This window comes from Tympanuchus pallidicinctus, unplaced genomic scaffold (assembly GCF_026119805.1).
Source record: "Tympanuchus pallidicinctus isolate F22 unplaced genomic scaffold, pur_lepc_1.0 scaffold9, whole genome shotgun sequence".
NCBI classification, from domain to species: domain Eukaryota; kingdom Metazoa; phylum Chordata; class Aves; order Galliformes; family Phasianidae; genus Tympanuchus; species Tympanuchus pallidicinctus.
In genome coordinates, this window is record NW_026294813.1 from 14,675,424 (window position 1) to 14,916,737 (window position 241,314).

The following is a 241,314-nucleotide window of genomic DNA, read 5'->3' on the forward strand; positions in this document are numbered from 1 at the left end:
TGTGCACCTTACCCTGCCTGGGGCCACATTCTGGCACCAGGGGCTACCCTGATGTGCCCCACTGCTGCCTTCAGCCACTTTTCCTAAGAAGAATGATGGGAAGGTGCACAGTGTTTGGGAAAACAGGCCTTGGCACCCACCAGCCATCCCAAGAAAATAATAACATCCGGGTGGGCAGCAGTGCCGCGAGTGCGAGAGAGTGGCACTCCATAAATCCCCTGGAGCAGGTGCTTTGTAGTCGGCACAAGGAAATGAGCACATTATTCATCTCGGCTTAAACCTCTAAATGCTTCCTGTCCTGTGATTCAGAAATAACCCTGGGAGATCAGTGCTGGGCTGCGCAGGAACTGCACTATCCAAGAAAGTGCCACGAGCCTGCCAGGCCCAGGACCAAGCGAGTGATGGGTGCCTGCGGCAGAGAAAGTGATGCAGGGATGCATGCACTACAGTGACACCACTGGAACTGCGGCACGAGTGGAGCCAGTGTCTTCAAAGAGGCTGATGGCACTAATATGACTGGTGGAACCCCAAAGGCTAATGGCACCTTCAAGGCTGGATGGCACCAATGAGGCTGGTGGCACCATTTTAACTGGTGGCAACAACAGAGATGGTGGCATCAGTATGGCTAGTAGCATCACCGCTGCTGGTGGTACCACAACAGGTGGCATCAATGAGGCTGGTGGCCCCAAAACCGTTGGTGGCACCAATGGGGCTGGTGGCCCCAGTAAGTCTGGTAGCATCACCAGAGGCTGGTGGCACCATCATGACTGGTAGCAGCAATGAGACTGATGGCACCAGTAAAGCAGGTGGCACCTTAGACTGACGGCATCTATGAGGTTGGTGAAACCCTGGGGTTTGTGGCACCACTGGTGTTGGTGGCATCAGTGAGGCTGGTGACACCACTGGGGCTGGTAGAACCACTTGGTCTGGTGACATCAACACTTCTATGTGCCGCAGGGCCAGCAACACCTGCAGTGGACACTGGGGGTTTACAATCTCAATGGCTCTTGCTGATCTTTGCTGATTTTTCTCCAGTATCAGGATCAGAGCCCCCTGCTCCATGCAGCCCAGCTCCAGCATTATCAGCCCTCTGCAGACCCACAGTGCCCAGCACATCGCGACTGATAGCCGGGACTCATGGCAGCACCCCAAGAAAGAGTGTTGGGCACTTGGACACACCCCTCAGAAAGAGCCACACTAGAGACCTGGACAGGACCCTATAGACAGAGGTGGGGTCCCTCTTTCACTCTGGGGCATGGAAAGATGCTGGTGGCTCTTCCCATGGTGACATCAAATTCCAGCACACTGAGACCTCTGCCTGATCTGAACCTGAGGAACAGCACAGCTGCCACATTACCCATGCTTTTCTCTTCACAATCTTCTCTTCTGCTCATTTTTTTCTCCCATTGTTGGCATGCAGAACCCAAACACAAACAAGGAGTCCTTCAGGTTACCCTGACAACCGCAGCACTCGAAGCCCATAATTGCACAGGTCACTGTGCATGCCCATTCCTCTGTGGTGCTCATGCAGCGGCCTGTGAACTCTTGGCCAGAGCAGCCTCAATGTTTCGGAGATGTTCCCCTCATGGCAGGGATGAGGGGGTGTTTGGAGTAGCTCAGTGGAGGGAGATGGGGACTCATGGATGAGCCTCTTCCATCCATACTGTGCCTCAGCTCCAGCCTCCTGTACCCCAGTGACCCACATCCCCACTATGTTGATATCCCATGCAGCTCCTCCACCCAGCTCGGCTGTCCTGACCTGCTGCCTGACAGACTTTACAGCCACCTCCTGGGGCTGACAGCTTCCTGGCCCTGCTCTTGGTGCAGAGGTGAAGGCACTTGGCAGTGCTCTGCAACCGCCTGCTTGCCTCGCTGCACTCCAGGAGGTGGAAACACATTTTTAACCAATTAAACAATCAGCAGCTTTAAGGATCCAGCAGTTGTGTTTGCCTTCTGGGAACCTGGGAAATGAGATAGTGCACGAGCTCTGTGGAGCAGTGCTGTGCCCATGGTGCTCAACGCGTGGCCCACTGCAGTCCACCAGTCCCACCGCCACCCACGTGTGCCATTAGGGACCACAGGATGCCACAGGCAGCAGGTCGGTTGGCACAGCTCCAGGATGGACGCTGCAGGCAGTGGGAGCAGCTGGGGGCGAGGGCAAACCCTTCCTGCACGGACACTGAAAAAGACAAAACTCCGTGTGAGGGGAAGGCGAGATGCGGCTGCAAATACCCAAAAGCAAGACGAGGAACACGGGGCTGGAGAAGGCTCTGGGCACGCACAGAGCCCGCGCTTGGGTGTACGAGTGGCGGCAGCACGTGCGGTGCGCGCCGCTCCCCTCCCGGTCTCTGTCCCTATCCCTGTCTCCGCGGTGTCCGACGTCAGCGCACGGCCGCCGCTCCCCGGGCCCCCCCTGGCGGCACGGAGATATCACGAGGGACGGCGGCGGGGCTGCTCTACGGAGAGCTTTCGGTCCCCAGCGCGCCGCTCCCGGTCGGGTTTCACCGTCCGCCGGTATTTATATCCGTAACCCAAGGCCGCGCGGGGGACGTGTCGGGGGACACCTGGAGAGGGACTGGCAGGAGAAGCTCTGTCTACGCTCCGGAGGAGACACGGACTCCCGCTGCAGCCATGTCCTCGCCGAGGGCCCCGCGCGGGCAGCCAGACCCACGCAAGCCCACCACGCCCCCGCCTGCGCCCATCCTCTCGCCGCGTTCACGCGTGGGGCGGGCGCGGGACGCTGAGTGGGGGGGCCGGGAATGTGCGGAATGTGCGCGGGCACGCTGCCCCCAGCGGGGCCCCGCCAGATCCCCCCCCATCGCTCCTGCCACGCCGCTCCCAACTGTCCCTGCCCCGTGTCCCCCCGAGAGCTGTCGTGGGACCCCGCAAACCCACAGGGACTCTCCAGCGGGGACGCGAGGTTCCCCATTCCCCAACCATCCCCTGACGAGATCCCCCAGAAACAGAGCATCCCCTCCCCGGTACCCCCACGCCGGGCACTCCAGGGCCACCTCCACAGTGCTCCCATGCTGGGAACCGCCAAGACGTGCGTACCCCTCCCAGCCATTCCACGGTGGAGACCACCGATAATTTAGATACTGCAGTTAATCGCCCTATGCTGGGGACCCCAGAATTTGCGTGATAACTCCCAAGTTCTCCCAAGTGACCACCTCCTCACGCTGCACCACGTCTCCCCCCTCCCCGAACTCGGCCACCCAATCCCCCCACAACAGGGACCTCCATCAGCCCACCCCCTCCCGATCCCCAAGACTTGTGGCACATTAACACCTGGGACCACCTCCCCAACCCACACGTCTAGGTATCCCCAGAACCGGGGCACCCCTCTCGATTTCCATATGGTGAGATCCCCAGCACTCCAGATCCCCTCCCCAGTACCTCCACGCTGAACACCCCCGTACCCCGATCATCATAACCCACTCACCCTCCTCTCTCCCCCAGCGCTGAGAACCCCCAGCACCTGGAACCAACTCCCCACTCCCTCCACGCTGAGGTCTACCCAGAACTCGGACCTCCGTGGCACTCGGACCCCCAGCACACAAGCTCCCCATCACCCTAGCCCCCTCCCCGACTCCCCCACGCGAGAACTCGCATTCTCCTTGACACCCCCAACCTCTACCCACGCGCTTGCTCCCCATCTCCCGGCTCGGGCACACCCCCGCGCCCCGACGGCGCGACCACCGCCCGCCTCCGCTGCCGAGGGGCCGAGGGCAGGGGGAGGTGCGGGGCGGGGCGGCGAGGGGTGGGGGGGAGAGCTGCCCGTCCCGGGGCGGCCCCGCCCGGGGGAGGTGCACGCGGCGGGGCGGCGGACGGAGGAGCCGCGGGCGGCGGCGGGCGCAGGAGCCATCGCGGCCCATGGCTCCGCGGCTGCCGCTGGTGCTGGCCGCGCTGCTGGCGGCGGCGGGCGGCGGCGGCGGCGGGCGGCGGGCGGCGAACCCCGACGGGGCGGGCGCCAACCTGACGGTGGCCGTGGTGCTGCCGGAGCGCAACGTGAGCTACGCGTGGGCCTGGCCGCGCGTGGAGCCGGCGCTGAGCCTGGCGCTGGAGGCGCTGCAGCGGGGGGAACCGCCGCTGCTGCCGCGGCCCTTTTCGGTGCGCGTCGAGTTCATGAGCTCCGAGCTGGGGGGAGCCTGCTCCGAGTACGTGGCGCCGCTGAAGGCCGTGGACCTGAAGCTCTACCACGACCCCGACGTGCTCTTCGGGCCGGGCTGCGTCTACCCCGCCGCCTCGGTGGGGCGCTTCGCCTCGCACTGGCGGCTGCCGCTCATCACCGCCGGCGCCGTGGCCGTGGGCTTCAGCGAGAAGCGGGAGCACTACCGCACCACGGTGCGCACCGGGCCCTCCGCCCCCAAGCTGGGCGCCTTCGTCTCCCACCTGCACGCCCACTTCAACTGGAGCTCCCGCGCCGCGCTGCTCTACGTGGACCGCAAGACCGACGACCGGCCCTACTACTTCACCATCGAGGGCGTCTTCCAGGAGCTGCAGGACGGCAGCAACCTCACCGTCCGGCACCACATCTATTCCCCGGACGAAGGCGGCCCCGACACCGCCATCCACTTCATCAAGGCCAGCGGGCGCGGTGCGTGGCGGCGCGGTGCGGGGAGGGGCGGCGGGGCCCGAACTGACGGGACGGGATGAGATGGGCGGGGGTCTCGCGGAGGGAACGTGGGCCCCGCGCGGGGCGAGGAGCCGCGCCGAGAGCGTGGCATAGTGCTCGGTGGGGTGCGGTGGGGGGATGGAGAGGGAGGGGGGGGCTGCTCATGGGGCGTACAGCTGGTCCCATGCTTGGCACAAGAGGTTGGGCACACTTCTGGGGACCCCGTGGTTCACAGAATCTGAGCACGCAGTGGGACCCGTGTGAGTCACAGCAAAGCATGGGGACACCAGACTGGGCACCACAAGGGGATGGACACGCAGTGGGACCTGTGTGGAACACAGCTAGAAGCGGGCAGCAGGGAACCTCTGTGGGGCACAGCAAGTGGAAGGGCACACAGAGGGACCTCTGTGGGGCACAGTGATGGGTTTGGGATGCAGTAGGACCCGTGTGAGGCATAGCGTGGGGTGGGCAAAATGTAGGGCACGGGTGGGGGGGAGGGAGGTTACAGCAGACTGGGGGGCATGGGGCAGTGGGTGCAGTGGGGGGAACAAGGTTGTCCCTAGAGCACCTGGAGTCCACCTTGGTGCCATTGGGGTATCCAGGGTAGGGCGAGGAGCTTCAGGACCCCTAGTCCCTGCCTGAAGTCCCTCACAGAGCACAGGAGACATGGTGGCACCTTGGTGGCAGTCTGTGGCTTGGGCCACCAAGGGCAGGCTGGACCTAGAGGTGGAGGTGATGGTGCAGACGTGGCCACTGATGGGCAGCGCTGGCAGTGGCTCTGGTGCCAGCACAGTGAGATGGATGTGCCCTGCTCAGGGAGGACACAGCCTTGCACATGGATCCCCCCCCCTTGGTGCTGGTCCCCAGCTGTGACTATGGCAGAGGGATGGGGATGAGGCTGGGAATGCCCCAGGAGAGTGGCTCTGTTGGGCGAGTAAGAAATGGAGGGGCTCCAGAGGCAGCTGGAGAGCAAGGGCAGGCAGCTGCTCCTCCATTATTGATGAGCAGGGCATATCGATCGGGGAGGCAGTGCTCCTTAATGGATCTGAAGATGCTGTGTCATTAGGAAGGACATGAGGCTAGGATGAGAGGAGCCAGATGGGCCGGCAGGGCTGTGCCTGAGGGAGCTGTGAGCCCCCAGCCCTGAGCCGATGGCTTTCTGGGGTGAGGAAGCGCGCAGGGAAAAAGCTCAGCTCATCGATTGCTTCCAACGTTTCCGGCTTAGAGCTGTAAATCACCCTGATGCGATCGGTGCCCCTGGCTCAAGGCAGCACAGGCAGGGACGTGGGGCCCCTAGGTCTGCCCCATGCTGTGTGGGCCATGGGGCACACTGTTACTGTGCGCCCTGCGGTGAGCATCGCTTTGGCATCACCTAGGAGTGTGGATTTGGTGAGGCTGGGGAGAGCCTCTTTGTGCCCCCCAGCGCTCCCCATCCTCATTGTTCGCTGCCCCAAATGCAGGTACAGGGGTTGGTGGCTGCATCCCCATATGGCAGTAGAGGGGCTGGCATGCACCTGCCCCTTAGGCACTGTGCTGCCATGTCCATTCTCTGGGCCTGAGGGCGACGTGCTGGGCCCCACGTCGCTGCTGCTGCTCACAGCAGGGCTGATATAATTAGAGCTGCAGACGAGGGAATTACCAGGGCATCTGCCTGCGGAGCGCAGGTCCTGTGCCTGGGGACATGGGTGGGCACTGGGGTTTGTCCCCTGCTGCTCGGTGATGCTGCCAGCCCCGTGTGTTTTCCCCATTTGGGTGGCACCTGTCACACATCCCCGACCCCTCTGCACATCTCTGGCCTCGGGAGCCACGCTAGCTCTGTGTCCCCCCCCCGCAATGGGGGCTGTGGCCATGTGAGCCCCCGCGTGGCCATGCCACCATCTGCTACCAGCTGTCACCGCCAGGGACAGTCCCACGTGGTGTCCCCAAGGACTGAGGGATGGGGCAGGAGGTGGCGCAGGGGTGACATTGTGTTTGTTGGGGGGGGATGTCCCATTAGGAAGCCCCAGTGGTTTCTGCCCCATGGAGAAGCCCCCTGAAGGGACACTCCGTGTCCCTTGGGCTGCCATGTGCCACACTGTGTCCCAGTGCCTGTCCCTCCCCACGTGCAACTCTCCAGAGGTTCTGCACCCACAGATGGTGGCTTTCACCAAGTGCATTGTCCACAGATGCAGATGCCAACCCTGGTCCCCCTTCTCTGTGCAGCCAGTCCCAGCAGTGCTGGGGTTAGGGCTGTGCACGGGCCAGCGGCTGAGCGTGACATTCCTCCGGCGCCTGCCGCCTCCTCCCCCGTTGCTCAATCGTGGGTTCCCAGCCAGGCTGGCTGGAGCGGGGGCCCTGGTTTTCCGGGGGGAGGGAGGGAGGAGGCGGTGGCAGGAGGGCCCCTGCTCGGGGGGGTTCCGGACGCTCTCTGCACAGCAGCCCATGGGGTGCCTGGCTCCATAGCAGGGTACCTGCTGCCAGCGCCACACATCGCCCATCTCGGTGTCCCTGTGGCATTAACAGAGCCCCAGTCATGAAGCTGTGGGGTGGTGGGAGTGGTGGGACGGGGCCCGGGCACCCCCTTGGCTCTCGGGTCGCAGCAGCAGATGCTCTGTTTCCAATTAATGCCGTGGCCGGCCGAAGGTGCTGGAATCCGGGAACCTGCACATTCCTGCCGCACGACCGACCACAAACCCAAACATGTTTTTGTCCCTTTCCTCAGCCTGGATTCCCCAGCGGGCTCTGGGGCATGGCCCTGACGCCTTTCCCAGCCCTATATTCCCCTTCTCCAAAGCCTTTGGGCTGAGGTGATGACACTCCACAGCGCGTGGCACACAGGGCATCCATCCGCACCGTGTGCTGGAGTTCCACTTTCCCCCATACTGGGTGATGTGGCACAGGCACGTCCAGCCAGGCAGGACTATGGGGTGGCTCCGTGACTCTGCTGGGTAGGAGCCGTGCCCTGACACCCCACATCCCGGCAGTGGTGTACCTGTGTGGGCCACCGGAGATGCTGCGCCGCATCATGCAGCTGGCACAGCGTGAGAACCTGACCAACGGCGACTACGTCTTCTTCTATGTCGATGTCTTTGGGGAGAGCCTGCGGGGGGACTCGGCCCGCGATGCTTTCAAGCCCTGGCAGCAGGGTTCAGGGCAGGATGCGGGGCTGCGTGAGGCCTTCCAGGTGAGCTGCACCCTCCTATGTGGGGGGGTGGAGGGTGGGGATGAAGACCTCAGTGTGACGTGGGCTGATGCGCTTGCAGACGGTGCTGGTGATCACCTACTACGAGCCCCAGAACCCCGAGTACCAGCACTTCCAGACCCAGCTCATCCTGCGTGCCAAGCAGAAGTTTGGAGTGCAGCTCAACTACTCCCTGGTGAGCAGGTCCCGCTGCGTGCCGATGGGGGACTGTCCCTATGGGGTTGCAGAGGGTGGGAAGAGGTGGAGGGTGATGACATATGCTTCTGGTGGGAGCAGTGCAAGATAGCGCCATCCCTGTGTTGCACGTGTGTGGGTGTGGTACAGCGTTATGGGGTGCAGGGTTGTGTGTGGCAACACTGTGGGCTTATTGGGGTATGCATGGTCACAGTGCACGTCTGTGGGTTGCAGAGGCGTGCATGCCACCGGTTCAGGGTCACAGGACTGCCAAGATGTGCGTGTGCCTGCTGCAGAGTAATGGAGCTGCAGGGGTGGGCGTTGCCCTGCTGTGGGGTGATGGGGCTGTAGAGGTGTGCATGGCTCTGGCACAGGGCTGTGGGCTCGCAGGGGGTGCACGCAGTGCTCAGCTCCCTCCTGCAGATGAACCTGGTGGCGGGGTGCTTCTACGACGGGGTGCTGCTGTACGCCATGGTGCTGAACGAGACCCTGCGGGAGGGCGGCTCCAAGAAGAACGCCACGCAGCTCATCGAGAAGATGCGGGACCGCAAGTTCCAGGGTAGCAGCAGGGAGAGGGGGCTGTGGGGGGGCAGGTGGGCTGCAGGGATCCGTCCTGTCCTCCACATCCCACCTGGGCCTCGCTTGTCCCGTAGGGGTGACGGGACTGGTGAGCATGGACAGCAACAACGACCGTGACACCGACTTCAACCTCTGGGCCATGGGTGACCCTGAGAGCGGGCAGTACGAGGTGGGGGCAGCGCTGGGGTCTTGCTGGGGGCTGGGAAACAGCTTGGGGGGAAGGGGCTGGGCTCAGCTGTCTCCCTGCAGGTGGTGGGACACTACTCAGGTGCAGAGAAGCAGATCCGCTGGCTGGGGCGGCCCATCCGCTGGGTGAAGGGGGCTCCCCCCTTGGACAACCCCCCCTGCGTCTTCGATGTGGATGACCCCTCCTGCGATAAAAGTGGGTGCATGGATTGTCCCGCTCCATCCTTCCCTGGGGGTGGGCAGCCCCATAGCAGCCCCCCTAACCTGAACCTTGAACCATGGCAGCCCCGCTCTCCACATTGGCCATCGTGGCTTTGGGCACCGGGCTTACCTTTGTCATGTTTGGCATCTCCAGTTTCCTCATCTTCAGGTGGGTGCAGGCTAGGGGGCAGCAGGTGGGGGGCAATAGGGATAGGCTGGCTGACCCACGCTGCTCCTCAGGAAGCTGATGCTGGAGAAGGAGCTGGCCAGCATGCTGTGGAGGATCCGCTGGGATGAACTGCACTTTGGGAGTGCAGAGCGGTACCATAAGGGAGCAGGCAGCCGGCTCACACTGTCCCTGGTGAGATATCAGCCCTCTGCCCCTCTTCTGTCCCTGTCCTGTCCTCCTGCACAGCCCTTCTGTCTCCTACAGAGTAATATTGTACTCCCTATGTTCGTCCATCCCCTGCAAAGCTCTGCATCTCCTGTAGAGCCACACTTCGTCTATTTCCTACGGAGTGCTCCATCCCCTTCAGAGTCACATTTCATCCATGTCTTTCCATCTCCCCCACAACCTGGAGTCCCCGTGGAGCACCATGTTCCATCCAGCCTCTGTGTGGCCCTCCATCCCTTGTAATGCTGCATCTCCACAGCCCCCCATGCCCACTAGCACATAGCCTATAGATTTCATGCTGACCCTGCAGACCAGACCTTGTCCTGCCCCTCCCCTGCTCCATGGGTGCCACCAACCCTCCTGGGGTCCCTGTTCCTAATGCAACCTCTCTGCAGCGTGGCTCCAGCTATGGCTCACTGATGACCACACATGGCAAGTACCAGGTCTTCGCCAACACTGGGCACTTCAAGGTCAGTTTGCACCCTTATGGGATGATAGCACATCTCCCAAGGCTGCCTGGTGGGCATTTACCCCTCTGTTGTCCCCAGGGTAACGTGGTGGCCATCAAGCATGTCAACAAGAAGCGCATTGAGTTGACGCGGCAGGTGCTCTTCGAGCTCAAACATGTAGGTGTGGGGTCTGGGATGGGGTCTGTGCCCTGTTGGAGTGCAGCATCTGCTCCTTGTGGTGGTGGGGCGACTGGGTGCTGCCTGTCCCCACCAAGCTCTGCTTGCATCCTCAGATGCGGGACATCCAGTTCAACCACCTGACACGCTTCATTGGGGCTTGCATCGATCCTCCCAACATCTGCATTGTCACTGAGTATTGCCCAAGGGGCAGCCTGCAGGTAGTGGGGGGGCATGGGAGGGTGGAGGAGGTGGGAAGGGAATGGGGAGAGAGATTGAGATGGGGGGGGGGGGGGGGAATGGGGATTGGGGCGGAACAGTGGAGATGGAGGTGTGAATGAAGATGGAGATGAGTGTGAAGATGAGGTTGGGATGGGTATTGGGGTGGGAACATGGAGTGGGGTTGAAAATGGGAATGGGAATGAGGATGACAACAAGGGTGGAGATGGAGGTGAGGGTGGGGATGGAGTGGCCAACAAGTGGTGCTGGTGCCACTGTCCTGGTGCCCACTGTGCCTCTCCAGGACATCCTGGAGAATGAGAGCATCAACCTGGACTGGATGTTTCGCTACTCACTCATCAATGACATCGTCAAGGTACCTGAGCAAGGGCACATTTGGCTTGAAGGGGATGCTGAGGGGCACTGGTGTCACAGTGTCTCTCTGACGGGTACAGGGAATGGCCTTCCTGCACAACAGCATAATTGGGCACCATGGCAGCCTCAAGTCCTCCAACTGCGTGGTGGACAGCCGCTTTGTGCTGAAGATCACTGACTATGGGCTGGCCAGTTTCCGCACACCCTGCGACAGCGAGGACACACATGCCCTTTATGCCAGTGAGCACTTAGTGTGGGGATGGAGACATGGGTGGAAGGGGAAGTGGGGCTTTACCTCACTGCTTGTGGCTCTGTTTCTACAGAGAAGCTTTGGACAGCCCCAGAGCTGCTGCAGAAGGGCCATCTGCCCGCACAGGGCATGCAGAAAGCCGATGTCTACAGTTTTGGCATCATTGTGCAGGAGATTGCCCTGCGCAATGGCCCCTTCTACGTCGAGGGCATGGACCTGAGCCCAAAAGGTTGGTGAGATTTGAGGAGGATGGGAAGGTACTGGGTGGATTTGGGGGCATCTGCTCACCATCGGCCCCTGCTTGTTGGACAGAGATTGTGCAGAAGGTACGCAACAGCCAGAAGCCCTTCTTCCGGCCCTCCATTGACACTGGGGTGCACAGTGAGGAGCTGGCTGTGCTGATGGAGCGCTGCTGGGCGCAGGAGCCCGCTGAGCGCCCTGACTTCAGCCAGATTAAGATCTTCATCCGCAGATTCAACAAGTGGGTGCTGGGGAGTGGGGTGCAGCGGCCCGAGCTCCACCTGGGAGTGGGGACTGCCACCAGGGGGGTGTCCCCCTGTCCCCATGGCCCAGCTGCCCCTGTCTTTGCAGGGAGGGCAGCACCAGCATCCTGGACAACCTCCTGTCACGCATGGAGCAGTATGCCAACAACTTGGAGAAGCTGGTGGAGGAGCGGACCCAAGCCTACCTGGAGGAGAAGCGCAAGGCGGAGAACCTCCTCTACCAGATCCTGCCCCAGTGAGGGGGGCTGCATGGGGCTGGGGGCCGATGTGGGGCTGAGGGCACAAGAGTCCTTCCTTGCCCCCTGTGCTGGTGCTGGTGAAAGGAGCAGGGAGGAGGGGTGATTTGAGGAGAGGACCCCCAGCACCCACTGTCCCTGCTTTCCTTGGCAGCTCTGTGGCGGAGCAGCTGAAGCGTGGGGAGACGGTGCGAGCTGAGGCTTTCGACAGCGTCACCATCTACTTCAGTGACATCGTGGGCTTCACTGCACTCTCAGCCGAGAGCACCCCGATGCAGGTGGGAGCAGGGCTGGGGTGGGCAGGGAGCTTGCCACGCCTTGCAGCGCCATACGCAGGGCTGGGGACATCCTGCTGCCACCATCCCCACTGTGCTCCTTGCAGGTAGTGACGCTGCTGAACGACCTCTACACCTGCTTTGATGCCATTATTGACAACTTCGACGTGTACAAGGTAAGGGGTATGGGGCACCAAGGTGGGTACCAATGGGTGCCTGCTCCCCCTGACCCCACTGCCACAGGTGGAGACCATTGGGGATGCCTACATGGTGGTGTCAGGGCTGCCAGTGCGCAACGGCAAGCTGCACGCCCATGAGATTGTCCGCATGGCCCTGGCCCTGCTGGAAGCCGTCAAAACCTTCAAAATCCGGCACCGGCCTAATGACCAACTGCGTCTGCGCATCGGCATTCACACCGGTGAGCCCTGGGGTGCTGGGAGGCTGCTGCACCATCGGGCTGCACATGGTGGGATGCTCTCTGCCCTTTCGCCACCCCTGAGCATCTCGGCGCCTCCAGGTCCTGTTTGCGCAGGAGTGGTGGGGCTGAAGATGCCGCGGTACTGCCTGTTTGGGGATACAGTGAACACGGCGTCCCGCATGGAGTCCAATGGACAGGGTGAGCCATGGGGCTGGCGGTACCCAACCCTGCCTTGAGCACCACAGGTGCATCCAATTCCTAGCCCCATCCATGTCCCTTTCCACCCCAGCCCTGAAGATCCATGTCTCCTCCACCACCAAAGAAGTCCTGGATGAGTTCGGCTGCTTTGAGCTGGAGCTGCGCGGAGATGTGGAGATGAAGGTGAGGATGCAGTGCTGGGGATGGCACCGTGGGGACCGCTGTCCTGGGGGATCTGACCATTTTCCCCCACCCAGGGCAAGGGGAAGATGCGGACGTACTGGCTGCTGGGCGAGCGGAAAGACCCCAAAGCTGTCTGAGCCCAGCGGAGCCCCCCCCACCCTTGGGGTGCACCAGGACCCCCCGCAGCAGTACTGGGGCACGGGGGCTCAGTGAGCACTGCACCGCCCGTCCCCTCCATCAGCACCAGCAAAGCTCCCTCCAAGCCTCCTGCTGCCCCTGGGTGGGAGGAGCCTCCCAACCACCCCAGCCTCCTGGTCCGAACTCCCCATCCCCAACCTCTGCGGCTCGGCGGGTCTGAGCCGTCCCCAGGGCCTGGCTGCCCTGCAGGGCACTTTGCCTTCTCTTTTCAGTACTCAGCTCCCCCCACACCTGTCTCACCCCTTTCCCAAAGAAAGGAAAGGAGTGGAACAGGCTTAGACTTTGCTGCTCCTCTCCACACCTCCCTATGTATATAGCCCCCCCAGCCCTGTAAATATCCCCTTCCCAGGTGTAAATATAAGCGTGCGCACAGACTATTTTGTTGAAATACAAATTGCCCTTAGTCCTGCTGTTCCCAGCTCCTGTGCTTTGCTTTGTCCCAGTGAGGTGTGGACCTTGGAGGGCAGGGTTTGGGGCCAGAATTGCAGCCCTGGGGCAGGTGGGGATGGGGATACATCCCCCCACCAGGGGTAAGGATGGAGGTGGGGACACATCACCCACCGAGGGACAGAGATGGGGAAGGAGACGTGTCATTAATATGGGGATAGGGATGTGTGTCACTAGTCTGGGAATGAGGACACGTACCATCTGCCTAGGGCTGAGGACAGAGATGGAGACATTTGCCACTCACCAAGGGTATAAGGATGGGGTTGCATGTCGTCCTCTTGGGGACAGGGATGGGGACACGTCATTCACCTGGGGATGGGGATGCAAGTCACCCACCTGGGAATAGGGATGGGGCGGTGTCACCTATCTGGGAATAGGGATGGGGATATGTGACATCCACTGTGGACACTGTGGAGGGACACCTCCCAGGGGATGTGCCGCATTTTGTGGTGTGCTGCCCCACAGAATGCCGCTTTGCATTGGGATTTGGGATTCCCCGCAGCCTGCTCTGGAAACATCCCAGAGAACACCAGGGTGCCAGCAGCAGGGCTCGCTCCTGCTCTTTATTGCATGCTGGGCTGCGGCTGGCGGGTAGCTGCCTCATAGGGCAGAGGCTGCTCCAGATACTCGCTGATGGGGGTGGAGAAGGTGGCGTTCCTACGGAAGGGACTGTCCCCAGTGCGGATGCAGGTGACACCCTGGAGGGGAGAGATACAGAGACCCTTGTGAGCAGTGGGTACAGCAAGGTGGTGGGGCAGGGTGTGGGTACTCACAGGCACGCTGTGGACTCGCTCCAGCCAGAAGCTGCGGGGCTGCTCCATGTGGTAGTTATGGGGCTGCAGAAGAAAAGAGGAAATCCCCTGTGAGTTGGGAGGTCGTGTAGAGACCCCCTCTTTGGGATGCAGGGTAGCAGGCAGTACCTGGGTGGTCAGTGGGGGTGTGGGCTGGAAGCCTCCCGCCCGATAATCCTGGTGTGTGGTGGAGAGTGTCTCCATGGAACCAGGCGGTGGGTGGATCTCCTCCATCAGCTCCTGCCTACAGGGCAGTGGGAGGTGCACAGATCACCCCTCCCCAGGCCCAATGTTGCAGTCCCTAAGGACTGGGCCTCTCTTGGAGTCCCACAGGCTCACCGGTACTTCTGGTACAGCATCCTCTCCAGCATGGCTTCTCGCTGCCCTGTGGGGTGCTAGCATCCTCAGCATCATGTCCCCCCACTCTGCCCCAAAACCCCTCTCCCCTTTTTTGAGGCTGCACCTTGTGCCAGCAGTGGGATTCTGTGGGGTGGGCGGAAGGCATCCTTGGTGGTGCTGCAAGGCAGTGAGACTGGTGCGTGCAGGGGAGCCAGCAGCCCGCGGTGACCGTGACGGTAGATGAAGCCCTCGCTGCCCAACTCCAGTGGTACCACATAGTCCAGGTGGTTGGTGGCTCTCTGGGGACACAGTGTGGGGCGCACCATGGAGTCACTGTCCCAGAATGCTCACAGCTCCTTTTGGAGGAAACCTCAGCCCTGTGATGTAGGGGTCTAGGGGCACCCAGTGGGTATTTTGGGTGTCCTCCATCTAATTTTTGCCCAAATGGATGCTTCTGGAACATGCACCATTGCTCCAGTGCAGCCTCCCTCTGAACCTCCCTGCCTGCGTTCAGCTGAGCCTCAGGGTGGGAGCTGTCAGGCTCCTTCCCCACCTGCAAAACTCAAGGGCATCCCCAGGATAGGGAGCAGGGGCTCGTGGTGCTTTCCGGGCTGGTTTTGGGGTGGGGGTTTACCTCCTCCTGCCAGTTGTGGATCAGGCAGGTCCCCCGTGGCATGTTGCGTCTCAGCTGCTCTGCTGGCACCTCAGGGAGATCCTTGTTTGTGGACACCAGCACCTTAGGGGAATCCTTGGTCAGAGTCAACGGCACCTCGTGTTGGTCCTCTTCTGTGTCCACCACCTTGGGTGCGTCTTCAGTCGGGGTCGTCATCGCCTCCTGGGGCTCCTCAGCTACAGCCACCATGTCTCTGCAGCACGGGGACACCATGGGCAGCAGCACCTCACCTCGCAGCCCGATCCCGCACGCGGGTCCATCTGCGGGGTCCACGGGAACGACGTGGCCGGTCAGAGCCACCCTGCGTGGGGACAAAGGAACAGCTGGTCTGCTTCCCATGGTGCGATCCCTGCTCCACGCCTTCTGGTAGCCTCTCACCGCCCATGTGCCCTGTGTTCTGAACCCCCAAATGACCCCGGAGACCCCCAAAGGCTCGTGACCCCAATGAGCTCCCCACGGCCCCCCCCGGTGTCCCGGACCCACCCTTCGGGGGTCTCGGGCCCCCGCCGCGCTCCGCGTTGCATGGCCGCGTCCCGCATCTCCATGGGGACGGTGAACAAGCGCGCTTCCCGCACGCTGATTGGCGGCGCCGCGTGCAGGCGCGCTTTTCATTGGCGGGGATGAGCGAGGGGCGGGGCAGGAGGAAAAGGGGGTAAAAGGGAGCGAGAGGGGCAAAGGGGGCGTGGCCGGGGCAAAAGGGGGCGTGGCCAGGCCGGCGCGGCCGCGCCATGTGCGAGCTGCGGGGCCGGGCGGGGCCGCCCAGCTGCGAGCTCGACCCCACAGTGACAGCCCGGGGCGGGCAGGGCAGGGCCAAGCCGCCCTCAGCGCCTGCAGGACGCCGGCCCCGCTCCCCCCCCGCCGGGCAGAAGAAGGGCCCTTTGACGGCGGCGGCGGCCCCGGGCTGTTATTGCAGCGCTCTGCGGTGTGCGCCGGCGGTGCCACCGCGCTCCGGCTCTGGGGCCTCTGTTTATCCTGGCCGACCTCACGTCCCACCCCCTGCCCCAGCGCGGCGGCCCCTCCCCAGGCGCTCGGCCTTGCGCCAGGCGGGGGCAGCGGGGCTGCGGCAGCCGCTGGGGCCGTCCGTGCTGGAGCCCTGTGGAGGGGCCCGGAGCCGAAGCACATCTGGGCACGGCGTGCCGGTGACACATCCCCCCTGCTCCTCCGCCCCCCTCCCCCCGCGATCTCTTTGGGGAACTTGCGTCATTTGCGATAGTGCTTGGCTGAGGAGTGAGAACAGCTCTGGACCTTCGCCCGCCGCGCTCCCCACGGCGTGGCACGGCGACGGTGTCTCGGCGCCCATGCATTTTTGGGAACCTCCCCAACCCAAGGAGTGCTTTTGGCGTTCGTCAACCTCCTGCTGCTGTGCTGCTGCTGCTTGCCAGCCCTACAGGAGGGGCCCAGCTCTTGCTAACGGGAACCTCGGGGGTCTGCGAGCAGCACGCGGAGAGCAGGGACCCGCCGGTGCCCCCCAGCCGGGCCCCAGCAGAAGCACCCTGCTGAACAGACCCCACATTATCCCCGGCGGCTGCGGTCCCCGGGCGGCTGGCGCGGGCCCAGGCTGCGGTGCCAGGTGGGCTGCGCGCTGCGCCAGCACCCGCCCCGCGCTAAATTTAGCGGAGGACGGAGCGGGAGGCGCGGGGCAGGGAGCCCACGGGCGCCTGCGCGTTGCGGCCCTGCACGTGTCCGCATGGAGTGGAACCGCGCCCGCAGCTGCTCCGACAGGAGTGCGCTGCGCGTGTTCTGCACGTGCCGGGGGGGGGAGAGGCTGGGGTAAGCAGTGTAACGTGTTGTGCATTGTAGCAGATACACGTTTGCTGCTGATGTATGCAATGTGCTGTGCATGGTGGTGTATGGCCTGCGCTGTGCAATGCAACATTTTGCACAGCGTCGGATGCACAGTGGGTCTGGGCTGTGCAATGGAAGATTTTGCATATTTGTGCATGGTCTGGTGTGTACAGTGCAGGATGGGTCAGAACTTAAAACCAACTTCCATCCCTGAGAGAGTCACCACAAAACAGAGCCAGAAAATCCACTGCGTGTCCCCAAGAAACTTTATTGTGGGGTAACCTAAGGGGGGCGGGGGACCTCAGCCGGGGGGCCAGTTCATCTGCCGCCCGCCCAGCACGTGGAGGTGCAAGTGGTACACCGACTGGGCACCGTGCTTCCCGTCGTTGATGACTGCGGGGAGAGGAGCAAGGATCAGGGAAAAGAGTGTCAACCGTGGGGGGACACGCGGTGGGGACACTCGACTCACCCAGCCGGTAGCCGTCAGACAGCCCCTCCGCCTGCGCCGTGCGAGCTGCCACCACCATCAGGTGTCCCAGAAGCTGTGGGAGCGGAGCCCGGGGCTCAGCCCCGCGTCCCTCACCCCACTTCTGCCCTCGGCAGCCATACCCTCTCACCTGCGCATCCTGCGGACCCACGCGGCTCAGCCGAGGGATGGGGCGCTTGGGGATCACTAGGAAGTGGACGGGCGCCTGCGGAGCCACGTCGCGGAACACCAGGCACTGAGGGAGGGAGGGCAGGCTGAGCTCTCTCGCGTGGGTACAACCCACGGCGTGACGCGCGCTCCGCTGAGCCCTACCTCATCATCCTCATACAGGATGGTGGCCGGCACGCTGCGGGCTATGATCCGGCTGAAGATGGTGGGCTCCGTCCCCACCTCGGCGGCCACCCGCTGCGCCTTGCCCACCTCTCCGTCCTGCCCGCCGGCCGCGCAGCGGCAGCGCTGGAGACACACGGGGATGTCACGGCGCGCGTGGGGAGGGGACCGCGCGCTGCGGCCACGCTAGGGGTGAGAGGTGGGGATTGGGCGTGGGGAGGCGCGAGTCGATGTCGGGGCCGCACGCGTGGGCACAGGCCGCAGTGAGACAAGACGCGCGGCAGGAGGCGCTCCCTCATTCGTGGACTTCGCACGGAGGGCAGCGCGGGCACCGCCGAGGACCCCCCCGCTCCATTCCCTGCAGCCCCGCGCCCCTGCGGTGCCCTCGGCTCCGCCCCCGCGGTTCCCGCGCCCCCTGCCCACCCGCGCCCACCTGCCCAGCGCGCGCCCGCGCCACCCAGACGCGCGCCAACCCGCGCGCCAGCACCGCCGCCATCGCCCGCAGCGGCACCGCCCCCGCCCCGCGCTCCCATTGGCTCCCACCCCGTCACTCCCGCGCCTTAAAGGGCCCGCACGCTCCTCCATGCCCCCACGCGTGACGCGCACGGCACAGTGTCACACGCTGCGACCACCCCGCAGGAGGCGAGCACGGTGCTGCCCGCTCACCCACACACCGACGAGCGTACACCCGCCCGCGCCGTCATCTCCACGCGTTCCGCGTGGGTTCTCCCAAGGATCCTGACAACGAGAGCAGTGCCACTCTGCGTTTATTGCTGCTCAGAAGCCCATACGGGGCCGCTTGCGACGCGGTTGCGAGGCAGAGGAGAGCTGGCTTTGTGAGCTGGAGAGCTGGCTCTGCGAGGAGGGGATGCAGCGCTGCACCGTGATGCTGCTGGGGGCCTCGGGGGGATCCTGCGGGCCCTCGGCCCACACGGACAGGTAGTCCCGCAGCGTGCGCCGACGCTCCTTGGGGATGCCGCGGGATCGCAGCTCCTGAGAGGACAGCAGGATCTCGGTGGGAGGCGGTGGGGGGGTGCCGGGCAGAGAGGACACCACCACCTCCCGTGGGGTGGACGGGGGAGTGCGGGGAGTGGCCCCCTCGCTGAGCTCGGACAGCTCAGACTGGTAGGTGATGGAGGAGGTGAAGCTGGCCGAGAGGCTGCGGTGAGCCCGGCTGCGCTTCTGCCTCCGCCGTCGTTCCCGCAGCGCTTGTTGCCTCTGCAGGGTGCTGCCAGCTGGCCCCACGGCCCCCCACTCGCCTCTCCATGCTGCTGTTAGCCTGGCACTCAAGGCATTGGGTTCCAAGGAGGGTGCTGGGCTGGGAGGTTCTGGGGCTGGCTCCCAGCGCTGGATGCGGCCCCGCTCACACATGGCCCGGCGCAGCTGCAGCTGGTACTGCTGTAGGACACTTGGTGCCATCTCTGACAGCTCCTTGCGGGTGAAGAGGCGCCGCTGACTGAGGGTAGGGGGCCCTGATCGGCAGGAGGATGCTGGGGAGCCCATCCATGCCTGCAGCAGTGCCCGCAGCCAGCGGCGGTACCGCAGAGCTGCAGCTGCACTGGGCACATCTGGGGCTGGCTTGGGCCTGGCAAGAGGCTCAGGTTCCTCAGTGGCTGCTGGCGTGGTCACTACCTCCTCTTCCTCTTCCTCTTCATCATTGATTATCACCTCTAGATTGGACAAGTAGAAGGTCTGCTCTTCTTCCTCCTCCTGTTCCTCTTCCTCACTGCCAAACAGAATGGGAGAGCCAGGGGATGCTGCGGCCTCATCCTCCTTGTTGGGAGTGGGAGCTGGTTCTGTCTCGTCCCCCTGGTCAGGAACAGGTGAGGGTGCTGCTTCGTGCCTCAGCATCTGGTAGAAGACATCACCTGCCTCGGAGAGTTGGAACACCAGAAGGGACTCTTGCTCACCCTGCTCATGCTGCACAGCAGCCAGACCTATGGGGATAAATGGGGCATCATCACCACATACCCTACTTCACCTCCCCGTGGGTGCAGGACTCACTCCTCTTTCCCAGTTCGTTCCTATGTCCTCTCCTAAGCCATCTGTATCTCATCTTGAGTAGCATTTGCCTTTTGATGCATGCCCAATGCAGCACCAACTGCTGTCTGCTGTCCCTGCATGACCTACATGCCCCATGACCACTCACCAGCTGCAGGGATGCTGAGGCGCTTCTGGAGCAGGTGGTGCTGGTGTGGGAGCTGTGTGGGAAGGTGAGGTAGGCAGCTGGCAATGCTGTGTAGCTGCTGTGGTGGCCCTGCGAGCTGGCAGGCCATCTGGTCGCCCCCTGCAATAAGACATGTCAAAAATCGGCTAGTGAAGCAGCAAGGTCAGGTCGTGGACATGAGTGGAGTTTCTGTGTCCCCTACCTGGTTTCTCACCTGTGTACTGCAGCAGCAGCAGCTCCTGGGTATGAGAGGTGCCCAGCAGCGCTTTATGGCTCCTTCCAGACTCCCCCGGAACAATGTCAGCAAACAGAGGGGGTGCTTTCATCATGTGTGACCATTTCAGCACAGGCACCAATGGCAAGCGCTCGTCCAGCAGGTACACGGCAAACTGGGAAAGGGTAAGGCTCAGCAGGGCTCCCCCACCTGCATCCAAACCAGCTGCACAAGTTGGTTTGGAGCTTTGGGGACTTTGAGCCCTTGAGGACTCACCTGGGTGGCAACGAGGTGTTGGCAGGGGTGAGCCCTACCCAGGTACATGGGCAATACTACGCGTTCACCCTGCTCGCACTTGGCTTCCTCACCCACCTTGAAGAAGTCGAAGTGGCAGCTCGTGGGGGCCTGTAGTGGCACAGCAGGGTGCTGTCGGCACCATGGGGAACAGTAGGACACCCCTCAGCTGACCCTGACCCCTGTACTCATGCTCACCCGAGCATCCAGGCACAGGATGCCAGTGCGGTCAGCACAGCTCAGCACCCGCGGGTGAGCAGTGAAGTCACTCCAGCGCCAGGGTGAGTGGTCCCGGAAAAACAGGGTCTGGGGGTCATGGCGGAGACGCTGCAGCCTGTGGGGAAGGGACAGAGCTCTTCCTTGCTGTGGGGCACCCTTGCCTCCTCCTACCCTGAACGCTGGGGACGCAGCACTCCAACTCACCCTGTCTCAATGTTCCACAGATAGACGGCTCCACTTTGGGTGCAGACTGACAGCTCCCCAGACAGGTATGGGCTGTGGGGCAGAGATATGGCATTACATTGGAAGGTCCGTGTCTGAGGACCTCCCCAAGCCCTGTATCCCCAGCACACACCTGACAGTGAGGCAGGAGGCTGGCACATCAGTGTGGATGACCTGCAGTGGGCTGGGGGCAGCTCCTGTCTTGCCTGGCATCCTCCAAACACCACAGTGGTAGTCAGAGCGAACGCCAACAAAGTCTAGTAGGAGACAGGAGAGAGGACAGGTGAAAGGGCAGGGACCCTACCATCTCTGTATGCAGTGCACAGGTCCCAGGGCTCACTCACCTTGCCCATCCACCCGGGCAGCAGCTACTTGCCGGATGCGCCCATTAAGCTCAAACTGCACTGGTAGCCCCCGTGCCCGAGGCTGCTCCTCCAGCACCACATCCTGGAAATCTGGAGTGCTGGCTAAGGGCACTGCCACACAATGCCCCGCTGCCCCAGAGTCTCCCACATATCACAGGGAAGGATACAGAGGTGGTTCATGGCCATCCCGCCAGGGTACACCAGGCGTCCCACACGACTGCTTGCATCCTGAGGGGGCAGCCAGGCTAGTGCTCCCCCTGTGGAACTGTCATCAAAGAGCAGGCTGGTCCACTGTAGCAGCAGCTCTTCATGCACACAGTCAGCCAGCAGCCCCAGAGGCACCTCAAAGAGCCAGTCCCGGCACAGGTGAGAGAACAAGCGCAGGCGGGAGGTAAATTGATGCTGAGGGCAGCCACTGTGAGGGGACAGCCAGTGTCAAGCAGGTGCCAGAGCCCACAGCTCCCCCAGCCCAGCAGCACTCACCGCCTGGCTTCCATATGGTTGATATTTTCCACCAGGGATGTCATGCGGATGGTTGTGTCCCGGGCGCTGCGTTTCTGCAGGGAAGAGAGCAGGAGTGCTGCTATGAACAGACAGGAGGGGGTACGCTGGTGTCCCCCTCAGCCTCACCAAGGGCACTGACCCTGAGCCTGGAGTCTCCCAGGTAGAAGTTCTTGTGCAGCAGTCGCCCCAGGGAGCTGAAGGCATCCTCGGGGTGATCCACAAAGAAGTGCCCCAGCTGTGCGAGGACAGCAGTGTGGGGACGTGCAAGGATGTCACAGGGGAGCTCAGCCCTGGCTCCTCAGCAGCACCCGAGCCTGTACCTGCTTGGCAAAGTCCAGTGCAGCCCCAGACCTCCCGGTCCGCAGCTTTCTGTGCAGGATACCGTGGTAGAGGATATCCTGAGGGGTGACTGTGGGGACCCAGCAGCCTGCGGAGGGGGCAGGGGGCGGTGGGGAGGGCGGCTGCCAAGGTTGTCCTGACATCAGGTGGCAGCCCCATTCTCGGCTCCCCCACACCCTCTGTCCCTTACCCATATTGGGCGGCAGCAGCGGCACTGCCGCGGCCTCGGCCGGCGCCCAGCTCTCGCCCTCGTGGCTGCGGAGAGGCACAAACGGTGGCAGCACCTGCAGGGAGAGCGGCGGGGAGGTGAGGGCTCCCTTCCTGTACTCCCAGTGCCCTCCATCCCTCCCCCTGCGCCCCCTCCTCTGCCTTCCCGTACCTTCAGTGCTCTCTCCCGTGTCCCCATTGCCCCTCACCTGCCGCTGTCCGGGCCCGGCCTCCAGAACCTTCCCGCGCTCTCCCCAGCCGGCGGCTGGAGCCATGCCCCCCTCGTCCTTGGGGGGGCCGCAGCCGAAGTAAGAAGGGAAAAGCACTCCCGGGAACTCCATGGAGATACCGGAGGAGGCGGAGGAAAATAGCGATGTCCGATACGTGCGCTCGGCTCGGCAGTGCCGGCACCCGGGACCGGATCCGGACCGGAATCGGCAAGCACGCGGACCCGACGCCGCCGGAAGTAGGAGGGAGCGCTCTGCATAATCAGCGGTCGGGCATAGAAAAGAGCAGGGCCTGGAGTGCGACACTGCCCCCTGGCGTGCCGGCAGCATAGTGCGCTCAAGGCGCGCAGAAAGCGGGGCTGAGCCGGCTGTGAGCGACAGGCAGAGCCGCCAATAGGCGCGCGGGGGCTGGGTAAGGAGGCGGGGCGGGTGACGTCATGGTCGTCCCTGCGCGGCGGGGCTGCTGCCGGCGCGCACCCCACGGCAGCGGGCGCGGTGGTATGGGGCGGCGGGGCGGCGGGCGGGGGCGGCCGCTCCCACCACCACCCCTCCTCCGCCTGCCCCTGCTGCTCGTGCCGCTCCTCCTCCTCCTCTTCTTGTCTCCGCCGCCCGCCGGTGAGTGCCGCGGGGCCGAGGGATGCGGGATGTGCGAGGAGTCAGGGATCTGAGTGCTATGGGATGCTTCGTGAGGGGGGAGGTGCGTGCTTGCAGTAGGAGACATGGGAAATGGGATGTGCACGCAGTGGGGTGAGAATGGAGCACAGACCGTGTGCAGTGGGGCGCAGCATCTACCTGCTGTGAGATGCGTGTGCAATGGGACAGTGTGTGCAATGGGGTGCGGGATGTGTGTGCAGAGAGATTCAGGACAAACGTGCAGCAGGGCACATAGATGTGCATTCTATGGGATGCCCATGCAACTGATTTTAGGGTGCATAGGCAATGGAGCACGAGGTGTGCGCATAATGGGGCGCATTCATGTGTGGTGGGAGATGGCAATTTGAGTGCAATGGGCTGTTGGCATAATGGGATATGGAGATGTGTGTGAGGGGGTAGTGCCTGATGATAAGTGGGATAGGTGGGGAGGCTCAGAGGTGTGCGTTCTGGAGGGACACAAGTGGTGTAAGTGCAGAGGGACGCCCAGAGTGGTCAAACTCGTGGTCAGGGGCTCTGCAGATGCAGTGTGTCACCGGGACAGAGGGCTGTGAAGTGAGGCAGGGGGATGAGTGTGCAGTGACGGTGAGTGAGGGGACACTGGAGTGGCTACGTGTAGAAATGAGTGTGCTATCGGGCACGGGAGTTACCTCCATTCGGGAGCTGCGGAGGGGTATGCGGTGTTGTGTATGGGGATCTGAGAGGAAGGGGGCCGAGCTGTGGGGCAGGAGCACTATGGGCCCCGATGGAGCGGCTGGAGGGAGCTGTCCGTGGTGCCGAGCCCGACCCACTGAGCCCGTGGTGCTGAGCCTGACATATTGGGAGCTGTCCGTGGTACTGACCCTGCTGGGAGGGGAGGTCGCCTCTCTTCTACCTCTGGCCTGGGGCAGAGACGCTCTTGCTTTTCTCCTTCCTTTCCTTCGTAGATAGGAAATTCTGTTCCATCCTCCAGCTTTCCTGCCTGCACTCTGGCCTCACCGCCGAAGGGCTCCAGCCTGACTCTCCCTGTGAACCTGAGTGCCCCCATTTTGCCTCAGATGAGTGGGCTCGGGAAAGTACAACGGGGTCAGGAAGCTCTGCCTTCCCCCATGCCATCTTCTGGAAGCACGTTCACTGTCTCTTTCTCTTTGAGGTCCAGTGCCGGTTCACTGACCCCAGGTGGCAGAGAGCTTTGGTCCCCTTGGAGGGGACTGGCCAGGTGCTTCGTGGCAGGGAAATTGTGATTGCGTACTCTTGCACACAGATGGAAATTTCATGCCCATCTTGTGTTGGCTGGCAACGAAGGGAGGGGGAGCTGCCTTTGTTCCAGGCAAGGGAGCAGATGCATGTCAGTGTTCAGCCTGCTGGGGCTGCACACACACAGTACAAACACACGTGCATGCATGCGCATGCGCACACTCCTGGCCAGACACTGTAAAAAGCAGTCTTTCTTCGCAGCTGTCCCCTTCCTTGCTGGATACATCCTCCTGGCCACAACCCTGCTCCCATCTGCTCCTCTGTTAGCATTCCCTTTGTTGGCTGCTTGTAGAGACCTACATCTTATTCTTGGTGAGCAAGGCATGGATAGCTTAGGCTGGCAGTGGGGAAGCGGTACAATAGTGGAGTGAAGTTACTGCTCCTGTCTGGAGATCAGATCTTCCTTCTTTCCAATGTACCATGGAAGTGTCTTCCTTCTCCTGCTAAAGCTCCTGAAATCCCTAGGCAGCTGGACTTTTGGACAGTGAGACCTGCCATGCAATAGCAGAAGGTATCTTAAACATAAAGCTGTACACAGCCACACACACTCTTGTGTGGGTGTGCACGCCTTCATTTAGCTGTGCATGCAGACAGCGCCCACACATGCATATGTGCGCACATATGTGCACCATTCCTCCTCCACAAACACAGGAGAGCTTAGGAGCTGTGCAGGAAGTGCATAGCTCTATAATTCTTGGTGCTGAACAGTGCAGACTGTGCCAAGGGTAGGCACAGCTGACATCAGCCCTGGCTCAGTTGCAGCTTCTCCTGCCCCTCACACTGAGAGTCCCTTGAATCTCTTCTGCAGATGGGCTCTTCGTAACTGACTACTTCACCCGCACACCACGCAAGCTCAGTCCCTTCCGCTCCTTTGCCAGCATCGAACTCTTTCATTTCCACATCCCTGAGGACACGGTCATTGCTGTTTGGAATCTCATCACCTTCAAAGAGCAAGGTGGCACCTTTGGGGACCAATGCCCAGATCGTAGCATCACCGTGTAAGTAAGCAACTTGCCCGCTTTGTTTCCTTCCCTCTGATCCTGCCTTCTGCTGCTGTCTGCCTGGATGTGCCCTGCAGCCTACTTGCACCCATCTGCTTCTTGCTTGTGCACGCATGGCTACACACACATGCAGACATGCACTTGCATGCATGCATAGATCATGCATACACAGGCACACAGGCACTGGATTCAGGTACACACATGCACAGTTATGTGTACAAACATGCACATATGCACGTAGATGCACAAACATGTTCGTACACATGCAGGTGCATACACTCACTCTCCCTCCCCATAATTCATTTGTTGCAATTTTCATTCGTTTGTGCAGCTCATCTATGAGCAGTTTTACTTGGACACCTGTCCTGGGAAGCTCAGGGTCTTCACCAAGATCCTAGCTTACTGATGTCTTCCTCTGCTTGCAGAGACACACCCTGCTTGTAGGGTGGGCTGACCCTGCCATGCTGCCCAACCTGGGCTCTGTTAATTGCTGTCTCTCCTGCAGGTATTTCCGCTCGGGGGCTCCTTCCGTCATTAACCCACTGCACACACACTTTCCCAGTGACACGGCTGTCCCTGGCTCCTTTGCGCTGACCCTCACCTGGACCTTGCCCAACCGCACCACAGGGGTGTTCAATATCACCAGCCCTCTTCCTGGAGACTGGTTCCTGGCTGCCCATCTGCCCAAGGATGAGGGCAAGATCTCTGTCAAGGTGAAGGACTGAGGGAACACATAAGTTGGATTGGCTAACTGTCTTATACGGGGCACTTGGGGGGCATATGAATAATTGGCAGGGGTCGGGTCCTGGGCACCTTTGGAAAGAGGAGACCAGGGCAGACTGCCTACCCCATCACCATAGTGCTGGGCCTGTGGCTGTGGGACACTGGCTCGGTGTGGCCGGTCCCCATGCTGACTGTCCTACTGGCACAGGGCCTCTATGAGGAGTGCCAGTACCTCTTCCAGCCACAGCTCATTGTGCAGCGCCTGGTGAACATTGCCGTGCTATACCCTGGTTACATCACTGAGCAGAGCATGGCTCCCCATAACCGCTCCTGCCTCTACAAGTGAGTGTGAGAGGATCTGATAAGGAAGGGAACCCTTGGGATCCAGCCCCTGACCCGCACTGATGCAAGCATCCCACAGGGTGTTCGTGCCCAGCTACACATCACGTGTGCTGGTGGAGGTGCTGCGATGCCGCGGGGTCGAGGGCTGCCCACTCTGGCTGCGCATGCGAGCGAAGGCCCCCCCACTGCACAACTCAACAGCACTGGACTGCCGGGAGCGTGCACCCTGCCAGCTGGTACTGGACCTGCCTTTCTGGCAGCACTGGTACTATGTGCTGGTAGAGAGGCACTCTGGGTCTCCGGGCACCGTCTCCTTCCAGATCACTGTGCAGCTGACAGGTGAGGGACACAGGGAGGCTTGAGAGGGCACAGAGTTGAGAGGGAGATGGCAAGGGTTGCTTGTGGGATCTGGCTACAGAGTGACACCCAGCTTGCTGGTGATGCTGGGATGCACTAAGAGGTGCTGGGACACTGGGAGATGCTTGGAGATGTTGGGGCATTAGGAGGAAAGTACTGGGACATTGGGAGGTGCTTGGATGCTGTGGGGTACTGGTCATGTGCTGAGACATTGGAATGCTCTGGGATACCGGGAGGTGTTGGGACGCTGAGATGTGCTAGGATGCAGGGATTGCCAACCTGGGCGATAGGGAGGGCGGGTGGGAGGTAAGGGCAGGAGGCCGGGGGGCTGCATGGTGCCAGGGCTGATGGCTCTGCTCCCAGACTGCTCCCGCCCCAGCCTGGCCCGGCCGCCCTTCCTGCCCTCCAGCGCCTCCATGAACATGCCGCACTCCTTTGGTTCCGCGGGTGGGATGGTGCTGGGGGACAGCCCCCCTCCCACCAGCCCCAACAGCACCAAGCGCCCGCTCCCCATCTCTTCCACCATGCCTGCCACTGAGCGCTGCTGGCCCATCCGCCCCACGCTGCGCAACGAGCTCGACACCTTCTCCGTCCACTTCTACATCTTCTTTGGGCCCAACGTGTCAGTGCCACCCGACCGTCCTGCCGTCTTTGTCATCAACCTCCTGCCAGTGCTGGACAGTGGAGGGGTGCTCAACCTGGAGCTGCGGCTCAATGTGGTGAGGTGGTCAGGCCAGGAGATGGGCGTGTTGGGGTCTGGGGCAGGGGTGCCTTTGGGTCATGGCCCATGATTTAAGAGCTGTCGGGTGGTGGACCATGGGTTACAGTAGATAATGACCAGGTTGCTCAGGGTGATATATTAGGATGCTGTCAAGTGCTGTGCTGAGCAGGGGACACTCCCAGTGCTGCTTTAGGGCCATCTCCCCTCTGCCCCCAGAGCTCCCTGTGTGGTGAGAATGTGACAGTTTTTGGCTGTTTGAACCATGAGGTCCCACTGACATCCGGTGACAACACATCGGTTACCTGTGAGACAGGTAGGTTGGGCTGTGCCTGTCCCCCTGCTGTGGCCATGGGTTTTGAACCCATGCCCTGCCAGGGATGGCCTGGGGTGGTTGGGTGCCTGGCCTGCTCCCTGCCCAGCTCACCCGTAGCTTTCCCTGCCGGCAGAGTCCCTGGCAGGCTTCCTGCTCTCTGTCAACACCACGGCCAGCCTGAGCCGCCTGCGCATCCCTTACCCCCAGACTGGCAGCTGGTACCTGAGCCTGCGCTCCCTCTGTGCCACAGAGCATGGGTAAGATCCCAGCATGCCTGCCATGTGTCACCACATCCCAGTGCATCCTGGCACTTTCAGTGCATCCCAAGCATCGCAGGGTATCCCAGCCTCCCTGTCCTGGCAGAGCTGGATGTCACTGCACTGTGGGCTCCTGCAGCTCTGCTCTGAAGCTCTCAGTTGGGAAGCAGCTGTTGGCTTGTGTGCATCTGAGGGCTGTGCTCATGCCCAGTGCATGCACATTCAAGTATTTACCCTTGTTCCCCCACGGGGCAGATTTGAGCCTTGCACCAATGTGACAGCTGAGGTCTACCTGCGTGCCTACCTCTCACCCTGCATCAACGACTGTGGCATCTATGGGCAGTGCAAGCTGCTGCGTACCAACAATTATTTGTATGCAGCCTGTGAGTGCAAAGCTGGTAAGATGTGTTCTAGGCACTCCGTCAGTCCTCCTGTCCCAGCTCTCCAATGAGTACTGGATGGAGCTTCCCCTCTCTTGCAGGATGGAATGGCTGGGGCTGCACTGACAATGCCGAGGCATTCTCCTATGGTTTCCAGCTCCTCTCCACTCTGCTGCTCTGCCTCAGCAATGTTATGTTTGTGCCTCCCGTGGCCATTGCTGTGCGCAGTCACTACCTCTTAGAAGCTGCTGTCTACATCTTCACAATGTTCTTCTCCACTGTAAGTGCAGGATGGGGATAGAATCATAGGACCATTTGAGTTGGAAATGTCATCTTGTCCAACTCCCCTGCAATGAACAGGGACATGTACAGCTCAGTCAGGTCCTCAGAGCGTGACCTTGAGATTCTCCAAAGACAGGGTATCTACCACCTCTTTGGGCAGCCCATATCTGCCCAAAGTAATTTCTCCTTGTCCTATCACAACAGACCCTCCTAAGGAGTGTGTACCCTTCTTTCCTATAGACTTCCTTTAGATACTGAAAGGGTAGCTTTTGTTGAGATACTGAAAGGATGGTGGGCAGGGAGTTGGGCCATATGGAATGACTCTCACCCCATTCCCTCTGTGGCCCCAGTTTTATCATGCCTGTGACCAGCCAGGCATCGTGGTGTTCTGCATCATGGACTATGACGTGCTGCAGTTTTGTGACTTCCTGGGTTCCCTCATGTCTGTCTGGGTCACTGTCATCGCCATGGCCCGGCTGCAGCCTGTGGTCAAGCAGGTGAGTGCAGAGAGAGTGCGTGTGGTGGGGAGGGTCCTGGAGTGGAGGTCCAGCCTGACATCTCTGTCACAACCCCACAGGTGCTGTACCTTCTGGGGGCCATGCTGCTCTCCATGGCACTACAGATGGACCGCCATGGGCTATGGAACCTGCTGGGACCCAGCCTCTTTGCCTTGGGCATCATGGCTATTGCTTGGGTAAGGACTCATTGCATCCCTTTCCTGTTGTATCAGCTGTCCTCCCCAGCTTGTCACCATGGGGTGGGGGACATGGCTTGTCAGTGTGGTGGCAAAGGGACCATGGCCACCCCTGAGGTCCTGTTGTCTCCATGCAGACAGCTCGCTCCATCCGTCGCCGCCACTGCTACCCACCCACCTGGAAGCGCTGGGCGTTCTACCTGTGCCCAGGTGCACTGATTGCGGTGGCTGCCGTGCTGCTCTACGCCTTCGTGGAGACAGAGGAGAACTACTTCTACATTCACAGTATTTGGCACCTGCTCATCGCCGGCAGCGTGGGCTTCCTGCTGCCACCCCGCGCCAAGCCCAGCGGGCGCCTGGGGCCGCTGCCCCGCCGTAAGGGCTGTGGGTACCAGCTCTGCGTCAATGAACAGGAGGAGCTGGGGCTCGTTGATCCAGCGGTGGCTTCCATCAACAGCATTTGCACCAGCTGATGCTAGTGCACTGGGCTCAGGCAGGGATGCTGACACAGGGAACAGCAGGACTCCTCTGGGCTGGTGCACAGCTGTCCTAGTGTCACAATTACAGCCCGGTTGAACTTGTCAGCAGGCATTGCTTGCCACTCCATCTGGCTCATGAGTGCCCCTGTCCCCACTACCTTCAGCCCCCCTGGTGATACCTTGGTGCCCTGCATGTGACTGTCCCCACCCCATAGTGCTGGAGCGGTGACATCCCTGCTACTGCCACCAGCCCTGGGCAGTTGCAGGCACTGAGCCTTGCTGGGAGAGAGCAATGCATGTGCTGGGCCCCCAGATCTGCTTACAGTAACGCTGTCTCAGCCTGAGGGGAGTTGGGGGAAAGGTATTCTGGGGAGCACACAACGACAGTCAAGTCCCCAAAACCTGTGTGCCAGCCAGGGTGTGCTCATGTGCCCCTGTACAGCCTTAGGTCATGTTGGCAGTGGGGCAGAAGCTGTGCCACATACTGGGCTGCATCCTGGGCTCCTGCCAGCTACATGAGGGGGGCAAAACCCTGACTCTGGGCACCCTGAGGGGATGGGAGGTGAGATGGAGCAGAGTGAGGGAGACCCAACTGCCCCTTCTCCCTGCTGCAGCAGATTGCTTCATTTCCCCAGGCTGCAGCTCAGGAATGGATCCTGGTTCACAGCGGGCTGGGGGTTGGTGGGTGCAGGGCAGACAGGGGCAGCTCCAGGCCCACTGTTCAGGGGGCAGCAAGCAGTGCTGAGCCATGGTGCCTGTGCGAGGGCCCCGGGGTCCGGCACCCGGGAGCTCATCCTCCATCCCTGTCTCTGCCAGGCAAAATGCTCTGTCTGGTCCAGCCAGGCGGCCGGTTGGGGATTAATTTTTAATTAAAAATGTTGTTCACTTCACCAAACCCAATTGCGTCTCTTCATCTCCCAGAGAGACACAGTACTGAGCTCTTGCATCATTGCAATGCATGCAGAGTGCAAAGTGTGGTGCTTGTGCCATCCAGTGCAAGCATCTGCCTATCAAGGGGTCCTGCACACTGCACCCCAACATGGAGGCACTCAAGATAACGCTGGAGAGGCTCTGAGCACCTCACAAAGTTGCTCACAAATGAGCACCTCCCTGCTCATTTCAGGGCAGTTAGACCAGATGTCTCTTAAATATCCCTTCCAACTCAAATGATCCTAAGATTCTGTGATAGATTCTATGAACTTTACAGAGAGGACTGTGTCCTGCATGGCATCTGTGCCCCATCCCACCACTGTGGGGCTTAAACAAAAACTGCTTCTTGGTGAGTTTAAGTAAGCCCTACAATAATAGGCTGCAACAAGTATGTGGTGAGATGTGTCTCAGTGGGGTTTATCCATAGGATGTCCTGGAAAGCTGCAAGTAACCACTCACCAGCTCCTCTTGGATTCACTTCTCTGAATCCAGGACAGCTCAGCACTCAGTTAATTAAATCTGCAATTGCATTTTTCATCTCAAGGCCGGGCCAAGCAGCCAGGCGTGCTCCTGGGGGCGGAAACTGGCAGGCATCAGTGGGGAGGATCCCAGCACTCGGTTACAGCCCAATGCATCCCTTGGGTCCTTCTGGCTGCCTGTCAGGAGATAGATATCCCCATCCCCCTGCTTGCTCCCAGGTACCTCCATCCCTAATGAGGATGCTGTTAGGGTAAAAACTGTGCTCTCCCTGTTCCCTGCTCAGATTTTTGGCATTCCTGTGACTCCAGTGGGAACAGCCTTCCTAGTGCTCCATTCCTGCCGCTGCCAGACACAGCAACTGCATCACCATGGCAACAGTGTTCCCATAGCAACCAGGTACATCTGACATACTCATGGCAACCGGGTCCCTGAACAGCTGGTGGTGGGGAGGGATGGGAGCTCTGAACCCCACCTGCGACATGAGGACAGACACAACATCCAGAGCAGTGTGATCCTTCATACACCTGTCCTGATGGGGGGGGGCAGCAGGGGACAGAGGAAAGGCACAAGGGAGTGGCCTTGTGGCCAGCACTGCACTGTCCAGTCACTGCTCAGCATCCTGCATCCCATCCCTGCCATTGGGCCAGCATTCCCTGTTTGGAAATGAGCATCCCCGAAACCCCATAGTCCCTTCCTGGCCCTAAATCACACTGTGGGATGTTTTGCCTGCTGCCTGCCCTCCCAGTGGGGCTCTACCTGCTGCAGCCTGCACCGTGCTTTAATGTGCCTGGCCTGAATCACTCAGCCCTGCAGCAGCTGTGTGAGCATAGGCAACATCTCTCCCTGCTCACTCCTTGCCCTCATGTGCCCTGACAGCAAGATGGCAGTGGTCACCAAAATCCAGGAATTAAGCTTGTCAACCTGAGATTGACAAAAAGCTGACATTGTTATGTATCAGCATCTCCTACTATGCATGCACAGTGCTAGAATGGAGTTCTTGCAAGGAAGTCTTTGGTGGTCATGAAGTACCATAGGGAGGTGCTACTCAGGCAGAAAGTCTTGTGTTACACAAGCCAGCTTCCATATATGGCCAGGAACTTATTTACAAAAAACTTGGCTGTTGACTGAGTTCTAATCAGCACTTAACGTGGGCCATTGGCAGCCACAAGAAGCCCCCTCTTCCTCCATCCCAGGCCATTTTTAGAGCGGTGTTCCCATCACGTGGTATCCAGACAACCTCAGTGACATTCAGCTTGGTTTCCTTGGGTGACAGCCTCTACGCGCCGATACCACAAGGGCAGTTCATAGGGACTGGGTAGGGGTTCAGCACCACAAAGCCCTAGAGCTGGAGGCATCATGTCCCCACTGCTGTGCCTGTGACCCATCACACCCGCATCCCACAGCTGATGTAAATCCTGCCGTGGGCACAGCCAGAGCTTGGGCACAGATAACACTGCAGGGGATGCGGGCAGTGCTCTCATGTGGAATCAGCCCTGCAGCAACAGAAGTCAAACTGCTGCACCATCTGCAGTCCCAGATGAATTTCCCTGAAGAAGCAAGTCTGCAGAGGAAGAAAAAAGGATGGCAGCGGAGATCGAGAACATTTTACATAGGGTGCAAAGCCACTGTTCCGTGTATGGATTGCAGATTAAAGTTTTCTCATAAAAAATCCTCTTTGCTCAAATATCACCGCTACAATTTCCTTTGAGAAAGGCAAGTGCTAAACAATGTGTTGTTGGGTATTATGAGCAGCACTCTCAGCAGAAGCTGTGTTAGAGAAATCACACTGAATCTTTCTGTGTGAGCCTGAGTGTGTCTGCACCAAGGGAAATATTGCCGTTTATTCTTACTTCATATAAAGATGTTTCATCAACTTCAGGGCGAAAACCCAAGACATTGCATTTCTAAAGAGAGCATTTGGGTTGAACCAAAACCAACTCTTAACAAATGTAATTGAGAGATTTCTAGTCTGGTTTCCAGCATTGAGCCATGTGCTGCTCCAGCACATAAAATCTGCCAATCTCTGCCGATCCCCACTGACATGCTAACAGGAGAAAAGGGGAGAGGGGACGAGAGCACCTCAGAGTGCATGGTGGGACTGAGCATAGTGCTGTCACTGTGCCTGCCCTCACATCACCATGGGATGTGCTGAAGGATGTGGCATGGAGCAGGGTCACTTGAAGACACAGATGTCACTGCATCACCATGCACAACACCACAACCCTCAGCCCCACATAGAATGCTGCTCCAGGAGTCAGCAAATCTCCTGCAAGCACCATGCTGGAACCCAGACCAGCCTGTGGGAATTTCTGTTCTTATTAGCTGATGACAGCACTGCAGGCTCCCTGCAGGGCTCAGCAGACCAGAATGAGGTCCCAAAGCATGGCAGCCACGTGCCAGTACCCCAGCAGCTGGGGGCATGTCCTGGCCCAGAGGCAATGCTGTTGCAGTTGGTGCATGAAAGGTAGGTGGAACAATTGGCAGCTCTCCCCGCTGCTGTAGGGTGGAGTGGCTTCCAGCTGTAAGCATCACTGTCTTTTGTGGAAGAAAAGTGATTAAGGATGGGCTGAGCTTTCAGAACTCTGGCTCTGGGTGCCCATCTCACCTCTCCGTGTCCTTCTTACCCCATCCCATCTTCCCAAAATGCCCCATTGCCTGCAGCCCACGGTGTCCAGGCAAACGAACAGGGTGAGGTCTGCAGTGCAGGATCTCGTGCAGCAGGTACGGGACGAGTTAGGCGAGGTGGGGCTTTGGGCACGAAAATAACACTCCTGGCCCGCTCCTTGTATCCCAATTAGGGTGCCGGGTGGGGGGGGGTTCCCTCGCTGGGGGAATCCCCCTCCTGTGACGTCTTCAGAAATCCAGCCCCGCGCGCATCCAGCAGCCTGATTGGCTGCACCGAATTGGCTCCGCCCCCTCTGCGAGTGAGGCGGACCCCGACGTGACCACGCCCCCTTTCTTCCTTCCTGATCTCCTATTGGCTGCTGAGCCGTCGCTCCGGCCCTGCGCACCCCGGGACACTGGCCTGCTGCCGCCCAGCGCTGCTCGGTGCTGCGCTCCGATGGATCACTGCAGTCCAGTGCGACCTCACTGCACCCAATGCGACCTCACTGCACCGCGCTGAACCCCGGTGCAACCTCATCGTGCCCCAACACTACAGCCTCTTTGCAACCTGCTACATCCTCTGCACTTCCTATCTGCAGCCCCACTGCATCTCGAGCCTTCTGCACCCCCACAACACCCCTCTAAGCCCTAGGCTTAGCGTTAGGATTACAGTTAGGGTAGCGCTGCATTGCACTGCATTGCATGTCATTGCAATCCACTGTATTGCATTTGGGTTAGGATTGAGCTTTGTTTCATTGTGTTGCATTGCACTGCATTGCGTTGCTTTGGATTTTTTTTGCATTTCATTTAAGTTCATTAGACTACACTGCATTTCACTGCATTCTCACTGCCCCCACCCACACGTCAAGTGTCATCTCCTGCCTGGAAGATGTCCCTTCTCCATGCCGGGTGAGCCTGTGTGCCTCTGTGCCCTGGGATGGTGGCGCAGCCTGTTGGAAACAGAGACCAGAGCACAGAGCAGGACTTGAGAGTGTCCCCATCGGGGGTGGCAGTGTCACGGAACCACTGCATGTGACGCAGGGAAGAGTGCCACTAGAGGTGATGGACTTCCCCAGCACGGCTCGCCCCCGCTGGGCTGGGAGCCAGGTGTTGGAGAGGTGACAGTGGCACCATCCAAGTTCCACCCATGGGTGCACATCGGCCCAGGGGAGTTTCTGGGAGGCTTTAAATAGAGCAGTTCCCCTTCCGCTCAACTCGAAACCTTGAGTACGGGGGGAAATAATTGGTCAATTGGCACTGCTGATACAAAAGCTATTTTTAATGTTACTAAAATCTGTGTCTTCTATAAACATCTAAAATCCCCAGAGCTCCTGTTATAAAGATTTGTGCCACAAGCACACTCACGGCAGGGTGCAGCCAGAGCCAGGAGATGCCCGGCACTCCTCTTTGGGATCTGGGGAAGCACAAGGCAGCCCAGAGAGCAGTGGCACTGGGGGGCTGCCCCCGAAAAGGGGAATGTGCAGAGCACCATGGCCGGTTGGGGCTTGTGGACGGAGCAGCAGCTGGTGCAAGGTCTCACCCACCTGCACCAGGCTGTGTGAGAGGAGGTGGAGGTGGGAGACGGTATCGCTGGCGAGGCTCTCCAGCAGCGCCTGCTGCTGTCGCGACGTCTGCAGAATCTGCACCAGCAGCTGCTGCACACTCTGCAGCAGGCCGGCCACGCCACAGCCTGCAGTGGGAAGGGGGTCAGGGGCAGTCCAGCCTCACTGTGCATCCACAGGGGTCTGCGGGCATGACCTACCTTGCAGGCTGGCGTCCGACACATCCTCACTGGCTGCTGTCTGCTCGCAGGGTCTGGGAGAGCCGGGGGCTGCAGTGGGCATTGACAGCACAATGTTCCCTTCTCCCGTCCCTAGGGATGTCTCAATGGGGAAACCTGCACCAGAGTTTGGCATGGGGGTCGCAGTGGGACTGTGTGGCCACTGAGTCCCCTGCTCAGCCCCCGCTGCCAGGGCTCAGATCCCTGCTCCAACTTAGCACATAGTAGAGGGCACAAGTTCTTACCTGCCTTCTGCTCAGCACTTTCCTGCTTCAGGACAGTCTGGCTGCCTGCAGGAAGCAGATGCAAAGTGTCACCAAGGACTGTTTCTCCCTCCAGGATGCCTGAGCTCGGTGGCCAGGGGACGATACTCACCCACGATGGGAAGGAGAGGGATGCAGTGAGTGGTGTCTGCAATAAGAACTGCATCAGAGTCTGCTGGCAGGGTCGAGAGAGGGAACCAGGGCAGGGGAAGCCTTACTTGGGACAGATGTGGGGTCAGGCACTGCTCCAGCGATATGCTCCCCGCAGGCTGCAGAGAGAGAGCAGAGAGGAGACACAGGGTCTGTTGGGACCTGCTGGAAACAGCACAAGCCTGGGATCTGCCCTGCTGCACGGCCAGCCCGGCGTGCCCTAGCCACAGCTCCCCATCACCCTGTGGGGCCTCAAAGTGTCTCATGAGCTAGAAACAAAAGCAGGAGTCACTCACCCACCACTGCAATGCAGCCACCTCTGGGCTAGAAGGCAGCAACCGCGCAGCGGTGCACAGCCATGCTACGCAACAGATTAGGACTGGAAGTGAAGGAGAATCCCACATCCACTTGAAACTGCAGGGGGAATTTAGGGAGACAATGTAATTACCCAGTGCAGATGTTGGCTGGGTGCAGGGGTTCACTCCCCCCTGTTATTGGGGGCCTGGGGACAAAGCAGGCTGGGGCTCCTGTTTGGAGGAAGCTGTTTCACCCCGATGACTGCTGGCTCAGGGAACAGCAACTGCTGCTTCCACCTGCCCACACCACCCAGGCATGCAGCCTGCATCACCTCAGTGCCAATCCCTGTGAGCACCCTTCAGGCTGCATGCAGGTGGAGATGCTCCCAGCTCTGGCCCTCGCCCTCAGTCCTATATTCTCTGAAGTTCTGCATTTTTCCTGCAGCTAAAGGCAGGGTCTGCACATTCTGCAGTGCTGTACAGCTGCAAGAGCCTCCTGGGCTGCAGCAGGACTTCATCCCTGCCAGCTGCATGAGCAGCCAGCAGTCCCAAGACTGGGTCAGGGCTGGGAAACTCCTTGTGCCCCACATCCTCATGCTCTGGGGCCGTTCCCAAAACCTCTATCCATGCACATCCCTACCGACAAGTCCATCCTGGGAGCACCCCTAAGACCCCTCTTCCCATCATGCTGGCGCGGGCATGGGCTGGAGCCGTGGCCGTGCAGCCCGGTGTGATGGGGCAGAGTGGTACTTACAGCTCTCCGGCTCATCCTTCACATGCCACAGCAGCGGAGACAGCAGCATGCCCTGGGAATCTGCAGAGAGGAGCTTCAGCAAACAGGAACTGAGGGTTCCCACAGCCCAATAGCCCCACTCTAGGTACCTGGTGGCACTGGTGAGGATGGAGAGCAGGTGGCAGGGATCGATCTGCGCCTCCTGGGAGGCAGCTTCCCCAGGTCTGGAAGAAGAGAAAAAGCTCTAGCTCTACCCTGGCTGTGCACCCACCCTTCCCACAGCCCCGGCACCCACCCAGCAGACGCCGCTCGCGGAAAACCGGTCGACCGGCAGCCTTCCAGATGCTCTTCATGGTTCGGTAGTGCGGAGGCAGACGGGGGGAGTGGAGTCCGGCTCTGCGTCGCGTCTCCCGCTCCGAGTGGAAAGCTTGCTTAAGTGCCTTCCACTTGGAGCGGCACTGGGCCACGCTACGGCTGTAGCCGGCCGCCGCCAGCCCGCGAGAGATCTGCTGCCACAGAGCCTCGTTGGGCCGAGAGGTGGAGGCCATCAGTAGGGCGGCCTCCCCCGAGCCCCCCACCAGCGCCAGCAGGCTGCCGACCTCCGCCTGCGTCCAGGCTCGCCCCCGGGGCATGGCGCGGAGGGAGGCCCCGGTCAGCGGGGGGCTGCACCGGGAGCCACGCTGGGGATGGGACCCACCGGGGACCGCGCACCGAGGATGGCGGCGGGAGCCGCACCGGGAGCCGCACCTGGGTCCACCGGGAGCCACACTGGGAATTGCACCGGGAGCTGCCGGGAGACGCCGGGAGCAGCAAGGAGCATGTGCAGCCCCGGGAGGAGCCGCTGGGAAACGTAGTCCTGGTGCGGCGGGGCGTGCGCGTCCCTCGAGCATCCATCCCCCACTGATCTCCGCGCCGGCAGGGATCGTGGCTCCGGGGAGGAACTGGCAGAACCCTAATTCTAACCCTCACCCTAACCGTCAAACAGTAGCCCCAGCAGCTTCATCCAGCCCCGACCGCGCTGGGTAGCTCAGCCCCAGGGCACCGCGGGGATGCCCGTCGGGGCAGCCCTCAAGATGAGGGGGAGGGGAAGGAGCACCCCATCCCCCGGCTTTCCAGGGCTGAGATGCAGCTGCAGCCCCATGCAAAAGAGGTGGCAGAAACCATCTCTGCACACGCCCCCATCACCCTGCTGCTCGGGAGAGAGCCTCGTGTCCTGCTCTTAGAGGTTCCCCTCACTTCCCAGAGCAGGCAGAGCAGCCTTGAGAGTATTTCACACCTCCAGCCCTCTCAGTCGGCGCTGCGGGTGCGGGGTTCCTTTGTCCCACGGTGCCAGCCTGCACCCCCTGGGGCTGTCACCCAGCTGGTGTCTCCGGGGACTTCACCAGGAAGTGACACTTTCCATTTCGTGTCACACTCGGCTGCCACAGAGGGAGGCTGGGGAAAGGGGTTGCTGCTCCCCCCCATAGCTGTGGGGCGCACAGCGAGAGAGAGGGAAGGATGGAAGGGGATGTCATGTATGCTGAGCTGCGCCTGCCCCCTGCACCAGGTAAGGGCACACTGCTCTCCATCCTTCTTGCCAGAAGCACCCCCACCCTTCCCTACTGCTCTCCTCTCCTCTCCTGCAGATCCTCTTGCCCCATTCCCACACTGCGAACAGCCTGCTGGTGGAGCCGGGGGGCTGCACGCTGCTGCAGCCTGCTGCGTGGCACAGTGCACGTAGGCACCTGCTCTGCTGCCTTCTCTGTGCCATGTTTTCATTTCGTGTCAACATTCTGTCATCTTTTGGGGACAGAGCATGAGGGAGGCCCCTGCCTGCAGTGACCAGATATAAGGGTGTGATGGGGGGGTTCCCTGTCGTTGTCACTCAGCCCCAAATGGCATTCCCTCTTTTAGCCCCTGTGCAGACGGCGCGGATGTCCTGGCACTGGACAGCCATCGGCCTTGGAGCCCTGTCCCTGCTGCTCCTACTGGCACAGATCATCCTCGTTGGATTGAGCTTCCATTGTGAGTGCCTCTGTGTCCCCCTCTCTGCCCAGGGGCTTGGAGTCTTGGTTGGTACCATGGTTCTGTGTGCACCTCCTGCTTGCTCTGTGTGTCTTCCTGCATGGGACAGAGTGAGCTGCAGGTCTGTGGGCTCTGGGGCAAAAAGTAAAAGATGAAGGTAAACCCCCTTCATTTGCTGGAGAGAAAGGCAGGAGGGTATGGGACAATGTGGGCTTGGGGATGACACCAGGACATCTTGCTCTGTCACCTGGTGGTGGTGTGAAGACAGGATGAGATGCTGAAACCAAAAGGCAGAAACACTTTCTCCAAAAGCCAGCTGTGTGACCCGTTTCCAGCTGCAGCAATGTTGACCAGCTTGGAAGGCATGTCAACAAAAATTGGAGATGCTACTGTGCTCTCTCCTCTTTTGCAGATTTAGCCCGACAGGCGAGCTGCTGCCATGGTCCCCAGTGCATGGAGAACCTCAACTCTGGGCTACAGGCTTTGCAAGGTAGGAGAAAGGCGAGTTTGGGGTCCTCTCTGCAGGGTTGGTGGCATCCTGTCTGTCTTCTGACACTTCAGTGCCACCCACCACAGGCTGTGTTTGTACACAGGGAGCTGCCAGTTCTGCCCAGTTGGCTGGCTGTGGCATGCAGGGCACTGCTATTACTTTTCCTCAGCCAAAAGGAGCTGGGAGCAGAGCAAGGAGGACTGCTGCTCTAGGGGAGCACAGCTGGCCATCATCCAAACCAACAGCACACTGGTGAGTACCCGGTTGGCTGCTCCAACCTCACCATGGTCATTGGATGACATCAGTGTCTCCCAGTGATCTTCCAGTGCCTAAAATCCAGCTGGGATCTGGATGCTGTGCCAGAGCCAAGTGGCTGCAGCTGGGTGTCCCTGAGGAATTCATGCCTATCTCCTCCTGTGCAGGCTTTCCTGACACACGTGTCCCATATGGATGTTTTCCATGTGGGCCTGAAGCGGAGCCTTTCTGGGTTTGAATGGAAATGGCTGGATGGCACTACGCTGAAGAGGTGAGTGCTGCAAGAGGTTGGAGAGGTAATGGAGGGGACAGCCAGCCTGCAGGCAGGGATGCGCTCCCTGGCTCAGCCCCCTGCCTCTCATTCTTCCTATCTCTTCCCACTCCCTCCAAACAGGCTCTTCCGAATCCAACGCTCCACCAGCTCCTTCCTGGCCTGTGGCAGAGTGTCAGGATCAGGGCTGTCTGGTGGTGACTGTAGGGAAGCCCATGGCTGGATATGCGAGAAAAGTGCAGTCAACCTGCAGTGGCTGCAGTCCTCACCACCTGCTTTCCTCTGGGGAAACACCACCTATACTTGTGCAGGGCCCTGATGACCATGGGGACAGCCAGTGCCCAGCACCCACCCCTGCCTGCCACGTAGCCAGGGCACTGACTCTGTATTCACAGCTGTTCGTCCCTCTCCTTTGTTTATTGCACGTTGCTAATAAACTTTGACACTCACACTCTGGATGGCGTTGGGGTTTAGGGTTGGGATTCAGAGCTAGCATGGGTACAAATGTCCCCATGCCTGGTGGGAGGTGGAACAGGTCCTGTGTGGACTGGGGCAGATGCTCTTATGTCCATCCTCCCCATGTGGGAGCAGACAAGCAGCTCAGTGAGGGCATTCCTGGGTGCTCCCCACGCTGGCTGCTACCTGAACATGGAACTGGTGATGCAATGGGGAAGAGAACATGGGGGAAAGCCAGGTCCTTCTGTGGCCAAGGCTATGGGGCTACTGGTGCCACACAATGGTGGTGTGGTTTAACTCCACAGGCAACTCAGTAACTCACAATGCTTTGCTCACTCCCACCCTCCAGGGGGAAAACAGTCTGACCTCCCTTCCAGTCTGAGCCATTCTCTTTTCTATGATTCTATGATGTGATGCTGAACAAGGCAGAAAGTGCTGTGCAGGAACAGAGCAGTGCTTTTGCCCTCTGCACAGGATCAGCATTGGAAAGGAAACCACATTTTGCAAATCAGTCAATTACTTCTGCTTTCCTGTAAATCAAGAACTTTCCCCACCCTACACTTGATCATAAGTTACCATCTGACTGAAGTGAGTAGAAGTCAAATTTGCTGGCCTGTTCCTGTCTGGGGCAGAGCCACCAGCAGCCCCATGGCCCAGAGCGTGCTCTACGCCGACCTGAGATTCGCCAAGGGGCCAGGGGGCCACGGCACAACCAGCCAGGCGCTGGAGGCAGGTAAGAGTCATGGGGACCTCACACCTCCCCACATGGCCAGCATCATCACCCATCGCTGCCCGCCCTTCCTCCCACAGCCAGCGTGGACGACACAGACAGCCCCTATGAGAACGTTGTTCCGGGATCAGCACCTGTGGGGACAGCAGGGGAAGGGACCCAGCACAGCCCAGGTAAGTGTCCGGAGGGGGCCAGGGATGGGGATGGGGATGGGGACAGGGGCCCCGCTGCCCCCAGCAGCGTGGGTGACTCGTGGCTGCTGGTGTGTCTTGCAGGGCACTGGTCCCGGCGGTGCTGTGTCCCTGCGGGGCTTCTGGCAGTCAGCCTGATGCTCTTGGTGGCCCTGGTGACCCTGGGGACCTGCTGTGAGTGTGGACGGCGTGGCTGGGGAGGGAGTGGTGAGGCAGGACGGGGGCCAGAAGGAGCTCAGGGCTGGGGTGGTGCAGCTTCTCACTGGGCTGCGCCATGCTGCCTGCACCGCATGTGCTGCCTGCATCTTCCAGTGCTGCCTGCATCTTCCAGTACTGCCTGCATCTTCCAGTACTGCCTGCATCTTCCAGTGCTGCCTGCATCTTCCAGTGCTGCCTGCATCTTCCAGTGCTGCCTGCATCTTCCAGAACTGCCTGCATCTTCCAGTACTGCCTGCACTGGGAGTGCTGCCTGCATCTTCCAGTACTGCCTGCATCTTCCAGTGCTGCCTGCATCTTCCAGTACTGCCTGCATTTCCAGTACTGCCTGCACTGAGTGCTGCCTGCATCTTGCAGTACTGCCTGCATCTTCCAGAACTGCCTGCACTGCATGTGCTGCCTGTGTTAGCCTCCCATGGATTACTATTACTTCCTATTGCTTCCCAGTACCTCCCACTGTCTCCCATCCCTTTTTGTTGCATTCCATTCATTCCCATTGCCTCTCACTTCTTTCTTCTACCTCCATTTTCCTCCCTCTTATCTCCTATTAATTTCCACTGCCTTCCATTGGTTGCCATAACTTTTCAGTTGCCTCCTATTTCTCCCCACAGACTCCCATTGACTTTGCTTTCCCATAGATTTCTCACTGTTTCCCATTGCATATCGTTACCTTCCACTGGTTTCCATTGCTTCCCATTGCTTGCCAATTGCTAAATCAGTATCCTCTACCTTTCAGCTCTCTTCTGTGTTCTTTCTACTGCCTCTTATTGGCCCCATTTTTTCCTATTGCCTCCCATTGCCTTCCATTGCCTTCCCGCTACTTCTCACTTCTTTCCATTTAAGTCCTTTGTTCTCTGTTGCTTACCATTCCCCTCCACTTCACTTCCCATTTCCTATTCACTGCCTTCTACTGATTTCCACCATCTTTCATTATTTCCATCACCTCCCATTGCCTTCTAGTTTTCTTCCTCGTGTCTCCCAATGTGTGTTGCCTTATGTTAACCACTGTTGGCTGCTCCCTGCCTTCCATTGCTCCATGTTGATTCCCACCACATTCTCACTGACTTTCTCCCACTCTCTCCCACTGCCTTCCTCCACCTCTCATTTATTCTCATTGAATCACAGTGCATTACCATTGACATACTACTCTTTTCTACTGCCTTACTTTTGTCAATCATTGATTTCTACTGCCACCCATTGCTTTCTAGTTGACTTCCCCTTGCTTCCCACTGCGTTCCCATTACATGCCATCAATTCTCATGACTGTCCAAATGAATTCCCTTTGCCTCCATCCCCCTTGACTCGCCTGTATTGCCCTGCCTGCCCCGCTCCCAGCCATGACCCACACCCCCTGCTCAGGCTGCCCCATCCCCATGCTCCAGCTCACTTTGTCCCATCCACAGACTGGCAGGTGAACCACCAGCTGCAGAACGTATCCAGGGAGCAGGCCACTGAGCGCGGCCACTTCTCACAGGAGGCACAGGTGTGGAAGCAGAGCCTGAGGCAGACACAGCAGGAGCTGGCATGGGTGCAAGAGGAGCTGCAGCAAGCATGGCAGGCGGCCCACCGCAGTCAGCAGGAGCTGGCCAGGCAGGATGTCGAGCTGGTGCGTGTCTCAGGGGCCCTGAATGCAACCCAGAGGGAGCTACAGGACGTGCAGGGGAAGCTCAGTGCCGTCGAGCAAGCAGCGAGCAGCCTGCGTGTCTGCCTGAATGCAGGTATGGGCACAGCGCAGTGGGGAGGGGGCAGTGCCTGAGGGGTGCGGGGCCCACGTCTGCAGGCGGCCAGCAGCTGAGCTGTGCTGCTGTCTCCAGACTGCTGCCCCTCGGGCTGGCTGCTCTACCGTGGCAAGTGTCTCTTCATCTCGGCGGTGAAGAAGAGCTGGTGGGAAAGCCATAGGGATTGTGTGAAGAAGTCTTCCCATCTGCTGATCCAAGATGAATGGGAGTCGTGGATGCTGCCGGTAAGTATGGGGGCTGCAGCTCCACAGCAGGATGCCCCCTATTGCCTGCTGCCACCTTCCTGGCATACGGGCTGCTGGGAACACAGGTGGTCCCAGTGCTCCTGGCCACTGAACATTGGGCTTGACAGATTCTCTTCCCACAGCAGTTTTTGCAAACAGGTGGTGCCAGATACTGGATTGGAGGACAATACTGGCCATCAGATATTCAGAAGCTGAATAAGAAGCCACATAACATGTAAGTCAGTAATGTCCCTCTTGGCCAGCCAGGGTTAGATGTACCACACCCTGCCTGGCTCTGTCCCTGACCAAGGAAGGATGTTCTGGTGGGAACAACTCTGGCTCTTCTGCTTTGCTGAAAGGACCTGGTGGCAGACAGCAGGCTGGGGACATCACCAAATATGTCAGCCTGTAACCTCTCACCTGCTTCTTCAATTCTAGGGGAGAGCTTACTTACTGTGTAGCAACAGCCCATGGGATGATAGACCAGAAAAACTGCAGAGAGGATTATGCATGGATCTGTGAGCAAGCCCCACATATGAGCGGCGTATCAGAGAGCATCTTTTCTCTGCTTGCCAAAGAGTGATTCTGGCGCTCCTCCATCACAGAACTTGGAGACAGAAGCCATGGATACAAAAGGAAGACAGCCTTCCGGTTGGGCATGGCACCGTGCGTGTGGCTTGACATGGTCTGGGGAGGTAGATGGGGAAAGAGAGTGTTTTAAAATTTGCCTGTCTGTTTCTCACACTCACGCCCATCCTTGATACTTGACAATAAATTCAGGGCCTTCAGCATTTAATTCAAACTCTTCACAACCTGACATTCTGTTTAGTGAAGGTTGGTTTGTTCCTGGCAGCTGGAGCCTCAAAGCAGAGTCTCAACATCATACAAGCCTTGAGGAGATACACCGTACCCTGCTAGAGTTGATTGGTGCCCTAACAAGGTAAAAATGCTGATTAGAAACTCAGTCAGCAGCCACCTTCTTCGTAAATAAGTTCCTGGCCATATATGGACCTGGCTTATGTAACACGTGACTTTCTGGGTAACACTTTCCTGTGGTACCTCAATACCACCAAAGACATCCTTGAAAGAACCCCATATTAACACAGAACACGTGTAGTTGGCTTTTCAACCTGTCTCTTGGGTTGGTGATTTCATTCCTGGATCTTGATGACATGCTCGCAGTGCTCTGCCCTCTGGTCACGGCTCTCAGCCATGCCATACTGAGCTCTGCTCACAACCTCTGCAAGGCAGTCAATAAATCACCTCTTACACATTTTGAAGATGGCTATGATGGCCCCATTGGTGTTCCTAACCTGTCTGCCTTCACTTCACCCCAAACCACCCCCACTGACCATGTTCCTCATTGCCACATCTCCATGGTTCTTGGCTGCCCACAGGGACCGTGAATCCACCAGCTTCCTGGGCAGCCTGTGCAGGTGCATCACAATTCTTGTGGAGAAGAAATTTTTTCCTGTATCCAACCTGAATACCCCACAAATCCAATATGATATCACCATGAAAGACTGGCTATGGGACAAGGGGACATGTGTGCAGATCAAGGAGCAGGAAAACGTTGGTAAAAGTGTCCGCATGCATGTGAGAGAGGGGAATGAGGTGTATTTTTCATAAGCCTTGCTTTAAAATACAGGCAGTTCTCCAGAACATTTTCTCCATGCTTTGCCACATGTTGGAAAGAATGCATACACAGCACTGGGATATTTCTATGGGCAGCCCCGCTGCTGTCCCCCAGGCCTGTAATATGGAGGGGCTGGCAGCAGGGTCAGTCCTCGGTCAGGAGAGGAGTGAGGCTCTCAGTCACGCTGCTCAGCTTTGGGGGCTGCTCACAGATCCATGGGTAAAGCCTCCAGCATGATAAGCTCTGCATTTTCCCGGCTACTAACAGTGCACAGTCTTCACTGTAATCATACCTAGGAGACAGGACACATGTCAGAGAAGCAGGGAAAGCATACACCGCCTGCACACAACCTCAAGTTCCTGCACTGAGGACACAGTGAAAGAAGAGTCTCCTTCCCGATAGTGGTTTTCTCTGACCAAGTCCATTCTACTACCAAGTGGACAAGCTTATGGATGGCACTGAACCATACACTAGGATATGATGCTGAATCTGAGCATCGCTTCCTGGGGAGCGTGGTGCTGTGCCCTACGAGTGGGCTCTGACTATAGCTGTTTGGAGCACCACTCTAAGGAGGAGCTCATGAGTTGAAAAGACACATCAGGGGTATGGGAAATAGGGTAACCTGCACTTCCAATGATTGGGCCAGGGACTGCTAGATATACGTGCAAAACAGCTTGCAGTCTCATATACAACTAACCTCTTTGCACTGTAAAACCCTTCTTTCTTGATCCAGTACATGGCACTGTTTGCTTGGAGAAAATTCTGTGAGGAAAGAACACGTTGAGTGCCTCCACCGTGCCTGGTAGTCAGGAGTGCTGGGACAGCCTGGGGGGCATCCTGCTGTGGAGCTGCAGCCCCCATACTTACCGGCAGCATCCACGACTCCCATTCATCTTGGATCAGCAGATGGGAAGACTTCTTCACACAATCCCTATGGCTTTCCCACCAGCTCTTCTTCACCGCCGAGATGAAGAGACACTTGCCACGGTAGAGCAGCCAGCCCGAGGGGCAGCAGTCTGGAGACAGCAGCACAGCTCAGCTGCTGGCCGCCTGCAGACGTGGGCCCCGCACCCCTCAGGCACTGCCCCCTCCCCACTGCGCTGTGCCCATACCTGCATTCAGGCAGACACGCAGGCTGCTCGCTGCTTGCTCGACGGCACTGAGCTTCCCCTGCACGTCCTGTAGCTCCCTCTGGGTTGCATTCAGGGCCCCTGAGACACGCACCAGCTCGACATCCTGCCTGGCCAGCTCCTGCTGACTGCGGTGGGCCGCCTGCCATGCTTGCTGCAGCTCCTCTTGCACCCATGCCAGCTCCTGCTGTGTCTGCCTCAGGCTCTGCTTCCACACCTGTGCCTCCTGTGAGAAGTGGCCGCGCTCAGTGGCCTGCTCCCTGGATACGTTCTGCAGCTGGTGGTTCACCTGCCAGTCTGTGGATGGGACAAAGTGAGCTGGAGCATGGGGATGGGGCAGCCTGAGCAGGGGGTGTGGGTCATGGCTGGGAGTGGGGCAGGCAGGGCAATACAGGCGAGTCAAGGGGGATGGAGGCAAAGGGAATTCATTTGGACAGTCATGAGAATTGATGGCATGTAATGTGAGTGTAGTACGAGGCAATGGGAAGTTAATGGGAAAGCACTGGAATTCAGAGGGAATTAATAGGGGGAATGGAAGGTAGTGGAAGTCAATGGAAATGCAATGGGAAACAACAAGAACATATAAAAGGCAAGGAGTAGCCAAAGGATGTAATGTAAGGGACTGGTAAGACAACTAGAAGGCAGTGGCAGGAGATGGAAACTAGTGGAGGAAAATGGGAAGGTAGTGGGAGGCAAGTAATGTAATGGTAATGTAAGGTAATGGTAATTAGTGAAAGGCAAGAGAAATTAACAGGAGGTGAATGGACGGAAAAGGGAAGTAAAACAAGGCAGTAGAAGGCTATGCAAATGAACAGAATGTAACAGAAAGCGATGGGAGACAATGAGAAGGTGATCAGACATATTGGGAAACAATGGGAAACAGTGGTAATCCATGGGAAGCTGCACAGGCAGCACATACAGTGCAGGCAGTGCAGAAAGTGCAGGTGGCACAGGCAGTGAAATGAATATACGCAGTGCAGGCTGCACTCACAGTGCAGGCAGTACTGGAAGATGCAGGCAGTACTGGAAGATGCAGGCAGCACTCCCAGTGCAGGCAGTTCTGGAAGATGCAGGCAGTACTGGAAGATGCAGGCAGTACTGGAAGATGCAGGCAGCACTGGAAGATGCAGGCAGTACTGGAAGATGCAGGCAGCACTGGAAGATGCAGGCAGTACTGCAAGATGCAGGCAGCACATGCGGTGCAGGCAGCATGGCGCAGCCCAGTGAGAAGCTGCACCACCCCAGCCCTGAGCTCCTTCTGGCCCCTGTCCTGCCTCACCACTCCCTCCCCAGCCACGCCGTCCACACTCACAGCAGGTCCCCAGGGTCACCAGGGCCACCAAGAGCATCAGGCTGACTGCCAGAAGCCCCGCAGGGACACAGCACCGCCGGGACCAGTGCCCTGCAAGACACACCAGCAGCCACGAGTCACCCACGCTGCTGGGGGCAGCGGGGCCCCTGTCCCCATCCCCATCCCCATCCCTGGCCCCCTCCGGACACTTACCTGGGCTGTGCTGGGTCCCTTCCCCTGCTGTCTCCACAGGTGCTGATCCCGGAACAACGTTCTCATAGGGGCTGTCTGTGTCGTCCACGCTGGCTGTGGGAGGAAGGGCGGGCAGCGATGGGTGATGATGCTGGCCATGTGGGGAGGTGTGAGGTCCCCATGACTCTTACCTGCCTCCAGCGCCTGGCTGGTTGTGCCGTGGCCCCCTGGCCCCTTGGCGAATCTCAGGTCGGCGTAGAGCACGCTCTGGGCCATGGGGCTGCTGGTGGCTCTGTTCTGTGCTGTCCCTGCTGCAGCCACCTGTTGCAGGGTGCAAAGTAGAAGTGAGGTGGTGTTTGCAGAAAGCTGACACTGTGTGGCTGTGGAGGAAACAACTAGTCACAGGGACCTGTACCCTGTCATTGGCCCTGCAATGCCAGAACTTCCCCTCCCACACCAGAGAACTGTCACGGTCCCCTGGATTTGTTGTCATTTTGAGCCAAGCCATGAAGTGCAGCAGGGTGAGGGCAGAGACTCACTTCTTGCGTTGGAGTGAGGGTGAGAAAAGGTTTATTGCACAGGGCTGATCCTGCCCCATGTGGACATGGCCCCTTACTGGGCTCTGTGGTAGGATCCAATAACTGTAATGAATAGAAGCATTTTTCTTTCTATCCTTAAAAGGGATTTCCACACTGCATATAGAATTTGTGCATCTCATGACATCCAGGGACTCCCCAGGAAGAGTAGTGCTGGTGGCTCTCATTGTCCTGTTCCAACCAGCATTTCTCTCCATCTACCGCTGGACACCACTCTCCTCTCTGCCAACAATGTGAGCAGGACATTTGGCCCAGGTCCTGAAGGGTCGTAATAAGTAGTCCCATTGCTGTCCCTTTAGAATCATAGGAATCATCTAGCCAAATGCTAATCCATCCCCACCGTGCTCACTGACCACGTCCTTCAGTACAACATCTCCACATTTCTTGGACCTCCACCCCTTGGGAAACCTCACTACCCTCCCTGTGAATACATTTTTCCTGATATCCAATCTGACCCTCCTCCATGCACCCCATCCCACCACTCTCATGGTGGCAGGCAGGAGAGTGGGACAGGTGGCACTTGTCCTTGGAAAATGTCACTCAGGTCCCCAGCCATCACTATGTCCTCCCTGGGCACGGGTCACCCCATGCCCAGCAGGATGTGCTCCATCTTCATGGCGATGGGGTGGGAGCTAACGAAACTTCGTCTTTGCACATTGTGGTGGGAGGAGATCCATATTCCTTGATGCACAAAGGGAAAATGCACACCATGAGCACCTTCAGTCCCCCGTGGAGCACTTCTGGCACTCCTGTGCGCAGCTCTGCTTTGGTCCTTCCCAGCCTTCGGGTGCAGCCCTGCTGTGTCTGTACTCACACCCTGGGCTGCCCGATACTGTCATGTGCCCAGGGGACTGTGAGCTCTCGGAGTGTGGGAGGGGATGTGCTGGTGGTGCTGGGCCAATGGCAGGGTGCTGGTCCCCACGGCTGTGCCTCGCTGGTCCCATCTGCTGTGATTCAGAGCCAAGTTCTGCTTCTGTAAGAGCTGGCCTCACTTCTCTTTTGTACACCAAGCCAGGGTGCAAAGACCACCCCAGAGAGTTGGGTGGAAGACAGCAGGACTCAGGGCTTGTCTGCATGGCCCAGGGAGTGCTCTACACTGACCTGAGGTTTGCCAAAGGGCCAAGGGGCCGTGGCACAGCCAGCCAGCCACTGGAAGCAGGTGAGAACCATGGGATCCTCACATCTCCCCATATAGCCAACATCATCACCTCATTGCTGTCCGACCTTCCTCCTACAGCCCTTGGTATGGATGAGGCTGAGAGTCCCCATGAGAACATCACACCAGAGCTGATGCCTGTGAGGACAGCAGGGGAAGGGGCCTGGCACAGTCCAGGTAAGTGCCTGGTTGGGATGGGGATGTGGGAGGTCATGATGTGGGCAGTGCATGTTGCTTCAGGGCACTTCCCATTCTCTCCTTGGAGAGAGGAAGAGCCCACACTGTGCCACCACGTTGCCACCATGCTGTCTGGGGCTGCCCAAGAAGTGACAGAGGGTGATGGATGGCCACTTGGTGTCTTGCAGGGTGCTGTTCCAGCCGGCGCTGTGTCCCTGTGGGGTTGGTGGCTGTCAGTCTACTGCTGCTGGTGGCCGCCATGGTGCTAGGGGCCTGCTGTGAGTGGGGACAGGTGGCATTGGGATATGGGGACGAGAGAGTGGTGAGGTAGGGGTGGGTGCCACAGACTATGCTCAAGAGCATGGAAGTAGGTTTGTCTGTCCCAGTTGCTCCAAGCTGCAACTTGTCCCTCGCACATTATGGGTATTTCCATTGGCTGCCATCAACCATACTCCTCGCTAGACTCCTCTTTCCTGCTCTCCTGCCCTGATCCTGCCCCAGCCTGCTCTGCTCCTACTCCAGCCCACCCTGCCAGATCCTGCCCAACTCAGTCCACATACTTCCCAGTCCACCCCATCCATTCCCACTCTGCGGTCGCCCACTGCTCTGCTTGCCCCATGCCGAGCCCTTTGCCTCCCACCCAGGCTGCCCCATCCCCATGTCCCAGCTCACCCTCCCTGTCCCCAGACTGGCAGGTGACTCGCCAGCTACAGGACACATCCCTGGAGCAGGTGGCCGAGCGCGGCCGCTTCTCACAGGAGGTGCGGATGCGAGACCAGAGCCTGGAGCAGATGCGACAGGAGCTGGCACAAGTGCGAGAGGAGCTGCAGCAAGCATGGCAACAGGGCAACAATAGCCAGCAGGAGCTGGGCAGGTGGGAGGCCGAGCTGGCGCATGTCTCAGGGGCCCTGGCTGCAACCCAGAAGGAGCTGAACAGCGTGCAGGGAAGGCTGAATGCTAGTGAGAGCACCGTGACCCTGCTGCGCTCCTGCACGGCTATAGGTATGGCCATAGGGCAGCCCCAGCATGCCTGTAGTATTGAAGTGTGGATGGTGGCTTTTCGGCCATGGGGTGGAGATGGGATGATCGAAAGGCTGAAGCTCTGCAGGAGTTGGGGTTCTGCAGACGCCAGTGAGTGCCTGAGCTGATCTGTGCCCCTGTCTCTAGACTGCTGCCCCTCAGGCTGGCTGCTGTACCGGGGAAAGTGCCTCTTCATCTCAACGGACAAGAAGACGTGGGATGACAGCAGGGCAGAGTGTGAGGAGCAGTACTCTCAGCTCCTGATCACCAAATCCTGGAGTCGCTGGACTGTGCCGGTAGGGAGTGAGAGCTGAGTGCCAGGGCATTGCAAAGCTGGGGGCATCCAACAACAAGGGGGCAGCACAAGAAAGATGTGGAACTCTCGGAGTGTGTCCAGAGGAGGGCCACTAAGATGATCAGAGGGCTGGAGCACCTCTCGTATGGAGAAAGGCTGAGAGAACTGAGCTTGTTCAGCTTGGAGAAAAGAAGGCTCCAGGGAGACCTTGTTGTGGCCGTACAATATTTAAAAGGAGAGTATAAACAGGAGGAGAAACGGCTGTTTACAAGGGTGGATAGTGATAAGACAAGGAAGAATGGTTTTAAACTAAGACAGGAGGTTTAGGTTGGATATTAGGAGGAAGTTCTTCACTCAGAGGGTGGTGGTGCACTGGAACAGGTTGCCCAAGGAGGCTGTGGATGCTCCATCCCTGCAGGCATTCAAGGCCAGGCTGAATGTGGCTCTGGGCAGCCTGGTCTTGTGGTTGGTGACCCTGTACAGAGCAGGGGGGTTGAAACTTGATGGTCGTTGTGGTCCATTTCAACCCAAGCCATTCTATGATTCTCTGAGTCTATAATTCTATGATTCTATGATTCCTGGAGCTGGTGTGGGGCTGGGATTGTTCGAGATCTGAGGGAAGATAAAGGCTCTGCAGCCTCTAAATCCCATGGAAGTGTCAAAAGGCCCTTTTGCCCTTCTCCAGAGCTTCCTGAAGAATGCAGACATCGCGTACTGGATCGGGCTGCAGAAGAGCAGGTACCCCTGGTACGAATATGACTGGCTGGAGGAAGAGCCAGATGGTGAAGGGCTGACAGACGCCTGGTTCTGGGTGGACGGCTCGCTTTATGAGAGGTACCCCGTGCTCACATCCCCCCTCCTCTGGTGAGGCTTGATGAAACACTTTACATCCTTTCAGTAGCCAATATGTGAGTGCTGGGCTGAGACGCTCAGAGCCCATGCAACGGGAAAGCTGAACCTTGTGCCCATAGGATGTGGAGAGAAGGGACGAAGGAACCCGCACATTTTAGTGGGGTCTAAGCAAAATGGTTGAGCCCCGTCCCTATCTCCCACACACCACCGTCGTCCTCCTGGAGGGGAAATCATCGCTCCCTCCCCATCACGTGTGCCACCAGCCTGGCTCACATCTGCTTCCTCTTGTGGTGTCTGAAACTAGTGAGGAGGAACAGCCCCGTCTGCTGAGCCCCTGCCTGCCCTTGCACTCTGAGCACACCGGGAGCACCTCCGGGGCGAGATGCTGCCGGTGTGGGGCAGCCCAGCAGGTGCTCCTGGTATGTCCCCATGCAGACCTTGGCAGCCGAAGTCCAACGGGTCATGTGCCGTCATCAGCCGTGGGAACATCAAACCGGCGCAGTGTGAGGGGCCAGACGACCTGCACCTCTGGATCTGCGAGAAGGCAGCAGGGCCCAGCTCCCCGTTCATGTGACGAGAGCAGTGACACGGCCGGCTCACCCCATGGTGCGCAAGGAAGGCAGCAAAGGGGAAAGATGGGGAAAACCCCGTCCCAGCCCCACTCAGCACATCCTTCCCTTTCAGCGCCCGCATCCTCTCTGCTTCAGCTTTCACGCAGCACATGAGCCCAAGGATGGAGCTACCGCCGGAGTTGGCACCGATTAGAGTAGGGCAGTGACCTTCAGGATGGCACCGTGTGGCCATGCACTTCCAAAGCAGCATCCTGCGCCAGACATTTTGCAAGACAAATCATTGGGAATTTAAATAGCTGCCACGCACGTGCAGAATAGCCCCGGTTTATGTTCAGCCTGGCGAGAGCAGAGGAAGTTGTGTTCTATTACGGGGTTGCGCGTTCCATATTTAGTTGATTAATTGGTATGTAAATCTTTTTGCTTGAAGAGCACAAGGCTGTTAAAAGCATTTTAGAGGTGCACGTGTTGCTCCACGTTGTCCGCTGGCTGACCCCATATTGTAGCAAATAAACAGACAAAGCTTGTCTGCTGCTTGCTTTCTTCTTTACTGCTAAGACAAAGACTCCACAATGCAAATCCAGTGATCATAGAATCATAGAATCATTAAGGATGGAAAGGACCACTAAGATCATTTCACACAAATGTCAGCCCATCCCACCATGCCCACTGAATGTGTCAAAAAACTACCATATCATAAATTGGAACTGCCCAAACTACAAACCGTTATTTCTCTGAAGCTAACAACTGAGTTGGCCACTTCGGTGACACTGAACCAAAGCTGCCCCAATGGGGCACAGTCAGATCAAGTCCCTGTCACCCCCAGGCCAGGGCTCCCCATCCCGCTCAATGTGTACCCCAAGAGACACAAGCATCAGCCCAACTTGCTGGGACATTCAGTTTTTATTGAACACTTTAAATAAGCTGGTTATATATTACTAGCTATTATCATTATTAATAATAAAAAAAAACACACAACAGTTCTGCATTCACCAGTGCGTTGTGCGGGAGGGAGGAAAGCCGGCTCCCACTCCTGTCCCTCCCTTATCCCCTGGCCACTCAAGAGATGCTGGGGGCTGCAGGGTGCCCTCAGCTTGGGGTGAGCAATGTGGATGAGTCCCTGGTGCTAGGCAGGACAGCACACATTTGCTGGGGGCTCAGTGCCCAAAGACCCCCAGTGCTGGCCCCTCCCCGGACACCTGTATACCACGGTGTTTCATCGTGTCAGGGACCAGGTGGGTGTCCTACACTTGCAGGGTGGCAGCTGGGACCCCCACTGCTCACATACACTGCTTCACACCCCCTGATCAGCCCTGCTTGTCCCCAGTTCAAGGAGCTGTGAGAGCCCACTGAAGGCTAGCCCATGGGGACAGGGGAGTCCCACAGGCTTCAGACCTGCGGGGAACTGACCCTGCCGCCTGGGGCAGCAGTGTTATTGCACTTCAGCCCCCCAGGCTGTAAGGGCTTCCATGTGCTGAGTGAGCTGTGATGGAGTGGGGAACACCCCAGGCTCCCAGCGGGGTCCCCACCACTAGGACTGTGCCTCAGGCAGCTTCAGGCCAGGCTCCGCTGACCCCTGGGCTTTCTGGAGGCGGTCGTGGCAGAGGAGGCTCTTGGCCTCGCAGTTGAGGTTCTGGTAGCGGGGTGGGCTGGGTGCTGGCCGGTGACAAACAGAGGTGAAGCTGAAGGGCCCCAAGCAGCAGCTAGGGCAGGGCAGCACCTCGTCCTGCTCCAGCACCATGCTGGAGCCATGCCCAGGCAGCATGGCCGCACACTCCGTCCGCTCCAGCGCCGCTGCCGCGCAGGGGATGCTGAGCTCAGAAAAGCCATCCTCCAGCCCGCTGCCCCAGGACAGCGGCTTGCTGACTGCTGCAGGGTGGTGACTGTTGAGGAGCCGCCCATTGAGCGGCTCCTGCTGCCACGGATTGCTTCCCGAGGCCAAGGTGCGGATGAAGGTGCCACTAGTGGATGCAGGAGTGTGGAGCTGCGGTGGCGGCTCAGGGTGGTGGGGAGCGCAGCCTCTCCGCTCCTCCACCCTGGGGCTGGATGGGATTCTCGGCTCTCCGCTGTCCCAGCGGCACTGCTTAGGGGCAGGGGGCCGGGAGGGGGACCTCACGCCCAGCGCCAGGCCCCCCCGGTGGGGCAGCTCGGGGGAGGCAGGCAGCGAGTGGCACTTGCGGGATGGGGTGGTGGGTGCTGAGAAGTCACACTGCACCTCCACGGCTGGCTCAGGAGTGATGGGGGTGGCAAGCTGCAGTGGGTTTGGAGGGGGCAGGTCAAATGTGAGTGAGATGACCGACTTGCTGGGGATGTCAAAGAGCTTGATCTTGCCCCCCTTCAGGTCCTCACGCTGGGAGAAGGGGTTGACACGCGCTGGCGTCTCCTTGGTCCTGGCCTCACTGCAGGGCTCTGAGATGGATGATTTGGGGGAGAAGACGTCAGAGTGGCTGCGGGACAGGTGCTGATCCGGCTGCAGGTGCTGTGTCCCCAGCTCACGCAGTGGGGACTGCTCAGCGCGGCCAGCCGCCCTCATGGCCACTCCTGGGTTGGGGCACAGGGGGGAGTTACCAGTGGAACGTGGGGAATATGCGGGCAGAGGGCAATGGGGTGCTGTCCCACAGATCCTCTCCCCCAAAATGATGGGCAACATACACTCCTGGGACACTCACATACCATTGAATGCGGACACTGTGCTGGGTGCAGGCACGCTGTCCCCAGTGCAGAAGAGGGTGGTCTTGGCATCTTCAGTGCCCAGCTGGTGCTGCAGGACACCCTCCAGGCACTGCGTGATTTCCAAGAAGGAGGGGCGAGAAGTGGGCTCCATCTGTAGGAAGGAGGAGACCCTGGTGAGGTTGGTGCCCCTCCAGCCCTCTGGGGCAGCTCCCACCCCAGGCAAGGAATGGGAAGCTAGGATGAGGGCATCACGATGCAAGGGCTCACGCTGCAGCAGTGAAACGCCAGCTGGAGAAAGGCTGTCGGGCAGTCGTTTCCCACCATGGTGCGGAAAGTGGTGATGTCCAGGCCAAAATCCTGCCCCGGGGAGACAAGGAAGAGTGAGGCTGGGTGCCAGCACTGGGCTGTGTGCAGCAAGAGGGGACCCTGGAGCAACCCTCAGTGGGGATAAGGTCACCTTTCACATTTCAGGTGACATATTACCAGCCCTGGTCTTGCCATGCCCTGCCTCTGCTTCCCATCCCATTGAGTTACCTCAGTGCGGGGCAGGTAGTCAGGGTCAGCGGGGACACGAGCAATGGTCTCACACAGGATGATGCCATAGGCGAACACATCAGCCTGCAGAAAGCAGGGAGTTGCAGGGGGCTGCAGCCTGAAGCCATGTAGCAAGCCCTCCCCTCCAGCCCCCCTAGGATGCCCTTTCCCTCTCCCTTCGCATGCCCAGGTGGTCCCATGCAGCGTCACCTTCTCATTGTAGATCTCCCCACGTAGAACCTCAGGTGCCATCCAGTAGGGAGAGCCCACCACGGCCAGTGGCTCCTTCTCGCTGCCCTCACTGGGGACACAGTGGCATGTCAGGGTCCCACTTCCCCAGATCCCCTTCTCCCTGTGCCAACCCTCCTCCATGCACCCCATGTCCCATCTCACCCACCACCAGGTCACCAACACCATTCCCTTCTCCACTCCTCCTGGACATTCCTGAACATATCCATCCCCCATCAGTCCTCCCACCAGGGATCACCCCACCACCCCCATCCCCACAAAAACATCCATTGCCCTCCTGCTCCCATCCCAAGCGAGCTGGAACCTCTTGCTTGGAAGATGGGGATGGACAGACAGACCTGTAGGTGGGGATCTTCTCTGCCAAGCCGAAGTCACCCACCACAGCCGTGTAGCCATTGGCCTCACAGCGCACCAGGCAGTTCTGGGGGCACAGGAGGACCTCCTGTCAGCCCCCACCTTAACACCACCACTCCTGGGATGCGTGTAAGGGAAACTCATGGCATCAGGATGCCCCATACCTTGGACGTGAGGTCACGGTGGAAGATGCCTTTGGAGTGCAGGTAGCGCAGGCCACGGGCGATGTCGAGTGCCAGCTTGACACGCGTGGACCAGGAGAGGGGCACGGGGCTGTCCAGCAGCTGCTCCAGGTTCCCACCATTGATGTACTGGTGGGAAGAGCCATTGCCTTGCTGCACCCCGCTCCATCCTACCAAGCTGCTGGGTCCCCAAATCTCTTCCCATAGCTCCCCCAGTCACACACCAAGTGCCTTTATGGTCACTAACACCCTCTCCCTGGCCCCATGACCACCATCCCACTCTCACCTCTGTCAGCGCGTGCAGCTGCCCCTGGTGCACACACACCCCCATGAACCTGCAAGAAGAGAGGAGCTGAGCATGACCTGGGAGGATCCAGCCCCAGGAGCTCACCCAGCCCCCAGCAGCCCCAAGTCCCAGGGAATGGGACGAACCTGAGGATGTTAGGGTGTGAGAGGCGGTTCATTAGCTGCACCTCCCGCAGCATGTTGCCCCGGTTGCTGGTCAGTTTGTTCATCTTCAGCACCATGATCTGCCCGGATTGGCGGTGCCGCACCTGCAATGGGTGCAGGGGGAGCTCAGCTCTGGGGGTCCCCACACCCCAGGTATGGGGCATCCCAGGGTTAGCGGGGGGCTCTTTGAGCAAAGCAACACCCCAAGAACCCTCATGCTCATGACATACAACCTACGATCCCTGGAGCACCCCACATGCTGTTCACCCCCTCTACACGCCCAGACCCCCAGAATCACTGTGGCTGCCCAGTCCCAAGAGCGCAGGAATGGATCACAGCATGGAGTATGCGGCCAGACCCCATAGCAAGGGGTTGAGGACAGAAGGAACACACGCTTTCCCAAGCAGCCCTGGGGGCACGGTACTTGGATGATGCTGTATATTTAGCCAGCCCAAGGCTGTCACATGAGCTGTGGGCTGGCGCCCTGCCAGCAACAGCAACCAGGAAAGTAGCCAAACATGGACACCCCTGGCCCACCATGGTCCCCAGCATGTGTGGGGTGAAGGCACAAGCATAGGGTCCCCTGTACCAGTGTCAAGAAGATGGCACAAAGGAGGAAGGACACCCTCCCCTAAGCTGTCACAGGAGGAAGGACAGGATCCACAGCAGCTGCCTGGGGGGGCACTCGCTCAGCCCCAGCTGCACCCCAGCACACATGGAGGCACGGGCATTCCTCAGCGCTTCCGTCAGCTTGCTGCTCTTCTCCTTTTTAGTCGATGCTGCTTGAAGCTGCTGTGCTGGGCCCTCCCCACGTGCCCCCCCTCCCCAAACCTAGGGCAAACCACATGTGGCCCTCGCACATCAGCTGAGGCTCCCTGCATGCAAGTAGCACCTCCCACTGAAGGGCCTGGAGGGGAATTAGGAATTAATAAGGACCTCTCTCTATTAATCCCTGCCTGGGTGCACTGAGGCCAAACCAGCCTTGGGCAGGGTTGGAGCAAGTAGCAGCACAGCCTGGCTCATGGAGGGGCTCTGAATAATTCAGCAGCAGCTGCCACCCCACTCTGGTTACATCGCATCACCTCCTTGCCAGCCTGCGGAGACCTCCACCCTTTGCACAAGGGAGGACAGTGTGCCCCAAAATCCTCACTGAGTACCAGATCTGGTGCCTGTGCCCAGAGGGAGCCTGTCCCCATTCCATCTGCAGTCCCACAAATGTTGAGCGCCAAGCTGAGCCGGCAGCGCTGCCCTCCCACACATCACATCACAGGGCTGGTGGGACTGGATGGGTCAGTCCTGGCGTGGCACCGGCTGTTCTCAGGCGCCAGCAGCTGGCTCAGCCCCATGGGTGCTATGCAAATGCCTGGTAGCAGTAACATGTGCCATGGCATGGCTGCCCACCATGGGAATGATCAGATCCAAGCCAGCATCACTGAACAATCTTCTGGTGGGTGCTGGATGGGATCATGTAACCAGGATGTGCCCATGGCCCAGTTCTTTGGTCATTAACCTCCTGACATGGTGATAGGCTGAGTCAGGTCTGAGTGCACTGTATGGTGTTAATGCCACAATCCTGGAAGATCCTGGGGGAGGGGGAAGAAAGGAAGACCCTGCTGTGAAATTTCCTGTTAGGACCACAGTCAGTCTCCAAGCAGCACAATCTTCTCCCAGTGCCCCCTCCCCACCTTGGCCAGGCTGTGGCACCATTCCAGCAAGCTGGATGTCCTCAGGAAGCAGTGGTGGCTCTCAAGCATAGCAAGCCACAACACCATGTGACTCGCATGTTTGTTTTGAGGGGGTTTCTATCCTCCCCTTGACATCAGCAGAAGAAGGCAGCGGGCAGCAGAGCCTCCCCTGGCAGCACGGGTCCCCTCTTGCCTCTCCACGTGCTGGCCCTGTGCCCAGGAATCCCAGCACATTCCCTAGAGCTGAGCTCAGTCGAGTGCTGGGGGAGGCAGCAGCCTGTTGGCCCCCAGGCGGCACCAGCACTCACCCCCTGCCTAAGCCCCCCAGCACCTCCCAGAACCCCCCATGCCCCATCCCACCTGCGGCACTGCATGCCCACGGCCCCATCCCATCTGTTGTCATGAGGGCTGGGGGAAGGGACGGGGCTGGCTGCAGCCCCAGCCCGGGCACAAGGGACCTGAGCTCTTTTAACAGCGGAAATTAGAGTCTTATTTAAAGAGCATGCTAATCAGAGCGAGCAGACGGCCCTGCAGCCTGTGCTCCTGGCGAGATGCAGGGCAGAACCCACACCTGGGGGTGCCACACCTTGAGCAAAGCCGGGGTGCCTTTCTCGTCCCCTCATCCCAGTGTCCCCATGAGGATGGGCAGAGGGATGCAGGTCAAGGAGCAAACGCCACAGGCAACTCTTACAGCTGCACCTGAGCTCGTGGGGATCCTAGCAGTGCAACAGGTCTCACAGTGGGCAGGACTGGAAAAGCTGCTCCCCGTGCAGAAAAGGCAGACCCTACAAGAAAGGTTTCCTCTGGGAAGCACAGGAACAGAAAGCTCAATCAGGCCGCTCACAATGAGAACCTGAGCATCAGCAACGCTCACCCGCCTGGGTTTGTTTCCCCATTGGTGCCACCCTTGTCACTGCTCCACCTGGCTTCGTGGAACGAAATGTGGTCTGCCAACAAAGGGCACCAGATAAGAGTTGTATCATTCATGAGCTGCATTGGTCATTTTCGAATAAATAGGAAACCTCAAAGGTCAGCAGGGAAACCAGCTGAGATGGGTAGGGGGCACCTGAGCAAGGGCTGCCCCCCATAGCTATGGGGCTGTGCACACTGGGGAGCTGCATCCTGGAGACAGCAACTCTGGAGGATGGCATGTTTGGGTAAAGCCCCAGGGGAAGGCAGGGTGCTGCACGGAGGGATGCGAGAAGAGATGCAACAGCGGGTTATGGGCTGGAGAAAATGTCTGGCACGAACACAGCCAGCTCAATCTGCTCTGTCTATCAGTGAGATGGAGAGGCGGCTCGCTGCAATGCCTGCGCGCCCGAGGAAGCAGGTGGGCCTCTGGAATCACACTGAGAACCAGCTGCTGCCAGGAGCAGCAAGGGCCAGCTCCATGGGGGCACCGCTGGGAACACCCTGGGACAGCCGCGACCAGAGGTGGGCAGGGAAACGCCATCAGATGGCTGTGCTGCGCCAGCACCCCGGGACCAAGCCACCTGGTTAAGGACACCGAGGTGTGGGCCCCTCCTCATTCCCACGCCCACCAGGGATGGAATGAAGCAGGGCCAAGCAGGCGGCTGCAAATGCCCACAGCTGTGAAAAACACTGTGGGGTGGAGGGAGGTGGGTGGAAAGTGACCCTGTGCTTCATCCTCCTTGCAAGATCAGGGCACCATCACCCTGCCAAGCCCCACTGTGCTCAATGCCTGGCCTCAACCCTCTGTACCTGCACAAAGCCCAACCCGAAACCTCCTATTCTGGCTGCTGTGGTTCTATCCAGCTCCCACCCCTGCATCCTCTGCTCCCCCAAATTCTTTGCGGACACTGTGAGTATAGTGTGGGAGCAGAGACGATGAGCATGGAGAAACCACGGTCTGGCAGAGATCCGGGATCATCCATTATTAAATATCCTGGCTTTATTAAATGCCTCCTTCTGCTCCCAGGTGCTGCTGCGTGCTCACAGCCAAGGATCAATAGGAGGAACCTGGCCAGCTGTGAGGCCACGGCCCCAGACAAGTGGGAGGGATGGCCTTGGGAGCGTCCTCTCTGCACAGCTTCCACGGCCACATTGCAGAGCAGTGCTCAGGGGGGCTGCGGAAGAGGTGGGGGGATTCTGATCTAGCAAAGCTGTTATCAGAAAGGGCTGAAGCCATAAGAAGCATAAGGTGATACTGAGCACGCTGAGCACAAAAACATGTGTACACACCTCTCCCTGGAGTGAACACAGCACGCAGCCCTTCGACGGGCTGGGAGTGAGTGCCATCACCACCGCCAAGACCCCCCACAGCACACCTGGGCACGGCCACGCGTGACCGTCCCCACTCCAGCAACCTGCGCCCATCCCAATTCATGGGGACCTGTGGCACAAAGGCAGCCGCGCAGCACCGTCCCCTTCAGACAGACCCACACACCCACCCGCCCCGCTCAGGGTGCACGAGAAGGCGGCCGCACCGCCCGCCTCCGAACCGGCTCCGGGATCCCCCACCGTGGCTTTCCGACCCAACCGCCCCTCGGCCACCACGCCGCCCGCCGGTGGCAGCGCTCCGGAGCTCCGCGCCCGGCCTGGCTGTAAACACCGCTCCCCTCCCCCGGGGAACAACAGCAGCGCGGCCGCGGGGCTCTCCCGCAGCCACAGCCGGGCACCTCCTCGCTCTCGGGGGTCCCAGGCTTCCCACCACCCCGCCCCGCTGGTACCCGGACACCCAGTCCCGCCCTCCCCTCCCCCCCGAAGGGATGCTCGGCGGCCGCGCACACCTTGAACACCTCGGAGAAGAAGCCGGTGCCGATCTTCTCGCAGTAGAAATCGTCGATGCGCGCCAGGGTGGAGACGGCGCTGCGCAGCGCGCGGTACGAGGAGGGCCGCATCCTCCCGCAGCCCGGCCACGGCCCCGCCGCCTCTCCCGTCTCGCTCTCTTCGGGCCGCTCCCCTCGCAGCGCCGAGCCAGGCCTCCGCGGCAGCTTCTCCCGCTCCATGTCGGCCCCGCCGAGCAACCCCCGCGCCATTCACATCCCCGCGGGGTCACGGCCGGGCCGCTCCGCCCCGCCCGACCCGGCTCGGTTCCGCGACGAGCAGCGGCGGTGCGGGGGGGAGCGCACTGCTCATGGCCCAGCGGAGTCCGCAGCCCCGACCCCCGCCCGGCCCGGAGCTGCGCCTCCACCGCCCCGAGCGCTGGCACCGGCGGGGCGGAGCCGAGGCGGGGACAGCCCTTAACTCCTTGGCAGCCGCCGCCGCCGCCGGGCACAGAGACCCCTCCCGCGGTGCGGGGTTTCGACGTGTGGGGTGCGATGTCGCCGTCTGTCCGGCCCCTCGCCACGTGGGGTCGCGGGTGCTGGGCCCCCTACGAACAGCGCGGTGCGGATGGGCCCCACCGAGGCTCCCGGATCTGCACACGGCTGTCCCAGCTCAGATGCGCGCTGTGTATCTGCCACTCCCTGCCCAGATGGTGTCTCTGGAACTGTGGGAAGTGCAGCCTCTTGGTGACAGCGAGCCCGCTTCTCTTTTCTCTCTTTCCGCGTTCCCCCACTTTCCTCCTCCATCCTGCTCCTTGCTGGTCCATCCATCCTTACTCCTGGGGCTCCCTGCAGTGAGGGCTCCTCGTCTTGCATCCTCATGCACCACACTAACTGCTATTCCCACTGAGAAAAGTAGCAGCCTAGGTTGTCTGCAGGCATGGTGCTTTTGGCCAGCGCCTGTCTCAGGGTTTCAGCCATCCCTTTCCATGGCAGCACCAGCTCGGTGCCTCCACTTGATGGGGTGACAGGTGCTGTGCACCCAGAGGCAGCAGGACATATTCCTGGGCATCCTGGGCATTGCATCCTGATATCTTCATGCTCCTACCCTGCTGCTTCCAGCTTCCCTGTGGTGCTGAGAGATAAAAGTACAGCTAAAAATACAGCTGGGATCCAAGCAAACCTTGTGTCAGCCCTTCCATTGAGTGCACACAAGCAGCAGCCCCACCAGGATCCAGGCAGAGGTGGAGATTTGTAGTAAGGCATTTTACAGAGAGAAGCTCAGAACCACAGCCTGTTTCAGGCTCCTGCTGCTTACAAGTGGCTGAGTATACATTCAATTAAGCTGTAACGGATAAATGAAAGCCCTGGAGACAGCCCTGACTGTGGAAATTGCTGCTGCAGGATTTTCGGTCCCTTCTCTCACCAGCACTGATAGCTGTGCCATTCTACTTCCACACCACTCTGCTCCCGCCCAGCACAGCCGTGAAGGTCCCCGGTGCCTTCAGCCCTCCCGCGGTGCCAGCAAGCCCAGCTGGCTCGCTGGGCTGAGCAAACCCCAAATCGAGGCCCTCGAGCTCAGATAAGGAAGAACAGGGACAACCCACTTGGGACCTGCTCACTGCACAGAGCCCAGAGGACACGGGAGAACCCGCCAGCTCCAGCCGTCCGTGCACAGCCGGGTCGTGCCGAGCTGCACGAGCACAGGTGACGCAGCAGGACTACATTTCCCAGCGTGCTGCATGTCCCTCGGTGTGCGCAGGGCCCAGCACGCCCCGCACCCAGCAGACTGTGCGAGCTGCAGCAGCCTGCGCCCAGCTGGTTGGAGGCGCGGCGCTGCTGTGTTCCGTGGCACGCCAGCTGCAGGGCCGAATCAGCGGCCATGCGTGCAATATTTGTTGTGCTGTTAATTTTCTAGGAGCAGTGTCAGCACGGCACCTGGCAGTGTTCGCTCTCCCCCTCCTGTCACCTCCTGTTGATTCTGCATATTGGTACTGTGGCATTTGTGGAGGCGGCACCCGCATCCCAGCTCCGTCCCTTCGTGGTGGGCACTGATTTCAGTGTGTAGCCTATCTTGCCCCTGCTAGGAAGCGCAACGCTATGCCACGGGGCTGAGTAGGTGGCAGCTATGGGCATGCCCACACCACTTGTGTGGGACACAAAACAAGGTGGCATGTAGAGACACGAGCCCAGCTACGTCCTCACAGTGAGCTAGTTGCCTTGTGCGTTCAGGTAGGGGATGCACCACCATCTCCAGCATCCCTCTCTCTGCTCCTGAACTGCCCATCTCACAGTACCTGCCATGCTCCCTCTCTAGGTTTCCTGCAGGCAACAGAGCTCCTTCTAGCTTTGGGCTACTGGTAGCTCATCCCAAGAGGCTGTGCTAGCTTTGCTCCATCTCCTGCCCTTCAATGGGCTGTTAGCAATATTCCCCCTCACAGCACAGAATCCCTGAAGTGCTTGTGGTTCTGCAGATGTGAGCCAGGAGTGGGGATGCCAAGAGGCAGTGGGAACAGAACCACATCAGAGCTGTCACGGGGCCCAGGGGCCAGCTGCAGGGCAGCAGGGCTGGAAAGCTTTGTGGCTTTGGGGAAGAGCCTCCACCTGTGGTTTGTCTCTACCCTTTGGTCTGCATGGCTGCAGGACAGTGAAGCCATGCATAGCTCAGCTCATTGTCTGCCACAGCCCCTTCACAAACCCACCTGCACAGTCCAGTACAAAAACAAATCAACATTCTTAGCCTTGTCTTGTCTTTCTTGCCTGTCTCAGATCTGGTGGAAAAATGGAAACAAGCAGTGCATCAGGCCGGAGAACCATCTGTGAGCTCTGAGATCTTGTCCAGAAAAGACACAAAATAAAAACTATTTACTAAGAGAAAAGGAAGAGACAAACCACAGTAATGATATCTAGGTGTAAATATATATATTTATAAAAGAAGTGATACGCAATGCATTATCTCACCACTTGCTGAAGGGTGTGTGGTGCTTACTGCTGCTGGGTTAAACCACAACAGTCCCTGTGGCACCCACTGTGAGACCCAGAAGGCTGACATGATGACAGATCTGACCAGAATGCATTAAAATATAATTGCTGTAGTAGCTCAAGAGCTGCTGGTCACAATGCTGATCTTGTTCATAATGTGGTTTTATTTGCTTTCAAGGTTGTTTTTCTTAACTCTATCCACATTGTTTATAATCTCTGAGGGCTGGTCTGGGCTTTTTTTACAGTTTGGACAGTTTGTATACTGCGTGTGCTCGTATTGTATCAGTCATTTAATTTGGTGCTTGTACTCAATCACAGACTCCTAGAATTGCTAAGGTTGGAAAAGAACATTAAGGTCATCTAGTCCACCCTCAACCCAACCCCACCATGCCCACTAACCCACGTCCCTCAGTGAAACATCTCCACAGTTCCTGGACACTGCCAGGAGCAGTGACTCCCCCACCTCCCTAGGCAGCCTGTACATCACCACTCTTTCAGAGTGCATTTCAGATATTTAAGAACAGTACTGAGAGGTCCAGCAACTCAAAGGGAATGTAACTTCCTCCTCACCTGCACAGATCAGCCTCTCAGCTACCAGAAATAAGCATTTTTGAGCTCAAGAGAGAGGATATGGTTGGTACACACTGTGTGCCACCCTGTGGTTTTACTTTGGTGGTTATGGAGAGGATATGAGGAAGTGAGATGAAAACCCACCACAACCCTACAGTCACAGGTACATGAGTTGCAAGGGAAAACAGTCGAGAAAGGAGGTTCTTCCAGAAACATGGTTGCTTCAGCTTTCAGCACAGTCTCCCAGACAGAGAAGATGGTCTGATCCTATTCATGAGTTAAAGAACCAGCCTTTCATTTTGCATTCACAGGAATTGAGTGACAAAGAAATAATAGACATAGAGGGGCCCTGCCTCCAGGCAGGTGGAGGGAAGGGATGATCGGGTTCATCAGACTGTGTAGATTCAATGGCCTGGCACATCGCAACCACAGCAGGATAAGGCTGTGGTGGACACCAGTGTGCAATCTTCTCTAATATTATCAGATTACTAAGGGGCAGAACCCATCTGTATTTCTGGAGGGACAGGGGGATCCCAAGTGCCGGAAGCCAAAGTGAGCCTAACTGGGAAGGAGTGGTGAAAGCATCCTTTTGCGACTGGCCATGAGGGTCCGTGCATCTCTGCTATAGACCACCTCAGCAGAGTGTACTTCATGGACCCAAAGGATATTGGGGGGCTTTTGGTATGGCTGCTTTGGAGATGGAGGACAGCTGTTTACCTTGCTGGTCTCTGTTGTGGAGCTGCTAAGAGTAGAAGAACAGCAGGTGCCATTCGCTGCTCCAGCGATACCCTGGTGGCAATATCACACCAACCAGGACTCTCTAATTCCTATTAATTCACTGATTTGCCAACTGGAGAACCAAAGAGTAACCAGCAAGACTTGCACCCTTCATAGTCCCATGCAGTTGGTGAGAAAGTCCAAAGGAGAGTGAAAGCTAAGAGTGGATGGTTATGGCCTGAATGAAGTCACAGCACTGCGAAGTGCTGCTGTGCCAGACATGAGAGAACTCCAATATCAAGTGGAGTCCAAAGCAGCCAAGTGGTACGCTGCAACTGAACTGCTAATATGTTTTTATCAATTCTTCTGGCAGCAGAGTGCAGGACACAGTTTGCTTGTCCTTGGAGGGGTGTCCAGTACGCCTGGAATTGACTGCTCCAGGGGCAGGAAGGGAGCATGAACCCACCATTTGCCATGGGCTGATTCAGACTACATGGAAACAGGGGGAAGTCCCTGTGTACGAGGACAGTGCCCAGGCCAGCAGCAGCAGCAAAACACAGCACTAAGAGAAGGGCAATGGGAGCAGTGCCACCTGGAACTGGTGGCTCCAGCACAGAGCTGGGCTTGAATCCTGCTGCACCTGCACACTCAAGCCCCATTTCCAGGCAGCACATCCCTTCCACCACAACACAGTAATAAACTAGATGACAGTGGCCTACTTTCCATCCACCTGTGCCACAGCTGGATAGTCACTGTTTCCTACTGAGCCTTGGTCCTGATTGCTCCACCGCTGGATGAACTGGTCTCCTGGAGTAACAGCCAGGAGGACGTGGTGGTGAGCCAAGCGTGTCACCACCATCCAGCATCTGGGGTGCAGGTCACACCTGATGGTTCACAGCATGTCCTGGTCTGTGGGACATTCTGGAGCACCTGTGTGGGTACCCTGAGCCTTCATGAAAGACCTCTGCTGGTAGTACCTCTTGGAGCTCCCCAGGGGGTGACTGATACCTCCTAATTCTTTCCAGAGACATGATCATCCTCATGGCCAGAGGTAAGGCAGCACCCCTGTTCTTTCCCCTTGCAAATGTCTGAGACCTTCTCAGGTTCTTCCCGCTGGATTGATTGCAAGCTGGAAGCATATGTGGCTTCGTGCACGTATTTATACAACAAAGTGCAGCTGCTTCCTGGGCACCGTGCCATACCCACTGCTATCACCAACCTGCCAGGACACAGTGTCCTCTCTCCTTTCCCACCCTCTCAGCCTGTGTGGGAAAGAAAGTCACAGCACTATGGCCAAAGGTCTGATACATCCTGAAAGCTGTGGGAAGCCATCAGCCCCAGTTGTTGACATGGAAGAAGGGGAAAGCTGAGGATGCAGCCCCTGTATAGAATCCTGGACAGCTCAGGGTCCTGCTGGCAGCAAGGTGAGGTCACCACTGTTGGAAATATCCAAGTAATTTATCAGGTTGGTATCTTTGATAAAGCAGATTTTATTCACAATTGCAATGACGAGAGTCCCACAAGCAGAAGAGCACACAGAAAACAGTGTTACATCTTTTTATGCCCTATTACTTGATGTTTATCTCTTTCTCCCCTGGTTCTTCATTGGCTGAGTGCTTCTGATTCACAGTCCTCCCAATGCTCAACTAAACATATGGATACTGGATAAACATAAATTTTTGCTAGCTAAGCATATATCGCTGATTATTTAACTTGTAACATTTGCCCACTCAACACTTGGCCGTCATTTCTGGACATCTGTTTGTCCTTGCATAGAGATAAGCTTGGAAGGAGGATAGAGAGGAGTATCTTGATGCCTTCCAGTTGCATCCCAAACAACCCAGAGAGTGAGACAATCTGGTGTTGTGCAGAGGCCCTGGCTTCTTATCCAGACAGAACAGCCTTACAACATGTTTTCTAGTTCACAAAATGAGGGACTATACCCATACTATTTGGAACATTTAGAAACTATTGCAGTTTTGCAAGCAAGAATTAATCATGTAATTCAGCAACTGTATTTCTAAAATATGGTATTAAAATGTATGGTACTTCTACTTTTTCACATCAGCTATTTCTAAAGACAAGTTACAAAATACAAATAAATGGTATTCTACTTCTTCAGATCAATACCCTCTTTTCAATATTTAGTGTAGAAACAACATTCCATTCCTACACCATTCCCTCCAAAACAGCTGGAGCAGGGCCATGCAAGACAATGCATCCTGAAGAAGCCCTGCTCACACTGTGAGCTGTGCCACCTTCCCCCTCTGCCAGGCCACTGGCTCCAGCTCACTGGAAAAACAGCTGCTTGGCTTTTTCTTCCCTATTCATCTGTTTCCTTCCGGGCTCAGGATATTTTGGGCACTTCTCTGTTCCCAGCTACCCTTGGTGGCATAGGCAGTTTCTCAGGATTTGTTTTCCTCTGGACTCTGTGCAGGCTGAGAGCTGAAAGGGGGAAATGCCAACCCCTTTATTTCAGACCTGCTGCATATGGAAGGAGAGATTTACCACTCCACCATACTCACACATACTGTCAGCTGCATGTGGAGGAGAGCTGTGATGCGTGGGGCCAGCATGTGGGTCTGGGTGGAGCGTTACAGGAGGAACATTGTAGAGTCTTGTGCAAAGAAGGAGGTGTGAAGGATATGTGTAGGAGGTAGAGAGCTGCTCTGATACAGCAGCAAGACTCCAGGCACAATATGCTACCACTGCCAGAGGGCAGATAGGTGCAAAAATGAGGGACAGAAAGAAGTGAGAAGTACTGGTCTTGGAGCAGAGGTGCCCTGAAAATGGTGCTGTCAGAAAGCAGGCTTTGGGAGGAAGCTGAAACATCACTTGAAATCCCATAGTTCCCACTTCCTGGGCTTAGCCAGGTTCCCTGTCCAAGAAGCAGGGTGGTACGTGCTGAGGCAGCCCTGGGGAAGGCGGCAGGAAGGGCTGGACCAGATGTGAAGCTGCCTGGAGGTCTGAGCAGCAAATCCCACTTGTGAACATATCTTCTCCAAACCAAAATGCAGCAGACTACGTCCCTTTGGCCTCACTCCACCCTGCTCCAGCTGCATGCTGCTTATGTCCATTTTGGTGTGCTGAAAATACCTTTCTGTGTATTCAGCAAGTGCATGGCTATGTGGGAGTGGACGGCAGTCTGCAGCAAAGCGAGTGGGGCAGCATTCGAGGGCAGTGGTGACAGACTTGGGTGGCCAATGCCACAAGAGGGAATACCTGCCCAGGCTGCAAAACACCCTAATGCAGTCTGTGCTCCAGGGATCCTGCTGTGCTCCTGTGCTATTGGGGCATCTTCCTTCTGCCATCGCCCTGCAGCAGGCTGGGATATCTGGGGTCTGTCATCAGCTTGGTGAGCTCCTGTGCTCACAGCTCCGTACACTTGAAAGAAGTAATGTCTGCCCCTGTTGTTAGCTCCACTGCAGCACAGGCTAACATAGTGCTTTTGTTCTGCTGGTGACACTGCAGGGTGGTTGGTGGGTTGGATAATGGAGACCTCTTTGGATTCTGCTGGCACTTTCAGTCTCTGACCATCAGCAGAACATCTGGACTCCAAGCCAGGAGTCCAGGTCACACAGTATCACATCATGCCCTCAGTGTTCTTCCCTATCAGAAGTAAGACTGCTTGTAAATTGCAGGTGGTTTGGGTTTCCCTCTTTGCAGCCCAAAGATCTGACTGTGAGCTGAATTCACTGATGATTGATTGCTGATGGAACCGTCAGGAAGCAGCTCATCAATCATACTTATGATGGCCAAACCTGCAGCCTTGAGGCCTCAATCCTCTTGAGGGGAGATTGTGTGGCTGGGTAGCTTTCCTGAATGCTACACAGGAAATCAATATTAGAAAGCATCTACAATGTGTTGAGATGTCTTTATGAGGCAGTCCTGCTCTAAGGACTAAAACACTGTATGTAGAGCACAAACAGCCCAGATGTCACATGCTTGTGGAGCCCCAGTGGGTGTTCTGATGGAGACGAAACTCCGTTAAGTCGTGCCATACTGAGCAAGGATTCATGATCTGCTGACTTGACTGTCTCTTGGAAACCTTCCTGATTTGGATTCTGTGCTGGGGATCCTGGTGAAATAAGGCATCATCTGTTGAACCAGCAGCTGCAATGCTATGCTGTGTAGGAGCCAGGCATGCGATTGAGTGCTGTGGCCTTTGGTGCAGCATTTCAGCATTTTTTTCTATTGTCTGTTATACATCGAGAAAACAAATTAAAACAAACGAAAAAACAAACAAACAAGCAAAAAAAGATAAATTTTCTAACATACACAAAGGCTCTGCTTGAAGTAGCCAAGAACAATCTTCTCCACTCAGCTTCAGAAAGATTCTCTTACCCCACTATTATATGCACTCCATTTTGAGGTGCCTCACATCCTATAAACCATGGAGGAAATGTGGACAGGGCAGGGTAGCAGGGAATGTTTGATGGAGAAGGCTGCATATGGTGGGTTCAAGAGCTCAGCAGATCTGGAAGGTCCACAGTTGGGGCTCAACAACAGAGTTGTGGCAGCAGGACTTAGTGAAGGCAGTGAAAAGTGGTACACAGTTCATCCTACTGACTTAGACAGGGGGGAAAAGTGAACATATTTTCACCCTTAGTATCTTGTTAGCTCTAACAAACAGTAGTGAAGGCCTGGTTTAAGATGAGAGTGGTGGGCTGACCTCAGACTGCAGCCAGACGCTTCCCAGGTACTCTCTCATGCAACTCAGGAGGAGGAGATGGAGGTTTATGTTAGGGGTCAGGAAGAGCTTTTTCGTGGTTAGGTTATAGAAAATGCTGCCCAGGGAAGTTGCCATCTCTGGGGTTTTTAAGAGGTGGGTGGATGTGGTACTTAGGGACATGGCATGGTGGAGGATTTGGTAGTGTTAGGCGGCTGTTGGACTTCGTGATCTTACAGGTCTTATCTAACCTGAATGTTTCTATGATTCTATAAAGACACTGACTGAACAGTGCTCCAGGCAAAACTGGGAAAATTCTGGGAAAATTAACCTATTGTCTGCACAAATAGATATGGAGAGTGAGAAAAAAATGTTATCAAGGAAAAGTTTAAATTGCTTTTCCCCACCCCTTCTTTTCCCAGCGTCAACTTCCCTTCTGCTTCTCAACCCCTTCACATCCCCACAAGGAGTGCAGGGGAGTGGGAATGGGATTGAGGATGAAGACAGGGGATGAGGTTGTGGATAGAGATGTGGATTAGGTGAGAGGTGGTGTGGGTCCATCCTGCTGGCCTCTGCAGCTCCTTTCTCCTCCCCCCCACCAGCTGCAGCCAAGAACCTGTCTGGATGCTGCAGCACCTCCTGCCTGCAGTTTCTCCCTTTTTTCCTCCATCCCCACCCCAGGCAGTGTTTTCCCCCTCATGCTCTCCCTGAGACAGTGGAGTGGCTCTAAGGAGTCTTTGGAGATGTCTCAGTGTGCGTGGGCATGGAGCAGCTCTGTGGGTGCTGACTGCCCAAAGAGGAAGCTCCTCACTCCACGTGTGATTTTCCCTGGTTGTTGTTTCATTTCTGTGTTTGCACCTCTCCCTCCAGTGCAGACACCTTTCCCCAGCAGTGCTGAGTGGGGCATATGCTGTGGCAACGGCATGGCCATACGACGGCAGGTGCTGGCCTTCTTGCTGGTCCTCCTCCCTCAGCTGGGGAAACAGAGAGAATCTTCAGGAGCAGGAGCAGTTTCAGGGAAAATTGAGGAAGGAGAAAGGGAAGAAGGTAAGCACTGGTTTTTCCTCTCTCTTCAAAAGAAGCTTTTGCTGCTCCTCTCCCTGCAAGCTGGCTCTGCATTTTTCCCTCTTTTGACTGATGGCAACATGCTGGAGAGAGATGAAGACGGTGTCCACCAGTCCCAAGGCACTCAGGCATCACTGGGTTGTGTCAGATTGAATCTGCTTTAGGAGATGGAGGACAGCAAGCCTCAGCGTGCTGGGAATGCCTTGGCACAGCAGGAAGGGTGGGGACAGCTCCGAGGTCTCTGTTTGGCTCCTTGTGTGGAGATGGTGTGCTCTGACTTTTGTGATGCCCGGGAGTAGCTGCTTGTTGCAGCAGGGCTTGGGGACCCTGAGGTGTGAGCCATTATCTCTACAGAGAAATGGGAGCAGAAGTGGCTTGCCAAGTTGTCCTGTGGGTCGTGAGTCATGTTGCCCATCTCTGGTGTTTGGAAGGAAGTGCCGACTTTAGCGATGGGCAGAGAGACAAAGCTTCCTATCTGGGCAGCATATGTGGCTCCAAAGAAGAGGGTGGTGACCACTGTCCTTTGCAGTGCTTTGCAGGACACAAGAGTGCAATGATGGTATGAAACCCACTGCAAGAGAAGGGAGGTTGGGAAGAGGTGCTGCACCAGAGGACTGTGGGCATGAAGCAGGCTCCCCAGGGCAGTGGACAAGGTCCTAAGCTGCTGAGGCTCAAGGAGTGTTTGGACAACACTGTCACTGACTGCAACTGGATGATCCTATTGGTCCCTTCAGACTTAGGATAACCTTTGATTCTATGAAAGTGAGACTCGATAGAGAATGCCTGCAAGTCTGCAGAGGTGAATGGGAATCTGTATAAGGGTGCTGCTTCCTCTTGTTTGCTGCTTATCCTGCTCTAAGTTTCCTCTCCTGCAAGCTAAATAAGCCCAGTTATCTCGACCTCAACTTTCCTGTGCAGCACACCAGTTCTGCTCATCTTTTGGGACTCAGACAACCTGGAAATGTCTGGGAGGGGACAGTGATCACCACAGTGTCACCCTTTTTGACTTGTCTCCTGCTCCTGATTCACAGGCTCCAACCAGACCCTTGTCTCTTGCCTGTTTTCTAGGGCATCTCTGATCAAACAAATGGTCTCCAAACACCCTGTGGCCCTGCCGGGGTGATGTCCTTGGAGCTGCAGACATGTCATAAGTCAGTTCCTAATGTGCTAACATCTGCCTCCACTCTGCCAGTGTCACAGCACAGTGCTTTCATGGGTTCAGAGAAGAGGTGGACAAAGCTCTCCACCTTGTCCTCTGTTACCAGACAAGCCCCTTGCCTGGAGTAGGACTGTCACACTTTGTCCCCAAAAGGAGAGTGCCCCAAATCCCAGTGGGATAAAGACTCCAGTTTACACCAGCTCTGTGCTGCCCTTCCTGCCCAGGGGAAGGCAGGCTGCATGAGCATGAGGATCCAGATTCTGGATGTGCTGGGGAAGTGGGAGGTGCTGCTGAAGGGCTGTGGTGTAGGAAGGCTGATCCACATCATGACCAGAAACTCCATCCCTCACCACTGTGTACCAGGGCAGGGAACACTGTCCCTATCCCCTGCTTGAGCAGCCTCTCTTCTGTTAATATCTTCCCATGTTTTTGGTGCAGAGAAATGCATGAAGCCAAAGTTGGGTCCCAGGATTCACTTTGTCCCAGACCAGGAATTCTACGATGTCAATACAAGTTTGATGCTGACATGCCCTAATGGGTACTGGCCTTCTGCCATGGAGATCACTTGTGTGAAGCCAAGACCACACCAAGGCCTCCCAGCTCCTCAGAGCATCTGGTTTATGAAGAACAGCACAGGCTTATGGCCATTGGCAGTGGGATACATGAGATGTGTGGGTGAGTGAGGACCTTTGTGAGTGAGGGAAGGTGAGCATGATGGAGGTCTCCTGCATTTCTGCTGGCCCTGTTACGTAGGCACACATGGATACTGTCTCTCCCTCTGGAACAGCTGAGCAGGGTTACAGTGCCAGGAGCCTGAGCAGCAGCACGGCTCTGCCCTTGTCTCTTGCTGGTGGATACGGCCGTCACTGGAAGCACTGAAGGGACTTGTCCCTGCTTCCTCCAATTTCTGGGCTATCGTGCCCATGGACAGCTCGCTGCCCCACCTCACCACCTCCCACCCTAACTGAAACCCCTTTCACCTTTGCCAGAAACATGTCAAAGGCCCCAGTGGGACACAAGACTCCATCTGGCACCAGACCAGGAGAAGTACAGAAAGAATGAAGAAGTGAAGCTGCGCTGCCCTGAAGGTTTACAGCCATCCTACACCCACGTCAGATGTTCAAGAGGAAAGCAGTCCATCAACCATGGGAAACCTTTAAACAGGGAATTATGGCTGGGAAGGGACAGCAGCGATGCCTGGACCCATATTCAGTCCAGTGTGAAATGTGTGGGTAAGGGAGGCAACGGAAGCTGTCTTGGGAGCCCCGTACTGTCCTTCCTGCCCAGGGGAAGGCAGGCTGCATTAGCACGAGAGATTTGAGGCTCTCTGTGTGTTGGGGAAGTGGGAGGTGCTGCTGAAGGGCTGTGGTGTAGGAAGGCTGATCCATGTCATGCCTGGGAGCTCCTTCGTTCACCACGGTGTACCAGAGCAGGGAACATCCTTCCTCTCCCCTGCCCTGTCCTGCACAGACAGCCTCTGTTCTGCTAATGCTTTTCCATCTGGCTGCAGGGAAATGTCAGAAGCCCCAGTGGGACCCCAGGATTCTCTTTGTCCCAGACAAGGAGTCCTACGATCTCAACGAGACAGTGATTTTGACATGCCCTGTAGGGTACTGGTTGTCCCACACAGAGGTTTCCTGCATGAAACAAAACCCTAGACAAGGCTCCACAGCTTCTCAGAGCATCTGGCATGAGAAGAACGGCAGAGGACGCTGGCAGCCTGTAGAAAGGAACATGATCTGTGTGGGTGAGTGAAGCTGCCATTCTCAGTCTGCTCACCCCAGCAAGGGAAATGGTGCTAGATGCAGTGTGCAGCCTCAATGCAGTGGGTTCTGGGTAGTCAGGGAATGCCGTGGGTGTGCGCTCCAGAGAAAAGAGCTGCTAATGCAGCCCAGGGTTGTGTCTGTCCTCCTAGCAGTTACCAGATTAGCTGCTAGCCCCCTAGTGTTGAGAGCAGAGCGATCACAAACTTGTCAATCCGTTTTTGCCATTCCCATCGCCAGGCCTGAATCACTGCAGCACTGTGCTCTTAGAGCGGTCCAGGGCACAAGAAATGTGCAGTCGTTGCCCAAGTACTGTGTGGGAGAAGGGAGGATGGCACTGGCCACACAGCCCTGGGGAAATGACAACAAAAGTGGGACAAAAAGAGATCTAGTGCAGGTAGGGAGGGGATAGGGAGAAAGTGACACTCCTGCATGCTTCCTTCATAGAGGTCTTCCAGGTTGTCCCTGGGACCCTGGTGGTTTCCAGCACCAGCATCAAACTGAACTGGACCTGCAGCATCCCTGATGCCTGCCAGCACATGCAGGCTACATGCCAGCTGGCAGGGCCTTCCTCTGCTCCCTGTAAGGCTGAGAAGGTCACGGAACAGGAGATACTACATGGTCAGAAGGGAACATTCGCCTGTCCTCCTTTGCAGCCCTTCACTGTTTACAGCATCACAATCTCAGTGCCACCCAGCACAATACTGTTCACACAGCACCTTAGGACAAAAACAATGGGTAACTGCCCTCCTATATGTAATGTAAAGTTTGCTCTTCACCCCAAAAACCCCACTTGTGACTCCATCTTCCTGTGCTTCCAGTGCCACAGAAGCCAGAGCAGCTGCAGCTGGATGCCAGCACAGGGACTCTCAGGTGGAAGGCGCTGCCCCCCTGTCGAGGGGAGATCATTGGGTACCAGGTACCGGAGCAGAGCTTTCTGTACCCAGGCAGCAGAGCAGCATTTGCTCTATGCTGCCCTGGGCTTGAGCAGGAGATGGGTGCTGCTCCCCTCAGCACCTCTCCTCCCTCTAGCTGAACTTCACTGCCAGGAGAGCACACGATGGCACCTTCCTGAACTTCCAGCAGGTAATAGTGAACCACTCTGTCACCCAGTACACTCCGCCTCCCCAGAGCCCAGGCAGCAAATACACAGTGACGGTCCAGGGCCTGACGGCAGCTGGTGCTGGAGATGCATCCAGCCTGGAGTTCCAAGCCTACATCTCAGGTAACGGCTTCTGTGTCATGCGTCTGCCTGGTGCAGTCATGGGGCAAGCCTGAGCAGGTCCTGAGCTGCTGTGCACCCATCCTGTCCATGACAGGGCAAGGAATCATAGAATCATAATAAAGTTTGGGTTGGAAGGGACCTTTAAGATCATCTAGTTCCAATCACCTGCAGCAGGGAGGGTCACCTCTCTCCAGACCAGGTTGCTCATGGCCCCATCCAGCCTGGCGTTCAATGCCTCTGGGGGAAGGCATACAAGCTCACTGGATGGACATATCCAGTGTCTCACCTCCCTTACAGTAAATTTTTTTTTCCTAATATTGAGTCTAAATATCTAGTCTGCTCTCTTCCAGTTTAAAGCTATTTCCTCTCATCCTGTCGCTACATGCCCTGATAAAAAGTCCATCCCCAGTTTTCCTGTAGGCTCCTTGAGGTACTGGAAGGCTGCTGTGAGGTCCCCCTGGAGCCTTCTCTTCTCCAGGCTGTACAGCCCTGGTTCTCTCAGCCTGTCCCACAGTGGAAGTGCTCCAGCCCTCTGATCATTCTTTGTGGCCTTCCACTGGACCTGCTCCAACAACTCCATGTCCTTCTTGTGTTGGGGGCTACAGAAATGGACACTGTTCCAGCTGTGGTCTCATGGGAGCAGAGTAAAAGGGCAGAATTACCTCCCTTTCCCTGCTGGTCATGCTTCTCTTGATGCAACCCAGGATAGAAGGGGTTTCTGGGCGGCCAGCACATGCTGCCGGCTCTTGTTGAGCAGAAGCATGGGTGCAGCCCCTGGAGCTGTGAATCTTCTCACTAACCAGACTGCACTGTGCAGTTTATGGAAATGGAACCCTTCCTCATAATCCAAAGCCTCCCTGTTTCTTCTCTGCCCATTAGAGCTGAAGGCAGTGCACGTTGTGACTTGCTGCCTGTCCCCACAGAGCTGTGGATACTGGACAAACACACCTGCACGTGTGCACACCTTGATGCCAAGGCCTGGGCACTAACTCCAGGCTGTGACACCCACTGCTGGCTGTGTTTTAGTTTCAGGGCAGTTTCTGGGCTCCTGGCCATGGACAGCGGTGACAGTGGTGGTTGTGCTCTCAGTGATGGTCACTCTCTCTGCGGTGATTGTGTGGTTCGTGCTGTCCAGGCGAGTAATCTTGGGACTTGAAGCTGCTGTTCTGCCTCTCAGTCTCGCTGTGGTACTGGGGTGGCTAGTGACAGAGTGGGCTTCCTGCTCTGCTCCCACTGCTATCAAGCAATAGGGATGCTACTGGCTGGTTGGTGCCACCATGATTCAGCTGTAGGGCTGCTAATGGGGTCATCTGAGCGTCATCCTCGGGGTTGGGGCAGGGAGTGTGTGCTGGGAGACCCCATCCCCTGTAGCCATTGCTGCCAGCGCTGCTGTGCCATGAGGTGCTGACGGGCAATGCCTGTCAGTGGAGGAGTGGCTTGGGCACAGAGTGTGCCAAGTGCTTCTTCCACTGCTACTGGGTTCAGCAGGGCTCTGGGCCATGTCAGCCTGTTCCCAAATTCAGACCATCCCTTTGTCTTCCTAGGAGAAGGAAGGCTGTGTCCATCAAAGCTGAGGAGGACCATTATGTAGGTAGGGGTCCAGCACAGGGTCGGCTGTGGGGCTGGAGTAGTGGGTGGGGGAGAACAGATCAATGCCCGAGCTGCTGTCTGAATCTGCCCCGCTCCTTCCACACACCCTTGTGCTCTTTTGTCCCTGCAGAGCTGCAGCCCTATGAAAACTCAGACATTTACTCTGTGATCAAGGGGAGATCTCTGTCACAAGAAGAGACAGGTAGGAGGTGGGATGCTGTGCTTGTATTCCCTGAGACACCAAGGGGCAGGTATTGCCTGGTGCCCCATTCTGTACTAGAGCTGCCAGAGCTCCCTGTGCTGCCCAGGGCTTGCAGCAGCCTCAAGCCAGGTGCTGTTGATGTTTGCAGGTACAGGTAGTCAGGACAGAGAGCCAACATCCCTACATCTGCCCAACTTGGAGTTCCTCAGGAGACTCACCAAGCAATATGAGAGTGGAGAAGATGGGGAGAACATCCCTGGGTCAGTGGTGACGGCACGTCCTGCTGCTGCTTCTTGAGTCTTGGTCCTGCACAGCTGGAAGTGGAACTGCATGTATCTTTCCTGTATTATTGCTCCCACTCATGTTTTCAGTAAGCTCCTGCATCCTGTATCACAGAGCAAGAGCAGCCCAAGGCCTGGGATGAGCCGTTCATGCTGGCCAATTGTCCTCCAGCACCTGGCACTGCCCAGTCCTGACACAGGGCTTCCCAGCCCCTCTCTACTTTCTGCACCAGCACCCATCAAGCTCCAGAACTCTGCTGCAGTTCTGCCCAAGTGCGCCGCCCTCGCAGCTGTGCTGCTATGTCTGAAGAGCCAATAAAATGTTTTGGTTTTCAGAGGGCTGCCTGCTCCTTACTGCAGCCATGTGATTGGGGTTCTTCCCTACTGTGTGTGAAAGTTCTGTCTGTCCTTCTCTTCATGAGGGGTTGAGGCTTGTGCAGCCCTGGCAGTTCTGAGGAAGTACCTTGAGAAACCCTGTGCCCCCAGCACAGTGAAGGGGTGCTGTCCCTCCTTCCTTCATGAGAATGCCATCAAATGCCACAAATGTGGTCTCACAGGAGCAGAGTAAAGGGGCAGCATCACCTCTCTTGTCCTGCTGGTCATGCTTCTCTTCATGCAACTCAGGGAGTAGTTGGTCAGGACTGCTGGCAGGACTCAGGAGGAAGGAGAGGAGAGCTGCAAGAGTCACTCAAGGTCTCACAGTCCGTGGCCCCTACATGGACACAATCAACACACAGCATATGCTGCATTCCCCCTCATTCCTATTCCCAGTTGCCTCCTTCGCTCAGCAAGGAACATCATTTGTCCTCATGTGAACAAACTACCCTGCCCTCTAGTGCCAGCTGAGCGCTGTAGGAAACTCACAGCTACTGCTGTGCTCCTCAGCAGCTGCAGCGTTCCTCTTCTTCCCAAAACCCCCAGGACCCATCTTGTACGTCAGGCTGTGGTGAGAATTTCTCCACCTCTTTCTCAGTGTGGGCAGCTCCATATTCACACCTCACACTGCCCAAGCCTGCTTCTTAACAGAACCTCACAGGACAAAGCTTGGTGCACAGATCCACATCACCTCTGTAGCACAGGGAAGACCATTGGCTACTGAGACATGTGGGCTGTGTAGGAGCAAAGAGCGTGTTTAGCCCTCCACCTTGCCCAGTTAGCTCAGCTCCCAAAAGGAGAGTGGCTCCATAAGAGAAAAGAGGGGACCAGAAGCTGGACTCAGTACTCTTTATGGGTCCCTTCTACATAATATAATAAGGATATAATAAGTCTTTATTAGTTGTCTGGACAGAGCAGGCAGAGTGGCAAGGGCAAGGAAGTGGAAAGAGAATGGGAACACAGGTGGTGGCTGGAGCACAAACCAGTGCTCAGTTTCATAGCATCACAGAATCACCAAGGTTGGAAAAGACCTGCAAGATCATCCAGTTCAACTGTTCATCTACCATCAATAGTTTCCACTAAACCATGTTCCTCAACCTGGTGCCTAAACGTTCCTTGAACATCTCCAGGGTTGGTGACTTCACCACCTCTCTGGCAGCCCATTCCAGTTCCTGACCACTCTTCCGGAAAAGCGGTATTTCCTAATGTCCAACTTGCATTTCCCCTGGTACAGCTGGAGGCCATTCCCTCCAGTCCTACCACCAGTTACACCAGAGAAGAGGCGCACCCTCTGCTCGCTACAGCCTCTCTTTATGGAGTTACAGAGAGCAGTGAAGTCTCCCCTGAGCCTCCTCTCCTCCACACTGAACAATCCAGGTTCCCTCAGCCGCTCCTCATAAGCCCCGTGCTGCAGACCCCTCGCTAGCATCATTGCCCTTCTCTGGACACACTCCAGGGCCTCGATGTCTTTCTTGTACTGAGGGGCCCAAAACTGGACACAGTACTTGAGGTGCGGCCTCACCAGGGCTGAGTTCAGAGGGAAAATTACTTTCCTTCTCCTACTGGCAACACTATTTCTTACACAAGTCAGGATGCCATTGGCCTTCCTGGCCACCTGGGTTCACTGCTGGCTCACGTTCAGCTGCACATCAACGAATAAAAAAAATCAAATGGCAGCTATTCCCTTTCTCCCCTCTCTCGAAGTGCCTCTAATTGCACAACTGCCACATCCTGCCTCCATTTTACTGCAAAAGCTGTTGTGGCTCTACTGGTTGCTCCCGGTTCTGGAAGCCTTCTCTGGAGTCTGTCAAATTAGTGTTGATTGAACATCTTCAGATTTTCCCATTTGGAAAGGGGGGTACAGTGAATACATACAGTTCAGGAAGCAGGGGAACTAAAGCCAGCTGATGAGTTGATTTGTATTGCATTGTCTGACTATGTAAGTGTGCAGAAATGGGCCACGGGCCTTGAGGGACCTTTGAGAATGCCTGTCTGAGAAATGACCTTTCCCTGTCTTGCTGGTGGTTGAGCTCCTCCTGATACATATTGGGCAGTGAGGGGAAGAGGTTGCTAACACCAGTGTGACAGCTGATAATTGAGTGAGAATGAGTGAGATTGATAAAACTGAGCATTGGTTTGTGCTCCAGCCACCTCCTGTGGTCCCATCCTCTTTCTGTTCCCTTGCCACTCTGCCTGCTCTGTCCAGACAACTAATAAAGGCTTATTATATCCTGATCTGGAAGGGACCCATAAGGATCACTGAGTCCAGCTTCTGGTCCCCTCTTTTCTCTTATAGAGTCACTCTCCTTTTGGGAGCTGAGCTAACTGGGCAAGGTGGAGGGCCAAGTGCGCTCTTTGTTCCTCCACTGCTCCCATGTCTCAGTAGCCAATGGTCTTCCCTGTGCTGCTGCCTCTGCACAAAGATGCCCTTTTTTGTGATTGCCCTCAGGCATGGTCAATCTGGCAGGCCAGCAAGGCCTCCTTGCACCTTACAGCCTTCCCTAAATGTCCTGCTCTTGATGCATGCAAAGGAATGCATGCAGGGAGCCAGGCAGCATGGAAGTAGGACAGATCATGTAGGTAGCAGCTGGAAGGTCCCAGTATCAGCCATGCACTGGGCTGGTGGGCTGGAAGAGGGTGAGCAGCGTCTGCCCAGCGGGAGGTTCCCAGGCTGCCTGCCTGCCTGCATGGTGGTGGTGGACAATACATTTTTCCTGTGGGTCTAGTCATGGCCCTCATGGTCTGGGAACTGAATACAGAATTTTAGAATCATAGGCTTATACAATGGCTTGGGTTGTAAGGGCCCACAAGGACTATCTAGTTCCTCTGGGTTGTCACCTACTAGGTTATGTTGCCTAGAAGTCCATCCACTATGGCTCTGAATACCTCCAGGAATGAGACATCCACAACTTCTATGGGCAGCCTATTCCAGTGCCTCACTACTCTCATGATAAAGAATTTCTTCATAACATCTAACTTCTATCTCCCCTCTTTTCTTTTAAAAGTATTCCCCCTTGTCCTATCACGATCATTTTGATCTTGAAAAAAACTAACTAAAAATTTTGATCTTGATCTTGTTTGTAAGCTCCATTTATATATTGAAAGGATCTCTCACCTGAGCCTAGACTGAACAAGCCCTTCTCCCTCTGCCTTGTCTCACGATAGCAGCGCTCCAGCCCGCTGATCATCCTTGTTACTCTGCTCTGGACTTGCTTCAACAACTCCAAGTCTCTTTTGTAACAGTGGCCCCATACCTGGATGCAGGTGCTACCTCAGGAGGTCAGAGCAGAGGGGGACAATCTCCTTCTCTCCCTGCTGCCACCTCCTTTTTGATGCAGCCCAGGATGTAGCCAGCATTTTGGGCCATAAGAGCACACTGCTGGCTCCTGCCTGAACCGCAATGTCTTTTTCCACAGGGCTCAGTGAGAACTCAGTGAGTTCTTCTCCCAGTTTGTACACATATCTGGGATTGCCCTGCCCAAAGTGTAGCACCTTGCACTTGACCTTGATGTGGGTCCATGTGAGCACACTTTTCAAGCTTGTCCAGGTCTCTTTGGATGGTATTTCTTCCTTCTGTTACATCAACTGCACCGCAGCTTAATCTCATCTACAAATAGGGGGCCAAACATTGGTTTCAGTTTCCTTTTACTGTTAGGTTAACATTTACGTTTAGACCGGCAGAATTCCTGGGGAGCAGCTCAGCACGAGGCAGCAGGGTGCCCAAGCAGCCAGGGGGACAAGCTGCGTTATCGAGTGCATTGAGCACAGCACAGTCAGCAGGTCCAAAGAAGCAACACTATCGTTACATTTAGAGTTGGTGCAGCCTCCTCTTAGGTATTGTGAGTAGTTCTGGGCTTCAGTCTGAGGACACCTGAGTTGTCAAGTCTGAGAAATGACCTCATGATTAAGTGGTATTTCCCACCTAGTTGCTTGATTGGTGTTTACTTGTTGAAGGAGCCAGCTACTGTTCCGTGGGGCCTTTCTGCAGACTCTCCCTGGTTTTATCACACACTTGAGGAACCAGAAGTCCTGAATGTTTCTCCAGGAGCCACGCTTGCAGGCAGTGGCTTTGGGAAACCTGTGGCTGAAGTCTTAGAGATGGGAGCAGCATTTCTTAAGTGCCCTCCCTCTGTTAGAAAGGAGCATTTTGGGATGCAAATCTCGTGCTGGTGATGGGCTGTTCTGTTGTGTGCCATTGCCTGGATGCACCAGGGAAACAAAGCAGCAAAAGGCTGCAGCAGTGTTACTAGTGGGAGGTTCCCTCTCAAAAGAGGAAGGCTTATTCATCACAAGCAAGGCTGTTTCCTTCCTGTGGTTGCAATTCTTGCAACCACAGATGCCAGTGCTCAGAGGCAGCAAGTGGGACTGAGATCTGATTCTGTGCCCAGGACTGGATGCTGGCATGGCCCTGCAGTTTCTGGCTCTGAACTTTCTCCTGGTCCTTTTTCCTCTGCTGGCAGCACAGGGCCAGGAAGAACCTGATTCCCTGGTCCAAGGAGCACCCCAAGGAACAGGTTAGAATTTGACACTACTCTATTCACAAGTGAACATATTTCTGCTCTTCCTCTTGCATTTGCTGTTCATCTTTACCAGGTGCAGCACAACATCACAGGGGGCGGAGGTGATGTCCATGCCAGGGATGTTCTGGGGGGAATTTGGGGATGGAGGGTGTGAGGCTCCATGTACTGGGAAAGCCTCAGTGAGTGCTGGGATGTAACATACTTCCATGTACGGGGCAGTGTCCCTGGGAGCAGGAGGTGAGAAGTTCTCATAACTTTGCATTAATGTGGTTGTTCATGTCACATGTCCCTTCTTTGTGGCTATTGAGCAGATGGTACAGAACTTCTGGGACAACTTCTCTGCCCCTTTGGGACAAGGAGCTCCCTATTCTGAGCAGTATAAAGACTCCTCATCCCTATAGGACTGGTAGTGCCATGCTCAGTAAGGTAATGGGCATTGCTAGCTGGAATCAGATCCAAGCCAGCAGGCAGGGGAGGACTGAGCAGGCATAACTGTCCTGGCAAACTCATGGCAGACAGATCTGTCACCTTCTCGCTCCCTTGAGTCTCTGGAGGGACCATTTTTGAGTGCTGACACTGTGCTATTGCTCTCTGTGACATCTTGTTGTTTCATGCCCCAACTAAGCCCTTTTCCCCCTCTGCCAGAAACGTGCAAAAGGCCCCGGTGGGACCCAGGACTCCATCTGGAACCAGATCTGCAGGAGTATAAGAAAAATGAAGAAGTGATGTTGAGCTGCCCTGAGGGTTTACAGCCATCCTACACCCAAGTCAGATGTTCAAGAGAAGTGCAGATCATCACTAATGGGAAGCCTATTTACAGGGAAGTTTGGCTGGGAAGAGCCAGCAGTGGTTCCTGGATCCGCATTCGGTCCAGAGTGGAGTGTGTGGGTAAGGAAGGCTTCAGGCTATGTGATGGGGAGTCAGGAGGTGCAGCTGCAGGATCCTGGAGTCTCTGGAGCTACTGCTCCTCTTGAGATCTCCTGGGCGTTCTCAAAAAAGCAGCATAGTGGCATTATTCTCCACAAGACCTTCCTGGGGCAGTGGTGCAGAAAGGCACTTTTGCATTGTGACCCAGAGCTCGTTACCTCACCATTGTGAAAAACTGAGGAAAAAGGAACTCTCTACAGAGGTCTGTGAAGAGCAGGACAGGTCATAAAGCAGATACTGATTGAAAGGGGAGATGCTGGCTGACTCTGACAACTTTGGGTTATGAGCGAGTAGGGAAAACTGCCTTAGACAGTGAAAGAGCACAAACACAGCCGCATTCGCTTCCATCCAAACTTCACCTACTTCTCCATCGAGAGATCTGACATATACTGACTCACCCTCTGGCTTCCCATCCCTTCAGCTGGGCTGTCAGTAGTGCTATGTAACTCAAGCACACTTGCAAGGGTGGAGCGGAACGCAAGGAATTGACCCTATTGCAATACTTCCTTTGCAGAGGTGCTAGAAGTTGTCCCTGCGACCCTGGAGGTTTCCAGCACCAGCATCAAACTGAACTGGACCTGCAGATTCCCTGATGCCTGCCAGCACGTGCAGGCCACATGCCGGCTGGCAGGGCCTTCCTCACCTCCTTGTACGGCTGAGGAGGTCACTGGAGTGGAGCTCCTACACGGACAGAGGGGAACATTCACCTGTCCTCCCCTGCAGCCCTTCACTGACTACACTGTCACCATCTCGGTGCCCCCCAGCACAGTCCTGTTTTCATGGATGATCAGGACAAAAGAAACAGGTAGGTGTCCATGGCGTAGTACAGGAGGGAAGGGACGTTCCTGGGCTGGTTCACCAGCAGAGAGGCAGAGAGAGGTGACCTTTGCCCAGCACTTCATTCTGAGCATCCCTCCCTGCTGTGATGGTGCTGGCATTGGGGCTGCATGCAGAAGAGGCTGTGCAGAGTCCTGGAGCAGAGCTCTTTCCTTCCTACCCCGCCCTCCTCACCACACCATCGCTGCTCCTGCTGTTGTGAAATCCACGCTCCTTTTGTGGCACAAAGTGTGCTTGGGTTTGCTGCGCAGCCTGCCCCTGGGCAGTAGCTGAGGGCATCCTGCTGTGGGCTCAGACCTTCTCTGCCAGCCCCACTTGTGACTCCGTTTTCCTGCGCTTCCAGTGCCGCAGAAGCCGGAGCAGCTGCAGCTGGATGCCAGCACGGGGACCCTCAGGTGGAAGGCGCTGCCCTCCTGCCAAGGGGAGATCGTTGGGTACCAGGTACCAGGGGCCCCCACCCAGCCCCTCCCTCCCTGCTGACAGCTCTGTGCACGCAGGTGTGCAGACCATGGAAAGCCCTGAGGACCAGCAGTCACCCATCCACGTGCTGAATTTCTGGCTGTCATGAATTTGAGCATTTCCGACTTCCTCTCAGTGGTCCTCAGTCCCCAGTGATGTATTTGGCGGGGTGGCCTTACAGGCTTTCCTGTGCCTCTTGCATTCTTATCTTTTCTCTGGCCATGACAAAGGCTGTGGTTTGCAGTGCTAGAAGCAGGGCTGAGGGAGGAGAGCGCTGCACCCAGCTTGTAGCCACCTCAATTTGTGACGTGATTCACAAATCATGAGGATGCCTTGCAAATCCGTCCAGCTCAGAGGGCTTGCAGAGCAAAGGCACAGTCTAAGCAACTCCATTTTCTGCAGCTGCTCTGGTGCTATCTAGAGCGTTAGCTCCAGAGTCTTTCCTGCCCTGCTCTGCTCAGCACTGACGCTTTGCTCACACACACACAGGGCCGAGGCTCCCGCTGAGCTCTCTGGGCACCTGCAAGAGCTGGGATAGGAACAGGGGCAGGAGGAGCAGAGCAACGAATTGCTGTCTGGCTGTGGTGTGGGCAGGTTCCTGCAGGATCGTGGCCGCTGCCCTCCAGCTCCGTGTCCTGTCCCCAGCTGAACGTCACGACCAGGGCCTTGCAGGACGGCGGCTTCCTGCAGATCGAGCGGCTGAGGCTGAGCAGCCAGACCACGGAGCACCCACTGCCCGCGTACGGCCCCGGCACCACATATGCGGTGGCCGTGCGGGGCCTCACAGCCGTGGGTCCCGGAGCTGCATCACAGTTTCACACCAGCGGCTCAGGTGAGGGTCTCCGCACGCAGCTCCTCCTCCTGCCCCTCCGTGCCAGTCTGCTGAGGCTCATCATGGGGATCTTCCTCTGCAGAGACGCCCGATGGCTGCTCCCGCCTCCTGCTCGATACCTCTCCATCTCAGGGCACAGCCGTGCTTCCCCTGCACCCCATCTCCCAGCGCCCTGAGGCAGCCAGGTGAGCGCAGCCCCGGCTGCTCTGCTCTTGCAGCCCTGAGCACTGCTGCATCCCTTAAGCTGCCTCTGTCCACCTCTCTCCATTCCCGTCTCTATTACCGCCCCCACAGCCTCACTTTCTCCATCCTCACCCCCATCTCACTGCCCTACCTCCATCTCCAACCTCATTCCCATCCCCCTCCTCACCACCCATCCACATTCCTAGCTCTACATCCCCACCCCCATTCCACACCCCCATCCCTCCCTCCACCCCAATCTCCATCCCTATTCTTCTTCCCATCCCCTTCCCCATCCCCATCCTCAGCCCCTTCCCCGTCTGTTCTCATTGCTGTCCTCATTCCTATCCCCATCCCTGCTCCCGACCTCACCCCCATGTCGCTCTCATCCCCTTCCCCGTGTTCCCTCATCCCCATCCCCCTCTCACAGCCCTGCCTTGCAGTGAGCACCAGCTGCTCGTGGCGGTGACACACAACAGCACGGTGCTGGAAGACGCCTGCTCGGGGGAGCTGCAGCCCTCCAACCACAGCCACCCTGCTGACCCCTACGTGGCCGCCGTGCTCAACCTCAGCGCGCCCACGGACTTCGTGCTGGGTGATGGGGCCCGCGGGCACGGCTTCCACAACGCTCCCCTGCACCCAGGATGGGATTACACCGCCCTGCTGCGCCTCGCCCGGCGCTCACCGCAGGTACCCGTGCCGGGGGCTCTTGTGCACGGGGCGCGGCAGCGACCGCCGTGTCCTCGGCCACGGCTGGGGCCTTTGGTGGCCCTGGGTGGCAGCTCCTTGCTGTGTGCTGGCTGACGTGGGATTGCTCTGAGCCTCCGTCCTGTGCCCTTCAACAGGCGGAGACATTCACCTGCGTGTGCTACAGCTTCTCCATGGGTAAGTGGTTCCTCTGCCCCACACCTGTGCCTGAGGGTCTTTCTGTATCCCCCCCCCCTTTTCCCAGCCCGTATCCTTGCAAGGAGAGGAGCTGGGCAGTCCAGGAGCTCTTGCGGGAGCAGAGGAAACTTCTGTTTCCCAGATACTGGGAGTATTTACCTGCTATAACCGGTTCCTACCTCCATCTTCTTGGATGCTCTCTGGATCCTGAGGCTCTCTGTGGGTGCACTGGCTTTGGTACCCCTGGCCTTTTGGGCAGGTGTGCATGGCTGCAGCTGGACCCCCTGCAGCTTTCATGCCATCATCTCTCCTCACATCTCGGTCCTAATACTGCCCCAGTCCACATGCAACCCCAGAAACACTAACGCCTTGCCCAGCTTTGTGTTGAGGGAAAGGCATGGAGGCATGCCTATGCTGAAGGGCATCGCACCCAGCATCTCATATCTCATATATGATCCTTGATCCCACAGATATCCCGATCCTGCAGTCACCTCTGCACGCCTGCAGACATCTACTTCCATGGTCAGTGTCTGTGCAGACATGTGGCGCAGGCTGTGGCACTCACCCCTGGCTGTTTGTTAGTTTCAGGTCAGCCACCATACCCATGGCCAGGGATTGTGATTGGAGTGGTTGTGCTTTTGGTGCTGATCCTCCTGTTTGCAGGCATCATGTGGTTTGTGCAGTCCAGGTGAGTAGGATGGGGAAAGTGGTTCAGCAGAACAACCTTCTCTCACAAGCAGCCCTTCACTCAGGACTGCCCTTTGCCTTTGCAGGAGAAGGAAGGCTGTGTCCATCAAAGCTAAGGAGAGTAATTAAAAAGATAGAGAAAAATTGGAGCCAGGAGATCCTGACCTTTGGGAGAATCATATGCTCATCCTCTTCTTGGACATGTCCCCTTGTGCCCCAGCCAGGCTGGAAAGCTGCTCTCCCAGCTCCCGCCTGTAGTTCTTGTGAGAGTAACAGCAGTGATACAGAGAAGATGTGGTTGCACCTGAATCAACACTGGCTCTCCTGTGACCATCACCAGACTAAGTGTCCTATCCATTTCAGCAGAGCAGGTGGAAAACAGGAAGGAGGGTCATAAACTTTTTATTTTCAGCTTTTATTTACCCTTGTAAGTTCTGTAATTTTTCAATGGGATTTTCTGCAGTTTCATTTTTTAGACTTTGCCTTTGTTTTCTTGACTGTGATCATTGTACACAGAAATTCCCAGAGGGGTTCGGGCTGAAGGATGCTTTGTGCTTCTGCCATGTCCTGGGTTCCTCACTCAATCTCCCTCCTATGCTGAAATCCACTCAAACCCAGTGCTCTGCTTGAGCTTGATGTGACTGCATTGCCCTTGCCAACCTGTCTGCCCTGTCCTGAAAACCAATAAATGAAGTTTGGAGGAGGCTGCCTGCCATGCTACAGCTCCTGCCTCGTCCCCTCATTGCCCATAGAGAGCTGTGCTCCCTGTGGGGTGTTGACAGAATTGTGTCTTGCTGAGATGATGCCAGCACACATCTTGGGTGGAACTGTGTTCTGTGCAAACACTGTGGGTAGAGCTGAGGGCCCGTGTTTCTTTGTAGCCCCCATCTCAGATCAAACCTGGAAGAAAAGTGGAGATCAGAGCTCACCACCACCACTGAAGCCATCACAGAGCCTTTATTGGTGATATACAGATAGAGCTATGGGGTGAGTCCTGACAGACATTCTACAGTGTGGTGCAGCAGCCTCTCCTGGACAACGTTCAAAGTATGGACATTCAATTTGGATTTCCACGGTGGGGCAGGCAGGTTTGTAAGGGAGCCTCTCTGGCACTGTCAGGGCTGTGGCACCTGGAGGACCAGCATCGGGAAGATGCAGCAGCAGGAATGGACTGAGTGGTGTGGGAAGGAATAGGTCATCCCTGTGGGGCTGTGGATTATCCCTTCCCTGGCTCTTCTTGGGCACAAGCTTGCTGCTTCCCCCAAAGCAGGACAGATGGCCTGTGCTCCAGCCCTGCAGGAGATCTCACAGTGGTTTGGTGCTCCTGATGGAGCACAACTGGGGCATTAGTGCAGCTACCCCACTTTCACTAAGGATGTCTGAAGGGGAGACTGGATGGGAAAGTTAGTTCTTTGCATCCTTGGCCTGTACACATCAAGGCCTGGTGCCTATCCTCTGCTTAGCATACTCATGTTGTGGTGCCAAGTAAAGTCCTGCCAAAACTCTGGGCAAAGAGCCATGTTCATGTTTGAAATTCTGTCTACAATTTGGAGACGGTCCAGCCTGTTGTTGTCTAGCTGCAGATGGCCCTTAGGGTGGCTTATGGGAAGAGTAAAGCATGGTTGGACTAGGTGATTTCAGTGGTCTTTCCAACTTTAATGATTTTGTGATCCTGGGGCTGTGCACATCTCCTCTGGTTTCCATTGCTTCCATAAGAAGGTTGAAGTCCTGGCCAGAGGTGGGCTGTGACCACGTCTCTTACTTGAAATTGCCATAGGTTTCAAATGAATTCAAGTAACTGAGGGCTAGTTTATAGCACAGCCCATACTGCTCCTGCAGACAGAAGGATTCAGATAAGTACCTGCTACCAGAATACCTTCTGAGGAAGGCCAGCATGGTTGCCACAATCTCCAAGAGAAAGCCAGGGGTAGGTACATCCCCATCTGGCTGAGAGTTAGGCTATCCCAGTGCTGTGGCTGTCTGGGCTTGGGAGGAGTGCCAGCGCCCATGGCACAGTATCTGATATTCACTCCTAGACAGGAGTCGCATGATGGCCTCAAGGACCTGGAGCTGGTGGTGAGGTGGGTGCAGGGCAGGCACCTGGGCACCCATCAGTTCTTCACCAGTGCTCCAGTATTGCTCCAGTTCCCAGATGAGTGTGAAATCAACACCTACCACATCTTTAATCAGCTGCCTCCGCCGCCTCTTCAGCATCCTCACAGCCTGAGATACATCAACCAGCCCCTCACTTTGGATCTGCTCACACAGGAAGCTGGCAGCACAGAAGATCCCACTCCGGCTGGCACCATCCCTGTGGAGGGCAGTGTGATTTAGTGGTGCTGATCCCCGGAGGTGTCCCACCAGCCACACAGACCTGGGGCTCTTGGGATGGTCCTCCACCAAGCCAGCCTCCACAGGGAAGCCTTTTCCTCTGAACACAGCTGAACATAGAATCACAGAATCACAGAATCATAGGGTTGGAAACGACCTGCAAGATCATCTAGTCCAACCACCCTCCCATTCTTATTAGTACCACAAGCACTAAACCATATTTTGTAGCTCCTCACCCAGGCGCCTCTTGAACACTGCCAGGGATGGCGACTCCACCACCTCCCTGGGCAGCCATTGCAGTGCCTGACCACCCTTTGAGAGAAAAAGTTTCTCCTAATGTACAACCTAAACCTCCTCTGGTGCAACTTCTGGCCATTTCCTCAGGTCCTCCTATTTGCCTGGGAGAAGAGGCCAGACCCTTTTGCACCACAGCCTCCCTTCAGGAAGTTGTACAGTGCACTGAGGTCTCCCCTGAGCCTCCTCTTCTCCAGACTGAACAATCCCAGCTCCCTCAGCCGCTCCTCATAAGGTTTGTGCTCCAGACCCCTCTCCAGTTTTGTTTCCAGTTTCTCTGGACACGTTCCAGGACCTCAACATCTTTCCTGCAGTGAGGAGCCCAAAACTGAACACAGCACTCGAGGTGCGGCCTCACCAGAGCTGAGTAGAGGGTGATGATCACCTCCCTGCTCCTGCTGGCCACACCATTGCTAATGCAGGCCAGGATGCTGTTGGCCCTCTTGGCCACCTGGGCACACTGTCGGCTCATGTTCAGCCGAGCATCAACCAACTGGCACTGATGTCAGGCTGACAGGCCTGTAGTTCCCTGGATCCTCCTTACAGCCCTTCTTGTAGATGGGAGTCACATCAGCAAGCCTCCAATCCTCTGGAACCTCTCCAGTCAACCAGGAGTGCTGGTAGATGGCCGAGAGCGGCTTAGCAATCGCCCCCGCCAACTCCCTCAGCACCCTAGGATGAAGCCCATCTGGTCCCATGGACTTGTGACTGTCCAGATGGAGGAGGAGCTCCCTAACGGCCTCCACCTCAATCTCTGGGGAGACATTGTGCCTGTCAGCCCAGATATCCAGATCAGGGCACAAAGTGCCCTGAAGATAGCTGGTCTGACTATTAAAGACAGATGTAAAGAAGGCGTTGAGGACCTCAGCATTCTCCTTGTCATCTGTGGTCACATTCCCCACCACATCAATTAAAGGATAGAGATCATCCTTGGTTTTTCTCTTGCCATTGATATATTTGTAAAAGGATTTCTTATTCTCCTTCACTACAGTGGCCAATCTAAGTTCAACATGTCCACCATGAGCTGAGACTGGAGCTGGTACCTGAGTTCACTGATGTAACTCAGCATGAGTCATCTCTGTGCCACAGCTGCTCCTCTGAAAGACATACTGCTTACCAGCAAGTGATGAGGATGTGTCCATCCTGGCTCTGCCGCTGGTGTGTCTCCACCTTCCCTAGCAGGCTGATGATGGTGGTGGGATGTGGGGGAAGACGGTGCTGCATGGGCCAATCCTCCAGCTGCCAGAAATGGACTTTCATTGCAGATTTCTTGGGCTAGCAAGGAAGAAAGAAGTTGGGTTGGGCAGACAAGTAACCCACTGGCTTCATGGAGAGGAAGGCCAGAGAGTATGGATATGGTCCAGAAGCTTAGAATAGCTATCCCCATCCATAAACAACCGTGGAGATGCACAGACTATTCATGGCTGATGTTCTCCAGGTTGGAAAGGTGTGCACACGTATCTGTGCTTTGCCTTGTACCACTGTATACAGATTCACCCTCTTGGGACAAAGCTCCCATGGGGAAGGCCCTGCTCTGACCAGTGTCATTCAAGGAACCAATCAGCTCCTTTTGCAGGCCTTCCCTCTGACACTTCCAGCTGTGACTTTGGCCCTAAACCAAAGCCTGCAGTGGCTCTCAGCTCTGTCAAAGGCTGTTCTCAAAGGACTTTGTCATTGCTATGCCAAAAACCCACCTGCTGCCTATTGGTGAGTGCAAGTGTCCAGACTGTGAAACCAGCTCCAGCCTCCTCAGAGATCCACTGGATGTGAAAATGGCCATGGATGGCTTTGCCCTGGGTGGGCCAGATCTCCACATATGTCTGAAGGGAGATAAATGCATGGTGGCACACAGCAATTCAATGCCTCACATGGGTACACTTGGCCCAACCCCTCAACTACAGCATGCATATGGGTACTCTGCCCGCTCTGTGTTTGGGGCTGACCTGCAGGACAGCAAACAGAAAAACAGCCCCCCTACTGGGTCAGGGGAAGTAAATCCAAGGGCCACCCTTGTTCCTCTGGGTTCCCCCCACCACTGCAGTGCCATAGGACTCTGCAATGCAAAGTGGAACTACAAGCTTGCAGCTGGACCCCATAGCAAGCAGGGCCCCAGTGAAGAGATTCATACAGCAGAGGCAGAAAATAGGCTGTCAGGAGAAGAGCAGGCAGCTGACCTCGTCCAGCTCCTGGAGCTGGTTCAGCACAACCACCGAGGTGCAGGTGTAATCCCAGACCAGAGCCCAGAAATCCACCAGTGTGCTGGAGAAGGGCAGCTGGGTGATGATCAGCCTGTCCTCCTTGCTGTATGTCTGCAAAACAGAGCAGTCGGGAGGAGGAAATGAAGAGGTGACACAACGCACAGACACGGCCGTGCCTGTGAGAACCACAGCTACTCCAGCAACCTCCATGCGGCCAAGGGCTGGGCAGAGCACACCGGGTGGCGGAGCAACTCAGCGCAGGCAAAAGGCAGCAGCCGCGCGGCAGCCCGCTGAGCTGCGCGCTGTCAGGGCTGCGGCTGAACTCGGGGGCCATCTCCTGGCAGCAGGGCCCCAGGCACCGGGTACAGTCACCAGGATGGAGCACTCGGCCTGGGGTGCCTGAAGCTGGGCGGCACAGCCCAGCTCTGCTCTGGGTGCTCGCGGAGCCTCTGCTGCTCCCTGCAGCCCCAAGCCCTCTTGACTGCAGCCTTACATTGGCAAACACGGCGTTGATGTAGCCCGGCGAACCGTCTGCGTTCAGCGAGGACATCAGGATGGGCCGGAAGGAGTCCGCTGTGGAGGCAAGGGCAGAGAAGGGCTGAGCCATCCCCTGCCTGCACAGAGGGGAGTGAGGGGGAAGGCTCTGAAGCAGCTGTGAACCCCATTCCTGACCACTATCTGGTGCCTGATCTGGGCTCCTCCCAGTGACAGTGAGGGTTAGGGTGACAGTTGTGGTTAGAGTCAAGGTTGAGGTTAGGGTTAGGGTTAGGGTTAGAATTCAGGCTGTGATTAGACTTAGGATGGAGAAGGTTAAGTTCAGCTGTGGAAGCACAGAAGGAGGTGGGGATGAGGTGTGGTTCACATGGAGGGAATGCTTTGCCTATGTTAAGTAACAGTCTCAGTTTGTACAAGGAGATATTTAAATGGGACATTAGGAAGAATTTCCGCACAGAGAGGGTGGTAAAGAATTAGAACAGGCTGCCCAGGAAAGTGGTAGAGTCCCTATCCTTGGAGGTGTTTAAGAGATGCTAAGATGTGGCACTGAGGGACACGGTTTAGTGATCGGCCTTGATAGGTCAGGTTTATGGTTGGGCTTGGTGGTTTTGAAGACTTTTTCCAATCTGTATGATTCTATGATACTATGCAACACCAACCAGAAACTGGAATTTGGTCCCAGGGGCAGAATGGTTAGTCCCATTATTCTGTCATGGTGCTGGGGAGGGAATCAGCAGTGCTGGCAACAGCATCCTCCCCCTCACTGCTCTCAGGAGCTGGATGGTGGAGCAATGAGCTGCCCAGTCCTGCAGTACCTGGCAGGATCCCTGGCTTGCGGTTCTTGGGCTGATTGCTGGGTTTCTCCGCTTCTCTGCACGGCAGGAGCTGGAACAACTCAGAAAATTTCTGCACTGCCTGTAAGGGATGATTCACCTGAGCAAGCCCTTCCTATCAGCTCCCTTTCCATCTCCAGATAAACCACAAAGAAACACTCCCCCCACATCTCACCCACAGCAGGAGGCAGCAGACCCGCTGCACCAGGTCCTGAGGGTACCTTGAACTCTTTCTCCAGGATGTTGTTCTGGCTCTGGATCTCAGCTCCTTGGAGGCAGCTGGTGTGACTGGCAACTCTCTCCACTGGCACCCCAGTACAGCCACAGAGCAAGCCTTCTAGCAGTACCTCATACAAAAAGGCATACTGCTCCTGCATGGAGATGTGAGTTAGTGTACCATCTGGAGCAGCTCCATGGGCAGCACTAGGACTCCAGACTACTTCCCACAGACTGCAACACACTAACCTGCATCAGGATTGTGCCAGCTCCACCCTTCACCTCCTTGCCAGACACCCCTGGGGTAGGCAGCCCTATTCTGAGAAGCAGCCAGCAACTGCAACCACCCAGACAAGACCATCTTTCTCTGCTACCTCTCAAACCAGACCCCCGCTCTCAGGAAGGAAGTCCAGAAAACCAGTGAACCACTCATCCTGCGAGCAGTTGGACAGGCCTGTCCAACCTACGTCTTCCTCCATAGGGACACAACTGTGAGCAGACTGTGGGAACATAGTCTCTTGGCCAGATGATGCCGTGTGGGCAAACATCCTGAAAGCCTGAAGGACACATGCGCTCCTTGCCTATAAGAGCAAGGACCTGCCCTTCCGTGCCAGGACTGTTGGTGCATATACATGCTAATGCTGCTTTAGAGAGTCTCAGAGGGTCCCTAGGTTTGGACAGCACAATGATAACAAAACCCTCCAGTCTCTATCACCTGGCAGCTCCAGTCCTGGTAATGGGACCATGTGACAGATCACAGCACAGATCACATCATAGGGGAGGAGAGGGGGGCAAACCTGTAGTCCCACAGCATGTAGGCAGCAGGTGATTCCCCTCACCTTGGTCTGCACCATACAGACTCTCTGCTCCCGCAGCTTCTGCACGCAGTGAAACACATCCACCTTTCCCTCAGCCTTTGCCATCTTCAGGAGGAAGTCCAGGGCAATGAAGGTGCCTGTTCGCCCGATCCCTGCACTAAGGACACGGAAGAGGGGTTGGTACTGCTCTAACCAGCCTTGGTCCAGCACATGAGCATTCCCATCCCAGTACCTGCAGTGCACCAGCACAGGACCCGCAGGAGATTCTGATCCACTTTTGTTCACCATTTCCACTAGGCACAGCAGCTGGGCAGGGTTCCTGGGCACCTCATGGTCTGGCCACTGCATGTAGTGAAACTGCTCCACTGTTCTTGGGAGAGCGTATCCTGCCTGCAAGGAGGGAGATGTGGCTGGAGCAGGAACCAGCCTGAGAAGTTATGTGAAGCACTTGTCAACAAGTAGAGGAAAAGCATGGCAGGTATGCACCAGCACTCAGCCCTCCCACAGCACCACCAATACAATGGCTGCTCCACTGTAGCTGATCAGACAGCAAAGGGCACCACGAGGACTCTGAGCAAATTCACCATACCACATAATTTGCTTTATTCTCTGCCTCCACACAATAAGAACTGTGAATTCAAAGCAGTGAATGCAGCCTGTGTCTCAGAGGAAAGAAATAAATATCACGGTGTTGAGACTCTCCATAGTCTTCAGAAAACCATAGCTTTCCCAAATAAGGCATTTCCTAGGGCTGATTCTAAGTGATATGCATGTAGCCCCTTTGGTACCAGGCCATCCTGTATTCACTTGGCTTGAACTAATGAACTGCCATGTCCCACCACCAGGTGCTCTTGGAGTCTTACTTTTTAGGTGGACTTTGTTCTAGGCAAGACAAGAACATGTGTAACATTTGCAGCTGTACTCATTTTCTTCTCCTTGCAACTCTTTTGGTTTCTCCAACCTTGGAAGTAGCCATCCTGAGAAATATCTTCAGGATATTAATATACCTTAAACCATAATCTCTCTGTTCAAGTTCAGGAGTCTCAAGGCACCACAGTGCTTTCATGTGGATCTTCTGCAGGTTGACCCAGATGGCAGGTACCTGTCTCATCACTCTGAAAAGCCTGGATGTGGAGAGATGCCCTTTCATATCCTTTAGCTACTTTTCCACCCTTTGTGATCACCTCTCCCAGGCCCTTGGGAGTGCAGGATCTGCCCAGGTACATAGTCCAGACTCAGTCAGGGTGATCACTGGAGCTGACTGCTTGTCTTTCTGCCTTGCATAGAAACCCAGGGCTGATGCTCTGGAATAGTGCTTGGTGACAACAAGGCTGACCCCAAGCAAGACTGAATTTCAGCTGATAACTCCAGAAGAGCCCTGCAACCCCATCACAGCTGCATGACAGCCTTACCTTCTGCAGGCAGAAGACACGTGTAACAATGCCCATGGTGGTCCTGGTGTTGTTGAGTGTTACAGTGAAGTCCCCATATACTTGCTGCTGCTCTGGCCAGTACTGCTCGCACTTGATCTGTCAATGGCAGCACCAACAATTTCATTAGGGGAGCGTTGCAAGTGGAGGTGTGGAGATGCTTTGTGACCTTACTGAGGGTTGTGCTGAGCAAAGCAAAGCAAGGGAACTGGGCACTGGGAGACCAGAGCTGAGCACAGGCTGGGATGCTTACCTTGTTGTGCTCCACCAAGCCTGTCAGCATCACAATGACTGAAGTCTTCTCCTGCCAGACCATCTGCCAGAAATCCACCACTGTCCCAGGCAAAGGGCCTTGGGAAGGAAGAGGAGAGCCCTGTGTCAGAGCCCAAACCACGGAGGTGCCCCCAGGCTCCTTGGTGCAGCCCCACATTTCCCTCTTCCCAGGGCTGATGTGACACAGCCTGGGCATGGCAGTACATGGCCACGGGTACGGGGCACCCCTACTTTGGCACCCACTTTAGAAAAGGGGTTCAGCAAAAGGGAGGGTGGATGAGCCTAGAGTGCACCAGTGCTGATGGGTACTGACACAGGGCAGTGGTCACTGCACCAAGCCTGAAAGTGAGCTGCTGCCCACTCATCTGAAAATGAGTGCCTGTCCCACCTATGTCCCCACGATGATCATAGAATTATAGAATCACAAGGTTGGAAAAGGCCTCTAAAATCACCTAGTCCAACCCAGCCCACTCCCCCACCCCACTAACCATGTCCCTCAGTGCCACATCCACATGTTTCTTGGACACCTTCAGACTCTGCCCACCTCCCTGGGCAGCCTGTTACAGTGCCTATCTACTGTTTCTGAGAAGAATTTTTCCCTAATATCCAGCCTGAGTTTCCACATTTGGAGTCCTATTTACCCAAAATAATTCAGCAGCTTTGTAAGGACCCTGAGAACCCCCTCTGCTCTCTGCACAGAGCAAACCAACCCATCCCAAAGGGACTTCAAAGGGACTCAGAGAGTTTGGCAGCTCCTGAGGACCTGTGCCAGCTCTGGGCAGCTCCCAGGGCTGGGAGCACCCACCTTGAGCAGCAATGAAGAAGCGCGGGCTCCGGTAGCTCTGTGGGGGAGAGTTTCAAACAAGTCCAGTCACCCATGTTAAACATTTAATATGGCAAGAAGTAGAGGAGCCATCCTCCTCGCTACATACATCCACGTAGCTGGCATTGATGTAGTCATTCCCTGTGTCAGAGGGCTGCAGCACCACACGGCAGTGATCGTCTGGGAGAGAGGGAGGTGGGAGTCAGTGGGCTGTCCCTTTGGGGCAGCACTGAAATGACTGTCTAAGGAAGGAAGTATCTTTTAGGAAAGCTCTGTTTGATCTTTCCTCAGGAGCTTTCCAAGCCCTGGGACAAGTTCAGAAAGAAAGAAGAGCTAACAAAATAACGGGGAACATTGCACAGGAAGAAGATGCGGTGTGTTTTGAGAGGAGACCATTAGCGAAATGGCAAATGTCCACACTGCATCAGCCACAGAGGAGTTTTGAGCTCCGGGAGAGCTTTGCGTACACGGAATGATGCTCTTGTAGCGGTTCTTGCCCTCGTTACATAGTTCCTTCCCAGCACTGCAGGAGTGGCAGAGGGAGGAAGCCAGTTTCTGCACAGGAGGAAGAGGAGCTCTGCATTAGTCCAGGTTCTGGCGGGTGTGAGGCTGAGTGCCTCACACACCCAAGGAGGGGCTGGTGCTGGATGGATGGTGCAACCAGATGGGAAAGAACACCTAATACAGACCTGGTACTCGCCCAGACGCCCTGCATCGTGCCTGTCAGCTGATTCATCCTCCATCTGCTCTGCCTCTATCTCTGCTCTTTGAAGCCTCTTCAGAGCATCCAGCAATTCCTCCACAAGGATCAGTGTGCTCAGATTACTGGCACCTATGGGAACATCAGGACAGGAGGTCAGCATGAGCTGATGGGAGTGAGCTGGCATTTCACTGGGCAGAATCCTACCAAACCCAGCTTCATCCTTGCCCATGCATGTCTCCCTCTCTGTGAGGTGTCTCATTCCCCATACCAGCCAGCTCTGCCCCACTTTGCTCTGCAAGGAATCTCACAGTGCCTGGGAGCACCCTGCTCATTTTTCTACCAAGCAACCTGTTCAGACTGCTCATACCACACCTCTGCGACGCTTCTGGAGGGGGATACTGCTGTTGATCTCAGAGGTGTCTGATCTGTTGCACTTTTGCCTGCAAGACAGCAAGTTAGGCAAAAGATCAGCAGGAGGTGGAGAGCAGAGGGGGGTGCCCACATGGCAACATGTCCTGCTTTATTTCAGGGTCCATACCAGGCAGCCCCTGGACAGAACAAAGAGTGGGAGAGAAGAGACGTGTACTGACCTGATGAACAGGGGGAGCAGGAAAACCCCCAGTGCCAAGACTACAGTGGCCAGCACAAATGCCATCAGCACAGGCAGTCTGTGCAGCAGAGGAATTGATTCCTGCCCTGCAAAAAGCAAAGCCCAGGATCATGCTCCACATAACCCAAACCCACGGGAAGGAGACCCTACAGTGGTGTGGGGAGGAAAGGAGCTCCTTTCATTTCCTAGCAAAGGTTCTGAGAAGGGAAGCAACCTTGCTGATGCAGAAGGAGGGGTGATGCTGGGTGCGATGCCCTTCAGCATAGGCATGCCTCCATGCCTTTCCCTCAGCACAAAGCTTGGCAAGGCGTTAGTGTTTCTGGGGTTGCATGTGGACTGGGGCAGTATTAAGACCGAGATGTGAGGAGAGATGATGGCATGGAAGCTGCAGGGGGTCCAGCTGCAGCCATGCACACCTGCCCAAAAGGCCAGGGGTACCAAAGCCTGTGCACCCACAGAGAGCCTCAGGATCCAGAGAGCATCCAAGAAGATGGAGGTAGGAACCGGTTATAGCAGGTAAATACTCCCAGTATCTGGGAAACAGAAGTTTCCTCTGCTCCCGCAAGAGCTCCTGGACTGCCCAGCTCCTCTCCTTGCAAGGATACGGGCTGGGAAAAGGGGGGGGGGATACAGAAAGACCCTCAGGCACAGGTGTGGGGCAGAGGAACCACTTACCCATGGAGAAGCTGTAGCACACGCAGGTGAATGTCTCCGCCTGTTGAAGGGCACAGGACGGAGGCTCAGAGCAATCCCACGTCAGCCAGCACACAGCAAGGAGCTGCCACCCAGGGCCACCAAAGGCCCCAGCCGTGGCCGAGGACACGGCGGTCGCTGCCGCGCCCCGTGCACAAGAGCCCCCGGCACGGGTACCTGCGGTGAGCGCCGGGCGAGGCGCAGCAGGGCGGTGTAATCCCATCCTGGGTGCAGGGGAGCGTTGTGGAAGCCGTGCCCGCGGGCCCCATCACCCAGCACGAAGTCCGTGGGCGCGCTGAGGTTGAGCACGGCGGCCACGTAGGGGTCAGCAGGGTGGCTGTGGTTGGAGGGCTGCAGCTCCCCCGAGCAGGCGTCTTCCAGCACCGTGCTGTTGTGTGTCACCGCCACGAGCAGCTGGTGCTCACTGCAAGGCAGGGCTGTGAGAGGGGGATGGGGATGAGGGAACACGGGGAAGGGGATGAGAGCGACATGGGGGTGAGGTCGGGAGCAGGGACGGGGATAGGAATGAGAACAGCAATGAGAACAGACGGGGAAGGGGCTGAGGATGGGGATGGGGAAGGGGATGGGAAGAAGAATAGGGATGGAGATTGGGGTGGAGGGAGGGATGGGGGTGTGGAATGGGGGTGGGGATGTAGAGCTAGGAATGTGGATGGGTGGTGAGGAGGGGGATGGGAATGAGGTTGGAGATGGAGGTAGGGCAGTGAGATGGGGGTGAGGATGGAGAAAGTGAGGCTGTGGGGGCGGTAATAGAGACGGGAATGGAGAGAGGTGGACAGAGGCAGCTTAAGGGATGCAGCAGTGCTCAGGGCTGCAAGAGCAGAGCAGCCGGGGCTGCGCTCACCTGGCTGCCTCAGGGCGCTGGGAGATGGGGTGCAGGGGAAGCACGGCTGTGCCCTGAGATGGAGAGGTATCGAGCAGGAGGCGGGAGCAGCCATCGGGCGTCTCTGCAGAGGAAGATCCCCATGATGAGCCTCAGCAGACTGGCACGGAGGGGCAGGAGGAGGAGCTGCGTGCGGAGACCCTCACCTGAGCCGCTGGTGTGAAACTGTGATGCAGCTCCGGGACCCACGGCTGTGAGGCCCCGCACGGCCACCGCATATGTGGTGCCGGGGCCGTACGCGGGCAGTGGGTGCTCCGTGGTCTGGCTGCTCAGCCTCAGCCGCTCGATCTGCAGGAAGCCGCCGTCCTGCAAGGCCCTGGCCGTGACGTTCAGCTGGGGACAGGACACGGAGCTGGAGGGCAGCGGCCACGATCCTGCAGGAGCCTGCCCACACCACAGCCAGACAGCAATTCGTTGCTCTGCTCCTCCTGCCCCTGTTCCTATCCCAGCTCTTGCAGGTGCCCAGAGAGCTCAGCGGGAGCCTCGGCCCTGTGTGTGTGTGAGCAAAGCGTCAGTGCTGAGCAGAGCAGGGCAGGAAAGACTCTGGAGCTAACGCTCTAGATAGCACCAGAGCAGCTGCAGAAAATGGAGTTGCTTAGACTGTGCCTTTGCTCTGCAAGCCCTCTGAGCTGGACGGATTTGCAAGGCATCCTCATGATTTGTGAATCACGTCACAAATTGAGGTGGCTACAAGCTGGGTGCAGCGCTCTCCTCCCTCAGCCCTGCTTCTAGCACTGCAAACCACAGCCTTTGTCATGGCCAGAGAAAAGATAAGAATGCAAGAGGCACAGGAAAGCCTGTAAGGCCACCCCGCCAAATACATCACTGGGGACTGAGGACCACTGAGAGGAAGTCGGAAATGCTCAAATTCATGACAGCCAGAAATTCAGCACGTGGATGGGTGACTGCTGGTCCTCAGGGCTTTCCATGGTCTGCACACCTGCGTGCACAGAGCTGTCAGCAGGGAGGGAGGGGCTGGGTGGGGGCCCCTGGTACCTGGTACCCAACGATCTCCCCTTGGCAGGAGGGCAGCGCCTTCCACCTGAGGGTCCCCGTGCTGGCATCCAGCTGCAGCTGCTCCGGCTTCTGCGGCACTGGAAGCGCAGGAAAACGGAGTCACAAGTGGGGCTGGCAGAGAAGGTCTGAGCCCACAGCAGGATGCCCTCATCTACTGCCCAGGGGCAGGCTGCGCAGCAAACCCAAGCACACTTTGTGCCACAAAAGGAGCGTGGATTTCACAACAGCAGGAGCAGCGATGGTGTGGTGAGGAGGGCGGGGTAGGAAGGAAAGAGCTCTGCTCCAGGACTCTGCACAGCCTCTTCTGCATGCAGCCCCAATGCCAGCACCATCACAGCAGGGAGGGATGCTCAGAATGAAGTGCTGGGCAAAGGTCACCTCTCTCTGCCTCTCTGCTGGTGAACCAGCCCAGGAACGTCCCTTCCCTCCTGTACTACGCCATGGACACCTACCTGTTTCTTTTGTCCTGATCATCCATGAAAACAGGACTGTGCTGGGGGGCACCGAGATGGTGACAGTGTAGTCAGTGAAGGGCTGCAGGGGAGGACAGGTGAATGTTCCCCTCTGTCCGTGTAGGAGCTCCACTCCAGTGACCTCCTCAGCCGTACAAGGAGGTGAGGAAGGCCCTGCCAGCCGGCATGTGGCCTGCACGTGCTGGCAGGCATCAGGGAATCTGCAGGTCCAGTTCAGTTTGATGCTGGTGCTGGAAGCCTCCAAGGTGGCAGGGACAACTTCTAGCACCTCTGCAAAGGAAGTATTGCAATAGGGTCAATTCCTTGCCTTCCGCTCCACCCTTTTAATGGTGCTGCTGACACACAACCCTGCTACAAGAAGGGAAATAGGAGGATGAAACAGCTCATTCAGGTCTCTGGATGAAGAAGCTGGAGGAGTTACCAGAGCATTTATAGCAGCTGGACATTAACTTTGGGTCGGTAGTCACTGCTGGAGGTAACTGTACCCCTTCAGGCACACTTCAGGCCCCCACCGCTCATCTGGCTGTTCCCACAGGCACTGCAGCTGCTGACACAACCAACAGGCACACCTCCCCGTCATCTCTCCTGGTTGCCCAATGACAGCTCCACCAGCAACCCGGCTCTCAGCAGGGCATTTGGCATGGTAGGGGCTGAGTGCCAGCTGGGCACAGGGCTGCAAAGGTGGGATGGATGAGGCCGTGCCACCATTCAATGGGGAATGCACTTAGGTATCAGCTGTGTCCACCAGCCAGAGACAAGGGCAGAGCCGTGCTGCTGCTCAGGCTTCTGGCACTGTAACCCTGCTCAGCTGTTCCAGAGGGACAGTATCCATGTGTGCCTGCATAACGGGGCCAGCAGAAATGCAGAAGACCTCCATCATGCTCACCTTCCCTCACTCACAAAGATCCTCACTCACCCACACATCTCATGTATCCCACTGCCAACGGCCATAAGCCTGTGCTGTTCTTCATAAACCAGATGCTCTGAGGAGCTGGGAGGCCTTGGTGTGGTCTTGGCTTCACACAAGTGATCTCCATGGCAGAAGGCCAGTACCCATTAGGGCATGTCAGTGTCACTGCTTTATTGAAGTTGTAGAATTCCTGGTCTGGGACAAAACGAATCCTGGAATCCCACTGTGGCTTCTGACATTTCCCTGCACCAAAAACATGGGAAGATGTTAACAGAAGAGCTGCTGCCCTGGTACACAGTGGTGAGGGATGGAGTTTCTGGTCATGATGTGGATCAGCCTTCCTACACCACAGCCCTTCGGCAGCACCTCCCACTTCCCCGGCACATGCAGAGCCTGAATTCTGTCATGCTCACACAGCCTGCCTTTCTCTGGGTAAGAAGGGCAATGTGGGGTTCCCAGGATGGCTCCTGGTGCCCCTTTATTCAGGCAGTCTGCACTGGACCAGATGCAGCTGCAGGCATTACTGATGTGCCTTCCCTTGTAGACTTCTTTGGATGTCCCATTGCTGAGGGACTTCAGTTTTCCTATATGTATGAAGTGGGAGTAGGATGGCTGTAAACCCTCAGGGCACTTCATCATCACCCATTTCTTCTTCCTATACTCCTCCAGATCTGGTGCCAGATGGAGAGCAGGGTGTCAGCAGGGCCTTTGGCACATTTCTATTTTAGATGGAAGCAGGTTCAATTAGGGTGGGAAATGGTGAGGTGTGGCAGTGCCTGAGGATGGGGTTGGTAGGGATCCCCAGAAACGCCTTCTGGATCCCAAACACAGATGAAAAGACACAGACACCTCTGCCAGGACCAACGATGGAAGCCTTCCTCTTGCTCTGGAGCCACAACTGATCCCCACACACCTGATCTGCTCTCACAGCCAGGGGCATCCATTGCCCCCCACAACAAGACGTAACCTGGACACTCCCTAATCAGACATCTCTTTTCTTTCCTTCAAATCTGCCTCCATCCCTGAAATCCCTGAGTGCCTATGATGCTCCAGATCTCCCTAGGCTCCAGCAAATCTCTTCTGCATTCTCCTTGCTCAGGGGTTGGTCACAGCCTGCTTCTTTCACCCTTCTCACACTGCCTGCCCCGACTTGCAGGCAGAAGGCTCATATGCACCTTTCTAGCCATGGGAGCGTGAACTCTGGCAGCAAGAATGGCACCTTTTTCCCTGCCCACCTCCCTGCAATCATCCCCACAGGTAGCACAGCCCTGTCCTGTGGGAGGGCACTGCCCTTCCCTCTGGCATATCCCCACTGGCTCCCATCCAGGTACCCAGTGCTCCCTGCACCCCCCACTCATTTATCCCTTCTGTCTCCCACACTGCAGCTCCTGCAGCTGCTGGAGGAGTCCCAGGGACCCTCCTCTGCACAGGAAACAAGGGTTTGCAGAGCAGTGCACACCAGGGTGGCATCGGCAGCCACAGCAAAGAGCAGGACAGTCTTGGGAGCCTCTCAGAGCTGGCCCCACACCCTGCCCCATGAAGTGTGTCTGCTGGGCAATGCTGTGGGTGGCATTTTGGTGTGAAGGCAGAGAGGGGATGAGTAGAAATACTGCTGCCTCACTTACCTTTACATGATACGTTCTTATCAATGAGCATCCAGGCACCAGAGACCTTCTTCCCCATCCAGACGTATTGTGTTATTGCACTTGATTCTTGGAATTGCTTTACACATTTGATGCTGCTGAAGGAGGGCTTGAGATGTCCAGGGCAGGTCAGCTGCAGCTCCTCACTCACTCCGTAACTGTCTCTGTCTGGTGTAAACTGAAGTTTGTTGTCCCACTGCGGCTTGCTGCACTGCTCTGCTGAGACAAAATGTGACAGTCTGTCTCAGGGACAGGGGCACAAGGAGGAGGGCTGAGTCTTGGCCACGGCTGACTGTGGTGTCAGCAATGGACAGCATGAGGAGATGTGAGGCCCAGGAGCAGCAGAGGAGCACGGTGTGGATGTAATCTGGACTTCAGTAAGGCCTTTGACCGGTGGTCTCTCATCACATCCTTCTCTCCAAATTGGAAAGACACAGATGTCATGGGTGAATTTTTCGATGGAGCATGAATTGATTGCGAGAGTGTACCCAGAAAGTGGAGGTCAATGGCTGAATGTCCAGATGAGACCAGTGATGAGTGCTGTCCCAGAGGTCAGTACTGGGTCTGCCAACTCTTTGATATCACCATCAGTGACACGGACAGTGGGATGGAGTGTGCCCTCAGCAGTTTGCAGATCACATCCAGCTGTGTGCTGCAGTCAACATGGCTGAGTGCCTGGCACGGACCAAGAGCCAGTCTGGGGAAGTGACTTCCGATAGCACAGAGAGCTGGGCTCAGTTGCGAGCCCAATCAGGCACCAGGATGATGTTCCTGCGGTCAGTTTGGAGGTGGGAAACTCAGAGAGGGGAGAGGGTGAGAAGACTGAGCACAGAGCTGCAGAGAAGGCACCTCCTGCCACTCCACTTACCAAGGCACTGCACAGTCTCCTCAATGCGGACCCAGGTTCCAAAGCTGCTCCACCCCAGCCACGTGTCTCTATATACAGATCCAGCATAATCCAAAGCCCCATTTCCCCCTGCACATCTGACACGGGTGTAGGATGGCTGTAAACCCTCGGGGCAGCTCAGCATCACTTCTTCATTCTTGCTGTACTCCTCCAGGTCTGGTGCCAGATGGAGTTCTGTATCCCACTGGGGCCTTTGGCATGTTTCTGGCAGAGGTGAAAATGGGTTCAGTTAGGGTGGGAGCTGGTGAGGCGGGACAGAGCACGGTGGGTACCAGCAAACACCTGCAGCCCTCCGGTCACTGGAGGGGCAGAAAGTGGCATGTCCATCTGCCATGATACGACCACTGGAACAGCTCTCGGGAAGGGGCTCACCTTGTACGTCCCGCTGACCTCTCATTCACACCTTGTATGTCCCAGTGACCCTCAGAGTCACAAACTGTCCCACTGCACCCTCATCCCTGCCACCCCTTGCCCCTCTTCGCGGCCCGTAGTTGGGATTTACCCAGGACTGTCCTCTCCATCCACTCCTTGGTCTGACCCCCAAGGCACGGGGCACAGGACCCGGCCCTCCTGCTGCGCGTTGCCCCCACACTGTGTGCTGCTCTCACTCACCAACACACTGAACGGCCCCTTCTATGCGGATCCAGGCAGCTGCGCTGTTCCTCCCCATCCAGACGTATTGTGTTATAGGACTTGATTTTTGGAATTGCTCTGCACATTTGATGCTGCTGAAGGAGGGCTTGAGATGTCCAGGGCAGGTCAGCTGCAGTTCCTCATTCACCCCATAACTGTCTCTGTCTGGTGTAAACTGAAGTCTGTAGTCCCACTGAAGTCTGTAGTCCCTCTGCGGCTTGGTGCACTGCTCTGTTGGGACAAAGTGTGACAGTCCACCTCGGGGACAGGGACACAAGGAAGAGGGCTGAGGCTTGGCCACGGCTGACTGTGTTGTCAGCAATGGATGGCATGAGGAGATGTGGGATCTTGGGGACAGGAGTGGAGCACGGTGTGGATGGAAGGTGCTCAGAGAGCTGTCACCTCTTCATTGTTCTTATAAAATCCCAATTAGGGCATTTGGGGCAAAAATCTGCAACCTCGTGCCTGCTTTGGGGTGCCCGCAGGAACATGAGGGGCTCAGGTGAGTCTCAGCATGCCTGGTTGGCCCTGTATCACTAGGATGGAATTCAAAGAGAAGATAGAGAGAAACACACAGCTCCCAGCCTGGTAGGAACTGACAGCATCCTGCGAGCAGAGAAACTACCTTTGAAGGCTGTTTTTCACACCCTCACTGCACAGACAGCCGCCTACAGGCCTCGCACAGAGTGCAGGAAAAAGCCTGGTGATGGTTCAGCATGGAAAATATGGTTCAGGCATGACAAAGAGGCTGCACTCAGCATGTAATGTGTGCTGACTGCAGAAAGGTTGGTCTGCGTGCTTTGCAGACACAGTACTGTGCTGCTTTTCATGCAGTGATTAACCCCTTGTTGCCTCTGCTCTGCAGACACAAATGCAGCAGGTGTTTTACAGCAGTCATATAGAGCACCTGTTCCTGCTGCAGGATGTTCCAGGAGTGTAGCAAAGCGAAACCTGGTGGGCCCTGGCTGTGGATGGCAGGAGGGGTCATCAGAGAGTAGCACAGAGTTCACAGTTTCTGTGGTGTCCCCTGGAATCTGTGCTCCCCCCAGGATTTACTCGAGGCCCTGTTTGAAATGCAGGTCTCTCTTACTCACACTTACAGTGGCAGCAGGCACTGCTGCTGCAGCTCTTGCCTGTCTGCCTGTAAGTCACTGTGTACGGTCAAGCTCTACAGGAAGACACCCCCTACAGGCTTGCCCACCTCCCTTCTGAGCATGCTGTGAGGAGCTGAGGCCTTCGTTCAGGTGTTAAAACCCCACAGAAGCAGTGCAAGGGGGCAGTCAGGAGACAACAGGACAAAGGAACAGTGCAGCTTGGTGCACACAATGCACCATACGCCCCGACCACATCCTCTGCTGGCAGCTGCTCACGGTGCTGGCAGTGCTGACTGTGGGGCTGCCTCACCCAGCATTGGGATGCTCCTTATGTCATGTCGTTTCCTCCACGCTACCCAAAAACACTGTGGCCTGGGGTTGTTCCCCACTCTTTCATTGTACCCTCCACGGTTAGGGGGGATGTGCAGGGACCTCTGCTCCCTTTGTTCCCTATCTCTTCCCAGGGGGTCTGCCCTGCCCCACTACCTCCGGCCATCACATGTAAGATGGCTCCAGCAGGCCTCCATCCTGACCATCCCCCTCTCCTGGTCCTCTGTGATGCAAGGATCCTGACCCCAGGGGGACCATGGCACTGCTCTGGGTGTGGATGTACACAAACTGAGGATGCAGGCAGAGCTGCTGTGTGTGGCTGCCGAGCACTCGTGTCTCAGTTCCTCTTCTTCACAAACACGGAGGTGCAAACTCAGCAAACATTATCCTCACCACAGGCAGCTCCTGGGACAGGCAGGTGACGTAGTTGTGCAGAGCACGCCATGTGGTCACCAGCCACCATGTCCCCACTGCGTCCCCACCGTGTCCTGGACTCCACCTGCCCTTATGAACTGGGCAAATGAGCTGGAAAACTACACATGGGCATAGATACACTCTCCAGCCCATCAGGACAGTTTGAGCAGGGGGTTTGGACGCTGCAGGCAGGGGATGTTCACTGCCATTGACTTTACCCCCAGTGTTACAGTGACAGTGTGCTGTGCTCCACTCCCTGCAAGCACAGGGCACTCCTCCATTGCTGTTCCTCTGTGCCACACAGCAAGGTGGGACAACACAGTGCTCATTTAACATTTTTTTGTCATCCAGCTGTGGCAAGGTCAGTACAGAGAGAGACTCCAGGTCAGACAGAAAGCAGGCAGAAAGCAGGCCTAGCCTCTGGATGGGTCCTCCACCTCCTGGGAACTCAGATTGCTCCTGAACTACAGAGACGACTTGAAGGGCTCTGCTGAGATTAAATATCAGCCCCGTGTCTCAGCTTTGCTGGCAGATGTTGGAAATAACAAAACAACCCTGATGCGCTCCTAGAAAATGAGTTGTGTGTGGTGCTCTGCAGTTCCCCCTCATGCCAGGCTGCAGAGCTGGGGATGGGCACCGTGACTGTGTCTTGTGGACCTGGAGAGCCCCCTCTCCTGGATTTCCCTGAAGAGCCCCCAGCTCACGGCTTGGACACCCCATAGCCTGTACTAAGAGCAGCCTTTAGGAGACGTCACTGCACACAGGGGCATGGCACAGGGGAAAGCATTTATGTGGTCTCCTAAAGACAGCACCACACAGCTCACGGCAGCTCGACCCCGACTGATGCCCATGTATCACGGCTCCTGCTGTGAGTAACACCTCTGGCCCTTCTGTGTGCTGCTCATGGTCAAAATATGCAGCGAACGCGCAGCAAGCGAGCAGTAAGACCTCCCTTTGCCAGGGGAGAGCAGCCATCCCTTACCTGGATACCAGGAATATCCTCTGTCGTTGGGGGCATGTTGTTCCATCTCCAGCGCTGCCAGCAGAGTCACTAGGACCAGGAGAAGGGCCCACTGCGGGGCCATGCTCCCTTCTCCCCACAGGCAGCACCTCTCAGTGCGCCCGCCTGACTGCACGATGTGCATGCACTGGAAGGAAACAGCTGGGCAGAGCAGTTGCTTGCGGTGCAAGAAGCTTCCTCATCATAGAAGGAAGCTCTGCCAGAACTGCTTTCTGGGCAGGCTGCATGCCCCTTTTGCAACCTCATTGCTCCCTGAGAACAGATTTTAGGTGCTGTGGTGGGTGCAGCTGCTCTCACAGAACCTGGGCATGCAGGAGGACTTTGTGAACAGTGCTGGTTCCTGGATTCCATTCTAGCATTGAAGCCATGTGGAGAATGCATCAGGACAGACCTCCCCTCATCAGTGTATCTCAGCCTGGGAAAAATTGAGGAAAGAGGACCCGGGTTGAGCAGTGAGCTGGCTCTGATCCCGCAGGCTGGAGAGCTGAGCCACTGTCCGGGTGCTGGAGTGTGGGCTGACAACAGGTAACAGCCCCAGGGGCACAAAGCAGACTGATCCAGGCTCCGAGATCATGTCTGCTGTTTCCCAGCAGTGTGCAGTCCTCTAAACAATCCTGAAGAGTGGCCGTTCCACCTCTGGCAGCAGCTCAGTCTTTACCCCTACCTGCCTGCTGGTGCTCTGGGCATTTTCAGCTTAGAGATGTAAAAGCAGATGGGCATCAGTTGGCATAAGTTCCTCATTTGGGGAATCATTGGAAAATAATGAGGGAAATTCCACATATCAGAGAGGTCCCCCAAAAACCACATCCTCATGTTGCTCCCAGCACAATTCATCAGCCCATCATCGTGCTAACAGCTCAGCTTCTCCAAAAGCCCTTCATTGCCCCATCTGAAACCTGGCAACATGGCTCACGCTATCAGGAAGTCCTCTACTTGCTCGTTCACCCTCTCATCACAACACTTCTCCTTGCTACACATTGGGAAAATTCTGAACTTGAGCACAACCGTGCTCTGCTTCCCTTCCTCCCACAGCCATGGGCTGCAGCTGCATGTTATGGACACACAAGGCAAAGCACATGATGCCAAGGCAGTGTGTGGACTGATTTCAGCAGCTAGGACACAAGTGGCCCTGCTTTGTTGGGCTGGCAAATCCCCTACCCATGCCGAGGACCACATCCTACCATGATACCAGCCCCAGGTGCCACCCCATGCACTGGAGGTGACATGGGGACTGAATGTATCTCAGCACCTGCAGCTTGGCACCAGAGCCCTCCACTGTGAGGTCAATCCATAGAGCCCCTTCGCTTTTCATTGAGGATGATGTCTCCTCCCCGTTCTTCACGCTCTGAGTTCCCAGTAACACTACAGACTTTTTGGGGGGGCAGATTTACAGCTCTCAGAGTGTCTGCTAAAGGATTGCTGGCTGCTCCTGCAGGGTCCTTGCTCTATCATCTTACTGAGCTTTGACATCCTATCTGCTCGATGCTATTTTGTGCCACCTGGCAGTGACTTTTGCTCTTAGAAGATCACCCTCTGTTTTGAACAGCTTCTGGCCCTGGCTGTCTTGCTGGCTCCCCTCTGCGTTTTGCTACCAGGAACTCAGAAAGGCTGCCCTACATCTTTGTGGGCTGCTGGGCATCGTGTGATCACACTGCTTCCTTTAGGGAGATCTTGCCCGAGTTTCCTCACTGCATGCATTTCCCCTTTCTTGCTCAGGCAAGAAGCCACTGGACTGTTCAAACACTGAGATGATGAAGGGTCAGGGGTACAGAGATCACTGCTGGGCATCTCTCAGTGGAGACCAAAGCTCAGCTCCCCATATTCCTCCCAGGCTTCCCTGCAAGGTGCTCTCAAGGAGTCCCAGCCCTCGTGGACATGCACCCTGTGTGGAGACTTCAGGATGCTCACAGCTCTGCCCTGCAGTGAACACGTCCCCTCAAACGTGGTTGAAAGGGGAAGCAGTGCTGAGCTGTGGCAGCCTCCCATGGGCCATGCTACCACAGAAGAAACCTCCTGGGGCTCGTTGTACTGATGGGGACATTGAGGCAGTCTGTGAAGGGCCAGATGAAAGTCAGCCACATGGCAGCCGTGTGCTCAGCACTGGGACTGCCCACCCTGCCCTGTGAGCATTCCAGCCCACAGGGTGCTGGGATCGGGTGCCTCCTCTCTTCCCAGGATCCTGCAGCCACCCCAGGGAGCTGCTGCATTGTTCCCAGTAGCAGGGACCCAGCTGTGGCCGCAGCCTCTGCCCCACAGATAAGTTGCATCCTGATGACCGCAGACCATGACTCCTTCCTGGGATAAGCACTGGCTGTGGAGGACACAGTCGCCCTTGGGTCAGTGCCTTTGTGCATGTCTCCCTGTCCAGGCTGACCCATCAGCGGGAGGCCTTCTCAGCCCATCCACCCCTCCCCACCCCCACAGGACTCTGCTGCTGCTTTCCTTCCTGCACAAACTCCAGACCCCAGGATGTTGGGCTGGGAATGAGCTTCAGCTCTCAGGATGCTGTGCATGGGGAATCCATTATAACTCTGCCCAGCCATGGCCATACAAGGGAGCAGCCCAGCACAGGGCATCACAGCCATGGGGACACCCCAGTTCCCAGCACTGTTGGCCCCAACCTGCGTGAGGGAAGCTATCATCTACCCTCTCTTTGCTCTTATAGCTACGATGCTCTCTGCCCACGATGCACGTTGAGCACAAGGAAGCCACATGAGGAGCAGAAGTTCCAGCTCTTCCACAGCCCTACGGCTGAAGCTCCCACCAGCCACAGCTGAATCACTCGTGCTGCCAGGATAAGGACTCCCCTGGGCTGCGTGCTGGCTAGGGGGGCATCCAGCTGCATCACCATCCTTGGGTATAAAGTATTACTTTTCAGAAAGGGTGGTCAGCACTGGAATGGATGCCCAGGGAGATGGTGGAGTCACCGACCCTGGAGGTGTTCAAGGAAAGGCTGGATGTTGTGTTGAGGGACATGGTTTAGTGGGAGCTATTGGGAATGGGTGAACAGTTGGACTGGATGATCTTCTAGGTCTTTTCCAACCTTGGTGATTCTATGATTCTATGATTCTGTAGGTAGAAGGAAGGCATGCCAGCCTCGGGCAGTGACCTATCTCCTAGGGCAGAATCTATCTCACTCCGAAGGTCAGGTGCTGGCTGTGGCTGGAGACAGGACAAAGCACAGGTACCCCTCATTCCCTTCTTGAAAACAGGGTGAAATGACAAGGCTGCAAAACAAGGGAGCTCAATCAGCACCTTTTAATTAATATGCATCATAAATAAAGAAATAAATAAAGGCGAGACACCTCGTTCTAATAGGGAAATACAAATTAAATATGGTGCAACGTCCGCTAAGCGATGTACAAGCAGGAGGTAACCTTGCAAGACCAGGGCCCCTCGCCATGGGGAAGCCAGCCCAGGCAAGACACCATGAGCAGCATCCGCCTGGCCAAGGCACCAAATACTGGCACGGACTTTCGCTAACACTGTCACCCACCCAGTGGCAGGTGAGGATCCCCACACCACCCCAAGAGCATGGCAAGGCAGGGACTGACTGACATTGCCTCTGCTGAGGAGCCCTGGACTCTCAGCAGCCCCTTGTGTTCACACGCAACACTTGTCCCCCAAACTCACACCACGGGGAGCATTTCCTATCCCCATCTCCCCCGCCGTTCCTGGTGGGAGCGTGGCCCCCAAACCCCAAAAGCATCCCATCCCTAGCCCTGTCAGGGACCCTGCCCTCACCCCCCTTCCCTCCCCTCCCACCTTCCCTCCGCTGAGCACCCCAGGGCATCTGAGGCGACCTGCTCAGCACGGAAGGCACATCCCCACATCACCTATCTCTGCACAGGGTGGCACTACCTCACCTGGACCTACATCACACCGAACATCCACGTGCCTTCCTCACAACCCCACGCACCCTCGCTCTGCACACACACACACACCCCTTCCCTCCCAGGCCGAGGCCGGGCAGCATTGGCAGTGCACGGTGCTCCAACCCCGATAATACTGGGGTGCTGGAGGCTGCACGGCCACCCCGGGAGGGGCCATTCTCCTGCACCCTGCAGTGTGAAACTGAGCCAGTACTTCTCTGGCAGGGATTGTTTCGATTCCTGCTACATACAAACCCACCACCTATTGGTGCTGGAGATGGCATGGGGTGGAGGGGACTCTAACGGTCCCTGGTGTGGCTGCATGCACGGCAATGCCTGGCAATACGAGGTACAGCTTGCAGAAGGCTCCACGGGCCAGTTTGGCCTTTGGCAGCTGCACAAGGAGGAGCAAGAAGGAACCACCTACGGTTACTGTATTCGGTAATGGCAAGAAAGGTAAGAAACTAGCAAGAAGCTGTGTTTGCTTCTCTGGGCATCCCCAGAGGAGCCTCAGCAGCCCATGATACTGTGCTTGGCCTCTTAGCCATGTCAATAGTCCTCGTCCTCCGGGTGGGTCACGTACATGATGGGCACGAGTCCCTTCTCGGAGCCGAGACTGCACTGCAGCCAGTCACCATCCACCTTGGAGATGACCTGCAGGATATCCCCTTTGTTGAAGCTCAGCTGTCCTTCCTCGGTGGCAATGTGATGGCAAAGAGCTTTCACCTCACTGTGTGCAAGAGGAAGGGAGAAAGGGTGAGATCGTCACAGCATGCTCACCCCACTGGAGTCCAGGGACCACAGTGGGGTCAGAAATAAACCCCCACTTCCCTCCCCTCTGCAGCAGCAGGCAGACCTATGACAACTTCCTCCCATTACAGCCCCAGTTACATGCCACCACTCACCAGGGAGGATTGGCACACAGTCCCCGGGCTGGCTGTGGTGCAGGCAACACTTCAGGAGGCTCTGGCTGGGTGGGTTCTGGCTCAGGGGCTGTTTCTCGCCACATGCTTGCTCCGACCTGAGCCACCAGCTGGAACACAGACTTGTCCAGGCTCAGCCAACCAGAGGGCAACCTGCAAGGATGAGACAGAAGCAGGCTGTGGTGAAGAAGCCAGTGTCTCATGGTAACGTCATGCCTTAGGGATCTGGACACGCAGCATACACTGCAGTCCCCAGGCTTTTTCCATTCCAGGAGATCCAGCAACTTCTGGACACACCAGGTGTTACATATCTCTCTATTAACACATTACCTTTGATGTGTCACCACGGTGTAGCCCAGCAGTAGGCTATTTGCCTGACTCCCAACCACACTGCTGCAGCTCCAGCTTAACCAGCCCCTCCAGTCCCAAGCCACGTGTTCACAATTCCTACCTGTTAGGTTGCCTGGGCTCTTTCTGCACCTTCCTGGACCCGAACAAGTGTCCCCACTTGATGGGCTGGCTGCCCTCCGATGCGCTGGCACTGCTCTCTTCTTGGGGGGCTGCCGCTGCTCCCACTTTTAGCTGAGTCCCCATCTCCTTCTCCTTGCTGCGCTTCAGCTCTGTAACCACTGAGTCTGGGGGGCTGCCCATCCAGAAGGCCCAGCTCCGCTCCTTAACCTCTTCACCACCTGGCACGTGCTGGGGCTTCTCCACTGGCTCTTCCACAGTTTCAGGGCTTGGCCTTCTGGCAGCCTTGGGCTTCTCCTCCAAGCTGCTCTCAGCAATGTGGCAGGCTTCTGCTCCCTCCACTACCCCTTCACGTGGGGGTGGTGTCTCGTGGGACTCAGCTGAACTGGGCACGCCACTCAAAGCCTTCTTCTTCTCGTAGCGGATGAACTTCGAGCCTTCAGTTGAGCCTTCAATGTAAATCTGAGAGCTCTGCATGAGCTGGTACCACCAGCCCGCCTGCTTGTCCTTCTTCCCTTCCCACATGCTCTCTCGCACCTTCCTTCGTTCTTCCTCTCTGTCCCCATCTCCGCAGGAGGCCCCCACTCCCTTGACCCTCTCACTTGCAGCTCGCTCAGGGCTGTGGCCTGGCGACATGCCGCCATCTCTGCCACCCACTTTGCATGCTTCAGGGGCAGTGCTGCAGCCATCAGGATCCTCGCTGCTGCCCCGTGTCCTCATCAGCTGCAGGGTGGAGTGTGCGGAAAGCAGCAGGTCCTGCTTCACGCGCAGCAGCTCCTTTTGCTGCTGCTGCTCTTTGCCCATCTGCATCAGGTGGTGCTCAAAAAGGAGGTCCAGGTTGAAGGGCAGCAGTGAGAGAGGCTGCAGCAGGAGCAGGAGCTCCTCAAAAAGAGGCTGGCACACATTATGAGACAGGCATAAGAAGCCCACTGGTTGATAGTGCGCCAGGATGATATCTGTGGGGCAAGAGACACTGATTAGATGAGAGACCCGTGAGACTTTGCCAAGCCACCACGAAGCTACCGAGCAAAAGAGCTGAGTGCTGGTTTCTGATCTCATCCATGCCTGCAGTGTGAGACTCGGCACTGGGTCAGGGAGCAAATCGGTTAAGATCCTGCTTCCTGCAGCCAGTGTCTGCCTGCCAGGTGACACACTGGAACAATCATGCTAAGATAGGGTGCAAACAAAAAGCACCAAAGAGAGTCGGCACACTAAGATTGCCTTCTCCCACCTCCTGGATATGAAAGAGAAACTGAAGATGTGGGCCAGCATCAGTGTCCTATACGACACTGGTATATGACAGAGGTGCTCGGGACAGCAGAATGCAGCCTTTCCAAGGAACTAGCAGTGCTCAGCTGTGGATCCTAACAGAAAATGGACTGGTATTTATATTTGCAGCTATCACCCTACACTTCTTTTAGCTGCTTCCACACTGCTGTGCCACTAGCTTTATTGTCAACCATCATTCCCAGAGACAGTTTGGCACAGGATTTGTGTGCAGCAAGAAACATTCGTTTGCAGAAAGACGACAAGTGTGCACTGCAGTCAAGATTTGTAGCTTATCTGCACACCTAGCCTTCAACAACCTAGTAGCCCTACCTCACACTTCAGCTTTTAATGTGGCTTGCACCAGACTAACCCAGATTTGCAAGGGCAGTATTCCACTCCAGAAAATCAGAGCACTTTCTCTTGTTACACTGCTCAGTACAAAAAGTACTGATCCAAAGAGAAGCACTAACTACACACAGATCTGAACAACGTCTGCTGTCAGCCCCCAAACCTGACAGAAAATACTGGACTGCAGTTAATGCCTGGGCTGAGCATGCACTGAGCCAGAAGCACTCTCAGGTAATTCAGCATGTCAAGGGTTTCTGCCTCCCTGTGCATTTAGCACTTATGCTGCTTCTAGGCTTCAGGCAAGTGGGTTATCTACACACTTCAGAAACACTTCTGGTTGGAAAAAAAACCAACAAAACCCAAAATGAAAACACCTCCCAGACAACGGATACATCAAGGAAAAACAGCTTTTTGTTTGGCAGAAGGTTTTCCTTTCTATTTCCCATGCTTGAAGGGTTCCAGGTAAGTGCTTGCAGCTCCATCCCTCCTCAGTGCTCTCAGGCATTGGGCAGGGGACAGGCACTTGGTAGGTCTAGACTGATCTTGAGAGTAGAGTGAGCGATCTGTATTGTAGGTGATAGCCCTGTGTACCAGCTGCATCAGGGAAGGACACAGTTACCAGATTCTCCACAGCTCAGGTGGAGGAAGCTGCATGGAGCTTTGGCATCCACCTTCCTCCCTTTAGCTATGCAGCCCTCCAGCAATACCAAGACTGCATACAGTATAATCCTTCAGTTCAGATCAAGAGGAAGCAGCATGGGCTGAGAAACCAGTAGGAGACAAACATGACACAGGGCTTAGATCTCTGCTGCATGATGTGCAGAATTTAGTCCTTCCTGCAGCGCACAGCCTCTTACCTTCATGGTTATAGAGGTGGTTGAACCAGAACTCCAGTGACCGGATACTGTAGGAATAATACACAGTCAGGTAGGAAGAAAAAAAGCATAACTCAACTCATCCCCTTCATCCTTGCTGTTCTAGAAGCGTGGCTGGAAAATGGCATTTACACAGCATAGCCTGGGAACATTGAGATCTACAGAAATGACTCACTTCCATCAGCGCACACTGACCACCCAGCCTGTCAACATCCTATCTGCTCTGCAATGAGACTCTGCAACTGTAATACCTATCAGCCAGGCTTCCAGCAAATTTCCACACCACTTTGCTTCTGTGCCTTTGGCAGAGTTAAGTTTCACGAGAAATGTTCATATGGAAGGGACAAACCAATACAAATACAAGATCATTGCATCAAGCCTGAACTAAAATATGCTGGTGACCTGCACCAAGAGAGCTGGGCAAGCCTGGGTGGGGTGGGGTGAGCAGGGCAAAGCTTGCTCTTAGGGTCCTGCCAACATTTGGAGATGTTAGGGACTCTGCTGCCAGTGTCAAAGGTCTTTCTTATCACTGCAGACAAGCGAGGAAATACTATCCTGACAGGGCTTACCATGTCATAGGCACAGAGACAGAACTCCACTGACTTTTTGTGTTTAAAACTGACTGTTATATTACACTTCTCATCCAGCCTAGAAGGATCAGACTTGAGTCCTGTACCAGGGCTTTCAGAGAGTCGTGCACTGGGATTCACTGCAACCCCAGGAAGCAGTGACACAACAGGGATTTTCAGGATCAATTTATGCATACGTTATGTTTATCCTTACGTGAAGCCTGACAGACTCTTTGCACCTAACCTTCTAGGGCCAGAACAAACTGACAATGTTATTCAGTGGGCTGCAGCCAGCCCATCTGAGCCTTGGCCTACTTAGGATAAGTTTTAATCTCTTTGGAGCTCCCTGAGGCTCACAGCTTCTAACTAATCTACCTTGGAGAGCTGCTTCCCAGGTTTCCTAAATCTTTCAATTGGCAACTCTGCCTGCTTGCAGACACAGAGCAACACCTGCTGCCAGCCCTGGTCAGTGCCATGCAGTCAGCCCAGAAGTACGCTTACTTGAGGAGGCCGAAGATGAACGCATTGAACCGCATGGTGTGGTTGGTGAGCTCCGTGTACTGGCTGATCTTGCTATAGAGGCTGTGCAGCAACTTGGTAGAGGGGCCTATGGTAAAAAAGTGAAACATTAGGATTTGTTGTGCTCAACAAAGCCAAAATAGCATCATGAGGTGCAGCACTCAGGACAAGCCCTCAAGACTGACAGCCTCAAGACTGACAGCCCTCCACCAGTCATCAGGATAAGTTCACTCCATTCCAACATCCCAGCTCTGCACAGGAGAAAATCCAAGGCGCAGACTGACACCTGAGAGCACACCTGAGAGCAACAAGGAGTGTGTGCACATTTTCTTACACATTGGTTAGCTCTGCCTTATACCTGTAGCTGTGCAGGGCTAAAGATGAAGGTACAGAAACAACCTGGAAACTCAACCTCCTTTCCTCAGAAAGGAAATTCTTTTTTGTTTTGTCTGTTGTTTTTTTTTTTACCTAGTTGGGTGGATGCTTCCACCACGCTCCAGGGTATGTTCCTCCTCTGGCCAATGATCATGTCCAGGACATAGGCTTTGAGCCCATCACTCAGGATGTCCCGGACAGCTGGGCACAGGTATTTCAGTATGAGATGCCCCACGTTGGGGCTCACAGAACTGTTCCCAAGTTTAGCCTAAGGAAGAAGAGAAAATATGGAGAGGGTTGGTAATTGCTCTGCATGGTAAAACATATGCAAACAGTCCACACACCCACCTGCCTATTACAGACACCCAGGAGGCAATATCCAGGCCACGAAGAAGTTCAGCAGCTCCTTGAACAGGAGCTTTCCCTTCTCCCCTGCTGCCTCAGGCACCAGTTCTGGTTTACTCTCTGCAAGGTCTACCCCAGGCTGAGATGAGGCAACAGCTTGGGAAAAGAATATCTCACTTGGAAAGAGGATGTTCCTGTTAGATGGGATGCCTAGTTCTCCCCACGGGTCTAACAAGGTTACAGCTGGAGGAAGGAAAGACATGGGGATTTTTCTGCTGCCACAGAAGATTTTCATGTTGCTATTTTAGAAGTAGGAAGTAGCAAACTTCCAGCACTGAGGGGTTAAGGAACACTTAACAGTGACAAGCTGAGCTATAATTCCTGAGGATTACTATAAATAAACAGAGAGAGGGCAAAAGAGCTGGACAGAGCCCAAAATGAGGTGAAGAAGCATCTAAAAGCCAAGCCTCAGCAGAACGGGGATATATTCTGCCGCATGCAATCCTTTAGCTGCCAAAGGTCAAGCCAAAGACGTCAGCCCTGGACCTTGCACATACTGGTAGTCCCAGGCAGTTTGTTCAGGGCACAGATTTTACCAGCTGAGCTGGAATTACACTGCCCAGTTGGCATGGGTCCACAAAGGTCCTGAACTCAAATTGAACTTCTTCGTCAGGAATAATCCTGCCAGATCCACTGAGCATCAGAGCATCAGGGATGTGTGCTGCCTTTTGACAGGTGAATGCTCAGCCTTTGGCACACTGATGGAAAACTCAGATCAAAACCACAGCAGATAAAGTAATGGGTGAATATTGCCACTATTCCCCAAAACAACACAGCAAATACAGGAAAAACACCGTGAAGTTTTAAAAAACTGGAAATATAACCAGCTCCAGTTACACTTCACAGCAATCTCTGCATCAGCAACGTTGTAATGAGGGGCAAACTACCCTGGGCTCTGTCATTAGACTGAATGAGCTTGGAACCTGTTCTAGTGAGGTTTCTCTTTGGGGATGGCACTCCTGGGCAGCTGTCATCTCCAAACAGTCACACTGCTGCCCCAGAGGCCCTGCAACTGAAGGAGACTATTCAGCTTTGAGAGGAGGCAGCACAAACAATGACGAGTACCACAGGACAGAAAACATTTCTGGGACAAACAAGCAACTTCATTCTGCCCGTGTTATTCCAGAAATGGGAGGTGAGAGAGACACAAACAAAGACAGTCCCATGGGCAACCTAGGTACACTCTGATGTTAGTGGGTTTGTGGTAATGGCCTTAGGTAAAGATCATTTGCCCTAGATGAGCAAATGACTGATGCATTTTTTTATTATTATGAAGCCCTGTCATACATCAAGGGACTGGAGACACTGCGTTATGCTCTGCTACAGATGTCAGAACAGAATCAGAGGATGGATGGAGTAGGGAGACATAACTCTCCACTGTATGAGAAGAAAGAGCTGGGGTACTTCATCATACCGTAAGTCCAGGTAGCTTGGTATTCTCTCTCCTTAAGGACCGTAAGTAAGTACATAAGTGTCCTGATTTCAGCTGTGACAGAGTTTTGGGTTTTTTTTCTTCTATGCATCTGGTATGATGCTGTATTTTGGCTTTGGGAGAAAATCAGTGTTGATAACACACTGATGTTCTGGTTGTTGCTGAGCAGTGCTGCACAGAGCTAAGGATGTTTCAGCTTCTTGTACAGTCCTGCCAGCGGAGGGGCTGAGGAGGGAACTGTGAGGGGACAGAACCAGGACAGCTGACCTAAACTGACTAAAGTGATATTTCATACCACATGACATCATGCAAATAAATTTCAAAACTGAAGGGGATTGACAGCTGTTGTTCAGGAACCAGGTAGGCACTGGTCAGGAGGTGACAAGCAGCTGCATTGTGCATCACTTCTTTTGTAAATGTATACATAATTTCAATTAATGTTATTATTTTCCATTTCTCTTCCTTTTCTGCCTTGGTAAACAGCAGTGGTTATATTTTATCTCAACCCATAAGTTCTACTTTGTGGGTTTTTTTCATTTTTTCCCCCCAATTCTCTCTCATCCCAATGGGAGAGGGGAGTGAGTGAACAACTGTGTGGTACTTAGCTGCCTGCTGGGTTGAACCACAACAAGAGACACTCTCAGAAGAGTAATGCTAATGCTCTCCTTGCCTACAGCTAATTACAGCTCAGGAACTACCTATGGCAGACATGATTCCTATGTGTTTAGTAGACATCAGCAAATTTCCCTTCCCTTCATTTTTCCAATCTTTCCTTAAACACGGTAGCATTAGCATCCTTGACATCACGAAGCAAGAACTGTTGCACATTTACTGTCTGCTGCATGATGCCCTACCAACTGCTTTTGTTTTGTTGTTCCTACTAGCTTTATCTGATACGCCTTAATGTTTGAACTGCAAGAGAATGAAGAAACAGCCTTTTTCCATCCTCTCCCTGTCACTTATGATGGTAAAAAAGCATAAGAAAAACAAGACTTACCTTCACACCTGGATCCCTGCTGGTTCCAAAGTGAGCCACAATCAGGTCAACAGCAGTGTTGATTGCCTTGACCAGACCTAGAGGGAAATGCAGAGTCAGAGCTGCTTCTAGGACAGACCCAGACTAAACACTTGACAAAGAAATCAGGCATTAGATACAGCATTTCCAGGCCATGTCAGCACAGGTTCCTCATCTGCCAAAAACATGCAGAACCCCTCCTGAATCCTCAGCAAATATATCTGTGCTGGTTCCAACACTCATGTATCAGCCTGACAGTTCAACAATCTTTAGAAGAGGCTGAAGGACAAGACACCCTGTCGATATTCCCACAGTATGTGGAAACATCACCTCCACACACCACCTTGTGAGGGACCAGGGACAGGCTCTGAGGCAAAGACAGGGCAGAATCAACATATTTAGCAGCTATGTAATGATCACTAACAAGGCAGTAGTGGATAATCTGACATCTGCATCAGCATGATGCAAGAACAGTAGTGGGACAGGGGAGAAGCTGCCATGTAGCAGTCACCAACACATAACTGATAAAGGCATAGGAGCCTTTCTGCACATCCCTCGTCTCTGACAGGACACAGAAGCAGCTGTCAGCAGTCATCACAGTGACATCTTGGCCTGCTTTGACATCCTTTTGCCCACTCTGTTATATACACTATATTCACCATACAGCCCCAAAAGACCTAAATGACTAAAACTCAGGCTAGCCCCTCTGCAACACCACACAGATCCACAGTTTAAGCTTGTATACTGAAATGCGACGGCAGCATGCTGTGCCATAGGTTCATGCTCCTCTGCCAGCCTGCTCTCTTTACTTTCTTGTGGTTTCTTCTCATCATACTTCCTGGTACAAGTAGATGGTATGCATTTTTAGCATATAGTGTGGTGCAAGGAAAATGAACATGTGCTGGCTGTTCAGAGGAACATCTAGTTATGATTCTACAGCAGAAGAGGGCAGGAAAGAAATCATTATGCCTACAGCGACAGAGAGAAGCACTGTTCACCTTATGCTGTGCTACATTCCATTCTCCAATGCCCCAAGAGACACATGGACTCACCCTTCTTCTGCAGCAAGTCAATAGAGATGGACTCTGTGTTGCCATCTGGGGAGAGACAGAACTCAGCAGGGGGTTTCTCAGCTAGTGAGAAGTAGTCAGGGAAGAAGTCGGTGTAGGTAAGTTGGAGTTGCCTCATAGACTGTCCTGCATGGTCAAAACAGGGGGGAAAAAGAGTTAAATTCAAGCCCTTATACCAAAGCCTCTCCCATATAGTTTGCTTTTCCTAGAAGCAAGCTGCACCAGGAGTCTTCCCACCTGTCTGACCAAGACTGGACCAGCAAGGCTACTGGTTTGCTACTCCCCCCAGAAACAGTCTTCAAGGGGAGACTTCTATGAGTGCTCTTTCATAATGCTTTATTTTCCTACAAACTGCTTCCTCAGGACCATGTCAGGCATTCTCCCACAAAAGAGGGGTGGAGAAGCTGTTTGGGTTGGCAAAGGGAGGTAAAGAGCTTTGGAGCTGACCATGAGAATAATCTCTCTCACATACCCTACTGCTTCTCCTGAGGACTCTCAAAGCTTCAACCAAAAGCAGCTCACTCCCCTCTATCCTTCTTGCACTGTTTTTGGAGAACCGGGAAGACCTTAATGGCAAAGCAAGGACAAGCTGCCCCATGAGAGCTACAGCCAGTATCTAGCATGCTGATGTGGCTGGTATAGATGAGCAGACACTGCAGCGCACAGACACAAGATCTTCAAGGGCCACCACATGGATTGTGAGACATGAACTATAAGCTGGAAACAGCCCTGGAGCACTTGCTGAGGTTTGAGCTGTCCCTTCAGTCCAGCCCAGAGCCAGACCTAACTGCTCTCAGCTCATGGAGAAGAAGAGAGGCTCCACGATTTGTATCCACCAGTAAGCAATTTTCACCTTCCTCTTGTACACTACTGCCCTACTGCCAGTAGAAGCATCGACACTACTTCTCACAGCATGCAGACTGGTGATGAGGTCTGGCACAGCTGGGACACAGAACCTGAGCCCTGAAGTCACCCCCAGACCCAACAGCAGAAGCGCGGTGCGCACCATTCAGCTTGCAGTGGAAATGGCTGGTGTTGAGAGTGCCAGGAAACTCAAAGATGGGATTCCCTCGGTTCAGCCGGGGCTCTTGCTGCCTCCTGTCTAGGCTGCTGGCTAAGCTGGGCAGCCCTGAAACACGGTCCAAGCCCAGGGGATTCCTCCGCCTGTACTCTCGCCACTTCAGTGCTTGAGGGGAGAGGTGGTTCGCTACAATGCCGCAGGCAGCGTGCACCAGGTGGAAGGACATGAGCAGACAGGAGGACGTGGAGGGCAAACAGAGGGAGAAGGACGACAAGGAAGAAAAACAGAGAGACAGCAAGTTAGTTGAAGTCCAGTGGCATTTCAAGACATTAGCACATATATACAGAGGAAGGTGGTGGCCATAGCCAGGCACAGTAGGGCAGGAGTCTGAGTAACCCGGTGGCTGTAGGCACAGGGAGGGCAGATTCAGGGTGCCAGCACCTGGCATGGGGAATGTGAGGATCAGGGTCCCCCTCTGGAAACACTGTGTAGGAGGCAGGACTGAAGGAACACACTATCAGCACACAGGCAGAGTGATGAGGGGAGCTATTGGGTGCCAGAGCACTCAGACTCAATTTTGGCCCAGGTTGTGGCTGTAGGAAGGACACTGTTACGGTGAGCATCCATCAAGGAACTGGAGATGTTCTCCAGCAGCACACACCAGTGGAAGGGTACCTACCATTGAGGGGCCGTCCTCCCATGCTGCTCAGCGGACCAGAGCTGCTGGTCTCACTGCCATGCCTCCAGCGAGGATCCGCCTGGGCTCCCACTCGGCTCATCGGCACGCTACTCAGAGAAAGGGGCAGCAGGGACCTGCCGTGGAGTCGGTACTCAGAGAACGGTGGGCTTGGCTCCAGAGGTGCCTCTTTCTTGGGAACAGGCCTGGGGTTCTCATTTTGCCTCGGTGCATCAACTTTGGTGACTTGAGTGGGCTGCATGGCACTGACAGCAGGGGAAGACCTGGTAGGAAGCAGGTTGGCAGAGATGGGGCAGGACCTGCTCCTGGGAGGCTGGCTTTCTCCAGCTCGCTCAGTGGTGGGTGAGGAAGAGGAGTCCATGCTCTGAAAGAAAGGCACGTTGCATCGCACAGGAGAGTAACTGCCCAGAGGGGACGGCCGCGTTGTCTCTGGGGCGGTCTTCTTGATGCAGCCATCATTAAGAGAGGCAGCTCCATCTGCTGAACGCTGGGTCAGGAGCATGCCATGGGCTTGGCCCCCAGCCACTGCCGACTGCTCTGCCAGGGCGGCAGAGTTCTGGGAACTAGAGATCTGCTGGCTTGCAGGTCGGTTGCTGGATAAGCTGTAAAGTTGGGAAAGACTGGAGGCAAAATGGCTGTGCAGAGCACGGGCCTTGGGTGGCTTGCTGAAATGGTGCTGGAAAACGAAAGGCTGGATGGGCAGTGTTGTGGGACGCTGGTCCTTGCTGTAGCGTACCACAGGCTTGCTGTCTGTGCCTCCACCTTTAGGGAGAAAAAAGGGGACAGTATGTGAGGGCAGGCAAAGTGACAGTCATCTTGAATATGGTGGATCACTGGAAAAAGAGAATGTGCTCTCAGCTACTGGAGGAAGAGGATGAGCTAAAGACCAGTGCCAAAAAATGAGTGGTTCAAGTCTGAACCAGTTACACACATCATGAACTGGCAGGGTGAGGACACGTGCCTTCAAATGAAGTTTCCAGCTGTTGACAGCTGTCTTGAAGAGTAAAGCACTGTACTGAGGGTTTCTCTCTCCTGGTCCAGCTTCCCACCCTTTCCACATTCCTTCATCCCAGACAGCAAAAGCCATGGCCTCAGGCACCTGCCTCTGCTCAGACAGTGCCCAAAGACAGAGCCCTAATGCACTGCAGTACAACAGAATTTTATATATTAAAGGACTGCTTCCTTGCACAAGTGCTGGGAACTCACCCAACCTGCCACAAGTATTACGAGCACCACAGGTGTTAATCCAAGCATTCCCCACTCTCCATGGGGTGTGCTTGCCCTCCTTCCCTATAACTAGCATTTAGCAAGGCTTGCTTTCTCTCTGGTTCCTTATCAGACCATCCAGGTTTGCATGCTGCTTTGAGCTGGAGGTGAGGCAGCTCTTCTCCAACTGCTGGCAGGAGTTCTCAGCACAGCTCTAATTACAGCCACGCTGTTTTGGTGCACAGGAAAGTAGTGCAGACAGGGACATAGGATATACTGCTCTGAGAGCTTCTGCTTGCCTGTTCCTCCCACTCCCTAAGTAGCTCCTGCTCCGTCCAAGCATTCTCTCTGCAACTCAGCTGATCCCATGGCTGCCTTCTCTCAGCAGAGATTTGCCTTCCCTGCCATCCTGCACTAAGTGCAAGCTAAACGCTCAAAAAAACCAATCCAGGATAATGACAAAAAAAAAAAATCTTGCTCCATTGGTCAAAATCTCTTTCATACCTGCACTCAAGTGCTCCTTCAGTCCCCTGCTAGAAATTTGCAGTGCATCAAATGGCACATCCTTGGCATATCAGAGGCTATTTACTGCAGCAGCCTGGTCAGACAGCCATTTTGGACTGGCTTTTACTTGTGAAACAAATACAATAACTGTCTAGAGCAGAGAGAGAGGACTCCTGCCATGCTGGAGAAATGGCCGTACCTTAACCGCTTATGGAACTGTTACACAGCTTTCTCACCAGGACACGTAACGTCAAGATCAACGTGAAAAGCAATCAGGTACTACAGGCTTTCCACAGAAGGTGCAGGGAAAACTACCCTGGCAACAGAGGTCATGTGCCCTTCCAGAAGAACCTCTGCTGCAGTTCTACATACTGTGAGAAACAGCCAGAACATTCCAGGCAAAGACATACAGATTCTCTAATCCCTTTAGGGCTCATACGGTAAGTGCTGGCAGAGACTGAGCCACGCATCAAGAAGAGATGATTGACTGTGCCACTTCCCTCCCCAGTTCTGTGTCAAATAAATTCAAAAAAGAAAGACTGAAAAAGTACTCAGTGGTTTCTCTTTGCTTTGTCTGTTTGGAACTTGTCTCTGCCAAGTATCAGTGAGCCTCTGTCTTGGGAGCTAAGGGGAGATCATGGACTGAGGAAGTACCAGGCCCTAGAAAGAGGTCAGAATGAGATAAACCTCCAAGCTGCACATTCTCTAAGTGCTAATGTAATTTCCTCCCTTACATGCTATTACAGGTTTGCATAAAACCTTAATTTTCTAAAGAAATAGAAGGACAAGCTACATGCACTGATCTAGGTCTGAAATAAGCACATCAGAACTTTGTCCCAGAGACTAGAAGGCTTGGAAACAAACTGCACAGGCTCTGGTCTCCCACTACCAAGCAGGTTCCTCTACTGCTTCCCTCTAGTCCCAGACAGTAGTCTTTTTTTTTTTTTTTTTTTACTTCTCCGTTCTGCCTAGTTTGGCTCCTTACCGTCTGCTCGAGCTCTAACATCTCTCTGTCCATGGCCACTGGTAGAACTACCTGAGAAGTTGGCATCTGCCTCCGTCAGCAGGGTGAGAGAGGCTTGCTCACCTGCCCCATGCCCACTGGGGACGGTCTCATTGGGTCCCGAGTCTTTGGTGGAACACACAGCCTGTCTGTCCCCAAAAGGGTGATTCAAACAGAAGCCCTCGCAGCTTCGGTTCAGGCCATGGATGAAGGGCATGGGTGGGAGACTCTGGCTGCGGTGAGCTCTTTCTTCAAGGAAGGTTGGGCAGTCCCGCTGTGCCTCAGGGATAGGGGAGAACTCCAAGGAGGAATCTCCACTGCACCGGAGTGGTGGCGAGGTGCTGTTCTTTTTCCTGCCTTTAGCAAGTTCAGCAAAAGATGTCACTCGCTTTGGTGGGGAGCTCTGAATGGGTATTGCTGGGCTTTCACTCAGCTTAACTGGACAGCTCACCATACGCTCCAAAGACCCCAGCCTGTTGCCAGGACTCCGGTCCAGGTTCTGATCATAGCTTCTGGAGCGCTGCCGGCTTGTGTTGAGGTTAGGTGGCGACACGTTCACATAGACCTGACCCTCAATCATGTTCTCTGTGGTTTCTCCCTTTGTCTCCTCTTCACTGCACTCCACACTGCCTTCTTCTTCTCTTAGGTCAGGCCTTCTAAAAAGATAGTATTCAGTGGGCTGAGCTGGGCTACCTTTGGTCTGGTCTTCTGAGCAACTAGTTATGGAAGATCCTGCAGGGCTGGGAGATGACTGGGAAGACAAGTCACACGTGACTAGCTTATAATAATTCTGAGTAGCCACAACAAGCCGTGCTTGGCTCTGGAAGCAGGCAGTGAGGTCTGAGCTCTCTGAAGTGCAAGGCTCACAGTGGAGGTGGTAGGAGTTGCAGTTAGCATCAAGAACAGGTGAGGAAGAACGGTGACACTCACATGTCTTCCCTGAACTCTCCGGGTGATGCGACTCACAAGACATCTTGGATTCTGTGGGTGATGAATGCAAATCCAAGTAAAAAGCTCCTGTGTCTGAGTGGCTGCAGAAGGAAGAGTCACAGGACAGGTTGGCTGAATTCAGGTTAGATCGAGAATGGCCATTCATTTTATTGTAGAGAGCACTGAAGTTCACCAGCACTCCATCAGAGCTGTTGCAAGAAGAGTCACTGATGTAGCCCATCTGCTGATCAATCACTTCAGACTGACTTGATGAACTGTAGCAGCGACAGTGTTGGAGCTCTGAGCTGGAACAGCTGCACGTCCGGCTATGCAGGGCATCATGATTCCTCAGTGATTCACCTGCATTTTGATTCCACTCCTGGTCACCACCATCGAAGGAGAAGCTGGAGGAGCTGCCACGATTGCAGCTGCATTCATCCAGCTCCATGCGTTCTGTGGCCTGGTGGCACCGGTTCGCATTGTTCCTCTTCTGAATGTCATCACTGCTGATTTTGTCTTCTTGCCCATCTACCACACCGGATCGGCTTGCCATGTTCCAGGATTTCACAACGTGGTTGGAGTCGTGGAGGTGGAACGGGGGCAACGCCAGCTCATGCAGATGGAAGGGAGGTTTGCCACCCACAAGGGAGTTGTGAAGGTGGAAAGACTTTTGACCCAAGTCATCCCCAAAGATGCCGAGATCTTCACCCTCGGTCAGTAAGAAAGGGTTGTGTCGCTTACTGGCACTAGGGACAACCAAGTCCCTTACTTTGCCTTCTTTGTTGTCTGAGGCCTCTGCTGAGGCTTCGGAGGCCTGGAGAAAGCTGCTGTACACCAAGGAGTCGGTCTGTGAAAGGTCTCTTTCTGGAAGGGTAGAGGTGCGTGTAATGCCAAGATCTGGCTGACAGAAGGGGTTGGTCCTTTTGTTCACGGAGCAGCACTGTCTATCAGGGACCTGGCAATGCACAAGAGGAATGTGATGGACAATCAGCGTCTCGCCAGTCAGCTTTGGTGGACTATCCATGGTGAGGAATGCTCTTCAGGATATCAGTTAAACTGTTGCTACCCATGGACCAGTGCGGCTGCACATGAGAGACAGGTAGGACACTTCTCATGAGGGAATTCAGATACCTAGGGAGAGACAGAAATGCAAAGAAAGTCACTTTTCAATTAAGGCAGTGAGTATTTGAAGCCTCCCTTGTTTGATCAAAGACTTGATAATCTCAGTGGTGTTCTTTGTCAGCACAAGCGTCCCAGCGTAAGGTTCCGAGCAACCTTTCCTCAGGGGAAGCATTACAAAACAAGACAAAAGTGCCCCTTTCCATCCAGTCTCCTGGGACTACCCTTGTGCTTTCAGCTGACACTTATCAAACTTCTGTGAGGTAACTTATTTCACTCAAGTGGCCAAAGAACTGCACAGGTTTTGGGTCAAAGGAAACCCTCAATGGTTGATGGTGCCCACTGCACGTACACAGGAAAACCTAACGCTTACCTCCTCATTCAGATATTTCATGTATTTCACAACAGGACTGCTGTTACAATGTGCAGATCCAGGATTCACACAACCAGGACACTAAGAGGTCAACACCTCATGTTCAGTAAATAACAGTCTGTCATAAGGCTAGAGGAAGATGTTCATCAGCATGAGACAGGAGAGCAGGGAACATATTCATTTCTCTTTCCCCAGCTGTCCTTGAGGACCAAACAGCAAGAGCTTTCAGAGCAGTCTGGAGAGTGTTTTCCTTTTTGCATTCTCATCTACATTTCAGAGAAATCAATGCAGAGAACATCGGGGAAGGGCAGCTAAGGCACCGTGGGGAGGGAGAAACCTCAAAAAAAAACCCACTGACCCAGGGTGATCCTGAGGGATGCAAAACTAAGTTAAGGGTCTCATATATCAATCTCTTGTTTTGGAAACCCTGGACTGAACATCCTTGATCAGCAATTCATATCCCACATCCCATCCAGGCATCCTCAGGGCTCACAGCATCCTGGCACGGCACACTGCAATCTCTGGTCACCAGGACCTTAGATCTGCTGCCATCGCTATTAGCCTTCAAAGTGACAGTAACAGTATCTGAGTCTTTATCTACATAAACCCAGTGTTCTTCACTATGAAATGACAATGGATTTGGAACCGAGCTGCAGAGGAATATAGGAGTGCAGAGAGGAAATTAAGAAATGTGGGATAAATGAAATCAGAACACTGCAAGCAGTGAGACAGCTCTACAGAAAGATCAAGAGCTTCAGTTCTTTCAGCTTCGTGGCATAAGAATAGCAATTAAAAGATGCTAAAATAAAGCTGATCAAATGAAGTACTTTCTCCCACGCATAATAGTCATTCTCACAGACACAGGATGTTTTGGCAGAAGAAAAAAAAACCCAGAAAGACGGAAACAGACCTAGTGTTTACAGCATACACCCATTGATGTAGAAGTTGATACTAACAGTGGTGTTAGTTGAGCTGAGAAGCCTTGTGGATCAGGCTAGACTTTACAGAGACTCATGTGTGTTGCAAACGATTCATCCAGAATTAGGCTCTGAAAAAGAAGTCACCTGGACCACATCTGGGAACTACCAGGCAACCCTAAAACAGCCCTGCCAATAGACTTCTTGGTACTTGTATCACTCTTTCCTTTCCGTTCACTGACTCCTCTGTCTCACAAGCCCCTGTTTCCTTTCCCACAATCTCTGCCATACTGACTGAAAGGAATGAGTATGTTCTCCATCTGGCTCCTAAGAGGAGATTTTGCACGTTAGGGATTCCCATGATCACATTGTTCAAGAACCACTATTGGTAACAACAGCTTCTGGCTCTATGCCTAATGCAAACATGCTGAAAATGGTGTTCAACAGCTAGGGCTGTGTTTCTGCCCCATTCTGAACTTCGTGCATCACTGATGGTGCACATAGCAGCACAAGTCCTCACTTATCCCCCAGCACTGTGGGAAAAGCTAGCTCTGGTTCTGCAGTACTTAACTTGCTCATTCACCTCTCCTTCCCTTGTTACTACCCTGGTAGATGGTTGTAACACTTACATCATGTCTCTCCATAATGTTTTGCTGTGTTCTGAGTGTTGCCACAACGCAACAGCTTGAAAAGCATCATTTTTGAATACAAACGGTAACAACCAAATGCTTCATTACTAAAGCACATCTCTACTGCCTCTGGGAAATGGCTGCTTAAAGCACCAGCACCCATCTGCTGCCCAGCCCTGCCAAGTAGCATACACCTCACACTGCTGCAGATGCTGCTGTGGGAGGACAAGGTTTGCAAAGGCACACACTGACATTTGACAGCAAAATGTCAGGGGAGGTGACATACAGCCACTTCCCAGCTGTCTCTCCACAGCTCTGCCCAGCTCTTTGGTTTTGGTGGCAGCACACGCTGCCCAGGCAGACTGTGAATCACTGACTGTCACGTGTGCTGCAGCAGATGAATGCAGCACATGGCTTCAAGGGCCAGTATCATAGGAAAAATACTGCCAGCTCCTGCCAGGAGCCATTCCGAAAGCTTCCTTAGGGATATGCAAGACTTTTTGTGCCCTAGGTGTCACAGTCTCCCTTAACATATTCTTCTGTCTCAGGGATGCAGAGAAGTTAGACTGTGGCACTGTCAGCACAAGGATCATTAATTTCCCAACCCCGTCCTCCTGGCCATACCATCCACTGGTTCTCCCTCCGATTCTGGAAGACTGCAGAAGGATCCACTCTCTTCTGTTCAGGGTATGGTAGGTTGAGATCTATGCTGGGTTGTAAAATCCAGCAGACACAGCAGTTTCACATTCTGCTGGGTTTGATAACCTCTTTACAAAGCAATCCCACCCCTCTGCAAGTGGGGGTTTTCAGAAGGAGGGATACACAGTTTGCATCCAGACACTTTTAGCCCAATCAGTTCATTTTTCTTAATTATCATAGCAGAAGCTCACAGAGTGCTGAAACTTTCTTAATCCTATGCACATAATAGCATACATAGCATCATTCAGCAACAATCTCTCTGGAAAACTGTGTCATGGCAGCGCAAGGCAGGGAGGCACACTAGATGCAACAGCCATTTTGATTGCAAATGTCAAAATTCTTAACCTACTCCATTCTGACACCATCTGCTGCTGAAGGGGAAATATGGGTTGTCTATTCTGTAAGCTCAGACATCTCATTATCTGGAGATGCCTTTCACGAATTAAGGTAATGCAAAGCAGAGAAGAGCTTTTCATGAGATATTTGTGATGTGGTGGAGAATTATCAATGCTTTTACCCTTAGTTATACATAAAAAAAAAATTCCAAGCTGCAGCAAATCTCTAGGTAAGCAGAGAAAGAGGAGTGCTGTGCAACAAAGGGTGGTTTAGCACCGACCTGAGAGCTGCCTGCCAAGATGCATTATGCTTCAGAAAGGATTCAGCACATTGCAGATAACACAATGCAGCACTGCTCAGGCTCCACAGATCTTTCCCTGCAAGGCTTCTGCAAGGCAGGCCCCCAGCTCTTCCCCATCCACAAGGCTGAAGATGCTGTGCTAACTTGGGGTAGTCAATGCAGCTCCTTGGTTTCTTAAGTACTGCCTCCTGCTTCTGTAACACTACTGAGAAATTGCTGCCAGAGCCATCAGAGCCTTGCCTGCAAATCCTGATGCGCTAGCTGTGGCAGTCAGAGAGCTCCAGGCATACCCTATTATTATATCTCTGGTTGCACTTTTGGAGTTTGCTGGCAGCTGCCCGCAAGGTGTGGCTGGGTTCAACAGACAGCGACACAGGCTTTCTCAGAGTAGGTAATGCAGTAGCAGAGAAGCAAGCAGAGATTTCAGAAATAAATATGATTTCAATACACAGAGTCTGCGTGTATCACATGAAGGAAGAAGAGATGATCAGAATTCTCACCTGGAGGAGATGCTGGCTGTTGGGAGGCTGGCTTTTCTGAACAGACTACTATTTCTACAGATCTCTGCCACTTAATTTACAAACTTGAATGTCCCATATAAGCCTCTAACTTGAGGGTTCTTGCTGTGTCTTTCTGAATGGCTTTGGTTTCAGTCATCATCATCTTACCTCAGATAAAACAAGACAACCTGACTTGGTTGTCTGAAAGGTGAAAGATGGAAAAACAGGGCTAGGGGGACATTTGATTTAATAGATGAATTAGCCAAAATTCTTCACTAGTAGAGCTGCTTGTTCTTTTGTTATTGTTTCATGTGAATCCCTGACTCCTACATGGCATCTGCATTAAGATGGCTGAAGAAACTGTACAGATCTACAAAACAAATGTGAAAAAAAACAACGCTGTAAAAAGCAGCAGTTTGTGAGCTTGCAGACAAAGGCACAATACAGATGTCTTCTCATTGCTCTATGGGGAGAAAGAGATCCAGTTCATTCTGTCAGCTCATTCTCTGCCAGGCAAAAGGGCTGGGAGAACAGCCCAACTGGAAGGAACTCTTCGTAAGCCTCCACTGCTCTTTTCCTGCCTCAGGGAACAGACAGAAGAATGAGGGTAGCCTTTCTGGGTGGCCCTGAAGCGGACCAGTGCTAACAGTGGGGCTGCTGCAAGATACAAGGATTTGATAATTCCTAAGTTTCTGCCTTAGCTCAGGGTGGTTCCTCTGTCACCTTGAGCAAACCTCCAGAAGAGACCACTTCCCCTTCCGCATCAGGGTGCTGCTTGGACCCCAGCCTTTTTTCCAGAGGTTTCCATGACAGCTCACTATCATTACATCCCAAAAATACATAGGATTATGTTGTGTTCAAAACAGAAACAGCAGCATGTGGTGGTCAGTGGCGAGGAGCCTGCCAGCAGGGATGACAGGGTGAGTGAGAAGAAAGTAAACAGTAGGTACGTGCATGCCTAACAAAGACACGACTAAGGATGAGCAGGTACTGCCTCCCAGCCAGAGGAAAGTAAGTCCCAGCTGCACTGGGCACCTTGAGTTACAGCACTAGAAATAGCTCGTGCAGCAGCTCTATGCCAGCAGCAATGGGGCTGACAGAGACCAAACCCGACTCTCCCAAGTCTGCGCTCTCTTGCTCTGTGACACCAGCTGGCATGTGGCACTCAGCAGGAGACACTTGCAGGCCCCGACTTATGAAGCAGTAGGGTGATCTGGGTTGGAATCTGCCCCTCCTCCTCCAAGCCCATCCTCTGCCCCAGCCCCCACCACATATGCGCCTAATTAGCATATGCAAATCCACAGAGGAGAAAGACTCTAATGTTGCTAGCTGTCAATACTGCACTGAAATTGCTGCTGAATTAGACTCTGAACACAGTATATCCTTTTTTATCACGCTCCAGTGGCAGCAGGGAGGAGGGACCACATTTGCATAGCATCTTTAAAGTATGAGCACTCTAAAAGCACATCTAAGATTTTACAGAAGCAAAAATTACACTATTCCTTTGTGAAACATGGATCCATCTAGGCACTGGAGCCTGCCTGTTATGTGATTCCCAAAGGATCCAAGAACCCATTCAGATAAGAAAAAATCCTATCAGCAAACAAAATTGCTAGGAAGAATCAGTAGCAAAAATACCAGGCTTAATTATCCTTGGCTGCACTTTCCCCAGGGTTTAGCCATGAAAAAGAAGGGCTGTGGCTATCAGCTGGCAGCCTCAAGAACATGCTCCTAGTATAGACATGAGGGACTGAAGACCATGTCTGCAGTTTTATGCAGAGAGCTGGCTCTCTGACCTATGTCTGGAAGCATACAGGATCACAGAATCAGAGAATGACCTTGGGTGGAAGAGACCTTAAAGATCACCCAGTTCCAACTCCCTGCCATGGGCTGGGTGCCCCCACCAGCTCAGCCACCCAGGGCCCCATCCAACCTGGCCTTGAGCACCTCCAGGGATAGAGCATCACAGCTCTCTGGGCAGCAGTGCCACCTTGAGAGTAAATAAATTCTTTCTAACATCTAACTTAACCCTCTATTCTTTTAGTTTAAAGCCATTCCCCCTTCCCCTATCATTACCAGACTGTGTAAAAAGTCTGTTCCCCTCCTGCTTGTAATCCCCTTCAAGTGCTGGAAGGCCATAATGACATGTCCCTGGAGCCTTGTCTTCTCCAGGCTGAGCAAGCCCTGCTCCTTCAACTTGTCTTCAGAGAGGTGCTCCATCCTCTGAACTTCTTCATGGTCCTCCTCTGGACCCAGTCCAACAGCTCCACACTCCTTCTGGATGCAGTACTCCAGACGAGGTCTTGGGAGGGCAGAGCAGAGGGGAACAGTCCCCTCCCTGTCCCTGCTGCCACCCCTCTGTTAATGCAGCCCAGAACAACGTTGGCTTTCAGGGCTGCAAGCGCTCACTGCTGCCTCACATACAGCCCTTTGTCCACCAGAACCCTCAAGTCCTTCTTTGCAGGGCTGCTGTCAAAGAATTCTTTTTCCAGTCTGCACACATACCAACCCATGTGGTTTGGCCTTGTTCAACCTCATTACATTCTTGTGTGCCCACTTTTTGAGCAAGTCAAGGTCCTCTGGATGGCATCTCTTCCTTCTATTATTGTCAACTGCACCACTCACAGAATCACAGAATGGCCAGGGTCAGAAGGGACCTCAAGGATCATCAATCTCCAACCCCCTGCCACATGCAGGGCCACCAACCTCCCCATTTAACACTCGACCAGGCTGCCCAGGGCCCCATACAACCTGGCCTTGAACACCTCCAGGGACGGGGCATCCATAACCTCTCTGGGCAGCTGTTCCAGCACCTCACCACTCTCTCTGTAAAGAACTTCCCCTGACATTCAACCTCAATCTTTCCTCCCTCAATTTAAAACCAATTTCCCTTGTTATCTACCCTTCCAAAGAGCTGTTTCCTCTCCTGTTTGTAGGCTCCCTTTAGGTACTGAAAGGCTGCAATAAGGTCACCCCACAGTCTTCTTTTCTCTAGGCTGAACAAGCCCAGCTCCCTCAGTCTGTCTTCATAGGGGAAGTGCTCCAGTCCCCTGATCATCTTCATGGCTCTCCTCTGGACCTTCCCCAACAGCTCTCTGTCTTTCTTGTACTAGGAGCTCCAGACCTGGACAAAGTACTGCAGATGGGGCCCCACAAGAGCAGAGTAGAGAGGGACAGTCACCTCTATGTACCTGCTGGCCACCCCTCTTCTGATGGAAGATGTCATCAGCTTGATGTAATCAAAAAACTAGCTGAGAACACATTCTCAATTGCACTGTTTAGGTCAAGATAACATGGCTGTTTTCAATATATTTGTTATCTTGCTATGTGCAAATGTGACCAGGCAGCCATTCTTGCTCAGGTGTGTGCTGCAGGGGTAAAAGAACAAAAGCAGAATCGTTGACAAAGGACTTCAAGGGAACAAGTTCTTGAAATAACTAAGGTATCATCCCCCCCAACTCTCCTTATATAAAACAGCTACAGATGTCAGGATGCTCTCACTGGATTATCTTCAGAATTAGACACAGCAGTAGCATGATGGTTTGCTACAAGGACTGAAGTACTCATGTGAAAAGGAGAAGCAAGGCAGGTATGGCATTTCCTCACAGTGATGGGCACCAGCTCTACCAGCCACCCAGAATGCCTGCATCTGCAGAGATTCGCTATTTTAAAATGCAGTCTTACAAAGAATTTAGCACGCACAGTGCGCACCCAGATCAGAAGCCCCAAAAGAAAACACAAGCAGAAAAACATCCTAGCAGCAGGCTGGTTTTATCAGGTGCTCCTCTTCACACTGCATATCTAAATGGTTTCTCAAACAGCAGCTCTGTCCAACAGCTGACTCCTGCCAAGACTGCAGAAAGCTTTAACCCTTCCTAGCTCTAGCAGCACAGTGAGACTGCATGAGATTAGAAGCTGCTCTCTGCACTGCAGAGCAGGCCTTGATACGACCTTCCTGGCGAAAACAAGTCTACCAAGAACGCCGTGGCTTTTTTTTCCAAGAAAAACAAAATCTAGGGCAACTCTTGCCACTAGCTCAGAAACAGTGGAAAAAGAATGATGAACATACTCAGCCTTTGTAGATCAACAGCCTCAGGGAAGTTTTGTTTCAGCATGGGAACACAGAAGTCTGTGGACTGAGTCAGATGACCATTTCAGCCTAGTCCTTCACCTTGGTTAGCAATGTTCAGAAGTTCTGCATTAGGTGTACTAACCTAAAGTGGGCAAATGACTGATCATTGCTCCATTTTCAACCCCAACACAGGTAGCCTCCATTAGAGAATGCCTTATGTCAAGAAGCAGATTTCATAACCCTTCCATAGGCGGCTGGGTGCTTACACAATCATAATGCTGCATGCTGACATCTCCAATAGCATCTGATTTTTTTCAGAACTCTTGCAACCTTTGGGCCTGGTAATGTCCTGAACTAGTGATCTTCACAGCTAATTTACACCTCGGCCATTGCTGTCTGTCAGTTCTTTTGAGCATACCAACATTTATCTTCATTATTATACTTGTTTAAGACAAGGAGAGCGTGACGTTTTTTGCATTTATCGCCCTCTGAGCAGTCCCAAGCTATTCAGACTTCCCCTGACTAGACATTGGTCTCCCTCTACTTGTGTGTTCATTTGCAAAGGATGAGGCAGAACTCAGAAGATCTGGAATGAAACCGCAGCATTAATTTATGTAAGAGAATATTTTCCATGGAACAGAACGAACAAAAGGCAAGCCAGACCTTCATAAAATACTTATGAAGCAGACCAGTCACAAATAATGATTACACATATTTTTCTTCTGAGAGAAGAAACTTATCCCTTACAGGGACCGGCAACACAAACCAAACTCGGCACGTAAAGCTCCAGCCAGGACAGCGATCAGCTGCCATGAGTCAGACATTTATTTTAAGATAACACTTTAGAAGACAGCTCATGTGCTAATTTGGCTTGGAATGATTGGGCTCAACAGAGCATTAGGGGTCTAATGAACTAAATCTGATAACCCTAGATTAACCAAGGTCTTCTGCTAAGGAAAGTCATGCTGGGCTGCAGAGGATGCACAGACCTACTCTACTGGAGAAAAAGGAGAGCAAACAGGGACAATCCTTGGCACTGTACAGAAGGAGCAGTATGGAGTTCCTAGGGACGCACCAGGGTTGTTATTACTCTGCTTTAAGCCACTTCAAGGATGCTCAAGAGCGCAAAGGACGCCTCAAGAGTGCAGGCTCCCAAACCTTTCCAGATAGGACATGCTCACTTTTGGAAATTTTTTTGCTGTGTTCTTTCTGCACCAGATGTCAAAGAAGAAGCACCTACAACAAGCAGTGAGAAAGAACTTGTCTCAGCTGAACCCTCACAATGAGATGGACTTCAAGTCATCCAGGTTTCAAAACTCAGCAGCCTCTCTTCTGAGCACACAGTAGAAATAAACTAGGTAGTCTTGTCATTCACAAAAACGTCATGCCATCTGGGAATATTGCTGGGCTTTGAAGTTTAACAGCAAGATTCATGGGCTTATTCACCACAGTACACATGAAAATTATTCCTATTATTAATTTTAAATAATTCTCCTTAACTTCCTGGAATACTTCCATGCTGCAAGCTGGGCAGCACATAAATCATTATCTTCTTTCTCTATAAGATTCATCTTTTCTCATAACGAACTCTGCATTTTCTCATTTGATACAGTAATTCCAGTTTCTTCAGTCACTCCTTTTATGAGAATTTTCCAGGACTTTGTGCAGGATTCTGGTAAGCTTCTCATTTCTCTCCAAGCCTGCAGTCATCACTCTGAGCTGGGGTGACTAATTACACACACTTTCCAAGTCAACAGTGAGATGTCCTCCGCTTTACATATCAACACTAAAATACACTGCACCATAGCTTTCAATTTCTACCTTATGTATCCTAATGTTGAAATACAGCTGTTCACCAGATAAGATTTCTCATGACCAGTGTTACTTCCAGGTACTTTTTGTAGTTTAATGCCAGATCATTTGGAACCTGTCAAAGTGTATTTTTGTGACTGTTAAGTTACGGCCTTATACACACTGATTTAAGTTAGCATCAAGCTCATAAACTCAAGGCTTACAAAAAGCCTTGCCTACAATAAACAAGGGCACTTTTTTTTTTTTTTTTTCATGTGTTTTCTCTCAGGAACAAGTTTCATTTCTGTGCCTCTGTAGCTTGTGGGGTTTTGCCCCCTCAAATTCCACAAACTGTTGGAGTAGGTGTGTGGGAAATTTTGCCTATCTTCACACAAATTCTCCTTATGGGCCCTGGAGACAGAACACAGTCCTCAGCTCATGTCTGTGCTGAAAGAAATACTGTCTGGTAAATTTGCCTTATTTAACCAGGGAGGTCTGATAGCCTGCTTCCAGGAAAGAAGATTCTCCTTTTACTTTTTATCAGCAGGCCAAGAGGTTTCTGTGGTGTTTCCTTTTCAACCTCAATTCCTGCCAAGGGGAAAACACTCAACGAGGTAGGAGATCAAAACACTGTCTGTGGAATATCCTCTGCAAAAGAGGGAAATCACCCATCCGTAACTCCAGGACAAGTACAAATACATTGCTTCATACGAAAGTATTTGTCCACCTTGCAATACCAAACCGTGTCAGCAGCACAAAGCCTGGCAGGGGTCATTTACAGAGACAGATGCTTTCCTTAGGGTCTGCAAGGATTGTGCAGTCACCAGCAGAAATACAGAGAATAGATAACTCAGTATATTACTGACTGCACTTGGTGTCTCTGTAAGACGTGGCGAAAAGCACACTGAACGACATGCGATGAGTGTTGCCACCTTTGTGTCTTAACCCTCATGCTGCTAGTCAGTTGGGACATAGCTGCTTCTGACAGTTCCCTTCCTCCTCTGTTATTGTGCCACAAACTGGCTAGCTCTACTGTGCTGAGAGCTGAAATTTCAAGGAATGCAAGGTCTCTGTGTTTGTGAAGTCTTGCCTTTCTTCTCCCCTAGTCCTCTCTGAAAGGCAGGGAAGAAAGGAAACGAAGGAAAACAAATGGGAACAAGAAGATTGTCAGGCTTAAAGTAACAAGAAGTAATCACCACCTTCAGAGTGTGTTATTAATACAGTAATTATAAATAGTAAGTGTTTGCAGAAATGAAAATGAGGCAAACAACATGGAACGGAGGCACAGAGGAGACATCTGAGTGCGGAAGATGCTCTCCTCAGTGGCCATTTCAAACACCAAGACCTGCAGCTGGAGGATAAATCTTAGCAGTAGATTAAGTAAGATGTCACTGAAGGCAGATGAAAGAACAGTTTGCTGGCTACAGAAAATGACAGAGTGCAGATGCATGCTGAAATGCATTTGCCATCCTTCTGAAGGGTCAAGCTCACGATAAGTTATATCCAGGCAAAATGCATCCCTTAAAAGCGACTACAGCTATTCACATGCTAATAAGTGATGAAGGACAGCACAACCACAGCAAGCCAAACCTCGGGGTACATGTGTCACTATAGCCATGAACCATGAGAAGGAACTAGACAAAGCCAGGGAAGATGTTCAGTGCCTGCTAGCAGGGCCTTTGGACCAGAAATTTACAGTTCTGTGGGATCTTTGCATAGGAGGACTTCTGACTCTACCACTTGGGAAAGATCCCAGCATTGGTCTACAGGGAAAAATGAACTGCAATTAGGCACTGGAAAAAGTCTAACTACTAAGAACAGCAAATTGCACTAACAGTGGTGCAGATGGGCCATTCTCCCTGCAGAGAAGGACATCTGTGAGGACAGCTACACTATTTCAGGTACACAGAAAATGTGGCAAATCCCTGCTTTTTGCCACGGGAACCCATAAAGACCAAAAGAAGGGGGCCTTGTTAAACAAGAAGCAGTTAAAACAAACTGATATGGTTAGTGTAACTATGTAGGAAGAAAAGACTCCTAGCTCCCAGAAGGGAGCATGCTCCTTAAAGAGCAGCACCTGAAGAGGCCCATTCCATGAGGTCCAAAGGAAGTAGAGAAATGACTTCATTGATGACGATCTGTGTTAGACAACATTTAGAAGCACAAGAGTTTTTCTTCAGGGTTGACTGCGTCTTAGTTGAGCAGCTCATTAGCTCAAACATCACATGATAACTTGAATTCCCGCAAAATAAATAAATATATGAATAAAATAAAAAATCCTGCTATTGTTTGATTGAACTGGTACCAGTATGAAGGAATGCTCCTGAGTAAAGAGAGCCACAGATGCACAGGGGAGTCTCTTGCAATTGAGAACCAACAAGAAAGCAGACTCTCCTAGCCCAACATCCACCTCTTGTCCACATGTTCCATTCCTCCCTCAAGAACAGAGTACATGCTAGCCCGAGGTAATGGCAGGTCCCAGGGAAGTATCAGGCAAAAAATCTGCTGCATATTTGCCAAGATCTTTCATACGGGCTCTGATTTTTTTCTTTCCTATAATTTACAGAGCAGAAAAACCCCTCTTGACAGGAAGAGCTGTGAGCTCCCTCCACTCTGTGATACCTGTGCCACCAGCCCACAGAGTGCAAAATGGCTGTGACGCTCAGTCTCTGCTCCCAGAGCGTCACGTGCTGGAGCAGGGAGGGATGGCTTGGCGCTAGTGCCGGTTTCCCATCACTTACCAAGAGTCAGTACTAAGCACTGAGCCTGACCTCCACTGCAGTTTCTTGACGTGAATGTCATGGGAAAAAAAGCCCTGCAGCATGACTGTCACTACTGCTGAACCACCAGCAGCCCCGTCCAGCAAGAAATATTTGCATGTGTCAGACGGATATAGAAAATACATTATCTATGTGTTTCTGAGGCTACCACACAATGGCGGTGGGGAAAGAAAGAGTTTAGGGGTACACCTGCCCTTGCTCTCCTTTTTTAAAGTGTACCTTGCCACTGCACCACTTCTTTCAGAAAATGAACACTAAGATAATCTTCGTTAAGAGATAAAACTGGAGCAGAATCAGGGACCAGAGCCATTTTGACAGCCTGTTACTTTCATTTTGGAGACTAACCAACTTTCAGATGAATGCTGGGGCACGCAGGGAACCTGCTCATCAGACAACATGACAAATCCCTGCTAAGACCAGTTGCCAGTGCAGCTGTAACTGATAGCTGGTCATTGCTACAGATTTCACTCCCTGCCAGACCAGTTCTCTCAGCTCCTTCAAGCCTTATCCTGCAGCCTTTTGCACAGCTCTGGAACGGTGTAATCTTCTGGCTCATTTGGACCTACAGACCAGACTGCCATGAGCTCTTTGCCCCCAGCAGGACTCTTTGCACAAAGTAGCAAAGGTAGCAGATAAGTCAGCTTTCCTATTTCCAGATGGATTTTAAGGGCTTCCACAAGTTTGGGGACCAAATTTTCTCATGCAAGTGTGATTCCAAGGCTGACAGGGAGGCATCTCTTCCTCAGATCACTGTCTCACCTACCCATAGAAATCATATCTCTCACATTTTGTTTGCTTTTCTTGGATTTAATTTGTGCTCAGTTCCATCAGCACCTTGCCTATCGAGATGAATTACTCCCCAGAATTACTCCCAGAATACTGGACTAAATATCTTAAGCTTGTCCAGTTTACATCCAACAGAAGGGTAAAAAGCAAATAGCAGTGAATTTTTTTTTCCTTTTCTTTTTTTCTTTTTAAATTGTATTTGTAATAAGCAGATCTTTTGCATATCAGGCAAAACAGTTATAAAACCAAAAAGAGCAAAGAGCTCAGGGAAGTAATGCAGAAATGACTTTGATCATACGTCATAATTGAAAAACACCTGGAATCACCAAGCAAGGTGAGGAAATTAGTGTTCTAATTTGTTCCTGACCAAACTGAATGAATAAACACACTGAGAATTATATTAGAGCTCAGTAGAAACATCCTCTTTAATACTGTTTTGGCACGAAGAAGAATATGGAAGCTGCATCAATGACGTGTTGACAATACAAGGAAAAAAGGGCACAGAAAAGGAAATGAGCATTTGAAGTGGAAACAAATTTGAGCAGACATATGCACTGCAGTCAGAGGACAAAATATTCTTGATCCCAGAACAATAAGGAACCATCACATGATCACCACTGACAACAGGGCTCTCAATAAAAATACCCATGAGGAAAAAGAGGAATGAGTCAAAGCTGCACGCCTGGAAAATAATCAAGGTAAGCCTTACCTGTTCTGAAAGGGGTAGGGAATTGACCCACCTGAGATCAATCAACCTGCCCTTCAAACACAATACAGAAGGCATTCAAAATAACATTGGGAAACATTAATGAAACTGGGAAATAAGTGAAAAATGGGGCACAACACAATACTGGTTTGCCAGAGGTGTGTCAACGTTTTGGTATCAGGTGTAACACCACAGTGAGCTCACCAGGAACATCAGACTGGAACTAAAGCCATCTCTAGGACAGAGAAATCGTTTTTTGATTGCTATTAAAGCACCAGACACACTGACAGGCAACAATGGAGCTGGCCATTTCCAAATCTACCGCATACACTCCTAAGCACCTGCACATTCTGCAATGCAGGTCCAGGTGCCTTCCAGCTGTACTTCATCCCAGCATTCTGCATCAAGGCAGTGGAGGAGACACACAACAGCAACCTTATCTCCCTGATGTGAATCCATTCAGCCAGCTCCAATACCAGAAGCTCTTGCCCATCTTTTAGGCTCAAGCCATGTCAAGACAGATAATCTCTGTGCACTCTCACTGTTTAACAGATGCTACTGTAAGTGTGGCACCTTCTAGCTAGGCACATCCTGTGTATCCTGAGGAGCACTCCTTTCCATGTAGCAAAGTAAGCTGCATCACATTTTTCTTGTTAGACAAACACTGTAAACACACCATACACAAATTTTCTTCGACAACACAACACAGATACATGTATGCTGCATACATATATTCTGTTTCACAACCGGAACTCTGGACCATGACGCATCTACAAATGCATATGTGTTGTCCTTGCCCCCAGCACCCTACTGTGGGAGCCTATTCTGCAGAGACACACAGGAGAGTGCTCCCAAATCATAAGGCAAGGTTTCAGACAGAGGTGAGAAGGAGCTGCAGTTAAGGAAGACTTACAACACTTCCAGGACATCACAGAGCTGTGAGCAGAAATCATTTTGCACCATGAAGTCCCACACTCCACACCTAGCAGTCTAAACTGGAAGTGGGGGTGCCTCTTCTCCCCTGAGTGCTAAAGGCTGGAGGCTGGAGAGCCTTGCCGCTCCATGGGGATGGAAAGGGAGCAACTGCCTAAGAAACCACAGCAGCAAAATGGTTCCTTCAGACAAGTGCTGTACGAAAGGCTGTGCTGAGGATTGCGCCTAATCTCAGCAAAGCTGCGGGGGATGCACGACGCATTGACCATCTCAGGGAACACAGGGAGAGAGGCTGGAGAATGGTATTACCAACCGCATATTTACACTCCCTAACCATGACAACCCACATATCCTACCACTGGTTTCTGACCCTCAATTCTCTATTCTTCTATCTCTGCAATGTTCCTCACATCTGCTTCTTCTGCTTCAAGATTCCTCTATAGCTATGCCAGATCCTCACCACTTCATGATCTCTATTCATCCTGTGGTTCTTAACATGTCTAGAGACGCTTTATCTGAGCTACCTTCAACTTATTTCAGTGCTCAGCTGCCCCCAGGTAGCTGCCAAGGTGGCACACTGCAGAGGGGTTTTGCAAAGAGGCTGGACATGCCAAGCTCACTCATTAGCAGCACCAGGAGGTAAGGCTCCATTAAGATCACATTCCTCTGATACCTACAACTGCAACCACACATTCTCAGCATTTTCCACAGCCCCACTGTTTGCTTATTTACTTAACATTACTAAGCTCCCATGTATACATTTGTCTGCAGTCACATCAATGCATCACAGATATCTAAATCCCACTGTTTTATATTTTTCCTTCATTGTTATCTCTGTCATTCTCTCTGATACACATCTGTCTCTTTGTTCAAGCTCTTCTCCTTTTGCATTTGCGGCAGCAATTTGATGGAAGGATTTGTGCAGGGGATGGGGGAGGGAAGAAGAAGGAAAGCAGGGAGGAGGGAAAAGAGGGATTTGGTTATAACAGGAGCATGTAATTAAGCTCTGGTAACTGGTACCCAGCCTGGACCGCTCATCTCAGCAATTTAAAATAGTAATTCCTCCATTATGAGATAACCTTTCTCATCTAATCTACAGAAAGAGGCAGGGAGAAAGCATTCATTTACATAGCCAGCACAGACACACCCTTGGCGACACAAAGGACTTCAGTCTGCATAGATCCCAGTGCATCATTCTGCACAGCAACAAAGCTTTACCTGCCACAGTATTTTATCCTAATGGCCTATGCTTGTTGAGGCATTGTTAAAAAAATAAAAATAAACACGATAAAAGCCAAAAGCCATAATGACAACAGCCCTTCCTCTGCCATGTCTTTTGTTTGTCTTTTCATAGAAGCGCTGTCTGTCAAAACAGCTTTTGAGCGGCACAGCAGCATCACCACTGGGGATGGACAGAGAGTGTGACAGCTCGTGGGATCACAGCAATCCGTGTGGGCTCGGCTGTCATGGCAGACACAATGGAGGACTGTGCGACTGCACCAAGAGAGCTCTGTCAAGGCAAAACACAGCTCGCCTCTGCTCAACCAGCCCCAGACATGACAATCGTTATTTCCTAGTCACAATGGACAAACACGCATTCTGCACAGCAGTACCAGCCTCTTCTCTCTCTTGCATCAATTATAATCACAACAGCCCCAAAGCAATGCAGTCTCTGAGCAGACAAAGCAGTCATAAAATCTTTAAGCTTCACTGGGAAGCTGGCAGTCTCTGCAAAAACAAGCCAGCCGTTTTGCAGGACAGTGAATGGCCTGAAATCCAATAGTAGGGCAAACACCCACCCCACTCATTTCTCCATCTCACCTTTCTGCAGATCCTCTGCTGCCTGTCTCTGCTCCCTGCACATGCTCTGCTCCGGCAATGCTGAACACACTGATTCCAGCAAGCTCTGTGCACTCTCACCAGGATGCTGTGGGAAACACAGAATCAATTTTTTTTATTCACAGCTGCATCCCTGGCAATGCAGAGGGTCTGCGCAATCACATCTCCAATGCTTCTGCTGCTGCTGCTGTGACGTTGCTGGGTGTGAAGGAGCAAGCATGCCCACAGAAGAGCTGCTCCGGCTTGCAACCGGTCCCTGCGGGACCTCAGACAAGGCAGAGGATGGGAGGGAGCAAAGAAGGAGAGGAAGGGAGAGAACAAATCAGGCTGGAAGATGGAGGATTGAGTTTAACAGATATCGGGAAATCAGAAAGGTAGCATGAAGAGAAGCATAAAGATGAATAACTACATCGTAGGATAGCACTGCAGCACCTTGTTCTGTAATGAGCTTGGGTTTCAGATGTTGAAACTGTTTGATTTTGTCTGGTTTGTAAAGGAAAGCAAAGGACACTGATGTGCTCTTACCGTTGATAATGGCAGACAGAGCCCTTGGAGAAAAAACACTCATCTGCAAAGTAATGCACAGCAGGGGGAGGCTGGGAGGAAACAGAATAATCAGGAAAACGAGAAGCTTCTTGAAGCTTCTTTTACATTTCTGTAGTGATTTGTCCTAAAGAGATTCATCAACAGCATCTATACAGTGCCTCCAAAACACAGCCAGTCTGAGAGTGAGATGCAGCCGCAAGCATGTCAGTCAGTGTCGAACTGCACACAATGACAGGGATTCTGCAGTTCACCTGTCACAAGGAATCTCAAACAAAGACCCAAGCACAGCTTGTGATTACGGTGCTGGCCATAACCTGGGCCGAAGCTATGCACATGTACAAAACAATCCACAGCAGATCCTCCTTCCTGAAACAAAGGATTGCCACTTGCAAAAAGCCAGGCTCTTCCGTTATCCTAGCAACACACAGGGGGATATTTTTCATCATTTCTTTTCACCCTGAGCTCTCTCCTTCCTCAGTGCAGTAATTTGTGCTTTTTTTTCTTTTTTTTATTTTGCTGTGTTTTGTTTTATATTTGTCTCAGTCTGGGCACAACCACCTGGTCTACAGCTATGTTCATGGCTGCCCCAAGGCTGGTGTTTGCAGCCCTGGAGTGGTTCCCTGAGACAGCCACCCTGCAGGGACAACATCCCACTGCATCCACTTACCCCTGCCCAGAGGACTGCTGCCATCACTGATGCCAGAAATACTGTGCAGTGCTCAGCAGAGCTCAGCACCAAGGACTGGTGGAGCAACAAGCTCCACAGCTGCAAGCCAAAACCCACCTCTGAAACTGATGCTTCTGGGGGGACCAGACAAATCAGAGAAGAGGTAAAAACACCACATGGATACACAGGGCAAAGAAACAAAGAATCATCACATGGCTGAGTATTTTTGCTCTACACCATGACACACTCAAAGGAACAACCAAATAAATAAAGCAAGGCAGCACAGCACTTTGCAAAAGCTTCTCAGTCTGGAGAGGCACACAAAAAAGCTACGCCAGAAAAGCCTGTTTAGAACTATGCCTGGAAGCAGCTGCCTGTTGACCTTGGATCCCAGAACACCAGAACCCTTTAAAACAGCTATTTAGGTAACATTCAAGCTAGACCTCTGACTGAAAGCCCAGTGCCTACCCCCACCAGGATGGTGCGAAGGCTGGGGGCCAGCTCCAGCCCTATGGGTGCTACTCACCCCCAGGACAGCCTGTGAGGCCGCAGCACCTCGGCTGGACCCTCCTCGAGGCCTGGGACTGCTGCCCCATGCAAGCCACCTTATCACACTTCCCAGCCCACTCTCAGCCCTCACGCTGCCACCTGAGCCCCTTCAAACAACAGCGATGAGCCAAGGGATGATGCAGGGCACAGGGACAGACCGCAGGCTAGCAAAAGATGGGGGGAGGAGACAGCCAGACCCAGCTGCCAGCTTGAAGCAGAACAAGGCACGCTTGTTACCCAGGAGACTCGTTCCCACAGCAGAGAGGAGAATGGAAAGTATGTCGGTGCCCTCTCAGCCCTCCGCAGACCTTGCCAGCACTGAGGGAGGAGGCGCAAGCTGCTGCCTCCTTGTCCCCACCACTGCGTTAACTGCTTCACTGACACGAAGCAGACCCACACCCCGGTGCAGGTGGAGTGTGGGGCTGTTCTGCAGCAGGCAAAGGGCTCCTCTGGAAAAAACGCTTTTCAGCACATCCGCACCCCACTGCTGACATGCACATCATCCTCCTGGTGCGTTACTCAGCCTTTTGCAGGCTCACACGGCCTTCACTGCCGTGATGAAGGGCCCTTTGGTGCATCTCCCTGCCTGGACCTGCTCCTCTCAGCCACTGACAGGCTGTCCTGCGGCTTCGTAGACGGCAGGAGAGTACAGGCACTAATGAGGAAGAAGAAAGCTCTTTCTGGGGATTGTATTCTAGGAGATGACTGCTCTCCTATCACAGAGATGAGTCAGTATGGGAAGAGGAGCGTGGCTGGCACTGGGAGTGAGGACAGTGCAGGCTGGTGGCTGTGTTCCTCCAGGAGGAGAGGGGAGGGAGATGGCGGGGCAGGACACGCCTGTCCCCAGCGTAACCTGGCTCCCTTCTGCCTGGCCTGAGAGCCACACTAGCATCACACCGTATAGCTTGGTGGTAAAAAGCTTCCTAATTCTATTCTATCTTGGCAGCATTACTTTCATCTGCCTTTAGGTGCTCTGTCGGCACTGGCTGCTAAGGCTGTCTGAAAACTTCCCACTTTCAGTGCAATTATACAGCAAAATCAACACAAAGAGCCCAAGCCTCCCACCAATGTGCTGCAAATCTGCTCTGATCAGTGAAGTGGAAACAGCCCAGACCCACAGCCCAGCTGGCCACCTGGGCTGCTGCTGTGATACCACACGCCAGTTGGGAAAAAGGTTTTTATCACACCAGGCACTGTGCACAACCTGCCCACCCTTGCCACAGACCAACAGCCACAGGGCCACAGCAGCACGTGGGTATGATCCAGCACAGGGAGCTGCCTGCCTCCTTATGCTGAAGGATGGTTGTTGGGTCTACCCTTACTGCCTTCAGTGCACCTGTGTCTCTGCCTAGCAATCTGTGGGTGGAGGACATGTCTAGGACACATCTTTTGGATCGTTACAGCCCTGCTTACAGCACAGACACAGGAGGAACACATACTACCACACCTTTCCAGTTGGTGGACAACTCAGGAGTAGACTTTCTACTTTGCTCAGTGATTGCTCAAGGCAGAAATCTGAGTTCAAAGACAAAGCAACCCCATCCACCACAGGCTGTTTCAGGGATGCTGGTCACAGCAAAGCCAATAGTACGCTCCTGCTCAGTGGGAGCAAAGAGGATTAGGATACAAAGGCTAATAGGAAAGAAGGAGGTGCTGCAAAATTTATAAATGTTCTCAACAAGAAAAAAAACCCAATATTCCTCATGCCTGCAAGTCCCAGCTTTCAAGGTCAATCGACATCCCTCACAAATACACAGGAATCATTTCTGGCTAATCATTACCAATCTGTACTTGACAAATTTTCTATTTGCTGGGAGTGGGAACAAACATAGGAGTTCTCGAATGAGAAGTCAAAGCTTCAACCAGACTGAGGAATGCCCATGGAGCAGTGTTGTGCTACTGCCTGCCCTTAGTCCCCACTTTCTCCCCGGAAGATCATCTATTGATTCCCACTAAGCCTGCCTTTGGAGCATGTCCAAGGACAGAACAAGAGCCTGCGAGGCCATGCAGATTGCAGATATGTTTCTACCAGCAGGCTTCAGTCAGGAACCCTATGGTCATCCTGCCCCAACAAGCCCTGCCTATGGCCCAGAACAGCAGTACTAGTTTCTTTAGGGCTTAGCAAACTCAGGCAAACAAGATAGCTCAGAATGAGAAAGTTGCTGTTGGTTTTTACTCTCAGAAATAGACATTTCTTGTTACTAACCATTTTCTAACAGAATTAATTCCCGACTTCATTCCTCTGATGTTTAAGAATCTTCTCTGAATTTACAGCTTATCTTTATCCATGAATAGCTCAATCCCTATTCACTCCTGTTCCAAAAATGGTCTTCAAACGTCACTATTTATCCAGTCTGTGTTTAAAGTTACATCATCTGAGTTCTTTAATCAGTTAGCACGAGGCAGGCTCTCTCTCTTTGATCATACCAGTATGAGAGAGAAGGGTTTCTCTGGATATGACCCATTTTGAATACATCCTTCAGAGAGTGATTAGAAACGCAGACAATCTTCCAAGCTAGCCATCACCATGCTTAAACCTCAGATTCCCCAGCTGCTGCTACGAATATTTTATCCAACATGTCACAATAGATAACATTTATCTTTTTTACTGATATTCCCAGTTATCCTCCACATCACTGACAGGCCCTGGGTTTTCCTTTGCCTTCCTTACTTTCCCCAGGGAGCTCCCAGACAAAGCTGAACTTTTTGCTTTTTTCTCATGCACACAGTCATCTAATTTGAACTACCCAGTTCTCATCTGTATTATTCCTTAAGGACTTCAATGTCTTTTCTGAATAACCCTAAACTGCCTTTGAATTGATGATCCTTCTTGGCTTTCTGTCTTTAGGAAACATCAGCAGTATTACTTTCCAGAGCCCAGAGCATTATCTCATGTAATGAAAGGCTACGTCCTACCAGCAACTTCCCTTCAGACTAGCAGATCCTCATTCAACATTCTTGTTAATTTCCCTTTAGCCTGTGTGCTGCTCCTTACCTCTCAGCAAAGGGAATTATGGAAAATTCCACACAGATTCAGTGGGAGGCACAACAAGCACTTGAGAGATGCATTTCAGGTAACCAAACTGACAAAATACAACAGACTTATCAAAGCCTACCCTCTCCACCACCTTCCCCCCACCAAAAAAATAAAAAAGAAAAAAGAAAAGAAAAAAAAAAAGAAAAAGAAAGAAGATACTCTGTCTGCTTGCCTAGCTGACAGCCTGCAACCTCTTTTGGTAAATAAGTACTGGGCTAAGGTGGATCCTTCATCCAAATTACTACAGCGATTTTCGTCTTTTCTGTGTTAAGGTCAAACCCTTCATATTGCTAGTGGCCGATGCTTTACTGTCCAGTCACAGAGGCAGTCGCAAGCTCCATAAAAAGTCACAGCTACCAGACAGAGCTAGTTCTGGCATGGCTCCCACAGGGCTGGGCGCAGTTCCACATAGCAACACTGAGATGGCCACGGAAATCCAAACCCAGCCCACAGTCAGTCCGTCTCCAGTCCCTTCCAGGCCAAAAATCCAGGATGTTCATACTGTTCTTCCAGGAAATGGCTGCTATCAACATCTTACACAAAGAAACAAGAGGGCAGTGCAGATCCCTCTGAAAGCTGTAGGAGGAAGAATTGATTCAAGAAGGGCAGTGTCCATTTTTCAGCCCTGATACACAGCAATCCCCACTCAGGAGCACAAAGAAATAAGTGAACACTTTTAGACGGAGGGAAATCAGGACAGAAACAGTAGAGCAGCTCCTGAATTGTTGTCTGAAGTCTCAGCTTCAATCTGATAAACAAAGCTCATAAAGCTGTACTGTAAACCTTGGATTAAAGCAAAGCCTGGATGTAACTGATGCAGCGTGGAAATTTCAAAGTGTCTGAAGCAGGAGCTGTAACAGCAACTCTCTTTCTTCAAGCAGTCACTCAAATATTCATGATACACTGAGTGGAATATGAACTCTGACCAATGAACGCATTGACAAAAGGAACTGGAAAGAGTATTATTACAAAAACATACATACCTTCATATCCGGCAATCAATTGCTTGTTCTGACCAGCCCATGGGAGCCACAGATACAAAGGTGTTAATGGATTGACTTTTGTTAGAATCAATTTTCAAAAACAAGAACAACTGCCTCTACAGTAGAATGTACCTTATGAATTTTAACTAGTACATTTTCAATGTAACCTAGTACTTTCCCATTGCCATAAGGAAGATCTTAAAAGTCTTAAGCTGCCATACTACATCATATGTTGAAGCTGGTGAATTTGGTAGCCTCACTTCTGCTGCATACACTGGTCTGCATTCTGTCATCAAATTAGAATGGCATTATTTCCAATTGAGAAGCTGAGGATTCACAAGGCTGAGCTGAATCTGGGCAGTCCTAAGATGGTTCACTGTCTACATACTAAGCACAACCAGAGTCGGCTGTGTACACGGCGGGCATTGCTGGAGAAAGGTGACTGCTTCTGGTTCCTGTGATGTAAACTGAAGTGACATTCTCTTCCCTCCACAGGGGATGACTCCAAGCGAGGGTGACTGTACTGCAAACAAGTCAGCTCAGAGACTATAAATGGGTGGGACGTAGCATGGCAAGCAGGAAAGGAGAAAAACAACCCTGTTGGATGCAGGAAGAGGCCACATCCAAGAATGGAAAAAGCCTCTTTTAGTACTGAGTCATAAATATTCCAGTTTTCCAAGGCAACAGCAAGCATGAAGAATGCACTCAGCTTCACACAGAAAACCCACACTCACCACCCTCTGCGCATGCCTAGGCACTTCTCTGCTATTGCTGCTCAGAGCTACAGCAAAAGACACGGTCAGAGCTGCCAGCTCAACACAAAGCTTGCCGGCAGATCTCCCTGTTCTCAAACCTTCCCACCCTTACCACAGAACCCGGGGAGCACACAGTTTAGCTGATTTATTACAGACGCATGATACTAATTATAGTTGGTTATGCTGCTTTTTTTCCTAAGTTTGTACATTTCCCATCCAAACTGAAGGTGCAGTGCTGTTCTGCAGTATTACCTGCCCCAGATTGCTATGTTTTAGCGGCAAGCAAAAGAATCTCTGCATAACTGATGGCTTTTGCAAAGCACCTTCCGATTAAAAGAGACCGTGGAAGTTCCATTCAAAGGCCATTCACCAATACTTCGAAATGTTGTAAAGGGGAGAGGGAACAGAACTGCAAACGGAGCGCTACTGAAAACATATGCTAAAAAGTCCACGTATTTCAGGCCTGCAGCTAAATCCTGCAGACCTCCATCTACCTCTTGCGCATCATATCCACTGGATCTGAGTGTGTGTCTTTTCATCTGTGCCATCTCTGGTACCAGTACTGTTAGCTGAAGGGTAAGGTCAACACATAAACAGCAAATTAACATAAATTATAGCCATTACTATGACACCTCACGCAGCACAGCCTGCACATCCTCACCCATAATCATCATGCATGACCTGCTCATTAAGAAGGGATTTGTGGTTACCATAGATCACAGGCTGAACTTGAGTAATAGTGGCATTTTGCTTTGAAGTAGACAAACAGTATGTAGGGCTGTATGAATACATGAGATATGCAAGGCATGGAGTAATCCCTCCTCTCTACCCTACACTGGTATGTGCCCCAGCTCTGTATCAGTCTGGCAAAGATATGGACAAACTGTAGAAGGTGCAAAGACAGCAGGAAAATGAATAAGAGAAGTAAAATGCAAAGCAAGCAGTTAAGCCGTCTGTAGAAAACTACGGGGTACAAGAAGGCAGTTCTGAAATGCATAAAAGGCTGCTGCCAAGAAGTTAATAAGCCATACTCCACATCCCAGAGCAACAAGAATAGGGGCTGCCCCTTAGGCAAGTTTAGGTCAAACAGCAGGTATGACAGATAAAACATTTATTATTTTACAAAAAACAAGCAAACAAACAAAAAAACCCAACCCAGAACAGCACAGCAGTCAGAAGATAAGCACAATTTTCTTATTACAACGCATGGGGCTGTATGTCTCAGAAGCATTTTGCTTTATTTATTTAGAGGCATGCATTCCTGTTAGTTTTTGCAGGCACTTAGTGTGACAAATTGGAAATAATTTATTTTCCTGGGTTCTCTGACAGAGAAACGTCCATCTTAGGATCTTGGCCAATCCAGTGTGCCATGACATCAGGATACACTGAAGAAGAGAAAAGATTGGGCTGAAAGGATATGGGATGCAGCAATAATATTCCAATCACTGGGAGCTTCTCGAGAGATGAAACAAAGGAACATGAGGAATGGCATTGCCTCAGTCAACTATGCGATGCTAGGGAGATGGACTTGCACAGCATCTGGAGGACTTATTCTTGTATGATTTCTGTTTGACTCAGAGAAGCAGGAAGCCTCTAATGCACGATTAAAAGCCTAGATCAGTTTACTCAGGCAGAAATCCCTGGAGAAGCAGAAATACACTTCTGGAAAGATGCAGCAACTCCACAAGTGAAGATGGACCATGCAAAAGCATCCCATGCCAGCAGATCCAGTAGCTAATCCACTGGCTGGATTAGCTTTTCTCATGAACTTGTTGTCCTGTTGAAGATGACCCATGACCAGAGCTGATAACTCTCCTCACTTTCTCTTTGGTGATCATGACCTCTTCCCATCTAAGAGAGCAGGCTGCACTGGACAGTCAACAAGCTGTACCACAGATCTCCATGTCAGGTCAGCCCAACACTAAACAACCCTGTGGTTTTGTAGCAGTAACAAACAGCTATATACTAAATCAGGAGGAAGAGTCCAATCTGCAGCATTTGGCCAACTGTGCAAGGTCTACGTCCTCCACAGACACATTTTACCCATCACGTAGAGCCAAAACTGGGAAGAAACTTTCCACACACTGCACAAAAATTCCACTCAGAATGGAAAGAGACCCACAGCAAAGGAAATGCTGGCATGGTAAAACAGAACTGGTATTTGGGAGGAAATCCTGATATGTTCTTTAAAATAGAAAGTGAAAGTTGGTGGAGACAAGGCCTAGGCACACACACTGCCTGCGACCTGGTCACAGGAGACTCCTGAGAAACACATCAAGATTAGGCTGCTTTGGGCTGACTGAAATGGGTCTCAACCCTAACGTGAGACAGACTAAACAGGCAGGGCACAACACTCTGTGATGTCCTCTGTGGATAAATCTCAGCATTTCAGAAACTGTTGGAAGCCACGGACTGAAGCTCTGCACAGATAGCAAAGAGGTGCTTAAAGACGGCAAACAAGGTCATGTGTCTCCATGCATCCCAGATGCATTCCAGCTATGAGACCAAGAGCATACCAGAGTGGAAAGAGACCTGAAAGGGCCCTCAGGAGCTTCATCACACAGACTTGACCCAGGCCTAATAACAAACATCAACGATGATGATTCAGAGATTTCATATGTTGGCCGGATATGGCAGAGGAGCAAGAAGTCCCTGATGAAGGACTGGCTGCTCAGAAAGGTTATTTTCCCTCACAATACCTATAATAAATAGAATCTAATGAATAGAAATATGCTTTTAATCTCTGTGATGTATCCAGACAATTCTGAAGCCTGTAGTTTCAGTAAATAGAAACTTCACTTAAGAAAATAGTCCAACCTGTGCATGATTTCAGCAAGAGGCTTTCAACACACAGTAAAGGAAAGAGAAGCCCAACTAAAAGGCCAGAAAAGGAAGATGGCAAGTGAGAGCTGCAGAAGGTAGATAATGCAGTCAAAACCAGAACATGAGCATCTGCTGTACTCTCACCAGTAATGAGTACAACGGAAAACTCCCAGCCACCATGTTATAACATTCCTGGGAACATCTGCCACGGTAGCATTTCCATATTAGAGGAGGTGAAGCATGGAGGGTCCAGGATCAATGATCTTTTCAGCAGCTTTTGCACACCCACTGCTTTCACAGCAATTTTCCATATTAGTTTAATATAAACCAAGCCCCTCAGAAAGGAAAGTACTTGGAGAATACAGAAGCGTCTGACCATTCCCCTACAAAGACAAAACTAGCACAGATGCATTTGGACATGCAGGATTGGAGGTCAAGGAGCTTTCAAGAGGGATTGATGCTTTAGTTCTGAACCCCAGCATCTGAAGCAGAACCACGGTCACTCCTGTCCATGACACAGCTGCCTTCAACTCATCAAATCAACAGATAAGCCAAAGTGCTGTCCTAAGCTTGCAGTCAGGAGACAGCTCAGCTCTTTTCCTCTTTCTGTATGCAGAGCTCCAAGCATTAAGCCACATAACAGCAATGATGGCTGCAGTCCACAGAGGGTAACTTCTCCTACCTCTCATATTAGAGCAGAAGAACAGACATGATGCAGCATCTCTGTCTTCTGATGGTGCTTCACTGAGCACAAGACGCTTAAAGAAGCATTCCTAAGCGAGCTCTGGGATCCATATACAGTGGCACAGTGGGGTCTGCCACTCTGGCCCACTGCCTGAAAACAGCAGAGGCCAATGCTACAGCAGCATGAGAGCAGGAGAATTACACACCTAGTATAGGATCTGACCAGCAACAGACCTGAAGACAACAAACTACAGCTTCCAGCTCCTCAGCAGGAAGGTGCAGACTATGCTGCCTGCCCAAGGAGCATGTATCGCAGTCTGCAGTTCCAGTATCCCAGCAGTCCACAGTGGGTTTTTTAGATATAGCCACCAACCACATCATTAAAAGATACATTTGTGATTACATGGATAGCAAGGATGTCTGGAGCAGTAGGCGTTAATCCATCATAGATGCTATTAAATATGCACGTTTTCCATAACCAACTCAGGATAAATCTAACTCTAGAGCCAACATCTCCACACATGCCCTTGCTACAGCAGGCTTTTTGGAGGGCATCAGATCTGTCCAGTGGCAGGTAGCTGGTAGCAGGTGAAGCCCTCCTGGCATCTTGCATACCTCCTGTCAGGCCAGAGATAATGGTCAGAATGTGCAGAGAAAGCTCAGGAGCAAATAGCCTAATTAGAAGTGAAAGTCCCACATCTTCTTGGTGACCAGCAGATCTGCTTATGGTCAGGGTTTTCCGTGGCTAACCAGACAGAGAGCACTGGAAGGCCCTCTGGACCCCATCCTGAAGCCCCCAGTCAGGAGCCCCCAGCACTCTGCCTGAACCAACGCCAGCATTTGGGCAGGGCTCAGCGTTATTTTTAACATTTGTTCACATAACTCTTTGGATGAATCCTGGGAAGAGCTTGTCCCCAAAATAGTATGCTGTGGGCACTATTTATACACCACTGGCAGCAGGGTGGGGTGTGCTGAGGAGGACCCTCTTCCTTCTTCAGTGCTCAGGAACTGCAGATGCTAGGGCCATAAAACAGCGTTTGTTGTTCAGGTTAGTTCTCAGAAGGAAAGCACTGCCTGCAGAGGCCTGAGAACTCTGTCTGTCCTATCTAGGAGACTCTCCCCAAGATGGTATGGAAGCCCAGGTACTGTGGGGAAGATGAATGACTTGTGCACATACAGACAGCCACACATCAGCTGCCTTGAAGATAAAAAAAGGAACAGCTGTACTCAGATACAGCAGGCACAGAAGAAAACACTGCCCTCTCATTTTTTTCTGTCCTGGGCTCCTGCAGGGAAACAGTTCTTTGGTGAGCTCCAATGAAGGAGTACAGTGGTGAACACTAAACGCCAACAAGGACGGCTGGGGAGGGGAGCAGACCAACAAGCCGACTGTCCTCCACCACATGGACAATAACAGACTCAAGCCCTACCACAGCAAAACAGCTCGTCCTGACGAGCTGAGGGAAGAAAACGATAAAAGACAGCCTTTGGAGACTATTCAGAATATCTTCCCTGCATCTATTTTCTAGGGTAAGGATGCCTTCTCACACACCACTTCTGTGCCCACTGAACCTTGTTGATTTTTGCTTTCTGTGCGTTCCTTCTCCTCTCCCTTTCTACCAAGACACATCCTGATTGCCCTTACTTTCAAAGTGATCCTGCTGTCACTTGGAGAAAGCAGTGACACCACATGACCTGTAGAAAATGCACAGGACGCTGTACAGGAGCAGAGAAATGAGCTCTGGAGTATCAGAGCACCAGGCTGGAGGAGAAGGGAGCCAGAGCTGATTTCCTAGTATATCGGGTAAAATAAAATCGATACATGCATTTCCTTTCCACATAGCAGCGTACTATGTGTTCATCACAGACACCAAACAGAATAAAACCAGACAGGTGCTATGAAGCACACCCTACAGATGGGGCAGGACTGGTCACACCACTTTTAGCACAACAAACAGACGGGATGAGCTCCTACCTTGACAGATACAATCTCTCCAGATTGTGGGCTCAGAGCACAGCAGCTGGGAGTCAGGCAAAGCAGCAACTGCATGAGAGCAGCAGGAGGAATGCAGCACGCAGAGCTGGTGATAACCTGAAGCAAACCAGGAAATCAGCGAGCCTGGCTGTGAGGGTCTCTGCAGGCAGCTTTCCTGTTGCTGTAGGATATCAGGGCAAAATGACACGGTGCTTCTTCCAGATGGGAGCTGGCTTGGGGGTTCCTTGGGGACAGCAGTGCCAGGCTGATCACCAAGTGCGAGGGCAGGAGATACGAGCAAGGGCTGTGGGCTGCTGGCACTGCAAGGGCCAGATTGCTAATGAAAGCCCCAGTGTAAATACAGATGCACTCTGGAGGGGACTATGGCAGAAATGCAGCTCATGTTACAGAGAGCCATTTAGAGCAAGCTCAGAAAGAAGGCACTGCGATGGGACTGCGCTTCTGCAGCTGGGTGGTTGGGCAGCTGCCTGCCATGGAGCAAGGCAGCCCTTAGCGAGCGGACCCCACCTCCATGCTCCACAGCAGCTCCTTCAATGCCAGGCAACTTGGATCTAAGCAATTTTCCACCTACGTAAGACACACCAGTCCCACATCTTCTCTGGTGTACAGAGTTTCAGCAGCCCATCATGGTTGGGAAGGAAAGCATTGCTCCATCCTTATGTAGGACCACTCTCTCAGTGCTCTCAATGCCCACTCCACATGCACACAGATTCTGTAGTCAGGAGGGTTTGTCATCTTCCTTCAGTCCTCCATCTTCGGCACCTCCTGCTATCATTCTTTCCCTCCCATCTCAGGATATCAACTGGATCACACTTGGATTTACACCAAGTAAGGGAGGGCTATAGCAATTTCTTCAGCAAAGAAGCACTGTGTCAAAGGGTTTGAAGGCTTTGCCCATACAGCTGGACCCAGCAGTAGAGAGACTGAGCACAGTTTGGACATTGCCCATTGAACTAGCACTGAAAAAATCTCATTGAGAGACTGAGGAGCTGTTACAGGATACATATGACAGCAGGCACGGCCTATTTTCAGTATGCCTGGTGCCAGACAGGCATACAGCTCACATAAGTGACCTGGAGAGCACTGACAAAGAACAGGGAGTTCACAGAGTTTGGTAGCAGATGACGTCTGCGCTGTAGACACTCCTAGCATCTGCTGGTACCCTTTCTTCAGGCTGCATTGAAGAAGATGAAAGTGCTCTGTGCTTTTTCTCTCCACTGAGCAGAAATTTTCCCTCACTTCACAACTGAGTTCAGGATGAGCTCACCTAGACTATGGGTACTCTTGCACAAAAACAAAGGGAAAACTTCCCAACGTAACAACAGTAAAATATGATGCCAAGTGCCAGTCATCAGATCTTTCTGGGACAAAATCTGTCCAGAACTTAAGTCTCCAAAGCCCTATTCATCAGTATGGGCTCCAAACAGGGGTTGTTTCTCTCAACATGATGAGCCTTCGTGATTTATTTCTGCACGTTGACAGACTGGTTCACTATGAAGCAAGACAATACAGAAGTCACATCTTCAAGCAAGCTGCTTCTGCAGCCCAGCTGGCCTCAGTCCCGGGATGGCTAACACCAGATAATTCCAAACAGCTTTAAAACTACTCACAGCCATCCAGGCTCAAATAAGGCAGCTGAGAGCATTCAGATCATGGCTGCAGTAAGGCTTAGTACATCTGCAGCAACTGCAATCCTCCCATGGCGCAAGAGAGAGCCCTACAGCATCTCCAACCTACTACAAGCACTGAATTTGGCTGAGGAATCCCAGCTGTAGCTGTCCCCTGTGCTTTCTGACTACACTTGGAGAGATGCAAGAAAGTGGTACCAACAGAAGATGCGGTCTAGGAATCTGTACAGTCTGGCCTTGTCTTGCTTTAGAAGCACCACTCAACTTCGAATGACAGAATCATCAAGGTTGGAAAAGATCTCTGAAATCATGCAGCCCAACAGTCTACCCACCACCACCGTTTCCCCACTAAACCACGTCCTTTATTACAACAGCTAAATGTTTCTTGAACGCCTCTAGGGATGGTGACTCCATCACCTCCTTGGGCAGCTCGTTCCAGCACCTGACCACTCTTTTGCAGAAGTATTTCCCAACATCTCTCCTGAATCTCCCCTGACATAACTTGAGGCCATTCCCTCTAGTCCTATTGCAAGTTGCCTGGGAGAAGAGGCCGACCCCCAACTCACCACAACCTCCCTTCTGGTAGCTGTGGAGAGCAATAAGGTCTCCCGTGAGCCTCCTGTTCTCCAGACTGAACAATCCCATTTCCCTCAGCTGCTCCCCATAAGACTGTGCTCCAGACCCCTCACCAGTTTTACTGCCCTTCTGAAAAATTTGCCTGACCTGCTGCCCACACTCACTGGAGAAACTTAGCCAATACAAGAGAGGACAGGCAGCATCTGCATCACTTCCCCAAGTTAGGTTTGAGTAACCTCCAGCAGCCCAGCACCCAGCCCCTTGTCTCAGTTTTCCTACTTGCAAAACAAGCGTCACAATGCTCACCAATTTTTTGAAGCTGTGATGAAGTTCAGGTCCTTAAGAGACGCTGACAGTCTGGAAATAGTAATAAGCATTCTGCATTTTCCACCCATAAAGCTGAGATCCTTGTGGCTTCCCCAGGCACACTGCTCTCTGTTGCACCCTCACCAAGGCAGGTACGCTGCAGAGATGGTGATCCCTACCAGCCCCCAACACAGGAGCTCACGTCCCTCTCCCAGCTGTGCCCAGGCCATCTGCCAGGCAGGAATGCAGTGCATCAGCTAAGGGTTGCAGGAGAGCTGTCAAGACAGCGGAAGGGCTGGGGCTGCACCATGCTGGAATTCCAGCAACGCACAAACACCCGAGCGTCCGCACCAGGAACGACTCCTCCCTGCCCCGGACCAGGGCTGAATCACTGGAAATACCAAAACAATGATGAGGTCACGTTCCCTGAGCAAGGAGCCAGAGCCAGATATAGATGCATGGAGAAGCTTGCTAAAAAGGGACTCAATGTACAAGCTGAATGCTCTGGCAGACAGGCACCCGGGGCATTTGTCTCGTTTAAAAACAGCTTGAGGCTTCTTTCTTTTTTTTCTTTTTTTTTCCTCTGCAGGGAGCAGGGAACTGAGCAGTGCTACAAGGGCTTTAAATTCTTTATTTGTCCTGTTGGAAGAGCACATTGGAGATCATGAGTGTGTAAACTGGTGTTCAGAGCAATATGGGAATGACACAGACGTTACACTATGACTCAGTTCCAAGCCAGGTGGTCCCAAAATGTCTGTCTTGCTGAGATACCAGACTCAGGTTTCCACAGTTAAAGAATCTACCTGCAACAACCTGAATGGCAGACAAAAATCACATGGCATTACTGTCTGATTGCTTTTGCTACAGCCTCAGCCAGCTCCAGGAAAACCCGTTGGTTTGACAGGTGGTATGAGCAGCAAATAACAGTGATTCCTGCTAGAGCTCCTAACAGAAGCATCTAGGGCAATCTACAATCAGCAAATAGACTTTTCCAGGCATTGCAGATCCAGCTGTTCCCAGTTCTCAGCAGAAGGAAAACACAGATATCCACTGCTTAGAAAGTAGAGGAAATTATAACAGAGAACCTGTAAAGGATGGAGGAATTCACAGTGCAAGCCTAAAATTTGCCCTTCTGCACAGCTAGATATTTGGCTGGATAACTCAAACACCCACACTTGCATGATGAAGAGGCTTGAAGCATCCAGATTTTGTTACGTTGGGACACGGAATCACAGAATCATAGAATGACATAAATCAGCTCCTTATCAGGAGCCAAGGGGAGCAGAGGTAGGAGCAGATATCTGGCACTGCACATCTCACCCTGCTGGCTGCGTGCTGGCTGCAACAGCCACAGCCTGGCACTCTGCACTGCTGTGCCTGCTCCATTCTCTTCCTACTGCAAGCGCTTTCAGATCTGCTTAAAAAAAAAATAGGAGAATGTGTGGCGTGAGGTCCCTCCTGGGGGAGCAAGAAGGGAGGGAGGAAACCAAGGCAGCTGCAGTGTGATGGCATGCTATATCCCCCTGCTGAGACATAGCTCCTTGTGGAGAAACACTGCTCTGCAGACATCAGCTTGGCTGATGAGACAGGGTTATCAGATCTATTCAAGCTCCTTCCACGGGAAAAGCATTGCTGTGCTGCAGCGCAAACTGGGACCCACACAAAAGCTGCCTGTGTTACCGTGCTCCCTTCAGCCAAAGCCACCAGGAGTCTCACCAGCACCACAGCCAGAAAACTTCATACATTCACATCATTTGCTTCTGCCTTCTCTCAGTGACAGAAAGGACACAGGCACTGCCCTTCCTCTGATAAAGCATCTGAAAGCATCAGACAAGTTGACAGCATGCAAAGGCAGTGTTCAACAAAAGACTTCATAGCCTGGTCCAGTCAAATACAAGTGTCAGCAGGGCACTTGTCCACAGCTGAAAGCTTGGATGTCCTCCACTGAGGACTCCGTAGGAAGCACAGAGTCTAGCACAAGACTTCAGAAAATACCAATGTGGGGCATAACAGATGGCACTTAAGGAAATCAATGCTCCCAGTCCGGGCACGCACATACAAAAATGAGAAGGGGGGAGAAACTGTGGGCTATCTCAAGTAGAACCCCACCAGGCTTCATGTTCCAGAACAGAGCTACAGTAATCTGTCCTCAGGAAACACCCTTGTATACATGTTCTTTGGCAAAGAGCAGGCAATTAAGTGTTCAGCAGAAGGCAGGCTGCATGAGGCAGCCGTTCAGCCTCCCTCAACATCTGGGAGAGACAGAGTGAGCAGAACTCTCCCAGCCAACTTCCCCCCAAAGCGCTCCAAGCCGAGCTGGCAAAGCACCGGGACCTGGTGCCTGGCCCAGCCTCAGCAGAGCTAACCACCGGGAACATCAGGCAGCTGCAGCTGTGCACGATCACTTCATTTCATCGAGCTCAGAGCTACCCGTGCCACACAGCAGCTTGATGGAGAGATGAAAGGGTGAAAGAAACACTCATGAAATATTGCCATCCCAGCAGAGAGATAAAAGGGAGGTTTTTGCGAGCCATAACCCCTATGAACAGCCTTGGATGTTACATTTTCTAGCACACTTAACATCAGAGCAGACGTACTGCGCACTGCACACCGCCCAGCCTACTGCTCCACCAGCACACTGAATATGCAGCATGACCATGCTGCTGCAGCAGAGAAAACGTAGGAAGCCAGGCACCCTGCACAGCAAACACCATCAGACAGCATCTGCTGCCACAGCAAAAACTGAACCAGAAGCAGAACTGCAGGCAAAATATTGGGAAACTGCAGACGAGACTTACAGCTTTTGAATATTCACTGCTCCCATATGCACGGCTTAGACGTTTCTAAGGCAGCCAGCAGGTAAGGAAGCTGCTGAAGCAGCTTTAGCAGCTTTAAGTGTTGCCCACGGCCCAAAGGATGCAAACCCACTGCCCGTGAAAGGCCACCAAATGGGGACCTTGCCTGGCAGACTTTCTGCAGCATGTGAACAAAGAGACTTGGGCTGATGGGTAGGGCAGTGCTGTTCTCAAGCTGACAGAAGATTTCATTCTAAAATTCAGGGCAGCTCCTGACTCCCGGCATGATCTTGCTCTGCATTTTTCTGGTCACAGCTCCTGCTGATCCTCAGTATGAAGATGCAGAAAGGGGCAATGACCCCAGGATCCCCAGCCAAAATCTCAAATTTAGGGGAGGGAAATGGGGTTGTTTGTGGTGTACAAAAGCCAGGAGCCTCCTGTTAACACAACTCACAAAACGCCCACTAAAAGGCAACAGTAGGAAGGCATGTTTTCCTAATTCAGAGGAAGCCTGGCCTTGCTCTGATTTTCCTAAACGTCTCATGAGGCTGGGAGGGCGGAGGGAGTGGAAGAGGCTGGATCCGTGTACAGCCCCAGAGCCTGGCTGAAGGCTCAGTGCTGTGCGAGCAGCTGAACAGGGACACGGGGGTTGTCACAGGCATTGCCCTTCCTGCTGGGCGCCACAGGAGAGAGGATGCTCCTTCCTAGCACCAGGTGGAGAAAAACATCCTCTGCTTTGGAGCGAATTGTAACAAGTAGGGCAGCAGCAAGCTAGCTTTGGAAAAACTGAGCAGCAGTTCTCAGATGGAGCCTGGTCAGAAAAGCTTTTCTGAGACCTTTCTTCTGAGCCCAGGGCCACCTCTACCCACTCAGAAACACAGTCCTGACTACTGAAATAAGGGTAGAGGTGGCTCCCAGGCAGGAGGCTGAAGAAGGAATGGCAGCTCTCCAGCATGCCTACAAAAGCTGGAAGGAAAGGAGATGCAGTAAGAAGCCCCCGACAGCCCTTGCAGAGAAAACTTGTCGCCAAGGACAAGAAAAACACCAGTTTAAAGCTCGCACAGACTGACGCTCTGATGACTTCAGCACCCTCCCACATTATCAGGCATGAGGCGGTGAGAGAAGAAATATTTATTTAGCTCATACCTCAGCTTCACACAGACATGAAGGAACTTTGGGCGCTGGGTTCTCCAGAGTGTACCCAGCACCCTGGTTGGTGCACAGAAATGTAACATTATAGGGATCAAAGCAGCCAGTCCTGCATACCAGAAGGCTGTCCCAAATGGTGATTTCTTTATTGCTGTGCCCCAGGCAAGGGCTCCCAACACAGGCACCAGTATGGACTGTAGAAAATTTTCTTCCCATTGCAGTAAACAACACATTTACAAAGACAGAATAGGAAGATTTATATCTATTCAGAAGGTGTGCATTGACAGAAAGGCACATTTTCAAGTTTCATTCACCCAAAGTTTTGAGGTATTAGTTTGCCGGGCTGATAGCTGGGCTGCAAGGACAGAGCTGGACAACTGCATATTGACAACAAAGTTAGGAAAAGCAGTCACTGACAGTGCATAAGGAATTGCAGAGATGACGCAGCCCTAAAAAAAGCAAATGCCGCCCAGACAAGGCAGTGAACCATCAGCACTATAATACAGGCACTGGTGACAGGAGCATCACACAAAAGAAAAAAAATATCTGTTCATCCACATTTAAAAATGATAAACTCAAGTGAACAGGTGCATAAAGAGCCTGGGGGAAACAGAAAACCTATCAAACAAGTAGAAACTTAAGAGCCTGACTTGTTTAGCCTAGCCAAATGTAGGCAGAGAGCGGATAGGATTGCTCTCTAAATATATCACAGGAGACAAACAAAACTGCTGAAGCAAAAGGATAATGCTGGCACAACAACAAGAGAATAAATGTGCTGTGAACACACTTAGGGGGAAAAAAACAAAAAAGTCAGTCATCAGAAGAGGAAGCCTTTCAGATGGCACAGCAGAATTTTAGGATGAAGTTTGATCAGTGGTCTGAAGGGGCAGGATGCAGTATCTCTGCCCAAAGGTATCCAAACGGTCACCTATGTGCCTGTCTTTGTTCCCAGCTGGGAATTATCACGGGTCGCAATGCACAGGGCTCCTGTCTTGCACAGACCTTGCTGAGAGTCACATCTATTAGAGAACCTAGGGCCAGCACGTGGTGTTCCAGCAGCCTCCCGTGCCACAGGAGCTGCTTATGATTAATGACTGCCAGCCTACAGGTCACTGGAAGAGCCTCGTGTGGCTGCACATGGATGAGGTGACAGCCACCAGGCACGTGCAGGGAGTTACATAAAACACCCCCAGGTGCCTCTGCCCTAACACAACCAAACTGCTGCGGCACAGGCTGCTGTTTTTCCCATTTTCCATAGCTAGCATCAAAGCCTTATCATTCTTGACCCCAAAATTGCTGTGCGACAGGCCAAGAAGTATGAAGGTGTTACAACAGAATCCGCCGTTCAGACCACTATATTATGCAACAGTGTAATAGTAATAATAATAATAATAATAAAAAGCCAGGGAATAATTTTCTATGTATCTGTCAAACAGAAGAGCTCCGTAAAAGGCTGAATGCCTATCCGCCATCTCTTTCAGAAAGCACGCTGCACAGCAGGTAACGACACCTCGCCCGACCCCGAGCGGAGCACCATCCGTGCTCGAGCCACAGCCCATCATTCCCGCAGGGCTTCCCCCTATTTACCACCAGCGCTTTTCGGACATTCCTCCACGCCTGTACCGCAGCGAGGACTGCAACAACCCTCCAGCAGGCGCTGGCGAGAAGGAGGTCAGTATTTTCTACGGGCACCGGCACACACGTGTAGCGTCCCCACCGCCCCGCTCTCCCCCTGCCGCCCGCCGCCCCTCCTCACTTACCGAACCGGCGCCGCTGCTTGCAGCCGGGCTCCGAGGCGGAGCCTCACCGCTGTCCTCCCCACGGCCCGCCCCACCCGCCCGGCCCGCCCCCGGCACCGGGGTCCTCCCCCGCGCAGCCCCGGCGGCGGCGGATCGAGGAGACGGGCGAGGCTCTGACGGGAGCGGCGGAGCTGAACGGACGCGGTTAATCGTCTGGCGAGAGCATCCTAAGAGCAGGTCGAGGAAACTGGAGTTGCAGCTCCGTCACAAGCATCTCCTGCAGGGCTTTTCCTAGCGCTGTGCTGCTCAGAACGGTCAGATGCAGCTTACTTTCTTCCCTGGTAGTTTTCCAAGCCCAGATGTTGCTTACATGTAACTTAGCAATAGGATTAGAGGAAGTGGCCTTAAGTTGTGGCAGGGGAGGTTCGAGTTGAGCATTAGGAAGGATTTCTTCTCCAAAAGAGTGGTCTCTCCTGACCTGGAATAGACTGTCCAGGGAGGTGGTGGAGTCACCATCCATGGAAGTGTTCAAGAAAGGCTCAGATGTTGCGCTAAGGGACGTAGTTTAGTGGGGAAATTCTGGTGGCAGGTGGATGGTTGGACTGGATGATTTTGGAGATCTTTTCCAACCTTGGTGATTCTGTGATTCTGTCACTACTCAGCTCTGGTGAGGCCTCACCTCGAGTGCTGTGTTCAGTTTTGGGCCCCTCACTGCAAGGAAGGCATGGAAATGCTGGATCATGTTCATAGACAGGCAGCAAAGCTGGGAAGGGTCTGTTGCATGGGGAACAGCTGGGGTTCTTCCGTCTGGAGAAGAGGCTCAGGGGAGACCTTAGCACTGTGCTACTCCCTGAAAGGAGTTTGTGGCAAGGGAGGGTTGGCCTCTTCTCCCATATAACAGTGATAGGACTAGAGGGAATGGCCTTCAGAGGCACTGGGGGAGGTTGAAATTGGGTGTTAGGAAAACTGTCCTACCAGAAAGAGTGGTAATGCGTTGAAGTGGGCTGCCCAGGGAGGTAGTAGCATCACCATCCCTGGAGATGTCCAAGAACTGTGGAGATGTGGTACTTAGGAACAAGGTTTAGTGGGCAATACTGATGGTGGGTAGACAGTTGGATCTTAGAGGTCTTTCCAACCTTAATGATGCTATTATTAAAGGCACTGTTATCTAAGATCCAGCCTCCCACAGCCCATCCTACCACTTTAGGAAACCAGAACTACCTGTATGTCTGGTTCTAAACACACCTGGTCAGTTAGCAGACTGGCAACAAATCGGTAATCCCAATATTCTCTTTTTATTTAAAAAAATATTTTACAAAATCAGAAGTGATGTAGGACACACATCACCACCAGATGATATGTCTCAAATCTAGATTTTGACAAACTACTGAAGTATTTGTAGCTGGAAACAGTTCCCCAACAGATCCACCACCCCCTGCATGTCCTTTGCAGCCTCCACAAATCCCCTTTAGCCAGAAGGTGCTTTGTATGTAAAACATATGACGTGAGTAGCACAACCTCAGAGTTTCCTTGCTCTCTTAGCAAAAAGTCTGCCTCTGCTGCTCTGCATTAACATCTGCTGTGTTCCACACTGGGAACAACTTTGATAGGTCCACAGGCTGTATTGGGTGTTGTGTGGATGTCTGCTCACCTGCATACACTCTCTTTTTAACTCCAGTCCCAAGAAGTCTGACTATCAGAGAGATATATCTAATCAGAAAACCATGATTCCCTCCATAAAGTGAATGTAAGTCAGAGGGAAGTGATGAATACCAACTGTCACAGCAGTTTCTTCAGACAGGTGAAGGCTCTTGGTGCATTTAGATATCTCCGTGCAAGGGAGATAACTGAGTTAGAATTTGCTCCTTTCCTACCAAGCAGCTTCTGGTTGCTGAAGCCTGGATCCAGTCCCAGCTCTGGTTTGCACTGGCTAGGCTGAAATTTAATACCATAGTTTGCAACAAGCCTCTCAAGCAGCAGGTGCAACAGAGTGGTATTTTATGTGCACTGAGATAAATGTGGGGATACAAAACCTTCTATCACAGCTTAAACCATTCCTTACAGTAACTGCTGAAACTGGGACCACGGGCAGCATGGTGTTGTGTGCAGACCAGATGAACTGGGGACATGGCTGGCCTCTTGCCATCACTGAGTGCCTACAGCAATAGCTCAGAGTCAAGGCAGAGAGCTCCCAATAAATGCCAGATGGTTAGTGTTCAAAATTCTAGGTCAGTACTAGACAATTGACTAAGTTCGTAAAAAGGAACTGAGAAAATATCACAGGCAAAGCTGCTTAGTCCTCTGCACACACACAAAAATTGCTCAGTATAGACAGCTCAGCAGCACTGCAAGACAGATCCTTGTACAGCCACACCAGCCTTCCACCCAGTAACCCACTGGTACTGGTGCAAAAAAGCTGCCAGCCATCCCAGTCTCTTGAGATCATCACCAGATCACCAGGTCCCTCTGCTGGCCGACTAATAGGATTTCGTGGAGCCTCCTGCTTTCTGGAACTGGTGGCTGAACCATCCAGAAGCAAAATAGCAGCACAGAGAAACTCTGCAGAGGCCCCTGAGCCCTTACCTAGTTCTCTGAAACTTGACCACATTGCTCAACAGGGAGGGCAAAGAGCAGCCAGATCATACTTCATCCCTTACTCTGACCAGCCACATCAGTGGAGTACAGGGCAAGACGCCCTGTGGCAGCAGTGAAATAACATCTTTCCCCCTGATATTTCTGGAGTGAGCCCATCAATTCCAATGTGCACATGCATCAGTCTGCTTTGGAGGGAAATCCATCTGGTGTTGGAGGTTCAGATGAGCCTAGCCGTGATACGAGCTTCTACATGCTAGATTTTAGAATTTGATTCGTAAGAGTGCCTGAATTTCTTTTGACCTTCTATTTTAAGTCTAAATGAAATGGCTGGTGCTCAGCTAAAAAACCTGAGATGGCTGTGAGGACAAAGATCTTCCACAAGAGCAGATTTGCATCATAGACAGGGCAGACTGATGAATATCAACTCTTTGTTCCTTGACCAAGCGGGAACCTCTCTGAGCTTGCAGCACCTTCTGACTGAATGTGGAGGAACAGGGTGGTTGGGGGATACTGGCCTTCCTTTGAGAAACGTGATCAACCGTTGGTTTGAAAGGAGGTTACTTCCAAATCATCCTTTCCAAAGTGCTTGTGTACAGAATAGTCAAAAGGCTATAGAATTACATATGTTGTGAAGGCTAGGGGTTTGCGAGTTGTATGGCTGGACCTAAGGCACATCTGGGGTCCATACTATCACCCCAGTATTATGGCCAAGAGTGGATTCCCAACAGACCCAAAGGCACATGATTAGAAAAGACACTGCCAATTCAACCTTTTCCTCAGTCTGGACTTCACTTTGCTCTGAGGTATATATAGATAAAAAAATGGTGAGCTTTACAATCTTAAGGAGTGAAGGGGCCTCCTGCAGCATGTTCTCCTTGCTCCAAAGGAGGCTCTTAGGGATACTGCATGGCAGTTTTGCTTCCCCTGCTCCTCCTTCCCCAGGAACAGGACACAGCTTTGGGAGAGGAGCTGAATCCAGAGAGTGCACATGGGAGAGAGGCCTAAGTACTTGCTTAGGTAGTCCTTCCCACCAGCCCTTTGGTTTGCTTTGGTTTGGTTGATTTTGGTTCTTACAGTCCCTTCTGCTTGTATTTGTCACTATTGGGTGAAAATGTTCCGGTTGTGGCAAAAGGTGATTTTGGCCGCATGTTTCTTCCAGACATGATGAGTGCCCCAAAGCCGTGCTGGTGGGAGAAGGCATAGCCCGAGCGACGTGTGCTGGTCCGACGCAGGCGTCTCTTGGGGGACGGTGGGGGTGGCCTCTTTTTAGCTTCTTTGATCTTGAGTAGGACCTGAAAATCAGAAAATGAAACAGAACACGTGGCAAATGCGCTGCTATCCACAAGCACAGTAAAAGAGGAGCAAAGAAAGGAGAGAAAAAAGAAGGCTTCAAACCCAAAAATGATTAACAAAACAAGAGGATCGTGGGAAGGACTGCAGATCAGGAACTGAACTTGCCAACCTAGAAAAGGGTGAAAACTAATCTTATTCTAAAGGGCACTGCTGGTAGTGTTGTCTGTAAGACATGGGAGAGGATGATTTCTGCTCTGTGAAACCTTGGTTGTGGCATTGCCTCAGCTCTTTTAGGGACTTCAGTCAAATTCCCCAACATGCAGAAGTCATTGCAACAACAGCCGAAAGTCCAGAAAGCAAGATCTGTACGGAATTGTTGAACACAGAGCACTTGAGGGAATCTCCAATATGTACAAGGTTTTTATGATGGTGGTGATCAATGGATTTTCATATCCTTTGTCAGAGGGGAGAAATATGTTGCACTTTATTTGCAGACAGGAGGCTGTCTGTCCCCATGTGGCTCAGGATAATCCCCTATTGCCTCCCTTTGGCCCTGCTGCCTGGGGCAGCGCTAAAGATATTTGGTTCTCTAAGGGTCAGTTTTGTATATAAGTTCCTTTTGTGCTGCCAGCTGGGGATTTCTATACAGCAGGAAACAATCCTCTCCTGTGACAGTTCATTTCCCAGAGTAGGAAAAAACAATAAAGTGGTTTTGCACTATTGATGCTCACTCAATGCACAGAGACTGGCATTTTGGGCCACAGTTATGTCTGCTCAGCTAAAGAGTAAATTCAGCCCATGTCTGCACATCGGAACTTCCTCTTTGTCTCAAGGACCATCCTACCTAGCACCCACCTTCCCCTCTGCAAGGGCTGAGCATTCCCCCTGCCTCTTCCTCAAACAGCCCTGGAGCACCCTAGGAGATCTGTGAGCATCCCAAGGATAATCACAGAATCATAGAACCGCTTAGGTTGGAAGGGAACTTAAAGGTCATCTGGTCCAATTTCCCTGCAGTGAACAGGGATGAAGGCCCCGCAGCGAGGTGCAGGAAGAGGAAGGGAGCACGAGGTGGCAGCAGCATTTAGCAGATGCTCCTGTTTGAGACTAAGGTCGGAGAGCTGCAGGGATGCTGATCTTGTGCAGGGGTCGTTCGCTGTGCTGAGCTGTGTGCTCACTCCATCTCTCCCAGCCTCCTCTTGCCCTAACGGTCTCACCTCCAGACTCCTGGGAGGTGGTTTCGGAGGGGCTACAAATGAAGTAACTTCTGAAATCAAAAAATCCCCAGCAAGATGGATGCTGTGTTGAGGGCTGTGGTCTGCCAGGCAAAAAGTTCTGCAGTACGAGGGCAAGAGGACTGAAATACACTGCTCCTTTGCTGCCAAGCCACAGGACTTAAACCCTGCACCTAAAAATAGTGCTGCTTCCTCACTCCAGTGCAATCCAATCCGCATCTAAATAATCTCAGCTTCAGTCCCAGCTGCAGGTGGCTTAAGCAGTGCCAAAAGCCAAATTCAGCTTTCCTGCTCAAGGGACTGGGAGCCAGATGGATGGCAAGCACTTGCACCTGCGGGGATGTGCGCTCCAAGCAGTGCCAGGCCCCTGCAATATGGCTCTGCAATAAGCCTGGCTGGTAGGAAGAGGGTTTCAGGCTTACTAAAATGCCTCCTTACTTTATCACTGGCAGTTGGCCTTAAGAGAGCCTTCAGGAATCGGAAGCCAACGACGGGCAGCACACAGAGGGCAATGCTGAGGAAGATTGCTAGCCACACGTTGGGTTGGCTGAGAGTGTTTCGAGCAGTACCTGAAAAATAAACGATTGAAAGCATATCAACAATATGTCTCACCATCATTCTATTCAATGCCACGATTCAATCACTCTGTCACTCCAAAACACTGGGAAACTGACCAAAATGGCTTCAAGCACCAGGGGAGATTTAGGCTGGACTTGACTGAATACTGCTTGTCTGAAACAGTGGTCAGGCTCTGGAATGGGTCAGGGGAGGTGGTGGAGTCACCAACCCTGGAGGTGTTCAAGGAATGTTTGGATGTTGTATTTAGAGATATGGTTTAGTGAGAACTATTGGTGACTGGTGGATGGATGGACTGGATGATCTTATAGGTCTTTTCCAACCTTGGTGATTCTGTGATTCTGTGTGATTCTGTGAAAATATAAAGTAGACACCTTCTCCAGCAGTGAAATGAACTTGCTGCAGAGGACAGCAATATCATTATCACTGAGATGAGGAAACTGGAAGGTAACATCCAAACTCAATCTCTCAGACAGAGAGGTATGTTAAAGAGTCAAATCAAGTGCAGAAGATTGATGTAAGTGTTCAAGACATCTGTAGCAGCAATTCAACCCTCCCAAATTTTTCCAAGATGCTGGTGCAAAAGGAAGAACCCTTCTTAATTTCAGCACTGTTTCCCTAAATGGATGGGATCACAGCTCGTTAGGAGTGTGCGTTGCTCTGGGTGTGCATCTAATGGATCTGTGGGCAAACTAGCTGCCACGTCTGACACTGCTGTGTTCTTTGAAACTGAAGTGCTGGCTTTTGGCTCCTCTGAAAACTGAAGGAATGTAGGAATATAGAAAACAGTCTATAAAACCCTCATTACAGTGTTCAATGACGTTGTTGGTAGTAAAGTTGCTGAGTGTCTTCACTTGGCCAAATTCTGTCAATTCCAGTAAAATAAGTAAAAAAGTTTTCCAAGTGTTTCCTAGAAACACTTTCCTTAGACGTGGTTTCAGACTAAGACCTTATTAAGCAGCATTCAGCATTATGGATGATTTGACCTCAGCAGCACCAACAGAACAGCAGATAGAGAAACCCCTGGCAAGTGAGTTACCAGCTGTCTTTGGAAACTCAGCAGACACTCTACCTTCTCACATTCAGCACTTTTGATGTTAAAAGCCATCTTACCATCTGCTTGGAAGACACACTGCAGGCACTGACTGAAATCTAAGAAATTTCTAAAATGGCCATGCAGCAAATATGGGCAGAACTGGTCTTGGGTCAGCAGACCATCCAGAAATAAATGTATTGATTTGTACAATGATCCAAGATGTGAACAAAAAGCTTTGTGCTATCAGGAGTAAAATCTCCTAGCAATGGCACATCAGTGGATACACAGAACCATTAAAAACATCCAAATTACTTTTCTAATCTTTCATCTTCCCCCTGGTTAAAGTCTCATGAGACATTCATTTTTATGGTATTTTTTCCTTTTTCACAAGTTCAGAAACTTTTTATGCAGAGATGAAAATTGATAATCAGCAGTGGCATTTCTTTATTCTTGAGTATTTGCTGTCTAAGCTCACCATTGTCCTATGGCATCTAAATACATGTTGTGTTTCTGTGTCTTTCTACACTAACACATCAATTTGTTTATGACATAACATGCATCCTTCTGCAAACAAAATGCTGCCAGACACCTATAAGCATTGGATATCTGGAAACAGAATGTAAAAGTGTAGCTGAAAGTGTTCCAGCCAGCTCAACAAGTTTATTTCAGGGATCATTCCCGTGGCTGTGTGAGAATGTGCATTATTCTGCAAGGAAGTGAATATGGTGCATGTTCACATGGATGGATGGGACTCTAAGTAAGCTTTTGTGGCTGCCTCCAGAAGTACCCTGCCGTTTCTTGTGAAACAGGCCATCATTATACTCTAGCATATTACTGCCTCCAGAGAGGCAAGGACCCATACTAGAAGCACTTAGCAGAGTTAAGCTCCACTGTATAATAGTTTTGAGTACAATGCAGGTTTGCCCAAGTGCTTACCAACAAATGGGAATGAGGCTGGGAGGATCAGGTACATGCCATCACTGTACATGGTGAAGGTGATGGCAAAATAAACAGAAAGGCTGCCCCAGATGAAGAACTGGTTCACAACTGTCCAGTAAGAGGTGTCCAAGCCAATCTGAAAGAGCAGAGCAGTATAAATGCCCTTATTATTTAAAAGATATTTAAAAGATATTAAAAGATTTTATGTATGTCATCCGTTATTCTGTGTGCTGATTAAAAAGCCACTTGTCTGGCTTTAGAATCACAGCTAATGAGATGTGGCTGCTCCAGGGGAAGGGCGCAATAGCATCTTTCACTCATGTCAACACCAAAACATCTCCAAACACTGAAGCACACAGGACAAGGCAAGATAATATACAATCTCCTTCTTGGTGTGTCCTTGGTGTGGAAGACAGCTGGAGATCTTGTCCTCCAGTTTGTACCCCTACCCCCAAGACAGTTGTTCATTCAGTCCTCACTCCAAGCCTTAGATAATAACAAGCCTTAGTTAGAATGCAGGAAGACCTTTCAGGGCAAGCGTTACTGCATTTGCCCTCTTATCAAAAATTCACTAGTGGCCAGTAGTAGAGACAGGATACTCACATCAAAAAAGCCATATTTACAACCCCACTCCAAACTATGATCTTCCATCAGAAGCTAGAAAGAGCCTACAAGACCTCAGAAAGCAGAAACCATTTTCTAGAGAGGTATGAATGATTTGCTTTTCTGTTGAGAAATTTCTCTCATCATTCCAATACCATCTGAATGCTGTAGCTCCAAGTCCTAGCAGTTTCTTTCACTAAGCCCAGTTCTAGCTTCTGCACCACACATGAGATCTCACTATGATGGAGTCCCCATAAATAACTGCCTGCTGGCAGACACAGTCCTGTGGTTCAAGCACATCCAAGAAAACTGGAATGAGGTCTTTTCTATTTCCAGCCTTAACCACCTTCTCCACAGTGACAGCAAACTTCCCAAGGCAAAAACTCTGCCTTCCTGCGGCTGTGATTTCTGCGGCAGAAAAATCTATTGTTCTGTAAAACTGAGGAGAATAAGCTGGTGTCACAAGAATATACACAAAAAATACTTTTGCAAGAATTGAAGATGCAGCAGCAAACAGAATGCTATCAGAATGCCAAGTGGCCCTTCAGAGGCTGCCTTCTTAAAACAGATTCTTAAATACAGTCAGTACAGTTACCTGTACAGACACCACAATCAGTAAGCAGGTCTGGGCCATCAGGGCGAAGGACTGGTAGTCAGCAATGGCTTTCCCATCACTTCTCATCGTATTGTACATGGCCCCATAGGGGATAAAGAAGAGAATGAGGGAACTGTAGATGCCTTGCAACATGCACTTGATAAACACTGTTTTGTTAAAATACAGGTTTTCCTGTCCAGGCAGATATAGCTGTGGAAACAGCAGGCTCCAACGGTCATCCACGTCCTGAAAACAGAGAGAAGATGGTCACATTTGCAGGCCCCTTCCCAACCAACCACACAGGACCACTTAAGATTGCCATGTCCCCTTATGTCCATTTCCATGAGAAAAGGCTCATCAACCAATTCACTCAGTTCAGTGACTAGCATGCCACATATTGAGGTCACCTAGACTTGTTTTCCATCCCAAATTTCACCATTCTGTGCTGAAAAATCTGACAAGTGTTGGGAAAAAAAAAAAAAAAAAGTACATTTCATCTTAATCAGACTGTATGCCCAATTCTCCTAGGGGTTTCCTGGAAGCTTAACAACAGAAAACACCATTCTGGCTGTGTTTCTATTGAGGTAGAAATATGTGTGTGAAATACATGTATATGTGAAATTACTGTAGGAAGGCTTAACCTGGACCTCCTGGATAAGAGGATCCTCAGAGCTGTATGTCATCCTTTATTCTGTGTGCTGATTAAAAAGCCACTTGTCTGGCTTTAGAATCACAGCTAATGAGATGTGGCTGCTCCAGGGGAAGGGTGCAATAGCATCTTTCACTCATGTCAACACCAAAACATCTCCAAACACTGAAGCACACAGGACAAGGCAAGATAATATACAATCTCCTTCTTGGTGTGTCCTTTTTTTGTGCTCTGAGGTCTCACTGGCAGGAATCTGTTTTAGGGACTATCACAACAGCTAGCCAAAGAGCTATCTGTTTTTGCTTCTCTGAATCAACTCAAAGTACCCAGACACAAAACGCCTATAAAAATAATGTGTGAGTGATCAAAACAGTACCTGATCGAAAAGGCTCATTCCTAGCACTGGGAGGGAGGTATATGCCAGATTGTAAAGCGTGATGAACCACTGATCATAGACAGTCTGAAGGGAAAAAAAAGCAGAGCATCATGTTAGGAGAACGCTGCCTTTTCCATCTCTTGACAAGATTACACAGTTATAAAAGCAGTCTCCTCCTTGTAGATCTGCCTGAACATGGTCCTGCTGAAGCAAGGGTTGGACCTGCTGGACGTAGAGGTCCTGCCAATTTCAATCGCTTTGTAATTCTGTTAGGTAGATGCTGGAGCATCCTGACTGCAGATACTATTGAGACCAAAAGTATAGCAAGACTTGAGCTCAACAGCCCTAACCTGCTCACTACCAGAAGGTGAGGAGCATGCAAGAGAAGGATGACTTTATGTCAGCCCTGACTGCTAAGCACTCACTACTGCCCACAGTCACAAGAGCTCCTTGACCTAACCTAGTAAGGCTCTTCTTGCATGTTCACGAAAATCATAGGTCCTACACAGATCTGCACCACAGTGGTCAGGCTTTGGGTAATCTGCATCCTACTTTGATGGCTGTAATCATTTTGGACACTTTCAAAAATCCCAGGAGGCGCCTACATTCTTCATAAGGCAGTTAAATGTCTTTAGGCATCTTTCCTTTATCAGCAATACTGTATCAGTTTTGTACAAGCTGAAGACAGAATTGTGTGCATTATAGTAAGGGAGAACTGGTTTAGTTTACTTTTATTTAAAATATTTGCAGGCATTTTCCTTGGAAATGCTAAACACGACCATGAAAACAGAGGAGCTGACCTACCTGAGCTGAGAAGCCCGAGAAGAACCCATACCAGAAATGCACTAACGTGAAAGCAAAATTCTTATAGAAGAAGTACTTGAGGAACTTGCACATGCGGATGTAGGACCAGCGTCCGTGGACCAAGAGCAGGCGTTGCAGGTAGCGGAACTGCGCAAAGGAGAAGTCACTGGACAGGACTGCCTGCATCCCCTCCTGGCCACTGATACCAACCCCGATGTGGGCAGCTGCAACAAAGAGGTTATTGGTCACGTCAGGTTGGATATCAGGAAAAAGTTATTCTAGGGAAGAGTGTTGAGGAGTTGAGGAACAGGCTGCCCAGGGAGGTGGTGGATCCCTAGAGGTGTTCGACAAACGCGGAGATGTGGTACTGAGGGACACGGATGAGTGGGCAATACTGGTTATAGGTGGACGGTCGAAACAGATGATCGCAGAGCTCTTTTCCAACCTTAATGATTCTATGAGCCTATCATCCTATGTGAGTACAGCGAGGGCTGTGCTAACCCCATTGCTTAGATGAATTACTCATCCTGAGACACTGTGTTAATTCCATCCCAGACTGCTTGAAAAGTCCTACGTCAAGATATTCAGGAAAAAAAGTAAGTAGAGGGTACTAATTCTTTCAGCACTGTTACGATTTTGGCTGCATTGATTCATTTTTAGTAACTGACTTGTACTACCTGAATAGAGCTACATTCTCTGCGACAACACATTTTATTTTCCAACAGCACAAATCATTGCTGCTGTTATAAATACTTTTAATTTCTGTTGACACATGAATAATTGTATTTACATGCGTAAAAATCCTTCCAACAGCCTTAAAACATTGCTTCAGACAAGCAAAACTTTCAAACTGTCAAATGTTTCACAGATTTATCAGACACAGTAGTATAAGGCTAACTGTAGCCTTTACGTTTCTTGGGCTTTATTAGTTCAATCATATAATTAGATAGAAGAGACACATCTCTTTTAATAGCAGCCTGGGTTTATTAAACATGGACAAAAGTTTAATATGACAGCTAATTATACAGCTGTAACTAACGAGCAAGCAATCTTGATGACTAAGGGTTGGTGAGATTCAGAAGTTTCCACGGAACAGCGAGTTGATAAAATCCCAAAGTCCCAACCCTCTTGTAGTGGCAGCGTTAGTTTCTAATTATCATTTTACACTTTTTAATTTGCTTTTCTTATCCTTCCTTGACTGGCTGCCTGACTTATCTCCCTTGAAGCTCCCTACTTAGCCTTTTCTTTCTTAATTAAACAGCTCCAGTTAATCAATTCTTGCAAATTAACACAAGAAGATTAGCAATAGGCCCTTCTGAATAATCTTAATTTAATTATACATAGTTAGGGGATTCTTTTCATAAATTCTTTGAGGAAATGCAGCACCAAATGATGCTCAAGGATAAAGGAGCCTAGAGGCCTGTGTTTTATAACACGCGTGAGACAAATGACAAAGGGCCCCACTAAGTGGAAATGTTAAAAAAAATCCTGCGACACTGTGCAGATTATTTAAAGCTGTGGAGATTTCCTTCTGCATGGCACATAGGCCACCCTGAAACAAGTTTGTTTGTTGTTTGCATTACCATCATGATGATGGCAGGCAGTCATACAGGTGGACTTGCACCCCAGCGAGCTTCAGGTCTATTATAAGGTGCATCATTTTTCTGGAGCATGCTGGCTTGTAGGAGGCGACGCAACGCTGGCTCTCAGCCCTTACTCACTTTTGATCATACTGACATCATTGGCACCATCTCCAATGGCCAGGGTCACAGCTTTCTTGTACTTCTTCACCAGCTCCACCACCTGGGCCTTCTGCAGCGGAGTCACCCGGCAGCAGATCACCACCTTGCACATGCACGCCGTTCGCACCAGCTCCAGTTCCAGATTCCCTTCCAGCGCGTAGGCCTGAGAGCAAAAGACAAAGATGTTTCCTAGTAGCTTGTGTCAGACCAGCAGTGAGATCTGGAGTTTTCCCATCCAGCACAAGGGGAGCATGAGGTACCTGAAAATGCTGAGCTTAGAAGAACCTGAGAAAGCAAAGCACAGTTGGATTTCTGATTACCCCTGCAGTTCTACCAGAGAAGGCTTAACAATTCATATTTCTTTCAAATTGTGGTTTTTGGCTCTGTTCCTTGATGTTTTTCCTCCATAGACATTCATGGATGGAATCTACTTAGCTTCAGCTTATTAAGTGACATGGTCTGGAGAAGTCACAAGCATTGGTAAGTGGTTGGACTAGGTGATCTTACTGGTCTTTCCAACCTTAATGATTCTATGATTTTCTCATTACCCATTACAGCAAGCCCACAGTCCTTCCACTGTAAGGCAGACCATCCTTTGGCCAGATGTCCAGATGTCCTTTTTTTCTTTCTGTTTAAGAGTCAAGAGCTTTAAAATACTGGGTTATCAGAATCCTCCTTCCTTCCTGTCAGTGGCAGGGAGACAATGAAAGAGACCTGTTCTTGATTTGGTTTTAGTGCATGTACCAGTGATTGCAGCCAGAAATGGGTTTTGCTACAGCATCCTGCCCACACAGCATCAGGAACAGCTGTGTTTCACACAGAAACTCGGCTACTGGCATGGCGCAGAGATCAGCTAGTTATATGATGCTGCTTCTTTGCCCTGTTCTTTCTCTAAGTCTCAGCAAGACTATGTGTACACAGTACCAGTAGACAGGGGACAAAGCACTGGCCAGATGCTCTGTTAAAGTGGGATGCTAGCAGGAGAGTTACCACTCTTCAAGCCTTCTATTTCTATTTCATAGAAATAAACCACATCTAGTGATAAGATTTTTGGATAGTAATTAGCAGGGCTGATATAGAGCTGGGAGTTAAATTTACTGGATTGCTATTAAGAGGTAGCAACTGTCAATCCATCCCACCATGCCTACTAACCACGTCCCTCCAGCGACGGTGACTCCACCACCTTCGTGGGCAGCCCGTACCAAAGCACTATCACTTTTACTGAGAAAACATCTGAGCTGAGATACTCTTCTGTGAATTCTTTTACCTGTTCATATCAGGGTGGATCGGCATTCCCTGGGCTCAGAAACCCTAACTCTCTTATTTCTCATCTGCGGTCTCTAGATCATGCATGATCTTACAGATTTCTTTGCATTCTCTCTCCTGTTGGCCTACAATTTTCTAATAAAAAAAAAAGGGCAAGTGACTTGCATTATTTCAGCTACAGCTTCACTGATGCCAAGCATCAGCGAGCAGGAGGGTTTCTTTGCAAGTGTTACAGGTGATGCTTTTACATCCATATGTCTGATCTTGTATGTGCACAGCTGATTGTGTGAAAGTGGAGAACAATGCACTTGTTCTTCCTGAATTGCATTTTCTATGTTTTTCAAGATATTTCTCCAACTTGCCAAAATTATTTCCAAATCTAATCTTGAACTTCTTGCATCATGCCTGCAGCTCCTCCCAGTGTGGTGTTACCTGCAGGTTTAAGAAGTCTGCTTTCTTTGGAAGCAGTTAATTAAAATACTAAGTATTGAATAGATGTGGGTAGCCCTCTATAAATGTCACTGTTGCTTCATACCCACAGTGGGCTCATAAAAGCCATACTTTCCAAGCAGCCTTGCATTTGTCACATAAAAAACTTAATCAATACCATATTACTTCAGCTTGCTTGGAAAAACATCACAGGGAGCACTGAAGAATTTATTAGTCAAGTTTTATGACATATATTCTATCTTTATCAGATATATGTATTTATCAGATATATGTATTTACGATCTTGGCATACTTGAAATACATGTTTGATGCTATCTTATTTTCTTGGCACATCCACTGACTGCCTGAATATTTTTCCACTATATTTCTGTAAGAATAACAGATCTGCCTACTGCTCAAGCTCACTGAGCATCAGGTCCAGCTTCTTCCTGCTCCTTCTGAAGTCTTGCTCATCACCTTTGATGCCTCAAGTAATCACTGGAGCTCATCTTCAGGTAGGGAAAAAAAACAACACCAAAACATCACACGCAGGTAAAAAAAAGCAAACCTCTGTGCTCAGTTGCTAATTTTTAAACATTTTCAGACTTCCAGTACATCTCAAACTTAAGTTTTTAGGAACACTGAGTCCTACCATGACTCTGGACTTCCTTACCAAGCTGTGGCCATTGATAACCAGACCATACACCCCATTTGCTTGTTCATCAGGTAGAAGCTTTAGATTTTTGGAAGATTTTTCAATCTGAATGTTGATTTCATCACTGTCCAAAAAGGAGTCTGGCTTCATCTTTCTCCTTGCATTCCTGAAAAAAAAAAAACAGAATAAGAATTAAAATCTTGTAGACATATATGATGTACTAAACCAGCTTTATGATGTTAGGAATTTGGAGCTTCCCTTTGTTAGTTTAGTTCAATTTTTCCTGCATCCTTACCACAACATACATTGTTTAGCTGCTGCTTTTTGTGCACATCACCCATATGCTTATGAAAGTCTACAAAGCATTTTCTAAATCTGTGCTGATCTGAAGTCAAACAACTGATCTGAATGTCACAAAAGACCATATTCCAAAGGGATCCCAAATTTCTTCGCATGTTGTTTGTCAGTCACCTCCTTAAAGAGAAAAGCGTTGAAAAAAATTCCAGTTTTCCTCCATGTATCTACTGAAGAGGCTATAGAGGAAGGCAGATTTCCAGATAATGCCAGAGCAGGATCATATCCAAGCAAACAAATTACAACGTGAATGAACAACAGTTGCAGTAGAGCAACAGCACAGATCAAGCCTGAAGCCAAAGGCTTTGTGGCTCCTCATCACTTCTCCAATGTCAACTGATGCTGACTGCATGACTTTGCTGCCTCATTCAGTGATATAGATTTGAACTCTTGGAACAAGAAGCTACAGAGTTTACCCTCACAGAAGATTTCTACACTGTGTCTATCTGGTAGGTCTTCCAGGGAGGCAGCTAATCAAGCTCTCCTGAAACGAGCTACACCAGGTAAAGCATCCAGGGGAAAATAAATCAATGAACAACAACAAAAAGAGAACACCACAAAATACTGGCCATTCCATCGTCAGTGCACAGTAACGAAGCTGTACATTTCAACCATTTACCTGAGCTCATTAAGTACATCCTCAGAAGTGCTGCCTTCAATAACGAAGACATCTGCCATGTCATCATACAGCAAGTTGCAGGAGTAACCGATATTCATTGCCGTCTCTGGGAAAGAAAGGCAGGAGAGATTACCCACCTTAGCACTCCAAACCCACCTACAGTCTGTGTCTTAGATGGGTGTAGCAGGTCTCTAGCTGGGTTTTAGAAGACCACAGAAGGAAAGAAATCTACAGAAAAACTAAAAAAAGCTTGAAATGCCCTTTGGTCAACACACTTGGAGCAACTAAAACATTTCGTGTTGCCTCCAAAATTTTTTTTCAGGATACTGAAGTTTCCATCCCCTATCTCTATTGCCACCCTAAAAGGGAAAACACAGCCCCAAATCAAAGCGCCGAAGAAGAATATCAAGACTTTTTATTTAGAAAACTCCTTGGAGAAAAAAGTATTTTGTTTTTTTTTTTTTTTTCCAGAAGTAAATTTATTTCACTCTCAACATGAAAAATGAAATGCTTCATTTTTTTTTCTCAAAAATTCACTGCTCATTTCTTGGTTGAAGTGATCTGGAAACACTTTTTGCATCCCAGAAATGCCGTTGTTTCAGCAAGGTTATTATTTCTCCAAAATAATTCACTGGATTCTATTCACAGTTCTTTCCAGCATAATGAGTTTTACAGAAGCTTTTGTTTCCTCCTGTTTCTTTCTAGAATGTTAATGCCAGAAACAGAACTAAGACCAGCTTTAGCATTCAAGTTTCTTGAAAGTTATAGTTAACCTTTTCTAGCCTTCTTCAGCAAGACAGTAGACTGTATTATGGTGACACATTCACTGTCACCTCTCCGTTGCCAAGGGACACTATCTTCATACTGTTTCCATCTTCAGGTCAGGACTTAGGAACAGGCACTTCTTGCAGTTAACTGGTCTCACTGCAGCTAACTAGAGTTTTGCCTTGCTGGCACTGAAGAAAGCCCTCCATGTTTACCTTCTGTGCAGATTTTCAAAGGAGAAAGGTTGAGAATATGGATCCCAGTGGAATCATCTCATCAATGAAAGAGAAGGAGGCATCCCAAACTGTAGCCCCCTTACCTTGCTTGTCTCCAGTAAGAACCCATATCTTAATGCTGGCTTTGGCAAGAGTCTCAATGGTCTGTGGGACCCCATCTTGCAGCTTGTCCTCAATCGCTGTGGCACCTAGCAGCTTTACGGAGAACAGGGAATAGGTTAAGACTTCCCATTGTGAGTACAGGAGAAAGCATTAGATGTCCATGCAGGTAGTTAAGCAAGAACAAAAGAAACTCAGAAATAAAGTTGCACTGATTTTCATTCTCCCTCAGCAAATTTACTGTTCAAGGTACAGTTCTGATCCTGCAAATGTTGTACTGTGTAACCCTCTAGGCTCAGCTGGATCACAAACATGCAAAAAATCATTTGCCACACATGAGCACGTCTATGTTCTTCCATGTCCTCTCCACAATAGATAAAGATTTAATGCAGGAATGAAGACTTTTGGGGATTCTTGTCCCCAAATTTCCATATGCAATCTCCAGTGTAGATCTTGCACCAGACATACTGCAGCTGTTGCAAAGCATCTTCTCCAGCCTACAACACATTCATCCCAATCCTTACTCCTCACTGCCACACAGCACTAAATTCAAACTGATCAGGACACAGACCTTTGTTATTTTAAAGTTACTATTTTCTCTGTGTTTTGGAAATACTCGGTGGCTTTAAACTATTGTCAAAGGGACATGAAGGTTTCACTCTCTTTCAGGCGTAAGCGGCACCTGCTACCATACCTCCTGTTTTTGGGAGACTAAATTCAGACTCTTCTACTCCCTTGCTGACTCTGTTCTCTTGCACTCATTCTCTACCACAAACCAGGCTCCCTTACACCACTCCATTTCTCCCTGCAGCACTTTCTGGGGATAAAGTCAATCCTGTGTAGGGTACAGAGAAGGATCTGGTGTTCTACCTGTGAGCCTTTGACCTCCACAAGGACTACTCTGTCCTCCACAAGGACTACTAGTTTAGTCAGGCCGTGAGCTTCATCATCCTGAGTTACAAAGCATCTGGCTCCCTGGCTTCCCTGCTCTGAACATACCCCAGTGCTGCATTTGCACACTCTGGGCTGGAGGATTCATGTTTTCCACTACTCTACTGAGATCAGGAGGGCAGCAGGCTCTGCCCCACAGGGAGGGGGGTTCTATAGGTCAGTTTCTTCTAGGCTTACACTTACTTCTTCCCAGCTCTTGCAGTGTCCTGAGCATAAAGCTAATGGAAAGAGCAACAGTGCAGCTCCCCAGATTTCCCAGATCTCAGAAAAACACTGCTATGAGTGCAAAAGCTGAATTGTTTCCCCTCAGACACCACACATTCTTTTCATTCATTATTCACGTCTGTAAAACACAGGCAAACCCCAGGGCTGCAACAACACTCATGGAGAAAAGAATGACTTAAAGATCACAGTTCAGCTCTGCTTCAGATTGACACAAACATCTTCACGGACATCATCCCCCATCCTGCCCAAGGCTGTGAGAACAAAGGCGATGCTCTCTCTGAAATGGAGCAGGACCTGGGGATTACTCACTGCCTGCCGTTTCAAAGAGAGGAAAATAAATAGATCAGCCATTTGCAAGCACAAAGGAGAGCTATGAAATATTTGTGTCCCTGCCACCTCCCTTAGGCTCTGCTATGTCACTTCATCACGAGAAAGCTACTCCGACACCCACGTGAGATAAAATAAAACCATTCCCAGGCACTGGTGGCTGACACCCCATTGCTGGCTCCGCACGGAGGTGCCAGTGAAAACCCAGCACTGCCATATTTCAAACTGCTCCTGTCAAGCAACCCACTGAGCTGTTTGCAGCGCAGTGCTTACAGAAGTCACACTGAAGTGTCTATTGACAAACCACTATCCTCACTGCCTCCCCCAGACATTGGCCCAGTTTCCATGAAATACCAACCACTAGATCTTTTTCGATCTCTTCATATATCTCTGACAGTTTGTCTTCCCGTCCTTCCAAGGAGGTGCTTGCTTCGTGGTGACGCTTGATCCAGTCCTGAAAATATTCTTCGTCCAAGTTCTTATAAGCCACGACGAGTGTCCTCAAACCTTCCCCAGCAAACTCCTGCAAGACAGTGGTGGGGCAGAAGAGGTCAGTTTCCTTGCTCTGCTTTGCAGAGGACTCTCTGAAAGCAAGGAGCTATTTGTGAAAACTTCTTACCTAATGTCTGCAGAGGAAGGGTGAAAACCCACACCTGAGTCTACAAATCTACAAGTCTACAAAATGTTTAAAAACATTTTACATTGCTGTCCACAATCCTTGCAAAGAAAAAAAAAAAAAAAATCCTATCCAACTTTCTGGCTTTGACCTTTACATCAACCAGGCTCTTGTTTCCTGGGACCCCATTTTTCAACATGTGGTTCAGAGTAGCGAGACTTAAATTAGACACTCTGAATTCACCCTTAAATTTCAGAGCTGTGCTCAGCATGTCCAGTGGTGGGTTTAAATGCACAGTGAGGGCACAGTCATGACATCTCAGGAAGATCTTGTAAGTCTGCCTTCTGCAGATCACAGAGTCACATATCGAATTGAAGAGGTTGGAAGGGCCCTTTAGAGATCACTGAGTCCAACTCCCTGGTAAAGCTGGTTCCTCTTTACACAAACTGAAGTTTACCCCCAAAACAGGACATTCACTTTCTTTCTCCTTTGGAATTCCATAAGTACAAGCTTGAAGTAGAAATGCATCAGGGACAGAATGAAAGAATCATAGAATCGTTGAAGTTGGAATAGACCTCTAAGATCTTCTAGTTCAGTATCTAACCTATCACCAACGTTGCCCACTAAACCCTAAGAATGACATCTCCACCACTCTTGAGCACCCCCAAGAATGGAACTCCACCACCTCGTTGCGCAGTGTGTTCCAGCGCCTCACTACTCTTTCAGTGAAGTTTTCCTAGTATCCAACCTCAACCTTCCCTGGTGCAATCTAAGGCCATTCCATCTCATCCTACTGCTGACACCTGGAATAAGAGGCCAACCCCCACCTCATCACAACCTCCTTACAGATACACCACAATCACAACCCATCTCCCTGTGCTCTGACTTCTTCATCCACCACATTCCTCCTCAGGCAGTGAGCAGAGATGTTTGTGCAATTGCTCCACACCCCTGGCAAAATATTCTGTTATCTTGTGCTCTGCTCTGTATCAGCTGGAGTTGGTATCACAAGGCAAAGTAAATGTTGGCCAGATCATCCACTTCATGAGTGCATGAGACTACACCTCACTGTACATCAACCATATAAAAATCCACAAGTTTGAGAGCTGCATTTTCCATTCTGTACGATGTGGGAGAATCATTAGATGGTTTGAGTTGGAGGGATGCTAAGCACCATCTAGTTCCAACACTCCTGCCACAAAAAGGGACATATCCTCCACAAGATCACAAGTTCCACCTGTCCTGCTTGGCTTCTACCTCCTTCTCTAGAGGAATATAACTGTTGTGAATGTTGTAACCTGTATTTGACATCCATGTCATGATGCCTCAGATAATACAGAGCAGTTTAAATAGCACCTGTGATGCCTAATTTGGTATCAAAGGCTTCATTAGTTAATTTCTCTCTTCAATCTCCATGAAAAAAAAATATATTTTTATATATTTATATATACTTCTTGTTTGGGTGCTGCTTCTGAAATCTATTTTTTTGTTTAATACAAATCACATTTTCATACCTGGAGAAAATGCAACCACCAAATGCAGAGGTTCAGTGAAGAAGGAAACACTTACATTCAGGTGTTCTGTGGTTTCCTCCTTGAGAGACTCACAGGATGAATGAAGCAGTTCATAAAGAATGGTGTCAGCCCCCTTGCAGTACAAAGTCAAGTCACCTTCTGGACTGCGTACTAGAAGGAAGAGGACAAAAATTCTTCACATCTCAGGCTGAAGCAGGTGGGATTCACAGCACTTGTATCAGAACAAATGTTTTTACAGGTGTCTAAACTCTACCAAATGTTGGCAGAATCCCAGGAACCAAGACGAACTTGCTTAGAACAGAAGAGAGCATAACTACACTCAGCTTTAGAGGTTGAACACTGGTCTGAGCAGATTCTCTGTTAAGACAATATGGTCCTAACAACCTGAAATTCAGGTAGGACATCTATATTCACACATCAAGAACAATTTGTTCTGGTGCCAGTGAAGGTTCTCATAAACCTAAAATCCCAGGAAGGAAGAAAGGAGCCAAGAGAACATACATACCAATAACAGACATTCGTTTGCGGACATTATTGAAATCAAGAATAGCCAGAAGTTTGTAGATTTTTGTTTCTCCCATTTCCACAACAGTGATGGTCTCTGGTGTGCGAGCCCGGAACACAAATCCAAAGTTTCTGGCAGCAGTGACGAGGGCTCCCTCGTCGGGAGATTGGGCCTGGTACACCAAGTTACCTGCCATGCAGGAAAGAAGGTAATGTGACTTCTGCCCTGTTTCTGAACTAAATAAATACTTTTTTTTTTTTTTTTTTTTGGTCGCAATTAACTAGAATGATAGAATGATAGGATCATTAAGGTTGGAAGAAACCTCTGCAATCATCTAGTCCAACTGTTCACCAGTGATCAGTGTTGCACATTAAACAACGTTCCCAAGTACCACATCTCCACATTTCTTGAACACCTCCAGGGGTGGTACAGAATCACAGAATCACTAAGGCTGGAAAACTATGTGTGAAGTAGAGTGGTTCAAGCCATCTCCCATCTGAGGGAAGCTGTGGCACCTACAATCTCTGCACTCCAGTTACAGTAATCCCATCTTAACCACAGTCATAAATGATGGGCACAATCACTTCAGCTGCTGCCTTTGCCAGTCCTCACCTTCCTTCTTCTCTTCAGGCATGACAGTGTGACAAAGGGAGAGCAGCCGGAAGAACCTGTGTGTCGGGGCATCATTCAGCTTCACAGCTTCGACCAGGCTGTGGTCATAGAAGGCAAACTTAGGGTCAGCCAATTGGTTGTAGGAGAAGTCAACCTTCTCTGTGTTCTGTAAAAATATGGATTAGTGTTATCTATTGAGTTCTCATATACATATATAACCAGTGCCTGCCTACCCCATTCTCTTACATTTACAGAGATCTCTCTCTTGCAGAGCTGCTCATGACACAGTGATGAATCTAAGTGGGAGGTCCTGAAAGCTACTTAGTCGCAGGAGAGGACAGGCACACCGGCACTGTTCAGAGCAGCACCTGGGCTGACAGCATGGTTATCTAAAAAGATGCCTCCCTTATTGAAAGCATCATCCAGATTTCAATGGTTGTCTGGGACATGGGCACGTGGAGGCTCAATTTAAAATAATTCAAAAGGCTTTGCTCTCCATCCTCCTAAAAGCAAGTAAAAAAAAAACTGATATGGAAAAAGATAGCAGATGAGTGATGTAAAGGTTCAGCCCTGTGGGCACTGCCTACTCTTACTGTTTAAAAACTGTCTGAAAACAGGAGCCTCCAAGCACAGAAGATCACAGCGGAAAACAGGATGAAGTGTCCTGGAGGAATGTTTGGCAGAGCCTGACCAGCATGATCCCACTCTCATCCCACCCCCAGTGAGCTCAGAGTTTCCGGGATGGGAGTCACCCTGACCTGCACCAGCTGACATTCTGCACTTACACCATAAGAACACAGCCCTCCCACCTCTGCTGACTTGTGCAAGGTCCAAACACTCCAGCACTGTGGGTGTGTGGGCATCAGCCTTTCATCCCGCAGGACGCTGCTGCTGGGTGGCTGGCTGGGAGCAGACCAGCATCTCTACCCCAGCAATTCTGGGGCATTCTGCTGCTTGAAGGAGGGCAGGATGGTGGCACCTCTGACAGCACTCAGAGCAAAGAGCCAATTTCAGTTCAAGTTCTAAAGGGTCTAGGAATGAATCACAGGGATGAGGAGTGGGATTTTAATCACCGCTTTGCCATTTGCTTACTGGATTATTGCATGCAGTTTTCAGACATTTTAGGCAGTGAAATCCAATATGGGGGTTTGTACCAGCAAGCAGAGGCTGGAGAAAATGAAGAAGTCACTCATTTTCACACTCTCCAATGTTCAGACACTAGGGAAATTTGACAGTGACTTTGTTAAGGACATGAACTGAACTCCCTGATTCCCAGCCAGAACTTTAATTCATTGCTAAGGATAACAGTACCCAACAGTGTCCAAGTTTCCAATCACTATCAGTACTCAAGTGTCCAGAGGAGCTATGCATGCAGTAGGATGCCACACGAAGCTGAGAGAACAGTGCTGCCCATCCTGCAAGTTTAAAGCAGGCCTACTAGAAGGGAATGCAATTATGATAAGCCTCTGATGCCCTTAATAATGCATCTCATTGCTGTTAGGATAAGGAGGAACATGAGTACGAGTTAAGCCTGGGTGAGATGTGTCAATGCACACCTCTGCATGGTTCACAGAAAGCAGAGGATCTGCTAGCTCTTGAGCACTTACCTCGTTTATTTCTACCCGCTGACCAGACTGATCATACACATCACCTGCAAGCAAGAAAGACTGATGTTATCCCATAAACTCCAGATAACTGCAATCTCTGAGCTTCTCTACCAAAAAAAAAAAAGACAGAAGCGTTTTGAAGCTAGTGCCAAATTTAAAAGTTTCAATAAACACAAATATATGTGGAGTGGAGACTGGTGATTCATACTGATCAGATCCTGTACTAATCCATGACAAAATCCAGAGATGAGCTTAAAACTCAAAGCAGCGATCATAAAGTTGTCTGCAATTTGGGTAAAGAAGAATTTCTGCTCAGAAGTGACAGTGTTAAGATGGTGCTTTCAGGAGATTTCTCTTTCCTTTGGAATGGAAAATATTTTGGAACAAAATCCAGCTCTTGGGTCATGTTTTGCAGCAATCCCTGAGCAAAGAGCAGTTTGTGCCAAAGCCCCTTCTTCCCACACATAGATGGTATTTTCACTGAACTGACGATCTGGTCAGAGAAATGAATGACATCTCCCTTCTAGCTACAGGAGTTTCCCTACTGAAACTTCTGTCTGGACAAGAACATCTAGGAAGCTGCAGGCTGTGCCCAGGCCAGCCAGATTCAATACTTTTTGAAATAGGACTGAAACACAGAAAACTACATATTTTACAGATCCAAACTCAACTGTGGCTACTATCAATTCAAGGTACTACTACTATTACTACTCCCTCACAAAAACCCTGAGGTTGAGAAAGAAACTCAGACGCCATCTCTCCTGAGAACTATACAGCAGTTGATCCCAATGGGAACTATAATCAAAAGGCTATTAGACATCTCCTCCTTAATGGCAAGCCTAAGCCTACAGAGTATCCTCCCTGGCAGCAGAACCAATGCATCCTTTTTTCTGGCATGGCTCGCTCCAAGTGTAAAATCCAAAGTATGCTGGAGAAACAGCTAAGCATTTGGGGTGGGAGGAGTGGAGGGGAAAGGATAGACTGCCTTCTTTCTGTCTACTTCTCATTCATTTCTTGAGCAGAAAGCTCAACAAGAGGACATATGAATGTCAGTGGTTTATTGGTCAGTTTGGCCTGGTTCCATGACTAATATGTATAGTACAACCATGGCCATGAATTAGCAGGCAGAATATTTTCAAACGGCAGCACTAAGGCTGGGTAGTAGCACTGTGCAGATATTGTGTCATCCAAATATACGCCAAGCAAGATTTATAGGAAGAAGTTACTCCTTCGTCTAGGCCAACGGATAGCACTGAGAAAGAAGCACAAGCTTTTTGGCACACTCGTTCATCAGTAGGTCTGATACAGGCAACACAAGCATCAATCTACAAATAAGATGTGACTAATTTTTCTGGGGAAGACTAATGATGTTAATCAATTAGTCAGTATGTGAATTGCTAGCACCTCTAGATGTGGATGAAGAAAACTGCCTGTGGCTATGCAATGAAGGAGCCTGTCAATGACTGTTGTCATCTAATGGTGCTAACAACCATTGTTTCCCATTTTTTCTAACTCTCTACAAACTTTTCTTTCTCCTGGTAGGCTAAATAAGTTAGGATGCAGATGAATGGCCATACCATTGACACGGGCTGAAGGGCAAACTACCTGAATAGGATGTATAAAGCCAGTGCTCAGTATGTAAGAAATTGCTAAGTGCGAGAGAAAACACTGTGAGTAGTTGACAATATACCACCATGAGGAACAGCTCATTTCACAGGTAGGTAAGAGTGAGTATGTGAGGAACAGCTGGGCTCCACATTGAAAGGAAGTTGGAAGGGAGGACTGGGTGCCTTTTAGGAAATAAGAGTTTTACAAAGCTATCAATACTTGGGTAACCATATCAATAACATCACAAAGGGCTGAGATCATATAGGCAGTGATATCAGAAAAAGAGTAAATTTGGGTATAGATGTAGTAAAACTCGGATCAATGAGTGAACAAAGTAATAAAGTACAAGTTCTTTCGCTGGGTGGATTGTGGGGTTCCTACCCCATAGGTAGGTCAAAAGGAGGTCAAGGGATGGCAAAAGGGGGAAGCAAAGGAAACAACAGACAGGAAAATCATAGTAAGATACACAAATAATGCAATATCAGGACTGTCCTTGTATATCTGACCATTACAGCTTCTTACAAAACACTCTTCAAGATGTCATATTTAGTCTCTGTTAACTGAGAGGTGTGAAACCCAGAGAATAAGAGCAATGGTTAACATACCATAGGATTTGCCATTGATGGAGCACTTGTTGAAACACATGATGTTCTGAGTGAGAGTTCCTGTTTTGTCTGAGAAGATGTACTTGATCTGCCCCAGCTCTTCATTGAGTGTAGTGGTGCGGGCCTGAGCTGGTGTGTCATTCAGGGGGTAATACATCTTGCGGTCCCAGTCGATGTAGAAACTGTTACCCAAGCGTATAATCTCTACACTGGTGAAAAGAGAAAGAGAAGGCGACCAAATAGTCATTGATTTAAAGGACAAGATCTTTAGCACTATCATTAGCAATTAGAGGACAGCTTTGAAGTTAATGACAGGGCATACTTGTCAAGTAGTCCTTAAATGGACTGCAGTGAGCAATACTAAAGCAAGTCCCACTGAAACGATGCAATAGGCTTGTAGTAGCTTCCTTTCCCTTATGTAGCAAACCTGCACTTGCTTCTGCTGCGGCTATCCTTTCCTTAGGCTGAGCAGTGAGTTAAGACAAGCCACAAAAATTCACTCTCACTCCAGCACAACTCATCATTAACCCTGCTGTGAACAACTGGCAGCTGTGCATGGAGCACAGCCGTGCCAGAGGCAGCAGCAGGGTGTTTCATTTGGTGCAGTTTAGGGAAAGTGTTTGGAGGGACTCTGGGCTGAGCTGCACTGTGGTGCCTGGAGATGAGTACAAACAACTCAGATCACCAGAACAAGTGAGTCATTGTGTAACTCAATATAATCATGGAGCAATATCAACTCACACAGAACATGAATTTCCACTTCGCCGCTGGTATGACACATTGGGCAGGAACGGGATGAATTCCTTACATTTGATAACACAAAAGGGAGTCTAAGAACGCAACTTCCAACCCCTTATCTCTGAGTGTAACTGCTCATGCTCTGGAAGCTCCATGGAGAGGGCAGCACCAGCAGCTACGAGCTGTCCTTGTGGATTGGCAACACAAACTTTTCACACATGTTCTCTGAATTACACAGCAACAGTACATCCTGCAGTCAGAAGCATTTCTCCCTGACAAATTAGGTAAGTTACAAACCAAACCAGCCTAGGCAGCCAACAGTGCCACCTCCAGGTTTTGTAGGTAACACGTCCACCCTTCCTACACCACTTGCCCATCTGCAATAGCCAACATAGCACTGTTCTCTTGGAAACTATGGCAATGACTGTACACTCACACAACTCCTACCTCAACTCCTACCTGGCAACCCACACCTCATATGAGCCTTGTAGCCACTGTAAAGAAAGTGCTATTCAGCTTTTCCAGTGGGTTGTACAAAGGGGAGAAAGCATGGTACTACCTGTAGTAGCAAGTTTCCAGCCTCACTCCCACCACATCCTACACTTACACCTCTTCTTCAAATGGAGAAAAAAAGGTCTCACTAAAGAAGACAATATATTTTTTTAACCTCCTGTTCTTTTTAAAACCATGTGGGACCTGTTCTGACTAGTCAAAAAAGTAGGGGCTATGAGATGTCTTCACTAGATGGCAACAGCGTAGAGAGCTGGCCCTGGCTGTATAGAGTCACCCACACTGGGACTGAATTCATGTCGTATCACAGAATGGCTTGGATTGGAAGGGACCTCAGAATTCATCTGCTTCCAACCTCTGTCCAGCCAAAAGCTAAAACTTTTCTAAAATGAAAGAAGGATGTGACACATACCTGACATAGAGAGAAATTGGCACCACTGTGTTTAGGATGATTACATACGACCAGAACATGAGGAAGGCAGAGAGGGGGGCAGACGTGACATCTTCTGCCCAGGGCAGATACACTTGGAAGTTGTAGCCCTTATCAGATTCCCAGATACCATTGCCAATGGCTAGGATAAGACACATCAGTGCTAAAAATGCAAAGATCTGGAAAAAAAAAAAAAAAGATACTGCATGTAAAAACAAGGAATTCATTACGTGCTGTTTAATTGAAAGACCGTAATCGAAAGGAGTTGGATAGTCTGCATGATGGGCAAAGGTTTTTAGAGGTAAAGGAGGCAAACACAAAAATTTGACTCTTTATCTCAGAGATACAACTACACAGTGCAGAGTCTCTGGCAATTCGGCTTCACAAGACTTCAGACAAACAGGAATTCATGTCCCAAGTACAGACCTGTAAGAGGGTGCTCATAGGCAGATGGGTGTAGAGCATCAAATCTCACTGGAGGAGCACTGAGCTGCTGCTCCTTAAAAGTCTGGCTGCACACTCGAGAATAAAACCACCCTAAAGACTTCTTCTGGCTGTTTGCCAGATGTGTTTGCCAATTGTGAGGTTTTCCTCACAATTTCTGAAAAATCAGTAAGGATAATTTGTAATGCAGGAAATCCATCGCTGTGCAGGTTGGAATTCAGCACTGGATATTATTCTTATGGTTAAAGGAAAGTCACTGACTCAGAACTAATTGTTGCCTTGGTACCTACCATTGCAATCTGATTACACCTCCTTTGAGCTAACAAAAAGCAATGTCAGACACTGAGGTGTAGCCTTGGACTTAGAGCAAGCTACTTCTTGAAGCTTAAAGCAACCCGGGGAACGGCAATTGGGAAGAAAAATCAGATAAATACCAAGAAAACAGTAAACACACAAATATAGGTGTGGAAAAGGCAGTCTTGTTCAACAGACATTCCTCCACTAATGATGGTGGAATGAAGCAGAAGGATGTATCTATCCCATATGATGTAGCAGATGGAAGAGACAGTTCACCTACTGTGATAAGGAACAATATGTTGCTTTATCTGCTAATAACAAGCATTTTCAAATCAGTGGGTCCAGGTAATTGAAAGCCAAAAGCTTGAAGGAGCTCACTGAATAATTACCTTAATGAGTCAAGTTAATTTTTAACAATGCTTTGAAAGCTGCAAAACATACTGAAAATCTGCTAAGATAATTACAATATTTGGAAGCTGAAACAGTGTGACTGTGGTAAAGAAACAGAAGCTAGCATGACATTATTCCTAGATAAATGATACTAAAAGAAATTCCATTGATACTGGATTCTCCTTGAAACATCCACCATCCTAACAGGAGTGTGAAGATACAGAATCAACAGACTGTGCAACTGTGCTGTTAAAAACCATCTCCTGCACGTACGGCCATTAGGGATGAACTACCAGAACACTGGGACACTGTAAAGCCAACCAGTAATAGTCATACTACAGGAGTAATCAACTTTTTTCAAATCAGTTAGTGAGATACAAATATAGCAACTGCGGGTAAAGCAGATGTTTGCATTACTAAGTAGTGTATGAGGAATGATATTTTTATGGAATGATCTGAGTCACTTGGTTAAAAGTTCATGCCCAACCAACTTCAGATTCGATACCAACAAGATACTAAGGGGGGATTTTAATTAATAAAGGTATTGTGCTGGATTCAGGAGGCACATTTGTTTCCCACAACAGAGCAGGCTTTCTGTTTAGCTGTGGGAAGCTCAGTATATTACTCCACTGGTGAAATGGAGACAATATTGCTGCTAGTAAGGAATGTGGTGTGGTGTTTTTAAGCCTCGGTGACAGCCACTAAAAACAGACTTTATTTTGAGCTGTTGCAATAACAGCGGTCTAAGGGTTTGTGAGAGGGATGACTCAGGAATGGGTAATGCCCTCTATTGAACCAACAGATGGAGAAAACACAGAAGCCCATCCATTTTCATACGTATTTCTGTCGGTCGAGTAAAAAGTATGACTTCTCACTGCAGACCTTGTCTGCTATAAAATAATTAGAAAAGCCAAACAAACAACTGTGGTCAGTGTTGGCGTCATTACCACCACACTGGAAAAGCTGGAAGAGAGCAAACCTATCGCAGCTGAAGGCTTCCCACCATGAGCAGACTGCACAACGCCTGATGAATGCTCTGCAGGACTGAGGGGGATTTGTGGAGGGAGGAGCTGACTTTTGACAGACATTTCCTGCCAGACAGTGCATTAGAACAGTCTGGGTTTCTTTGCTGGCACTTTGAGTTTTGCTCTGTGTTGAAGCAATAAGGCGCTTAGCGATGAAGCTGACAGCTGTATTTCTCCCAAAATGTGCCTCCCCAAACTTATAAAAAAGCAAGTTTTGGAGGGAAAACAGATTCCTGGTACTGAGAGTAGCATCCCCTATTGGACGAGGAACATTCTCATCTCTCTGAGATCCCAATAAATGTTCCTCTCTTGCTGATTTCTGCCCTGTGCTGCCAAAGAGCCTTGCAGAGAGAAATGTTCCCAAACATGAACACACAGTGATGGTTTCCATCTGGAAAGGTTCACTCCCAATTAACCCCTGTAGGGACAGACCAGGGCAGCACTGAACCATAACTCCTTTGTCACGCCTTGCCAAAAAAACTGACTTGTCCCTGGAAGTTTTACAGACAATTAAACACAAAATGCCTTTGCCAGTGTTAACGCAGAAGGAGTTTCATTAAGCTTAAAATGAGGCATTTACCACAAGCTGCGGCTGCTCTGTATTTCCAAACTCGGGAGTGCAACACACTGCCTCTTTTTATGACTATGCTTTGCAACCTTTGGCCACATGGAGAGCTGGAAGGACCCGAGGCCACATTGCTGGCCATGTGGGACAGGGCAGAGCTGCACTCAGATACCAAAATGCTAGGTGCCTTAAAAGTGCATGAAGGAGAAAAATACACACTTGGCTCCACCAGTGCCCAAAAACGCAGGCAGAGGCTGATGCAATCCACTGCAACTTGCTCTTTCTTTTTTTCTTTTTTCTTTTTCTTTAATGGAGCCAGGAGGGAAACTCATCTTGTTCTCATTCTCAAAGAGAGGCCAGACAGGCTGAAATCTCTGGGTGGGACCCTTGGCTTGCGAAAGCAGATTTGGCAAACCTTCATCGAATGCTAAATTCTGAGTTCTCTATTCAGACTTCCTCCGCTCTTCCACAATTCTACCCCACATCCCCTGTTCCTTTCCAGCAACAGCAGAACAGAGCACCCTTGAAAATGTGTGGTTTTTTCAGAAACCAGCAAAATTCTCAATGTCAGATGCCCAAATCTTGCTTGGTTTTCGCTGTCCCCTTAAGCCTAAGGGAAGAAAGCAGAAAGGAAAGCAAGCTGAGGATGATAAGTGAGGATTTCACTTGGTAGCAACTAGTGGGGTGTTATTAAAGTCAGTGGAATGTCTTTAATGTTCACTAACCAAGGGCCCCAAAGGCTTGAAGATGATCCCTGAACAGCTCTCCGTGCTGTGGCATTGCTTAATATGTGCAAAGATGCACATGTAGATATTCAGGACACTACTTCACAGTGCCAGCAGTCAGTCTTGCATTCAAAGGAAAACAGCTTTTCTTCCAGCAATGCTGAGTGCAGCAACATCAGAATGCAAGGCTCCGAAGCTTGGTGGTGATAAAGGCGGTCCTTCCCTGATATGCTTCGAAAGTAAGTGGTAAAGTATTGAGAGAGTCTGCAAAAGAATCACTGTCTGGTACTGTTTGCCGTTTTTGAAAACACTGACAAGCTTAAATCTCAACTTAAGACTGTCTTATTATGTGTGTAGAGCACCTGCATTGTAAGATCAGTGCTTTCAGGTTTGGCAGCTCCTGAGAACACCACTTTCTTGGTATTAACAAGCCATGTCTCATTGTTCACCCCAGTGTGATAAAGCAAAAGCTGGCATCATGTAGATCAACAATCTCAGTTATCAAATGCAATGCATATATCACCAAAGACGCCAAGAAATCAGAAAGAAGAGGGAGCACTTCAGAAGAAGTGTGGGGCATGTGAAAATGATAAACACATCTGGACGAATGTAATGAGACTGACCATGAGCACAAGGACATTCATGAGCCGGTCGATGCTCGTCCTTTTGAAAGTTGTTCTTCCACTGTTCTGCATCAGTTTGGTGTCCGGCCCTGGAGATGAAACACGTTGATGAATGTGGTAAGCCCTAGGTTATAAGGAGGAGTCACGTAAAGCTAATTAATTAATCCATTAGTTCTGTGTTTTGATCCCATTCTTTTCCTTCAACAGCCAATCCTCTCTTTGGGTTTAATTACTTTTCACCGAATACCTGATGCTGTGCTGTTATTACTGACATGTTATGCATGTCTCCTAAGTCTACAGCGCTATAGAAATGAAAGAAGGTCTATGCTTGTAAAAAGCGTAGGTTGAACAGCCTACAGTAACACATTTGATGGTCATGATATTCAATATGGCTTGAAATCATATAAAAATGACGTTGAATTTTTAATCAGATACATTTAAGAATGAAAAATTTTGAACAAGCTTGGGAAATTAAGGCTCCTATTGGCCTAAAGTAGGCCAATAAAGGCAGATGTAACTGCTGTAGATGTAGATGTAGATGTAACTGCTAAACAAATTAAATGTTTAAATACTTTCTTACTGAGAGATCAAGACTTCTCTCACACACTTTGCTGCACACATTTCAGAAATAAAACACTAGTTCTGCCCATAAATACATTTTGTTAAGATGGAATGGGATGCTGTAATGTAATATTTGCAAATCACTTTTCTCTTACAGACCACTATAAAAATTTCAGTTTGAAATCCCCAATAGTATGCAAAATGCCTAGCCTAAAGTTAAACCATGGGATCACATTTATTGTTTTGCCTTTATTCTTTTATCTGATAGGAATCTATCTCTAAAGAGGAAAGTATTTGGTTCCTTTCTCCTTACTAGGTATGATGTGCTCCCATACAAATGCTGCTGCACTCTGCAATTCACTTGTTGGTTTTCCTACCTACCAGCATAAATAACAAGACCAAAGCACCACTCTGTGTTCCTAATGGTACAGCCCCTCAGCAACATCTTCTCATTATCCAAGGCATACTTCTCTCCTCGAAGAGCAAGAGTTCCCGTGAAATTATCCAGCTTGTTGTTAGGTGCCTCACATTTGACTTCACCTGTTATACAAATAAAACAAAAACAAAAACAAAACAAACAAACAAACAAACCAAGAAAACGTTAAGAATCTTCATGCCATAGAAGTACCTTGATCAATACTGCATTCTCAGCTGTTTCCAGGCAGGAAATATTTCACAGTTCAGTTGATCCCATCATTCCTAACCTTCATCCAATATATACTGGCATTGCGCTCACCCCGTATCATATCATAATCTAAAGGCCACAGCAAATTTGGATTTATCTTAGATTTTAGAGATGGTAGTTCTGTGTTACTACAATCCAAAACTAAGTTTCCACTCTCTTTTGTGGGTGAGAAGAAATGTTGAACAAGCAACATACTTCTAATCCTTCCGCAGCAAGATCGTCATGGTAGGATGTCACTGGGTAATTCTAGACAGCAGTGCTGACCTTACACAATTCCTGCTCCATCTTCTTTAAAATTGCATGAGCCCAAGCAAGAAAATCACTGCCTGAAGGCTGCAAGAGAGTAATTAATTGAGGTGTCTTTGTTCAGTGGTTTTTAATTTATCTGTTTTATACCTTAAGACATGCTCACACTTGAAAGAGATGCTGCTCCCTTTGGCCATGCAGCTGACACTCTGTTTGGAGAACCTGTTTCTATTTCTATACTTTGTAAGAGAACAGGTTAATGTAGAACTGTAAATACAGATAATTTGGTATAAAAATTATTATTTAAATTGAGTTAGCAGCCAGCATCTGAAGATTCAAAGCAGAGCCCTGTGAACATGTTGGAAGGAACTGGGAAACATAAATACACCTTACAGAAAGAGACTCCAAGAGTTCAGTCTGTTCAGAAAATCAGCAGAAATATTGAAGTTCTTTTGATCACAGGCTGCAAATCTCTACACGAGGACGAGCATTTGCAGAGAATACAGTTTTTCCAGCTGTTTTCAGATACAAAGACACCAGATTAAGAGGTTTCAGGGAAAATGCAGAGATGTGAGTGTTGTGATGGATTCCACTGCTTAAAATTTAAAACTAAGGAAAAGATGTTCTCATCGTGGAAAAGCCATTCTGCTGTAGGGCAGGGAAATCACCAAATTCCAAGGAAGAAGCGATTAGGAAGTTCTATGAGACATCGTTGCTGGTGATGCCCTTTCATGCTCCGGTTGATCCAAGAAGAATCAGACCTGCCCTCCCTAGCCTCTAACTCCTATAGTCACCACACGTGTCTCGTGGCAGCCCTCACGCTCCACAAAAAGCACAAGGGAAAGAGAGTCTCTGCAGTGTAACCCAAAACACAACACAACTTCGGTGAACCACGACCAGGGCACGATCCTTGCCAAGAGGTGTGCTCCTCTCCTCACGCAAGTTTTGGGTTGTGACTTAAGTATCTTGTGAGTCAACGTCCAAATCTGCTCTCCCAGCGAGTGGGTGAGTCTGACATTTTGACATTGGAACAAAATCATTTGAATGAACTCAACCACAAAAGAGTGAGAAACTCTGGAATGAGAAACCCAGTGCCCTCACCATGACCCCACTAAGACTCCGTGTCTCCTGTCCTGCTAACAGCAGGCAGACATCAGTATGCCTTTCACTTTAAATGCTGCAAAGTCTGCACGCAGTAAATGGTAGGTACTGAAAAACATTGCTTCCTTTTTGCCTCCTGGTTTCCAAATGAAATAAAGTTCAGCATGTTTCAAGCATCTTCCTTATCTGAGCCATCACAGTGTCAACAAACACCATAACTCACATTAAGCTTTCCACTGAGTGCCTATATAAGCTGCTCAACCTTTTCCTCTCTTCCTTCTTAAGAAATAATTAGATAAAGAATTGCATAAATATTTAAATACTTCTGCAGAAGTTAGCTAGGGAAATGCAAGACTGGGTCTGAGTCCAGGCACTCTTCCCAGTATTCACCCAACTACAAATCATCCTGGGAAACATTCTATTCATTTTAGTACAGAACAGAGGCCACTTTATTTACAAGCAGAGATTTAAAGGACAAATAAATATTTGATAGAACAGCTGTAATTCTCCAAAAGACTTTGAAACATTTTTTAATGATGTTGTTTCAAGAATGCAGCATCTTTAGATAAGCATTACCCAGAAAATGCTTGAAAAATGGTGTAAGACGGAGGATTTGCTAAACAACGGATACACACTGCATCCTCCCCAGGAAAACAGCTGAGAGCACAACCTGACTATTGACAAAAAACATCTCGCTGCGCCCACAAAAGCACATTTCTCAAGACCTGAAGCACTCAGAACCGCGGCCCTCACATTGGAGAAATCCCAATGTTCTGAGCTGTTGCTCAGCTGAGACCACACATGTCGCTTCACAGAACCTCAGTGCAGAAAGCAGAAGGAAAGCCTCTACACTTGGATGATACTACCAAAGATCATCCATGTCATGCTAACTCTGCCACGCCACCACCATTTTTCCTTGGACAGCCTGGTTATTTCAATGAGATTTATTTTTACTGTAGATTATTTGTCCTCTTTAACTAAGACCACTTCCTGAGAGCCTGCACTCCCTGAGAAGTTTTAGTGGAACTGCCCAGGCTGCCCAAAGAGGTTGTGGATGTCCCGTCCCTGGAGGTGTTCAAGGCCAGGTTGGATGGGGCCCTGGGCAGCCTGGTTTAGCATTAAACGTGGAGGTTGGTGGCCCTGCATGTGGCAGGGGGGTTGGAGTTCATGATCCTTGAGGTCCCTTCCGACCCTGGCCATTCTGTGAAGTTCCGAGGACAGCAGTCCTCGCTCCACTCCTCTCCATCCCCGAACTTCCTACAGTCCTGCCCAATGATGGAAGCCAGTAGGGCTCTGCAAAGCATCGTTCCCTTGTCCTCTCTCTGCTGACGGGTGATCTATGAGCACAAACTATTCTGTCTGCAACAAGTCTGGCTCCTTTTTCCTACTGCTATATATTTGAGATGCAAGCAGTGTGAAGAAAGGATGCTTTGCCTGTTAACAGCAGCTGGAGTATAAATACCTTAAAATGTGGTTCCTCTGTGGCATTTATAGAGAACTGCTGGCAGGACAGAGGTTCTTTAAGTTGCTGTTATTTGCTATACAGATGCAATGTGCCCATTCTATTTGCCTGCCACCACATCCAAAGGAGTGCTGTGCAGGAAGTAGACTGGAACACTGGACTCCAGTGTTTGAGAAAATTCTTTGAAAAGAGAAATTTCGACATAAACTCACCATTGAAATCTGTCAGTTTCTGAAGATCTTCTCCAAGCTCAGCAGTGACTGTCAGTGCCTGTTTCACCTTGAGGTTAGTTTCACTGTAATACATTACATAAAGCATAAAGGAATGAGACCATCTCTCCCAGAAGGTCACTTCTGTCCTTAAGGATTGCCTCCTTCCTTAGACATCTGATGGACCATGCCAGTATAGGCCTTTTTTTAACTGCGCAGAAGAAGGAGATTTACTGTTTCAGTTGCAAAGACGAGCAGTCCAGGGGAATTCTGGACATGGTAGTGAAGAGGGTGAGGTTGTCTGTGTCATGGTCACCACAAAGCATAGGACCAAGCATCTCAACCCCCTGAGCAGTTTACTGTCAATTCTGCCGTTCATACTGCATGCAGTCCTGAACTATCTGAGCAAATAAGAGAGTTTTGGATCTTATCCCATGGTATTCTGGACTGAAGAGCTCTGAAGTTTAGGCCATCTAGGGGGGTGAGTTGAAATGCAGCACCAGATAAACACTATTTGTACTGGGCATCCTAAACGTTCTCCCTGGCACTTGCATGTACCAGAACTACGTGCTCATTTTCAGGAGAAAGCAGAGAGGGAAAATCCATAGAGCTCTGTGTAGGATCTGGAAAGATCACTGTCCCTCGAGCTCTCTGATCCGTCTTGCTCCTTCAGCCAGTGCCAGAGTTCTCAACTGACGCTAACTCCGGGCAATGCAGAAAGGGTAATGCAAAGTGGGATGTAATGATGAAGTCAGCTCCAGTTTCTGCCAATTAATACAAATAAAACGTAACTCTCTAGCTAGTGGCCAGCTGTACCCTCAGTAAGCGGTGCTCGCATGGAGCAGACTCCTGCAGCACCTAGGAGAACCACACAAGGCTTGTCCTTGTGCTAGCAGCAGCGATGGCCCCGAGGAGCAGGCTGTCTTACCCATCCAGTTCCGCCGTCTCGATGTACACCAGGCTGTGTGGTTCACTGCTCGACAGCAACAGCAGATCAGCCTGGACACAAACAGACACGCTGGGCATGAGCTATGCAGTTGGAGGGCAGCGCACTGCTACGCTGCTCGTGCTTTCTGAACACTGCAATTCTCATCCCTGCTGATTTGTCTGCTAGTGAGTGGTAAGGCAGTCAGAGTAGTTATGGAGACTGAGTGTGAGCAGGATGGAGATAAACTGTACTCACCGTCACAAAGTTGTTGTTTTCTAGTTTTATTATATCCCCCACTTGGATATTCATCCATTTTTCATCCTTCAACCTGTAAGAGAACTCCTAGTAAGTAGGAACGTAAATCAAACACCGCTCAGGAACATAGGGTGCCCTGCTCTGCTTCAGGATGTACGTGCCATCAGAGTCTGGGCTGCTGGTAAAAAGGAGCAGGTCTGCCACTATGTGGTCTGCTACATGGTGGGCTATAGGCATAAAAAGCAGTATCTGTGGCTGGGGTGACACATGAAAGGCTGAGACCGTGTGCACTCTCTGGTTGCTCCCTTTCTCCGATGTGTGAGGGAAAAACTCCCTTCTTTGCTGCAGCAGATGGCAAAAACACCTGGGAAAATCACCGGATGGGTTGGCTTTTCTAAGCAGCACTGAGGGCTGGAGCCTCAATTCTAGCTCCTCCAGGAAGGGCAGCAATGCAGGTGCTAAGGATGCACCAAGATGCACGCAGCTAGCCCCTGTCTATAATGGCCTTTGCAGCACAAAGCTGTGCAGGCACTCAGCTGGACTAAAAACACCAGTGTAACCAAATCCAGTTTTTTGTTTGTTTTCTAATGCAAGAGCACATTCCTCCTTCTTCATTTTCAAGACTCAGTAACTAACAGAGAGTAAACTAAGAAACTGGCATACTTAGCAAAAGGCACAAAAAGTACATTCCTATTCTTTAGTTTCCAGTTGTATTTTTAACTGTTTGATCATCCAGTGGAGTTTACACAATATACTGCTATTTACAGCACAGGAAAAAAAATCACAGAGACTTCACAGCTGTATAAAGCTGTGTCCTACAAGGCGGGTGGACTCCATGGAGCCACAAGCAAACAGTGTGTCTGTCAGCCACAACAGCCACAGCCTCCACTGCTTTTTTCTGAAGGAAAAGAACAGTGCTGGCAGTACCATGTCTAAGGCAAAATTGAAATGTTTTGAGTACATTTAAAGTCTGAGGCATTAGGCACAGAAGTAAACACACTCAAAGTATTGCAGCATGAAAGAGGAAGCTGTCTGCACTTATTTATTTAAAATCAGTTGTTGCTAAAGTCTAGTTTTGCTTAATGCAGAAGTAAATGCTGTCAGTATGGACACAGAGATAACCTTTCGTGTCACTTCAATGGTAAAGAGTAAAATAGCATAATACTCTCAAAGCATCGGTTATTCAGACATAGATATTTCCACCCAGGAACAGAAATGGTTTACTTTCTGCCTGTGCAGGCACAGCCATAATGTCTGCACTGATTGTGTAACCACGTCGTGGGTTCACCAACAAGCCACATCATTCAGAACCGCACTGTGACTTAACAGGGTGCAAGACAATTCCATCTGAAATAGTTTGGTGATTTTTGGAAGCCCAAAGAGAGAAAAATTAAGTGCTCTTCCCATTGGTTCATGTTCAGTCAGAATTACAGCAGAATAAACAGGACTTACGTGCCATTGATCAGGACCTGGACTGGACGGTTGTTGACATGATTGTCACTTTTGTGTCGATTCTGAAAATGTGATCAGTGTGTTAAAAAGCATCTCCAGAAAACCATGCACACAATAGCTGTGGGCAGTTCATTAACATTTTAGGTTTTCTCCCAACTGGCTGAATGGGTAAGGCAGATTAGAGTCATAAGTGAATCATAGCTGAGCTCACATTTAGCTGGTAAGATAAGGCATAGCTGGACTGCAAAGAGCAGCAGGCAACATAGGGTGTGCTCTCTGGAGAGAAAGAGGAGGGTAGAGCCTTATTTAGCACAGTCCTGATTCAATTGCCATGAGACCTGCCCATCACAGCTTCATAAGCTAAGCATCCAAAGGCACCCACTCCTCTGCTCTGCTATGGCTTGTGGCCAGAAGTTCTGGTATGTCTCCTGGTACAGCCCCCGCCCCACCACTGGATCACCTACATCCAAACTATCATTGAGACTCCACAGAGCATATTTTAATAACGACAGAAGACTGGATGTTAAAGTCAGCTCTGTTTTATCATCGCTCCAAGAAGTCAATAGAACTTAGACCATTATAGAAGCAGATTTCAGTCAAAGCGGGGCATGTGTGGAAATGTACACACAGCTTGTATGCCTACTTGGTTAGAAGACTTTTCTAAACTTTTACTTTAGTGATTGTGCTGAAGAATGAAGTGCAAAATCCAAAGTACAGGACAGTAATGCAAATCTTACAAAATCATCGATGGCATCCTTGACTCCTGATACAGCCAGCACCAGCACCAGGGGCACCACTGTTGTGAACCATGGCAGTGAGGAAATCTGAGGAATCAACTGGAGGAAGAAGGGATCTAGGTTGAGAAACTTTTTGACTTTTCAGCAGACAGAAACAAAACACAGTTTCTGCATAAGCTGCAGATAATTTGTTCTACTACATCTAGATACAGAATAAAGACAGCAATACATCTCTGTCACTCAAAAATATGAGAGAGCCAGGGAATCTATGCTTAGCTTATAGTTGTAATTTAATATGTGAGCATGGTGCTGTCAGGAAATGCAGTGGGCGACTCTTTCTCGTTGCTGGTAAAATTAGGATTGTGAAATCCCTGTTGGATTTTTCTGGAGTGGCATGAGCAAGTCTGGTTGAAGGACCCAGAGATATCTGAGCAAAGGCTGCTGTGTGGAGCCTTCAGATGCTTCTGTTTTGTTTCAGTAACTCTTCATGTTTTGCTGAAGTAAACTTCATGTCATTGAACAGCACACAGCTGTTCCCAAGGCTCTTCCAAGATTAACGGAGACATTTTTGTTTCTGACATCTTCCCTACAGAGAGCAGCCAAGAGTTGAAAGTGACTGTGCCATGCCTTCACCATCTTACTCCAACAGAGTTCTCCCCTTCCTCTAGAAGAACCGAGGGACATGTTTTGGTGGCATGGTGGTGTTGGGTCAATGGTTGGACTACATGATAAACATGTCTTTTCCAACCTTAATGATTATATGATTCCATAATGATGGAAGGAACGTGATGTGAGCATCACTCCATCCATCAGAATGCATTTGGGCAGTACTAACTCCATGAACAAGGTTAAATTGACATTTATGCCACCAAACAAACTTCTCTTCGTGTTTGGTTCTTCCACTGCACAATGCAGATCCCACAGGCACCACCAAATCCAGACAGAAGGAATGTTGTTCACAGGCAAACAGAGCCCTGTGCAGAGCCATGGGACTGCTGTCTTCTCACACAGCTGGGAAGATGCATGTCCTCATGGGCTGTGCCCACAGCGTGGGGCTGCAAGCACCCACAGCCACCCATCATATCCACTCCTTCCAGTGCTACAGGAAAGCAATTAGGAAGTAGAAGAGGTAAAAAAATTAAATGGAGAAAAATTAAATCGAGAAAAAGAATGTAAAAGACTGAAAGTCTTGCCTTTCTTAGCCTAATTTGACAAAGGTAGCAGAAAAAGCTCTATGCTTTTATATACACAACACTCCAGATCAGTTAGTTCGGCTAAAGACACAGCTGAATAACTTGGGGGTAAATAGCTTGAAGTATCATGAATTTGATAGGCAAACAGCTAGAGTGCAGTACAACAACACAGGAACAGTGCTATCAGATTAGCTGAAAAAGCACTTCTTTCACTGCAAGCTAGTTTCTTGGAAAATATGTATGGGCTGAAATAATTCATTCCCTGTAAATAAGCAAAGATTACATACAATTTGCTATAGATTGAACTAAATTATGCCTATGCATTCTTGAGCTGAGACTGAAAAATATAATTTGAAAAAAAAGTAATTTTTTTAACTCGTGTGCACTGAAGTGAACAAATTTAAAATATCATCCCTGAGATAACCAAAATTGTACCAGTTTTTGTGGTGGCTTTTTTTTCATGTGTATTCTAATATGACTCAGCAATGAGCGATATGCAGCTTTTATCCATGCTTTCTCAAAGTGCCAACGGGCAGCAGGTCCTGATACCAACTTCTCTGGTGTGTTCAGCTTTCAGATGCAATAGCATTCTCATTGTCTATGGGCAAAGTGCAGCTTGATGCCATTATGAGCTACTGGGTTCAGTGGTGTTGCCACTTCCTGACATGCTCCACATCAGGCTTTGTCCTTTCCTTGCTGAGCAATATTCAGCTTTATGCAAATGAGCTGCAACTGTCAGCTTTCCCGATGTTAACTTTCCTTCCATCCTCCCCAAGGAAACTCGATCACTTAATAATTTGTTCTTTGTGCTGCTTTAAGGCTGTCAAAGGAGTACAAGGAATTTGCCTTTAAACCTTTTGTACTACAGAATGAGTAAGTAATGCAAATCCAAGGAGAAGCAGGAGCACTCAGATGTAGACAAAAAGGGGCGTGAGAAAGTGTACACAACTTACTGAAAGCTGCAATTAATTTTTTTGTTCATTCAATTCAAACACTCATGTCCAAAGCTAAGAGAGCAGCTGGTTCCTTCTTCTGCCCTACTTTTTACCTACTTCAAGGCTCTACTGAGATGACAGCTCACAACAGGGAAATAGCTTACAACTATCAATGTGCAACCAGGTTTTGGTAACTGACACAGCAATCTGTTTGAAACAGCACAGTGAGTTCATACCTGCAAAATCAGCAAGAAAAGAAAGTAGGCATTGGCTATTCGCTGAAACTGTTCAAACAGGTTGAGAGGCAGGAAAGTGAAGAAGTTGTACTTCGATGTTTTAATTGAATTATTCTGTAGGAAAAAAAAAAAGGCAAATAAATAGGATTGGTAAAACAGGAAACAAAATTACAGTACAACCCATTTCAACTGTGCTTTTGCTTGCTTATATTTAGCAATAGCATTGTTTCCAACAGCAGCTCAAAAAACATTTCCTTTTCCCCACACTCAGCCGTGCTGAGTCTGGATAAACAGAGAATTCCTCATGGAATTGGTGAAAACACGATGCTCAGTTTATGGTAGTGCGACTGCAGGTGGATGCAGGTACCTGCACACACCCCACGAGATACGCTGTCCTTGTGTTATTCTTTCCACTGATGAGACATGCAAACTGAATTAATATGTACATACATATATACGGAACACAAACCTGACATTTTGTTGGTTGTTTTCAGAACAGAGTTAGAAAGCGCACACCTGTAACCAGTCTACCAGCTTCAGGAGCTGGTCTTCCTTTCCAGAAGAGCCCAATATTACCATTTCTAGCTAATTCAGCAACCTCTCAGCAACTTGGAGCAGTGGCTTGTTTCTATTCCACAGAGACCACTTGAACGAAGTGTTGTGCAAACAGCCACTAATGAAGATGTCACCATTCCACTCAACCATCTGCTGCTTTGTTCCCTATTTCCAGTTTCCTCTTCTAATTGCACACAGCTCCTCCAGCCAGAAACAATGGCTGGTCTCCTATCTGCCTCCTTCACCCCAGAGAAAGACCCATGCTTAGTATTACAGAAGTGGGTACCTTCTTCCCTGCAGATCAGAGCACTCCAATTTAATTGCTCCCACCATGGCTCAACCCACTGTACTGAGCCCACCACCTAGGGCTGTCCCAAATCTACAGAGGTTTTTAGCTCTGCCCATGCTTCATAGCACTATTTGGAGATACTCAGCACCCCCGAGCCAGAGCAGCATCTCATAATGCCTCTCAGCAGCAAGGTAGCAGCAGCTCCTATGCTATTTTCCTGCCAGATTGGATAGTACTGTCACCACACGCAGGGCTGTGGCAGCAAAGTGAGAGCCCAGTTACATGTATGGTAACCATGAGCAACATGGGTTGAGTTTCCAGCATCAACCCAGAGGTTTGCTGTTTTCAAACCTAACACTGTTGGAGTATCCATGGCCCAAGGTACGGATGGTTGTTCAAAACACAAGGTCCCAAGGACACAGCACAGTGTGAAGGGACACACTGTGCACAGCCAAGGGTCTGGACACCAAGGACAAAAAGAGCTATGCACAGCTAAGCAGACAAGAATGACACATTAGGTTCTTCCCCAGCTTGAAGAGAATCTTGATGTGTATTTTTCCTAGCACTTTGGGGAAATGGCAGTCACTTTACTCCCTTTGGTACTGAGCTGTACTGGATTTCACTTTTACATGAGGTTTATTAAGCATTCATGCAGGGTTAGCACTGTACGCATGTATGCCATCTGTTGCCAGCACATCTAAAGTTTCTCTCACAGAAACTCCCCACACACAAAAAAAGCCTATTAACTCCCTACAAGGAAACCTAAAGTGCACAGGAAAACAGATACTGCAAGGTGCACCTTCATCCAGTGGTAGGTTTGCTGATTCAGTAGAAGAGCAAGTATATTATAATCACCTTTAGAGACTGCTAAACTAGTGGGTGCATAGGAGCTACTAAATATGAACCAGAGACCATTTCCAATCCATGCATTAATCCAGGACATCTACCTCTAAATCAACTCACAGCAGCATGTTTCCACCATTAAATCAATTATGAACGTCGCTGTGAGGTGTGTGAGGGGGAATCTATCTGATTTTAGGCAGCTGCTGGATTTCTGGCTATGTTCCAGAAAGTACAAGAAGTACAGCAACACTCTTCAGCATTAACTTTATGTTTTATCCTTTTGTACAAGGCAATGAACAAGCCTCAAAAAGACTGGAGATGGAAATGTCCTTCATAGAAGAGCTCAAGAGATGGGCTCAAGAGATGAGAACCAGCCATCCTCATATAAAATAATATTGTCTGTCTCTTGGCATCAAGTTGTCATCTACAGGTGTGGTTAATTCTGCCTGTCACCTAAATATCTTGACACTTCCTTAAATTTGGATCATATCAGAATTCCTCTGCAGAGGAGATGTGCTGCAAACAGGCTCCATGGAATGGGCACTGCTGAAACAAGATGAAATGGAACAGCAGCATCCTATGCATGCAACAGATTCAGAGAATTAAATGACTTGCTAGACAAGTTTGTGTCCACCGGAAAGTGTCTGGCATATTTCTAAACAAAATCTGGATCTAAAGACATCCAAGAAACTAAAGAAAAATATCACTGACACTTAAAAAAGAGAAGACAGCATCCACGGGAAGAAGTCTGTACAGGGGACTTGACCCTCATGCGTCACCAGATCTCACAGGGTCACATACAACATGGGAAAAACTGCTCTGTAAACACTCACACAAAGTTTAAAGGACTTTGCCTGCAAAAATCTCAGAGGTGAATAGGAAAAGAATGGGAGCGGTTTATTTCAATTCCTGCCTTCTATTTCTGTCCATTAGTTACGTCAGGAAAACCACTGAATGAACCAGACATTCACTGTGTTTCCTATTGCCATTAGGCATATTAAAATGCCCAGAACTAACAATTTCCATGTGAGCAACCGCTGGGATCTGAGCATCTCCAGTAGCTGAAGACAGCAATATTGTTTGTTATGTGCTGGTTTGGGAACACCGGCACACGATATGGCTCAGAAGGAAGACAGGCAGTGTCAGAGTGGAGCTTCTCATGGTTCTGAAATCTAGAATTAAACCCAAGAGTGGGCACTGCTCTAGACCTTGTTCTAGTCCATGATGCCTGATACCATGCAACCAGAGCTGTTTCACACCCTGACTCTGGGATGGGTGCTACAGACTCACGCAGTGTGTTAAGCAGTCCATGCACAGTCAGCATTTTATCAGCAATGCCTCAAGAGCATTATCCTCACCTGACCCATGCCCTACTACCTTGTATGGGACAAGTGATGGAGGGGAAAAGCTTCTGAGCAGTAACTACAAAGAGATCTTTCAGGAGCTCCTCCTTCTACAGAATTACAAAGATCAAATATTGACAAAAAGCCATTTTGTGGGCCAAGAACCAAATCCTTGGTTCTGCCCCTCCATGTGCCTACATCCGGGAGGACTCAGCACAGTTAGCCAGCCCCAGGCTCTCCAGATGCAAAGCTTGACACAAGAGCCTGGGGGAGAGAGATGAGTCTCATCTGCTCTTTTTCAGGGGCTTGATCACACCTCCTGAAGGTGTGACTCCACCGAAATGCTGTCCCTAAGAATAGTGCTCATAGCACCGTGGTTACACACGTCCAGATCTGGCAGATGAGTTGTTGCTTCGGGGGTGTTTTCAGAAGCCTGCCTCTGACGTCAGGCCATGGGCAGACGCTCAGCAGATGGCTCCTGCCTTTGTTCGCAGAACATTTTACCTCCACACCACGAAAGCCAGTGGAAATAGGAGATGCTGCTGCTTTTGTGGTTGTAAGGGGGCTAAAGGCGGACTGCCAGCAAAGGCAGGCTATGGTACTATCCACCTGAATTTATACCCCTAGCTCAGTCATATATTATTTTCTAGCAACTGTATAAACTTGCCCAAAACAAATCTTGCAGAAAACTTGGCTGTCTTACAGTGAGGTGTAGCACAGGGTACAGTGCAGGGAAGCAGATGAGAAGCAGGAGTGGCCTTCCCACATGCTCTGATAAAGCCTTGTGAGGAGATGGCAGTGGTGACATTCACTGGCATTCTGTTCACCTGCAGGAGTGCATTTTGGAAGCATATACATACCATATGCAAAAAAGTGACCCTTGCACTGTTAACGTGCTCAAGGACATATTTGATAAACTTGTGAAACAGGGCATGTGGTGCCACTGAGGCTCTGCTTTCATAGAGAAGCCACATGAGCTCTGTTTTAGCCTACCAAGTTCACTGCCTCTTTCCCAGTGGGCAGCAGCCCCAGCTCAACAGGAGACTGAGAAAGGGCTTTAGTAAGTCAATGGGCATCACAGGTGCTCGTAAGGACCTCGGAGAAGTAAAAGGACTACCCACAGAAATGAAAGGCTGGCCAAAATACCAGAAACAGAAAGACTTATATTCAACCCACATTCTATTTTTGTTTCTTTTCTTTGTAACAACTTCAAGAATTTATTACCTATACAGCTCCTTGCCCCCCTCTGCCTCATGCAGCTAATAATAAACTGACTTCCAGGATCGAGTCACACATTCAGTATTCCAGGAAAATCTCTAGGAACATACACTCAAGCGAGCTCTGTTTCCTTTCCTTCTGCATGCAGACATCCCATGCATGACAGAGCTGTTGCTCAGAGTACCATCGCTGTGGTGACCGCCCTTAACACAGCAGTGCAGAGGTGTGCAGAGGTGACACAGCTTGTCAATGAGCCTCAGATCCACGGTATGTTCTTGCTATCCCTCTCCAGTTCATCTGCTGCTTCTGGCTGGGTTCTCTGAATGGATCTTGGACCTGGATCTTCACCTCACCTTGACTGAGACTGTCTCCATGCAGCAGGATTGCACTTTTGTCAGTGAAAACACATTAAACTGCATCTGAGGACCTCCAGTTCCCAGCTGGTCCCTTCCCATGGGGCTGTACCCTGGCTGGAGCTGCTCCCTGGCAGTGCAGATCAGTGGATTTGTAGATGGATCGAGCTTGCACCTTATTAATGGCAAAAAGAGCAGTGCAGGATGCTGCTGTTGTTCCTCCTTCAGGAACTGCTCAGACCACTTTGCACATCACCAGAGTGCACTCCCTTCAGCCTCAGGCATGACAAACAGGGGCAAACATTGGCAGGTTTGGGATGTGATCAAAGGGTAGCACACCAGGTCACACAGTGACAACATCCCTGAGGATAACTCTCTGGGCATCCTCAGATGTTAGCACGAAAGTACAGGAGATGGATCAGAATCTGATCCTAATGCCCCAGTTCCTTGCTCTCCCAAATTCCAAAGGGATAAGAACCTGGCTGCTCCTCCTGCCCTGGGCAATGTGTACTGGCCATAGGAGGTTATATTCCTCCTCCTTGTTTCACTGGAGAATTCATTAGGCGACCAGGGAAAACAAAAAGAGCCCAAGCAGCCCTTCGCTGCTGGCCCTGCGGAAAGGATGCTGGTTTGACCCTAGATCCTGATCCAAGATGAAATCTGTCATTGACTCATGGGTCCTGCATTTCCTCTCCTATTGTCTGAAAGCCAATTTCAAAGTTGTTTTCACAGCCCTTCATGACGTCCTAGTGCAGCTGTGCTGAATTCCAATGTGAAAGCGAAGAAATAAAAGGGAATGGGAATCTAAGCAAACATTGAATACCCACAGAAGAGATTTTCCTCTCCAGTGTCCATGGACAGAAAGGTTCAGGGATGTCCCACAGTGGTAGGTCCCCATCGCAGCGGTGCTGGGGATACGGCAGCCCGATTGCATCACAGAATCACAACAAAACCCCTTAAACCTTAAACTTCTGGCATATTGCTTTTCACTTCATTTCAGCCTTCAACACAGGCAAACCTCTTGCAGAAGTCAGAAAGGATCTGCCTGTAAGAGGTGTGAATAAATACAGGACTAGGAGTTGACTTTTTGTATTTAAAGACCTATACTGGATCAGTTTCTGTGCTGCAATAAATGTCTTTGCATGTCACCCCTTCCTGCTTCGTTTCTGACTCATTCCTAATTTTGTGAGCTGGTGGGTAGTATGTACCTTCACACTCAGCCCTTCCAGTTAACTGCACAACACTTTGTACTGAAGGTTGGTTTATTTTCCTAAGCTACCGTGTTCCTGCTGTGCAGCGTAAAGCCAAGGGTGTCTGGGGCTGCACCACTCTGAGAGCACTAGTTTCAGCTTCACACTGACCCAAATAAAACCTGACCTACCCAGAGCTATCACTAGAAGATGTTGCCCTTAATCACAGCAAATCAGGTTGGACACTCGGAAAAACTTCTCCAAAAGAGCAATGATGCATTGGTACAGGCTGCCCAGGGAGGTGGTGGTGTCACTGCACCTGGAGGTGTCCAAGAGCATGGAGGTATGGAACCATGGAGGAGGGACATGGTGGACATGGGGACCACCCCCATTTCCAGCTGACTATAGGACACTTTCACAGCCCTTGGCCTATGGGGACAGACCTTCAGCTCCTCCTCTGAAGCTATCCCTCTGCCTCCTGATCTGAACCGTGTACGTTTGGTGGCCCTGATAGGCAGGGGGGTTGGAACTACATGATCCTTGAGGTCCCTTCCAACCCGGGTGATTCTGTGATTCTGTGATTCTGTGCCTCCATGGTAAGGTGATTTCTACCAGTGCAATGCTTATCCCCTTCTCTACCCCTTCAGTTCAGCTTCCTGCCCATCCCCTGTGCCTTGTTGGTGCTCAGGTAAGGTCTCCGCAGATGGAGTGATGTCTCTGAGACACGCTGCTTTTTGTCTCTTAGAAAGTTTTCTGCTGAGCCCCAGAAGAAAATCTGTCCTCTGGATTCTCCTGCAAATCGAAGTGTGATGGATCTGGACATGCCCTTGCACGAATTGGCAAGCATCATTTTCTGTGGTGAAGCATTATATCCTGCAAAGCTGGTTTGAGAGTTTTCAAGAATTGCTTCATATTCATCAATTGCCAGAGCTGATGTCACCCTCCACACACACAAAGGATTTTTCAGGTTTTTTTTTCCCTCCCCATTTCTTCCTTCACAGACATCCTGTAGACTTTGTACCGCAAAGGGAAGATAACTACAAATGGCTCAGGGCCAGAACACTCACCCAACTCTACATGCCCACTTCCCTGTTCTCACCATCAGCTCTGTCCCTTTCATCCATGCCTACACAAAAGAACTCTCTTTTTAGTGAAAGGCTGAAACCTGCACACCAGCTGTGACACACAGCCTGGTTGCAGTAATAAAGCAAAACACTATGCCTCTGTTTGCATTTCCCTTTCTTCTCACTGGCCTTTCTCAGCAACTGCCTCACCCTGGAGAAACATTTACTGCCTCACCTAGCTTTCTTATAGGAACCTGTTCTATAGGTTTTACGGATAACATGGCTTTAAGTTACCAAGAAAATAAACTTTATCCCTGTGGCTTTCATTGTACAGAATGCTTTCTAGGTCTCATTACACTGCTGCGTTTCCTTCTTGTTTCTGCCCAGGGTCTCCATTCATAGAATGTAGTTTCATATGCACTGAGGTCCAGAGTCTGGACCGTCTTGGTTCTGCTGGACCACATCCTAGTGCATCCCCACAGCACTCACAGAAATACGAATATGAGGAAGGGACCCAGACTTAACCTTTCAAATGGAGTCAAACACTGGTAAAGTATCATGCATATGCCAGTGCATTGGGAGACTTCTTCCCTTTTTAGCATTTTCAGAAGTACCCAGCAATTTACAGGATGGGACCAACTTAAGAGCAAGATTAGTCACTTTCATAAAACATGGAAATGTAGCTTTATAAATGGACCTTTCATCAGGATTTGCTGGAAATAAGCAGCCAAGGACATGGTGTTCAGCCCTATACAGCAATGAGTGCTCGCATTGCTGCTTGAAGTATTTTAGTACCTCACTACCCACTCACCTACTCAAGATTTGTCTTTTTCTGGACAGTTTTCTAGAATGCTAAGTCTCAGTCTACACTGGGCTCTAGAAATCATTAGCCATAGGTGACTAAATTGAGGGGTACGATTACTGAAACTCATCACCAAGATTGAACCCTCTGGTCGCCTGCACTTTCACACCCAATCAATAGACTTTTATGGAAACCCTCCAGAGCTCTCACAGCCCTCTCCTTGATTTTGGTTATTTGCAGATACTTGGCTACATAAGAAATAAGCTGGGAGGCAGTGACATGTAGTTATCTTTGTGAGCAGCTTTTCAAAAAATAGACTCAGTGCCAGGAGAGTTGTTTGTTCTCTCTGTTCTGACATCATTGTACACCTCCCTCCTACCTCCCTGTCCCACTGCCGCTCATAGTCCACGTTGCAATCAACCAGTGAAAGATCTTAAACACACTCATAGCGGCAATGCTCACCACAGAACTCAAATTGTAGGCTCTATGCATCTCAAACCACCAGGCTCAATATAGCATTTGTGCTGCAAAGACTTTTATATATATTATCTACACACTATTTCACGTTCAGTACTCATGCAGCAGAGCTGTACTTAGCAAGGCTCTAACCTGTGTAGCTCATGGATGAAAGATGACCACTGATTACCAGTTCATCTTGCCAACAGATCAGCTACATTAAGATCTTTAGTCAAAGCTAATGGCAAGACTAAGTTTCTATCTTACAACAAATCACAATATATTGAAATGTTGAGATTTTCCAGTTATGAAAGGACCAAGAAAACACTGACAACGTGCCTAAACAAAACATGATTCAGATGAGCTCCTCAGTAAAATGAAGGATGAATTTCATTGCCGCAATTCAGATATGCAAAAGACAGAAATTCACAAAAATCACTGCAATATCAGTTGGCAGCTCTACATAACTTTGAATAAATACATCTTTAGGATTGCCCAGCCAGGAGATGACCCTGCAGCCAAGCAATATGGCTCCACAAGCTGATCTAGTCCTTCTCTGCACACAGGGAACACAAACAGTCCCCGTCTTTGGGAATCGAGCGGCCCAGGGGATGCCTGGCAGAGCTGAGTGATGGGCAGCACGTCTCACAGTGCTTCTCAGAGTCACAGACTTCATGGCACAATGCGAGGCCAGCAAGGCTGTGAAGAAGATGGAAATAAAAGCTGGCAGGAAGCCATGAAGGCCAGATTCAAAACCTTCCTGCCAGAGAGGATTTCACTGCCAGAGCTGAGGAACTGACACATTTCCTTTCATGTTTTACTTTAAATGGAGCCACGTTTCCAACAGAAATTTCCCCCAATGGTTCCCTTAGTGAAAGACCTTGGAGGGCTGATCCTACAAACCTGTGGCTCTCAAAAAAATTTCTGGAAATATATAAGGTCACTTATGTGCTTTTCTAGCATTAGGTCTCCTTTGACCACCCTTTGCAGGGCTGAGCTGCATGGGTGACTCAGTAGTGAACCATTTCTCTGACGTGTTCTCTGGCACATCTGTCCTCCTGTTTCACCACAGAACACAGAAACAAGCCTTGCCCAAGTCTTTCTGGAAAGCCCACTGAATTAATTCCCTAGATTTATTTGCTGCAGAGTTATAGATACAGCTCACCCATGCCGTGCCCTTGTAACAGTAAACTGAAGATGAGTCCTTGTGGTGTGTGGGCATAAAACACATGCAAATAGCATCTGTAGCTACAACTGCAACAAACATTTTCTGGGTACTTACAGCATATTCAAACTGTAGATTAAAATTTCGGTTGTTTGCTTGAAGGTGTCTCTCTTCCTCTGCAAAGAAGAAGAATCACATCAGACGTGCTTGAGGGTAGGCAGAATCAATACAAGCATGAATGAAGCATCAGGAAGAGCAGGTAGAGCTGCTAGCATGTGATGTCACCTGGAATCTGTGCTGTATTCTAAATGTCCCATGTTAAGGAATTGGAGAGACTTCCAGTACTGACAGAGCAATCTGTGTGCACAGGTTGCTCACCTTCTCCTGGCAGGAATTGACATTTAGCTGGTGGTGTTCACTACCCCTGCTCTGCTCCATCTCTTGCCCTTGATATTTGTGAAGCTGTTTCTGTGGGCCTACTGTTAGTGCCATTCTTCTACTAAAATGTGTATCACCCCACAATTGGACATCACCACTGCACCTATCCTGAAATCAAAAACCACTGGAAGGGATTTCAAGAGGTCACCAAATCTACTCTTTATCTGAAGAGATGGTTGTGCCTCTCACTCTCAATAAAAGTTGTAGAAAGCTTCAGGACAGCTGTTTTTCCAACTGCCTATTCCAGGACTGCATTGTCCTTTGCACAGGGAAAGTTTTTCCCATTATCTAATGTAAGACTTATTATTTCAGTTTAAATAAATTGTATCTTTTCCTGGGATGATCAAAGGTGTCCTTCTGCTCCCCGTCATTTCCTTGTGCTACTGGCCAAGGACACAGAGCCCGGATGAGTTCATGATGCACTGAAGGCTGCTCAGCCTTACTGCAGTTTATCCTCAGAAAGAAAACCCAATTCTTATCTTTATTCAGTTCTTACAGTTTGATCTGCCCAGAGTGGCACCATTCTTGCTGCTTTCCACCTAGTTAACCTCATTCTGGAACCACAGAACCCAAAATGAGCCTTAGTTTGCAGCCACAGCCTTACCACAGCAGAGCGGATCAGAAGGGAACCCTACCTGCCTTTCTAACAATTAGTATTTTAAATTGAAAACCACCTTGAAGCTATTCAAAATATCCTTTTGCACCACCAGCACTTGGTAGACAGTGTGACAGAATATGACCCATTGGGGCTGATCCCTTCTGGCACAGCTGATGCCTCATCCGGCAACACAGACCCTTGATTCACCCTTACTGAAATGCATCCAAACTTCCTCAGACTAGTCTTCCAGTTAGTCAATTCTTCTCCTATCTTTCAGTGTGTTCTAACTCCTGCCAGGAGCAGATTTACTAACCGTGCTCTTCAGACTGCTAGCCAAGCAGGAAAATAAAATATGGAACACCAGATCCAGGATACATCCATGACGACTCTTCAGTTTGATTATAAGTCATTGATAACTATTCTTAGTGTATTATTTTCTCAAAAATGTTGGCAATTGGCCTACACTGATTTTATCTCAAGCATGTATCTCCAGCTTACTTGTATAAATGCTACAGATGACAGCCAAGACACATTACAGCTATCTAAGGCTTCTTTGTTAGCCCTCTGGCTACCACTAACACAGAATTAATTTGTGCTGGATGTAGTATTTCTGGACTGCTGGCTGTTAATCATCTCTTCCACCACACACTTCCAGTCACTTTGAAGTGGTTTGTTTGACTGTTTCAACCTTCACCCAAGAAGCGAAGCATACATATCTATAATTGCTCAGTTTTGCTTCTTCTCCTGTTTCAAGGCAGGGCCTTTTTGCACAGTTCTGAACCATATCTGCCTGTGCTCCAGGCAGCATCCTTCAGGCTATCCTCTGTCTTACTAAACTGCCCCATTCCTTCCTTATTCCAGCCCCAAAAATCTCGCTTTCTGCTCTGTTGGCAGCAACTAATGTGTGAGGTGCTTAACTAAGGAAAAAACATGTATCAGATTCCTTAGCATGATTTCCTCAACTTTTTCCACCAGGCAGCAGACATAAAATGTCTTTGATCTTCCTCCTACTAGTAGGGTTACCGAACCCCAGAGAACCCAGCTTTTGCAGAACAACTTTTATTACCTTTTACATCCTCACTAGATCTTTTTCACTTTGAGCTTTGCAGTTTGTGCTGGATAAAACAACTCTCTGTACACCTTCTAGAAGCATCTTTCCTCCGTCTGAGGTAAAGGGGATTCCACCACTTTCTTCATTCAGCCTTCTGAGGCTCTCTGAATCATCATAGCTTATACTCCTGACCTTAATATCAATTATTTAAGGAAATCACAGCTCTGCTTAATTCCTTTTCCAAATTTCCTTCCCCTGAGTTAATAATTCTTCATATTCACCAAGGTTTCGTTCTTGAATTCCATTTAGAACACTTTGCTGTTGCAACTTTCTTTCCAAGCAACACGCTGCCATTTTGTCACCATTCCCATCTACACTACTACACTACTACCTCTGAAGTCTGTTCTTTTTGGTGCACTATGCCTGTGTTCTTTACCCCTGCATATCATTACTCAGAGATCTGCAATTTGTTTATCCTTCTCTTCTCTGCACTGGATCTCAGAGAACATGAACATACAAGGAAAACATCTCACCCCCTGCCACCTCTGTTATCCTTCCAGAATGAGCTTTATTCTCTTCTATTAATATTACAGCCTCATGAGTTCCAACACGTGTCTATTATACCTATTAATGATGTATTAAGACATCTAGCTCTTCCTGTTTATTCAGTCTTGCATTAGCAAGTTTCTAAGCTATTCAGGGCGCTGAACTGCTATCCTTCCTCCTTTCCCTCCAGAAACCCTATAAATAACACTGTTTCCCTAATTTTTTAAGCCCTTTTACAGATCACCCGTTTTCATCTCTGCATGTGGGCTGTTTTCATCAAGCCCTCTCATTACTAATTTAAGCCCTCTTTACTATGTTACAGGTAAATATATTTTTCCTTTTCCCTCAGGAAAGCTCCCACCTGCCCTGGCTGGGTGGTACAAACTAGTACAGAGGCTTCATTCAAGACTCTGAAAGAGCTTAATCCCTCACTACTTTCCTCAGACACGTATTTCTCTTCTTTCACAACAGGAAAAAAATGTGCAGAGAGACTGAAACTCGTCCAGTGCTCAAGAGGAAAAAAGAAGCAGAGCTCAGCAGGTCCACGCTGACATGGCTCTACCTATTGCGTTAGGTGTCCTTTCAGGAATTTTCTTGAGAGTTAATAGCTGTCACCAAATTAGATGACAGAGAAAGCATAATCCCGTGATGGACAGACGCACAAAGACATCTAGAGCTGCTAATCTGGGCTGGAGCCCCGCAGGTATTTGTTCCTCTCCCAGGACACAAGCGACTGCACACAGCGTGCTGCAGCACATCCATCTCGATACCGGCACTCCTCACTTTCAGAAGATCCAAGCTCTTAGCAGGCATCAGCCCTCCAGAAGCAGTGTCCTTTAAGGCCAAAATACAAGGCTTTTTCTAATGGAAAGATTTTAATTTTCCTTGCTGGATATCATCCAGTACTTTTGCTAAATCAAGAACAACCACAAATGGCAGAGGGCGCCTCATCCAACATCAGCGAGCCAAACCTTCCCTCCTCCAATCGGTCCAAAGGAGGACCACCACTGATCACTGACCAGAGGCACGTGGCAGCACCGTCTCAGTGATTTTATTTTTGAGATTTTATATTTGAAAAAAAAAAAATTAATAATAATAACAATAAAAATCAGAACCCACTGTATTAGACCAGACAACTCCTACTCATTTCTGTAACTGTTTGGGTAGAAATGAAGACTCTTGGATGACTGCCGTAAACAAAAAGTAGCGAAAGTCTACATTACCCCAGCCGTGCCTGAAACCTCAGCTCAGACTATTCTGAATGTAGATCCAAGTACGTATGTCTTATCATGCACTGGTAATTCTGGAAGAATTGAGGAAACAGGGAAGGGAAATCTGAAAAGCGATCGCATGACAAGTTTTTCAGCTCTTGAAACTTTAATCTCTAAGCAACTTGTATTAAACTTTCTGCTTCTGCAAACTGCAGTTACAAATCACTGGAAAGAACAAGTGGGATTTGTGTTCCAAGTTATCATCTCACTGCCACTGAAAACTATTTTAAATTATTCATCAGTGGAAACTCAGCATACATAAATATGGCTTAGTGCCCAGGTCTTGGTCTAACCACTGAGACCAAGTCACTGGGAAAGTGGCTGTTTTCTCAGGCAGACAGATTTAGGAGCTAAACCAGAGAGTAACATCTGGATTTAATAACATGAAACCCATGCCAAAAATGAGCTATGAATGTAACTGGACAGCTTACCAGCCTTCTCCTTTAGGGCTGTTGCATGGAAAAGTCCTGCAAAAGGTTAGATTTGAGGTCTAGTCAGAGAGCTTGGAAATTTGCTGCTGGTTTATGCTTAAGGAGCATGTGCCAAGAGCTTTAAACAGGCCTATGGAAAGGGTTTGTAGAAGTTAGGTTGTGTGGATCCAAGGAGCGGGGGGAGGTGAAGATCAGCCTGGTTGTGCCAAGTCATATACAAACTAGGGCCTGACATCTCATGCTTGAAACAAACACTGCCCACTTAGGGGAGTGCCGGGGTAGCCAAGCCTGACAACAGAACTGAGGCAAACTCTATAAAATAATAAAGCTCTTCTCCACCCTTTAAAGGAGTGACCTCAACAGCACAAACGTCACACTGGATGAGCTGCAAAAAGCGGCAGCTGGGAGCTGGGCTCATCTCCCCAGCTTCCCATGCAGAAGCGCTCTTAGCAAAGCCATTCACCTTACCAAGTTGTGAAAGCTGTAGCCTCATATACCTTGTTCCTCAGGGCACATATCTGATATTTCTGGGACAGTCCTTCCGGAGGCAGCCATTAGGCCTCACCCCAAGAGGCTGCAGGCAGTCTAAAAAGACCTCCACCAGTTGTAGCACACCTTTGTTCTCAAGACTTGCGATGGAGAATGATAAAATCACCGAGGTTATAAACAACCTCTAAGATCACCCCCATGATCCAACCCCAACCATTCCCACCATGCTCACTAACCATGGTTAACATAACCATAACCCTCAGCTCCACACCTCCATGGTTCCTGAAGACCTCCAGGGATAGTGACCCCACCACTTCCCTGGGCAGCCTGTGCCAATGTCTCATCACCTTTTCTGAGAAGACATTTTCCCTAAAATCCAAACTGAACCTCCCCAGTGCAACTTGAGGCTTCCTTCCATCATATCTCGTCTTCCTTAAGCTATTGTGGGCTTTACTTCTGGACACCTCACCTTTGTGGTGTGATCCAGCTTTCAGTGTCACCTCACAGCCTGCACACAGAAGGTGGCCCATTTATTCACAGAGAACCCCTGCCATTATTTCTGGTCTTTTCTGGACTGCTACTCTACACGCACAATTAAATGAAATCTGCCATAGTATGTCGATACCTGTGTGCCCCCACCACAACAAAGAAAATTAGTGTCCGCTGAGGGACAACGTCATGGGAGAGGGCACACCATTACATGGTGTATTAAGCAAATAAAATTGCTGTTCTAAGGGAGGTTAGTAGGGAAGCTACTTGCCAAATTCTCCCTTCATTTTAAAGCAGTAATTACTTTTTTTTTGAAAAAGAAGGGATGTACACAACAAGATTCTTGAGTACCATTCCAGAGTACTTATAGCTGGGTTAAAAAGTACAGGCAGTACTTTTCTATAGCATACATCACAGGATTTTCAAACTACAGCATGGCAGTACCTTGCTGGGACCTGAGTGAGCTCTACACAAAACCAAAGTCAGAGTTCTTGACCCAACAAGCCCAGTATTTTAATACAAATCAGAGAGTAGATGGATTAAGGGAAGCAGTGCATGATGAGTCTGAGGCTTACACTCTACACCTACACCATCATACAGCTGGTCTGAGATGCAGACAAAAGCTGAAACTTATGGCAGTTAAGTTGCCCCAGGGCAGGTTCAGGTTCAGGATATTAGGTAAAACCTCTTCCCAGAAATAGTGGTCAGGCACTGATACAGGCTGCCCAGGGAGCTGGTGGAGTTGCTGTTCTTGGAGGTGTTCAAGAATGGAATAGATCTGGCACTGAGTGACAGGGTTAGTGGGCATGGTGGAGCTAGGCTGGTGGTTGGACTAGATGATCTCTGAGGTCTTTTCCAGTATTAATGAATCTAGTCTGAGTATCAACATAACACCATAAGGTTGCCAGCGCTGGCATGCCAACTCCATGCCACAGAACCAAAGAGCATCCTTAGCTTAAAAGGTGCTCTGTCATGGTGCAACCACGTGCGTGAGCTGGAGGAGAGATAAGAGCCAGGAAGGACGGAAATGGGAGAGGTAAGGATTACAGCCCAGACCTGCCTGGGGCGGGCACAAGCCCAACTGCAAGGTAAACAAAGGTATTCTCACTACTGATTTGAAGGAAGAGCTCTCAAGGGCTGTGTTATAAAACTGCACGGTTTGAAAATGCAGATACCCCTTCCTCTGCAGAGCTTCTCTGGCTGGATACTGACAATCACACGCCTTTTCATCTCTGAAATGGATAGCTTGTACTGAGTGTGAGGAATTTAATTTAGAAATCTAGAGGCAAGGCCATTCAGATACAACATCATAAACAGAATTAGCCTATTCCCTCTTGCCCTTTCCTCCATTATTAAAGGACTTCCCTATCATATCATTTTTTTCTCAGAATAATGAGAGTACTCGTTCCTCCTGAGAAAATTAAATGCAAGAAATACACATTTGTGTTAATGGATCATGTTTCATGGACGCAGTGGAGCACAGCAACTGGAATTTGCCAGCACAGGTGAAATATTTCATGTGTTTCTGCACAAGTTATTAAGGAAAGATGATTTTTTTTTTCTTAATTGGATCTTCACTAGCAGAAGACCCACTTAAGAGAGACCTCAATTTTCATACAGCAGATGCAAGGTCTGAAATTAAAAATTTCAAGGATGAACTGGAATTATTTTCGCCTGAAGTCCAGTAAATGTTTAACACAATGCTAAAGTTCAATACTGGCTCCTGCCCTTTTCTAGAAATAGCATTTGATATTATCACCATGAGGAAAGAAGAACAAGGAAGGGCTCCAAAAGGACTCCTTTGTTTGCCCACCATGTTTACACTTGTATCAAACAGGACTTCTGGAAGAACACAGGCCTGGAAGAGGTGCTGGATAACCTTAAAAAAGAAAGCATTCCCTACGAGGTCTTTCTGGGAGGGGATGAAATGTGCCTCCCCTATTTCTTCCCCCAGCTCCTGCCTTAGTGCCAGCTCTGATTCTTCCTTCTCTTCCTCCCTTCCTCCTCCTGCGATGTCTCACCCATCTGCCTTGGCTCTGGGCAAGGGCTGGGACTCCCCAGCTCTCAGAATGCAACAGATTATTTCTCAAGTAGCATTTGCATTTCTCATGTGTTGTCAGCCTGTTTCAAATTGAAAAATAACGATATTCAAATATTTCAGCAGCAAAAATTCTGCGTCATCTTCATTTTGGAAAAAAAAAAATAATTGGAAATTCTATTTCATTTGGCTTAGATTTTCTATGGTATCCTGTTTTGAGTAATATTTGTTCAAAATCATTTGGCCACTATCAGCACACCAAATAAAGCAGCCGAAATAGATATTTCACTTCATTTTGAAAAACCAGTTTGACAGTGACTGGCTGGCACATATCAGACCCTTTACTAGAAAACATTATCTCAGACATGTACCACAGCTTGACACAATTGCACATGCTGTCAATAACAGCAATACACAGTGATAGGAAGTGATATAATATCATAAAAATAAATACAGATCTGAAACAAACTTTGAGAAATTTTTCAATTCACAGTTATTTTCCTAATGCTAAATTGTGTCCAAATAAATGCTTGGTGTCTGTTGTGGCTTTTCCTGCTGGATATTAATGGGAGTCCCAAAGGTCAGCCAAGCTTTAGGCCCGTTGAATGAGTCTTGGGCTGTACTCTTCCTCAGGAGCTGCTCGTCTCAGCTGAGCTCAGATCTCAGCTGCTCAAAAACCATCTGCCCCTCAGCACCAAGAAGGAAAGCCCGGTGCAGCTATCCAAAAGCTTTGTCTCAATTTAAGCCCTTCCTCTTCCTCTCACTGTGCCCCTAGGCTGGGCTGACGGACAGGAAGCCACAGCAATGATTGCATTTTGTCTTAAAATTCTTCAAAATGTGCAAACTGTGTACTCTTTGGTATGCACGTTGCGTTCAGGGTACTTGCGGACATGAGTTTTCCCTGTTCTCTATTTCTGTATGTTTAATAGATGGCACCTGACCATCTCCATCCTCAAGGTACAAAGCACCAGTGCTGAGTTCTACTGCCATCGGAACAACCCAGCAAGCAGAGATTTTCCCCATTTCTCAGCCATTGCCAAGGCTTGATCCTTATTTCTTCACAGACATTGTGAACCATAAGTTTTCCCTCTACTCTCACCTTAGGAAATGCTCATTGCAAGTCAAGTCCCACTGAAAAAGACCTCACAGATACTGTTTCCATGAAAACACCACTGCTGCTTACCAGAGATGAAGTCCACTTTGACTTGAAAAACCTCACTAATGTTGACATCTTAGGAATTGGTTTCCTCCAAGAACTTTTTTGTGCCTGATATGATAGGGACTGTACAACCATCAACCCACACCTCTGGCCACTCTAAATCATCTATCTCAGTGCAATATCTCCACAGCTCTTGATCGAGGATGGTGAATCCACCAGCTGCTGGTGCCCTGGGTGGACAGAGGCTCAAAGACCAGCCTGTGCTGCCTTCCAAAGCCAGGAATGAGGAAGGCCTGGGGCTGGCAGTGTCCCCTGGCATCCACCACCTCCTCCTGTGGGACTATGAGAGCAGCAAACCGCACAGCACAATGCTCCTCTGCACCTCCCCAGGAGATCTAGGTGGAAAGAACATCACCATCCAGACCTCCCCAAGCCATCACAGCCTGCTAACTTCGCAGCCTGTTCTGTTTCCGATCTCCTCCTGCTCATTGGCACACAGCACTTCCCCAGGGCAGTACGAAATGCAGGAAGAGCAAACAGACGGCGTCTTCCTCCACCTGCACTGCAGCTGTAAGCCATGCTCCCAGGCGCCACACGTGTGCTGGATTTACATTCCTTACCTAAAGGGCATTGCCAGACCTCACTCACCTTTCAGTTTCTTCTTTCCAAATTTTAATCCAAACAGAGACATCCCAAAACTTTATTTTAGTCCAACTCCATGGAATTTCTGTAAGACAAAAGAGAAGGTCATTCACAGCGGTTTCTCCCCCACAGCATGGCACAACTTGAGACACACACCTAATTCTGGCTCATTTTAAAAGGCAAAACCATCTCAGGTCCGTGGGCTGCACTTCTTGAGAGTGAATTACTTTATCTTGGGGATTCTGATCTCTTTAAAGGCCTAAAAAGAACATTCTTGGTACTTCGGTCCTATGTGAAAGGGAGAAGTCCCCTCCCAGGGCTTGTGCTTTAGGTGCAGAGAAACAGGGCATCAGAGCAAGATCAACCTCCCTGTAGAGCAGTCTATTGGTAATTAAACTTCTGGTGCTCTGTTCGCTGGGAGGACTTTAAAGGTCCTTTGGTGCTGGACACCAGCATGAGAAAAGCCAGCAGCACCCAGCGTGCCTGAGGAACAAGGATCTGCCACTGCTTAGCGGAACAGGAGAGCCAAGGTGAGACATCTGAGGGAATCCTCATTTATCTGGAACAAGTTTTTCTAGGAGGCAGAAACAAGTATTTGCACTGTGACAGTGATCATATTTCATGGAGAAAAAACAAAAGTTCCGGATAGAGAACACTAACAAAAGCAACCATGATAACTTGCAGACATAAGTACTGTACCAACAGAGAGAAAACATACTGAATTTAATTCTCTCATTTAAAATCCTATACTCTCAGTGTTAGAGTAGGGCTGTCTAAGGAACAAGGTAGCAGATTACCTGTGCTGGAAACAAACACTTGTGAAACACAGCCCGTACCACTGTCCCAGAGCACTGCTGATATCCCTGGGCTGTGCCTGGTGCAGACATAACCCTCACACCTTTTTTTTTTAAATGGAGGTAAGCCTTAAGGAAAACTCTGCAGTTATCGCATCTGGCTTTCTGTGTGGATGTTCTATTATATGCTTTCTGTGTGGATATATCCATCCAATGACTCTGTGGCTGAGACTTTGGGCATTGTGGTCAACTGGAAGATGCCCCTGCCCACAGAGGCTCTGTGCCTTCCTTCAGCAATAGTAACATGAGACAGCCAGTGGAGCTCAGATCCACATCTCATCAACAAATCTGAAAATTTTTCCAGCTCTGAGCATGGCTTTTGTTAATGACTGTGATTGTTAGATCACCAGTATCAGATATGACCTCAGTGTGGCAACAAGACGGCAACAATACACTAACTTGGCAGGCACAGCACCTTTACTTCCTTTGGTTTCTTGGCACAGTTGATGTGGATTGCATTCCTGCACATCTTTGCTCAGCAGCAAATTTAAGTTACCACTGTGAACATCTTGATTCAGCACAAATAATGCGGCATGCTCTCTGCTCCCACAGTGCACTGCCCTTTAGGGTAGATGTTGGTGATAATTTTGCTGTGTCCATTCACACCAGATTCACCTTCCATGTGTTATTTCTATCACACAGATTTATCACAGCAGCTTACTTAGCCAAAGTGGAGGAATTATGAACCCATGCTGACCCGAACCTCTCTGCAAAATTCAGTTCCTGGCTTGCCCTAACCACAGTGCTGCATGAGAACGTGTCAGTCTTCAATGGGTACACATGTAATACTACTGAGGGCTTGACACACCCCTGTTGTGCAAAGGTGTACCCTTTATTTTCATTCTATTACAAATACCTTCAATTTCTTGTTTGTTATTGACTCACGCATCTAATCCTCATGCTCCTTTACTTAGCAAACCACACAGCATGCTAGCAACCCGTTTTATGCCAGCACGCTTCCATTCTTGTGGGTGTCAGTCCCAGAGGTCATTGGCTGCAAGCATGAAAACAAACTTAAGCAAATAGTGGTGGAGTAATCCCTTGTGGTGGTGCTCCAGATCCTGCTCTGGTTGGTGCTGGTTGTCATGGCCTGTACAGCAAGATGGCATCTCCTGGTTGATCCTCACTCTGCTGTCCTCCATCCCAGCTCTTTTCCTGGGCTCCCACTGTAGACTGCAGGTCTTTTCATGGGCAAGCTACATCCCAGATATCACCTTCACTCACATCCCAGTTCAGTTTTCTTTATGCCTCCATTTTTTACTTTTTTTTTCATATTTGAGATTCAGTTTCCTTTTCACGCATTGCAACTAAAGGCTCTTCATCCCCTTATCACTCATGTGCACTGCTTTGGTCTTAATTTCCCTTTGTGCTTTCTGGAAAAAATGATGTCTCTTGTATGTTTCATTTTTATGTGGCGCAAAGCACTTCTCAAATTCTGGCAAACCACTTTCACAACCTCCTATTCCTGAATTAACTGAAAACCCATAAAACATATGAAAGGTTTCGGTAGTCAGAAGACAGACAATTTCCTGCTTGCCTTTGTTTCCCCTGGCACCAGCTGTTTCCAGATGCAAAGTGAAGCACTGCTTAGATCTCCTCGAGCTGCCTCCCCTGATTCAGCACCAACTGGCTTTTCCAATGTTCCATCTTCTCAATGGTTTTGTTTCCTTTCTGCTTACTCCAGATACCCCTTGCTGCTCCATGCACACCAGGGATAGAGAGGTCTTTAATCACACAGGTCCAGCTCCTTTGCCTAGCAGGACACAGCTCACTTCCCTGTGTCTCCACAGCCAATAGCAAAAAGCCATTTTAAACTCCAATTCCCACTTCCTGATTTAAGGGGATTCATGAGCTATGAATACATTACCCCTTTTCACTACGGAAAGCTTTTGTACCTGTGGCACTCCAGAAGCCATCTAGATGAGATGCCACCACAGTGAGGGGTAGAAAACTTAGGAACAATACAGCACAACAGTGATGAAGGGAGAGCAGATGTTCCGGATGGAAAACATGGCTGCTTTCTTGGCCCCATTTTTCTGGGCATAGCTTCACAATACATCAGACTCAATGATAAATATGAACTAGGAAATACTCAGTGCTTCTGCTCCCATCACCTCGTACCAGACTCTGTGAAATGATTCACACTAAATAGAATCATTTTTGGAAGGGTTATTTCGACCCAGATCATGGGGCATCTTTGAGTACAGGATGAAATTCCTGTGCAAACATTGGTTTTAGCAGCTCTGAGGTGGCAGCAAATTGTACTCTAATATTAGAAATGAGCACCCAGAGTCCAAGGAAAACAGACAGAAAAACAAGGTTCCTCCAGCCACCATACACAGTGTGGTACTTATAAACTCTGAATAATAGCTCTGTCAGGTAGATTCAGAACCATGCCATGCTTTCACTCACCAACTTTCTGTGTCAGATCAAGTGTTAACAGTTATTTTTGTTTCTGTATTTAGTTCATGTAACAACCACTAATATTCATGTCTTACATTTTTTTTCCTCTCTTATGCTGAAGTACCGAATAATCAACTGAATACCCAACAGCTCAACAGATGAGGAAACTCATCCCAAGCACAGCATATCACAATGAGGTTCAAGACTGTCCATGCTGTAGTCTTGGTGAAGCAATGCAGTCAAGCACCATGAGGTGAAGCAAATCAAAACCCCAGATTTTGAACGCATTATCACCATAAGCTGCATTGGGAAGCACAGCTGGGAAAATTCAGAGAGTTTAAAATACACAAGGTTCCCCAATCTCTCTGCTTTTTCCATCTCCAAGTTGCACTTCTGCTAATGGATGTATGATGTCAAACATTGAACCAGCAGTCACATTTGCTCCTGGGTGTCCCTGAGTGGGACATCACGGTAGTGCAACTCTTTCTAATGCTCTGGGAAGAGCAGCACAAAGGCCTGGCATGCTTGGCATGGACTGACCTTGTAAGGTGCCAGGTAAAGTTATGTTTGTAAAGGGCCTCCTTCAAAGGTCTGCTATGTTAACTCTTTCATACAAACTACTCAAATTCTGGTTCCTGAGAGTATAATGCCTTTTCTTCCTCCTATCTAAAGCAAATACTAATGTTTTAGAGAAATGGTTAGCACTAATCATCTTTAAAACTGATACGTGTCAGCATGTACCTTTTCCCACCTCTCCTTACACCTCCTTTTGTTTGAACACCTCAGAAACAAAGCAGGCAGCGGCGTGTCCTGCATCCCCCCAGGTGGGGGAACACCAAGAGCAGGTTGCAGACTTGGCAGCTGAAACGTTTGTTTTCACTCTCAGAATCAGGCTCCTTTGGGGCAGGAATGGGGCAGGTCTCAATTTATCCAGAAATAAGTTCAAGAAACTAAACACGGTCACTCTTAGCAACAGGCTTTGCAAAAGCAGCGTCTCAGATTTAAATCTTTTCATTCACTGCAACGACTCTGACAGCCACCCTGAGAACTCCCCGGCGCGTTGAACACTTGAAGGTGTAACTGGGATGGGGTGATCCAGCCCCTAGGCCAGCTGGACATGCGGAAACCCAGGAAACTGCGCAGCGCCAAGCGCTGCTCCCCCCTCCCCTCCAACACACAAGCGCAATTAGCTGTAATTGCCGGGAAACAGCCTGCTATCTGCCACGTCTCAAAGCCACGATCCAACATCCTCCATCTGTCTTCATTAAAGCACCCCTCAGCGCTGACACTGGGAAGGCGGCCGAAACGGGCGCGCGCTCCGCGGGGCGGCCGCGCTCGGGTTACGGCGCGCAGCGGTGCGTTGCGGTGCGGTGCGGTGCGGTGCGGTGCGCTCCCCCCGCGCCGTCGGACAATAACACCGCGGCGGCCGCTCCGCGCGCTCCGCCCTATCGGGTCTCTCGCGAAGGAGGGGGCTGGGAGGTAGGATGGCGAGGTGGGGAGGGGGGTTGAAATATATAAATAAATAAGAAAGAAGCTCAGCCCGTAGCACGGCGATTAAGCTTTACAAAGTTGCCCAGGGTTTGGAAAAGTGCAAGTTTTCCGCCCTCTTCTTCCCCCCCCCAACCCCCCCGAAATGTTGACCGAGGAGAGAAGCTTGACGAAGGGAAACGTTCGATCTTACCCTGGAAGACTCCTAAAAGTCACAGCAACAGAGCTGCTGCCCTCCATAGCACTCCTCTGGTCTCGTTTACTCGCAGCTCGATCCCCTCCCAGGATCAGCAGCTTCAGCGGTGGCATTCATCCAAGGAAGCAGAGCCACACGGGCATCGTGTGTTCCTCTCCCACCCCGAACGATCGATCCGGCGTGGCCCTGCTCTGCCATACAACGTCCCGGTAACTACTACACTTACTCCAACTTCCCTGCTTCTTACTTCAGTCACTAGGCTTGGCTTCTCGCCAAATCCTTCCTCTTTTTTTTTTTTTTTTTTTTTTTTTTTAATTCTGTTTCCTGTAGATAGGGAGAGAGTAGTGGCTCCCTTAAAAAATTAAGCACCCAGCACAAAGAGCTGCAAAAGACCCCACTTAAGCGGAACACCCCGAGTGACTCTGCAGAAGACAGCTGATCTCCTCACCTACCTCCTGCCGATGCGGAAGCGTTCAAAGCAAGAGGGTGAAAGCGTCCAGCATATCAAATTGCCTTAAAAAAGGATGAACCTGGTAAGGGATCCATCTCCCAGCAGCTGCCACCCCGCACTGCACTGCTGAAATCAGTCAGGATTCCCTAAACCCAGAGAAGCTCTCCTACAAGTTGATCCCAAGGCTCCACCTTGCACACTTTCAGACAGTCATTTGCAGCAAAAACTCTGCAGAGAAAAACCTCACCAAGTAGAATTGCATAATTGCAACCACAGAGCTTCCTCCAGCCCGTCAGAGGATCGCTCAGCTGCCAAGACGTCAGGGGTTGCTCATCCCTGCAGTGTGACCTCCCCTTGGCTTCCCGGACACCCATGTGGCCTCACTGCCCTCTGGAACATCCTTGCTGAAAGTCCCAAGTGCCCCGAGGAACCTCCCAACCTTCCCCTCATCACATTGATTTCTTTCCCCAAGTTGTGGGACCATATAGGCAGTGACCTCCCATATGCCAGAGCCTGAAAGAGCCAGGTTCATTGAAAGACTAAAACTGGGCCAACTACAGCAGTAATCCACCTTCCTGTGGACTGCAGTTATTCTACGATCACTGCGTTCTTTGCCTGAGATGTGTCAACAGTAACATCAGCCAAATGTATTTCTCTCACTGCTTTTTTTCTCTTCATCTGCAGTGTTTTCCCACTGGGTTTACATAAATACTGCTAGAATTAATTTCAAGTCTACACATAAATACTTGAATGCATTAATCAGCTGATTAATTGTAGTAACTTGAGAGATAAAGTCTTCGCAAAGAGTATTTTCTGAAAAATGAAGTTGTCTGAAGTCCTATCAAGATAAAAAAGCCATGGAAGGCCCTGGATGCTGCAGTGGCAGAGTTCCTGTGGTCACAAAGGGATCGGTGCAGAGTGGCAACGAACAGGACCTCCTAACACCAAAGGCAGTTTATGGAGAAAGAGCAGTAAGAGCCCATACCCCTCTACTTTGACTCCAGGGATGTTCTTCCAATCTACACCTGTTTCAGACAATGCTAGCTAATGATTCCACACTACTTCTACTTGCTTTGCTGCCATATTTGTACTTGCATCACTTCAACACTGGCTACAGTCATTTCTTCCTTCCTGGAGCAGAGTTCACCTCCTCTCTTTGACATGAGAGTGGACTCAACCACAGAATCAGCTGGCCTTGAGACTTGTTTATACTTCAAGATGGTTAAAAATCCGATAGGTTGTTTTGTTCTTGATTTTTGACTGAACGAATGTTGGTAGTGTCTTTTTCCCTCTGCTATACATTCCCCATGCACGTCAGTCAACCTGCACATTTAAGTTCGGCACATGTGGAAGCATTCAGAAGAGTAGCAGTCGCTTAATATACCAAATCATCTCTGAGATCTCTTGTTGTTTTATGCTTTTGGCCCTTGGGAAACAGCTTCCCAATGATCACACCACTTCCTTCCTCCTTTACAGATTTCTAAACACATCATGAAGGGATGCATTCTGTTTATAGGAGCAAACAGCTACATCCAAACCATGGTCCTTCACCTTTGGTTCTTCCACCTTCCCAACTATCCACCAGTTGCAGACGGCAGGATGGATGCCATTAAGATCTTATCCTACCACTGCAGTTAGGAGAATGACTTTCAGACACTTAGCCTGTGTTGGATTTCAACTATACTCAAGATGCAATGACACTGCCTCCTTCTGAACCACATCCTCTGTCCCTCTAAACAGCAATGCTGAGATCCTCTCTGGAGGACACAGAACCCAGTCTTGCCTGGTGACTTAGTGAGGCTCTCAGTGGTTTACGTAACTAGAGAGCATAACCTGTGTAGAGAAAAAACAGGAGGAAAGTACATCCTGGAGCATCCCATGGAGCAGACAAAATGTTAGCCCTAGTGAAAGTCTTCCCTATGCTACTGCTGTATTTAAGACTACTTTCAACCTGTATACTTTCACACCTATCCTATGCAGTTCAAAATAGGCACCAATGAGCTTTGCTTTCTGCTAGTCTTCTAACTCCAGTCATGCCCAAATTGCAAGGTTTGAATCTTGACTTGCTGCACAATGGCTGGTACTTCTCATTACGGAGCCAACCAGTGCATACCCCAGACCCCAAGCCATTGTAGTCTCCTCCCATACCCTATGCTTTTCTCGCCCCAGCTTTCTTCCCTGCTTCTGACAGACTCCAACAAGGGAAGGGATAAGGAACAAGCCCCACTTTGGAGCCCACAGAGACATCTATTGTGGTCACGAGCATCTATAAAAGCTGCAAGAGACCATATGGATATCTTGTCCCATGGGCAGACTTCCATCTCCTGTTCTTCTTGTCCTATTGCTAGTTACCTGGAGAAAAGAGGCCAACCTCCCATTGATGCACAACTCATCTCATGAAATGAGAAATTCCACATGACCCTACTGGAAGGGATGCTCTGGATTCCCTCCCCCACGCACAGCTCCCTGGGTGCAATCTGAAGCCTGTCGCACAGCTTCAGCACTGCAGGGTCATACTGCAGTAATCCCATACCTCACTGCTTATTCCAGCAGGTGGGAGCTGACACAGTGCCGTAAGATAGATGCCGAATGGAAATGGTCAGAATGTAGTTTCAGTGGGCATGTGCAGAATAACATGACTCATACCGGTCATGATTCTGTGGAGTGCCACTTACCTGCAGAAGGAAAGGAAAGGGTTTGTGGCTCAGAATTCCCTTTCTCCATCAGACCCCTGTCCCAGTGTTGTGAGTCTTTAATGAACAATGATCCTCTGGGGAAAGTCATGAGAAATCCACAGCCGTGCTGCCTCTTGCCTTCAAAAGGAAAGCAGCAACCAGCTCTGCTAACTGTCGGTCTCCTCTTCCCGGCACCAGCACCAGCCAATGTGATACCTTCTGACATTTTAAAGCAGCAATTAAATTGGTCCCTGTCTTTTTGCCCCTTCACAGCCCATAGGACACAGAGCAGAGGTGAAAAACTTTCAGTCAAATGGTGTTCATATGGGCTCAGCTGCTCAGATTACACAGAGGAGGAGATAAATTTTCCATTCATTTCTGCAGAGAATGAGGCTCAAGAACATCCAGTCCCTGAGTTTTCCAGTTCCCACCAGATTTGGTAATTTGTGCTTACGAACTCCATGAGTTTCATTGTCCGGGTAGGGAAGGAGCAGCCTGAAGGATGAAAGTCCTGCAGGTACCTGAAATAGCTGCAAGGTGATTTGAAGGAAGAGCAGGACATAACCTGTCATAGAGTTATGTTCTTGTACTGTAAATCTATGCCTCTTCACTTGCTGGTGGCACAGCGCATGGGGAGAGCACAGGGATCAACCAGCAGCAGCCCAGATGTGCCCACACTACTTGTAGCACATGGCTCCTAGTCACCTGTGGTGGACTCTCAGGGGGATTCTTGGGAGGGCTTGTTGAGGTCTAATCATGCCTGTGTGAGTAGCAACTGTAAGGCTAAGGATAAGGCAAGGAGCCCAGCCTGTAAAAAGCTCAGATCAGAGAGCCTTTTGTAGCACAGATCTCCTGTTGTTGTTTGCAAGAAAGTGGCTGCCACAGACACATATACTATATCTGGTGGCACTTCAAAAACCACCACGTGCTGCTCAGACACATCACCAAACCAGCTCACACCACTGAGGAACTGTGGAACCCCCTGCTCAAACACACTGACATCCAACCCATTTTGGTCCATCAGAAAGCCTAAGTGCTGTACAGTCCTCACTCTGGTGTGCACTCATGGGAGAAACAGCACTTTTAGCAAGATGCTACATGACCCTAAGGGCTGTGTAATGGCTATAGGCAATGTTTAGTCTTCAGTAGTCATTTAGAGACACTCTGGCCTTCTGCTCTCTCTATAAGAGTTCCCATCAGGCATGCCATCAGGCATGAAGGCAGTGGGAGATCTCCAGGGACAGATAACTTATGCATTCTCTGCAGCATCACCTATGGAGCTGGGAATTATTTGCCTAACTCCTTGTGATTCACTTTATGTATTGTTCTGACAATTAGCCTTCACGTGAGAAGCTCAGGTGATGCTCTGACAGTTTTCCTTTAAATGTCATGTCACATCCACTATGCTCACAAAGGCTAAAGTCATAATTCCAAATTAAACACACCATGTGTATGTACATCAGCACTGCCTCTTTTCCAAGTTACAGCTAAATCTACCCTTCCAATAAAAACTCTGATGCAATGTGCTGCCTCCATGACATTCTCCATAGTACTGACAATCTTTCGTGCACTTTGTGTATCATTTTGTATCTATACCGAGCGCTGACAAATGAATAAGGAAAACTCAACCTTGTGGCAAAGGAGCACGGTCAGGATGGAGTTGGGGGAAAAAAAGAAAAGAGAAAAAAACAAAAAAAGCTGCCTTAATGAGGCATGGGGAGCCTCGTGCATCAGGAAGAGAGAAATTGGTTCCCCTCTGAACAATCAGATTTTAGCTAATTACCCAAAGATCTGGAACAGCTGCTCTAATGCACCCTGACATAAATATGCACAAACCCACTGATTTCCCCGGAGATTTCCCCAAAGAAACTGCATGGCATTTTCACCAGCAGTTTGCCCTTCCAGCACAGAATGCCCTCTGCAGCAAAGCAGCAGCGCAGGGCTCTGCCAGCACCTCCATGGTGCAGGTGTGCCAGGGCCGGGCACTGGCAGTCTTTGCTTCTATTCACCTCGGGCTGTTCTTTCCCTTGCTCTCCAGGTGTTTAACAGAAACTGTTCCTCTGCACTCAGATGGCTGAGAACAAAGAGCCGCATTATTCTCACCTCAGTGCTTAAGTGGTGAATTCCCATTAACTCGAATAGAAGTCGTGCACAGAAATCCCTCTGCAGCCATACAAAAAAAGAGGAGTCATCAGGAGGCAGAGTGAAGGAGGTGGGCACTCTCTTCCCCCAGAATACTGCAGCAATTTAAGAAAACCTAGATAGGGATGACAAAATCAGTGAGAAAATCAGGGATTGGGTGCATGCCCATGGGTGCTGGGGGTACAGCTCCAACTTGAGGTTAACCACAGCCACGTCATCTGTTGGGGTGAGATGCAGCGTTGCAGGAGGTCCTCTGGTATGAAGATCCTCCTATTTCAAAGGGATGCAGTAGTTGGACTCAGTGAACCTTACGGGTCCCTTCCAACTTGGGATATTCTGTGATTCCATATGGAAAGGGAGGCAGGTATTCAACTTAACCCCCTGTTCCCTGTGTTAGGATTTTTGACAACGTTTTGTTTTCATGCTTACAGAATAAAAGCCCTACCAGAAGAGGAGGCATCTGCTGCTTCTGACAGCAATCAGTGTGTGTGCCTGCTGAAGGCAACAATGTGCAGCCTGAAGACAGGAATATGCTGGAGAAACCACACAGCAGAAAACTAAATCAGACTCTGAGAGACAAGAAGGAATGAAGTCAGATATCAGCAGTGCTGTGTGGCACTGAGTGCCTTATCCTGGGAAATAAATTTAAGTTAACTTTAACTTTCTTGCAGCACTGAACTGCAGTAGGTAGGCAGCAAAGTGCTGCTCATGCAGGATGTGGCACATCCTGAGCCCATCGCCCCGTTGTGGTACTGGTGCCCACAGTGCACAGTGCCCACACTGCCCAGCATCTAGTTCCACAGCTGCATGGTGTGGGTCAAGAATAAATGTCTTCTAAAGACAGTTAATACCTGGACAAATTCCCTGGCACAAAGCAAAATGCTAGAAAACATGTGTAATCCCCTAAGATCTCTGCAAAGATGATGTAGTCAGAGCAGAATGAAGGCCCTGTGTAGGGAAGTGAAAGTTATAATTCTATTAGAAAAAGAAAGGTTGGATTAGTTTTGGGGGCAAAAGTGGTAAAGAAGTACAGATAGCACAGACAAAGGTCAGAGAGTTTCTTTGGATGTCATCCACTAACCAGGGAACGTCTGCACAGGGAGGGATGGGCATGACCTTTTTCCAGTGGTCAGGCTGCTGCTTTGGCTTTAGGAGGAGAAGGAGGATGAAACACAAAGGGGTCTGGCTAAAGCTGTGTTGAAAATAATGTTTTGGATCACATCTGAGAAACCAGTTACACTGCTACAGGAAAAAACCTGTATCTATACATATAGTTGTAGTATAGTATACATATATAGTATATTATGTATAGAGTTGTAAAAATAAGCAAAAGCACATGTCAACCTGCCCAGCCCTCCTGCAGCCCAGCTTTTCAGCTAAGACTAACCAGAAGGTGAAGAGGTGACAATGCAGAGAATGATGGTTTGTTGCAAGCATCCAGAGTCAAAAATAGTTGTGTCCACCAGATGTAGCTGGGAAACCTTTCTGGTATGTGGCGAAGTAGTGAGTGGCACATCTATATCTTGAGACCCCCAAACGACATTTGGGACACGAGGCAGTCATGCCAGGGAGGCGTGAAATACAGACCAAAGTGTATATTGGTTCATTAATCAACATCCAGAATGGCATTGCAGGACTGATTCCAGTTATACAGTAAACATCATTTCAAAAGTTTCAAAGCCTGAAGAAGTGACACGATGCCTCTTCTGCTCAGAACAGCTCTAGGACAGATCAAGGTTCAAAGGCGGGGAAGGAGGCACAAAATATTATTTTAGGGTTTGTTGGATCTATGTGGTGTCACTGAGCCTTTTGTAGTTATGGTTGCTGTTGCATTTCAGAATCTACAGGCTGTCTCCAGGATTTACCATTAATTGATGGTGGATAGATTTGAATGAACAATTTCTTTCACCTTACAAGTGTCCAACAATTTTGACCAGGTTTATCCATTTTTGGTTCCTGATTCCAGTCTTCTGTTCATTAACAAAACAAGGAGAGGACTCCCTGCTGCCTCTTACAAACATCTGAAGGAAAAGAAACAATGGAAGAATGAAGTGGAATGGAATGGAATGGAATTGAGTGGAATGGAATGGAACAGGAGGAGAAGAGAGAGGAAGAGAAAGAGGGGGAGAAGTGGAGGGAAGAGGGAAGAGGGAGAAAGGGGAAGGGAAGGGGGAGGGAAAGGAAGGGAAGGGAAGGGAAGGGAAGGGAAGGGAAGGGAAGGGAAGGGAAGGGAAGGGAAGGGAAGGGAAGGGAAGGGAAGGGAAGGGAAGGGAAGGGAAGGGAAGGGAAGGGAAGGGAAGGGAAGGGAAGGGAAGGGAAGGGAAGGGAAGGGAAGGGAAGGGAAGGGAAGGGAAGGGAAGGGAAGGGAAGGGAAGGGAAGGGAAGGGAAGGGAAGGGAAGGGAAGGGAAGGGAAGGGAAGGGAAGGGAAGGGAAGGGAAGGGAAGGGAAGGAGGAAGAGAGGAGAGGAGAGGAGAGGAGAGGAGAGGAGAGGAGAGGAGAGGAGAGGAGAGGAGAGGAGAGGAGAGGAGAGGAGAGGAGAGGAGAGGAGAGGAGAGGAGAGGAGAGGAGAGGAGAGGAGAGGAGAGGAGAGGAGAGGAGAGGAGAGGAGAGGAGAGGAGAGGAGAGGAGAGGAGAGGAGAGGAGAGGAGAGGAGAGGAGAGGAGAGGAAGAAACCTAATAAGTCCAACTTTCAAGTTGAGGTTGAACCAAAGAGAGCTCTGAACACAAGGTAGCAAAAGGCTTCATATGTGAACTTGGGGAGCTAATACAATGAAGTGAAACAGCCCTAGAGAGATATGTAAATTGTACTGAAAAGCTCAAGAAGCCAGTGTGTTGGAAGTGCTTACAAGTCTGTGTCTTGTTCATAAGGAACGTGCCTTACACCCTAACCTGGTGCAAAGCTAGAGCTCTTGGGGGAAAAAAAAGGGGGGGTTGGGGAGGGAAACCTGAGTCATAGACCTTTGAGTCCACAAGGACATGCACCAAGGACAGAGGGGTCTGGAAGAGAAAAGCAAGAGGAGAGATCCTGGTCACAGTGAAACACAGTGATGTGCTGCAACCAACCGTAAGTTAAGCAAAATCAATGCTCTCTCACACCTGTATTCATATTTTTCATAGTGTTGTAAAGCCAACGGTACAGATTTAAGATGGAAAAGTAAAATAAACCTTATCTGTCTGAGAAGTGAAATGGCATGTGGGTAAGGGCTTGGCAACAGACCTGATAACAGCAGTATAAGCTGCACACCAGTCTTGCCAAAGAGCTGGGAAAAGGGAAGGTCTGCTTAATGTTAAACCAGTGGGTAATCTCAAGTGGCCTCTAAAACTACAACCCACAGTAACTACAAGGGCAATAAACTCAGGATTCCAAACAGTGGAACAGAAAGGAAGCAATGGATGAAAGCTTAACACACTTAACAACCAATAGAGGTGGGCTAGGAGCTGCACAGGCCCCTGGACTGAGTCAGGGAGAGAAAAATATAGCCAAGGAATGCATATAGGTGGAGTTATTGCCCTTGTCCGTGGGGCATGTGCCCGACGTTGACCTTGGATTCAACACAGTACTGTACAGCCTCAGCCCAAACATCTCCTACTGTTGTTCGTCATGTGAGGAAAACCAAGAACTGTGATCTACTTTCTTTTCCTCCTTTCAGCATTCCTCCTTGGGTACAGATTTGGAAACACTGGTATACTACATAATTCAACTTTTGAAGTGGGAAAACCAGTTTTTAAAGCATATTTGTATTTAAATGCATCCAGTTGCTGTGGACAGTAGAGCTGAACTCACTTCTTTGAGCTTTCCAGCCTCATAACGAGGGCACTCGTGACTTTTTACCATTGTCATTATATCACCTACACATATACAAGAATCAAATCCTCCTCCTGGAATCAGTGCTGAGCACATGCATCCTAATGGGACTTAGGCTGGACATACAGTTATAAGAGGTTGGACAACTCTGTGCTAAGCGCTGGGCATGGAAGGTGTGACACAGTGTGACATGGAAGCTGTGACTGCCTTTCCAAAGCAGACAAACAACTGCTTAGTTCTGGGAACCTGTCTATCTGACAGTGATTAACCATTCCCAGCTGGAATAGCGGCTTTCAGTTCTGCTGAGATCTGCGTTGGCCATGAATATGATAATGACTAGAGCCAAAGCTGAAGTGCAGTAAGTCATACATTTCACTAAACAGGGATCCACAGGGAGTTTTTACTGCTGAGAAAATGAAGGCATTCACTTCAAAGGAAGCAAACAGTTCCTCATGTAATGTGAATTTCAGGTTATTTTGCTCTGGTTGCTTGCAGCTGAGTAATGCAGAAAGTGCCTCTATCACTGATCATATGGCCTTAACCTTTCCTTTAAATGTTAGTTCTGAAATACTTTTGCATAAATCATTTGCAGAAATATAGGTTAAGGTCAGTGCAGCAAGTTAACTTCAGCATAAAAACTGCCCTTTTCCTTGCAAGAAATTCATGCTGGTTTCTGTGGGACTTTCACTGGTGTCAGCAATATCTAAACTGTCATGTCTCCATGATCAGAGAGAATAGCAATGCCGTGTTGTGAAAATCCTTCTTCAGTACAGGGCTGTATAGTCATACTGCTGTGTTAAGGGTCGAATTATTGTCTGATACCAGGGAAGGATTTAAGACAGCCTGTATCAGAGCAGCAAGGATTCTGGAGGAGAAGTGGTCATTTTTATTTGTAATTCAGAAGTTACTTAGGATGTGTTTCATCTACATTCATAATTCACATTCATAAGTCTTTGGCTGCTCGTAATTTGGCCTCCTAGTCTCAAGCCTTTCGGTTTCAAAGGCAATGAGACCACAGAATGATAGAATCATTAGGGCTGGAAAAGGCCATTCAGATCATCCAGCCCAACCCCCGCCCACCCCCACCATGCCCACTGACCACATCCCTCAGTGCCACATCTGCACAGCTCTTGGACACCTCTAGGGGTGGTCACTTCACCACGTCCCTGCGCAGTTTCATTTATCACTTAATATACCAGGCCAGAAATCAGCACTCATTAAATGGTTCACTGGCCACTTTGAGCTCTAGAGGCAGTTACAATGCAGAACCTTTTCTGATGGAGGCAAGACCATCCCATGTTTCATTCCTTCATTGTTACGTTAAAATGCAGTTGCCAGCAGCAGTGGTGGAGAAAGCACTGGGCATGTTTTAAACCCTAAGCCAGCAGAATGAATGGGCGTTTTCTCACCAACTTTGGTTTACTGAAACCTCGTTTCAGCAGTCCCAACTCCTATCTTTGGGTGTTGCTGATAGAATAAAGCTGGTGCTACATAAAGAAAACCTAGACACAAAGAGCCATTCTCCACAACCAACCCTCAGAGATGCAGTATGATCTAATATGCAAAGGAAAAAAAAAAGGAAAGGAGAAAAAAAAAGCTGAAAAGAAAAGCAAAAATAATTGAAACCTGGACTCTTCTGCAAGGTTCTACTTTTCTTCCAGGAGAAAAAATTGACCTACCTGGCTGTTCTTTGCTGTCTTCTCTATCTGAAGCTGTTTGTCAAGACAAGCAGAAAGATTATGCTCAGCACCATGCAGGGAGCTGCAGCCTCTGTTCAGATCCCTATGGGATAATTCAGCAGAGCATGCCAGGCTGCTCCCCAGCAGGGCTGCAGAACTCCCTGGGGAACACTATGCTTTCCAGGTAAACCTGCCCAGGGACAGAAGTCACAGGATGTCTCGGTGTGCTTCACGTCCTCAGCAACGGCTCTGCAGGAAAAAAGGCAAAGTTCCCCAAGCTGTGGGTGGAACATGGCACAGCGTTGCACTGAGTAAATAAAAGCAATTGATCCTTGGACTCAGGTGCAACATCGGGCATTAGGAGGGTTGATACCATGGGCAGGACTCTGTATTTCGTCTGACAAATGCAACCTTAAGCACCTTTCTGTAGCAAAAGCAGTAGCCAGGCCTGTAAAAAAGATGTTGCACTCAAATGTGTGCAGTCCAGAGACTTAACTTCCTCAGACAGCACACAGATGGAGACCCTCAAAGGCAAAACATGTTCTTTCTCAGAAACATCTCACTGCCTCCCGTGAGGACATACAGGCTTTAGCATGAAAGCAGAAAATTTAGTACCTTCATTAACCTAAATAAGAGTAACAGTTCTGAGGTAGGGAATGACAGAGCCAATCTAAAAAAACACCTTGCAGAGTGTAATGTAAACATGTAAGACTAAAAGTAGATAAATATCTAAATGCCATTTACCAAGCCACACTGGCTGTCCTGCAGTTTCCTACAGTGCAAACTGCCAGTTCTAGCTCATGAGCCACAGCTTGCTCTTGTAAGGCTTTTTTGTCAACTGCTTCAAGGTTTGGTGATATCTGGCAAAAAAAAAAAAAAATCACAAAAAGCAGTAGAGTTATGTACATAGAGATGATTTTAAAGAAGCAAAATTAATTTTTGACGTGCCTTCAACATGCCAAATCACTGATGTGGAAGGCTTTCTAAAAGGTACTTCACATCTACTTAACCGTGCAGTCTGTTCTTTAGTGTTGGTTTATTCCCAGCTAATGC

General features: G+C 51.0%; 16 protein-coding genes across 32 annotated transcripts; 7 read left to right on the forward strand and 9 right to left on the reverse strand.

Annotated features, from left to right (window-relative positions):
* The first annotated feature begins 3,873 nt into the window (after nucleotides 1-3,873).
* On the forward strand, nucleotides 3,874-13,229 carry NPR2 (natriuretic peptide receptor 2). Its single transcript, XM_052670296.1, has 22 exons — nucleotides 3,874-4,597; nucleotides 7,579-7,778; nucleotides 7,858-7,971; nucleotides 8,394-8,529; nucleotides 8,624-8,718; nucleotides 8,799-8,931; nucleotides 9,021-9,105; nucleotides 9,177-9,297; nucleotides 9,726-9,800; nucleotides 9,879-9,956; nucleotides 10,073-10,177; nucleotides 10,480-10,551; nucleotides 10,631-10,790; nucleotides 10,874-11,029; nucleotides 11,113-11,281; nucleotides 11,392-11,538; nucleotides 11,694-11,817; nucleotides 11,922-11,990; nucleotides 12,058-12,232; nucleotides 12,332-12,430; nucleotides 12,522-12,613; nucleotides 12,688-13,229. Exons 1-22 carry the CDS (start codon nucleotides 3,874-3,876, stop codon nucleotides 12,748-12,750), a joined length of 3,192 nt encoding a protein of 1,063 aa, XP_052526256.1. The 3' UTR covers nucleotides 12,751-13,229.
* A 576-nt stretch (nucleotides 13,230-13,805) lies between these two features.
* SPAG8 (sperm associated antigen 8) lies at nucleotides 13,806-15,445 on the reverse strand. The gene is made up of 6 exons (XM_052670297.1): nucleotides 15,023-15,445; nucleotides 14,513-14,687; nucleotides 14,389-14,434; nucleotides 14,179-14,293; nucleotides 14,032-14,094; nucleotides 13,806-13,956 (listed from the first exon to the last, which is right to left on the reverse strand). The coding sequence occupies exons 1-6, from the start codon at nucleotides 15,398-15,400 to the stop codon at nucleotides 13,822-13,824; spliced, it is 912 nt and encodes a 303-aa protein (XP_052526257.1). The 5' UTR covers nucleotides 15,401-15,445; the 3' UTR covers nucleotides 13,806-13,821.
* A 1,649-nt stretch (nucleotides 15,446-17,094) lies between these two features.
* On the reverse strand, nucleotides 17,095-18,170 carry HINT2 (histidine triad nucleotide binding protein 2). The gene is made up of 5 exons (XM_052670308.1): nucleotides 18,097-18,170; nucleotides 17,646-17,789; nucleotides 17,464-17,568; nucleotides 17,316-17,388; nucleotides 17,095-17,239 (listed from the first exon to the last, which is right to left on the reverse strand). The coding sequence occupies exons 1-5, from the start codon at nucleotides 18,157-18,159 to the stop codon at nucleotides 17,148-17,150; spliced, it is 477 nt and encodes a 158-aa protein (XP_052526268.1). The 5' UTR covers nucleotides 18,160-18,170; the 3' UTR covers nucleotides 17,095-17,147.
* Nucleotides 18,171-18,295: 125 nt separating this feature from the next.
* On the reverse strand, nucleotides 18,296-22,644 carry TAF1C (TATA-box binding protein associated factor, RNA polymerase I subunit C). Its single transcript, XM_052670307.1, has 14 exons — nucleotides 22,404-22,644; nucleotides 22,178-22,271; nucleotides 21,969-22,075; nucleotides 21,788-21,883; nucleotides 21,628-21,701; nucleotides 21,312-21,559; nucleotides 21,124-21,234; nucleotides 20,913-21,036; nucleotides 20,762-20,833; nucleotides 20,537-20,672; nucleotides 20,321-20,449; nucleotides 20,045-20,219; nucleotides 19,813-19,950; nucleotides 18,296-19,600 (listed from the first exon to the last, which is right to left on the reverse strand). The coding sequence occupies exons 1-14, from the start codon at nucleotides 22,533-22,535 to the stop codon at nucleotides 18,441-18,443; spliced, it is 2,796 nt and encodes a 931-aa protein (XP_052526267.1). The 5' UTR covers nucleotides 22,536-22,644; the 3' UTR covers nucleotides 18,296-18,440.
* Nucleotides 22,645-22,889: 245 nt separating this feature from the next.
* On the forward strand, nucleotides 22,890-30,742 carry TMEM8B (transmembrane protein 8B). The gene is made up of 13 exons (XM_052670314.1): nucleotides 22,890-23,036; nucleotides 25,117-25,306; nucleotides 25,815-26,022; nucleotides 26,241-26,374; nucleotides 26,454-26,713; nucleotides 27,095-27,450; nucleotides 27,669-27,765; nucleotides 27,899-28,022; nucleotides 28,278-28,420; nucleotides 28,504-28,682; nucleotides 29,035-29,181; nucleotides 29,262-29,378; nucleotides 29,516-30,742. Exons 1-13 carry the CDS (start codon nucleotides 22,922-22,924, stop codon nucleotides 29,849-29,851), a joined length of 2,406 nt encoding a protein of 801 aa, XP_052526274.1. The 5' UTR covers nucleotides 22,890-22,921; the 3' UTR covers nucleotides 29,852-30,742.
* A 4,390-nt stretch (nucleotides 30,743-35,132) lies between these two features.
* Nucleotides 35,133-38,104, reverse strand: LOC128074458 (uncharacterized). The gene is given in 9 exon segments (XM_052670315.1): nucleotides 35,133-35,561; nucleotides 35,634-35,768; nucleotides 35,897-35,941; nucleotides 36,027-36,062; nucleotides 36,133-36,183; nucleotides 37,115-37,174; nucleotides 37,243-37,317; nucleotides 37,389-37,755; nucleotides 37,757-38,104. Coding segments are annotated over 9 exon segments (1,329 nt in total). The 5' UTR covers nucleotides 37,988-38,104; the 3' UTR covers nucleotides 35,133-35,232.
* A 106-nt stretch (nucleotides 38,105-38,210) lies between these two features.
* LOC128074459 (killer cell lectin-like receptor subfamily G member 1) lies at nucleotides 38,211-40,890 on the forward strand. The gene is made up of 6 exons (XM_052670316.1): nucleotides 38,211-38,639; nucleotides 38,987-39,097; nucleotides 39,510-39,587; nucleotides 39,691-39,839; nucleotides 40,010-40,113; nucleotides 40,237-40,890. The coding sequence occupies exons 1-6, from the start codon at nucleotides 38,591-38,593 to the stop codon at nucleotides 40,430-40,432; spliced, it is 687 nt and encodes a 228-aa protein (XP_052526276.1). The 5' UTR covers nucleotides 38,211-38,590; the 3' UTR covers nucleotides 40,433-40,890.
* Nucleotides 40,891-41,065: 175 nt separating this feature from the next.
* On the forward strand, nucleotides 41,066-44,471 carry LOC128074366 (B-cell differentiation antigen CD72-like). Of its 3 annotated transcripts, none has more exons than XM_052670141.1 (7): nucleotides 41,066-41,302; nucleotides 41,380-41,472; nucleotides 41,575-41,664; nucleotides 43,110-43,424; nucleotides 43,521-43,669; nucleotides 43,813-43,904; nucleotides 44,108-44,471. In XM_052670141.1, the coding sequence occupies exons 1-7, from the start codon at nucleotides 41,218-41,220 to the stop codon at nucleotides 44,250-44,252; spliced, it is 969 nt and encodes a 322-aa protein (XP_052526101.1). In that variant the 5' UTR covers nucleotides 41,066-41,217; the 3' UTR covers nucleotides 44,253-44,471. The 3 variants fall into 3 exon arrangements, with proteins under 3 accessions (XP_052526101.1, XP_052526099.1, XP_052526100.1); XM_052670139.1 differs by having other exon boundaries at nucleotides 41,154-41,302; nucleotides 43,816-43,904; XM_052670140.1 differs by lacking the exon at nucleotides 41,575-41,664 and having other exon boundaries at nucleotides 41,154-41,302.
* A 92-nt stretch (nucleotides 44,472-44,563) lies between these two features.
* On the reverse strand, nucleotides 44,564-48,290 carry LOC128074367 (B-cell differentiation antigen CD72-like). The gene is made up of 7 exons (XM_052670142.1): nucleotides 48,110-48,290; nucleotides 47,940-48,032; nucleotides 47,748-47,837; nucleotides 46,418-46,732; nucleotides 46,173-46,321; nucleotides 46,003-46,067; nucleotides 44,564-45,597 (listed from the first exon to the last, which is right to left on the reverse strand). Exons 1-7 carry the CDS (start codon nucleotides 48,192-48,194, stop codon nucleotides 45,450-45,452), a joined length of 945 nt encoding a protein of 314 aa, XP_052526102.1. The 5' UTR covers nucleotides 48,195-48,290; the 3' UTR covers nucleotides 44,564-45,449.
* Nucleotides 48,291-48,871: 581 nt separating this feature from the next.
* LOC128074365 (B-cell differentiation antigen CD72-like) lies at nucleotides 48,872-53,110 on the forward strand. Its single transcript, XM_052670138.1, has 8 exons — nucleotides 48,872-49,673; nucleotides 49,752-49,847; nucleotides 50,036-50,125; nucleotides 50,535-50,849; nucleotides 51,015-51,163; nucleotides 51,848-51,996; nucleotides 52,450-52,620; nucleotides 52,699-53,110. The coding sequence occupies exons 1-7, from the start codon at nucleotides 49,352-49,354 to the stop codon at nucleotides 52,586-52,588; spliced, it is 1,260 nt and encodes a 419-aa protein (XP_052526098.1). The 5' UTR covers nucleotides 48,872-49,351; the 3' UTR covers nucleotides 52,589-52,620; nucleotides 52,699-53,110.
* A 357-nt stretch (nucleotides 53,111-53,467) lies between these two features.
* On the reverse strand, nucleotides 53,468-61,897 carry TESK1 (testis associated actin remodelling kinase 1). 2 transcript variants are annotated; one of them, XM_052670137.1, is made up of 10 exons: nucleotides 61,461-61,897; nucleotides 57,008-57,129; nucleotides 56,862-56,910; nucleotides 56,558-56,704; nucleotides 56,378-56,460; nucleotides 56,001-56,091; nucleotides 55,791-55,874; nucleotides 55,524-55,613; nucleotides 55,257-55,407; nucleotides 53,468-54,992 (listed from the first exon to the last, which is right to left on the reverse strand). In XM_052670137.1, exons 1-10 carry the CDS (start codon nucleotides 61,707-61,709, stop codon nucleotides 54,115-54,117), a joined length of 1,944 nt encoding a protein of 647 aa, XP_052526097.1. In that variant the 5' UTR covers nucleotides 61,710-61,897; the 3' UTR covers nucleotides 53,468-54,114. The 2 variants fall into 2 exon arrangements, with proteins under 2 accessions (XP_052526097.1, XP_052526096.1); XM_052670136.1 differs by having other exon boundaries at nucleotides 53,468-55,124; nucleotides 61,461-61,895.
* A 9,400-nt stretch (nucleotides 61,898-71,297) lies between these two features.
* LOC128074295 (uncharacterized) lies at nucleotides 71,298-75,639 on the forward strand. Its single transcript, XM_052669999.1, has 5 exons — nucleotides 71,298-71,421; nucleotides 73,588-73,830; nucleotides 74,809-75,099; nucleotides 75,183-75,280; nucleotides 75,394-75,639. The coding sequence occupies exons 1-5, from the start codon at nucleotides 71,298-71,300 to the stop codon at nucleotides 75,637-75,639; spliced, it is 1,002 nt and encodes a 333-aa protein (XP_052525959.1).
* A 6,724-nt stretch (nucleotides 75,640-82,363) lies between these two features.
* On the forward strand, nucleotides 82,364-88,083 carry LOC128074369 (uncharacterized). The gene is made up of 10 exons (XM_052670143.1): nucleotides 82,364-82,548; nucleotides 83,200-83,442; nucleotides 83,996-84,286; nucleotides 84,662-84,759; nucleotides 85,423-85,609; nucleotides 85,692-85,794; nucleotides 86,233-86,479; nucleotides 86,635-86,674; nucleotides 87,257-87,362; nucleotides 87,448-88,083. The coding sequence occupies exons 1-10, from the start codon at nucleotides 82,437-82,439 to the stop codon at nucleotides 87,488-87,490; spliced, it is 1,470 nt and encodes a 489-aa protein (XP_052526103.1). The 5' UTR covers nucleotides 82,364-82,436; the 3' UTR covers nucleotides 87,491-88,083.
* A 216-nt stretch (nucleotides 88,084-88,299) lies between these two features.
* On the reverse strand, nucleotides 88,300-108,599 carry LOC128074363 (receptor-type tyrosine-protein phosphatase kappa-like). 4 transcript variants are annotated; one of them, XM_052670132.1, is made up of 29 exons: nucleotides 108,383-108,590; nucleotides 105,542-105,793; nucleotides 104,891-105,133; nucleotides 104,005-104,238; nucleotides 102,386-102,622; nucleotides 101,449-101,739; nucleotides 100,976-101,073; nucleotides 100,126-100,312; nucleotides 99,941-100,043; nucleotides 99,256-99,502; nucleotides 99,061-99,100; nucleotides 98,366-98,471; nucleotides 98,148-98,215; nucleotides 97,762-97,904; nucleotides 97,540-97,627; nucleotides 97,182-97,252; nucleotides 97,055-97,091; nucleotides 96,230-96,327; nucleotides 95,959-96,075; nucleotides 94,779-94,936; nucleotides 94,568-94,703; nucleotides 93,734-93,883; nucleotides 93,495-93,594; nucleotides 92,678-92,757; nucleotides 92,161-92,295; nucleotides 91,681-91,806; nucleotides 91,104-91,261; nucleotides 89,537-89,672; nucleotides 88,300-89,194 (listed from the first exon to the last, which is right to left on the reverse strand). In XM_052670132.1, the coding sequence occupies exons 1-29, from the start codon at nucleotides 108,543-108,545 to the stop codon at nucleotides 89,120-89,122; spliced, it is 4,077 nt and encodes a 1,358-aa protein (XP_052526092.1). In that variant the 5' UTR covers nucleotides 108,546-108,590; the 3' UTR covers nucleotides 88,300-89,119. The 4 variants fall into 4 exon arrangements, 3 of the variants coding, with proteins under 3 accessions (XP_052526092.1, XP_052526093.1, XP_052526095.1); XM_052670133.1 differs by lacking the exon at nucleotides 104,891-105,133 and having other exon boundaries at nucleotides 104,005-104,150; nucleotides 105,688-105,793; nucleotides 108,383-108,588; XM_052670135.1 differs by lacking the exons at nucleotides 104,891-105,133; nucleotides 105,542-105,793 and having other exon boundaries at nucleotides 108,383-108,589.
* Nucleotides 108,600-111,665: 3,066 nt separating this feature from the next.
* Nucleotides 111,666-165,026, reverse strand: RUSC2 (RUN and SH3 domain containing 2). 9 transcript variants are annotated; one of them, XM_052670125.1, is made up of 13 exons: nucleotides 164,958-165,025; nucleotides 144,686-144,791; nucleotides 125,975-128,053; nucleotides 123,262-124,041; nucleotides 122,568-122,768; nucleotides 121,544-121,687; nucleotides 120,474-120,550; nucleotides 117,733-117,907; nucleotides 117,247-117,352; nucleotides 116,159-116,205; nucleotides 113,668-114,640; nucleotides 113,199-113,369; nucleotides 111,666-113,023 (listed from the first exon to the last, which is right to left on the reverse strand). In XM_052670125.1, the coding sequence occupies exons 3-13, from the start codon at nucleotides 127,944-127,946 to the stop codon at nucleotides 112,843-112,845; spliced, it is 4,827 nt and encodes a 1,608-aa protein (XP_052526085.1). In that variant the 5' UTR covers nucleotides 127,947-128,053; nucleotides 144,686-144,791; nucleotides 164,958-165,025; the 3' UTR covers nucleotides 111,666-112,842. The 9 variants fall into 9 exon arrangements, with proteins under 9 accessions (XP_052526085.1, XP_052526084.1, XP_052526090.1 ...); XM_052670124.1 differs by lacking the exon at nucleotides 164,958-165,025 and adding an exon at nucleotides 159,254-159,602; XM_052670130.1 differs by lacking the exon at nucleotides 164,958-165,025 and adding an exon at nucleotides 156,723-157,071 and having other exon boundaries at nucleotides 126,077-128,053.
* A 1,185-nt stretch (nucleotides 165,027-166,211) lies between these two features.
* Nucleotides 166,212-240,509, reverse strand: LOC128074375 (phospholipid-transporting ATPase FetA-like). 3 transcript variants are annotated; one of them, XM_052670172.1, is made up of 29 exons: nucleotides 240,262-240,509; nucleotides 234,738-234,891; nucleotides 224,574-224,652; nucleotides 215,533-215,591; nucleotides 206,138-206,251; nucleotides 203,774-203,872; nucleotides 203,037-203,098; nucleotides 201,585-201,657; nucleotides 201,330-201,400; nucleotides 200,405-200,487; nucleotides 197,080-197,238; nucleotides 196,138-196,226; nucleotides 192,051-192,247; nucleotides 190,391-190,599; nucleotides 188,178-188,221; nucleotides 186,571-186,736; nucleotides 185,959-186,147; nucleotides 185,488-185,603; nucleotides 183,661-183,825; nucleotides 181,784-181,895; nucleotides 180,700-180,805; nucleotides 179,745-179,892; nucleotides 177,356-177,539; nucleotides 175,635-175,858; nucleotides 174,831-174,914; nucleotides 173,806-174,051; nucleotides 172,605-172,743; nucleotides 170,495-170,625; nucleotides 166,212-168,823 (listed from the first exon to the last, which is right to left on the reverse strand). In XM_052670172.1, the coding sequence occupies exons 3-29, from the start codon at nucleotides 224,614-224,616 to the stop codon at nucleotides 168,602-168,604; spliced, it is 3,534 nt and encodes a 1,177-aa protein (XP_052526132.1). In that variant the 5' UTR covers nucleotides 224,617-224,652; nucleotides 234,738-234,891; nucleotides 240,262-240,509; the 3' UTR covers nucleotides 166,212-168,601. The 3 variants fall into 3 exon arrangements, with proteins under 3 accessions (XP_052526132.1, XP_052526133.1, XP_052526131.1); XM_052670173.1 differs by lacking the exon at nucleotides 234,738-234,891; XM_052670171.1 differs by lacking the exons at nucleotides 234,738-234,891; nucleotides 240,262-240,509 and adding an exon at nucleotides 229,506-229,788.
* Between the last annotated feature and the right edge of the window lie 805 nt (nucleotides 240,510-241,314).

Coding starts and splice junctions, on each gene's coding strand:
- NPR2 (XM_052670296.1), top strand. CDS start 3,874: ATGGCTCCGCGGCTGCCGCTGGTGCTGGCCGCGCTGCTGGCGGCGGCG. Junction 9,298..9,725: donor GCCGGCTCACACTGTCCCTG/GTGAGATATCAG, acceptor ACCTCTCTGCAG/CGTGGCTCCAGCTATGGCTC. Junction 11,030..11,112: donor CATGGACCTGAGCCCAAAAG/GTTGGTGAGATT, acceptor CTTGTTGGACAG/AGATTGTGCAGAAGGTACGC.
- SPAG8 (XM_052670297.1), bottom strand. CDS start 15,400: ATGGGAAGCAGACCAGCTGTTCCTTTGTCCCCACGCAGGGTGGCTCTG. Junction 14,688..15,022: donor TCCACAACTGGCAGGAGGAG/GTAAACCCCCAC, acceptor CTGTGTCCCCAG/AGAGCCACCAACCACCTGGA. Junction 14,435..14,512: donor AATCCCACTGCTGGCACAAG/GTGCAGCCTCAA, acceptor AGCACCCCACAG/GGCAGCGAGAAGCCATGCTG.
- HINT2 (XM_052670308.1), bottom strand. CDS start 18,159: ATGGCGGCGGTGCTGGCGCGCGGGTTGGCGCGCGTCTGGGTGGCGCGG. Junction 17,389..17,463: donor TGGGTCCGCAGGATGCGCAG/GTGAGAGGGTAT, acceptor CCGCTCCCACAG/CTTCTGGGACACCTGATGGT. Junction 17,240..17,315: donor GTCTGACGGCTACCGGCTGG/GTGAGTCGAGTG, acceptor CTCTCCCCGCAG/TCATCAACGACGGGAAGCAC.
- TAF1C (XM_052670307.1), bottom strand. CDS start 22,535: ATGGAGTTCCCGGGAGTGCTTTTCCCTTCTTACTTCGGCTGCGGCCCC. Junction 21,560..21,627: donor AACCATATGGAAGCCAGGCG/GTGAGTGCTGCT, acceptor GTCCCCTCACAG/TGGCTGCCCTCAGCATCAAT. Junction 21,037..21,123: donor TGCCCGGGTGGATGGGCAAG/GTGAGTGAGCCC, acceptor GTCTCCTACTAG/ACTTTGTTGGCGTTCGCTCT.
- TMEM8B (XM_052670314.1), top strand. CDS start 22,922: ATGGGGCGGCGGGGCGGCGGGCGGGGGCGGCCGCTCCCACCACCACCC. Junction 25,307..25,814: donor CCAGATCGTAGCATCACCGT/GTAAGTAAGCAA, acceptor TCTCTCCTGCAG/GTATTTCCGCTCGGGGGCTC. Junction 26,714..27,094: donor GATCACTGTGCAGCTGACAG/GTGAGGGACACA, acceptor CTCTGCTCCCAG/ACTGCTCCCGCCCCAGCCTG.
- LOC128074459 (XM_052670316.1), top strand. CDS start 38,591: ATGGAAGGGGATGTCATGTATGCTGAGCTGCGCCTGCCCCCTGCACCA. Junction 38,640..38,986: donor GCGCCTGCCCCCTGCACCAG/GTAAGGGCACAC, acceptor TCCCTCTTTTAG/CCCCTGTGCAGACGGCGCGG. Junction 40,114..40,236: donor GATGGCACTACGCTGAAGAG/GTGAGTGCTGCA, acceptor CCCTCCAAACAG/GCTCTTCCGAATCCAACGCT.
- LOC128074366 (XM_052670141.1), top strand. CDS start 41,218: ATGGCCCAGAGCGTGCTCTACGCCGACCTGAGATTCGCCAAGGGGCCA. Junction 43,425..43,520: donor GCGTGTCTGCCTGAATGCAG/GTATGGGCACAG, acceptor TGCTGTCTCCAG/ACTGCTGCCCCTCGGGCTGG. Junction 43,670..43,812: donor GGGAGTCGTGGATGCTGCCG/GTAAGTATGGGG, acceptor CTCTTCCCACAG/CAGTTTTTGCAAACAGGTGG.
- LOC128074367 (XM_052670142.1), bottom strand. CDS start 48,194: ATGGCCCAGAGCGTGCTCTACGCCGACCTGAGATTCGCCAAGGGGCCA. Junction 48,033..48,109: donor CAGCCAGGCGCTGGAGGCAG/GTAAGAGTCATG, acceptor TTCCTCCCACAG/CCAGCGTGGACGACACAGAC. Junction 47,838..47,939: donor AGGGACCCAGCACAGCCCAG/GTAAGTGTCCGG, acceptor TGTGTCTTGCAG/GGCACTGGTCCCGGCGGTGC.
- LOC128074365 (XM_052670138.1), top strand. CDS start 49,352: ATGTGCCCAGGGGACTGTGAGCTCTCGGAGTGTGGGAGGGGATGTGCT. Junction 49,848..50,035: donor AGGGGCCTGGCACAGTCCAG/GTAAGTGCCTGG, acceptor GGTGTCTTGCAG/GGTGCTGTTCCAGCCGGCGC. Junction 50,126..50,534: donor CATGGTGCTAGGGGCCTGCT/GTGAGTGGGGAC, acceptor CCCTGTCCCCAG/ACTGGCAGGTGACTCGCCAG.
- TESK1 (XM_052670136.1), bottom strand. CDS start 61,709: ATGGCGCGGGGGTTGCTCGGCGGGGCCGACATGGAGCGGGAGAAGCTG. Junction 56,461..56,557: donor ACCGTGACCTCACGTCCAAG/GTATGGGGCATC, acceptor CTGTGCCCCCAG/AACTGCCTGGTGCGCTGTGA. Junction 55,408..55,523: donor TGGCGTTTCACTGCTGCAGC/GTGAGCCCTTGC, acceptor TCCTTCCTACAG/ATGGAGCCCACTTCTCGCCC.
- LOC128074295 (XM_052669999.1), top strand. CDS start 71,298: ATGGCCATACGACGGCAGGTGCTGGCCTTCTTGCTGGTCCTCCTCCCT. Junction 71,422..73,587: donor GGAAGGAGAAAGGGAAGAAG/GTAAGCACTGGT, acceptor CACCTTTGCCAG/AAACATGTCAAAGGCCCCAG. Junction 73,831..74,808: donor GTCCAGTGTGAAATGTGTGG/GTAAGGGAGGCA, acceptor CTTCCTTCATAG/AGGTCTTCCAGGTTGTCCCT.
- LOC128074369 (XM_052670143.1), top strand. CDS start 82,437: ATGGCCCTGCAGTTTCTGGCTCTGAACTTTCTCCTGGTCCTTTTTCCT. Junction 83,443..83,995: donor GTCCAGAGTGGAGTGTGTGG/GTAAGGAAGGCT, acceptor CTTCCTTTGCAG/AGGTGCTAGAAGTTGTCCCT. Junction 84,287..84,661: donor GATCAGGACAAAAGAAACAG/GTAGGTGTCCAT, acceptor CTGCGCTTCCAG/TGCCGCAGAAGCCGGAGCAG.
- LOC128074363 (XM_052670132.1), bottom strand. CDS start 108,545: ATGCACATCGTGCAGTCAGGCGGGCGCACTGAGAGGTGCTGCCTGTGG. Junction 102,623..104,004: donor TAAGAACGTATCATGTAAAG/GTAAGTGAGGCA, acceptor TTTTTGGTGCAG/GGAAATGTCAGAAGCCACAG. Junction 93,595..93,733: donor TCCTGGAGAAAGAGTTCAAG/GTACCCTCAGGA, acceptor CATCCCTTACAG/GCAGTGCAGAAATTTTCTGA.
- RUSC2 (XM_052670129.1), bottom strand. CDS start 127,946: ATGGATAGTCCACCAAAGCTGACTGGCGAGACGCTGATTGTCCATCAC. Junction 122,769..123,261: donor GGGAGGACGGCCCCTCAATG/GTAGGTACCCTT, acceptor GCGGCATTGTAG/CGAACCACCTCTCCCCTCAA. Junction 121,688..122,567: donor TTTCCACTGCAAGCTGAATG/GTGCGCACCGCG, acceptor TTGACCATGCAG/GACAGTCTATGAGGCAACTC.
- LOC128074375 (XM_052670173.1), bottom strand. CDS start 224,616: ATGTCTCTGTTTGGATTAAAATTTGGAAAGAAGAAACTGAAAG. Junction 181,896..183,660: donor AGATCGAAAAAGATCTAGTG/GTTGGTATTTCA, acceptor TTCTCCGTAAAG/CTGCTAGGTGCCACAGCGAT. Junction 177,540..179,744: donor TTATCAATGGCCACAGCTTG/GTAAGGAAGTCC, acceptor TTTTGCTCTCAG/GCCTACGCGCTGGAAGGGAA.